This window comes from Paramormyrops kingsleyae, chromosome 12 (genome assembly GCF_048594095.1).
Source record: "Paramormyrops kingsleyae isolate MSU_618 chromosome 12, PKINGS_0.4, whole genome shotgun sequence".
In the NCBI taxonomy this organism is placed as follows: domain Eukaryota; kingdom Metazoa; phylum Chordata; class Actinopteri; order Osteoglossiformes; family Mormyridae; genus Paramormyrops; species Paramormyrops kingsleyae.
The window spans coordinates 11,861,506-12,147,729 of record NC_132808.1 but is presented as its reverse complement, the minus strand read 5'-3'; the positions used below and the strand labels follow the sequence as shown (position 1 = coordinate 12,147,729).

Sequence of the window (286,224 nt, the reverse complement as noted above, 5' to 3'; positions counted from 1 at the left end):
GACAGGCGGAACGAAAGGAGGAGGAGCAGACAGAGGAGACCAGACCGGAACGGAAGGAGGACAAAGGGGAGCCCGAGGGAGCCCAGGCGGGCGACGGGCAGCGGCCGGAGGGGCCGCAGGCGAGAGGGAGAAGGGAACAGAAGGGGACCACCCAGGGGCCAAGGGAACGGGACGAGGGAGTGATGGAGGGGACACGGAGGGAGCAGGAGGGAACACCAGTGAAGGCAGGCAGGAGGGGGAAGCCGCGGCAGGCGGAGGCGCAGCCGGAGCCGGCGAAGGCGCCGTCCGACGCCAAGCCGGAGCAGGGGGGCCCGGAGGCGGCCGACATGGAGCCGGAGGCGGGACCGAGGACCGGCACCGAGGATCCAGGGGGGGACCCGGCGGCGACCGCCGACCCTGAGGCGCAGGACCCGCAGGCAGCCACCGAGCCACAGCCAGGGGCCGAACGGGCGAGCCAGGGGGCAGGGCGGGCGGGACCCGGGCCCGACGCCTGTGTCCCCGTCCCTTACGGGACACTGACAGGCCGGGTCCTAGGGGGCCCCGGCCTTGCTGGGGTAAGGGCAAGGGAGTCAGGACCTCTAATGAGGCAACAGGCGTGGCAGTCATAGCCGCGGGCGTGGCCGCAGGCGGGGCAGCCAGAGCCGCGGGCGTGGCCGCAGGCGGGGCAGCCAGAGCCGCGGGCGTGGCCGCAGGCGGGGCAGCCAGAGCGGCGGCCTCAGGCGGGGCCGCGGGCAGGACCGGAACGGCGGCCTCAGGCGGGGCCGCGGACAGGACAGGAACGGCGGCCTCAGGCAGGGCCGCGGGCAGGACGGGAGAGGTGTCCACAGGCAGGGCCGCGGGCATGAGTCCAGCAGGGGGCGTAACCGTGGCCACCTCAGGCCGTTCAAGCGCCGGCAGGACGGGCAAGACAGGCAGTTCAAGCGCCGGCAGGACAGGCAAAACAGGTAGTTCAGGTGCCGGCAGGACAGGCAACACAGGTAGTTCAGGTGCCGGCAGGACAGGCAACACAGGTAGTTCAGGTGCCGGCAGGACAGGCAACACAGGTAGTTCAGGTGCCGGCAGGACAGGCAAAACGGGCGGTTCAGGTGCCGGCAGGACGGGCAAGACAGGTAGTTCAGGTGCCGGCAGAACGGGCAAGACGAGCGCCGCCGTCTCGTGGTCAGCAGGGGGCGCCTTGGCAGGCACCGCCACCACGCGGCCAGCGGGGAGCGCCTCGGCAGGCGCAGCCTCCACGCGGCCAGCAGGGGGCGCCTCGGCAGGCGCAGCCTCCACGCAGCCAGCAGGGGGCGCCTCGGCGGGCGCTGCCACCCCGCGGCCAGCCACCGGGACTGCAGGCAAGCCAGGCGGGTCAGATGGGACAGACGGGTCAGGCAGGACAGGCGGTGCCGCTGACAAAGCGGCGGAAGCTACAGCAGGCGGTGCCGTAGGCAGAGCGGCGGCAGCTGCAGCAGGGAAGACAGGCAGGACGGGCAGGTCGAGCGGTGCTGCTGGCATCGCGGCGGCTGCAGCAGGCGGTGCTGCAGGCAGATCGGCGGCGGCAGCAGGCAGCGCAGCCGCGGGCAGATCGGCGGCGGCAGCAGGCAGCGCAGCCGCGGGCAGATCGGCGACAGCAACCGCAGCAGCAGGCGGTGCCGCGGGCAGAGCGGCGGCATCAGCAGCAAGCGGTGCCGCGGGCAGAGCGGCGGCATCAGCAGCAAGCGGTGCCGCGGGCAGAGCGGCGGAAGCTACAGCAGGCGGTGCCGCAGGCATCGCGGCGGCTGCAGCAGGATCCGGAACATGCAGGTCCGGAGGCGGCAGGAGGGGTGCCGAGCGCGTAGGCGCCTTCCCTTTAAGGGCTCTCGGGACCCGGGGAATAGCGTCTCTTACGGCGCGGATACCTCCGACGCCCAGACGCTCCAGCCGGTAGTAATAAGCCTCCAAGGGTGGTGGCTTTTCCGGGTGGAAGCTGGTCAGGCGGATAGCGGCGGTGTCATCCCAGGCGGGGAGGAGAGAGCAGGCTCCCAGGTAGAGCGAGGGAGTCGCCTCCTGCTTGTCCTCTCCTCGCTCGGTGAGCCGGCGCTGTAGCCGACGGAGGCATTTCCGGGCTTTCGTCAGCGGGTAATGCTGTCCGGGCGGGCGCTCCTCTTGGAGCAGGTCCCGGCCCCGGCTAGCCAGCTCCAAGGCTACCGGGTCCTCCAGGACCTCTGGCTGGGATTGCCAATACACGAAGGTTTGCAGCAGTCCGAGCCGGTGGTGCTCGGACTGCTGCTTCGTGCTTTCGCGGAGATCAGTCATTCTGTCACGCTCGCGGGTAGGGCGAGTAGGAAGCAGGCGAGCGTAGCCAGGTAGTCAGGTTAACAGGGTTTAATAGCAGGCAGACGTACAGGCACGAACATCAACGGACACTACACAATGACTGATCTGGGGATAACTGACTCTGACAAGGACTAAATACACTAGACAAGCCACGGACAACAAGCCACAGGTTAGAACAATCAGGGCAAAACAGGAGGTAATGAGGTGGGCGTGGCACACATCGGGAGCGGACGGAGCGGGGCGTGACAGTAACAATCGAAGGTTTCAACTTCTAATTCAAAGAAACATCTTGAGGCAAGTGATGCTTTCAAGTTGAAACTTGAAAGTTAAAGTGTGGTTTAGCTACAGACCTAGCTGGCATCTAAGCTCCCCTGCTTCTCTTTGTGGTCATCAGTTTTTTTCATTTGATTTTGATTATTTTAGGTTTGAATAATTGTTTAAGCACAGACTTCATCACCTCTCATATGTCTTCCATATGTTTCTCATCCGTTCATGTTGATATTTTATTCATATTGATGCTGATATGCAAAATGTAATTGACAAATTCGCTACCCAGAAGTACTGCAAAAAGAGAATAAACAAATAATGATAAATGTATTTGAAAAGAATTCTGAATATATTACTTTTTATGTACTGTAGTGAAATACATTACTGCATACATTTACGGCAATGTATTCAGTATTCAGCCATCACCACTTCCTCAAAGTATTTTGCCCAACCCTGGCTACAGGAAGGAAACCACGACCAACATTATTTACACAAGTATGCTTCTTTGTTTTATTCGGTATCAACTTTCACAAAAAACGAACAGAAATATTTCTTAAAGTGCAAATTCTGCAATCTGTTGCCAAATTAAATATAATAAAGTAATCAGTCAAAGATATCACTGTATACCCCAACTAACCACTTCTAGTCAAAAGTGCATATAAGTCTCTGGTACAACATACACTCACCTAAAGGATTATTAGGAACACATGTTCAATTTCTCATTAATGCAATTATCTAATCAACCAATCACATGGCAGTTGCTTCAATGCATTTAGGGGTGTGGTCCTGGTCAAGACAATCTCCTGAAATCCAAACTGAATGTCAGAATGGGAAAGAAAGGTGATTTAAGCAATTTTGAGCGTGGCATGGTTGTTGGTGCCAGACGGGCCGATCTGAGTATTTCACAATCTGCTCAGTTACTGGGATTTTCACGCAAAACCATTTCTAGGGTTTACAAAGAATGGTGTGCAAAGGGAAAAACATCCAGTATGCGGCAGTCCTGTGGGCGAAAATGCCTTGTTGATGCTAGAGGTCAGAGGAGAATGGGCCGACTGATTCAAGCTGATAGAAGAGCAACTTTGACTGAAATAACCACTCGTTACAACCGAGGTATGCAGCAAAGCATTTGTGAAGCCACAACATACACAACCTTGAGGCGGATGGGCTACAACAGCAGAAGACCCCACCGGGTACCACTCATCTCCACTACAAATAGGAAAAAGAGGCTACAATTTGCACGAGGTCACCAAAATTGGACAGTTGAAGACTGGAAAAATGTTGCCTGGTCTGATGAGTCTCGATTTCTGTTGAGACATTCAAATGGTAGAGTCAGAATTTGGCGTAAACAGAATGAGAACATGGATCCATCATGCCTTGTTACCACTGTGCAGGCTGGTGGTGGTGGTGTAATGGTGTGGGGGATGTTTTCTTGGCACACTTTAGGCCCCTTAGTGCCAATTGGGCATCGTTTAAATGCCACGGCCTACCTGAGCATTGTTTCTAACCATGTCCATCCCTTATGACCACCATGTACCCATCCTCTGATGGCTACTTCCAGCAGGATAATGCACCATGTCACAAAGCTCGAATCATTTCAAATTGGTTTCTTGAACATGACAATGAGTTCACTGTACTAAAATGGCCCCCACAGTCACCAGATCTCAACCCAATAGTGCATCTTTGGGATGTGGTGGAACGGGAGCTTCGTGCCCAGGATGTGCATCCCACAAATCTCCATCAACTGCAAGATGCTATCCTATCAATATGGGCCAACATTTCTAAAGAATGCTTTCAGCACCTTGTTGAATCAATGCCACGTAGAATTAAGGCAGTTCTGAAGGTGAAAGGGGGTGAAACACCGTATTAGGATGGTGTTCCTAATAATCCTTTAGGTGAGTGTATACAATGGAGCACAGATAAAAATTTTAAGTAGGAATTAACCAAATAGAAAGAATACAAGTTTGAAGATATCTAGTGTGGAAGGAAAATTCAGTATAAGGTGGGAAAGGGGTGCAAAATGAGATAGCAGTTAGTATTTTAGGCCTTAGGCATGAAGAGGTTAGTGTGTTATCTGGGTGTGTGTTAGTGCAGCAAGAAACCGCATTTGGCCAGTTAGCTGTGAAACTGAAATATGCTGAAATAACACGAAACATCTGCCAGAGGAAGTGATGGGGGTGTGTCTAAATTGTTGAGCTCAAAATAGTTATAGGGACTTCAGAGAGGGTGCAAGAATGTTATATATCAAGAATAAAGTTGCAATATATTAAGCTGTTTTAATGCAGCAAGATTTGCATGCATAAAGGCAATAGCAATATGTATACATGAAAGATAAGCTTGAAACCGGTAGCCATGTATGGTACATGTAGCAGATTAGCAATATCAGGCGAGGGGTGAGTGTCCTAGCAAAGAGAGAATGTAGCAACGGGACAATCAAACAAGGGTGGGGGCATGTTGCAGGACAGGTTGATATTGTCACCAGTCAGAATTAAGAGGTCCTTCTAGGGAAGCTGGAACAAAGTATATAAGCTAATTGTAAATAAGTTTACGGCGTAAACACACCGTAAACCACCGTAGACAACAGATGTCGACAAAATCAGGTTTTTATTACATTGTGGGGAACATTTGGTTTATTCGTCACGTACACAGTTGTACACATACAACATGTAGTGAAATGTAACCCTGGTCACTCCGAGCAGCTGTGCATGATAAGAGAATAATAAAATACATAAAACTGATAAATAAATAATACAAGTCTAATCCACACACACACCCGCCATGTACAACGATGATATCACGCTGACGACTATAGGGAATTACCGTATTGGCCTGAATATAAGACGACTCCACTTTTTCAGACGTATTTTGAGGGGAAAAAATCCGCCTTATATTTAGGTCATTGCGGTATTTACAAAGCTGGCACCAGTCCAACCTGCCGCGCTGCTCGATGGTATCGCCATTACTACAGTATGTTAGAATGTTAAGTTACACTTCCGTGCTGCTTGTTAGTGTTCTATGAATGCATTGTAAAGTGATTATGACAGTTAATGTAGTGTTACCAGATATGATGTTATATGATCCAAATCATTTTCAGTATTTTTTGGCTACGAGGCTGAAGATTACGGAAGAGGATTAGGGCCACCATGAAAATATTATTTGAATTCTGACTTTTTTTCTCAGAATTCTGACTAATGTTAGAATTCTGACTTTTTTTCTAAACTCAGAATTCTGAGATTAAAGTCAGAATTCAAATAATATTTCCATGGTAGCCCTAATCCTCTTCCATAGAAGTTGGTTCCTTATTCGGATTTTCCGGTCCACCTTAAATGCTTCGCAGCCCAATGCAATGACGGGATTGTGCCTGTAGGGGGACCGTTTTACAGTTTTTTCTGATTGCTTAAGCATATTTTTTGTAACTATTGGCTATTTTTGCAAAACTCTACACACAAATAAGAAAACCTTTCACCCAATTATCAAAACATTGTAGTTCTCTTGCAAAAGCGAACACAGCTAGATGAACTCTTCACACCTTCGTAAAAATGGTGTTTTCGTATCAAACAGTACACACAAGCCATCATCTACTAAGCACACAATGCGCCAACTGCACACTGATGGTATGAATACAAAACACATCTGGCTTTTGCTTTCTCTGTGTACAGATGTCAATTTGAGGTCATACTTTTGTCATAGTGTCATGTAAACATACAAGGATCCAAACTTCAAGTATTGGTGTTTATTCACACTCATCAAAACCAAGACAAAGTCAGAACACAAAATAGTAATTTCACAAAAAAAAAGGAAAAAAAAAGACAATCAGCCTACATCATGTCGTCTTTCTGGGTCCGGCCACAAAATTTCGTCCACATCGCATGCGATATCCTCCAGTCCAAGGCACCGGGGGAAATATCTCCTTGAATGCCGTATCCAGGCCTGACATGATGCCTGGTCAATATCTCCACATGCCTCCTCCATTGCCTGTAAAAGGGCTACCTGTTGATGAGGATGACGGTCGTACACTTTCCAGCGCCAGGCAGAGAAGAACTCCTCTCCCTCGGCCTCCTCGGCCTCCTCTGATTCTCACTCTTCTTGCTCCTTCCATTGTACTCCACATAGACAGCTTACTGTACCTGTGGCTTATTTATAGTGTTTAGGCTGATTGCAAAGTGAACTAATTCTCTAAAACAGTTTTCACATGTGAAAGTGTGCCAGACAGTTGGCAAAATAGTGTTAATGATAGCCATACATGTGTATAATTTTGCTAGGAGTGTGTTGGAAATTTGGTAATTGAGTGTAAGCAGTGAGTTGTGCCTACAGTTTTGCAAAGTGTGTGTTACAAAATTGCAAACTGAGTGCAAAGCAGTGTTTGTGCTTTTAGTTTTGCAAACTCAGTGAGTGGTTTTGCTATAAGTATTAATAGTTTTAGAAATTGTGCTATAAGAATCACAGTTAGGGTTTAAGCAATCAGAAAAAACTGTAATACCTTAAACCTCTCTGTGCTAGGCAAATATCAACTTCTCAGTACACGTCAGGTACTCCACTATATAGAAAAGGTAACATTGTCCTGGCCCAGACTGATTTATCCCAGGACAAAATTCATTATGCAACCATCATGTCTCGATAATGTGGAGGTAGAATACACAATTAAAATGCTGTTAAGCTGCAACTTACAGATTGAGGTCAAATAAATGACAGTTGTATATCATACTATAATAATTGCTTCATATAAACAGATAGACCTGATGCTAGTTAGCTCTGCTGTTCAGTATTCACGTCATATCCCAGGGAAATTACAACAGTCAGAACAAAGTTTCAGTCCAAGAAGATCATAATTACAGAATAAATGCTAATTGTTAAATGTAAAAAAACGGGTATGCATATGTTAAATAAGACCTCTGAAAAATTAGGGGTTTCACAAGGGAAAGACATGACAGCTCTGACACCCATACTATGCTCAACAGCTGGCCATCATGTGACCCTTATTTCTGTATAAGGGCATCTTCGCCATTTTTCAGGCTCTACCTGTCTCTGATGGAAAATCGGATTGGCTTCATAATCCCCTGCCCCTCCGTTATCCGATCCAGCATTCTTTGCTAGTGTTGCGCTGTAAACTGGCGCCCTGCCATGGTTCACCTCCCATGACATAATCTCTCTTCTTAAAGCCAAAGTTGCTCCTCCTGCATAGTAAAAGCGACCGCTCACTGTAACTTCATTTTTTTTTTGCACATTATATGTTTAATATAGTATTTTGCAATCAATCCAAATCCAATTGCAAATATGCCTATGTGGGCACACTATGGGATTACTGTGGGCAGAGTGGGCGGGGGCAAACCCACACTAATCCCATGTGGGCCCACTCATCGGGCCCCCACTGCATTACCCACTGAGCCCTGCCTTGGGTTTTCTGTGGGCGGCCCAGCTGGGGGCTTCCCCACACAAAGCCACTTGGGACCCACAGAATTGTTTCCTGCTGCACTGACAGCACACATATGTCTGCCCGACGTACAAAAGTTACATCCAAATGATGTAATATTTACATTGTTTGCATATTGGCAAGACATCTATGCAAGGTCATATTGTTATATAGGGGCAATTGGAAATGTGTGCTGACCCTGCCCTCTCCTCTCCCTTGGGATCACACAGGCTGGTGCAGGCCCTGTTCTCCCCGGCTGGCACACACTGGGCCATGCAGGCTGTGGAGTTAGGCCCAGCTCTTATCCAGCACAGGCAGGTGGGCCCCCTTCCCACTTGCGCCGGGTGGTGCACACAGAGACAGCCAGGCCCCACTCTCCCCTGTCCAGACTGGAGGACAGACACAGGCAGGCAGGCCCTGTTCTCCCATGCCTAGGCCCTGCTCTGCTCATTCCCTCCAGCGACAGGCCCTTCTCACCTCCAAGGGCTCTGCTCCCTCAAGCCTGGACACTGCACACCATGGGGGCCCGGGGAGCCCAAAATTAAGCACTCAGTGGATTATCCCCACAATACATTTCAGACCTTTTAGTTCCTTATTCAACCCCAGGGCCACTTAGGTCATCCTCACAACAGCTCCTCTCAGTTCCTCAATCTTCCCTCAAAACCAAAGGTGACCAGGCTTTCTCTGTAGCTGCCCCCAGACTTTGGAATAGTCTCCCGTCCTACATAAAGTCCTGCTCTTCTATTGATAAATTTAAATCTAAATTAAAGACCCACCTATTTTTTCTTGATTTCAACTCAGTTTGAGGTTCTCCCAGTGTTCTGTCAGGTCCACTATTTACTTTTTGCTTATTGTATTACATTTCCTTTAATTTTAATTATTTTCCTATTTCTTGTATGGACGTTATGTTATTTTATTTCTATATATTATATTTTACTGTTATATATTTTACTATGTATGTAATATTTGTTAATGAATTCTTTCTAGACTGGGAAGCACTTTGGGTCAGCTCCTGTTGTTTTTAAATGTACTATACAAATAACTGACTTTGATTAGTTAAAATGCCATAAACATTTATTTTTTTATGTATACTAGGCATGTAACGATGAATCGCGTATCGGTAAAAAATCGATGTAAATGTATGATGATTTAAACCGGCTGATGTGGAAAATGAATCGCTAATTTAGGAGTACTTCACGGTACTTTACTTAACAGAAAAACTGGTGTAATATTACCTTTCATTTCACGACGTCAGTTCGATGTCAGATGTCACTACATATTCACGTCGACGTCGTACGTTTCTTTTTAAGTTTTTGGTTTTGACCGAACGCGAGATGGCGAGCGAATTTGTAACTGAGGACGCACCACCTGATCTTAAATCGGCGGTGTGGCAGCATTTTAGGTTTGCGGTAATCACAAACGAAAACGGGGAGAAAAGCACAGACAAGACAAAAACTGTGTGCAAATATTGTAAAAGACTGATAACATACACAAATAGCACAACGAACATGCTTCAGCATGTCCACCGGCACCACAGTGAGCTCAATTAATTTACCACCGCCAGAGCGAAGATTATCATATGAGCAGGGGTGAAAGTAAGCCGGTACGCTCCGGTACGACGTACAGTTATAAGATTTACAGCCGGTACGTAGTACTGGTAAGAGTAGAGGGTCTATGCGGTCTAAAAAAACACATTTACAATGAGTAACGTCCGCTGTTTAAGTTGAAAACACATCTACCCACAAAATGTACTTTGAGACATGCATTCAATGAAGAGAATAGCGTTTAGACTACTCGAAATAGCTATTAGTCTGTGGTGCACTTGCATGCGTCTGCTGCAGACAGGTCTTTTATTTGCGCTCTGTCGGATTTTGGCAGGGCGTTTGGTGTGAAGAATCCCCTCGATAAAAATGTGTTCCTCTTTTGTGGTAATTTGTGTTTATTCCGACATCACAGAGCGCTGCACAGGTGTTTTCTGTCAGACAAACTATTGTCATAACTTAAATGTTTCCTATGCGCGCATATTAGGCTACTTTGAAGGGGTGCGCTGCAGGGACGCTCGAATTCATTATACGAGGATTTCACACTACAAATTTTATTACAGTAGGGCCTGGGCTTAAAAAGAAGGCTAAAAGGTACCAATTGTTTTTTTAAAAGGTTGACAAAGCCAGCACTATGATCAATAGCTTTTAATAATTTCTGCAAATGTCTACTTTGCTCTTTCTGTCGGTGCGTTTTTGGAACTCCCCAGTCGTCACCTCTCTAAAGTCTCGAGCTTGCGCTGCATCTTCCGCAGTTATTCAGCCAATAAAGTCTTTGTCTTTTATAAAAAATGTGTAAATTATATAATTGTTTAATTGGCATCTTTATTTCAAACGACCTGACCGACCGCGACCCGAATATTATTAAAAAAATATACGCTCACCTAAAGGATTATTAGGAACACCTGTTCAATTTCTCATTAATGCAATTATCTAATCCACCAATCACATGGGTGTGGCCCTGGTCAAGACAATCTCCTGAACTCCAAACTGAATGTCAGAATGGGAAAGAAAGATGATTTAAGCAATTTTGAGCGTGGCATGGTTGTTGGTGCCAGATGGGCCGGTCTGAGTATTTCACAATCTGCTCAGTTTCTGGGATTTTCACGCACAACCATTTCTAGGGTTTACAAAGAATGGTGTGCAAAGGGAAAAACATCCAGTATGCGGCAGTCCTGTGGCCGAATATGCCTTGTTGATGCTAGAGGTCAGAGGAGAATGGGCCGAATGATTCAAGCTGATAGAAGAGCAACTTTGAATGAAATAACCACTTGTTACAACCGAGGTATGCAGCAAAGCATTTGTGAAGCCACAACACGCACAACCTTGAGGCGGATGGGCTACAACAGCAGAAGACCCCACCGGGTACCACTCATCTCCACTAAAAATAGGAAAAAGAGGCTACAATTTGCACGAGCTCACCAAAACAGTTGAAGACTGGAAAAATGTTGCCTGGTCTGATGAGTCTCGATTTCTGTTGAGACATTCAAATGGTAGAGTCAGAATTTGGTGTAAACAGAATGAGTACATGGATCCATCATGCCTTGTTACCACTGTGCAGGCTGGTGGTGGTGGTGTAATGGTGTGGGGGATGTTTTCTTGGCACACTTTAGGACCCTTAGTGCCAATTGGGCATCGTTTAAATGCCACGGCCTACCTGAGCATTGTTTCTGACCATGTCCATCCCTTTATGACCACCATGTACCCATCCTCTGATGGCTACTTCCAGCAGGATAATGCACCATGTCACAAAGCTCGAATCATTTCAAATTGGTTTCTTGAACATGACAATGAGTTTACTGTACTACAATGGCCCCCACAGTCACCAGATCTCAACCCAATAGAGCATCTTTGGGATGTGGTGGAACGGGAGCTTCGTGCCCTGGATGTGCATCCCACAAATCTCCATCAACTGCAAGATGCTATCCTATCAATATGGGCCAACATTTCTAAAGAATGCTTTCAGCACCTTGTTGAATCAATGCCACATAGAATTAAGGCAGTTCTGAAGGCGAAAGGGGGTGAAACACCGTATTAGTATGGTGTTCCTAATAATCCTTTAAGTGAGTGTATATAAAACATTACACAGTGCATGGCATTAACTGCCATAGAGTTATGCACATAAATGATTAAAAACAGTGACAGACAGCATTCAATGCACTCGTTTTAACTGCATAGCAGTGTGATTTACAGAGATAGAAAAATCCTGTTTTTTTTTGGTAATAAATATTGCATTGTATTAAATAATGTCCCAGATCGTGAAAAACATTTATTAGCCTTAGAGTAGGGTTTTTTTTGTCACTTTGATTAGAAAAAGTTACTTTTTTAATTAATAGAAACAAAAAAAGAATGATATAAAAAAGATGTTTTGTTTAATTACATTAAAACAATGTTTGTCTATATTAATGAATTAGAATAAATAGCCTAGTAGATATAAAGTTTTAAGGGGTTGAATGTCTTATTTATGAGGAATCAGGAAGACTCATTTGAGTACTGATTCTGAACAAGCCAAATATGTGTTAAACATCTATGGGGGCTGAGCCCCCCTTAAATTAAAATCCTAGAAATGGCCCTGCTGCAAACCCTGAGTTAATTTCGCACACGGCCAAGTTTTAAAGCAGCGTGAAAATCACGCGGATGCTTTGCAGTCTTAGGCAAGAGTGTATTTAAACTGCACTCTGACACACATGCACATGGTAAGTCGAAAATGTATGATACTCAGACAGACAGACAGACAGACAGACACACACACACACACACACACACACACACGCATATATATATATATATATATATAACTAAAAATGCGACAAAACAAACCTTGTTTCTTCTTCGAAAAGCAGAGAACATGCAGCCATTCACTCGAAAGCAGCAGATATGGCCGTCTGTTAAGTAGCGAATGAGCATGCGCAGTTTACTCGGGTAGGACATTTTCATGTATAGGAAGTAATTTCAGAAAACCGGACGTAACGTAAAATTGAAAGTGAAACCAGTGTTCAGAAGGACGGCATTTTGTGTAGAGACTGAGCTGCGTTAACGAGACGTAGGGTCGAAATTTGTCTGTTGTATAAAAACGGTTCTTAAGGTAAGAAAAAAGTAATCAGCACCTAAAGGATGAAGATGGAAAGTCTCATTAGTATATTACTCTTGCTCAAGTTCGTCATTAATTCCGATGGTATGTATCGTTTAAAAACAAGAAGTACGTTCGTTTAATAATGTTTAATAACCAAAATTAAGACAATCTTAAGGAATATTTGGGGGTTCGTGTTCATATCCAGTGTAGTAATTTTAATTTAATCCAGTGTTAGCTGTTGCGTGGTTTTTAAGTTGTAGTAAAGCAAAACTGTTGTGTTCACTGTATTCAAATGAAAGCATACATATATAATTATATACACTACTTTCTGATATGAGTGTTTTTTCCATTTTTTTAAATCCTGATTCTGCGGAGACCGTTCAGTTTTTTCATCCAGTTTAACAGCAGCTGAACCACAACAAGATTTTCATCTGATCAGTGAACATAATCTTATGTTGGAACCGAAGTGCGACTCGCCCTTTACCGTTCTCCTTTACAGTATATTAAGGTTATTGGGCGTCTCCCCTGTGAGTCGCTAATTTTTGTTTTAAGATGTGCGAGCTCACGATCAGACCTGAAAGCATAAGCATGATCAGAAAGACGATATTTTGAGTATATGTATTACTGCCTTAATCAAAGTGTATATATGTTTTAAATGTGGAAATTTGCCCGTCGTGCGGAAATTGTTCCTTACGTAGACGAGACGGAAATAGCTACTTAATCGGATGTTTCGGTCCACCTTAAATGTTGCGCAGCCAAATGCAATGAGGCGATTGCGCCTGTAGGGGGACTCATTTAGCGAGGGTTACTTTCATTTCGATTCGCATTAACTTAATTCGCTTCAGCTGACTTTTTTTTGTTACTACTTTGAGGAAAGTACATATCTAGACAGTTTAAATGTTATATTATGCATTCTTATTTATATTCTTTTAAATGTCTTTATAGCAGTTTGTAAAGCCTGTGGTTAAAACAGTGTTAATTAAAGACCTTTAAATCCACCAAGGAACACTGCACACATACACATTGGTTGTCATTATGTGATGGCTTCAAGACAGGAGTCCAAAGGGTTAAACGCTTTGGGCCAGTGGTATCAGTAAACTGGCAGCACAGCATGGTGAGCAATTGTTCACATTCATTTGATTAAGAAGCTGCAATTCCAGTTGTAATTTGGAGATCTTATTCATCTTGGGTCAGGCAATCATGAAATACAAAGTACAAAGCAGGTACACCATTGTAAAGAAACTAGCTTTAAAATTCCATTGGAAATGTAGCTTCTTATTCAAATCATTGTGCACAATTGCTCAACATGCCATGTTTCCAGCTGTATGTGGGCCAGGCTTATTTCAGTGTTTCATCCCTGAATCACCACCTTATCGTGGTGGAGGGGTTTGTGTACCTCTGTGATCCTAGGAGCTATGTCATCGTTGCTCCTGGTAGGGTCTCTCAAGGGAAATTGGTCCTTGGTGAGCGGCTGGACGAAGTGGGATTCACTTAGTCCTCCATGATGATTACCACAAGGGAAGATGTTACTCCGTATGGATTGGGGAGACCGGGGCCCCACCATTGGGCCAGGCTTGGGGGGGGGATGATCGGTGAGCACCTGGTGGCTGGGCCTCTACCCCTCGGGCCCGGCTGGGCATAGCCTGAAAGGGTTACATGAGTCCACTAGGGGTGCAACGATTATTCGACATTTTTGACAAAAATCGACAATAAAAATAGTCGCCGATGAATTTGATTGTCGATAATTGTCGCCAGACGTATTTTTAAACAGAGTGAGACGTTTTCCTTCCTTTATACTTGTGCAATACTACCGCTTTCCAATAGACTGCACCAATACACCACACAGGTGAGATTCGCTCTTGCGCAATAGCATTCAGCAACAGGTAGAAGAATGGTGGCCACAAATCAGGCATCGTCGCATATTAAACGCTCTAAAGTCTCAAAGGCTTTTATGTCCGAAAACAAAGACGAGATCTAGAAAAGGGTGAATAGCACGGACTTCTTGTTGTCTGGTGTATCTAATAATAATAATAATAATAAATAATTATAACAACAACAACAACAACAATAATAATAGGGCATAATAATAGGCTAGTAGTAGTATATTTTACATTTTCAAAAAAGATCAGAATAGAACGTATTTTTGTTTGGAAGTCGGTGGTGTGTCATGAAGTGTCTCATTCGCTAAAAATTTAGCTAATAAAGGTCAGAAAACAGTGTAGAAAACCCATTGCTTAAATAAAGAAGCCAAAACTCTGAAGCTCAAGATTCAGGACAGTGGCTCCGATGTCGCAAGTGCTGCGAGAGCTTATGCTCCCTTAAAAATAAATAACAGCAGTTTAAGTCCGTTTTCTTGCTGTTAACAGAGGAATGGCAATGGGAAGCTGCTCTAAATTTCCCGTATTTTGGGTCAGGATCTTGGGATTTTTCAGCCTGCTTTAAAATTAGTTTTTATTTGTAAACATAGCTGATATGACAAGAAATTACCGTGCATTTTAACCCCTATACCGCAAATGAAGTACGAATTAGCATATACAGGTTAAAATGCATGATAATTTCTTGTCATATCAGCACAAATGCACATAAAATACGTATTTGCACTGTCACAGCAAAAGATTGCCGCACGTATCGCTTATAAAAGGCGAATGCGTACTTGCGTACCAGTTATATGCAGCCCTGATTATAACAAATATTGTATCAGAAATTCGGATCGGTGCCGATCCAGACCTATTTGACGGATCGGGTATCAGCCATGTGTGACCAGTCCACATCCTATACTTACTTATTTAGTTTTTGGCAATCTCTAAAAAGAAACCTCCCATTTCGTGTTAAATCTATTTGCACAATCAATCGCACTACAGCTCTTTCCCATTTTACATGTGTTGTTTTGCGGCATTGATGTCGAACAATAACCTCATGCTAAATGTAAAAGCTGGTAGCTAAATAGGAGCCATTTTATAATTATGCAATTTATAATCCGATTAGTCGACTAATCGTTTTAATAGTCGATGACTAGTCGACTATCAAAATAGTTGTTAGTTGCAGCCCTAGAGTCCACCCTCCTGTGGGCCCACCACCTGCAAAAGGGGCTGTGGGGGTAGGCTGCAATGTAGATTGGGTGGCAGTCGAAGGCCGGGGCCTTGGCAGATCAGTCGTTGACGACCAAACCTGGCTGTAGGTAAATGGAATGTAACCTCTCTGGTGGGAAAGGAGCCTGAGCTGGTGCTGGATCTAGAGAGATACCGACTAGATATAGTCAGGCTCACCTTGACGTATGGCTTGGGCTCTGGAACCAAGCTCCAGGGGAGGTCCTGGACTCTATTCCATACTGGAGTTTCCCATGGTGAGAGGCACGAGGCAGGTGTGGGAATACTCATAGCCCCTGGTTCGGTCCCCGTACATTGGAGTTTACCCCGGTAAACGAGAGGGTTCAAAGACATTCTAAAATCTTACAAGTTCCTAAGTGGCAAAACTTAAAAAGTGGTAAATGAAATGTTAAAATAGAAACAGCCAAAACTGTCTGAGTTTCGTCCCTAAACCGGTGGGGAAAACACACAGAGGTCAGGTTGCCAGGTTGTGTGAATCTTCCTGTTCTTGTTCCAGAGCGGCTGGTGGTGACGGGTGCAGATGAGCCTGTCTATGCACATGCTGGAGAGGATGTGACTCTCAGCTGCTCTGTGGACACCCATGTTAATGTGACAGAGCTTCAGGTGGAATGGAGAAAGACAGACGATGACATCATAGTGCTTCAGTACATTGACGGAATGAACAGACCAGGGTTTCAGCATGAGAGATACTCTGGAAGAGCTGAATTCTTCACTGAGGAAATTCCCAATGGAAACTTCTCAATGAAACTGAAGAAAGTCAGGACTGAAGACAAAGGAGACTTCAGGTGTGAAGTCCACTCAGATACTTCTAACAGTACAACAGCCAGGATAGCAGCAGTGGGTGAGTCACCAGGTCACCTAAACAAGGTTATGTTTTTACTTACAGGTGAAGATCTACCTGTATGTCCTACATGTAAAACTCCTGTTAAACACCTTTATTGTATTGTCCTTATTTTAACTCCCTCAGACTTGGTTACCACTTTACTGACTCTTTAAAAGAGGTTTTTAGTAAAGTCAAGCCAGAGCCTTTTATAAAAAAGCATATTATTTTGATTATTTTAAATGTTTGTAACATTTTGTAATTATTTATGAAGTTTTTATCTTTTTGGTTGTTCAGTCTGTTTTAATATCCATGCACTCTCACCATGAATATAGCCCTTGTTGCTGGCATGATGTTAAAAGTCAATTTAACATAACACTGGGTGAGTCACTAGGACTGTTTATAACATACATCTCAACATAGTTCTTTATAAATTACATTTTCATTTTCCTGAGATTCCGTGGTTCTGCTGTAGACTGATCATTATGCTCATCCATAGTCTAACTGTGTTTAGTCACTTTGATAGACAAAATGAATGAATGTGTATTTGCTCCAGGCTTCCTCTTTAGTGCAATTTTCAGCTCTAGATAAGATGTATTTTATTAGAGTAAAGCAGTACAATCTATGGTTTTATTTTCACTTAATAATAATGTAAGTCGGTTAACAATTAGGAATCATGCACATAAAATATTTGTGTGCATTTGTGCTCCAGTAATTGTGGGGTCAGACATGCTAATTATAGTTTAGTATGTTAATCCTATTTTTTGGAAAAATACATTCTGGATTGTATTTCTTATTTTTCTTTAGGTTATTCATCCCTGCATTGGCTGATTCTGGTGCTCTGCATCACTGTCACACCTGTAGTCCTACTTACTGGTGCTTTATCTGTCAGGCATTTAATAAGGGGAGGTAAGTGTAGCATCTGCTCTGTCATTCCTAGTCATTTTGATGACATCAGTGGATCCATGTTTGAAGCCACTTATCCTGTAGAGGGCATCTCAGCAGACATGGGGCATCAGGCAGGACTGTATCTACACAGGGTGCCTGTCCATTGCAGGGCTTAACTGTGATGTAATGAACATACTTTGATCCTGTGCCTCTGGTAACAAACACATATGTGTGAATATAAATTATTTCAGAAAGTTTTATTAATATAAACCCCTGCAAACTAAAACAATGAACCAAAGCTGATGTCCTCATTGAAATTATACTAAAATAATGCAGGAGCTCCATCTGGTGAGACTGACAGTCTGTACTGGGTGTCTGTAGGTGAGCATGCAGCAGAATGACTATCTGAGGATGGCTGTAGATCATTAAACTTTGCATGAATCATCAACTAATGTTACAGAGCATGTGGTTAAATCTGGTTCTACTTTCTGTCTATAGATGAAAGCAAACAGGCTCTGTTGAGTCACTGGACACTTGTCACTGTTCCACCAATCATGGTTTTCGCAGCATTTATCCTGTGGGGTGTAACTGAAGGTGAGCCTGTTAAATATGGTTAATATGTTCTTTGTATTTTGATTAATTTAAAGAAAGCTTTAAAAACAGATTTTACGATTTAAGAATGGACAAGAGAGAAGCAGTAGTAAATTAAATGGATTCATTAAGTGTAGTTGGCTTAAGATCCGGGAGAGATCAGCAGTTTCACTAGTAAATGTTTGTATGTATGAATAACAATGAATTTTCTAAACTAGTTAGTAGGGTAACAAAGCAAGACCAGATTTACCTCGGGGTACACTGATGGAATTAATATAACTGTGAAGAGTTCTTTAATTGGTTATTTGTTTTGATTTGTCTTTAAGATTGATAAACATCTTTAAATCCCTTGTAAATTAATGTAATAGTACTGCTTATATTTTGGCATGTATCCCTCAAAGGATTGTTTATATTGGCAATGTAAATATTTTGTGTGGGTTTGTGCAGTTACTGCTGAGTTAGAATAAGCTTCTACTTTTCTTGATTACCTGAATGACTAAACAGAGTACGGAGCCCCAGAAGGGACATGGAGGCAGAAAAAAAAAATGACGATTGGGAAAAGAAAACAGATGGACTTTTGTAGATCCCGTTTTTGGGCTATTGAATGTGAAGTGCGCACGCAAACCTTGAAATATATCAAAAACATTGAAAGATATTACAGCTGGAAAACTATATATAAAGATAACTTTACCGTGGTGTTGGAGTTAAAGTTTAAACTCGAACCCACTTTCTGGAATATTTCAGTATAGATTCGCATATCCATACGTGCACCATCAAGCCAGAATACCCTGGAGGTATCCCCGAAAGTGGCTTCTGGTTTAAACCTTGACTGCAGTAAAGTTAGCTTTATATTCAGCCTTCCGGCTGTAATATCTTTCAACAAAAGTAAGCAACACCCATTGGTTTTTTCAGATTTCTTTAAGGGTGAATTTTTATGAATATTTCAGTGTTTGTGTGTGCACTTCACGTTCAGTAGCCCAGCTGTCTTGCTTATAGTCACTGGTGGCGAATGGACACAGTGCAATTAATACATAAATGTGGATAAAAACACATAATATGTAAGTTACATGGTGTACATTGTCCCCCATAGTTTAATGCTTAAAGCAGACTTTACATGACATGTCTGTATTATTTAGGTTTATACTTATTAGTCCATAAATAAATTCTTTTATACTTGAAATTGACACAGCGCAGTTGTTAATGGTAATCAAAAAGTATTGCGAGATCTTGCAAAAAGTCCATCTCACTTTTGGAAGATCTCGCAAATGTGTTTTTTTTCCGCAACTACCATGCCCCCACCCAGCCATGTTCTTTGTCGGGCTTTGTAAGAGAGCAATAATCACACTTGATCAAGTAAACATAATACTTACAACAGCAGAGGAAGCACCACCTGGTGACTAATTATAGAATTTCAACTGTAAGTAGTAGGCATGTAACAATGAATCGCGAATCGGTTAAAAATCGATATACTTTTTTCTTACCAGCAATTCAGTTATGAAGGATATATGTGACACACAAATTCACCCTATAACAATCAGTGACCAAGCACCTGTCACTATGGCGGTCACTATAAAAGTTAGTGCACCACCTTTTAAACAGTGGAGACTGAATACATCATTACTAACGGACTCAGAGTTTCTAGAAGTTATTAAAAAAGATTGGACAACATTTATTGAAACAAATGACCTGCCAGGTATCTCTGCGGGCATTCTCTGGGAGACAGCAAAGGCTGTAATATGAGGCAGAATAATATCATATTCAGTACATAAAAAGAAGAAGGAAAAAGCACTAGAGACAGAACTAGAACAGAAAATTAAAACTTTGGAATCAGCACATGTTGCCTCCCAAGAAAAACACCTTCTCAATGAGCTGAGAAAATGTAAAATGGAACTGCAAGAATTAAATTCAGTTTTACTTAGAGATTATGCTTGGACAATTTTGAACATAGTAATAAATCTAGTAAGTAGCAAACCTACTAAAACAGAATAAAGAGAAAGTAGCAATCTCTTCAGTTACAGACCCCAATGGGAAGGCAACTCATAGCCTAGGAGAGATAAATAGGATATTTAGGGACTTCTATAAAAAATTATATTCACCTAATATTAATCCAACCAATTCTGAAATAGAAGAGTTCTTAAATAACATCGACCTACCAATATTAAATAATGAACAAATAACGGCATTAGAGTTACCTCTTTCAATAGTGGAACTTCACGATGCACTACAATGTATGCCTAACGGGAAAGCCCCAGGTCCAGATGGATTTCCAGCAGAATTCTACAAAACATTTTGACTTCTGCTAGCACCACTATTCCATAGAATGGTTATAGAAATTAAAGAAACTAGCAGCATCCCCCCAAATATGAATTGTGCAGACATTAACCTGCTCCTCAAACCTGACAAAGACCCTACTCTCCCCTCTAGCTATCGACCAAAATCACTCATAAATGCGGACCTTAAAATCATCAGCAAGGCACTGGCTAGTAGAATTGGAAAAAGTAACACCTTATATGATACATCCGGATCAAACAGGGTTCATAAAAGACAGACAGTCCACTAACAACATGAGGAGACCAATTAACGTAATAGACTACTGCAACATTCAAAATAAGGAAGCCATAATCGTCTCATTGGACGCAGAAAAGGCTTTTGACAGAGTAAACTGGAAATTTCTACTGGCAACCTTACTAAAATTTGGATTTAGTGAGAACTTCGTAACCTGGATTAAAATTTTATACAGTTCACCTAAAGCCTGCGTAAAAACGAATGACCAAATCTCCCCAAGCTTCACTCTCAGAAGGGGCACTAGGCAAGGTTGTCCACTTTCTCCATCACTATTTGCTATATTTATCGAACCATTGGCAGCAGCAATTCGGAAAAATAATAATATCAAAGGTATCTAAACAGAAAGTGTAACCCATAAAATTAGTCTTTATGTGGACGATGTATTACTTTTTCTTCAAAATACACAGGGCTCTCTCTCTGAGGCTATAAGACTCATAGATAAGTTCTCCTCCATCTCAGATTACTCTATTAATTGGAGCTAGTCAATTATTCTTCCAATATCTTGTGACTTCCAGTTCAATCCAACTATCCCACTTCAATCTGGGGAAATTAGATAAATGGGTATTAACATTTCTGCTAAGCTGTCAGATCTGACATAATTAAATTACAGTCCTCTGCTTGAAAAGATAGAAGATGATCTTGCACAGTGGAACAATCTACCCACATCACTTTTGGGCAGAATAGCAACAATTAAAATGATGATCTTCCTAAAAATTAACTACATGTTCTCAATGGTTCCGAGTCAGCCTATCCTGGCTTGGTTCAAATCACTGGACTCCTTAATTTCAAAATATATATGGAAATCCAAACCACCATGAATTAGTTTAAAAACTTTACAGAAACCCAAAAACTGTGGTGGTATGGAGCTTCCTAATTTGTACAACTACTTTCTTGACGATAGATTGATATATGTCTTAAAATGGACTATGCAAAACAATTTAATTTAATTGGCTGGATATCAAGCAAACTTTATGTAACGATATTTGAATCCAGGACCTGCTATTTATCAGTCATATACTTAAACGACGTTGCTGTTTTAAGAGCATTAACATCAGCACATCGCTGACAGCCTGGTGGGAATTTCTTAAAATGAACCAAACTTCACCGGTCCCATGCAAACTGACACCCATCTGGAACAACCCTGACATCCTGTTAAATAAAAAAATTATAAACTTCCTTGCTTGGCATAATAAAGGAATCATGCACCTCGAACATATAATTCAAGACAATCGCATGATCTCATTTGAGAAAATAGTAGAAACTTATGGCATTGAGAAAAACAAATACTTAGAATATCTAATACATAATAGATGGTGCCGTAAGCAATTAGATCTGGAGCTTTCACCTAAAGCTGCGAACTTCCTAATAACTCCAACTAAAAAACGACTATCTAGGATATACAGTTGTGCTCATAAGTTTACATACCCTGGCAGAATTTATGATTTCTTAATTATTTTTCAGAGAATATGAATGATAACACAAAAACTTTTCTTTCACTCATGGTTAGTGATTAGCTGAAGCCATTTATTGTCAAACAACTGTGTTTACTCTTTTTAAATCATAATGACAACAGAAACCACCCGAAATGACCCTGATCAAAAGTTTACATACCCCAGTTCTTAATACCGTGTATTGCCCCCTTTAACATCAATGACAGCTTGAAGTCTTTTGTGGTAGTTGTGGATGAGGCTCTTTATCTTCTCAGATGGTAAAGCTGCCCATTCTTCCTGGCAAAAAGCCTCCAGTTCCTGTAAATTATTGGGCTGTCTTGCATGAACTGCACATCTGAGGTCTCCCTAGAGTGGCTCAATGATATTGAGGTCAGGAGCCTGAGATGGCCACTCCAGAACCTTCACTTTATTTTGCTGTAGCCAACGACGGGTCGACTTGGCCTTCTGTTTTGGATCACTGTCATGTTGGAATTTCCAAGTACGTCCCATGCGCAGCTTCCGGGCTAATTAGCGCAAATTTTCCTCCAGTATTTTTTGATAACTTACTGCATTCATCTCGCCATCAATTCTGACCAAATTTCCTGTTCCTTTGTAGCTCACACATCCCCAAAACATCAGCAATCCACCACCATGTTTCATAGTAGGAATGGTGTACCTTTTATCATAGGCCTTGTTGACTCCTCTCCAAATGTAGCGTTTATGGTTGTGGCCAAAAAGTTCCATTTTAGTCTCATCATTCCAAATGACTTTGTGCCAGAAGGTTTGAGGCTTGTCTCTGTGCTGTTTGGCATATTGTAAGTGGGATACTTTGTGACATTTGCGCAGTAATGGCTTTCTTCTGGCAACTCGACCATGCAGCCCATCTTTCTTCAAGTGCCTCCTTATTGTGCATCTTGCAACAGCCACACCACATTTTTGAGGCCTGTATTTCACCTGAAGTTATTTGTGGGTTTTTCTTTGCATCCCGAACAATTTTCCTGGCAGTTGTGGCTGAAATTTTAGTTGGTCTACCTGACCGTGGTTTAGGGCTGAACGATTTGGGGAAAATATCGAATCGCGGTTTTTCTGACAGACATTACGATTTGATTTGCGATATAATTTTTTATGTCAAGCTTCAGCTGAATATTTAGTGTGTAGTAAATTTAAAACATATGATGCAGCATTACCACATGAGATACCATCTAAATATTAACTGGTCTATATTCTAATGCAAGGATGAGAATTTAATGATGTGGGGCCGGTTGCACAAAACACCTTAAGTTAAAATTTTCCTTAAAGTCCGAGTTAAGGTCTCTTTAAAATAAAGTCGGTTGCACAAAAGACCATAGCAACCAAACTAAGGGAAAAAAATGAAGGTACCTCTAACCGTACCTTAATTGCAACATGGCCGAGTTTATGATAATAAATAACGAAAATGAACGAATCCCAAAAAGAGTGTTATGCGACCGGGAGAACGCCTTATAGATACGCTTAATGATGAGCAATTGATTTTGCTTTATAAATTTAACCGGCAGTGAATTTATGATTTGTCCGACTGTCTACAGCTGGATCACTCCACAACCCGAAGCTGTGCTTTCCCAGCTGCGTTGCAAATAATGATTGCTCTGCGGTTTTATGCTACGGGCTCGATTGTTCCGGGCTGTAAAAGCGATGTATCTCATGTCCACAAGTCAATGGTGTGCCGCGTCATTCACCGAATTTCAAACGCCATTGCCCATTTGTTGAACACCATGGTGAAATTCCCCTCTAAACAAGAAGAAGATGAAATAGCGACACACTTCTTTAATGTAGCCGGCTTCCCAAGACTGTGCGGGGTGATTGATGAACCCACATCAGGATTCAAGCTCCCGTACAATATGAAGATCAATTTATTAACAGAAAAAAATCAATATTCAATCAATGTCGAGTTAGTTTGCAATCATGAACATAAAATAACTAACGTTGTAGCACAATGTAGACTTCTTGAATTAACTTTCATTGCAATTTCCTCCCGCATTCGTTGTTTTCTGTTTGCTGTTATTTGCGGATCAAATTTACTTTTTAGTATATTCTTTCTTTTATTGTATTCCTCCAAAAGTATAATCTTTTCCTCCGCTGACCAATTTGGCTTTCTTGTCTTCTTTTCTCCCATTTTTTTTTACTTTGCGAGTAACTTTGTGAAGCGATAACGGGTATCACAAGCAGACGCGAGTGCAAGCATATGAACGGTCTCCATGGAAATGGGACAATTTTACTGCTGTAAAACATCTTTCAATGTTGTAAATCCCTTAATGTTTTTCCTTAACCAAGGAAACCTTTTAAGGGGTTCTGTGCAACACCCTTAAATAAATCCCTTAGCTAAGGAGAAATTAAACCTTAAGTGTTATACGTAAGGGGAAAACTTAAGGTGTTTTGTGCAACCGAGCCGTGGTGTGTTAAGTTAAATAATGTAATAATGAACAAATGCAGCAAAAAGAAAAACAATAGCGATCTTGCAGGTAACGCTGATTACCCCCTTAATAACACTAGAACCACCTTTCCCATGCCAGTGAACAAGCAAGAACTACAGTGGTACCTCGGTTCTCGAACTTAATCCATCCCGGACTCCGGATCGAATACTAAAAAGTTCGAGTTCTAATCGAATTTTTCCCATAAGAAATAATGGAAAACCAATTAATTGGTTCCCAGCCCCCCAAAATTACACCTAAATTTTTTAGCAATTAAACACAAAATTAACAGGATAAAACAAGAAGAGCATTTTTTTCTTAATGGCTTCCAAAACGATAAAGATCTTATCCCAATATTACCCCTGTCCTGCCCCGATTGTCCGCTCATTCCGTGTGCCACGCCCCCTCACTAACCTCGTGTGGGATCCCAATGTGATCAGCTGTTTCTGGTTGTTGTTATTAGTCCTCTATATTAAGTCCGCGTTTCAGTTTGTTTTCCCAGTCCGGTCATTGGGTGCGTTCGACTTGCTTACAGTGCTGGCTTAAAGCAACGCATTCTGATCCTGACGCAATTAGGGGTGCACCGATTGCAGTTTTCTGGCCGATCAACGATAACCGATCCTTAGGCAACCTTACCCGCCGATCTCGATTTTTTTTTGCCGATCTTGTTTCTTTCATAACTAAAAGACAGTTACTTCAATGTTTCCATTTTTATTGAGTAAATTGATATGAATACTCACAAAACATGAGGTAGTGTCCTCAAATATAAACGAACATATAAATGAGCATTGCTGTTTGAACTACAAAATCATATTTTTTCTTCCAGACTTTAATTTCTCTAATTTTGTAAAAAAAAATATATATATATATAGCTGTTATGACACACTTGTCCAAAAAATAGGGAGGGAGGCAGCCTGCACTGCACCTCTCTCGGGAATGGGAGAAAAGGCTGATTTAACCCTCTGGGGCCTAGGGGTAGGAAACACACTTTCACTGACTGGGGCATGATCACACATTTCATCACACTTAATTCATGGCAAATAAATTATTTCTTATATATTTGTTTTGCCATTACACTCATCTTTATTTTAATATATATTGTAAATATGTCAGATTTTTGTTAAGTTTGAAATTTGACATCAAAGTATAGACATTGCAAAATGCAGTTTGGAACACTTGCAGAAACATTATAAAAGTACATAGTAAGCAATGCTGGCAGTTTGTTTTGATCCCAGATATCTGATCACCAAAGTCTTGGCTACATGAAGATGACTAAATGGTGTAGATGCAACATTAATTTGGATAAATAAATAAGAAAAACCTAACTCATGTAACTATTTCTGGCTCCTTTCATTGAATATGTAGCAACTTTCATGTGTATGAATGAGCCATTGTCACCTGGCCACGTCCCCAACCCCCTTTTATGGCGCTGAAGGGGATGTATCTGGATCGCGTTTCACCGTTGCGCTGTTAATCAAATTACCATGCGAATGCGATTTGAATACGCGCTAATGCGGCTATTTAGAATGTGAATAGCGATCTTCGGGTGAGAGCGGTACTACACGCCCCCGATGTAGGTAAAACAAAGTAAGATGACATGGTTTACTTTTTTGCCGATTTAACCTAATTTTTAAAACTTTAATACTTCCGACAATGGACGTTTTGAAAAGAAGACAGATTACGGATTTAGCCAGCGTTTTTTTCATGATTATACATTAAGTTTTCAGCGAGATATTTATAAACTGAAATAGACGCGAAAAGTACGCGATGTCGTCGACGACATACTCGACCCCAAAGAGTTAAAAGCATATAACTAAGATCGGTGGATCTCATGGGAATATGGTCGATTTCTGATCCCCTCAAATTAACGTGATCGAGGCCGATTGATCGGTACGCCGATCGATCGGTGCACCCCTAGACGCAATGCATTACGGTTAGATGCATTGCGACCTCTCACCCGGCTGCACAAACTGGAACCGCCTCCGTGACGACACACCTTTGCCCTTATTGGCTGAAGAGTTTAGTTACACGCATGACGTTTGTATCCCAGGCAGTTCCGATGCGTAATCTGCTATTTCTCCCGAATATCACGTAAAGCAGTGAGAAGTGATTTTCAGTTAATTTACCTGGTAAAATAAAGTTTAAATAAATTACATAAATGCTGTATTAGTACACGTAAGATAGTGGTTTATTTATTGTTAGTTACTGTAATGTTGCGTTGCTTTATTTGGTTAATCGTCCAGTCTGTGAAGAAGGCATTCAAGTAAGAATTGCATTGTAGTCTGTACATGACAAAAACTTTGAATCCGGTCCATTGTTTATTTTTATTATTACTCTGTATTCGTTAATTTGTTCGTGAATAGCAAACTTTTAGGTTGTAACATTTGTACAACTATTACGTAACTTTTTGGTGAGCAATGGCTAACAAAATTATATAAAGTACAGTGTATTACCTGATACAGTATTTTCAATAAAATAGTATTATCACCAACAAGCGCTGCTACTACAGCAAATGTGAGGCTGATACTGAAGCGTTACCTTTTGTTTCCACTAAGAGACGTGACGTGTGACTCATTTCCTGCCGCGTACAATTTATATTAGGTCAGCGTTCATGGTTCAACTTCTGATATTCAGATCGAGTTCCAGGTCAAACTGGTTTGTTCGACTTTCAAGAAATTTTAGTTCTAGTGAGTTCGAGAACTGAGGTACCACTGTACTTTGGTGTATGCAGCCGTTTTGTTTGCGCTACTGTGTCATTACTGTTAATAACAGCAGTGAATCTAACACTCAAAAAGTTGCAATGTTCATAACAGAGTGGCTGTTCTGTCCTGAAACTGTAAAGCTGGAAAATTTTCAAACGTAGTATGCATTTTATAAAATGTCGAATAGACATAGTTTATTGGTGGTCATGTTGGTCTACATTTCCGCTTTTTAACAACTGTATAAGGTTATTTTTTATGCAAATCAATTCAGGGGAAACAAATGTATGTGTTCAGGCCGATTGCAAACTCTCACGGGTTTGGGTAACATGCTTTCAGACTCTTACGCAAGAAATCTTATGTCAAATCTAAATTATTCCATTATGAACTTAGACTTAGCTGCATCAAAAACGTTAGGGCAGTTTGCAAAGACTATTTACATGGTAATAAAACTCTTACATACACGTAAATGTATGTGCAGACTCGTCTCAAACAGAAAGCCTCACTCCAGGCAGCTGACCAAAGATTCGACTGAAGCGGCTTATCATTAATTTTCCCTGTTGCTCTGACAAATATAAAACGAAGGAGAAAACAAGCTTCAGTTCAATATTCAGTATATAGTAATTTTAAAACATATGACGCAGCATGAGATACCATCAGTATTAACTGGTCTATATTCTAATGCAAGGATGAGAATTTAAAGATGTGATGTGTCAAGTTAAATAAAGTAATAATGAAAACAATTGCAGCAAAAAGAAAAATAGCAATCTTGCAGTAACGCCTATTACCCTCCTAATAACACTGGAACCGCCTTTTCCCACGATAATGAACAAGCAAGAACTACTTCAGTGTATGCAGCCCTTTTGTTTGCGCTATTGTGTTGTTAGCTGCTGTTATTAACACTAATAACACTCAAAAAACTGTAATGTTCATAACAGAGTGGCTGTTCTGTCCTGAAACCGTAAAGCTGGAAATTTTTAAACGTAGTATGCATTTTATAAAATGTTGAATAAATAGAAGTCGTTTATTGGTGATTTCATGTTGGTCGAAGTTTCTGCTTTTTAACAACCGTATACAGTTATTTTCTATACAAATCAATTCAGGTGAAACAAAATATGTACGTGTTCATGGTTGCAAACTATATTCCATTCTGAACTTAAAATTAGCTGCACCAAAAATGTTACGGCAGTTTGCAAACCCTACAGACTATTTACAAGGTAATAAAACTTACATACATGTAAATGTGTGTGCAGAACAGAGAACAGAAAATCTCACTCCATGCAGCTGACCGAAGTTACCAACCCTGCATTTTATTTTAAATGAGAAGTAAAATGCAGTTTTCGACTGAAGCAGCTTATCATTCCTTTGCTTTGTTACTTGGACAAATACAAAATGAATGATTAAACATTATATGCGTCTCTTTTTGTATGTTTTCTAAATAAGACGGCGTGCCCATACCCAACTGTAATAGCGATTAAAGCGATCTATTCTTTTAGTATTTATGTTAAAGCAAGACTTTTATTTTATTACTGTTGTGGGATTAATCTTTGGAAACACTTAAATTTAATAAGTACAAAAACATATGACATAAACACGACTGTATTGTGGGTTTTACGGCTTTTTTGGAGGTCACCGACTCCGCTGCTGTGAGAATTACTGACTGTGTCGTTGTTTTGATGGGTTAGCGGTATACTAATGGTATTGCCTATTAACAAAAACAAAAGGTATGATACGCTGAAGTATAATGCAGCTGGTGTTTAAAAGGAGCTCGCTGGTTCTATTGATGATAGGACCCTTCTGAAACAACCTCGGACCATGAAATAGGAAGGCAATTCACTTAGAGCTCAGTAGCGGAATCAGTATTTTTCGCACCGCGAATGTAACATTTTCCTTGGGTTTCGCGTGTTTGCTGTTTGTGGGCATATATGCCTTCTTGGGCCACTTCTGATTGGTGAGCATGACTGGCACGCGAGAAGCAGGGCGCTTGTGATTGGTGAGAATGACTCACACAGGGAGCACTATTCTCTCAGCAGTTTTAAACCCTGGGTCCGACGTGCTGTATAATGTATATCCTAAATCGCGATTTTTGCGACTTGCTAATCGCATTGTTTCAAATCGCGGTTTCGATTTGAAATCGATAAATCGTGCAGCCCTAGCATGACTGTCACATAAGGAGCACGGCGCTTGTGATTGGTAAGAACGACTGTCACATAGGGAGCACGGTATGAGATTGGAAAACTATTCTTACAATAGTTTTAAACCCTGGGTCCGACGTGCTGTATAATGTCTGTCCTAAGTCGCAGCCTTACCGTGTTTTGGTTTCAACAGAACCCCTAATTTTCCACTCCATCTCAATTCCTTTGATATTTTCTTATATCCCTTTCCTGTTTTATAGAGTTCTGCTACCTTTTCCCACAGATCCTTTGGCAATTCTTTTGCTTTCCCCATGACTTAGAATCCAAAAAACGTCAATGCAGCACTAGATGAAAGATGCAAGGGTCTGTCAGCAGTCCAGAAACTCATTGACCTTTTATACACACCCTCTAATTACAAGCAAAAAGATCACAGATGAAAATAGTTACCTTTAATAGCCATTTCAACCTGTTTGTGTCAAGTTGTGTGCATATTATCAGGCCAAATCGCCAGGGTATGTAAACTTTTGATCAGTGTTAATTTTGGCAAGAGTTTTTACTTTAGTTTTAACCTTAGTCACGTACTGAAAATTGTAGTTGGATTAAAGTCACGTTTTAGTCTTTTCTTTTTGTTTTGTTTTAGTTAAGATTTAGTCAGTGGAACTCAGGTTTAATTTTAGTCTAATTTTAGGCAGTTTTATAATCATAATTTTCTCAGACAGGTTCATGGTACTTAATTGCATTTTGCTAAAGGATACTGCTCCTAGTTGAGTAAATTCCCTTGAGAGGTAAGCATACCTCATATTTAAGCATAGCCTACGCCACTTAGTCATCTAGTCAGGGAATGTGTTACTGACTTACCATACTTCCATGTTCTGAAACTGCTTATCCTATTCAGGGTCATGGGGGGTCCAAAGCCTATCCTGGAGGCTACAGGTATAAGGTGGGGAACAATCCAGGATGGCACACCAATCCATCGCAGGGCACACTCACACCTATGGGCAATTTGGCAATTCCAATTAACCCCAGCATGTTTTTGGACTGTGGGGGGAAACACGATGCGGAGAACATACAAACTCCACACACATGGACCCTGTTGGAGACTCAAACCTACTTCCATACTTCTTTCCTATATAAAAATGAATGTCTAAAATTTGTTAGAAAAGGTGCAATACAATCATATTTCATTCACAGGTCTTATTTTATGCAAATATCAACTACACATACTTGTACTTTTTCCTGTTTCATTTTTTTTATTAGGGCATCAAAACACCCATCAAATTTAACTATATGCCCATATAGTGTTTGATGCCCTATATGCATCAAACACTTATCAAACACCCACCTAACTGTGTGTAAAACACAACTTATAATAACCCTTCATCAAAAATAGTAGCAAAAATTGCTGAAACGACAAAAAAGGGACTTTTGTGTGGCATTTAGGCCTAAGTATTAAGCTTATCTGTGCCTTTCCTTCCATTTACTAAATAGTTTACTTGTCTCTGTGTAGTTTTAGGGAGTCAACTTAAAGTTTTCAATTTTCTCAACACAGTTATTTGCTTTATAGAAATGTGAAGTACTGCACCATAACTCCATCCAAGGCAGTACCATGTCAAACTATGCAAATGTATCTTTCTTTCAACACTGGTCTACAGGGGAGAGGGTGGTTCCAGGGGTTGCACAACAAAGTCTAGCACAGTTCTCTTAATACATTTCTATACATCCAAGGTTATAAGGCAAAGCCAAGTAACGCCTTACATTAGCAAATAGAAGTCCCCCAGGAGAATGTTTCACAAACAAGCACAGCTACTCAAATTTTATTATAAAAAGGGAAGATCTGGTAAGGTCAGTATTTAGCAAAGCCTTCTTCATGATGGTGGGTGAAATAATTGTGCAGTACTCTACATTTCCATAAAGCAAATAACTGCATTGAAAAAACTAAAAACTTTAAGTTGACTTAACTGGTATAAAGTTTACCTATCTGCTGCTTTTGCAGTAGTGTTGCATGTGTTCTCCAAGACAATCATAATCATTGTCATCCTTGCTGTTTAAATCACTTCTAGACAGTTTTGTGAGAAATTTATGAACTCTTTTTTTTGCGTTATAAATACCCTGGTATTTTTTTTTTTTTTACAACAAATTCACATTGCTAGGACAGCACGCTATATGCATGCTGTCCCAGTATATTGAACAATTTTTTTTTTTTAATTTCTTGTCATGGCTCCCCTGATCTTTCTCTTGTATTTGTTCATCCGACCAGATCACAATTATTTTTTTACTTAGTTTATTGTTTTCTGAGTTCGTAACTTTTTTTTGAATGTTAAATGTAACAAGCTTATGAAAACTGGCTAAACAGAGTGAATTTAGCAACGCTCTGAGCTCTAACATACATAATTGATATTCACCTTGTCAGAGACTGCAGGATGCCGTGTCTTCAGGTGCCTTTTCAAATTGGTAGTGTTTTTTCCAGCAATCTGGAATCCACACGACACTCCATCCTCATCGGGAACGATACACAGAGTCTTTCTTTCGGTTTAACTATAACAGAAATTTATCCACAGATCGTCTCTCCCTTTTCTGCCCACCTGACAGGGTGCCGGTAAAGGTGAGGAACTCATCATAATTAGGCACTCACTATGTTATCTTGCTCACTTGTTTTTAGCTTAACTGGAAGCTGCATTTGCACAGACATGCACCAAGTGGGAAAAAAAATATCCAATGAGAAAGATGCATAGAGACAGTGAGAATTTGTATGTGCCCTTGCAGATTTATGCATGTAAATGATTGGTTAAAAAGGATAACAACCAATGCTTTGAGATGGCTATTGTGATCTAGGTTGTCTGCCTAAACAGAGCTAGAAATTTCATCTCATCTTTACTCGTCAGAGCATAATGAACAGAGATTTTGCTGTAATTTTCGTTGGCAACCATTTTTCCATTTATGTTATCGTTACAATCTAGTCATGAAATAAAAGGTCGTCAACGAATACTTATCAATATCAAATTTTCGTTGACGTAATTATCACTGCTTTTGATCAGGGTCATTTGGGTAGTTTCTGTTGTCAATTATGATTTAAACACAGTTGTTTGACAATAAATGGCTTCAGCTAACCACTAACCATGAGTGAAAGAGAGATTTTTGTGTTAACCATTTTTCAGAGAATATGAATGATAAGAAATCATAAATTCTGCCAGGGTATGTAAACTTATGAGCACATCTGTATGTGTATCTAGCGGAATCTGATACAATGCTCTCACTCCCTACCCGTAAATGGGAAAGGCATTTACTCATCAACCCAGACACTAACTTCTGGAGGCAAATTTGCTTCAATACCTTTCCAATGACTCAGAACTTCAACCTGCAGCTAATACAATACAAAATTTTACATACACTCACCTAAAGGATTATTAGGAACACCTGTTCAATTTCTCATTAATGCAATTATCTAATCAACCAATCACATGGCAGTTGCTTCAATGCATTTAGGGGTGTGGTCCTGGTCAAGACAATCTCCTGAACTCCAAACTGAATGTCAGAATGGGAAAGAAAGGTGATTTAAGCAATTTTGAGCGTGGCATGGTTGTTGGTGCCAGACGGGCCAGTCTGAGTATTTCACAATCTGCTCAGTTACTGGGATTTTCACGCACAACCATTTCTAGGGTTTACAAAGAATGGTGTGCAAAGGGAAAAACATCCAATATGCAGCAGTCCTGTGGGCGAAAATGCCTTGTTGATGCTAGCAGTCAGAGGAGAATGGGCCGACTGATTCAAGCTGATAGAAGAGCAACTTTGACTGAAATAACCACTCGTTACAACCGAGGTATGCAGCAAAGCATTTGTGAAGCCACAACACGCACAACCTTGAGGCGGATGGGCTACAACAGCAGAAGACCCCACCGGGTACCACTCATCTCCACTACAAATAGGAAAAAGAGGCTACAATTTGCACGAGCTCACCAAAATTGGACAGTTGAAGACTGGAAAAATGTTGCCTGGTCTGATGAGTCTCGATTTCTGTTGAGACATTCAAATGGTAGAGTCAGAATTTGGTGTAAACAGAATGAGAACATGGATCCATCATGCCTTGTTACCACTGTGCAGGCTGGTGGTGGTGGTGTAATGGTGTGGGGGATGTTTTCTTGGCACACTTTAGGCCCCTTAGTGCCAATTGGGCATCGTTTAAATGCCACGGCCTACCTGAGCATTGTTTCTGACCATGTCCATCCCTTTATGACCACCATGTACCCATCCTCTGATGGCTACTTCCAGCAGGATAATGCACCATGTCACAAAGCTCGAATAATTTCAAATTGGTTTCTTGAACATAACAATGAGTTCACTGTACTACAATGGCCCCCACAGTAACCAGATCTCAACCCAATAGAGCATCTTTGGGATGTGGTGGAACGGGAGCTTCGTGCCCTGGATGTGCATCCCACAAATCTCCATCAACTGCAAGATGCTATCCTATCAATATGGGCCAACATTTCTAAAGAATGCTTTCAGCACCTTGTTGAATCAATGCCACATAGAATTAAGGCAGTTCTGAAGGTGAAAGGGGGTCAAACACCGTATTAGTATGGTGTTCCTAATAATCCTTTAGGTGAGTGTAGAACACACTTCACAGGGGAAAGGATGTTCCAGATGGGTATCAGAAATACTGACATATGCGTAACTTGTAAGAAGGATGCACCAGATAATTTCCTTCATGCTTTCTGGTATTGCACACCGGTCAACGAATTCTGGCAAAGGATTTGTGAAGACTTATCGACACACCTAGGGCATCCCATCCCACCCTCCCCCTCACTTTGCCTGCTTGGGGACCTCCTTTTGTTTGGGGTTCCATGGTTGGTGTCTTTGGGTGGCCGTGGGCCCGGCCTGTGGGGGACGGTGCAGGGTTCTGGGGGGGGTTTCTGGGTTTTGCCTGTGCTGCTGCGCTGGGGTGGGTGGGTTTGGGGTGCGGGCTCTGTCGGCTGGGGCTGTGGCCCCGGTTTCCAGCAGGTGGTCGCACACATGCGGTGGGGCCTGGCCTGCCCAGGCCCGGTCACCTGGTGGGGGCAGGTCGGTGTGTGCCGTTGGCGTTCCCGCCCTCGGGCACTGTGGGGTGGTTGGGGGGGTATTGTTGGAAGGGCCTCCGCCTTGCTTGGGGGTGGCCAGGGGGTGGGGCTCACCCCGCCAGGCCAGACCGGCTCTCCGTTTGCTGGTGGATCTGGGGTTGTCCCGTTCTTGGCTGCTAGCTGGGGTCCCATCGGGTGTGGTGGGGCGGGACTCTTCCGGTCTGAGCCTGGGGGGGATCAGTTAGTGCCCGGTGGCTTCAACTACCAGCACATCCAATGACAAATCAGTTCATACCTACACTTGCACACACAAGAATGGGCGCATACGAGGTTGAGTGATCATTATCATTATTATTACTTTTTAGAGTAACATAGATATAGGAATTGAAATATACATGTATATGTGTATGATCACTTGTGTATACTATATTTGCATCGATGTAAATATATGAGATTTAAACCAACTGATGTGGAAAACTAATTGCTACTTTAGGAGTACTTCACAGTACTTTAACAGAAAAATTGGTGTAATATTACATTTGGTTTCACAATGTGAGTTCGACGTCAGATGTCACTAAGTATTCACGTTGGCGTCGTACGTCAGTTTTTGGTTTTGACTGAATGCGAGATGGCGAGCGAATTCAAAATTGAGGATGGCACGGTGGCGCAGTAGTTAGCGCTGTTGCCTCAGAGCAAGAAGGTCCTGGGTCCTTTCTGTGTAGAGTTCACACGCTCTCCCTGTTTTCTCTCCGGTTTCCTCCCACGGTCCAAAAGCATGCAGGATAGGTTGATTGGTGAGTCCTGTAGTTGTGTGAGTGTGTGCACCCTGTAGTGTGTTGGCGACTGCCTGGGGTTGGTTCCCGTCTGCGCCGATTGTTCCCGTGATAGGCTCCGGTCCCCCTCACGACCCCAGTTGGGATTAAGCGGTTTCAGAAAATGGATGGATGGACACACCACCCGATCTTATATCGACGATGTGGCAGCATTTTAGCTTTGCGGTAATCATCACAAATGAAAACGGCAAGAAAAACACAGACAAGACAAACATTGTAAAAGACTGATAACATACACAAATATGTCCACCGGCACCACAGTGAGCTGAGCAAAGATTATTAAAAGGGAAAATCATGCTAAAAAGCTGCACGTGCAAGCTTTAGTTTATTTATTTGAAGATTTTTTTTTTTTTTAACTTATTTTGATTTTGGATTTTTTAAAAACAGTATTTTATTCAATTTCAGTTTCACTGTTAAGAACATGACACATTTTGCACAATTTACAAAGATGAATAAAGGAATATTTTTGAATAAATTTGTCTGCAGCTCATTCTGCTAAAAAATCGTGAGAAAATCGTATTGTGATCTCAGAATCATGAATCGTATCGAATCGTGAGTTAAATGTATCGTTACATTAAGCAGTCAGCCCTGCCACCATTAGTGCAACATCCACTGAGAAGTTCAGTAAAGTAAGTTGTGACAGGAAAACTGTGATACAATCTGCAGAACTATAATCTAAATACTGCAAAATGTTTCCTCAGTCTTATATTGTATGACTGTTGTTTCTTAGGATCTTTACCAGAGACTATTACCTGTGCTGTCGTCAGTCTGCTGAGTATCCTGCTGTTGTTTAACATTGCTCAACATCGATTATATACAGGTCTGTTTCCTTATTTTCATTTTTTCCTTCTGTCCAATATACACTGTTCAAAGAAGGGGACAGGTTGAAAAAAATAAATTTTGTGATAAAGCATAATACATATTTTCACGAGATATCGCCATAAATGCTGCTTCTCCCGGAGTCCAGTTGCTCTTGGTATCACGGTTCTAGCAGTGTACTATTGATCTCTTATGTTTGTTTTTGACAGTATGAGTGTAATATCAAGGGTCCGTGTTGTGATGTGTCAGACCCTGAAACACTAAATTTGGATTAAGGTTTATGCAAGATAAATAAGGGAGTTTATATTTTAATATGAAACTGGTGCAGGTACAAGTTTTAAACTTTCTTACTTAGATAAATCTGGTTAAGATATGGCAATATGTTGTAATACTTCAAAAAAGTTTTCTTTTCACAAAGTGAGAAAGAAGCGCAGGGTGAGTAAATCCTCAATGTGCACAGAATTACAGACACAAAGTGAGAGAGAAGCGCAGGGTGAGCAAATCCTCAATGTGCACAGAGTTACAGACACAAAGTGAGAGAGAAGCACAGGGCGAGCAAATCCTCAATGTGCACAGAGTTACAGACACAAAGTGAGAGAGAAGCGCAGGGTGAGCAAATCCTCAATGTGCACAGAGTTACAGACACAAAGTGAGAGAGAAGCACAGGGCGAGCAAATCCTCAATGTGCACAGAGTTACAGACACAAAGTGAGAGAGAAGCACAGGGCGAGCAAATCCTCAATGTGCACAGAGTTACAGACACAAAGTGAGAGAGAAGCACAGGGCGAGCAAATCCTCAATGTGCACAGAGTTACAGACACAAAGTGAGAGAGAAGCACAGGGCGAGCAAATGCTCAATGTGCACAGAGTTACAGACACAAAGTGAGAGAGAAGCACAGGGCGAGCAAATCCTCAATGTGCACAGAGTTATTTTAGTAATTGAGTAAGTAATTGGCATAATGAAACCTGCACTGGCCACCACTGCCCTCACACTGTCACTGCAAGCCTGGGTTGGGGGGGGGGGCATATAATTAGGGGTCACTGAGGTGACCTATGATGGCTATGGGCAGCAGCTAATGTTCATATCCTGTGTCTTATGATAAAAAACTGTTTACAGCTAAATCAATGGGAAATCTATATATGGCTTGGAAAGTAGGAAGTGCCATCCTCATCATAGCCATCACCACTGTATTCACAGGTAAGTTTAAATACCATTAATGTATATGAAGCATCAGCAGTAAATCAGGAGAAAACAACAGTGTCTGGTAATATATTAAACACATTGTCAGGGCTGCTAGCTTTGAGGAATTTGTTGGAGTGAGATTGGGAGTGAGGTGGAGGTTGGGGGGGCATAAAGTAAAAACATAAAATGGTAAGGGGCTGCATCTACATCTTTATTTGTATTTACCAACATTACACATCACTTTGTCTTTGAACACTGGTTCTTTGTACATTAAGTGCTTGTGTGGTTAAGTACATTTCAGTGTATATGTGTCAGTTAGTGCCCACCCATGTTGTTTATGGTTGACGCACTTTTTGCTGCTTTAATGACTCTCATTGGTGGCTCCCACCTGTGACAGTCAGGGTTAATCTCACTCACTGTGACTATCAGAGTGGATGACAAGGTGCCGTCTAGGTACAGACTGTTTCTTGCATTAGTATTATTGACACCATTGAGTGAAAAGATGTGCTCAGCACCTGTTTTGCAGTGTGGTCGGGTGAGAGCAGGTTTAGCAGCTGCTGATGATCTGGGGAAGCTGCTCCTTCCAGTGACCTATAAAAACTGTGTGGGGCACAAGTACAGTTTACCACACCTTGGTAAACAGCTTAACGCCTATGAAAAGAGTCCATTCATAGCATTAGCTAGCTAGCTCCGCCATAACCACCAGGACTGGAACTATTCCTTTGCTAAACTTAGTTAGCTGCTGTATCTTAATACGAGTAGCTGACATTACTTTGTTAGAGTTTTGCTTGTTGAACCACTTCATCTCTGAAGTGTATCCTGCATCTTTGGAATAATGACAGGTTCCAGAGGTCCAACAACAACAACATGTAAACACATGCAGCATTTTAAGGGGAGGTTAATATTATATATGGATAGAACTCTGAAATTTGCAAGAGAAAATACAAGCTTAGCATTAGCATGAGACTGAACCTGTTTGTGGGAGTCTCACGGTCAGTGTGAGAGTGTTTGCAGCCCTGCACTGTAGTGAATCTGTTTATGTCTGACATGAATCCCATGATGACTGACTCTGCTCTTACTTCATTTCAGTGTCTGTCATGGAGTTTTTGATAAAAAAATCCACAACCCCAGCTGGGAGAGCAATACTAGGAGATTTTGTATATGCAATTATAGCTACGATGGTCTTAGTAGCTGTTATGCAATGTAAGTACTTTCATAATCTAAATTAACGTAGTCTATATATTTTTTGGTATTTCAGGAATGCTGGTCCATAATGAGGTATAAGAAGTGTTTTTTATATTATAGAGATTTAAAATAACCTTAAGCAATCTCAAAAATTGATTTATTGTATTTCTAAACCTTTAACATGTATCTTATAGTATGTTTAGTACATTATAGGATGTTGGATCCTTGTTACCTGTGATGTTCCTGACATGAACGGTCATGCCGGCTGACCCTGTTCTTATCATTTCAGTTTTCTTCCTTTGGATTCTTTATAAATATATTTTTGTGTCCTGGAAGACATTAAAAGTGAGGGAACTATATGTATTTCTGATCATTGTGGTTTTACTTGCAAGTAAGTCTGTTTCCAGGTTTATAAATGTATTTATTTTTAATTTTGTTTTGAGATTTCTGGACAGGATTGTGTGTAGAGATATTTATTTTCTGCATATTAATATGTATGAAACACGAAACGTGAGCCTTAACATTTTGCTTTACATGAATTAAAACACAATCCATCGTTAGGTATATATGATGGCATAATGGGTCTGCATGAATCACCTGAATACAATGAGAGGTCTGTCCTAATACTTTTGACCATATAGTTTATATATTATGGTACAACCCCTGGCAAAAAATATGGAATCACTACTGTTGTAGGATGTTCAGTCAATTGTTTTCCCAAGTAGTCCATAAAAAAATCACAGATTTGGCACAAAACCATTTTACCTAACGGCTGAACATTCTGGCTTTGTAAAACATACCTCCAAAAAACAAAATGACATTGTTGCAATTAATGGCACATCTTTTTTTCTGACCAAGTAGAGGGAAAAAAATATAGAATCACTCAATGTTGAGGAAAAAATTATGGAATCACCCTCTAATTTGCATTTCTGAAACAGATACCTGCACAGGTCTAATTAGGAAAATTAGTCTGTAGTTAAAAGAGAGTGCTTGCAGACCTTAACGAGCTGTTGCACCTGACTGATTGACAGGAAACATGGCCCCAACAAGAGAGCTGTCAGTTGAAACAATGGAAAGGATTATAAAACTCCTTCAAGAAGATAAATCAACACAGAGTGCGGCAAAAGATGTTGGTTGTTCCCAGACAGCTGTGTCTAAAATTTAGAGCAAGTCCAAACAAAATGGGAAGGTTGCAAAAGGGAAACATACAGGTAGACAAAGGAAGACATCCAAACGTCAGGACAGAAAACTCAAAGCAATGCCATGAAAATAGAAAATGTACAACAAAACAAATGAAAGACAAATAGGCAGAAACAGGAGCCAATGTTTGCGACCAAACTGTAAGAAATTGGCTGAGGGAAATGGGATTTAGGTACAGGAAAGCCAAACATAAACCATCATTAACACCTAAACATAAGAAAACAAGGTTACAGTGGGCTAAAGAGAAGCAGTCGTGGACTGTGGGTGATTGGATGAAAGTGGTATTCAGTGATGAATCCTGAATCTGCATTGGCCAAGGGGATGATGCTGGAACGTATGTTTGGTGCCATCCCAATGAAACATATAAAGACGACTGGCTGAAGAAAACAAGCAAATTTCCTCAGTCATTGATGATATGGGGTTGCATGTCAGGTAAATGGCCAGGACAGATGGCAGTCATTACCTCCACAGTAAATGCACAGATGTACATTGAAATTTTAGACAATTTTCTCATTCCATCAATTGAAAGTAGGTTTGGTGATGATGAAGTCATTTTTCAGGATTATAATGCATCTTGCCACCGAGCACAGAGCGTTAAAACTTTTCTTCAAGAAAGGCATATCAACTCAATGACATGGCCAGCAAACAGTCCGGATCTCAATCCAATTCCTATGGTGGAAATTGGAAAAAAATGGTACATGACAAGGCTCCATCCAGCAAAGCTGATCTGTCAACTGCTATACGAGAATGTTGGAACCTGATTGATGTAGAATATTGTTCTTCATTAGTGAAGTCCATGCCTCAAAGAATTCAAACTGTCATAAAAGCCAGAGGAGGTGCAACAAAGTACTAGTACAAATTGTGTTCTTTTTTTGTTTTTGATTCCATATTTTTTCCTCAACATTGAGTGATTCCATATTCTTTTCCTCTACTTGGTCTGAAAAAAAGATGTGCCATTAATTGCAACAATGTATTGGAATTATTTTTGGAGGTATGTTTTACAAAGCCAGAATGTTCAGCTGTTACGTAAAATAGTTTTGTGTCATATCTGTGATTTGTTTTTTGGACTATAAATTAAAACAACTGACTGAACATCCTCCAAGAGTTGTGATTTCATATTTTTTACCAGGGGTTGTATAATATCCCACTGAACCATCTTTATCTTTGTATAAACAATGTTAATTTGCTTTGTAACCTGGGATGTACCTTTAGTACCTCAGTGTCCAGCAGGGGACTCAACCCCAGAACCCCTAGGTGACGGGGCTGTGCTCTTTATATCACAGGATTGCTGAGTGTGTCTGTCATATATTTCATAATGACTCAGTATTCTTACCTCATTTCAGTTGGGCTTGGTGTGTTTCTTGCAATATATGTCCCTGGAAGAGCAGAAATTGGAATGGTTTTAACTGTCTGTTTAGTTCCGATGCTCATGATTTTATTCCTATGTAAGTATAGTAACATATTTTATAATGTCCTTTTTGTTTTGTTTTTGTTCGAGCAATTTACCAGAAGCACTTTGACCATTGATGTATCATAAAGAGTGGGTGAGAACTGAGGATAGAGCTGTTTTTTCATATTGTAATGCCAAATGGTGTGAAACTTGACCATTTTTAAAATATCTGTTTTTCATTACTGATGTATAAATATTATGGGATGTGTTATATAATGTGCCACCCAAATAGCTTTAGCACATTTTAATCTGCCTCCTAGCCTGGGATGTTCTTTCAATACCACAATGGGATTCAAACCCAGATCCACCAGGTGACAGCGCTGTGCAGGGTTTTAAACACAGGACCACTGAGCACATCTTTCATGACTAATGATGTTTTTATCTCATTTCAGTTGTCATTTCGGGGATTTCAGTGATTTATTACCTATGTAGCCCTGCAGATAAGCAAATACCAAGGAAAATCAATTTATTTTATTTATTGATAAGTAAGTATATTCTCTTGGCACTATTTCTTTAGCTGTTCAGATCCCTGTTATTTCAGGAACCCTGGACCTGAATTAGTTATACAAGTATGTCTTTGTACACTGTACCAAATCAAACAAACATCTGAACCTTGACCATTTTCCTAACATCCCATAATCTTCAGTCAGCTTATCCAATGGGGAGGCTTGGAGCCCCTCCCAGGAAGCACAGGCAGGGGGATCCCAGCCCATCGCAGGGATTTTCATAACATGGATTCTTGTTTTATTGGTTTTTCTTTGGAAGGAAATTTTATCCTAATGAATACTGTGGATGATTCCCCTTTAAAACAGCCCTCACATATACAGTGGTACCTCAGAACTCAAATTTAATCCGTTCAGAACTCCGAATCAAATCCTAAAAAGTTTTAGTTGCGATTGATTTTTCCCCATATGAAATAATAGAAAACCAATTAATTGGTTCCCGGCCCCAAAAAATTACACCTAAATATGTTTTTTTTTTTTTGCATTTAAATACAAAATGAACCGGATAAAACAAGAAGAGCATATACTGTACTAAACACATCTAAGCACATTTATCAAAACATTAATTTGTAAAGTAAGAAAATAAATGTATTCTAACAATGTGTCCTGCCCCGATCATCCGCTCCTTCCATGTGCCACGCCCCCTCATTAACCCCGTGTGGAATCCCTGTATGATCAGCTGTTTCTGGTTGTTGTCATTAGTCCTCTGTATTTCGTCCGCGTTTCAGTTTGTTTCCCCAGTCCGGTCATTGTATTGTCCATCTGCGTTTTGCCTACCTTACCTGTAATTAAACCCCGTATTCCCCGATACCCTGACGTCTGCGCCTTTGTCTCCGTTCTGTCCCAGCTCGGCAGGACAATATTATTATAATTAAATGTATTAATGGTTTATTATTAATATTAAAATAATGAATAAGAAATCTTTATTTTGAAATGTATTTCATTATATAATAATAATTACTGTTACTATCATTGTCTAAATGTATTTTTACTGTCTAAATATATGTATTCAGCTAGTGTAAACATGCACGGTGCTATCACAGTGAATGCCAGGCTGAGACTGAAGCTTTACCCTTTGTTTCCGCTGAGAGACGTGCCGTGTGACTCATTTCCCCGCGCGTACAAGTTATCTTAGGTCGACGTTCACGGTTTGACTTCTGAGATTCAGATCGAGCTCTAGGTAATTTTTTTTCGAACTGGTTCAATGAATGAATGAATCTTTATTGTCATCATACAAAATACGATGAAATTGGATGCAGTCCCTTCAGTGCAAATTTGGCATAATTAAATAAATAATAAGTGTTTAAACACAGAAATAAAAATTCAGCACTATAACACAATGAAATTACACAAAAATTTGTATTATTCATAGACTTAAAGTGCAGCACAACACTACCTTCATTCATTCAGCACCAAATGTGTTAACAATGACTAGCCAGAATTCAGAATGCGTATGGCCATGGGGTAAAAGCTGTTTTTAAATCTGTTTGTACGTGAATTGAGAGACCTAAAACGTTTCCCGGAGGGCAACACCATGAACAAATGATGTCCCGGGTAGGAGGGATCTCCGAGAATATTAGCTGCTCTGGTGCTGCAGCGGGACCTAAAAATGTCCTCCAGCGAAGGCAGTGCACAGTCAGTGATCCTTTGAGCAGTGTTGATGACCCTTTGGAGGGCCTTTTTGTCCATCGCTGAGCAGCTGGTGTACCAAGAGGATATGCAGTAGGTCAGCACACTCTCAATAGAGCAGCGGTAGAAGGACACCAGCAAGTTCTCTTCCAGGTGGTTTTTCCTGAGGATTCTCAGGAAATGTAGTCGTTGCTGGGCCTTCTTGATCATAGCCGTGGTATCCGTAGTCCAAGTGAGATCCTCCTCAATGTGTGTGCCCAGAAATTTGAAGGTTGGAACCCTTTCCATGCACTCCCCATTGATGTGGAGTGGTTCAATATCTGACTTTTTCCTACGGAAGTCAATGATGAGTTCTTTTGTTTTTGATGTGTTCAGGATAAGATTATTTTCCGTACACCACTCAGCCAGTCTGCGGACCTCCTCCCGATAGGCTGACTCATCTCCCCTTGAGAAGTCCCACCACATTAGTGTCATCCGCATATTTGATGAAGCACTTGGTTATGACAGGGGTGAGTGCCACCCGGCGATAGTCCTTAAGACTGCTTATGGGTGTCTTCTTGGGTATGGGAATTATTGTAGCAGATTTGAGACATGGTGGGATGATAGATTCAGAGAGTGACTTATTAAAGATTCCTGTGAAGATCCCTGCGAGTTGTTCAGCACAGTCTCTTAGAACCCTTCCTGTGACTCCATCTGGACCTGCAGCCTTCCTTGGGTTGACTTTGCTAAGGACTCGCTTCACCTCATACTCCTGCACAATGAGTGTTAACTCATTGTTGTAGGTAGGTGAGGGTGTAATGAGTGCCTCCATTACCACGCTGCTTGTCTCAAAGCGAGCAAAAAAAAAAATTTAATCTCTCTGCCAGGGAGATATCACCGTCAACCATACTGTTGTTGCTTCTGTAATTTGTGATCTGCTGGATGCCTCGCCAAGCAGACCTTGGATCGTTGGTATTAAAGTGTTCTTCAATTCTCCTCTTGTGAGCTGCTTTAGCCTCTCTAATGCCCTTCTTCAGGTTAGCCCTGGCTGTGCTATATAGTGCTCTGTCGCCAGACCTGTAGGCAGTGTTGCGCTCCTTGAGAAGAATTCGGACTTTCCTTGTCATCCATGGCTTCCGGTTGGGGTCCATCTGAATCTGTTTGCTGACTGTAACGTTGTCGACACAGTTCTTTATGTAAGATAGTACTGTGGTAGTGTGTACCTCCAAATCCTCATCCTCAAAGATGTCCCAGTTAGTCCTTTCAAAGCAATCCTACAGCTGACCGGAGGCTCCTTCTGGCCATATCCTTACAGTCTTTCCGATAGTCTTATGTCTTCTTCTAACAGGAACATATATACATCGACTTTTAAGAAATTCGAGTTCTAATGAGTTCGAGAACTGAGGTACCACTGTATATAAAGACACAAAAATGAAATTCTTTAAATATGTATATTTTGTCTAATGACACCATAGTCATTATGAATGCTTAGCAGATTGTTTTTGAATCCATGGCTATTAAAAAATTTGCCCATTGAGTCAGCAGGATGTTTTTACTGAAGTGATTCAAGTCCAACAGCACGATTTTCTTTGGACTTGAGCCATTCAATTCTGATTAGTCCATGAGCTCTGTGCTGTGTCTAATTTGGGCTGTTTTACACTTACAGGTCTAAACATGCTGGTTAATATCCAGATTCTTAATCTTTACGTCCAGCTTATTGCCTCGATGCAAAACAAACTTTTCCTGGGTGAGTTTTCTTGTAATTATAGGCAGGTTTTGTGACCAGGGTTTCATTAAATATATTTAATTGTTCTCTAAGTTCTCACTATTATACAAAACTTACACATTTTCAATTGGTAAAAAGATAATATTATGAGGGATATATGTATGCTTTTATTTCTAAACCACCAGAATACACCATGTACCTGATGTTTAAAAAAAGGAAAAACAAAGACATTAAATGACTGTGTTTCTCTGAGGTATTTTTCCCCTGGAGTTTACGTATGTTACGCTTACAGAGGATGGGGACTGATCCCTGATTGGTCCAAACTCCTTAAATCTGACTTCTGTGTGGGTCCTGGACAGCAGGGCAATGGATCGATCATAAATGCTTGTATTCACAGTGGAATAGGGTGTCTGACAGTGTTTCCTTTATTGTTACTAGTCTATGTATTTACTGTATGAGGGTCATGTGACTGGGACTGGGTACATTATACTTTTATAAAGAGAGCAGAAGGACAGATAATGTCTGGGGCATTTAAATGTGTAAAACCTTTACTTCAAACACATGAAACAATTACCATGATTGACTTTATATTCATAGCTATAACTGAATGTGTGAATGTGGAATCAGGGTGGGGAATTTGTAAACCACTAATGTGTAACATTTGCTTTCTGATTTCAGGATATTTCATCCCGATTACAGTAGCTTCTTTGGGAATTTTTGCATGTATTTTTGCCAAAGTATTTCTGCGCTCATTCAGACATTTCTGTAAGTATTTGGTATTGATTTGCAATAATGCGATAATTCAGCTCAAACATTTAGTTCTTCTTTTAGGATGCAGACTAAGTGAAAGTAACATTAACTTATCATTTCTTTCATAGTCACTGTGCCCAATATGTATTTTTAACCCTAGTAATTAATCTCTATCATACACAGTAACACAAACACAGGCTGTGGTGTCAGCCAGCTTTTCATGCATGTTTTTGCTTTGCATATTGTTAGATTCTGTTGTTTCAGTCTTAAACAATGAACCAGACCAGCGACGCTCTCTTAGGGAGGAAGAAGTCTATTTCCAAATGATGTTCTCTGGTGTGGGAGATGTTGTTACACACAGCCTTCTCAACCTTCTTCTCCCCACTTGTGTGTGTGATACCTTTTTAGATAGTCTAAGACAATAGATCATGTTTGATCACAGCTAGGAAGGAAACACAAGATAAAACTCCATGAACATCACTGATAAAACAGATAAACATCTAAATGTTGATGTTTCTGCTCTGTGTGACGAACAGTCAAGGTACATGAGCTCTGCTCTGTGTGTGAGGAAGGGTTAGGGTACATGAGCTCTGCTTTGTGTGTGAGGAAGCGTTAGGGTACATGAGCTCTGATCTCTGTGTGAGGAAGCGTTAGGGTACATGAGCTCTGATCTCTGTGTGAGGAAGCGTTAGGGTACATGAGCTCTGCTCTGTGTGTGAGGAAGCGTTAGGGTACATGAGCTCTGCTCTGTGTGTGAGGAAGCGTTAGGGTACATGAGCTCTGATCTCTGTGTGAGGAAGCGTTAGGGTACATGAACTCTGGAATTATCTGAAGTATATTTGAGTGTTTGTGTGCCAGTACGGTTACGTGGGTGGTTGTTGTTTCATTTTTAACTTTTATTTTTATTTTTTTCTCTGTCTACGTGAGTTCTTGTCTGTCCTTGTTAATTGACAGCGCGAGTGTTATCGATAGCTGCAGGTGTTGCGCGAGCGGCGTTTCTGTCTGCGTGCCTTCGCATCAAACACCCGCGGGGTAATATTATCTAATGCCGGTAACATTAACTCGGAAAGGACAGTTGCTCCTGAGTTTTGCTCAGTCACCAATGGCCGGGAGGACATTTTCCACTTTTTTCCCGCTCCGGCAGTAACCAGCTTTGAGAGGGTTTTTTGTGGTTTTTCAGCCTCCCTAGAGCAACTTCGCTTTAGTTTAGCTAAACGTGGTTCAGCAGGAAGTTAGGGTGCTTTCACACCTATAGTACGATTGCTTTAGTCCGCACCAGTCAGAAAAATGTTACAATGTAGTAAACAGACGTGGGTACGGTTTGCTTTCACATATGCAGAGTTCTAAACTAACCAAAATAGACCGCGAAGCCCATCGGCACCGGGAACAGACTATTTTCAGAAAATCGCGCCACTTTCAATAATCATGGAGGAACAGCTTTGCTTTGCGCTCATGGCGCTGATCCTCGCGCACTACATTGTACGTGCAAATCATTATTTTCAGATAATTAATTTCGAACACGATTCGCGGCTGCGACTCCAAACCAGCTTCCTGGTTTATTCATCTCGCCGACGGCGCATTGCGCGCCACTTCAGGGAGAAGAGACGTGCCCTCCTATACCATTTAAACTATACCATATTAAACTATACCATTTCGTCAGATTTGGTTTGGTTGCTTTCACATCAGACGCACCGTACCAAAGTAGAGCGGATAAAGCGGTCCGAGACCACCCCTTCAGGCAGGTCTCGGATCAATTGATTTGGTGCGCACCAAAGTACCGAGATTGCATTCACATCAACGCAAACGAACCGAACCAAGGGACCAAACACGTTTGGTGCGCACCAAATGCTGTAGGTGTGAAAGCACCCTTAGTCTCGGGTAAGTAATTGTTAATTTGGTTATTTTAAAAGTTTAATTTAAAGGTTGTTATAGCTGACGCTGTCGGATCATTTATAAAAAAGTTCTGATTTAACGCAAGTGTTAATTTAGTGTTTTAGTGTACTCGGCACTTTATTGTTTTAACTATACGTTAATTAGATCAACTTAAAGTTTAAATATAGGCTATATTAATATACTGGGCTGGGAGTAAAGGACGGGGTCATAGTGAGTTAGGTAATTATGGGGCCAGCTCAGTGTTGTGTTTACAAGATATTTGCCCTTCTGGATGCTTGCGTCCAGTCGGACTTCGTCTGCGAGCGATGTAAGTTAGTGGACTAACTTATGGTCAAGGTTCGTGACCTAGAGGAGCGACTGGCTCTCATCCAACATAACAATGAGTTAAAGGAGAGAGTTAACAGGCCTTTTAGGGAGACTGTGTGTACGTCACAAGTGGAGAATGATGAACAGGTAAGTCGAGAGAGCTGGGTGAACGTAAGTCGTAGACGTAGAAAAGGGCGTACACAACTCACAGAGGCGGCATCACCTGAAGTAACGGTGTCTAACCGCTTTCAGGTGCCTCCAGCTTTAGAGCCGGAAGAGACTGGGGAGGCAGGTGGGCCCTTGGGCACCAAGGAGCCGCCTAACCCCAGTAGGAGGGAGGTTGTGGTAGTAGGGGATTCAATTATTAGAGGTGTAGAGAGTTATGTGTGCACCCGTGATAGAGGGTCCTGTACGTTGTCTGGCCTGCCTGGTGCCCAGGTAGGGGACCTTCTGAATCGAGTGGACAGGCTTTTGACCCCAGCTGGGGTGGATCCAGTGGTCGTGGTGCATGTTGGCACCAACGACATAGGAAAGGGCAGGAGGGTTGTTCTGCAGGATAAATTTATAGAAGTCGCGGATAAGCTTAGAAGCAGAACATCCACGGTGGTATTCTCTGGAATACTTCCCGTGCCACGTGCGAGTCAGGCTAAGTTAGCTGAGATAAGGGGATTAAATGCGTGGCTAAAATGGTGGTGTAGGAAAGACGGGTTCAGGTTTATGGGGCACTGGAAGACCTTCTGGAACAGGTGGGACCTGTTCAAGCCGGACAGGTTGCATCTGAACCATAGGGGAACCAGTGTATTGGGGAGGCGTATGTGTAGAGTAGTTGAGCAATGTTTAAACTAGGGACTGGGGGGGCAGGGAGGTTAGTTACGAATTTATGTGGGGAGAGACGGAAAGCCCAAATAAATAATAAAAGTGGGCACTGTAAAAGGCCTACCATTTGTGGTCTGTATTTAAATACTAGGAGCATTAGAAACAAAATTAATGATTAAGAGGCTTTAATTTCATCGGACACTTACGACATTATAGGAATAACAGAAACATGGATGAGTGACAATGATGGTGAAGAATATAATATGGATGGTTATACGTTGTTCCGTAGAGACCAGATAGGCAAGAAGGGAGGTGGTGTTGCAGTATACGTAAAAGAAAACTTGCAGGCAAGGGAACTCACTGATAAAAATAAAAGTACAGAAGCTGTATGGATTAAACTGGAGGCTAAAGACTCAAATGGCCTAATTGTCGGGGTTTGTTATAGAGCACCTAATGTAGCTGCAGAGGAAAGCAGAATGTTATATGATGATATCAGGATTATGAGTAATAAAAATGATGTGGTGGTTATGGGTGATTTTAATTTACCTGGGATACAGTGGGACACAGTCTCTGGCTCTTCTGTAAATGAACTAGAGATGGTGGAATTAGTACAGGATTGTTTTTTTACTCAGTTTGTTAATACCCCTACCAGGGGAGAAGCCCTTCTTGATCTTGTTTTCTCTAATAACCAGGACAGGATTGGAAAATTAGAGATTGTAGACCCATTGTACGGTAGTGATCATAACATGGTTAAATTCGAGGTTAATTTTAGTGTCAGAAGAGCAAAGTCAAAATTAGAAGTATACAATGTTAGGAAGGCTAACTTTAATGGTATGAGATGGAAACTAGAAACTGTAAACTGGACGGAGTTAAATAGCAAAACAGTTGAAGAGGCATGGGAATTTTTCCAAAGCACATTGTTGCAAGTGCAAGAGAGGTCAGGGTAAAATGCGGACTGTTTACAAACAGCGGATTCCGTGTTTATAAACAGACGTGTCGCAAAAGACGCACGCCGCGTAGACAGATCATGTGGCATAGAAAGAAACCCATACGACGTTACCTAATCACGGGGTGCGTTCGAGGTGTGTCTGCAGCTGACGCCACGTGGAGCGTGATCTGCCGTCGGCAGCAGGGGTGGAGTTTACGCTGGATGTAAACACTGGGGTATTCGAGGAGCTCAGGAAGGCGCAGCAGCTGCGCGTTCAGCCAGTGCAATTTTGTCATCCATATTACAGAGTACAATACGATTGTCCGAAATCCTTATTGTTGTTAATGTTTAACAATTATTTCATTGTTGGTTTTTTTGAAAAATAAAATTGAAAATATATAATTTGTTGAGCGTTCTCTAGTCGTGTATAATTTGCATTTGGACGTCCAGCTACCATGAACGTCACAGTTTGTGGGTGCCTGTTCTGGATGAGTAAAATAAATCGTAATAAATCAATAAATAAAAATGTTTCTTTCACCAATAAAGTGTATTCTTAAGTATTTTTGTAGATCTCATATCGAAACACTATCGAACTATATCTTCGTGTTGTCTGGTTTCATTTTCTCATATAAGTAAGGCTACTGTACACCTTGCAAACACTCATGTGAAATATCTACACTATTATAGAAACGTCACATTGGTTGGCACTGTATAAGTCATTATATCAGAATTAATACAAAAAAGAAAATTGCAAAGCAGATCTGTTACATTTAAACATGGAAGTAGCATGTAGAAATAAGTCCCCCCGGCTTGGCATATAGTAGTGGAAAAGGCTAAATTTGTATTTTACGAAAACATTTAAAAGTGTTTGGGGCAGGATTTGTAATTATCCATTTTGTCCTATACACTGTAACAATAGGGAAGCTGCCCTGCATAATCTAAAAGTCCACAGAAGTGGCATGTAGAAATGAGGCCCCAGAACATGTGATATTTTGCCAGGAAGGTCAGAATTTGTACTTTACAAAAATTTAAGATTGAAGATTCAAAAGGTTTATTCGTCATGTACACAGTTGTACACACACAACATGTAGTGGAATGTAACCCTGGTCACTCTGAGCAGCTGTGCATGATAAGAGAGTAACAAAATATAGAAAAAAATAAGAAAAATAATATGATAAAAAATATATGAAATGTTCAGCTGTACATAATCTATACATAAGTGATAGGTAAGAGGTATTTTGCTGTGCAATGTGCAAGAGGCCTGAGGTATGTGCCAATGATTTGGACAGTGTGAAGCAGTACTTAGAAGCATTGAGTATTGTCCTGATTTAGGAGCATTATGACCTGGGGGAAAAAGCTCCTCTTTAACCTTTCCGTTCTGGGATGCATTTCCCAAGACCATAGTGGAGCAACACTGTTGTAAAGTTGCGTAGTTTGAACTACAGTTCTTGAGCTGTAGTTAGAAGCTTAGTCCCGGGTAAATACATCAGCGATGGTGGAAAATGCAGTCTAATAAGGGTATAGTCACCGTGTAAGTAAGAAATTTAATAATCTTTCATAACTAATAAGGAATAATTTAGCTCTACAATCACATATAATGTGAAGTTGTCTGAAAATGTTTGAAACGTAATTGTTGTGTGGGTCTCTGGTCATAAGTACGGTAACTGTCGGTAGTGAGCAATAGGTACACCTTGCTGGGTGATGCGGGAAGAGTCCTCTGTGTGACCCATCTGTACGTTGACGTCGAAATTCAACTCACCAGTGGCACTTGCGCTCTCATCTAGCACATATTGTATGTTCTAGTCACTCTTTGGCTTCTTCTCATGTTTAGAAACATGTGTGAACAGTTTTGAGTCATTGTGTTTAAATGATGACTACTGTATGGTGGCTGTGCTGAACTTCTGCAGCCTGTGTTTTCTATTTTGCATCAAAGTCCACCACAGTGCAAAATGTGTTTTGATGAATGGGAATGTGTTTAGAGTTTTGCTCAAATCTGCAAATTGTGTTTAAAGTTTCACCAGAAGAGTGATTGATTCAATAAATGAGTTTTGGCAATTGGAAGTTTTGTTCCAAGAATGAGGTTTAGTCTTTTAGCAATTCAGAAAAACTGTAACAGAAACATAAGGCAAGGTAAACTTTAACTTACCAAAGCTCTTTGGGGCAGTCAAACCAGATGTGTCAAGTTTATACAGATACTGCACAGTTAGGGGTAAAAGGCTGTTATGGGCAGGGTTAATCAATTGTACAGTTGTGCTTAAAATGGGGTATAAAATCCTTCAAATACTACAAAAGTTATGTAAGAGAACTTTTGTTTTTTGTCTTGTAAACAGGTACACCTACTCTTACAGTTTTAGACTTAACAGGTTTTAAAGAATTTTATATTATATTATATTATATTATATTATATTATATTAACATGACTATAGCGAATGTCTGTCAGCCCCTTTTGACAGAATGGCCTTATAGCTATGTTTTCACAGAATCTGAGCCGGAAAAGTCAGATTGCTATGCCAAGAGTACAACTAATTTGAGATAATGCAAAAAACAGTGTTTGTGAAGTCATTTGAAGACTGAATTGTGTTACAGTGGAAAAAAAACCACAACAGCACAATAAAGGGCAAGTGACTCAGGCAAAGTCAGTCAGAAGGGTGTGTGAACATGCTTGGCAAACTGGGTGATAAGTATAATGATGAATGCCTGCTCACCAGTAAGTTTATGCTTATTTCCTTACAGTATCTCTTGAGGAGGCCTGCCAATGGTGTGGACAGTTTCAAAATAAAGATGGTGACTGGGTGAGGAAATTAATGTAGTCATTTGATAGATGGGAAAATATGGCTACTTGTCCTAAACTGTATGTTGTTAATCCCACTGTAGATACTCTGTGATGGATGCCAGAGGTGGCAACACCGTGTTTGTACTGGCATGACCAAGAGCCAATTCAAACACATAAAAAATGTTAAATGGTATTGCACAGCTTGTGAAGAGGAGTCTTCTTTATAAAAACGCAGCCACACTACAGTGGTATGCAAAAGTCTGCAACCGCTTGTTAATTTAGCATTTATTCCAACTTTTGACCTTTTATTTTTAACCCCTTCGTTGAGCCAATGCATTTATTTGAAAACAGTGTTACAGGGGACACAGTAATAAAAATCAAGTTTTTATTCTAGCTTGGATTTACTTTTCTGAGTTTGTTTGTTAAAGCTCCCATGTCAATTGTCTTTTTGAGTAATTTGCGTAATGTACTTCTCTGGCCAAAGGTGCAAAATAAATCAGTAATACTATATAGTAGAACAGACATGCGTCAAGCTTTCTTCATGTTCATGTAGGTGGCCTTGAAAAAGGACATTTTGTGTCTCAGTGATGGCTCAGTATCTGGTGGGCCACACTTTGTTCTCCATCACCTGCCTGCACCATGTTGGCTTTGAGTGAACCAGTTTGATGAGGTGATCATGGGTGATAACATGGTTCCAGGCTGCAATGAGTGACTCAGTCAACTCATGTTCTGATTTTGGATGTCTCTTGGATATCTCCAAAGCCACCTTGTGCCACAAGTTCTCAATCGGATTCAGATCGGGAGATTGGGCAAGCCAGTCAATTGATCGATGTTGTTCTGACGCTTCCAGTTGATCACCTGTTTGGAGCAATGGCACGGTGTATTGTCATCTTGGAACAGGAACCAGCTTGTAAACAGCTTCTGCACTGACGGCACCATACACTTTTGCAGTACTGTGATGTACAGTACTTGGTCCCACTGACCATGCCGTCAACGATGTGCAGACATCCGACGCCACTGGCGGCCATGCAGCCCCAGACCATGACCTTCAAAGGATGCTTCACAGTGAGGTTGAGGCACTCAGGCTTGAACTCCTCTCCAGGAAACCTCCTCACATAGGTGTCTGCCTGGCTACCAAACAGGCAGAAAGTGCTTTCATCGCCGGAAAGCACCTTTTCACATGGACCTTTCACATGTCCAGCGTGAGTTCTTCCGTGTCCAGTCAACCCGGTTGCACCTTTGGACATCAGTCATCAGTGGCTTGTTGCGTGCCTTGCAACCCCACAGACCAAACTGCGGGCACCGGCAACAAACTGTTGATGAGGTGACACTGACATGACACGGTGAGGTTAACTTGTGACTTCTCAATGGAATGCGTCAAAGTGCATGATCCTAGCATGATTTTGATGCATGTGGATGACCAGACTGAGGCGTGTCTGCCAACAAACTCGCTTTCTTCTCATGTACAATCTTTACAAGTGCTCTGTGACTGCAGCCGACTTTGTTAGTAATCTGGCAGCATGAAAATCCATGAAACTTTGTTGTTCCAAGGAATATTTCTTAAATAATAGTTTATTTTCATTTTTAATTCTTCATTCTGCAAATGCGGATTTGTTTGTTTAATAAATGGTGTTGTTCAGAAATCTACAAAAAGTTATTTGAGAACATGGCAATTCACTACTTTTCATGGTTCAAGGGCCCATAAACATGCACCATGATTTAAGCCAGCAATATTCCAATTGCTGACACAGATCCCTAGCCTAAAAGCTATTACTCTGGGCCAACAAATGGTTAACAATACATGGAAGAGACTTATATCTGTGGCATTCCATTTTCAGTTGCGGTGGGTTTCTAAATTTGGGCTTCCAAAAATCAAGCCTAAAAAAATATTAAATATTAAATGAGCAAATTGATTTGATTTGTCCTTCTATCCCACCTTGTGCTCTAAAAGCAATGAGGCTGCCACACATAATATCAGCTCTATGGAAATACACTCCCATAGCCACTAGGGGAGCTCTCACCTTCTTTCACAATTGTGTTGTGCAGTCTAACAAATGGCCCTTAAGCCATGAACAGTAGTGAATGTAGTGAATTACTATGTTCTCACATTACTTTTTGTAGTTTTGTGAACAACACAATTTATTAAACAAATAAATATGCATTGGCAGAATGAAAAATTACAAATGAAAATAAACTATTATTTAAGAAATATTCCTTGGAACAACAAATTTTCATGGATTTTCATGCTGCCAGATTACTAACAAAGTCGGATGCAGTCACAGAGCAGTTGTGAAGATTCTACAAAAGAAGAAAGCAAGTTTGGTGGCAGACACGCCTCGGTCTGGTCATCCACAAGCATGACAATCATGCTAGGATCATGCACTTTGACGCATTCCATTGAGCAATCGCAAGTTGACCTCACCTCAGCTACTGTGTGAGTGGTCAGACAGCTGCCATGTCAGTGTCACCTCATCAACAGTTTTGTCGCCGGTGCCCGCAGTTTGGTCTGTGGGGTTGCAAGGCACGCAACAAGCCACTGATGACTGATGTCCAAAGGTGCAACCGGGTTGACTGGACACGGAAGAACTCACGCTGGACATGTGAAAGGTCCATGTGAAAAGGTGCTTTCCGGCGATGAAAGCACTTTCTGCCTGTTTGGTAGCCAGGCAGACACCTATGTGAGGAGGTTTCCTGGAGAGGAGTTCAAGCCTGAGTGCCTCAACCTCACTGTGAAGCATCCTTTGAAGGTCATGGTCTGGGGCTGCATGGCCGCCAGTGGAGTCGGATGTCTGCACATCGTTGACGGCATGGTCAGTGGGACCAAGTACATCACAGTACTGCAAAAGTGTATGGTGCCGTCAGTGCAGAAGCTGTTTAAAGGCCGGTTCCTGTTCCAAGATGACAATGCACCGTGCCATTGCTCCAAACAGGTGATCAACTAGAAGCGTCAGAACAACATCGATCAATTGACTGGCTTGCCCAATCTCCCGATCTGAATCCGATTGAGAACTTGTGGCACAAGGTGGCTTTGGAGATATCCAAGAGACATCCAAAATCAGAACATGAGTTGACTGAGTCACTCATTGCAGCCTGGAATCATGTTATCACCCATGATCACCTCATCAAACTGGTTCACTCAAAGCCAACATGGTGCAGGCAGGTGATGAACAACAAAGTGTGGCCCACCAGATACTGAGCCATCACTGAGACACAAAAAGTCCTTTTTCAAGGCCACCTACACGAACATGAAGAAAACTTGACGCATGTCCGTTCTACTATATAGTATTACTCATTTATTTTGCACCTTTGGCCAGAGAAGTACATTACGCAAATTACTCAAAAAGACAATTGACATGGGAGCTTTAACAAACAAACTCAGAAAAGTAAATCCAAGCTAGAATAAAAACTTGATTTTTATTACTGTGTCCCCTGTAACACTGTTTTCAAATAAATATATTGGCTCAACGAAGGGGTTAAAAGTAAAAGGTCAAAAGTTGGAAAAAATGCTAAATTAACAAGCGGTTGCAGACTTTTGCATACCACTGTAGTGTGGCTGCGTTTTTATAAAGAAGACTCCTCTTCACAAGCTGTGCAATACCATTTAACATTTGTTATGTGTTTGAATTGGCTCTTGGTCATGCCAGTACAGACACGGTGTTGCCACCTCTGGCATCCATCACAGAGTATCTACAGTGGGATTAACAACATACAGTATAGGACAAGTAGCCATATTTTCCCATCTATCAAATGACTACATTAATTTCCTCACCCAGTCACCATCTTTATTTTGAAACTGTCCACACCATTGGCAGGCCTCCTCAAGAGATACTGTAAGGAAATAAGCATAAACTTACTGGTGAGCAGGCATTCATCATTATACTTATCACCCAGTTTGCCAAGCATGTTCACACACCCTTCTGACTGACTTTGCCTGAGTCACTTGCCCTTTATTGTGCTGTAGGGGTGCAACGATTATTCGACATTGTCGACAAAAATCGACTATAAAAATTGTCGCCGACGAATTTGATTGTCGATAATTGTCGCCAGACGTATTTTTAAACGGAGTGTGAAGTTTTCCTTCCTTTATACTTGTGCAATACTACCGCTTTCCAATAGACTGCACCAATACACCACACAGGTGAGATTCGCTCTTGCGCAATAGCATTCAGCAACAGGTAGAAGAATGGTGGCCACAAATCAGGCATCGTCGCATATTAAACGCTCTAAAGTCTCAAAGGCTTTTATGTCCGAAAACAAAGACGAGATCTAGAAAAGGGTGAATAGCACGGACTTCTTGTTGTCTGGCGTATCTAATAAATAATAATAATAATAATAATAATAATAAATCATTATAACAACAACAACAACAATAATAATAGGGCATAATAATAGGCTAGTAGTAGTGTATTTTACATTTTCAAAAAAGATCAGAATAGAATGTATTTTTGTTTGGAAGTCGGTGGTGTGTCATGAAGTGTCTCATTCGCTAAAAATTTAGCTAATAAAGGTCAGAAAACAGTGTAGAAAACCCATTGCTTAAATAAAGAAGCCAAAACTCTGCAGCTCAAGAATCAGGACAGTGGCTCCGATGTCGCAAGTGCTGCGAGAGCTTATGCTCCCTTAAAAATAAATAACAGCAGTTTAAGTCCGTTTTCTTGCTGTTAACAGAGGAATGGCAATGGGAAGCTGCTCTAAATTTCCCGTATTTTGGGTCAGGATCTTGGGATTTTTCAGCCTGCTTTAAAATGAGTTTTTATTTGTAAACATAGGCTATATAAATAGCTGATATGACAAGAAATTACCGTGCATTTTAACCCCTATACCGCAAATGAAGTACGAATTAGCATATACAGGTTAAAATGCATGATAATTTCTTGTCATATCAGCACAAATGCACATAAAATACGTATTTGCACTGTCACAGCAAAAGATTGCCGCACATATCGCTTATAAAAGGTGAATGTGTACTTGCGTACCAGTTATATGCAGCCCTGATTATAACAAATATTGTATCAGAAATTCGGATCGGTGCCGATCCAGACCTATTTGACGGATCGGGTATCAGCCATGTGTGACCAGTCCACATCCTATACTTACTTATTTAGTTTTTGGCAATCTCTAAAAAGAAACCTCCCATTTCGTGTTAAATCTATTTGCACAATCAATCGCAGGACAGCTCTTTCTCATTTTACATGTGTTATTTTGCGGCATTGATGTCGAACAATAACCTCATGCTAAATGTAAAAGCTGGTAGCTAAATAGGAGCCATTTTATAATTATGCAATTTATAATCCGATTAGTCGACTAATCGTTTTAATAGTCGAAGACTAGTCGACTATCAAAATAGTCGTTAGTTGCAGCCCTATTGTGCTGTTGTGTTTTTTTTCCACTGTAACACAATTCAGTCTTCAAATGACTTCACAAACACTGTTTTTTGCATTATCTCAAATTAGTTGTACTCTTGGCATAGCAATCTGACTTTTCCGGCTATGAAAACATAGCTATAAGGCCATTCTGTGAAAAGGGGCTGACAGACATTCGCTATAGTCATGTTAATATAATATAATATAATATAATATAATATAACACAAAATTCTTTTAAACCTGTTAAGTCTAAAACTGTAAGAGTAGGTGTACTTGTTTACAAAACAAAAAACAAAAGTTCTCTTACATAACTTTTGTAGTATTTGAAGGATTTTATACCCCCATTTTAAGCACAACTGTACAGTTGATTAACCCTGCCCATAACAGCATTTTACCCCTAACTGTGCAGTATCTGTATAAACTGGACACATCTGGTTTGACCGCCCCAAGGAGCTTTGGTAAGTTAAAGTTTACCTTGCCTTATGTTTCTGTTACAGTTTTTCTGAATTGCTAAAAGACTAAACCTCATTCTTGGAACAAAACTTCCAATTGCCAAAACTCATTTATTGAATCAATCACTCTTCTGGTGAAACTTTAAACACAATTTGCAGATTTGAGCAAAACTCTAAACACATTCCCATTCATCAAAAAACATTTTGCACTGTGGTGAACTTTGATGCAAAATAGAAAACACAGGCTGCAGAAGTTCAGCACAGCCACCATACAGTAGTCATCATTTAAACACAATGACTCAAAACTGTTCACACATGTTTCTAAACATGAGAAGAAGCCAAAGAGTGACTAGAACATACAATATGTGCTAGATGAGAGTGCAAGTGCCACTGGTGAGTTGAAGTTTGACGTCAACGTACAGATGGGTCACACAGAGGATTCTTCCCGCATCACCCAGCAAGGTGTCCCTATTGCTCACTACCGACAGTTACCGTACTTATGACCAGAGACCCACACAACAATTACGTTTCAAACATTTTCAGACAACTTCACATTATATGTGATCGTAGAGCTAAATTATTCCCTATTAGTTATGAAAGATTGTACAATTTTTTACTTACACAGTGACTATACCCTTCTTAGAATGCATTTTCCACCATCGCTGACGTATTTACCCGGGACTAAGCTTCTAACTACAGCTCGTGAGTTGTTTGAAATACGCAACTTAAGGACAGTGTTTGCGAACGTTCCTTCGAACTATGGTTTTGGGAAACGCACCACAGAACGGAAAGGTTAAGGAAGAGCTTTTTCCCCCAGGTCATAATGCTCCTAAATCAGGACAATACTCAATGCCTCTAGGTACTGCTTCACCCTGTCCAAATCATTGGCACATACCTCAGGCCTCTTCCACATTGCACTTATATACCTCTTACCTATCACTTATGTATAGATTATGTACAGCTGAACATTTCATATATTTTTTATTTTATTATTTTTCTTATTTTTTCTATATTTTGTTACTCTCTTATCATGCACAGCTGCTCAGAGTGACCAGGGTTATATTCCACTACATGTTGTATGTGTACAACTGTGTACGTGACGAATAAACCTTTTGAATCTTGAATCTTCAATCTTGAATTTTCGTAAAGTACAAATTCCGACCTTCCTGGCAGTATATCACATGTCCCAGGGCAGGATTTCTACGTGCCACTTCCGTGGACTTTTAGTTGAAGATTATTTATGGCAGCTTCCCCATGGTTACAGTGTACAGGGCGAAATGCACATTTAGAAATCCTGCCCTGGGAACTTTCATGCATTTTCGTATAGTACAAATTGCGAGCTTTCCGGCAATATATCACATGTCCCAGGGCAGGATTTCTACGTGCCACTTCCGTGGACTTTTAGTTGAAGATTATTTATGGCAGCTTCCCCATGGTTACAGTGTACAGGGCGAAATGTATGGAGCTAAATTAGGGCCAAAAGTTTCGTTAATTTGAAAAAAAAATCTGAAACTGAAAGTTCAAGTTTTGCTGTTGAACTTTAAAAAGTACAACGATGTATTCAAAATAAAAAGACGTGTTTGAAATTTTTTTTGGCTTAAAAATTATTTTGATTCAGTGCTGGATTTTTTTTAAATAAATGTTTTATTTTCATGTTTCACTTTAATATATATTTCAATATTTTAGGTCTTATCTTTTTCAGTTGCAGATTTTTTGTTTTCAGATTCAGGTTTTTTTTTTTCAGTTTCAAGTCTTTTTTTTCAGATTCGGATCTCCTTTTCAGTTTCGGACTTTTGGGACTGATTTGGCGTAGGGGCGTGGTGTCAGCTGAGAGGGGCGTGGAATGATGAGTGACAGCCTAACGTAGTAACGTAATATGCCTTTTAATGTGTATTGTCTTCGTTAATATCTGTTTGCCAGAGTGTCGACTGTAATTCGAGTGTCTGTGCTGTGTGACCAGCCTTAATTGTGCGTCTTTGACGATAAGCATAGACATTTACTTTCAGTGTCATTAATAGTCCAAGTTCAATGACGAACTATTTGAATTTACCTATAGGCTAACATTGCATGATACAGCATTTGAGCTTGGACTTGGGCAGAGGTGGGCACTGCCCTGCTACCTGCAGACTAATGCAGGCACACACTAGAATGCTTATTAAAGCCTTCAAAGGAAAGCTGCTTTATGAATCGGTGTTCTAATAGACACCACCTGAACAACACACCATCCTCAACTAGCATGATAGTCCTATCCTGACACGTCACCAATATGTTGAGGTAAAATTGAGTTTTATTTTATATTTTATTATATTAAGAGAGGGGCGATTAAAAGTACGGTAAATAGCCTACGTAGCACGATTTATGTATACCGCTGGAGTAAAACGTGGGCACAATTTTTAGTTGAGTATTTGTTAAAAAGGTAGGAAACATGTCTTGCTGGCGCCAACAGGTGCTCCACGTGAATCGGATGCCATCTTCAACAACTTCCCCACGGATAGCCACTGCAGGCGGGTACTATATATGCCGATGGCACGGAGGCCGTCCATTACGTTACTACGTTAGGCTGTCACTCATCATTCCACGCCCCTCTCAGCTGACACCACGCCCCTACGCCAAATCAGTCCCAAAAGTCCGAAACTGAAAAGGAGATCCGAATCTGAAAAAAAAGACTTGAAACTGAAAAAAAAAACCTGAATCTGAAAACAAAAAATCTGCAACTGAAAAAGATGACCTAAAATATTGAAATATATATTAAAGTGAAACATGAAAATAAAACATTTATTTAAAAAAAATCCAGCACTGAATCAAAATAATTTTTAAGCCAAAAAAAACTTTCAAACACGTCTTTTTATTTTGAATACATCGTTGTACTTTTTAAAGTTCAACAGCAAAACTTGAACTTTCAGATTTTTTTTTCAAATTAACGAAACTTTTGGCCCTAATTTAGCTCCATAGAAATGCACATTTAGAAATCCTGCCCCGGGCACTTTCATGCATTTTCGTATAGTACAAATTGCGAGCTTTCCGGCAGTATAGCACATGTCCCAGGGCAGGATTTCTACGTGCCACTTCCGTGGACTTTTAGTTGAAGATTATTTATGCCAGCTTCCCCATGGTTACAGTGTACAGGGCGAAGTGCACATTTAGAAATCCTGCCCTGGGAACTTCCATGCATTTCCGTATAGTACAAATTGCGAGCTTTCCGGCAATATATCACATGTCCCAGGGCAGGATTTCTACGTGCCACTTCCATGTTTCAATATAACAGATGCTTTAATTGCAATATCCTTTTTCTTTTATTTATTTCGTGTATTAATTCTGATAAAATGGCTTGTAGAGTGGCAACCACGTTTCTACGTAGATATTTCACAGGAGAGCTTTCAAGCTGTACAGTATAGCTGTACTTATATGAGAAAATTTAATCAGATAACACCAAAACAGTTCAATAGTGCTTGGATGTGAGATCTACAGAAATACAGAATTACAATAAAATACTGACATGTTTGGTGAAAGACATATTTATTTATTGATTTATTATGATTTATTTTATTCGTCAGGAATTAACAGGCATCCATGAACAGTGACGTTGGTAGCCATGGACATCCGATACATCTGTCTGACGGGACAAGAGAGGGGAAAAATGCAGATTATCCTCGACCAGAGAACGCTCAACAGATAATATATAGAACATTTTCACATGTTTAACAAATTAACAATGAAATTAATGTTAACATTAAGAACAATACGATTTCGGACATCCGTATTGTACTGACTGCGCAGTTGCACCGCAATGCTGAGCTCCTCCTTTGTTTACGTTCGGCGGAATCCGGCGGAATCCGCATTTTACCCTGACCCGTGCAAGAGGACTTTATACCTGTTTCCAGCAAAACTAAATCTAGGAAACGACAACCAAGGTGGTTTACTAAGGAAATTAAGAATGAAGTCAGGAGGAAAAGGGCTCTGTTCCACAATTGGAAATAACTAATGATTTCAAAATTAAGCAGGAGTATTTAAGTCTACAGGTAGAGTTAAAAAAATAACATTAGACTGTCCAAAACAGAGCATGTGAGCGGAGCGTGAGCGAGGAGCGGAGCGGGCGGAATTTGGTCAGAGCGCGGAGCGGTTTTTTAATTAAGGCTGGAGCGGTCGCTTTGTCTCGCTCCAATTTCGCTCCGATACCGCTCACACTACGATTCTTACCGTGCGTTCACACCGCCGGCGGCGAGAGCGTCAAAGTGGCCGGAAGTCATTCATTTTCAATATAAGCCGGCGGCAAGCAGCGGCGCGGCGCGTCTTGGACGGCGAGAGCGTCAAGGAGAGTTGAAATCAGGTTAACTTTATGGTAATGAGCTATGACGCAGTTAGGCGGCAACCAATCGAAATGTAGAAGTCCACCGCTTGAGCAGATTCCAGATAACGCAGTCCTGTAAACTTTGGTTCCGACCACATTAGTTCCCATGGCCGACCGCCATCAAGCAACAAAGAAGAAGATCCCATGCAGAATGGAGGAGAGGTTAATAATTGCTGTGGCGGGTTTCCCAGTAATTTACGACGTGACCCTGTTTGCATACAGGGACCTAAATAAAAAAAATGATGCATGGACCAAGGTGTCCGAGATTGTTGGGGTTCCTGGTGAGTTTCTAATGTGCATTAACGTTATGTATTTTCTGAAAATAAGCGGGAATTTCAAGCTGACTTTAGCGCCAGAGCATGCAAAGCTGTTACTGCTGCAGAATATTCTGACATATCAAAACATATTGGATTATTAATTAATGTTAAAGACCAAGACTAGTAAATACATGTCTCCTATAATACTGAAATTAGACTAGCACTTAACCATGAACATAAAAATTACACACCACACAAATGGCTTTTAATTGAAAGAAAACATGTAACTACAAAAAAGTTCTTTCCATCGATCAATTTCTTACTTTCACATTCAATATATTTCATGAGGTTATCTTATACCCTCCTTGTGGTCAGTCTGCACAAGATTAACAAGCTTGTTTGATTTGCGGCCCCTTTAAATACAAGACAAGCATTCAATCTACGTCAAAGCGTCCAAAAATCTCTGTACAGCGTCGTTGGCAGGGCGGCCAGGGCGAATTTTGACGCTCTCGCCGCCGGCGGTGTGAACGCACGGTTAGGCGTGCCCAAATCTACCCAGAATTCATCTGTACAATTATCAAGACTGTTACACAAATTGGCCGAGATGGAATTCGCAAAGTATTTCACAAAGGAAACTGATAAATCATACAAGTGTACTATTCTTATCAAACGTATAGATGACAAGAATGTACAGCAAGAACAACAATGTGGTGAATACTGTTTCAGTGAGTAAAGATTCACTTTGGAATCACTTTTCTCAGAAACATGAGTGTGCTACGCGAACAAGCGGAAGCCAGAGCAAAACGCGTGCAAGTTTTATATGGTTGTAGCATATCAAGTCTATAAAGTAAATTAAAGTATAAAAGCCTATAAAGTAAATTAAAGTAAAAAAAACCTATAAAGTAAATATTGGTAATCAAATAAATTCGTTTTGTCATTCAAAGTAGGTCTAATAAGATTTTTTTTTATTTCACGTAACGTAAAATTTTATTTTAGAGACGTGCTGCATCAACAGAAAAAAATTAAGGAATTTAAAACGTGTCTGTATATTCTTTAGGCTATTAAGCCCACTGATTCCTTTATTTTTAAGCCTATTTTTTGTGTGGAATGCCATTTCCAAACCTGACCGTCGTTGCCGATAAGTTGCTTAAAAATAAATATTTTCTGTTCTGACTGGCAATGTTGCCGTTGCTCATATTTCTTTATGACATAAGGCTTCGGTTTAAGGTGACATTTGTTAGGCATGCAGATTATTTGTCCCTCTTTTAAATTGGAGCGAGCGTGGAGCGATTTGACTGGAGCGGGAGGACGTTTTAGTGGAGCGAGGAGCGGTGTTGAGCGGAGCGGCTTAGTGCGAATTAGAGCGGAGGAGCGGGCGGAGCCAACAGCCTCGTGAGCGAGGAGCGGAAATTCTCACCGCTCCGCTCCGCTCACATGCTCTGGTCCAAAAGGGATGTAGAAAGAAAAATTGTATTGGAGGCTAAGTATAACAATAAAACTTTCTTCCAATATTTTAACTCCAAAAGAGCTCTAAAAGCTGAAATCACTAATTTGCAGGATAGTATGGGCCTTATAATTGAAAATGAAATTGATATAGCAAATGAGTTTAATGATTATTTTTCACGGGTGTTCACAGTAGAGAACACGAGTAACTTACCACCATTTAGTACGAATACAGCGTCGTCTATGACCAATATATGTAAAACTGAGGCTGATGTGGTACTAAGCCTAGCTAAACTCAAAATAAATAAATCACAGGGCCCTGATGGCATCTTACCTATAGTTTTAAAGAGATGAGGGATATTATTAGCCAACCTTTAACTCTAATATTCCAGAAATCGTTATCTGCGGGTGTGATACCATCAGATTGGAAGCATGCTAATATAACACCCATATTCAAAAAAGGGGATAGAAGTAATCCAGCAAACTATTGGCCAATCAGTTTAACTAGCATTACTGGAAAAATAATGGAAGCTATAATCCAAGTGAAAATGGTAGATTACCTGGATGCAAATAACATTCTGAGGGATAGCCAACATGGATTTAGGAGAGGTAGATCCTGTTTAACGAATCTACTTGAGTTCTTTGAGGAAGCTACAAGTGAAATTGATCACAAAAAGGCCTACGATGTGATCTACTTAGATTTCCAGAAGGCCTTTGATGTTGTGCCCCACAAACGGCTCTTGCTAAAACTCAAAGCTGCAGGGATTTTAGGAACTGTGGCAGCTTGGATCGAAAACTGGTTAACGGATAGGAAGCAGCGAGTAGTTATAAGAGGCACAATGTCACAGTGGGCCTGCGTTCATAGTGCGGTACTGCAGGGTTCAATTTTAGGGCCACTATTGTTCCTAATTTACATTAATGATATTGACACCAATACATACAGTAAACTGGTTAAATTTGCAGACGACACCAAGGTGGGTGGTGTAGCAGATACTGATCTAGCAGCAGAGAGGCTACAATGGGATCTGGATTTAATTAGCGATTGGGCTGATACCTGGCAGATGAAATTTAACACAGATAAATGTAAGGTAATCCATGCAGGGAGCAGAAATATAAAGTACAGATATTTTATGGGTTCCACTGAAATAAAGGTAGCTGATTACGAGAAAGATCTCGGTGTGTATGTTGATGCTTCCATGTCCCACTCTCGCCAGTGTGGGGAAGCAATAAAAAAGGCCAGTAGAATGTTGGGTTATATCTCTAGGTGTGTGGAGTTTAAGTCAAGGGAGGTGATGTTACATTTATATAATTCCTTGGTAAGACCCCACCTAGAATTTTGTGTGCAGGTTTGGTCACCATACCTTAAGAAGGACATTGCTGCCTTAGAAAAGGTGCAACGGAGGGCTACGAGAATGATTCCTGGTCTTAGAGGAATGTCTTATGAGGAGAGGTTAGCTGAGCTGAATCTGTTTAGCCTTGAGCAAAGGAGACTAAGGGGGGATATGATTCAGGTCTATAAGATTCTAACGGGTCTGGATGCTGTTCAGCCAAATGACTATTTCAATATTAGTTTAAATACGAGAACTCGTGGCCATAAGTGGAAATTAGCGGGAGAACATTTTAAAACAAATTTGAGGAAGCACTTCTTTACACAGCGTGTAGTTAGAGTATGGAATAGTCTTCCTGCTAGTGTAGCGGAAGCTAAAACCCTGGGTTCCTTTAAATCAGAGCTAGATAAGATTTTAACAACTCTGAGCTATTAGTTAAGTTCTCCCCAAACGAGCTTGATGGGCCGAATGGCCTCCTCTCGTTTGTAAGTTTCTTATGTTCTTATGTACATGAACTCTGTGTGTGTGTGGAATGGTTAGGGTACATGAACTCTGTGTGTGTGTGGAAGGGTTAGGGTACATGAACTCTGCTGTGTGTGTGTGATGAGGGGTTAGGGTACATGAACTCTGTGTGTGTGTGTGATGAGGGGTTAGGGTACATGAACTCTGTGTGTGTGTGTGATGAGGGGTTAGGGTACTTGGTCTAAAAGGAGTTAAATTCCTGGAGACAATATAGTAGTTATTTGATCCTAAAAGGGTGGCAGCATGTGATCAGTACCTGTACCCGTGATCAGAAGGTCAGCAGTTTGAGCCCAGCCTTGGCAGAACAGTCAGATCTGTGAGCCCTTGAGCAAGGCCCTTAACCCCCAGCTCCATGGGTGCTGCTGCAGGTGGCTGCACTTCACTGCCAAACTTGCTCACGCCTACATATATATCTGTGTTGAGAGCAATGATGGGGTAGGCAAGAACAGAATTAAATTAATAAACTGTCATTATTATTATTATTATTGTTAAAAGATACATCAAGATTCATTAAAAAAAAAAAATCATTAATGATGAACAAACATGAAACCATTATTTCACTTGTGTTATTCATGACTTGTTCCTTCAGTAGTTATTTCATTAGTTCACAAAGGTTTACAGAATCAACAGATTTATTTACTGTAACTTCTTGGAATAAAACATGCATCATGATTCATTAATAATGAATTAACATGAGATCAGTATGTAACTAAGACTTAGTTTGTGGTAAATTAATACACAAGTAATAGTGTAATATTACATTATTTATACATTATAAGTGTTACCAAAAAAGTTTTAACCACGGGAATATTAATAGTATACAACCAGAGTATTAGTCTGGTTTTCTTGTTTCACTCATGTTTCCCATTTTAAAGGAATACTTTAATTAAGACCTATGGAGGGATGGACAACATAATGGAAAAACCAATTTGGGTCCCAGAGGAACCAATCAACAGTGCATATATGAGCTTTCAAAACATAGTGAGTCCCAAAGGGGCCAAATAGCTGGGGCATCGGTCACAAAAACAGCAAAATTAATAGATCGGGGGGACAGTCTGATAAATCATGACAGCACAGGACAAACAGACAAACTGCATGAGCAAAGAGGAACAGTGGGAACAAGACAAAGCTCACAGACAGGGACAGTCAGACAGGGTAGCTGGTAAACATCACGGAAGTACAGCTAATAGTCTAAATAAAAACTGAAAGTCATGAACACAGCTGGGATTTATGGCAGGGCTGCTATTCCGAAAGTGCTTTTATCCAGGGCCAGTGAACAAAGACACACAACCTGCTGTAAGGAGCACAGAACATGGACCCCTGAACAATGGAATAGAGTAACATGGTCTGGTGAGCTGTCTTTCACCCTTTTCTTACATCTGGACGGGGTTACATTCGGAGAAAGCCAAAGGACGCCATCAGCCCACAGTGTTTGTTGGTGTGGGCAGCCGTCTTGTGGAGTCATTAGGTCTGATGATGCTCTGCATGGTCCTATAACAGCCAAGGAACATGAGGGCTTTTCACAAGAGCAGCTACTCCCTGTGGCTCAGACACTGTTCCCTCATGATGTTCCCTTATCCCAAGGTGATAATGCCCCCATAGACCCTGCTAAACACATTCAGGAGAGGTTTCATGAGCACCAGCATGGAGTCAGATGCCTTCCTTGGCCTCCCAGCCACCAGATCTAAACACCATTAAAGCTTTATGGGAGGTTCTGAAGCACAGTGTGTGAAGTCGATTCCCACCTCCTTAATGCTCCAAAGAGCTGTGGGCTTTTCTTTCTGAATGGCCCAGTATCCCACTGCACACAGGTCAGGGGGTGTCCAAGGAGGATCAGAGCTGTTATGGAGCTAAAGGGGGGGCCCTGCTGCTTATATTGATACATTGATATTTCCATTATTTTGACCACCTGCTCTAAGATGCCAACAAAAAAATGAAGAGAGAAAATATTTAATAAAGGCCTGTTTTTACATGTATTTAATCTCTTGTTTTTAACATATTGATGTTTTTTTAGATCTGGCTCAGAAAATCCTTTTGTGGATTTTCTTCACACTTCACCTAATACTGAGTTTCCTGTATCTAAGTGAGATTCTGGAAAATGATGAAGGTAAGAAAAATAAGAAACACTTTAGTTTAAGATCTGCTTAACGATTAATATGCTGTTAATAATCATATAACTTAATATAATCGTATAACTTGCCATTGTATTGTCTAAGATTGCCACGCTCTGCTGAACATTAAGCATAATGTTCCAGCAAACTCTGTCATGTCTGATTTACTTGAGGAAATTGTTCAAAACACTACAATCAGTCAAAACAACACCGGCCATCGTCAGACCCGGTAGAGGAGGGAGCCATGAAGCAGCATGCTAACCAGGCTGTGACAGCGTTCATCCCGGCCCTCCAGCACTCTTGTTGTCCTCCCAGCTAACCTCCAGCCTCTGGGAAACAAGCCAGACAAGCTACACTGTCATATCAGCTCTCAAAGGGACCTTCGGGACTGCGGTGTGTGCTGCTCTGGCAATAACCAAACACTCCATCATCTCCATCAATGTTTCCATCATTGCCTGGGACTTCACCACTGCAACCTAAAGAAAATCCTCCCAAAATACCAATAACACATCATCTGCCCCACCAGGGGAAACTGGACCCTCGATCTCTGCTTTACCACATTATAGGGGGCCTACAAGTCTTTCTCATGTCCCCATTTTCTGAGCACTCGTCAGACCATCTGCTTCCAGCCTACAAACAGGAACTGAAGCGTGTCCAACTAGTGACGAGAGAAGTGGTACCTCAGAACTCGAATTTAATCCGTTCAGAACTCCGGATCGAATCTTAAAAAGTTCGAGTTGTGATGGAATTTTCCCCATAATAAATAATGGAAAACCAATTAATTGGTTCCCGACCCCAAAAAATTATACCTAAATAAGTTTTTTTTAGCATTTAAACACAAAATGAATTGGATAAAACAAGAAGAGCATATACTATACTAAACACATCTAAGCACATTTATCAAAACAGTAATTTGTAAAGTAAGAAAATAAATGTATCCAAACAATGGGCCTCATTCACCAACCGTTCTTACAAACAAATTTGTTCTTAAACCCCACGTCCGCACTTTTTTTACAAAGATTCTGACCTATTTATAATCCGCATGATTGCCGTTACTACCATGAAAATAATTTTTACACTTTAAAATGATTTTTTATATTTTACTTTTATAAATTATTAAAATACTATCATTTTATGAACTGTAGAATGAACAAAACTGCTATAACCAATTATTTTGAACAAACGTACGAATGGTCTTGAGTGTGCGTAGATTCAGTTCTTAGCTAAGAACAAATTCAGATAAGAAAACATTGGTGAATGTCAGAATCTTTGTTTAAAAAAAAAAAAAAAAGTGCATTCTGTCACGACTGGCGGGCGGGCGAGCAGGAAAGCAGGCGAGCTGAGCCGAGAAGTCGGACAAACTGGGTTTAATGGGGATAGGGTGGCTGACAGGCACGGACATCGAGACAATACAATGACAAGTCTGGGGAAGACTGACTCAGACGAGGACTAAATACAAAAGACAAGCTAGACTTAATAGAACACAGGCGATCACAATCAGGGCTGAACACGAGGTAACGAGGTGGGCGTGGCACACATTAGAAGCGGACGGAGTGGGGCGTGACATAACGGTGTGCGCGCCCGAGAGGAGGCGACGGACGAGACAGAACCGGGGAACAGGACCTAGAAGACAAAAGCAGAACACCATCAACGAGACACAGGAAACAGGACCGAAACACAAAACAAGAACAAGGACAAAAGGAAAGACAGGACCTGACAGAGGACGGGGAACGCAGACAGACAGACCAAGAAGGGAGACACAGAAGGGGAGACAGGCGGAACAAAAGGGCCAGGAGTGAACGGAGGAGGAACAAAGGGACGAGGAGCAGAGACAGGCGGGACAAAGGGAAAGGGAGGAGGAAAAAGGGGAGCACGAGGGAGCCCAGGCGGGCGACGGGCAGCGGCCGGAGGGGCCGCAGGGGAGAGGGAGGAGGGAGCAGGAGGGGACCACCCAGGGGCCAAGGGAACGGGACGAGGGAGTGACGGAGGGGACACGGAGGGAGCAGGAGGGAACACCAGTGAAGGCAGGCAGGAGGGGGAAGCCGCGGCAGGCGGAGGCGCAGCCGAAGCCGGGGAAGGCGCCGTCCGACGCCCAGCCGGAGCAGGGGGGCCCGGAGGCGACCGACATGGACCCGGAGGCGCGACCGAGGACCGGCACCGCGGATCCAGGGGGGGACCCGGCGGAGACCGCCGACCCCGAGCCGGAGGACCCGCAGGCAGCCACCGAGCCACAGCCAGGGGCCGAACGGGCGAGCCAGGGGGCAGGGAGGGCGGGACCCGGACCCGACGCCTGTGTCCCCGTCCCTTACGGGACACTGAAAGGCGGGGTCCCAGGTGGCGTTGGCCTCGTCGGGGCAAGGGCGAGGGAGTCAGGAGGGAGATGCCCGAGGGAGTAGGTTCGGGCAGAGCAGGGAGCGTGGCCACAGGCGATGCAGCCGGAGCCGCGGGCGTGGCCGCAAGCGGTGCAGCCGGAGCCGCGGGAATGGCCGCAGGCGGGCCGGGCAAGACTGGAGCGACGGCCTCAGGCAGGGCCGCCATTACTCGGCCAACAGGGGGCGTCATGGGGGGCGCCTCAGTCACTTGGCCAGCAGGGGGCGCCGCAGCGAGCACCACCATCATGCGGCCAGCAAGGGGCGCCGCAGCGGGCGCCGCCATCACACGGCCAGCAGGGGGCGCAACCGCGGCCACCTCAGGCCGTTCAGACACCGGCAGGACAGGCGAGACAGGCAGGTCAAGAGCCGGCAGGACAGGCGAGACAGGCAGTTCAGGTGCCGGCAGGACAGGCGAGACAGGCAGTTCAGGTGCCGGCAGGACAGGCGAGACAGGCAGTTCAGGTGCCTGCAGGACAGGCGAGACAGGCAGTTCAGGTGCCGGCAGGACGGGCGCCGCCGTCGCGCGGCCAGCAGGGGGCGCCGCGGCGGGCGCCGCAGCCTGAGTGGTGGCAGCTGCAGGGACTGCAGGCAGAGCAGGTGGGTCAGGCAGGACAGGCGATGCCGCTGGCAAGGCGGCGGCAGCTGCAGTAGGCGGTGCCGCGGGCAGCACGGCGGCATCAGCAGCAGGCGGTGCCGCGGACAGAGCGGCGGCATCAGCAGCAGGCGGTGCCGCGGGCAGAGCGGCGGCATCAGCAGCAGGCGGTGCCGCGGGCAGAGCGGCGGCGGCAGCAGCAGGCGGTGCCGCGGGCAGAGCGGCGGCGGCAGCAGGCAGCGCAGCCGCGGGCAGATCGGCGGCGGCAGCAGGCAGCGCAGCCGCGGGCCGATCGGCGGCGGCAGCAGGCGGCGTGGCCGGCAGGTCCGGATCGGTCGGGTCCGGAGGAGGCAGTGCGGCCGGTAGGTTGGGCACGGGCGGCAGGAGGGGCGCCGAGCGAGAAGGCGTTGTCCCTTTAAGGGCTTTGGGGAGCCGAGGAATGCCGTCTCTCATGGCGCGAATTCCGCCTAGACCCAGGCGCTCCGGCCGATAAAAATAAGCCTCCAGCGGAGGTGGCTTCTCCGCATGGAAGCCGGCCAGGCCAGCAGCAGCGATGTCGTCCCAGGCAGGGAGAAGAGAGCAGGCTCTTAGGAAGAGCGTCGGGGCGGCGTCTTCCCCTTTTCCCCTTCGCCTCTTCTTCTTTCGCCGTGCGGGACCGGTAGGAGGGGGCGGAGTTACCGCCGTGCAGGCGAGAGGCTGGAGCCGCTTCTCTCTTACCCGGCGGACGAGCTGCTGCAGGAGGGAGCGTACTTCCGTCACGTTACGCTCCTCTGTTCGAGGGTTTACGCCCTGGAGGAGCTCCTCGCTCCGTTCGACCAGAGCGTAGCAGCCGGGATCCTCTTGGATCTTTGGCAGCTCTCGCCAAAACGCGACCTCATGCAGCAGGACGAGCCAGAGGTCCTCGCCCTGCTGCGTTGCGTTGTTCGAGAGACTTGTCATTCTGTCACGACTGGTGGGCGGGCGAGCAGGAAAGCAGGCGAGCTGAGCCGAGAAGTCGGACAAACTGGGTTTAATGGGGATAGGGTGGCTGACAGGCACGGACATCGAGACAATACAATGACAAGTCTGGGGAAGACTGACTCAGACGAGGACTAAATACAAAAGACAAGCTAGACTTAATAGAACACAGGCGATCACAATCAGGGCTGAACACGAGGTAACGAGGTGGGCGTGGCACACATTAGGAGCGGACGGAGCGGGGCGTGACACATACGTGGGGTTTAAGAACAAATTTGTTCGTAAGAACGGTTGGTGAATGAGGCCCAATGTGTCCTGCCCCGATTGTCTACTTCTTCCATGTGCCACACCCCCTCGTTAACCCCGTGTGGAATCCCGGTGTTATCAGCTGTTTCTGGTTGTTGTCATTAGTCCTCTGTATTTCGTTTGCATTTCAGTTTGTTTCCCCAGTCCGGTCATTGTATTGTCCGTCTGCATTTTGCCTGCCTTACCTGTAATTAAACCCCGTATTCCCTGATACCCTGACGTCTGCGCCTTTGTCTCCGTTCGTCCCCGCTCGGCACAACAATATTATTATAATTAAATGTATTAATGGTTTATTATTAATATTAAAATCATGAATAAGAAATCTTTATTTTTAAATGTATTTTATTATATAATAATAATTACTGTTACTGTCTATTGTTGTCTAAATTAATTTTTACTGTCTAAATATATGTATTCAGTTAGTGTAAACATGCATGGTGGTATCACAGCTAATGCGAGGCTGAGACTGAAGCGTTACCCTTTGTTTCCGCTGAGAGACGTGCTGCGTGACTCATTTCCCGGCGCGTACAGGTTATCTTAGGTCGGTGTTCACGGTTTGACTTGAGCTCTAGGTAATTTCTTTTTGAACTGGTTGGTTCGACTTTTAAGAAATTAGAGTTCTAATGAGTTCGAGAACTGAGGTACCACTGTACAATGGTGGATACCCAAACCTAAATCTAGACTTCAGGGCTGCCTGGATTCAACTGACTGGTCCACCAGTAATCTGTTACTAATGAAGGTTTCATCTGGGAGCTTGAATGAGTCCGCCAACAGGTTCTTCATGGACTTGTGTGTGCTCTCCCAGACTATCAACTCCTATCCTAACCAGGAGTCATGGATTAACACCTCTATTCCCCTGGTACTGAGAGAGTGGACCATGGCTTTCATCTTACATGATGTGAACCAGTACGAAAAAATGCCAGATATGAGCTACGGAGCACAATTAAGCCCACAAAGAAACAGTATGGACAGAAGTTAGATACCAACTTCGACAGCTATGATCTGTGTCACTTGTGGAAAGAACTGTATGCAATAATGCTAACCAGATACTCCCCAGCTACACTCACAGACAGCCTTGCCTCACTTCTGAATGAACTGGACAGTTCCTACGCCTAGTTTGAGTACCACAACTCGGATGCAGGGGGCGTGAGCACACTTCCAGCCCATGGAACTGCTCTCTATGTGTCGGAGGCTGACATGAGTAAAGCCTTTAGATGAGTTAAAACTTGCAAAGCTTCCAGCCCTGACAGCTTCCTGTCATGCATCCAAAAGGCATCTCACTCTCGGGTGTCTCAAATGTATACCTGTAGGGGACATGGCTGATACGGGAGGCATGGAGGCAGGAATAGAAGCAAAAACATTTATGATTTATTTACCCAGGCTCAGGGTAACCATAGCCATTGCTAAGCCAACCACTCAAGGGTTAAATGAAAGTCCAGAAAGGTGAATAGGTGAATAATCAAAACCATATATTATCAAAAGAGGTACACAAAAGAAATAAGTCTATCACCTGATGGACTCGGAGGTCAAACTGCAACGTTTCCAGCCCATCAACTTTCAGACAAGTCAAAATTGAGACTCGGAGGTGCATTTATAATAATAATTATAATTATAATAGTTTAACCTTTATTGTCCCTCATGGGGAAATTCTTTTTACGCCTCCATCAACTTGCTCTTTGTAGAACATGCTGTCTGTGAAGGGCAGCCACCTGTTGGGGCGCCCTTGCCGCTACGTAGTTGAAGTCTAGGGGAAGCATGGAAGCATGAACAGTAAACAAACCATTTCTTTTAGTGTTTGCTTAGTGAAGCTGTTTTGACAAATAGTAAATTGATTCATTCTGTAAGGCTGCTGCTTAAGTGATATGATTGCAATGCTGTAAGACCTATTAAGGTATTTCATGCTGTTTATTAATGTTCCATGAATGCATTATGAATGTCTACTTAATGTAAATCATCCCAGAATTTCACTGTGTTCCTCCAGTCTCTGGAAAACAAGTCTTGAAACTTGAAACAAAGACATTTTATTCTCATAGTTTTCACTAAAAAGCTTGTTTATCACTTGCAACTAAAAAAAACAACACAGACATACTTTTTAGAACCTGAGCCTTAATGGTGTGCTGCTTAGCTATTAATAAAGTCATACTAATCATAATAATTAATCATATTCTCTTTTCTCACTTAGCATTTACTAAAGAGCATGTAAATGCTCAGTTATAACTCATTTCTGAATATACTTACTAACCCAAGATGTAATTTAATACATTTCTAAATTTGTTTGTTAATGAATCTTTCTAACCGTTAATACATTACCAAATGATTAGTAACAGTTTAATAATGGTTTAGGAGCAGACAGTAAAAAATGTTCTTTAAATTCATTCCTTTTGTCCAGTTGTAAAAAGAGCATCTGATTTAAATGATGGAGTGGGTTTGTTATGAAGTTTGTTCTGTTAGTGCTTGTACATGTATCTACTGAAGTTAGAGGAACAGCTAGTTGTTCCCATCATTAATAACCTCTGTTGTCCTTCTGTAACCTTGACCACAGGACGACTTGTAAAGATCTGCGAGTTTGTGTTCATCTACATTCTGACTGCCACAAACAATCATGACTGGCATCGGAATACGCACCTTGGTACAATTTTAACATTTTTTTTTTGCACTTTTTTTACACTTTCAAATCTGTGTGTCAGAAATGCTCATGTAAAATCAAGGATTTTTAAATGTAATTTTTTTGTATTTGATAAATCAGTATAAATGTTTGGCTGTTTGAATGTATGTATATGTAGCTGTATGACTAATGCTTTTCTCTCTACCTTTCAGCCAAACCCCGTGAATATGTATATTTCTCAGGGGCTTTTGTTCTCCCTCTCGTGAATTCAGTTGCCCTGGCTGTAGTATTAATACTCAAAGCAGGTAAATATACTAGAACTTTGAGATCTTTCTTCTGCAAATTTCGTGTTACAAAGTAAACCCTCTGTTCTGACTACTGATGGGCGTCCCACTTTTACCCCCCTTGTTCCCCTTTTAGCCCTCTGTCCTCCTTTCTCCCTCCTCCTACCCACCACCCCATAAACAACTAGCACCACCCTCATCCACCCCAGTTACACACAAAGCATGAAACACCTGCACAGTGGCACACTATGGAAGTCGATAATGGCTGTGCTCGATACGATAGATATACCATTCTCAGCTTCAGTAGTGTGTATGATATAACCCCCCCCCCCATGCCGCTCAACAGCTTTTCATGGGTGTCCTCGTTTTTGAGCCTTAGTCCTCCTCTTTGCATACAGCAAAGAGATGGTCACCCTATGCGTCACTTACTGCTCATTAACTGACCTCAGCTCTCTGTGATTTTTGTGATGATGTCATTTCAGACACAGGAAAACAGCCACTGGATCTACGGCCGATTGTCCTGATTTCTGGGTCTGTCTACCTCTTTGGCTGTTTTGTCATACAGATGTGTACATTGTGTAAGTATAACAGGAATATGACTCATAACTTACCATAAAGGTTGAATATGTGCACTGGGACTTTTCCATGTTGATAGTTTTTCAGTCATTGTTTACATCTTCCCATGTCCCAGTAAATAAAATGAATATATAATTTCTAACCGCATTATGTTATTTATTCACCACATTGTATGATTCAGCACATTTTATTTTATAGCACTGCTGCTTCGATTCTTTTGAGCCTTTTTGTTCTGCCTTTATGATGCTATTTCAGTGGTGCAGGACTGTAAGGGCCTCCTGGCCAGTAGGGGGCACTGAGACTGTAGTGAGGAGCACTGACTGTTATAAAGGAAGGAAGCACGTGCATCTGTGTAATACAGAAGGCTGTAACTGTTAGTAACCATTATCATATATATTTCTAACTATGCATGTAATCATTAATTCTAATTATTCATTCTCATCAGTCATTACTTTTACTTAATTACATGCATTACGTAACCATGCCACTATAATAAATTGAAAATTGATGTCTTTTGAGCTGCAACATATGTATTTGATTCTTTTTTTAATTACAGATTTGGTCAAAAAGAAAACGTGAGTAGACATTTTTCTACGTAATAAATGTACATGTTTTTTTTTTTCTAGTAGTAATGAAAATCCATCACAGGAAGGACAGGGCAGGGGATACCCTGGACAGGATGCCAGTCCATCACAGAGTACACACACATTCACATACGATGAGACATTTAAAGATGCCAGGTGGCCTAACCTCATGTGGAGGAGGGGTGAGGTGCCAGTGTTACCCACTGAGTCACCACGTAAACTACACAGAGCCCAAGCCGGGAGGTGTGAGGTGCCAGTGTTACCCACTGAGTCACCACGTAAATTACACAGAGCCCAAGGCGGGGGGTGTGAGGTGCCAGTGTTACCCACTGAGTCACCACGTAAACTACACAGAGCCCAAGGCAGGAGGTGTGAGGTGCCAGTGTTACCCACTGAGTCACCACGTAAACTACACAGAGCCCAAGCCGGGGGTTGTGAGGTGCCAGTGTTACCCACTGAGTCACCACGCAAACTACACAGAGCCCAAGCCGGGAGGTGTGAGGTGCCAGTGTTACCCACTGAGTCACCACGTAAACTACACAGAGCCCAAGCCGGGAGGTGTGAGGTGCCAGTGTTACCCACTGAGTCACCACGTAAACTACACAGAGCCCAAGGCGGGAGGTTGAGGTGCCAGTGTTACCCACTGAGTCACCACGCAAACTACACAGAGCCCAAGCCGGGGGGCGTGAGGTGCCAGTGTTACCCACTGAGTCACCACGTAAACTACACAGAGCCCAGGCCGGGAGGTGTGAGGTGCCAGTGTTACCCACTGAGTCACCACGTAAACTACACAGAGCCCAAGGCAGGAGGTGTGAGGTGCCAGTGTTACCCACTGAGTCACCACGTAAACTACACAGAGCCCAAGCCGGGGGTTGTGAGGTGCCAGTGTTACCCACTGAGTCACCACGTAAACTACACAGAGCCCAGGCCGGGAGGTGTGAGGTGCCAGTGTTACCCACTGAGTCACCACGTAAACTACACAGAGCCCAAGCCGGGGGTTGTGAGGTGCCAGTGTTACCCACTGAGTCACCACGTAAACTACACAGAGCCCAAGCCGGGGGGTGTGAGGTGCCAGTGTTACCCACTGAGTCACCACGTAAACTACACAGAGCCCAAGCCGGGGGGCGTGAGGTGCCAGTGTTACCCACTGAGTCACCACGTAAACTACACAGAGCCCAAGCCGGGGGGCGTGAGGTGCCAGTGTTACCCACTGAATCACCACGTAAACTACACAGAGCCCAAGCCGGGGGGTGTGAGGTGCCAGTGTTACCCACTGAGTCACCACGTAAACTACACAGAGCCCAAGCCGGGGGCGTGAGGTGCCAGTGTTACCCACTGAGTCACCACGTAAATTACACAGAGTCCAAGCCGGGGGGTGTGAGGTGCCAGTGTTATATGATGATATCAGGATTATGAGTAATAAAAATGATGTGGTGGTTATGGGTGATTTTAATTTACCTCGGATACAGTGGGACACAGTCTCTGGCTGTTCTGTAAATGAACTTGAGATGGTGGAATTAGTACAGGATTGTTTTTTTACTCAGTTTGTTAATACTCCTACCAGGGGAGAAGCCCTTCTTGATCTCGTTTTTTGTAATAACCAGGATAGGATTGGAAAATTAGAGGTTTTAGACCCATTGTACGGTAGTGATCATAACATGGTTAAATTCGAGGTTAATTTTAGTGTCCGAAGAGCAAAGTCTAAATTAAAAGTATACAATGTTAGGAAGGCTAACTTTAATGGTATGAGACGGAAATTAGAAACTGTAAACTGGACAGAATTAAATAGCAAAACAGTTGAAGAGGCATGGGAATTTTTCAAAAGCACATTGTTGCAAGTGCAAGAGGACTTCATACCTGTTTCCAGCAAAACTAAATCTAGGAAACGACAACCAAGGTGGTTTACTAAGGAAATTAAGAATAAAGTCAGGAGGAAAAGGGCTCTGTTCCACAACTGGAAAATAACTAATGATTTCAAAATCAAGCAGGAGTATCTAAGTCTACAGGCAGAGTTAAAAAATGACATTAGGCTATCAAAGAGGGATGTAGAAAGAAAAATTGCATTGGAGGCTAAGCATGACAGTAAAGGTTTCTTCCAATATTTTAACTCCAAGAGAGCACTAAAAGCTGAAATCACTAATTTGCAGGATAGTAAGGGCCTTATAATTGATAACGAAATTGATATGGTAAACGAGTTTAATGATTATTTTTCAAGGGTGTTCACAATAGAGAACACAAGTAATTTACCACCAATTAATACGAATACAGCATCGTCTATGACCAATATATGTATAACTGAGGTTGATGTGATACTAAGCCTAGCTAAACTCAAAATAAATAAATCGCAGGGGCCTGATGGCATCTTACCTTTAGTCTTGAAAGAGATGAGGGATATTATTAGCCAACCTTTGACTTTAATATTCCAGAAATCGTTATCTGCGGGTGTGGTACCATCAGATTGGAAGCATGCTAATATAACACCCATATTCAAAAAAGGGGATAGAAGTAATCCAGCAAACTATAGGCCAATCAGTTTAACTAGCATTACTGGAAAAATAATGGAAGCTATAATTCAAGTGAAAATGGTAGATTACCTAGATGCAAATAACATTATAAAGGATAGCCAACATGGATTTAGGAGAGGTAGATCCTGCTTAACGAATCTGCTTGAGTTCTTTGAGGAAGCTACAAGTGAAATTGATCACAAAAAGGCCTATGATGTGATTTACTTAGATTTCCAGAAAGCCTTTGATGTTGTCCCCCACAAACGGCTCTTGTTAAAGCTTAAAGCTGCAGGAATTTTAGGAACTGTGGCAGCTTGGATCAAAAACTGGCTAACTGATAGGAAGCAGCGAGTAGTTATTAGAGGCACTATGTCACAGTGGGCCTCCGTTTATAGTGGGGTACCGCAGGGTTCAATTTTAGGACCACTATTGTTCCTAATTTACATTAATGATATTGACACGAATACATACAGTAAACTGGTTAAATTTGCAGACGACACTAAGGTGGGCGGGGTAGCAGATACTAATCTAGCAGCAGAGAGGCTTCAACGGGATCTGGATTTAATTAGCGAATGGGCTGATACTTGGCAGATGAAATTTAACACAGATAAATGTAAGGTAATCCATGCAGGGAGCAGAAATATACAGTACAGATATTTTATGGGTTCCACTGAAATAAAGGTAGCTGATTACGAGAAAGATCTCGGTATGTATGTTGATGCTTCCATGTCCCACTCTCGCCAATGTGGGGAAGCAATAAAAAAGGCGAACAGAATGTTGGGTTATATCTCTAGATGTGTGGAGTTTAAGTCAAGGGAGGTGATGTTACACTTATATAATTCCTTGGTAAGACCCCACCTAGAATACTGTGTGCAGGTTTGGTCACCATACCTCAAGAAGGACATTGCTGCCTTAGAAAAGGTGCAACGAAGAGCTACGAGAATGATTCCTGGTCTTAGAGGAATGTCTTACGAGGAGAGGTTAGCGGAACTGAATCTGTTCAGCCTTGAGCAAAGGAGACTAAGGGGGGATATGATTCAGGTCTATAAGATTCTAACGGGTCTGGATGCTGTTCAGCCAAATGACTATTTCAATATTAGTCTAAATACTAGAACTCGTGGCCATAAGTGGAAATTAGCGGGAGAACATTTTAAAACAAATTTGAGGAAGCACTTCTTTACACAGCGTGTAGTCAGAGTATGGAATAGTCTTCCTGCTATTGTAGTGGAAGCTAAAACCATGGGTTCCTTTAAATCAGAGCTAGATAAGATTTTAACAACTCTGAGATATTAGCTAAGTTCTCCCCAAACGAGCTTGATGGGCCGAATGGCCTCCTCTCGTTTGTAAATTTCTTATGTTCTTATGTTCTTATGTACCCGCTGAGTCACCACGCAAACTACACAGAGCCCAAGCCGGGAGGTGTGAGGTGCCAGTGTTACCCACTGAGTCACCACGTAAACTACACAGAGCCCAAGGCGGGAGGTTGAGGTGCCAGTGTTACCCACTGAGTCACCACGTAAACTACACAGAGCCCAAGCCGGGGGGTGTGAGGTGCCAGTGTTACCCACTGAGTCATCACGTAAACTACACAGAGCCGGAGCCGGGAGGCGTGAGGTGCCAGTGTTACCCACTGAGTCTCCACGTAAACTACACAGAACTAAAACTACACTAAACCCAGAGGAGGTAAGTGAAATTGGTGCTGCCGTCCTAAACAGGGAGTGTTTTGTAGACCTGTTGCTACGATGCCTTGGGTGGGTTTTTTTTAATGCTATAAATAAATAGTGCTTCATTAGTTTCAATCAGCAGTCTAAGTACACCAAAAATGTATGCATGGACGCTACCAAGCAAACCACAGTTGGGGCGATCCGCATTGCCATGATGTGTAGTTACATTGCTGGGGAGTTGTGTGTCAGACTTTGGCATAAGCTACAGTGTAAGGCACACAGCTATGCTGTACCAATGGCGTCGATTCTATGCACAACCATAAATCAGGCATAACGCTCACTTATATGTCTAGAAACGTATTTTTTTATCCTTATGTGAGTTAAAGGTTTTTCAAATCCAGTTAGACCCCCAATGAATAAACATGGCTGCTCAGACACCCTGGGGTCTGTCAGGAGCTGCTGTCACACCCACCATCACTGTAATACATGCAGCATCACTACAGCAGATACAGATCACAGGTTTTAGCAGAGCATGAAGTCACAGGAATTGAAGAGGAACATCTACAGTCTGCTTTACATGAGCAGTAACCACAGTGTTTCTCTGCAGATGTATCCATGACATCCACTGCATCCTCTCCTCATGTGTTAACATGCTACATTTTTGGCAGATTTACAGGGTTTTGTTTAGTTATAGTTATTAGTTTTGATATTACAGATATTTAATTCCAGCTACACAAATAAGTAGAATCTACATTAAACATAATTATTATGATTGGTATTTATTAGCAAATAAATTACTAATGAATATAACCATGTATTAAATATTAAAACATTCAGTCACTTCATTGCAGTTCAGCTCCTTTATCCAGCTCTCGTATGGGAACCGTACCCTTAGATGAAATCCTCTTACTTCTTATAGATGATGGAATTACATAAATTTTAAGGCGATATTGGACATCAGTAAGATACACATGATGACATACAGTTTTATGTAAAATGTGATATTCTGAGAATGCTCTGTTCTAATGACAGTATTATCTTTTCCGTAGGATAAAAGAAGAATTCGCCCATTTTCAGAGACCCAAAGATTCTAAGCCAGACCAGGTAGGTGCCCAAGATACATCTCCCCCTCTGGCTGCTGTCCTGGGGCCTGTTTCTCTACGTCAGTCTGACCATCTTCCCTCAGATTATTATACATAATTGTGTCTGTAGCAGATGTGTGGTCCTTGTGCTCTTCCTCCTTCCCTGTAAGTATGGAGTCTGTTGAGGTAGAGGAAGAGCCCTTATTATGACTCCAGCACACAGGAACGTGTTTGTACATCCTCCATGCTCACGGGCTCTGGTTGCAGACTTCATATTATTTTCAGTAACTGAACTCTATGGTCATTGGGGAATTTTGGGTTAAGAATAAGCAAGGTTTGTTAATATTATTTTATGATACTGGAGTACCAATGTGGGAACGTACTTGTGAGGGTAAGTTGGTATGCAGTACTCTGAAAGTTTAGCAAAAAAAAACTATACAAATATATATGTACAGTGGTACCTCGGTTCTCGAACTCACTAGAACTAGAATTTCTTGAAAGTCGAACAAACCAGTTTGACCTAGAACTTGATCTGAATATCAGAAATCGAACCGTGAACGCTGACATAATATAAATTGTACGCGGCAGGAAATGAGTCACACGGCACGTCTCTGAGCAGAAACAAAAGGTAACGCTTCAGTATCAGCCTCGCATTTGCTGTAGTAGCAGCGCTTGTAGGTGATAATGCTATTTTATTGAAAATACTGTATCAGGTAATACACTGTACTTTATATCATTTTGTTAGCCATTGGTCACCAAAAAGTTACGTAATAGTTGTACAAATGTTGCAACCTAAAAGTTTGCTATTCTCGAACAAATTAACGAATACAGAGTAATAATAAAAATAAACAATGAACCGGTGTTCTGCCGAATTGAGCTACTTTGTCGAGTTAGGCTACCATAGTGCTAATCGATAGCCCAAACTCTAATCCCCAAACGGTAGAACTGCACATGCGCAAAAAGGCTCGATAGTACGTTTCGATAGGTACAGTAGCTCAACTCGTCAGAACACCAGATTCTTTATTGTCATGTACATATTACAATGCAATTCTTACTTGAATGCCTTCTTCGCAACATTACAGGAACTAACAAAAAAATAAACCACTAACTTACGTGTACTATTAGAGCATTTATGGTAATTTATTTAAACTTTATTTTACCAGGTAGATTAACTGAAAACCATTGGAAATAAATATAAAGTTGTCCTCCAACGAGGGGGGTGGGGGGTGGTGGTGGGACTAAAAAAAAAAGAAAAAAAAAAGAAGAGAGCGTGTATTCAGGGATCATATACTGATTTCCTGGCCCATGATGATGACTGACTTCCAAGTCGATTCAGATTTCCAAGAGCAATCTTTTTGGAGCTGTGTGCTAAACTGGGGCCAGCATTACAAAGGCAGAGGACGAGGAATTGCGCTATAGGCTACCTGTTCCTTTACAAGTTCTGTCCACTCGCGGGTTCTTAGCCATAGGTGCTTTTCAGCGAGAACTTGCGGCAATAAGTCTCTCCTCCATTGTGCCTAGGAACGGTTGGGTCGGAACAAAAGTTTACACGCTTATGTTCTGCGGCACTTTCTTTAGCGGAGCATCTCTGCATTCCCATTGGTTGCCGCCCAACCCCGTCACAGCTCATTTCCATAAAGTTGACTGGGATTCAACTTCTGTCTGACGCTCCCGCCGCCCAGATCGCGCCGCGCCGCTCCTCGACGCCTTCCGACGCTCCCTCCCATAGAGAATGAATGACTTCCAGTCACTTTGACGCTCTCGCTGCTCGCAGTGTGAACGTAGCATTATTCATAAACATGCAAGTAATTCAAACAAGTATGGTACGAGGAAAAACTCACCCACGCTGACATCGGCATCCCCCTCACCCGATAAAAGTGTGTCCCCAATCATCGCAGCTCAAAGGGTGTGAGACCGGGAATTCCGCTACCTCTGCCTGTGCTGTCAAGACTCTTACGGTGAGCGCCCGCTTGTTTTTGCACGTCGATTTTAATGTCTGACCACATCTTTTTAATTTCGGCCACCGTGCGAATTTCGGAACCAACACTTTTAACTGACTCCGTCACGCTGTGCCACTCTGTCAACTTTCGTTTATTTTTGATGCCACTTATACCACCAAATAATATCACTTTTCTTTTCTCGATTTTCTTAACATGAACTCCCCTTCGCAGTCGCTGAAATACTTCTTTTTCTCACGTGGTTTATCTATTGTTGAAAACATAGAACAAAGCGGGGATTTATACAGATTTACATATGCAAATATACATAATTATGGGGGGTCGGGGGGGTGGCTGTGGGTTCGTTCACGTACATAAAATTTCACGCTCATTGGGATTTATAAAGGGAATGTGCGTAGATCTGTGCTTACGCACAGTTTTATGCATCTGGATTTTTTCTTGCTTACGCACATTCCTAGTTTTGTCCGTACACCATGTTTTAGTGTGAATTCTACGCACGTCGTTATACATGAGGCCCCAGGTGAAGTAATCTGTCCCTGTGAGCACATACCTGTTACACCTATCAGAACGGGGAAGTGGGCCCAAACTGTCCACCGCCAATGTGTCCATTGGGTGTCCAATGGGAGCTGCATAGGGCCCTTCCCTGCCATGCAGAGGTCACAGCAATGAGAGAAGTCCTTGGCGTCCTTCCTGTACTGCCCCCCGTAGACCCATTTGCAGCACATAGTCACAGTGGCACAGGGTCTTGAATTTGGTAGCAGCCCCTCAGTATCCTGGGAGAATGCTGCCCCATACTCCACTGGGCCTCCACCCCCTGCAAACAGAAACTAAAAATAAACACAATCACAAGAGATCTAAACGAGAATCAAAGGGAGGCAGGGACAAGGCAACACTGGGTAACAATGTCACTGACAGATCTGGGATACACAGGACTGAGAAGCACTTCAATACAGGACTAATTATGGCGTAAACAGGAAGCAGCTGGGAGTGGTTAACAGAGCTAAGACTAATGACCACAAGACGTGGCTTGATAGGACCACGAAGGGGAGGAAACACAAGGGTCAGGCAGACATGACCACAGGACATGACAAAGCCTGATACAAATTTTGGGAAAAACTGCACCAAAATTCAGCAGCAGCACACTGTGAAAGCAAAGAGAAGGACAGCCTCAGATACCTGAATTTATCATGAGGGAATTTAATTGTATCACTTAACCCTATTCCTAGTCAGTAGTGGCACATGAAGGAACAGGTGCAGATCTGATGAACCTGAGTCATAAAAAGTTGAGCATTTAATAATGATTTTTTGGAGAAGTTGGGAGACTGTGGAAGGTAGACTTGGGTGGTATTATGGTAATACTTTCAGTATACTGCAGTAGTTTAGTTCAGGAAAATTTATCGTTGGCAAATTTCCCTACCCCTACTCGGCAAATTTTATTGTGGGGGGACCCCCGGCTAAGATTCCAGAATAGCTTTGCTTTTGAAAATAACATGGTATGTTCAACGTTGTGAAACCAGGTGCTTAACTAGAAAATTGGGATCCCACAGTAAAATTTGCATATAAAATGCTGTGCTCATGCAACAGCAGCGCAAGGTCAGTGTCCTGCTCCTGTCACTGCCTCCAGTCCGTGTCAGCGTGACAGCCTGCATCTCAGGGCAGGTGAGCACCACTCCCTGGCATCAGCACTGGAGTGTCGGGCACTGGCACTGTGCGTAACTCTTGGGTGATGCAGTAGCACCACTCCGCTTTGTAGGAAGCAATCCCCCTCTCTCCATTTGCCCTCCCTGGGAGACCACCCCCCCAGCCCCTACCCCACTGGCATCAGTGTCTAGGATAAAGGGCAGGGACAGGTCAGTGGGGGCAGCACCGGGGCCTCACTCTGGGCCTTTTGCAGACTACAGAAGGCCTCCTGGTACTGCAGTGACCAGACAAACTCCCTGTCCCTCTGCAGCAGCTGGAACAGAGGGGCAGCCATTGTGATGAGCTGGGTTTTTAGTTGAAGCGATGGGTGCCTTGGAGGATTTATTCTAAGGGTTACCAATGGTAGAAAGATTTGCCCCTGAACAAGAACGACATCCACAGAATGCCCTGCGGGGAGCATGGACCAGAATCCGCCAGGGTTAACGGTGGAGCCACCCACGGTCGCACATTATGGGCGAGACCACAGAGCGCGAGGACTCTTGGGTGTCCTGCCGAGATCGCCCTTGTATCCAGGGTTGCCTGTAGCCCATTACCTTTTAGATTAACCGCCACCAACAAGGGAACATTCCACAAAGCAGCCGAGCAGTTATCGGAATTCTCGGGAAGAAACAGGGCATTAACCGATGGTGTGGGGTGAGAAGGAAACCTGCTGGGGCCTCTACGACTGCGCCCCCTCTGATCACCACTAAACCCGGGCGGGTGGGGCGGAAAGCCGGTGGAGTGACTACCACAGGACTAGTGGCACGTTCGCTTCATAACCCCTGGGTGTGAACAGCCGAAACAATAAACAGAGCTGTTTAACCCACCTTGGGTCCTATTCCCTGGCCTATCAGGTGTGGTGGGGCCTAGCACAGCATGGGGCTTGTGTGCCCGAAGGAGCAAATCGGAAATCTGGGCACTATAGAGAGCTACCCTATACGCCTCAGAGGCATGCCTCATAATGAGTTCAATCTGCTCTGTTTCTGGGGGTGGGTAACGCAGTTTCCTGAATTCGCCTACCATCCAGGCTACAAATGTAGGGAGCGGTTCGCCCACCAGTTGAACTCCTCAGATTTACTCCTCAGAATTAACTCCTGACTATCGGCTGGTAAGAACGCAGCCCTAAATAGTTCCCTAAAATGTTCCCATGAACGCAAACTAGGGGTTATGTTTAGGAACCATGCCTTGGCATCCCCTGTCACATACCTAGGTAGTTCCGCTAAAACTCCTCACAGGAGAAAATCTGGTTATCCATGGCTGGCCTACTGGGAACACACACCGGTAGGAACCAACATACTGCAGCACACGCAAATTCGGAGTTAGAAGATGGGGTCCCGAGGTAAAAAAACAACACACAGAAAGGCAGAAAGAAAGAAAAGAAAAGAAAATGTACTGCATAGATATATACAAGCATGGAATACATGCACTGGCTCACAGGTAAGCAACAACTCTCACCAATAGAGAACTTAGCCACTGCCAGCAAACAATTGAGCACACAATTATTTTACATGTACTAAATAATTCACTGTCCATTTTAGGTAAAAGCAAAAACTGAGCAGCAGGGGAAAAAAAACAGGCGAAGGCTTAATCACTGTCCATTTAAGAGTCCACGGAGTAGCATTCCCTGCGTCTTCAAGGACTTTCCATGTGCAACAGCTGACCGTATAACTTCTTTGCCCCAGTGGGTCTCCACTGGGCTGCCCCAAAATGGTGGAGAATCGTTTAGTCCGCTTCATGGCGGCGGGCAAGCGTGTCGCAGAAAACTGGAGCTAAACCAAAACCGAATATGAAACCGCACAGAAACTAGTTATGACCAAGACAGCCGAAAAAAAAACAATCCAACCATCCAAGCGAAAAGGGAAGAAAAAAGGGAAAAAAAAGGAAAAAGAAAAAAGAAAAACAGCAGATTTCAACCCTTAAGCAAAGGGGGTAAAAAAAACGTTCTAAAATATATTTCTGACAGAAAACGTTGCCCGTACGTCAGGGCACTAAGCCTTGACGTGGAAAGCAGTAACGCTTTAACAACAGTAATGTCCCTTCGCCCATAAAAAAAAATATATATATATATTATATATATACAAACACACGCATATATATATATCTCGGGCTGAACTGCAGAATTAAGGGAAGAAAAAAAAATTACCGGCAACTTGCCAAAGTACTCTGAGTCCGTGTCCATCCTGGTCCCCGTTCGGGCACCACTGTGATGAGCTGGGTTTTTAGTTGAAGCGATGGGTGCAGCCTCGGAGGATTTCTTCTGAGGGTTACCCCACTCCTCCACAGGTGTGCCTGCAGTCAACTCCGCTTACAGACACACAATAACCAGGACAGGAGGACAGGACTCGGTACTATATTGTCGGTAGTTGTACACAGAACATGAGGGTACGTCTTCGCCACTTCCCTCACCCTCGCTGGTATATCGCGCTCACTCTCGTTGTGTCACCTCCCTCTCCGTCCGGCTGCGCGTACACACACACGCATACTTCTCCCACATCACGTGGTTAACCCTGACATTTAGCTCGTTACACCATGCAGGTAAAACCCCCCAGGAACCTCCTATAATAGGAGGCCAGTCCCAGGGTTCTCAGGAGCTGCTTCTGGGTGGTGGGAGTGGGCCAGCTCACAACGGGCTGTACTTTGTCCCCCATGGTGCCGAAGGCCCCCACCCCCAGGGTTTCACCGCATGAACTGGCACTTCTCCAGCTTGAGGCCACTGCTGTCATCCTCAGCACGAGGTGCAGAATCCAAAGAGTCATCGTGCAGTAGGGTGTCATCCAGGTAGCCAGATGGGGGAGTTGGGGGGCAGCACAGGTGGACTGCACAACGGGCTGTGTGAGACGTAGAGGGCTGTCAGTCTAACTGCCTGAGTGCAGGGTGTGGTGGTGGGGGAAACCACAGGGCCAGGGTCACAACCAGGCAGCCCCAGCTGAGTCCAGGTGGCCCCACATCATGGTGGCCCTTGTGCCCACTAGAGCAGAGCAGGGGACTCCCTCCACTCCGTAGATGTGACCCACCACCACCACCAAGGGGTGTCATCATCAGCTTCTGCTGCTGGGCCTCCCCTGCAGCATGTGGAGACAGGGTGAGTGTACTTAGGGTGTGTACATCCCCCTCCATGTGACCCTGCCCCGTTTCCCCGTACTTGACCCTGCATGGGCGTTCCCAGACAAGCGGGCCAGGTTGGCCACACCCTCAGCAGACTTTTCTGGAGCTATGCGGCCCGTAACAGCTCAGCCGCTTCCTTGCCTCAGCTCTGAGTTGTCGCTGCATATGGCTATGGTGCTGATAGGTCACTTTGGGACATTGTCTGCTAAACTTGGTCCTACAGTTCTTGCCAGTTGGGCAGATTGTCAGGTTTTTCGTTTTACCATTTTTATTACACTGGAAAGTGTCTTGGTGTCTTCCTAAAGAAAGGCATTGCCACCCTATCAGATGGGCCTAGGAGGGAACCGTGCCCCGTTCTGGCAGCCCTATAGACAGGACACAGGACAGCAGTTTGGGGTTATAGAGGTCACTGGTGTGGGAGGGGTTGGCACACAGCTCCAGACCAAGTCCCCCCTCCCTAACAGCCTGTCCCCCCTCCCAGCTGACCTCCTGGGTGCCGCCAAGGTAACAAACCTGGTGAGAGCTGCCCCCCCAAACCAGCAGGGGCCCCAGACCACGTTCAGATGGGGACTCGAGGGAAAGGGCTTTGAGTGGCGCTTCAGATATTGAGCTTTTCCAGCCGCACAGAAACCGGTCTGATTATGATGGAGAAACACAGCTGAGGTTTACAGGCCCAAGCCCAGAATGCACAGCATAGAGAGCATGAAGGCTGTTTTGGTGACTGTAACAAACATACAGTGACCCCTGCTGATGAGATCGTTGTTTTGCCCCCTGACCAGGAGAAGAACAAGCACATCCAGGACCTGATGCATGCTGACGAGTGCCTGTGGGAGAAGCTGACCCGTGAGGACAAATGGTCGTGCTCCAGGCCCCAGTGTAGCACCATGAGGGAGGTCCTGAAGCACATGGCCCACTGCCAGGCCGGCAAGTCCTGCCAGGGTGAGTACAGGACCACACTTACGTTTCCACTCTTCTGGATGGATTCAGAGTGGAGCATGATTAATTTTCCTTTGGCTCTCGCATTCACCTTCGCTCCAGTGCCAGGTCTGTTTCTGTCACCTAACAGTCTGAATCCCTCTTTGTGCCCCTGCAGAGGAGCACTGTGCTTCCTCCCAAGAGATCATCTCAAAGTGGGAGAAAAAAGGCTACAGATGGTTCTTCAGAGTAAGTCGCAGGCTGTGTCCGCCTCCCCAGTGGTCAGTTGGGCCCAGGCTTGCCTGCTGTTTTCCTTGGTTCATCTATCACTGATAGTTAGAATTAGAATTTAGTGATCAGTGTTAACACACCACAGCACACAGTGCGCAACAACGAAATGTGTCCTCTGCATTTAACCCATATGTGACTTTCGTGACATGGCAGGGGGCAGCTAATTCAGCGCCCGGGGAGCAGTGCTTGGGGGTGGTACCTTGCTCAGGGTACCTCAGTGGTGCCTTGATGGTCGGGGATTCGAACCTGCAATCTTCCAATTACAAGTGCGCTTCCCTAACCATCAAGCCACTACTGTTTGACAGGCCTGAACATCTGTATCTAGGCTTCGTATTTAACATAATTTTCTGTGGGGTCAAACATACCCAGTGTACTTGTATGGCTGTGGCAGATCCTATCAGGATGTGCTGTCAGTCAGAGTCAAGGCAGATACACATGGAGGCACAATAAGGGTTTGGCTTGTTTTGCCTCTGAGTTAGAGGCTGTTAAGGAAAGGCTGTTAAAGCTCAGAAGGAGGTAAAAGTTATTAGACAGCCTTTTGTTAAGGGAGGAGGGAACAGCAGGCCTGTCTAAGCAGGTGGGAGGTCAGCTTATTGTGGTGAGTGGCTGGAAACTCTCTGCAGGCCTCAGTATTGGGCTGGTGGTCCCAAGAGAAATAGCTGTAAGTAATTTGAGAGCTGATATGGTTTGTGGTCAGAAGTCAAGCGTATAGTTTATTTTATAGAATTAACAGTGAGATGGGAAGGATCAATAGAGGAAGCATATGAGGGAAAAATCCAGATCTGCAGCCTTGGCAGGTGAGGTCACTCAGAGAGGATGGACACGTCCTGTCAGGGCGATGGGGGGGGGGGGCTTTCCTGTCAAAGTCAGTGACGTCACTGCGGAGAGAGTTTGGCTTCTGCACTAATCAGGTGAAACAGGTGGTTAAAATGCTGGTTAATGGTGCGGAGGAAGCCAGTGGGTGGATGTGGCTCAGGGGACAGGACAGGCAGTGGGGGACAGACAGTGAGGTGAGTGTTTGCTGGGCTTTTTCTTCTTTATGCTCCCTTGCTTGAACATACATGAACATACCTTGTCACCTTGAGTCTGCATTTTAGTGTGATTTGGCGGGTTATTGATGTTGATATTGATCTATTCTGACAGTGTAATTTATTTTAGTGATCGTATTATCATTATTGTTATTATCATTTAATTCTAATTTAGCAGGTAGTTTATGGGTAGTGTAATCAGTTATGTGGCTAGAGACTTTGCTTTGGGTTTTGGCCCCTTATTCTTTCGGGCTTGAGTTAGAATTATGGGTAAATTAAGGTGGGTGGTTAATACGCTGGTTAATGCAGGGCTCCAGACAGAAAAAAATATTTGGGAGCCATTGGCTCCTAAACCCAAAATATTTAGGAGCCAAATGCTTTTTTTGGGAGCCATAATCTCTACCGCATGCTAAATGTGAAATAAACAACTAATATTTACTTGTATTGTTTATTTGTTTCTTCAGTCTACCTCACACTGCCTTTCCTTTCTCCTATCTGAGCTATTTGACCTGCCTACTAGTGTCCTCTGCAGGGTCTTATAGATAATAATAACAGAAGAATAAATGACACATAAATGTGAACAGTGCAAATGTTTACTAATAAGCAATACTTCAAGTCTAGAGTCTTATACGCAACATGAGTAAGGAAAACTACAAATAAACACTGAAAATGTCTTACACATAATAACACAAGAATTAACACAATAACAAACATTATAAACAATCATTTCACACCAGAAATAATCATTTCGCAGTGAGTGTACAAATATAAAGAAATTAATTACTCTTCAAGTTCACTGTCACTTACCATTACGATGTCAGCATCATTAGGCCAGCCAGTATACTTTGGCCTGCACTTTTTTTTGCTGGCTGACAACCAGTGCTTTACACTGGGCTCTGGGTCAAAAAATTCAAGTGTAGGGCCCTCTGTACTGATCCTTACTAGGGATGCTCATTTTGACCGTTTAACCGTTAACCGAAATAATTAATTTTGACCGATTATTACTATCAGTTAAACGGTTTAAAATGTTTTTATATATATTTAATTAATTAGTAGTAGTATGAAGTTTTGTGGCATCTCAGCTGAAGATCGCTATTCACATTCTAAATACGCTGGGTTTGAATCGGCAACCCTGTGATTACAGGCACACAGGCTTAGCCCACTGAGCCATGAACACAGGTACGAGATTCGCTGCTGAAAGTGGCAACACTGGCGCAAAGCTTCAGCGGCAGAGACGTATCCGTGTGCTATATTGTAGCCGATCGGTGTAAACTCTACCCAGACATGTGCTCTTGTTTATTTCGGTCACAATGGGCGTATTCACATATTTCTTTATCCAATACTAACTGTCGGATTATCATGTTATTATCATGCGAATAGCGCGATTTGCAAGTGGGTGGGCGATCAGAGCCGCTTTGAGACGCAGACGCTTAAGTCAGTCACTCTTGTTCTTTCTATTCGTATCACGAAGCTGTAAAAATATATTTAGTTTCTGCCTATATATATTTGAAAAGTAGACCGTCCAAGGTTTCTGAGGGTGTTTTTAAAATATGTATATGACAAAAACTCGCAGAGTTATTTAAACGGTTTGGCGAAATTTCTGACCGCCGACCCCAGAGGGTTAATCAGACACTCCTCAGTTCTACTTTCATTCAATTCTAATTTAATATTCTAATCTAATCAGTTAACGGTTAATGTTCGGATAACGAACGGCGGTTGTCGGTTGGGAAAATTAATCGAAATGAGCATCCTTAATCCTTACCAAGTCTTCCAGTGTTTCTACACTTAGGGAGTTGCACACTTTTTATTTTATTCTGTTTTGTGCTGAAAATCCTCACTCACACTGAGCTGCAGATACTGGAAGCACCAGAATTATTTCGACTCAGTGAAGCAAATTTTTAAAATCCGTACAGAACGGCTCCTTGCTCAGCATCACTGTCCATAGGTCACCGTAAGTCTTATCCATAAACTGACCCTTCACTAATATTTTCAACATTAGCCATTCCTTCTGCACAGCTGTGACATCACAGCCATTGTTTGATAAGTGCTCCCTGTACCATTTAACAATTGTGTCTATCACACACTTACCATAGCTATCAATGTCCTCTGGCCATGCATCATGACAAAACACTGAAAATAACCTGATGATTTCTGATCCCTTTGAATGTCCGTGCTGTGTAACACTTCACATCATGTTTGCAAACCTGATCTCCAATTCTTTAACAGTAATGTCAACTGTTTTTTCAATTGCGACCTTTAGATCACTTCTGAATGTGGCCTGATTTTGGGGGCCTTTCAGTTTAACATTTTGGAAGGTTATGACTGTGGGGCTACTTGCAGCCCTCTCACTCCTGCTTGTTGATGGCCCTTCCTGTTGCACTGAACCTTCAGGCTGAGAACCTATATGCTGTAAGAATTCCTGCAGCTTCCCTTCTCTCAAAGCATTCTCCTTCAATCCTTTTAATTGTTACCACACAGCTCACAATTGCAGCGACTGCCTGAGGAAGTATAAGAGAATTTTTTTGAAGTGTAAGGCTCAGCTTTGAGACCTCTGAAAAAAGGTCATGTAAAAAGTGACAAAAGGCAACGAAAGACAGGCTTTCCATTTGCTGAACAATGTGTTTGGCTCTCCCCTTTATGTCTGTGTTTTTGGACATGGCTGCTAGGTGCTCCATATGATGATGCACCGCAGTGTGCTGCCCCTGACATGTTGCATAGCTTGAATGGAGAAAACCAGAGTGTCTGATAAATGTGTGGCAACCAGCGCTGAGTTTTTACTGCTGATGGGTTTCGTACTGTGCATCCTGACTCTGCCCCTATAGCCTTCAGCTGCCGCTTGCTTTTGGCACTGAAATGATATGTTTTCCACACTAGTTGTAGAAGGTCATAAACTTTTTCAATCATTGGCACTGACCTTTGTGTGTTTAGCATTGCCAGTTCCAGCTGATGGAGTAGACAGTGGAAAGGCAGAGCATGTTCACCTATCTCTTTTCTGAAAAGTGCCCCTATTCCCCCTGTTGCACCCATGTTCACACTTGCACCGTCTGCTGCAAAAGCACTCATTTTATGTACCCACCAATTTGGGTTGGTTGGGTCAGCATTCTGATGCAGTGATTTGATGGTGTTTTGAATCCCTTCTGCATGACCATAATCAATCTCAGCCAAACCTACTAGATGAGTCTTAGGTGTTCCATCAGATACATACCTACAGTATGTGATGACATTGTCTTTCCCTGAGACATCTGTTCCACAATCAGTTATAACAGAGATGTACAGTAGTTTACCTTTAAAGCTTCTTCCAGCACATTACTTTTTAATTCATCTGCAATGCAACCTACAAACTCTGCACATGCTGTATCATTATCATGTCTTTGACACATCCATGCCATTCTTCTTCATCAGCAGAATATGAGATTTAAACGTTGTGAACGGTATTTCTTCCAGTGCAATCATATATGCTGCATTGAATTTTATTTTTAATTCTTTCATCTCATTTTCTGTCACTTTCTCACAAGCACGTTGCACTGCCTTTGCTATGGGGGTGTCACGAGGAGCAGACCTAGCGATCACTAAGTCTCTGGCATTCTTGTGTTTCTTACTCTCTCACCATGCTTTTTCACAGTTTCCTTTTTAAAATGGCTCGTACCACAAATGAATTCTGTTTTACCAGCAATTTCTTGTCCAACTTGTGCACGAAAGCTGCAATACATCTTTCCCTTGTCATACCGTAACCAAGCAAACTACTGTAACCAAGCCGCTTTAAACTGTCTTCCAGGCGTCGTAGGCGCAGAAGACTTTGCTAACGGGATGGAGTTGTCATCCTTTAATAACTGTAGATTTCCGGACGCCGGTGGCTGTACCTCAGATAACCCACTGACTGAATTATCTTCGGTTCGATCAGAAGTAGACAAGGTAGGATTTGGACAAGTGGGCAGTGAGAAAAAGTCGGAAATTTTTTGTTTGGCTATTTTGCGTGTGGGGAGAGGACGGGTAGGTGAGCATTTCCCGCCGTTTCTCTCCTTTTTACTGCTGACCGCGTGTTTTATGGAGGGAAGGATCTGAAAGTGTGAGGCTCAGGCTGGTGCCTGTCAGTGTGGTTTAGTCGGGTTTGGGCAGGCAGGTGTCGATCCGGTTTATTTTATCTTAGAGAGTCATTATTACAGTGGTGTTACTATTTCAGAGGGATGAGTCTCTGCCATCAGGAGGGGGGTGTGTCTATGACATTGGACACACCTTGGATATCTTCTTGGTGTAGTGGGCCTTAACCCTCTGGAGTCTGAGGCCTCTCAGCCACCTTCGGGGTAGTATGGCATAAAAATCATATTGTGGTATAATTTGAACCATAGAAGGTAGACGGTATATACTGCGGTATATGATTTGATCTGTAAATTTCAATATAACTGTTTTTGAAAGGGTAACATATGTCCATAGCAAAGGCATTGCAGCAGGAAGTTGTATAATAAACTGTTAACACATTTCAAAGTAGTCTTGAACATAGAGTATTTATTGTGCAAATCTGCAATTATGGAAAAAATATGAAAACATTTCAAGTAACTTCCCTGGTTTTACCTTATATTAAAAACACAGGTTGGTTCTGTAAAATGTAGGTAAGTAGAAAACAAGTCACAGAACCAAAAGCTACCAAACTAATACAATTAGACTAGTGTCACAACTCTACCTATATTAGAATGACCATCTCTCCCATAAAGGTCCTGCCAGGCAGAGTCTTGCACGGGTTCGGGTTCCCGACGGGTGACCCGCAAATTGTGATGAAACGGGTGAAAAATATTCTACTGTGTGTCGTAGAGCTGGGTATGGAAGCCTACGGAGCCCCTAAGGTGACAAAGGAGCAGAAAAAAAACGGCAGAAGGAAAAAAAAAAAGTCATGTTTTGCGTTATAACCCAAAACTTTTGCGATATAACCCAAAACCTTTGCATTATAACCCAAAACTTTTGCATTATAACCCAAAACTTTTGCGACATAACCCAAAACCTTTGCGTTATAACTCAAAACTTTTGCGATATAACCCAAAACTTTTCCGTAGTAATGCAACAATAAAATCAGGTGACTAGCGTACTTTTGGTCATTCAAGTGCAACTTCCAAAGCAGCTGTTTGCATGATGTGGTTGATCCCCGCTTCGCTTATTAATCTAATTTAACGGTTAAAAAAACTTTTGGTAAGGTTTGATTGTTGATTGTTTAATTCATAATTAGTAATTTGTAAAGCAAGCCTTGGTAAAGTACGTTTCAGTAACATTGCTAATTAATGCTTATCTGTTGAGGTTGATTTAAGCCTAAAGAATTGTTCGTTTTTTGTTGTTGTTTCATGTTTATAATAAATTAATATAATTAACATAAATCAAACGCACATCCTCCTTTTTCACATGAAGTCCATTTATTCTGCATTTTGCATACATCCATCGATAACCATGAAGCTGCCCAAAGTGCAAAAGCTGCTCACGAATAAAGTTAATTACATCACCCAAGTCAGAGTAGTTTTTCCGTTGGAATAATCCCCTTTCACATAAAATCCTCTTAATCTGCCTCAGACTTATGTGAACATCATGCCTAGATCCGAGAACAAACTGAATGTCCATATATTGTAGACCAAGATCAAAGTAAAATTCGATTAAACGCTCCATGTTTTCCTATCAATTATGTTCCTTACACTGACTGATTACTCATATTTCCAGTTCAAAGTCACAATAGTTTTGCCTTATATCGCAAAAGTTTTGAGTTATAACGCAAAGGTTTTAGGTTATATCGCAAAAGTTTTGGGTTATAACGCAAAGGTTTTGGGTTATAACGCAAAGGTTTTGGGTTATAACACAAAAGTTTTGGGTCATAACGCAAAGGTTTTGGGTTATATCGCAAAGGTTTTGGGTTATATCGCAAAGGTTTTGGGTTATATAGCAAAAGTTTTGGGTTATAACGCAAAGGTTTTGGGTTATAACACAAAAGTTTTGGGTTATAACGCAAAGGTTTTGGGTTATATCGCAAAAATTTTGGGTTATAATGCAAAGGTTTTGGGTTATAATGCCAAAGTTTTGGGTTATAACGCAAAACATGACTTCTTTTTTTTTTTCCTTCTGCCGTTTTTTTTTCTCCTCCTTTGTCCCCTTAGGGGCTCCATAGCACAGTACTACCTTGACATTTTAAAATATTTCACCTATCAAAAAATATTAGGCCAAAGTGTTACATTTGCTTTTAAACTCAGCACCAATAATCTGAGACCACTTAGAATGTTACTGTATTTTTTGTTGAAATCAACTTTATACAACTTTAAACTTGCTTTTCAAAAACCTATTTTCAGACATGCTGAGAAATTGTAAGAAATCACATTATAGAAATTTCTAGCCAAGACGTTTGAGCTCTGAAGCTTATAGACACAGGGGTTGGCTACACATAGGTGAAAGAGACATTCTGAATTTTTATGTGGTTTGATTACTAAAGTGTTAGAACTTGGAGTGACACCCATGTTTTTCAAAGTCAGTGGCCTTCACAATGAATATCGATGAGAGAGGTGTCTCCACACCTGTACCAGTTTGCATACTGTCAATGGTCTGTCAGTCTGGAATGTCACTGCACCCCACATCCATCACTTTGGAAAGGCAGTTTAAAACGATAAACAACAATAAAATCCTTTTCACGGTTTATTGGTAGATGGAATGAAAAATGTAAAACTGTGACCATATACACTCACCTAAAGGATTATTAGGAACACCATACTAATACGGTGTTTGACCCCCTTTCGCCTTCAGAACTGCCTTAATTCTACGTGGCATTGATTCAACAAGGTGCTGAAAGCATTCTTTAGAAATGTTGGCCCATATTGATAGGATAGCGTCTTGCAGTTGATGGAGATTTGTGGGATGCACATCCAGGGCACGAAGCTCCCGTTCCACCACATCCCAAAGATGCTCTATTGAGTTGAGATCTGGTGGGGGCCATTGTAGTACAGTGAACTCATTGTCATGTTCAAGAAACCAATTTGAAATGATTCGAGCTTTGTGACATGGTGCATTATCCTGCTGGAAGTAGCCATCAGAGGATGGGTACATGGTGGTCATAAAGGGATGGACATGGTCAGAAACAATGCTCAGGTAGGCTGTGGCATTTAAACGATGCCCAATTGGCACTAAGGGGCCTAAAGTGTGCCAAGAAAACATCCCCCACACCATTACACCGCCACCACCAGCCTGCACAGTGGTAACAAGGCATGATGGATCCATGTTCTCATTCTGTTTACGCCAAATTCTGACTACCATTTGAATGTCTCAACAGAAATCGAGACTCATCAGACCAGGCAACATTTTTCCAGTCTTCAACTGTCCAATTTTGGTGAGCTTGTGCAAATTGTAGCCTCTTTTTCCTATTTGTAGTGGAGATGAGTGGTACCCGGTGGGGTCTTCTGCTGTTGTAGCCCATCTGCCTCAAGGTTGTGCGTGTTGTGGCTTCACAAATGCTTTGCTGCATACCTCGGTTGTAACAAGTGGTTATTTCAGTCAAAGTTGCTCTTCTATCAGCTTGAATCAGTCGGCCCATTCTCCTCTGACCTCTAGCATCAACAAGGCATTTTCGCCCACAGGACTGCCGCATACTGGATGTTTTTCCCTTTGCACACCATTCTTTGTAAACCCTAGAAATGGTTGTGCGTGAAAATCCCAGTAACTGAGCAGATTGTGAAATACTCAGACCGGCCCGTCTGGCACCAACAACCATGCCACGCTCAAAATTGCTTAAATCACCTTTCTTTCTCATTCTGACATTCAGTTTGGAGTTCAGGAGATTGTCTTGACCAGGACCACACCCCTAAATGCATTGAAGCAACTGCCATGTGATTGGTTGATTAGATAAATGCATTAATGAGAAATTAAACAGGTGTTCCTAATAATCCTTTAGGTGAGTGTAGATATGATGCAATGTCTATGCAGAGTTAACGGAAATAAAATAATTCACTATTATTAACGCTCTGGAGACGAGGGCATCATCGACCGCATATCTTTCTCGTGTATTTCAGTTTATATCTCACAGAAATCTTTATGTAGAATCATGGAAAAAACACTGACTAAATCCGTAATCTGTCTTCTTTTCAAAACGTCCATTGTCTGAACTATTAAAGTTTTTTAAAACTAGGTTAAATAGGCAAAAAAGTAAACCATGTCACCTTTCTTTGTTTTACATGCATCGGGGGCGTGTAGTACCGCTTTCACCTGAAGATCGCTATTCACATTCTAAATAGCCGCATTACCGCGTATTCAAACTGCAATCGCATGCGAATGAACAGCACTGCCATGAACACAGGTATGAGATTCGCTGCTGAAAGTGGCAACACTGGCGCAAAGCTTCAGCGGCAGAGACGTATCCGTGTGCTATATTGTAGCCGATCAGCGTAAACACTACCCAGACATGTGCTCTTGTTTATTTGAGTAACAATGGGCGTATTCACATATTTCTTCACCCAATACTAACTGTTTGATTATCATGTTATTATCATGCGAATAGCGCGATTTGCAAGTGGGTGGGTGATCAGAGCCGCTTCGAGACGCAGACGCTTAAGTCAGTCACTCTTGTTCTTTTTATAAGTATCACGAAGCTTTAAAAATATATTTAGTTTCTACCTATATATATATTTGAAAAGTAGACTGTCCAAGGTTTCTGAGGGTGTTTTTTAGATGTTTATATGACAAAAACCTCCAGAGTTATTTAAACGGTTTGGCGAAATACTGTATCCGTCAGATCCCACTGGTGGAACGGCCGACTCCAGATGGTTAAGGAAGCACCAGTTTTGCGGGGGGCACCTGATGACCTTGGTGATTTTCCTGCCTGCAAACATTTAACCAGAGCAGCAGCTTTGTTGTACTACATTTTAGCAGCTTGTCAAAGTGGGACCTAGTGAATACTCTGTATTTAGGGTATGTTGTGTACTTGGAGGTTAAGTCTGTCTAACTTGGTGCTGTGTGGGTGTATGACAGCATATCTACACATTTCTTTGGGGTAAGCTTTGCCTTTAGACTTTCAGTGAACTATACCTGTTATGTACTATACGTTTAAAAACATTAAGGTATTAACAAGCCTTATCATTATCATTAACAAGCAAAAAAAATAGGACCACAGAATACCTGCGGAGTGAAAGTACAGTAAAATCCCGTTATAGTGGACTCGCTTATAATGGAATATCATCTATAACAGACGAGGTCCGCTGGTCACGGTGTTCCGGGCAATTCGGTTCCCCTATGTTTCCCCTGTCTATCAGGGAATAATGTTTCTCCTAATATTTAGGCAAATATGTATGTGAGATGTCTGAAAATCACTCAGGTACATTATTACATGTGAATACAGTAGATCGTCACGCATAATATAGTCTTATATAAGCAATACTATACCGTTTTCATCAAGAAATATCTCTATCCAGCGAATTAAATACTTTCATTCATTATCTGTAAAAACGAAAAACATCGAAAAGGCATGTGATGTTTTAAAATATATGGCTTATTTACCTCAAGAGCTTCTTAAAAAGACATGAAAACAACAGCGAAAAGGCATGTGATGTTTTAAAATATATGGCTTGTTTACCTCAAGAGCTTCTTAAAAAGACATGAAAACAACAGCGAAACCGTGTACAAATCAGCGCGCGACAGGGGAAACAGGGAAACTGAATTGCCCGGAACACCTGGCCGTGCAGCTTTACGAACATGCAGAAAAAGCATCGGATATAGCGGACTCGCATATAACGGAATTTCGCTTATAATGGACAAACAATTTTTCCCCAGGGCCGTTTTCAGCTGTAGTTCTGTTCGGCTATAACGGACATGCAGTTCCGCCTGCAAGGCGTGTGGCGTGCAGGTGATATCCAGCGCAGATACGTAGTTGGGATTATTAATAGTCACGCATCTGGTCAAGTAAAGTTGGATTATTACATGTACAATATAATAATCTATACCACAAGTGTGTCTGCTGAGGTGTGGCATGAGTAAATGGTGTCCTGTAGTTGTGTTCTGGGCATACGGTGACTCTGGATATAACGGGCTGTTTTGCCAGGTCCCTTGAAGTTCGTTATTACTGGATTTTACTGTACTTCAAAAATAATAACAAAAACCCCAAAAATAGCAGACTGTAAATTGTGTTCTGCTGGAAGTACGAAAGCATTATCATACAAGGGCTTGGAGATGACTGAAAACAATATGCAATATTTTAATTAAAAAATATCAGGATGAATGATAATATTGATATCACCCATGACCACACAGCATCAAGTGGGGTACCAGCTTTCCGTGGTTCACAAACTTTTTACATCGCATGCCACCTCAGAAAGAATGACCCTCTTTCACGTTTACATACATTGATATCTTCATGTACCATATGAGGTGTGTTTGTTTTTATTAAACCGAGTAACAAGCCACGTATTTCATATTAACAGCGGAGTTAACAGTATTTATTAAATAATAAATACTTTCTTGTTGTTGGCGTCCCATCCTGGGTTATTCCCTGCCTTGTGCCTGTAGCTTCCAGGATAGGCGCTGGACTCCCATGACCCTGCATTGGACAAGCAGGCATAGAAAATGAATGGATGGATGGAAATACTACCTTTCAAGCAGTAGTCTCACTGTATTTTGCAACTTTTTAATATGCAAAAATAAAATAGTGGTATCAGAATTGTAGCTTAGCAGTTCTACACTTCACATGAACTGTGGCTGAACCGGCTTTTCGGCACCCACACTAGGGCAGCATAGAGCAGCGGAAGTGAGGACAGCATTGTCCGTCAGGCACATGGCCAGCTGCAGGGCCTGAACATGAACAAAAATAATAATAATTTCCATGGAGGCGTGTCAGGTTATGGCGCAGTCTACACTGTACTTTGCCACCCCCCCACAATTGGCAGTTTGTTTGATCGGGTATACATTGGAGGCTCAACTGTACACTGGAAATTGTCTTGGTGTCTTCCTAAAGAAAGGCATTGCCACCCCCTCAGATGGGCATCAGAGGGAACAGTGCCCCCTTCTGGCAGGCCTATAGACAGAGACAGGGCACAGGACAGCAGCTTGGGGGTACAAGGGTCACTGGTGTGGGAGGGGTCGGCACCCAGCTCCAGACCTAACAGCCTGCCCCCCCCCCCCGCTGACCTCCTGGGTGCCGCCAGGGTGGCAAACCTGGTGAGAGCTGCCCCCCCAAACCAGCAGGGGCCCCAGACCACGTTCAGATGGGGACTCGAGGGAAAGGGCTTTGAGTGGCGCTTCAGATATCGAGCTTTTCCAGCCGCACAGAAACCGGTCTGATTATGATGAAGAAACACAGCTGAGGTTTACAGGCCCAAGCCCAGAATGCACAGCATAGAGAGCATGAAGGCTGTTTTGGTGACTGTAACAAACATACAGTGACCCCTGCTGGTGAGATGGTTGTCCTGCGCCCACTGTGCCATGTGCTGTCAGTAGGTTACTCACCACAGCTGACTGTGAGCACCACACAAGCCCTGTGGTTTGGAGATACTCTGACTCAGTCATCCAGCCATAATGATTTGGCCATATTAGAATCACTTTACCCCTTTATCCCTGCACATTTCTTATGGATTCAAAATGTCAAGTATGAGTGCCACTTTGGATCCAAGGACACAGTTACCTGTAAGTTTTTACAGTGTATTTCAAAATAAAAAGAAAGTTATCTTCTTAATTAAAGTCTGTATGCATGAGAGTTGGAGTATTTCATTCATGCTATAATTTTTGGGCTGTTAACCTTTTTAAATATTTTGTCACATTAAAATACATCCTCCAAGGTAGGTATAGTAAATACAATTACATGGTGACTACATTACTTGTTTGATGAAAAATGAACATAAAATGAATTACCTGACACACTTTTGCAGGGATTGCATGAGAATCAGGAGATGAAGGGATTATCACCTGCTGATCACAATGAACCAAACACAGAGGAGGTATTACTGGGAGAGAAGAACACAGAAGGCTGAAGGATTTTGTACAGTTTAATTCTAAATTTTTGCCTACTGTCCCAAGTTTTCCAGATCTTGTTCGATCACCAAATTTCTGGGTTAGCGGTCACCAGATTATGGAGGATCTGTTACAATTCAATTTATCTAAGGACTTGAGCGACTTTGCTTGGTAGCAGAGAAGCTTTTCTAGGACAAGCATATAAGTATATGTTCATCTACAGAGCAGCACCCTGGGAGTATCTATAGTCAGTCACCTGAGGATAAAGTCAACTGTGAAGATCAATACAGGGTCCTTCATGTCATCCTATTTATTCTGAACTGAACTTTGTATATTATGCTGTTGTTACATGTAACTTTTTAGTATTTTATTTCTTAGAATATCTGCTTAGCATAAAACTTTACTTCATTTGAAGAGACCCTGCTTAGCGAAACAATGTACATGCAAAGTTACAAGTCATAACCAAACTGGTTTCGGGACAACATTCCAGAAACCTTCTTGTGTAAATATCATATCATTATCTAACATATCTTTGTAGTGTTAAAATGTGCAGTGTTACCAACATTTTGAATAAATCCTTACTTCTCACAGTCTTCAGCTTGACTGCCTGTCTCTGTAATTACCTCTCTGGGCTTTGGAATCAGCGCCTAGTGCATTTTTCTTGAATGAGAGAAAAAACAAACTTGACACTAAGGTACCAGTGAAATGCCTAGATGTAAGCATAGAAATGGCAGCCTGTCTTCCAGAACCACAACACGAAATCATGAACGTATGCTTCATGGTTTCAGTCTGTTTCAGAACCGTTACATCATTACCATGTACATATATGAATACCAGGCTACTAGAATCAGACTATTATCCTTCTCAGTGCTCTGGTTCCCCCAAGGTGTCCTGCCATCAGGTTAGAGTGACTCACCTGGAATAACACGTCCCAGCTGCTCCTCAACACTCACAGCTGTGTTATCAAGGCTGTGTTTGTGAGAGCAGATGGACAGGATACTGCAGCATATCCCCCTGCTCACACTGTACCTGACAGATTTATAGTGTCCCCTGTGCCGTCTCCATCAGGCCCTGTCCACATCCCGAGTCCAAGAGAGTCTGAGCTACAGTCCTTGAAGACTCACCGGTATCTGGTAGGTCCTGGCTGGAGAGGGGAAGAGCTGCAGGTGGTGGAGCTGCAGAGGTCCAAGTGGTGACGTCTCTGTTCCCGATTTGACACCCCTACTGGACTGTCCCAGGGTCCCACCCCCGCTGCTGGCTGACCTGCAGGGCAGTGAGCTGATGGAGCAGCGGTGAGCCTCCATGGCCTCTCTGGTGTGAGTCTGTTCCCGGGTTTAGACAGTCTGGTCGGAATGGAGAGCAAAGCAACATGACCTTATGAACTTATCTATGTTGATCTCTATAAGAGATAAATATTTTGTACCGTGGAGGTGCAAGGCTTATAATAGGATGTTATTTCAGTCTGAGATAGCGAATCATCCTGTTTTATTCTTGCAGTGGTCACCTAGTTTTTAACCAGCATCAAGTGAGCTGGATTATTTTTTTTCTTTACTCTTCCAAATATCACCTACCGTAGACTTAACCACTCCAAAATGGTCTGCAACAACTCTGTGTGATTTTCCTTTCCGCATCTCTGTAATGATATTGAGCTTCTTTTGGAGGGACATGACACTACGCTTCCTTTTTGAAGCCATGGATTTCAAGAGTATCTGGCTGCAGGCTCCATCAGGAGGATCTCCACTAGAGGAACGGAAACACGTGAACTCCACGAGCGGGTCCGGACATGACGTTACGCAAACTTATGCCATGGAGGCGGTACCACATATCACATGATCTTCACACACAGCTCAGACAGAAAGCGAGTCTTGTAAAGTATATACTTATTCTGGTGATCGATTTTATTAACATTGGAAATGGACGTTAATACTCTTTACTTTGTTGATTTGTTAGCCTCACCGAGTTTTCTGGTGATCGATTTTATTAACATTGGAAATGGACGTTAATACTCTTTACTTTGTTGATTTGTTCGCCTCACCGAGTTCCCCTAACATTTCTTGTCATTACCGACACCTATTTATTGTACCTGCTTTACTATTGACTACCGATAATGAAGGAAAAAAGTATTGTTCATGGCGTTTCACCTCTGTCGCGACCATTCACACGGACTGTATACCTCAGCCTTAATGTCAAAGTAGTTCGCGGGAGCGTTGCATTTATTCCTTCCAGTAATATTAATTGCAAGGCTGTTGTATCTTATTGTACCCTAATGACAGGTCTAGCAAACGTAGTACGGCGTGCTTGAATAAACCTCTTACAACATGACAGCTATACTCAGCTAACCTGTTCCTTTCAAATATTAACTTGTGCGCACACGATAAAACAAATCACTCTATGGGACTTAAGAAGTTCGATATACTTCGTATCAAAAGCCCCTTAACTTAAAAGAAAACTAAGTGCAAACAGACCTTTAAAGCATGACATGAGACATGATATAAAATGTCCCAATAGCTCAATCAACCACACAAGTAACCTTGTAAAGGTTTTACCAAGTTTTTAAAGGTTTTAGCCTAAATATTAATGTATCCATTTGCATACCCACTGCGCATAGTGACGTCGGAATGACATCTTTAATATGTCGTTTTTGGACGTCCAATTTTGGTCCACTGAAGGGGTTGTTTTGTAACGCCAGGCGACGTCTTTTTTTGACGTCTAATGAACGTCTAGTATTGACGGCCGTGGGACCTCCATGTATGGGCTATTTATAGTCCAAACGTGGTCGTTGTGGACGTCTTATAATACCAAAAGCAGACTAATTTTAGACATTGTGTATGTCGTGTCTCGACTAAATTCATATATAAATGAACAATTTCACCATGCTTTCAATTAAAACTTAAATTTAAATAACGTATTGCTGCGACGGGCAGATGGAGGTATCGCGAGCAGAGAAACACAGAGACTACTATGTCGGGGAACATCCCGTCAATTAATAATCCGTACAAAGATTACATCAGGCACCCAAAAAGCACCAAACATAATTACATGTAAGAAACACAAAGTTGTCAGACAACGAACTGTAAGACGCATCCACGGTGGGACATTTATGTAAGCTAATTACACACGAGGATCAGACCGGGTACACACAAGACACATGTAAACACATGCGCAACAATAAGGAATTACCTATTAATTAACAATAACAGCAACAACACAACAATGGCTATTTACAACTGCACGCGGGGCATGCTGGGACATGAGCCCCGCCGGTGCGACAGTGTATACAACAGAACAGTACAGAGCTAAAGTATCATGAAAAGTAAAAAACATAATTTAGCATTAACCTGGTTTAGCAAGCTGGATGTTAATTTGTTCGACCGGGCATCGAGCTGCTGCCAGATTTTGAAATCCCGCGTTCTGCACGTGCACAAAAGTGTCCGCGAGGGACGTGGATAAAACTGTTACAGCTGCTCTGCACTACTCAGTTTTCACATGGTTTTCAGAACGAACATAAAAAACAATGCACGATATAATTTATTGTCATATCAGGGCAAATGCACATAAAATACGTACGCATTGGCATAATAAATCATGTTTGTTTCGAAATAATCATCTGTATTCACATTTATTATGTTGATAACAACAATGTTGATATTTGTAAATAAAACTATATTTCCTGCACCTGTCATAGTCGTCCAAATAACGTCAAAAAAATTACGTTCAAATGTTGAATGTCATATTGACGTGCAAGTTGGGTCATGGATGGACGTTCAAATTGTGGACCTAGTTTGGACGTTGTATAGATGTCCAGAATTGGTCATGGACTGACGGACCTAATATAGACATGATCTGCACGCCTATCCGACGTCCAATGTTTAGTGGGTAGGGTTGGAAAAGTAACAGCTTTATTATTATCATATAAACATATAAATATAAAATATAAATTACATAAATAGACGCATTTCCACAAAGATTGGAGTAGCATCTAGAAAAAATTAGTGGAATTGAGTGGGAAAAAAGAATAAAACAAATAATGTGATTATTGTAATAAAAATGAGCAACAATATAATTATTATAGCAAAGTTATTAAAAATTAACTTTAAACAAAGACTAGTGATGGGCACTGCGACTCATTCCTAAGGCAATAAAAACATAGTGTTGACCCGGAGGTGCTGATTATCTACACAGTTCTTCAGAAATTGTTCCATATCCTCGTTGTATTGAAATACAAAAAGAAAGGGATCGAGGTTGTCCAGGTCATCACTGTGTTTTAGATTGTCAATAGCTTTCTGACGGTTCTGCGCGTCCATAGCTAGAAACCGCGGTGCAGTCACATGGCCCCGGAACAATTTTTCATTGGACTGCACCCACAGCATGGCAACATGTAGGTCCCTCGCAACTGCTGGCTCCTATAAAATGTAACAAGAATTTTATAAGCAAAGTGAGACCAAAACATATGACATAGGATCAAATAAATTCTGTACAGCAACTATGCTGTATATCTACTATTATTTTTTATACATTTATTATTATTGTGTTTTCTTTTAATCAATGTGAGCCGTGTATAAATGTGCTTTACAAATAAATCTGAATTACTTTATGTTAGCAATGGATATTATTATTTGGTTTCAGTGGAATCTACATTCAATACTGACCTGACAAACCTCCACCTGTTTTCTTTTTGGCAGCCTGAAGATGGGCTCATGATTCCCCTCAATGACAGGCTTAGACTCTTCTGTCCAGTGTGCAAACAATCTTCCCAAGCTTGGGGAAAAAAGTTGTGTTAGCTATTGTAACAACACCAAAACCTCAGGGCAATTTTAAATGGGGAAAATAATAGACACCTGTCAAGTTCAAAGTTTTCCATTAACAACACGCACCACCATTTTCGCAAAGTGGGCATGTCAGCCTGTAAAAGAATCATTTAAAAAATGAAAATTCATATTATTTGCAAATTTCCTATTTTGTGATAGCAGGATTACATTTCTACTTTATTTTAAAGCTACTTACTATGGAGTAGTCAAAGGGGGCTTCCAATGCCACATACAAAGCAGATATTTTAAAATATCTTTTAAAATTCAAATCAATTATCCAACATTTATGCCTACAAATGTTAACCAGCATGTCTCACCATCAACATGAAGATTCCACAATCAATTCCCAAGCTTTGAATTGGAAACCCCTGTTGTTATAACAGGAAAAAAAGACAGTGTCAGTAAACTGGCCTTTCTCAACTAGCCACTATGGGTGACTCTTCATTGGTAGTGCAGTCTAGTTCAAGTCTAGGCTTAATCCTTTTCTGCAAAACTGGCCCAATATGTGTGCATACAAGTTAGTACATATACCTCCAAGTCACAGCCATATCTCTCAGACCATTTTCCAGGTATTATGGTCACAGCAAGCTTCCTGTTAATGAGACACAAAGTTAATATACTTCCATCCAGTGAAGTTTAAACAGCTTTATACAGACAATATGATCAACAGGTCAAAACAAAAGGTGCTTCACATGCTCACAGTGCAATGTAAATGGTTCCATAGCTCAGTAACAGCATTGACAAGCAGATTGGTATATTTGAGTTACATAAATGCAATACTAAAGTCACTATGCAGAGCATTTACACCTTCTATCAAGCATGTGAACACACCTTATAGAGATCATAAGAACGTGATCTCAACATCAGAGAAACCTGCAACACTGAACAGGTTGCAACAGCGGAACTCAATTTTTTTAAAAATTTGACCTCAAAAGAGCCATGTACTGCTGGCCACCAAATCTCGACTTCGTTGTCGCATATGAGTCGAGAAAAAGAATTTCCATTTTATCAGGTTTCATGACCTAGAAGATAGTTATTCTGGAGTTTTAGCAGACATTCATTTATGATGATATGACCAAAACAACAACAATTGCAGAATTAAGTCACAGTTTCCTAGCTGACAGGTTATGTGCTAAAACATAATAATATGTGATCTATGCATGAGTGTTTTGAAAGAACATCATCTTGTAAAGGAAGTATTACTTACACACAACTGGAAATGTCCAGGTGACCACAATGGGAAAATAACTGCATCCTTCCATTGAGCATCATTCTGAATTTTAATACACATTGCAAGTATAATTTACATGGACAATAATAATTCATCAACACAATACTTTTTAACACAGAATGCTGTGCTTACCGGAACTGAGTTTGCAGGATCACAGTTGTACGGTGGCAGCCATGTCCGGGTGACATACAGATTTTCAATGTAAATGTTCTTTCCCTAAACAGAACACAGTAGCTTTTATAAAGCCATAAACAAAATGTTCTAAAAAAGTAATTCTGTAGAACATGCCATACCTTAGACTGTGCAATTGTCTCTATAATCTCGAAACAGCTATTGCCGACCTAAGACGTAAACACATTATTTTAGATCTTTCTATACGTGTATGTAAAAAAATATATATATATATATATAATAAAACATATTTATATATACACACACACACACACACACACACATACTGTAGACTCCATTTCTTGATTTAAACCCAAGGTCCAAAAGTCGGTCCGGGTGAGACATGCTTTTGAGGTTCTGACAATCAACTCATCTTTGGGTCTGTTGATGTCCAGGACATAATTAAGCTGAAAAAAATAAATAAGAACCTCCTGCATTCCATCTTCTACAGTCAAAAACAGCTTTAGAAAATGTGGTCTAAATTGTAACCTTTTGCATACCAGCTGTTCCTGGTTTGGGTGAAGCTCAGTACACCATGATGATCGACTGGCTAATGTAGTTTCAGGTTTAGTAAGCAGTTCGCAGTGAGGGCCACACTGGACTTTGAGAGTATCCGGCTCTGAAATGGTTTCCCTGTCCACAGCTTCTTCTAGGTGCTCCTCTGAAATTAAAGTTTGACAGGAATACTTTGACACATTTTAAGTGATTAGCTTGATGTGAATTCATTGTAAAAACACTACAGTGGGGTTTCAGCTGCAGTTGATATTGTTTTGATAATATTCAGTGTTACCTGTCTGGTGAATGTCATGCTGCTTATCAGAGGGTTGTGCAACCTGAGCTGGAAAAAAAACAAATATTTAAGAAAACACACCAATAAAATTAATGGCAAAAACAACAATAATAAATAACTTGGTATTCAATGAAAGCGTTTATATATCATTCACCTATTACAGCTTGTCCAAAGGCAGATAAAGTAATGTTGCCCAGGTGTTCTAGTATGTGTCCACGTTTTAATTGCTGTCGTAGAAGCTGAAGGTTAGTGTCAGAATTATGATGATGAACAATGTTTCTCATCATAAACACATGTGTGGATGGACTCATACTATTAAGAAAATAGTTATTTCTTCGCATTTTAGCAAAGAACTGCTCCACAACTTGACTGTTCAGCCAACCATGTAATTCTGGGACAAGCTGAATCCTCCTTAGAAATTCCTTGCGCTCTTTTGTGTTGCCCTCATGAAATTTGTCATATAAGACATAGTGCTCAAATGATCCAGTGATGGGATGGGCATTTTCCTCTGGATTTTCTGCTTTTACATGCAGCCATGGAAGAGACACCTGAAGTTTTCTGTTCAGTGCCGCCTCAATGTTTTCTTCTGTAGGTGCAGCAAGTCTACCATCATGAGGCTGGAATGCATCTTTGTTAGGCACACGTGAGTTGGTATGTGCCACCAAACCTCGAGCAAAGTCATAGACACAAATGTTTGGCATGTGCTTCCACGAAAGGAGGAGGTCAGCAAAATCCCTTGGGCTTTCAGCTCTCAGATTGAACTTGATGCTGTACACAATTCCATGAGGGCACAGTATTACTGACCATCCACCTGGCAGGAAAAACAAACAAACAAAATGAATGCGAATTTTGAGAAACACATATATGTATAGAATTATACAATTAATTAGCTGTATACAATTAATACAAATAAAACATATAAAAAATATTTAACAAAAAATAAATTATGTAATTTACCAGAAGCTCCCCAGATGCTTTGGAAGATCTTGTCATATGTGTGACGATTTTTCATTTTTTTCCTCAGGTTTGTGATCAGATCTAAACGAGATCCCTTGGAATTCACTTTGCAGGCTTTGCAAAGTTTCCTCACAACTCCAACCTGATTAAATGTATGCATACTATAAATGTTGCAAATTGAAGATTATTCAATACATTATGAAATACAGGCAAATTTTACCTTTTGCTTGGTCAGTTCATCCAGAAGACGGTCCTCTGTAATCCTGCTCAGCTGGGCTTCATCTGAGGATGTACTTGGCTGAGTCTTTTTAAATTCTGTATTAAGTACAGTGTCGCCTTTACGTGTTTCATTGCCAATCCATGGGGCCCAGCGGTCGTAACTTGGATGAATGGCAAGTGGATTTTTTGCATTACCTAAAGATATTAATATGAATTTGAAATTGAAATGATTACAAACAAATCATGCAGCATATCCTAAAATACATAATTAATAAATATTACTTACTCTGAAAAAAACCACGGCTTATCATTTCCAGATGAATGGAGTTCCAAAAATCTACAGTGTCATGTTTGCCTTCGAAGCCTTCTGGGGGCATTCTGAGGTCGCTCACTGTAAATGGCATAATGTTCATGCAAATGTATTCATGACATGCATTCTTTACACACTATTTAAAAAAACGTTAAGGAACATGAAAAGGACTTGCCTTCCAAGTTGAAAACACCTTTTCTGTGTAGATCCATTATTACTACAGCTGGGTGAAACCCACAGTTGACACAGGAATAGCTGTAGTCGATGTCAGTCAACGCCTCAAAGTGACAATATGCATGAAACATGGTGTCCCTGGCAGGAAACCTCTCCTGCCGTAAACCCTCCAAAGAGCTGATTACCCTCGACACAGACACATGATTCTAAAAAATAGGAATCATTGTGGTCATGCATTAAATGTTTTTGTGTCATGGTAAAAGAATTTATAATATTCACAATTACAGTTTGCTAAAGCATATATATCAAGTGTTTAAAATTGGGTTTAAAAATAATAACATTAAGCTTATTTTTGCAATGCTCAATACTGTCAATAGAACACAATATTATTCACTAACCTGCAAATTTTGTCTGAGAAAAAGACAAAGTTCCAGCGTGACCACAGTGCGGTTGTCATAGTTGTGAAGCCCATCTTTCCACTCCTGGTACCTGTAGATTACGTAGCACTGAGGACACCTTCTGTGGTATGTTGAAATATCTGCAAAGGAAATTTCACTGTGAAATTACTGCACATCACGTTTTCAGGTTTTGTTTAAATTTCATGTTAAATATTGCTATAATTTACAGACTTACTGTCAGTCATTCCCATCATTCCCACAATCCGTGCTTTGTTTGTAATCTGTACAGCATCTTCTAGTGTGGGATGACCTTGGCACAACTCGCACTTTGTTTCCAGGGGTATCAGCTTTGTTGGGTATGCCATTTTCTCCTTCTGCACTACATCTTTTGGCAGAGTGGCTGGAATTTTTTTTTCTTTGTATATGTACTGGACACTGCGTTTTACAACATTAAAGTCTAAATTTGTGGAGCCCTGTTGACAAGAGAATTCAGCTGGGCCAGGATGTGATGGCAACTCTGATCGGAATAGATGTTTCTGCGTTTGAAACAGATGCCATTTTGCGACACATTTATGAGGGCACGAAGTTCTTGGCTTTGTGCAAGGACAATGCCAGGTGTTCCTTTGGATATTGTACGTTACAAATATCCTACCAAGACGACAAAAACTATGAGTTTCTGGCTCATGGATAGAGAAGCAAATCTGTAATGACAATCCGCCTAAATCAACCAAGACACAAAGTGGCACATGTGCACTCTGGGCCATTTCCTGTCTCTTCAAACAGGCTGCAGCCCTGGACTCTCCAAAAAACTTTATAGGCACCATTTCCATTAGAATAGCTTCATCAAGAGTCACCTCCACTGTAGTTTCTTTACAATAATCTAGTGACCGGATGTGTTCACATAAACTGTGGCCTAACCCACTTCGCAGAGCCAGCAACTGATATTGATAACATTCTTCTAACTCACACATGATGTGATGGTCTTTTCCCAGGACTTTTCTCTGTACATGTACAGGCACTGAAAATCCATGACCACTTTTCTGGACAGCAAATATACCATTCTTTTCATCCACACACACACACTTTAGATGAGATATTTGTGTGATGTCTTTTGATATAGGCACATGCTTCCTTAAGATGTGTGTGGACAGGTTCTTGCGGTGTAATGTGAGAGTGCAGTGAGGGCATTTCACTGTCTTCACATGCACTTCAGTGATAAATGGTAATGGCAGAAGGGAGTATGAATGATCTAGCATAATATTAGAACCTGTAGATGGCAGTTGGTTTAAAACAGAAGAAGTCAGAGTGTCCAGTAACACATATGTAGAAGGGGCGGAGGCCACAGGTAGAACGGCGGTAGAAGAGGCGGAGGCCACAGGTAGAACAGCGGTAGAAGGGGCGGAGGCCACAGGTAGAACAGCGGTAGAAGGGGCGGAGGCCACAGGTAGAACAGCGGTAGAAGGGGCGGAGGCCACAGGTAGAACAGCGGTAGAAGGGGCGGAGGCCACAGGTAGAACAGCGGTAGAAGGGGCGGAGGCCACAGGTAGAACAGCGGTAGAAGGGGCGGAGGCCACAGGTAGAACAGCGGTAGAAGGGGCGGAGGCCACAGGTAGAACAGCGGTAGAAGGGGCGGAGGCCACAGGTAGAACAGCGGTAGAAGGGGCGGAGGCCACAGGTAGAACAGCGGTAGAAGGGGCGGAGGCCACAGGTAGAACAGCGGTAGAAGGGGCGGAGGCCACAGGTAGAACAGCGGTAGAAGAGGCGGAGGCCACAGGTAGAACAGCGGTAGAAGGGGCGGAGGCCACAGGTAGAACAGCGGTAGAAGAGGCGGAGGCCACAGGTAGAACAGCGGTAGAAGGGGCGGAGGCCACAGGTAGAACAGCGGTAGAAGGGGCGGAGGCCACAGGTAGAACAGCGGTAGAAGGGGCGGAGGCCACAGGTAGAACAGCGGTAGAAGGGGCGGAGGCCACAGGTAGAACAGCGGTACAAGGGGCGGAGGCCACAGGTAGAACAGCGGTAGAAGGGGCGGAGGCCACAGGTAGAACAGCGGTAGAAGGGGCGGAGGCCACAGGTAGGACAGCGGTACAAGGGGCGGAGGCCACAGGTAGAACAGCGGTACAAGGGGCGGAGGCCACAGGTAGAACAGCGGTACAAGGGGCGGAGGCCACAGGTAGGACAGCGGTACAAGGGGCGGAGGCCACAGGTAGAACAGCGGTACAAGGGGCGGAGGCCACAGGTAGAACAGCGGTAGAAGGGGCGGAGGCCACAGGTAGGACAGCGGTACAAGGGGCGGAGGCCACAGGTAGAACAGCGGTACAAGGGGCGGAGGCCACAGGTAGAACAGCGGTAGAAGGGGCGGAGGCCACAGGTAGGACAGCGGTACAAGGGGCGGAGGCCACAGGTAGAACAGCTGGAAGAGGCCCTTGGCATGATATTAAATGTCTTTCCATATCCGCTCGTCGTATAATTGTCTTTTGACAGAAGGGGCAGTGGTAGTGGCCTTCTGCACGGCATGAGAGTCTGCACCTACAGATGCATTTGTCTGTAAAACAGAATTTTTTTTTATGATGTGGCAATATTAGGTATAGCAAAGTAAATGAAAGTATATATCAAAGAAAGCAAAGTAGAAAGTTTAATGTGTACATTCAATTATATGACAACCTGAGATTACCAAGAGACAAAGTTAAAATATTTGCCGTTTAAGAAAGAGGAAATGTATTATTTATACCTTTGAAATGAACGGCATTCTTCATATGTACATCCATATGTCTCTCAATTTTGACCCTCTTTGCCGGCTTAAAAGCTGGACAAATAGGGCAGTGGAAACGTTTTTTGCAACAGGTGTTGCATTCTTCCAGAACCGGATGGGAATAAGCATCCCATATAGATATGTGCATCTAAAATAGTATAATATGGGTCAGGGTAAAATGCGGACCGTTTACAAACAGCGGATTCCGTGTTTATAAACAGACGTGTCGCAAAAGACACGTCACAGTTTGTGGGTGCCTGTTCTGGATGAGTAAAATAAATCGTAATAAATCAATAAATAAAAATGTTTCTTTCACCAATAAAGTGTATTCTTAAGTATTTTTGTAGATCTCATATCGAAACACTATCGAACTATATCTTAGTGTTGTCTGGTTTCATTTTCTCATATAAGTAAGGCTACTGTACACCTTGCAAACACTCATGTGAAATATCTACACTATTATAGAAACGTCACATTGGTTGGCACTGTATAAGTCATTATATCAGAATTAATACAAGAAAGAAAAAGAAAATTGCAAAGCAGATCTGTTACATTTAAACATGGAAGTAGCATGTAGAAAATAAGTCCCCCCGGCTTGGCATATAGTAGTGGAAAAGGCTAAATTTGTATTTTACGAAAACATTTAAAAGTGTTTGGGGCAGGATTTGTAATTATCCATTTTGTCCTATACACTGTAACAATAGGGAAGCTGCCCTACATAATCTAAAAGTCCACAGAAGTGGCATGTAGAAATGAGGCCCCAGAACATGTGATATATTGCCAGGAAGGTCAGAATTTGTACTTTACAAAAATTTAAGATTGAAGATTCAAAAGGTTTATTCGTCATGTACACAGTTGTACACATACAACATTTAGTGGAATGTAACCCTGGTCACTCTGAGCAGCTGTGCATGATAAGAGAGTAACAAAATATAGAAAAAAATAAGAAAAATAATATGATAAAAAATATATGAAATGTTCAGCTGTACATAATCTATACATAAGTGATAGGTAAGAGGTATTTTGCTGTGCAATGTGCAAGAGGCCTGAGGTATGTGCCAATGATTTGGACAGTGTGAAGCAGTACTTAGAAGCATTGAGTATTGTCCTGATTTAGGAGCTTTATGACCTGGGGGAAAAAGCTCCTCTTTAACCTTTCCGTTCTGGGATGCATTTCCCAAGACCATAGTGGAGCAACACTGTTGTAAAGTTGCGTAGTTTGAACTACAGTTCTTGAGCTGTAGTTAGAAGCTTAGTCCCGGGTAAATACATCAGCGATGGTGGAAAATGCAGTCTAATAAGGGTATAGTCACCGTGTAAGTAAGAAATTTAATAATCTTTCATAACTAATAAGGAATAATTTAGCTCTACAATCACATATAATGTGAAGTTGTCTGAAAATGTAGTTTGAAACGTAATTGTTGTGTGGGTCTCTGGTCATAAGTATGGTAACTGTCGGTAGTGAGCAATAGGGACACCTTGCTGGGTGATGCGGGAAGAATCCCCTGTGTGACCCATCTGTACGTTGACGTCGAAATTCAACTCACCAGTGGCACTTGCACTCTCATCTAGCACATATTGTATGTTCTAGTCACTCTTTGGCTTCTTCTCATGTTTAGAAACATGTGTGAACAGTTTTGAGTCATTGTGTTTAAATGATGACTACTGTATGGTGGCTGTGCTGAACTTCTGCAGCCTGTGTTTTCTATTTTGCATCAAAGTTCACCACAGTGCAAAATGTGTTTTGATGAATGGGAATGTGTTTAGAGTTTTGCTCAAATCTGCAAATTGTGTTTAAAGTTTCACCAGAAGAGTGATTGATTCAATAAATGAGTTTTGGCAATTGGAAATTTTGTTCCAAGAATGAGGTTTAGTCTTTTAGCAATTCAGAAAAACTGTAACAGAAACATAAGGCAAGGTAAACTTTAACTTACCAAAGCTCTTTGGGGCGGTCAAACCAGATGTGTCAAGTTTATACAGATACTGCACAGTTAGGGGTAAAAGGCTGTTATGGGCAGGGTTAATCAATTGTACAGTTGTGCTTAAAATGGGGGTATAAAATCCTTCAAATACTACAAAAGTTATGTAAGAGAACTTTTGTTTTTTGTCTTGTAAACAGGTACACCTACTCTTACAGTTTTAGACTTAACAGGTTTTAAAGAATTTTATATTATATTATATTATATTATATTATATTATAGTATATTAACATGACTATAGCGAATGTCTGTCAGCCCCTTTTGACAGAAGGGCCTTTTAGCTATGTTTTCACAGAATCTGAGCCGGAAAAGTCAGATTGCTATGCCAAGAGTACAACTAATTTGAGATAATGCAAAAAACAGTGTGTGTGAAGTCATTTGAAGACTGAATTGTGTTACAGTGGAAAAAAAAACCACAACAGCACAATAAAGGGCAAGTGACTCAGGCAAAGTCAGTCAGAAGGGTGTGTGAACATGATTGGCAAACTGGGTGATAAGTATAATGATGAATGCCTGCTCACCAGTAAGTTTATGCTTATTTCCTTACAGTATCTCTTGAGGAGGCCTGCCAATGGTGTGGACAGTTTCAAAATAAAGATGGTGACTGGGTGAGGAAATTAATGTAGTCATTTGATAGATGGGAAAATATGGCTACTTGTCCTAAACTGTATGTTGTTAATCCCACTGTAGATACTCTGTGATGGATGCCAGAGGTGGCAACACCGTGTTTGTACTGGCATGACCAAGAGCCAATTCAAACACATAAAAAATGTTAAATGGTATTGCACAGCTTGTGAAGAGGAGTCTTCTTTATAAAAATGCAGCCACACTACAGGAGTACGCAAAAGTCTGCAACCGCTTGTTAATTTAGAATTTATTCCAACTTTTGACCTTTTATTTTTAACCCCTTCGTTGAGCCAATGCATTTATTTGAAAACAGTGTTACAGGGGACACAGTAATAAAAATCAAGTTTTTATTCTAGCTTGGATTTACTTTTCTGAGTTTGTTTGTTAAAGCTCCCATGTCAATTGTCTTTTTGAGTAATTTGCGTAATGTACTTCTCTGGCCAAAGGTGCAAAATAAATCAGTAATACTATATAGTAGAACAGACATGCGTCAAGCTTTCTTCATGTTCGTGTAGGTGGCCTTGAAAAAGGACATTTTGTGTCTCAGTGATGGCTCAGTATCTGGTGGGCCACACTTTGTTCTCCATCACCTGCCTGCACCATGTTGGCTTTGAGTGAACCAGTTTGATGAGGTGATCATGGGTGATAACATGGTTCCAGGCTGCAATGAGTGACTCAGTCAACTCATGTTCTGATTTTGGATGTCTCTTGGATATCTCCAAAGCCACCTTGTGCCACAAGTTCTCAATCGGATTCAGATCGGGAGATTGGGCAAGCCAGTCAATTGATCGATGTTGTTCTGACGCTTCCAGTTGATCACCTGTTTGGAGCAATGGCACGGTGCATTGTCATCTTGGAACAGGAACCAGCTTGTAAACAGCTGCTGCACTGACGGCAACATACACCATACATTTATTTGTTTAATAAATTGTGTTGTTCACAAAACTACAAAAAGTAATGTGAGAACATAGTAATTCACTACATTCACTACTGTTCATGGCTTAAGGGCCATTTGTTAGACTGCACAACACAATTGTGAAAGAAGGTGAGAGCTCCCCTAGTGGCTATGGGAGTGTATTTCCATAGAGCAGATATTATGTGTGGCAGCCTCATTGCTTTTAGATCACAAGGTGGGATAGAAGGACAAATCAAATCAATTTGCTCATTTAATATTTAATAATTTTATTAGGCTTGATTTTTGGAAGCCCAAATTTAGAAACCCACCGCAACTGAAAATGGAATGCCACAGATATAAGTCTCTTCCATGTATTGTTAACCATTTGTTGGCCCAGAGTAATAGCTTTTAGGCTAGGGATCTGTGTCAGCAATTGGAATATTGCTGGCTTAAATCATGGTGAAAGGTTAAAACAAAGGCAGCACCCTGTCATGCTATGCAAATATACATCAGAGCTATTGGTCTTCAGGAGAGTGGGCAGGTCCAGGAGCTGCAGAGTGAAACAAACTTTATAATCTGTGTCAATGAGCACTGCCTTGCCTGAAATGCTTACCTGGAAATTAACTTAAACGTGTATTACATATTACAGGAGAAATACTTAAAAATTAATTAGATTGGCTGGCTGGCTCTTGAAAGTAGGAACTGTAAATGAACTGACCTTAATGAGTATTAGTCAGGTACATTGCAATTCATTCCACTTGAAAAGTTACAACTTAAGCTAGTTCAGTGTAAGTGTATAGCTCAGTAGTCTAAGTATGTGGCCTTGTGATGGAGAACAAAGTGTGGTCCAGCAGATACTGAGCCATCACTGAGACACAAAATGTCCTTTTTCAAGGCCACCTACACGAACATGAAGAAAGCTTGACGCATGTCTGTTCTACTATATATGAAGTATACACATTTATTTTGCACCTTTGGCCAGAGAAGTACATTACGTATATTACTCAAAAAGACAACTGACATGGGAGCTTTAACAAACAAACTCAGAAAAGTAAAGCCAAGCTAGAATAAAAACTTGATTTTTATTACTGTGTCCCCTGTAACACTGTTTTCAAATAAATATATTGGCTCAACGAAGGGGTTAAAAATAAAAGGTCAAAAGTTGGAAAAAATGCTAAATTAACAAGCGGTTGCAGACTTTTGCATGCCACTGTAGTGTGGCTGCATTTTTATAAAGAAGACTCCTCTTCACAAGCTGTGCAATACCATTTAACATTTTTTATGTGTTTGAATTGGCTCTTGGTCATGCCAGTACAGACACGGTGTTGCCACCTCTGGCATCCATCACAGAGTATCTACAGTGGGATTAACAACATACAGTATAGGACAAGTAGCCATATTTTCCCATCTATCAAATGACTACATTAATTTCCTCACCCAGTCACCATCTTTATTTTGAAACTGTCCACACCATTGGCAGGCCTCCTCAAGAGATACTGTAAGGAAATAAGCATAAACTTACTGGTGAGCAGGCATTCATCATTATACTTATCACCCAGTTTGCCAATCATGTTCACACACCCTTCTGACTGACTTTGCCTGAGTCACTTGCCCTTTATTGTGCTGTTGTGGTTTTTTTTCCACTGTAACACAATTCAGTCTTCAAATGACTTCACAAACACTGTTTTTTGCATTATCTCAAATTAGTTGTACTCTTGGCATAGCAATTTGACTTTTCCGGCTCAGATTCTATGAAAACATAGCTATAAGGCCATTCTGTCAAAAGGGGCTGACAGACATTCGCTATAGTCATGTTAATATAATATAATATAATATAATATAATATAATATAATACAAAATTCTTTTAAACCTGTTAAGTCTAAAACTGTAAGAGTAGGTGTACTTGTTTACAAAACAAAACAAAAGTTCTCTTACATAACTTTTGTAGTATTTGAAGGATTTTATACCCCCATTTTAAGCACAACTGTACAATTGATTAACCCTGCCCATAACAGCCTTTTACCCCTAACTGTGCAGTATCTGTATAAACTGGACACATTTGGTTTGACCGCCCCAAGGAGCTTTGGTAAGTTAAAGTTTACCTTGCCTTATGTTTCTGTTACAGTTTTTCTGAATTGCTAAAAGACTAAACCTCATTCTTGGAACAAAACTTCCAATTGCCAAAACTCATTTATTGAATCAATCACTCTTTTGGTGAAACTTTAAACACAATTTGCAGATTTGAGCAAAACTCTAAACACATTCCCATTCATCAAAACACATTTTGCACTGTGGTGAACTTTGATGCAAAATAGAAAACACAGGCTGCAGAAGTTCAGCACAGCCACCATACAGTAGTCATCATTTAAACACAATGACTCAAAACTGTTCACACATGTTTCTAAACATGAGAAGAAGCCAAAGAGTGACTAGAACATACAATATGTGCTAGATGAGAGTGCAAGTGCCACTGGTGAGTTGAATTTCGACGTCAACGTACAGATGGGTCACAGAGGATTCTTCCCGCATCACCCAGGCAGCAAGGTGTCCCTATTGCTCACTACCGACAGTTACCGTACTTATGACCAGAGACCCACAAAACAATTACGTTTCAAACATTTTCAGACAACTTCACATTATATGTGATCGTAGAGCTAAATTATTCCCTATTAATTATGAAAGATTGTACAATTTTTTACTTACACGGTGACTATACCCTTCTTAGAATGCATTTTCCACCATCGCTGACGTATTTACCCGGGACTAAGCTTCTAACTACAGCTCGTGAGTTGTTTGAAATACGCAACTTAAGGACAGTGTTTGCGAACGTTCCTTCGAACTATGGTTTTGGGAAACGCACCACAGAACGGAAAGGTTAAGGAAGAGCTTTTTCCCCCAGGTCATAATGCTCCTAAATCAGGACAATACTCAATGCCTCTAGGTACTGCTTCACCCTGTCCAAATCATTGGCACATACCTCAGGCCTCTTCCACAATGCACTAATATACCTCTTACCTATCACTTATGTATAGATTATGTACAGCTGAACATTTCATATATTTTTTATTTTATTATTTTTTCTATATTTTGTTACTCTCTTATCATGCACAGCTGCTCAGAGTGACCAGGGTTACATTCCACTACAAGTTGTATGTGTACAACTGTGTACATGACGAATAAACCTTTTGAATCTTGAATCTTCAATCTACAAATTCCGACCTTCCTGGCAATATATCACATGTGCTGGGGCCTCACTTCTACGTGCCACTTCCGTGGACTTTTAGTTTAAGATTATAGATAGCAGCTTCCACATGGTTACATTGTACAGGGCGAAGTGCACATTTAGAAATCCTGCCCCGGGCACTTTCATGCATTTTCGTATAGTACAAATTGCGAGCTTTCCGGCAATATATCACATGTCCCAGGGCAGGATTTCTACGTGCCACTTCCGTGGACTTTTAGTTTAAGATTATAGATAGCAGCTTCCACATGGTTACAGTGTACAGGGCGAAATGCACATTTAGAAATCCTGCCCTGGGAACTTCCATGCATTTTCGTATAGTACAAATTGCGAGCTTTCCGGCAATATATCACATGTCCCAGGGCAGGATTTCTACGAGCCACTTCCGTGGACTTTTAGTTGAAGATTATTTATGGCAGCTTCCACATGGTTACAGTGTACAGGGCGAAATGCACATTTAGAAATCCTGCCCTGGGAACTTCCATGCATTTCCGTATAGTACAAATTGCGAGCTTTCCGGCAGTATATCACATGTCCCAGGGCAGGATTTCTACGTGCCACTTCCATGTTTCAATATAACAGATGCTTTAATTGCAATATCCTTTTTCTTTTATTTATTTCGTGTATTAATTCTGATAAAATGGCTTGTAGAGTGGCAACCACGTTTCTACGTAGATATTTCACAGGAGTGCTTTCAAGCTGTACAGTATAGCTGTACTTATATGAGAAAATGTAATCAGATAACACCAAAACAGTTCAATAGTGCTTGGATGTGAGATCTACAGAAATACAGAATTACAATGAAATACTGACTGTTTGGTGAAAGGCATATTTATTTATTGATTTATTATGATTTATTTTATTCGTCAGGAATTAACAGGCATCCATGAACAGTGACGTTGGTAGCCATGGACATCCGATACATCTGTCTGACAGGACAAGAGAGGGGAAAAATGCAGATTATCCTCGACCAGTGAACGCTCAACAGATAATATATAGAACATTTTCACATGTTTAACAAATTAACAATGAAATTAATGTTAACATTAAGAACAATACGATTTCGGACATCCGTATTGTACTGACTGCGCAGTTGCACCGCAATGCTGAGCTCCTCTCTTTGTTTACGTTCGGCGGAATCCGGCGGATACCGCATTTTACCCTGACCCGAATAATATATAGATAAGTATAATTGTCATATACAGTAATAATTACTTCACTCTGCCTAAAACACATTACACAGCACATGTAACATTTGTACAAGAGCTGCCTAGTTCACTAAAGCTAAACAGATTCGGAACTAAATAAATATTTATACATATACTTTTTTTCTTTTTCAGTAGCAAAATTTGTATGGAATTAATTAGAAACTATAAACTGTCTAACACGGGAGTTTGCGGACACAATCAGTCTACGCTTAAGTAACCAATTTAAAGCTAAATTTGGGGGAAAAAAACATTGGCCGATACTTTCTAAAACTCCAGTGACTAGAATGCTACCGACAACTTTAGCGAGACGTTTACATCAAATATACATTTTAATAGCAACGAATATCTTTTACTGACGAACATTTTTAAATCATGCAAATTATATAACTGCAATATTTGTTGTTTCTTGTTCTACTCACTTTTGTCTGTCGACGAAGTTATAAACTCTCCCACTAACAAGTCCGAGCAAGTCCGAGCTGTGTGTGAAGATCATGTGATAGATGGTACCGCCTCCGTGGCGTAAGTTTGCGTAACGTCATGTCCGGACCCGCTCGTGGAGATCACGTGTTTCCGTCCCTCTAGTGGAGTTCCTCCTGATACGTGCCGCTGTAAGTTCAGCTCCACCCACAGCCTCGTCCTCTATCTCGCTCTCCATTCGACGTTCGCTCCGCCTCCACGTGCAGACTCCGCCCACAACATTCTGTATGCGGCATTCGTCACTTCCGTCTTCCTAAGTGAAAAGCCAGCTGCAAGACGTCTCGGGAGCTCTGCTCATTTGTTGATTATTGTTGTTGGTTTGCTTTTCTTTGATGTATATTTCTGTGTATGATTTGTTTGGTTTATTGGATTTCTGATTTTCGCTTTGCCCTTGTCTGTACTTTCGCTTGGGTTTACTTGCTATTTGGTTTCGTTCTCTCGCCCGGTTTTTGGTTAACGTCTTCGCGCCCCTCGGACTTTGACGCTTTCATCTCTGTGTATGCTCTGTGTGGGGGGAGTGGGCCAGCTCACAACGGACCGCACTTTGTCCTCCACAGTACTGATGCCCCCCCAGGGTCTCACTGCATGCAGTGATACTTCTCCAGCTTGAGGTCGCTGTTCTCACCCTCTCATCATGAGCCACAAAGGCCTCCTCGTCCATCTGTGGCTCGGGGGGGTGGGTATGAGGTGCAGGACAGGAGACTTATTCTGCGTTCGGTTATCTCTCCGAGTCGGAAGTCGCGCCGACTGCCTGAGTGTCGGGTGTGGTGGGGGGGCCATGTGGACCCCGCCCCTTTTTTGGCCCTGCAGGGGGCGTTCCCTGACGAGGTGCCCGGCTGGCCACACCCCCAGCAGACTCTGCAGCAAGGTTAAAATAGGTTTCAATTTATCAGTAGTTTTCATTTATATTTCATTTTCACTTTTTGTTTTCAATTTCAGTTTAGTTTTTATTTTTATTTTAAAGTGGAGTTGCTATAGTTAAGTTTCAGTTTTTTGAATATCCTAGTTTTTAATAGTTTTTGTGTTAGTTTTAGTTTTTAGTAATGTAAAGCATTTGTCAGAGGCATGATTCAAATAGATCAGAAAAAGTATTGTGACAGACATGTGACATTACATGCTTGTCGTTTGTACAGAGCTGGATGGGATATGGAGGAGAAAAAAAATGGTGGTTGAAAAAATTTAAAAACGTGGACTTTAATGACATCCTGCAATACTTTTCCATTACTAAAAATAACTGTACTGTTTCCTTTTAAAGTGAAAAAGACAGAATTAACGGACTAATATTTATAAACCTAAACGATACAGACATATCCATTTAAGTTGCTTTAAGCATAAACTATGGGGGACAATGCACCATGTACGTATTTATTTATTTATTTTTTTGTCCGGCAGCTTTAGCAAGCAGAATAATGGTCTGAATGCACTGCTGTGCCAGACATGTTTGCTTTACCACGAGGGGCTCTATAAACTCTGTATTGGCCCCTCATGTTGGTCAATTTCTTTTTATTTGTATATTTATTGTATTTTATTTTTAACACATGTAAAATATTCCAGTTGCCGAGCTGCCTGGCAGGGAGTGATAGATTAGGAGGAAAATGAGTGAAGAAAGGGAGTAGGGAGAGAGATTACAAAGGAGGAAAGAGAGAAAAAAAAACAAAGCGGGAGACCACAGTGGGAGAGAGAGGCTAAGAAAGACAGGAGTAACGTAAAAAGCACATATCAAGGCAAAAAAAAAAAAACAGCATTTGAAATACAACCAAAAATGGATAAATACAAAGACACAACCAGAAATAAAGAAAATAAAACAGATATACAGACATACAAAATTGTTGCATGTGCTTGGAAGGGAGCGTGGAGGTGTATTTGCATGTGTGTTCATCTGTTTGGGGGAGGTGTGTGAACACGTGTGCGTGTGCTGGGTAAGTGTGAATTTCTCCATGGAATGTACTTCATAACGAGGGTGGGGGGCCGCAACCCCACCCCACAAGAGCCAGAGGCCAGCGGAGACAGGCCAAGGAGACCCAGGGCGTCAGCAACCCCCCAAGAGCACGGAAGAGCCGTGTTGGTGAGTGTGGGTCACCAGCTTCAAAGGGGGAAAAAACTGCCAAAGCCAGCAGTGACAAAGTGTCAATTTTCCCACCTCTAGTGACACCTCCATCAATACAATACAAGTAAAACATGCTGTACATTTATAGGCTGATACTTGTGCCACTAGAAACTGAATATGAATTTTGTACATTTGAATCTGCAGTTGAAATGTTCAATGTTTAAATGTATGCACATAATAAATTACAGTCCCAAAAAATTCAAAGCGTCATTAATGCAATGCGTTTTTATTAGATACGTGTAATTCAACGTGTTTTTTTTCATCAACGACTTTTGTCATTAATTTACTTCCATACATTTGCGCTTGCTACACCCTGGCACACGCCTCCTCTTTACCCCGACCTGCAGAACTGCCGTAAACCTGGAAATGAGTTGCGTTGTGAATCTGCGGTCGATTACTTTTTCTCAAGGACCCGGATGTGTGTCACACTAGATTGAAATTGAATTTGCGAACTGAATTTTTTCGAGGTAGGATAAACGCTATTTCGAGTTACTGGAATTCAGATTCAAACTATTAAATTCAGATTCAGTTTTGTAATGCGGATAACTGCAAATTCAAATATACAAAATTCATATTCAGTTTCTAGTGACACAAATATCAGCCCATATACATTTTCAGTCAAATGCTTAGTATCAATTTTCATCTTAGATTTTGAAAATTTAATTCAGCAGTGACCAATGTACAATATCCAGCAGCTGTGCCGGTTAAAGCCCTAGATGAGCTTCAGACTTTAGTGCCGCATGTTATACTTTTTCTTGGTCGGTTTTGTACATGCTCCTCCTCCTGGGTGGGCGGGGGGGTGGTGAAGTTATGTTGCACCCCCTCAGAAGATGGCACTCTAGGCAGCCCCCTATGCTGCCTAATGTGTTGACTGACACCATTCAACAGTGACAAGGACATCTTAAGCAGGTAAAAGAAAGAAATTGTAACCATCAGAACATAATGCATGAACAAGAAAGTTTTTGCTTGTGTAACTTCTTCCTCCTTGCTGATGCAAACTTGGCAAAATTACATCTTCTGGCCTCACTGCCCTTTTTGCCCTGAAAAAAGACACATTTATCTGGCTGAAAAACAGAAGGTGCAGTAACACAGTGAGCACCATACTACCTCACTTCCTGTCTGCGTGTGTCATTTGTATTTTCTCTCTCTCTGTTTCCCCCAATGACCTGCAGCATCGCTGGGCTGCTCTCTCCACATTCCCTGCTGTGTGTGACTGTCTCTAGGTCACTCTCCGTCCCCTGCCCTCTGCTCCAGGTTCCTCCTGACCCCACACTAGCTAACTGCTATTGGGGAACAGATAACAACCCAGATAGCACACATACGTTGAAATGACATTGATTCAATATCAGATCTTCAATGTTGATTTAGCACTGATCTTGCTCGTTGAAAATGCCATCTATTCAACATTGAAAAAACAACCATTTGTGACAGTGATTCAACATTGTTTCAACATTTATTTGGCATCTTGTTCATCCATTGATTTAATGTTGAATTAGTGTATGTTGAATCGAAATTGAGTCAAAATTCAATTAATGTTGAAATTATTTTATAAACAAGAGGGCTTTTTCAAGCTTAATAAAATAACATTCACAAATATTCAAATTTTAAACATGTTATTATTCAATCCATATATAAATCTATGCACATATAAACGTTACAACGGAACAATCAGGGGGAACAATCTTCAAATAAATAACAACAGTGACTATGTGTCACGCCCACCGGGGCAGGTCAGGACAGGGGCTACTCCTCCGACCCTGATTAGACCGTCATTAAAAGAGAAGGAGAGTCCTGATCAGATCGCGAAGTATTGAGCCGATGTATCGACACCTTACCGAGCGTTTTCTTGTCTCTCGTCTTGCTCATTTCCCGTACCTGCCCTGTTTGCCTTTTGTTGCACCCTTACCTGTTACGCCTTTCCTCCTCAGTCCAGCTCCCGTCCCTAACGTACCTGCCCTGCTGAGCCCGGCGTCCTCCGTCCTCCTTCCCTTCCGTAACCCAGTCTTGTGTAACTTCGTGGGACCGACCTTCTGGCTGCCGACGTATTCGCCTGGACACCGACTACGACTTTTGCCTTCCGATTCCAGCCTCGTTAGCCTCGGCTCTCATCAGAGAGAGACCTCCCTGCTCGTGTTCCGTTCACGGAACTGTTACGGGTTCAGTCATTACTCTGTGCTGTTCCTCATTAAAGCCCTCGCCTCGCATTCCTGGATCCCCGTCTCTCTCTCTCTCTCTCTCTCTCTCTCCGCCTGACACTATGTGCACACAAAAACCCTTCCAACCTGCCCACCAGAGGCGGAGCCAGACAGGGGGGGGGGGGGGGGGGGGGGGGGGGGGTTAGAAATGACTGAAAAACATGCTGTGAAGTTAAAGATTTATTAGGCTGTGACTCTACTAACCTATCAGAAGCTTCTTAAGCTCAGAATGGAATCGTCTGGAGTTTTCTTATTAATTAAAGACACAATAAACGTAGTGTATATATACTCCTAAATTTGATGAAAGTGATAAAAAATAGACATCTCTCTCTCTCTCTATTCTGACATTTAACTAATTCAAAAGATATTTCAATTTTTATTTATCTAAAACAAAACAGTTTGATGATTAACAGTAAAAAAAAATGTTTTTATGTTTTTTCCCTTAAGTGTATGTTGTAAATATCTGATTTCAACTGTGAATATACTGCTGTGTATTGAAATTCCTCTTGTTTTGCATAGAAATATATTGAATAACATACAAAGCATAATATATAAAATAACATTTACCTGAGTTTTTTCTGTGAAAGAATCCCCTTATGTCCATTGTTGTGTACATCAGTACATAACTGAAACCAATTTAGAGTGCTTTATTTAGCCGTGGAGGGTAACAACTGAAAATATGAAATAAACACACATGTAAGCAAAGACTCTAAAAAAAACAGCATTGTTGTTCGGCTTTTCATTTCGCCATTTGTTGATTCACTCGAACAGCAAGTAACGTAATATGGGTCAAGTGATCAGTTTGATATCAATCTTTTGTGATACACCGTCATATTTACATTATTTGTACAGTACGAATGATTTGCTTTGGTACCTGGTCAAACTTAAGCTCTCCTCTGTCTGCCTGTCTGCACTTCTCAGTGTTCTCAGTGTTCTCCTACAGCAAATTCGCAGGCAGCAGCTTCTCCCCCCTCGCTCACATGCGTAAGTGCTGTGCTCAGTCGCCTAGTGCCTGAGCTCGGATCATACCAAAATTAGGGGGAATTTACGACTGTGCGCTATGTGCTTCGAATATTGTGTGTAGTTTTTGTTTTATACAGTTGTCAGTCAGGCATCTAATTATGAAACAAATTACACTCCAAAAGACCCTGGGCTTCTGAAACAACAACCCGGGCTTAAGCCCAGTAAGCCACCCCCCCGCTCCGCCAATGCTGCCCACATCCCTTTATCACTTCCTCTTGTCTCCTCCCAGGCGTTCTGGTACATACTGAAGCCATTTCTTCTAAAGATATGGTAGGTTACTTCTTTAAAGTGGTGCTGCAGAGCTTCTAAGATTGAAGAGAAAATAAAATGTCATTAAAGATTTAAAGAGGCTAAATATTTACTGTTAATTGATCTACAGTACATAACTGAATTGTTTAATCTACTGTTACTATAATGGATAGTCATTATCAAAGTTGTTAAGCAGCATTCTGCTGCATCAGGGTAATTTGTATTTAGAAGAAAAAAAATATTACAATTAGGCAAATGATCTTTACAATGATTTTAACACAAATAAAATTTGCGTGAGATCAGAGAATTCAAAGGTAGCATTTTTATATTGGAAGTACAGACATTACTTTTCCCCTTACCGAGATAAAAGGTAGGAATGTATCTGTGAAATGTAGATCATGCCCAGGAAAACTGAACTGCCCAAAAAGAGTTTCTCCACGTGGGTTGTAAACTGTTCTAATCTCATCTTCACACGCCTCCATTAAAGACCCAAATTCTTCCACGTGTTTAAACTTTTTTAATGTAACACGGTAGTTAATTTCCTTGGTTACTTGTTACTTTTATAATACTGTAACTGAGGAACTGTAACTGTGCCCAACACCGGTTGCCAGATTTTCGGTAGTTCCAGCAAATTTTTGGATTATTTGAACCGTAACAATTATGTAACCGCAACGCTGCTATAAGTTGTAAAACTATAAGGGCGGCTGTATCAGAGTCTGAGTCATGTTTGATGTGGAACAAGATTGTGTGCAAAAGGAAGAAAGAGCTACTTAGGGCCATAACTTAAGTGTGATACACACGACCCTCTGAAAAGGACCCTCTGCCTTCCTCATTTATCGGCACATATAAGCATGAAAAATATCGGATATCGGCATCGATTCAAAATTCCCATATTGTGCATCTCTACTAAATATGGCATTCAAATGACTGAATACATGTCCGCATGTATTATGAGCTGGGGTTAGAGTACGTATAAAATTGCTGATATGAAAAATATTTTTTTCAATTCATTTTATATTTGAAAATGATCACCTTTTAAACATGACATCAAGACATACATCAAGACATGAAGGCATTTCATATCCAAATGTGTGTGTCTGGGTAAATAAATGTAATTTTTCTGAAAACCATTAAAATGGATTTGTAGCATTTTGGAAAAAAAACTCATTCATATACAGTATATTGACAGAAACTTACCAAATAAGCAAGTCTGTAGCTTGGTATCCCTGAAGCCTTGCTTGAGACCATTTCCTGCCCAATTAAAGCCACAAGCCAAGCTGTTGGTCAAGGCTGCTTGGAGCATTTGACGCACGGTCCCTTCAACACTACCACCTCCAATCAATGTAAGACGAGACACCTAAAAGCATATGAAAAGCATGTCTGTGAAAAATATGTCTTATGAGCACTGGCTGTATTCACCCTCACACACAATATCATTATGACTCTGACACAATACATCATGACTTCTTAGTCCATAGCTCAGTCCATATGGTAGCATCCCATTTCCCTGTAAACAAGCTTCCTTGCTTGCTCCCTTACGATTCAGAAATAATCCAAAACCACAGACTTTGAAGAAGATAAATTCACTTTAGGTAAACCCCATAGCAAGAACAAAGCATTATTTGGAATAGGAATCAGCATAAACAGAGAGGTTCTTTTGCACAGTGTAAAGTTCAAAGTGTACACTCTAAAAAACGCTGGGTTGTTTTTTCAACCCAAATGCTGGGTTGAGACTGCTGGGTAACAAAGTTGGGTTGATTTAACCCAATTTGGGTTGAAAATCGGTCTTGATCTATAACCCAGCAGTGCTGGGTTGGGAACGCGGACGTGAAAGAGAGCACGCACGTCACGTCAACATCCAGGGACATCAGCGAGAGTTGACGGAGTTTTGCGCCGTCTTTAGAGGGAAGCCAGTGAAATTCTGTCTGAAACGTAAGTTATTCAGTGTGTATTTAACAATGTTCATAATAAATAAAACATTTGCTTTACTGTATAATATATATACACGCAAATTTTAGGCTTTCGGTCAGTTGAACTGAGATTACCTAACGACTAAGCGACGGCCGATCTCTTGCTCAGTGGACGGGAAAGCGCGCGTGACATCGTCATCGGAAGGAGCTTGGAAAGGATAACGTAAAATTTTTAAATATTACTTTTGTAGGGTGACCAGATAATCCATGTCAGGGAGGACACTCTGAGCTAGGACAGGAATTGTAAATTACCATTTCAATTAAACGGACCTGGATTTCACTTGAGCACTGAGTTCTTGCTGTGTGCTGATTGGTCAGTCTCCTATAATCATGCATGTGTCACTAATGGTGCGTTCGATTATTTCTCTCCAAGTCGGAACTCGGATATGGAAGGCCAACGGGGCCAAAACGTCTTAAAAACACGTCGATATTTTACATGCAAAAAATCAACACGTCGATATTTCACATGCAAAAAATCAACACGTCGATATTTTACATGCAAAAAATCAACACGTCGATTTTTTACATGCAAAAAATCAACACGTCGATTTTTCACGGCTAAAGACGTCAAAAACAGGCGGCATTTTGCAACGTGTGCTGAAATGGACAAAGCGACCCTTTCAAAATAAAAGCACCACCAACTCCTGTCCACAAACGTCCCATAGTTGAGTTTTTCCCTCTTTTTTAATTATCTATTCATTATCAATTAATACATGCACACTGAACATAAAAAACATTGATATACTGCCTCTTTTTGCATACAAACTATCTGCTGTCATACACCTGCCTCAAGTACTTTTGTCCATTAGACAAACAATTGCACATACTTGTAACTGCCATCCAGTGACTACATTCAACATATTTATTCAGATATCCCAGCACTGCTGGTATTTAATGGTGTCTATATTGAAGTCTTATTATCCATGTATAAATGGCTTTTTACATACAAGTTGTTGAGACCTGCGCGAACGAAGGAGCAGGGAGCGGAGAATCAGACTAAGGAAGCCGTGACGGGTAAACCGGGTTTATTAAAGCAGACAGGGAGTAGCACAGGACGAACGTTAATGACAGACCTGGGGAAAACGGACTCAGACACAGACTAAATACACAGGACAAGGCGAAAATAACAGGCAACAGGAATTAACACGAGGTAACGAGGGGGGCGTGGCACACACGAGGATCATACAAGCAGGTCATGACACAAGTCTCCAAACGCTAGGACAGATCATAACATATTAGTTATTATTATTATTGTAATTCTTGTAATTTACAGCTGTTACTTTTTCTCATCATTCGTTGTCCCACAGACATTATTTTAAAGTTAGTCAACATGAAAATGTTGGAGCAAAAATTACTGCATTTTAAAAATTTAACATGTTAAAATGATGGCAGCATATTGTGCCTCTGACTACCATTTCGGGCATCAGTGAAAATGGTCGATTGTGCAGAAAAAAATACATCATCCGTGCAATGTCTGATCAGCTCCCCCGATGGAGAAATCCGTCACATTAGTGCTTCATTCATCGAAATTGTTATCGGCATTTTGCGTTATTCTGGGCTCGTTTTCACTTTACGTTGTAGATTTGAAGTTGTAAAACCAACATAATAAACACAGAATCACCTTGTGCTCTAATTTGAATAATCGAAAAGAGGAACTACGACAACAATAGTTAACCTACATCACTGTCAAGTGATTTGCAGTCACACCTCATCGATCCATGCGTGTACTTACGTCATAGAAAAAATTAACATAATATAAATATTTATTATTACGAAAGTGGACGTTTCGTGTCGCAGCAATGAATATATAAATTATACTAATAAGCAGTGGGACGTATCGCCGTACGTGTTTAAACGTACCGTGACTAAGAGACAACGCAAGCCTTCGCCGCAGGTACGTATTTCTGCATCACTTTACGTTTTTGATTACGGATTCTTTGCGTGGTCGTGATGAGCCACAGACGTCTGCTTAACGGAGGTGTGCGTGCCATTAATTAAACTAGACAGAGAACTTCGTTCGGAGCGCAAAGGAAAATGGCTCTTAGAAGCTTTCTTTTGAACTGCAATCAAATATTTATGGAATGCACCCGGCTGGCATTGTCTGATAATGTACAAGCTAATGTAGACACGATACTGACGAGGTAATTCATTTTTTGCTACTTTAATATAACAGCTGTTATTATGATTTATTCCCTTAGCGTGTCCTTGAATATCTTTATTTTGCTATAATAGAATGACTACAATGGAAAGCAGTGTACGTTGGGCAAGTGGGCGATTAATTGAAAATGATTTTGCCGATGAGATGATGAGAACAATTTCGGAGTTTGTTGCCGAGATTCAAACACTCACCCAGCAACAAGGTTTGTCAAGTGTATTATATTAAACATATATTACAATTGTATATTATTATTACAGTTTCAATTGTCCCAAAGCAGAAAAAATCACTACAGCCATTAATTGACAAATCCAGAGTGGTGCAGCTAATCTACGCACGTAAACCCAAGTTTTTCTTAGGAGCCTGTTCCAACCTGGAAATTGTACATCAGAATTGCCAAAGTAATGTGACATTTTCAAGGAATTTGACCTAACAAACCTTGTTCCAATACAATCAAGATAATAAATACTAGAAATGTAAATACATGTGAGCACAAAAGAAAGTAGTAGTATAGAGTATTAATAAAAGCCCTACTACAATTATACAATATATATATATATATATATATACGTATACATACTTTAGATCTATAAAGTCTATGAGTCTAGATGAAGTGGTGTGGCCTGTTGAATATTCAAGTACCTAGGAATCCATATCTCAGAGGGGCTGACATGGGCCGAGCCACAAGGATTGTAAAAAACTCATCTCATCCCAGGAATGGACTGTTTCAGCTTCTGCAATCAGGTAGAAGGTTCTGCACCATTATGGGCAAAACAGAGAGACTTGTGAGGAGTTTTTATCCTCAGGCCATTCAGCTTCTCAACTGAGACCTGTCCAACCCCTCCTTTTTGTAGTATTACATTCTTGATCACTGCAGAGCAGCCTAATTTTTGTCTGTATTAATAATAATTGTCTGTCATTCCATACTGCCTCTATCATTTATTACTGTACATGCACTGTTCATGCTGCTACACTATTACAAGGGTTTCTAAGCTGTTCACACTGTTGTGCAGACATTGCAAAATGCACTTTAACTTTATAACTTGCACATATGTAAATCTGTCTCAGACTTGTTTAATCTATTTCAAAGTTTTACTATTTTCCTACATTGTTTTACAAATTTTATCTTTTTAACTTGTGTTCTTTGTTTGATTTTTTGTTTAATTATTTAATGGAGGCACAGTTAAAAAGAGCGGTTCACTATACATTTCACTGCATGTTGTACCTGTATGACTATGCATGTGAGAAATAAAGAATCTTGAATCTTGAATCACCTTCCTTCACTCTGACTGTTCTCTATATCTGTGTGTGCCAATAGAGGTGAAGTGCGCATACGTGTTATACAGTATAAAACTTGACAAGATTGTAAGCAGAATGCTATGACATAGCTATGAGGAAGGGGCTGACTTACTGATTTATGAATTAAAAGAAAACATGCTTTAGTTTTTTATTGATTAAATAGACAAATGATGACATTGTACAAACATTTTGAATATTTAAAAAAAAAAAATTCAAATATTTTCCCCTCCTGTTGACAGGCTATCCCCCAGTAATAACTGGGTACTGTACCTTGCTCATGACTGCTACTGGCACAGTGCTTGTCAGCTGCCCACTGCTCCTTCACAGATGGGTCACATGCAGAGGTCACATTTAGTTGTGGTGCACTGTGCTGTGGTGACAAATAATTACTCACTTTAATAATAATAATAATAATAATAATAAGAAGAAGAAGAGTAGTAAGAATTTGTTAAATACAACTACTAGTACCAACGAATTGTAATTAAGAATATTAATAATATAGGCATACATGCACATATTTTATCATATTTAAAAATAATTAAGTGTATGTCCTCATTTAAAAAGAGAGAAATTCTGCCTGTTTTTGACGTCTGAAGGCGTAAAAAAATACGTCTTTAGCCGTGAAAAATCGACGTGTTAATTTTTTGCATGTGAAAAATCGACGTGTTGATTTTTTGCATGTGAAAAACCGACGTGTTGATTTTTTGCATGTGAAATATCGACGTGTTGATTTTTTGCATGTAAAAAATCAACGTGTTTTTTAAGACGTTTTGGCCCCGTTGGCCTTCCATACTCGGATGAAAACGTCACGATACGTCACGAAAAACATCACTTCCCGTCGGAAACACGCCCCTTTTATGACGTTGAAGTCGGATAAGATTTTGTTGCCCGAGTTGCCCTTGTGACGTAATTTCAACATGGCGACTTGGTTTGTTTGTAGTTTATTTACTGTTCGAAAAAAGAATATCGCTATGAATGTACTAAAATATTTTATAAAGCTTTTAATGTGGTTTGACTAGTTCGTGTTTCTTGTTTGTCTCTCGGAAAAATCTAAATTTCTCCATTTTCTTCATTTGTAAAACTCCAAATCTGCTAAAATATAAAGCAACAATACACAGCAACGTGTTCATGGAGGCAGTCATGTTTGTTCCGAGATGTGGGTAGCTCGAACGGGAGATTGTCGGACGTGATGTCACTCAACTCGGAATTTCCGAGTTCCGAGAGAAAAACGAACGCACCATAATGTTAATGTGAAACAGCTGGATGAGTCTTTCAGTCAAGGAAATAAACCAGTCAAAGCACAAGAAGAGCTGAACTAATTAGCCGAGCACAGGAGCCTTTCAATTTGAAAGTAGTTTGTAAAACCTGAAGTAGCTCAAAGTGTCCTCCCTGACATGGATTATCTGGTCACCCTAACTTTTGTATATGTTAAATCTACTTTGTTTATTATTAATGATTTACTGTGTTAGATACGGTTTTGATATAGCGGAGTTTACTTAACTAATTTGACTTTGTCAGCACATCCACATAAATTTCACGCTCTGCTTGTAAGGTACATTTCGTTCAATTCGTTTGACTTAGTTGTACATTCGACAGCAAACGATGTTAATTTACTACGAACATGTAATTTCTTTAATCCTGTAAATGGTTTCATGCAGGCGGGAATGTCTGAGCTTAGCTCAGGCTAAAGGAGGCTTGAAACTAAGCATGTTCGACGGACATTTTCTAAGCATAGTGCTAAGGCCATGGTCAGTGGTTAACTAATGCTGATAGCTTGGTGTGTTATGGTCTTTAATGCTCCTAAAGGTTTTTTAGGTGTTCTGAAGGTAGCTCTAAGGATATTTAACTTTTACACATTTTTGAGTTCCTAATGAATCTATACCATTTCTTTTTTATTTATTTTTCCTTTTTTCAGATTGGGACCAATATGGCTGAGTACCTTCGTTCAGAAGAGTCCATTGAATTTTCTTATGTTCTCATGCTTGGAGACGACCACTGCTTTCAACCCTTTGCTATAATAAATGGCACAGCATTTGAGCAAAGTACATTACTTGCTGCAGTGGACGTTTGAAATGTTTTCATATTTTAAATACATATTTTCTTGGAAGTGAATTTGACTTCAGTCAGTTTATATCTCAGGATATATTGATGTTTGCACATAATTGTTAATGGGAAAGTTATAAAATGTTTTCCTATTTTTTCCTAATCTTAAATTTGTATTTTCTTAAGTTTTTTTTTTGTTTGTTTTTTCAGTCAGTTTGATGCCGTTTCATTATTACTTCTACATATTTTTTCAGTTGATGATTTATATATATATCAGGATATGTTAATGTTTATGCACAAATTTGTATTTTAAAGTTAATCTTTCTGACTTCAGTCAGTTAGATGCTTTTTCATTATTACTTCTACATACTTTTATTTTTCCTCTCCTCTGCAATTACATTGCAATTGATTCTTACTGATGATTCCTGTATATCTCAGGATATATTTATGTTTATGCATGATGTAAATGTTATGAAAAGTTTTCATATTTCAAATTGTGTTTTTCTAAAGTTAATTTGTCTGACTTCAGTCTGATGCATTGTTACTGACTTCAGTCACAGTGTTTCTGTGATACAGTTTGATACATTTTAATAGAAATTGTCTTAATGCTGAGGTGGAGATGGGAAAATGTCTTAAATTCATATGGACACATTTTTTACATGTTTTGTCATAAATAAAATTCCATTACTGAAGTATGTATTGCTGTAGAATTGTTTTTATTTTAGTAATTTTAATCACCAAAGTTTCTAGATTAAATTTCTGACCCATTTTGGGTTACATTCAACCCAGCAGTGTAGTCATTTTTAACTAATAGTTGGGTTAAAAATCACAACCCAGCATGCTGGGTTAAACGTGTAACCCAACTTGTTGGGTCAAAATAACCCAGCGTTGGGTTAGTCCCTTTTTTACCCAGCGCTGGGTTACCAAAATAACCCAAATTGGGTTGTTTTTAACCCAGCAGTTTTTAGAGTGTAGGTGCATGTTTTGAAGATGTCAAAGCCAACAGTAAATTAATTATATGAGATAAAGTGACTGAAGGTTAATGTTTTTTTAAAAATTAGTTTATTCTAATCTAGGCTAGGGCTGCAAGAAACAATTATTTTCATAATCAATATGTTTATCAGCATTATTCAATTAATCAATTAGTTGTTTTTTTTAAATATGAAAAGCAGAATAATGGTTTAATATAAATAAAATGAAGCATAGATTAACATGTCCCCTTCCCCACTCCACCTCTGGTTGACAAGCATGCAGTGAACTGTGCGTAATGCCAGAAGGACATACAGAAGGCAAAGAATTCTAAATATTTCAATTTTATATTATTTATAATATATTTATACTAATCTGACAAATACAGTGGGGCAAAAAAGTATTTAGTCAGCCACCAATTGTGCAAGTTCTCCCACTTAAAAAGATGAGAGAGGCCTGTAATTTTCATCATTGGTATAACTCAACTATGAGAGACAAAATGAGAAAAAAAATCCAGAAAATGATATTGTCTGATTTTTAAAGAATAAATTGATAAATAATAAATTGATTAATAAATGTATTCTTAAAAGTTCTACATATCTGCAATTACTGTAACACAAGTGATGTCATCCACAGTTTAAGCAACTGTCCTGGGGCCTGTACTACGAAGCGGGGTAACTGGCTTATCGGGGTAACTTTGCGAGTAACTTGATGACGTGTGGTGTAACTTCGCGATTAACCCGTACTACGAAAGGTGGGTAGGTTTTAGTCAAGACATGTTGCTATGGCAATTTACGCTAAGTCTCAAAACTGCTCCGAGAAGTTTTTGTTCTTGGTTAAGTCGAGGTTTCCGCGTAAGCCAGCCCTATATGAGCACCGCCCCTCCCACTACAATTTCTCCGAAAACAATGCCGGTGTACCTGGATGATCCGTACCACATTGGCGCGCGAATTGTGAGGGGCTCTCTCTGTTAATATGTATGAAATGGAGCAATGGCATACAATATGCATACAATGTATTAATTAATAACTGTTACAAAGAAAGTTATTCTAAAAACCCAAGGGGTGTGCATTGTTCCCTGTTGTCCACTGATCAAAGCACACTTCACTAGATGTGCCTGTCTTGTTTTAAAGTTATTAACCCATTCATGTATTGTCCCATTGCACAGTATACGGATACATTCGAACATTCAAAAATTAATTAAAATTCGTATGTAAAGCAATCTGGGAAACAAAGGGGTGTGCAACAGTCACCATGAGCCCAAAATACTAAACCATCATGTCATAGGCTGAAAGGACCTAGCCTATTATATTAGCGATTAACATGATTTGGCACAAATCACAAAATGTTTTGAAGCGGAAAAATAATCGGTGTGCATCGATGTCTGTGTACTGGACATCACAATTCTGTCATTAAAAACGCCCCACCGTACTTCCGTAAAGATATTAAAGCCAGAAAACTGAGTTCCATATATGAGGCTATAACTTAACCGCGGTGACAGGTTCCAAGTCGTTTCCTCACTACACATATGCTTCTGTTTTGTCCTGTTGTAAATCATTTAATTATTTGTTAAACAGTGGCTCACCTTCTATTAAGTGTCATATGAACAGACACCTTTTTATTATTAGCTGTAAAACATAGAAACACGCTATTAAATGGAGGCTAGACACAACAAATTTTTCATAATGAGTAGAAATATAAATACATAGCCCTACCACTTGACATGATGTTTTATAGGGCCTATTTCATCTTTACTTGCTGCCACGTACGCTTTCCACTACTATTTGAAATCGGATCAGTTATTGTTAACATTAAGTTTACATTATGAGTAACATTACAGTAATGGAACTTCAGGGAGCATTACATTACTTAGCAGCATATAATAGGCGACTTTGTGTCGCATCTGTTAGCCTCTGTAATTATTAACAGTATTTCAGTTCTCTTCAGAAAACAGTTCATTGTCTAATACTCAGTCGTGAGATATTTTAGACCACGTTTTATGACCGCTAAAATGTACGTATGCATTTTCTCCGTCGTCAATACGTTGCCAACAAGCCTGCCTGCTTTTGTTACCTGCAGTGGTATTGGGCTTTCTTTACAGCGTTGATTTAAACTCCGCATAACCCTGCATAATTAGCATGCAGTCTTCCTCCGTGAAACATATGGAGATCGCGCTATGCGTCAAACGGTGCCTTGCGTTGCCGAACGTACTCCATATATGTCAACGCGCACAAACTCCAATGCAGTTAACACCGATTTAACAAATCAACTTCTTAACTGGAGTCATAGTACTGATTAGCCCCGACAGAGTCAACATGATTTTGTCAACCTCGCATTCGCAAATTACCTCAGGGTTAAGTCTGATTTGGTTAAACCCCCTTCGTAGTACAGGCCACTGGTCTCAGGGTGAGGACACACTTGCAGGAGGACTTTTTATTTCTTTTTTTCTTATTGTTTGCAGACATGGTAGGTGATCAGAGCAGGACAGGTACAATGATGGAGAAGTTGACAAACTATGACAGAAACTAACTAAACTATGACAGAGAATGTATCTAAACTATGACAGAGAATATAACTAAACTATGATAGTGTTAAAATTTTCACATAATTGTTACCTTTTATGTGATGTGATTCAGACACTGTAGAGTCTTTACCTAATAAAAGTAAACATTTAAAAATTAAAACAATTTCATTTAATAATTTACTCAACATTTTAAAGGATAGTACACAAACTGTCTTAAACAGGCTCAAAAATTCATAACATTTTGTTTTCATTACAAACAGCTCTACAAAAACTAAACGTATGCAGTATAGACATACCAGGCATACGCCTCATTAACTGGATGCTATGCTATACAAAATTATAGTTTTTAAAGCAGTAATTTGGTTACCACTTTCTTGACGAGGTGTCTGCATAGTGTGATAGGCCAGGTTGGTAGATGAGTCTGATAAAGTTTCATCTTGAGTTTGAAAATGAGAATAACAAACAAAATGATCATCCAGTGTTTTTAAAGAATTGCTTAAAAGTACAGAAATGCCAATTACTTTAGGTGTAATTCAAATCAGTATAATATATCAGGTTTATAATGCAGATAAAAACTGTCCTCATATTAACCATTTGAAGGTTAATTTTAAAGCCTAGTAATTTTCACAGTAAAGATAAAAAGTAATTTAATGGTTACCTTCAAAAAGCTCTTCCAAAAAAGAACCAGTTCTCCAAGGATAATCTTAAAACACAATAAATAAAAAAAAAAACTTATACTATATTAACTTTAATTTATAGCTAAGTATAAGCATGGCCTGTTTACTTTAACAATATGCTTAAGACTTACCTGTATTCTCATTAAGTGGTTCTTGATCAAAACGGTAGCCTGCTCAAAGAAAGAAGAATAATCTCAATAATGATTTTAAAATACAAAGAATGGCAGGTGACTGACCAATCAGCAGATAATATTATAATGGAAAATAGCCAATGCTCATTAGTAGAGTTGCAAAATTTTGAGAATTAACAGGAATTTATGGGAATTAACAGGAATAAACTGGAAATTTACAAAGTTGAAGGTTGGGAACATAAAATATAGCTGGTAAAAAATATATTGTAGCATAATCTTGCCTAAAACAATGAGATTATCTGCAAATCCAGTTGAGTATCTCTTCTATTCCTCAATCCCAGGCACATAGAACACTACTTACTGCAGGACTATTCAGGCCACACCCCCTGCATGCATTGTGCATTCCTCCATCACATGCAGAATCACTTCTATAATTCTCAACTACTAAAGCTACGACATAAAATGTGCCAAATGCTAAAGGTGATCTTACAATGCAATAACTGTACTGGTTACTATGTGAAGAAAATTACACTGTGAGCTGTGCATGTTATTTCACCAGTGGTTGCATTTAATATGTTGTATTTTCATACCTTTTCTTGCCTGAGATGCCAAAGCTGGACCCTGTTTTTTCTGTTGACCTGCTGGAAGGTTCATGTTTATTTACATGTATTTTATATTTTCCACACAATAATTGAACACTCAATTCAAACACACCTGGTTGCACAATTGTTGGAGGCTGTGCAAATCTTGCTTTCTTGACTACCGTATCCTCCCCCTCAAAGTCAGAATTAATCAACAAATGATTGGGCCTGAAAATAAATACGTATATAAAAAGTATAATATAAAGAGTTACTTGGAAAGTAAGAAAAGCCTTCCAACAACTGTTTTGTCTACATTACCTCAGTTTTTCATTTTTGTTTGTCTTCTCCTTCTGAATCAATGTCAGATATCATGCAACTTTGATCACTGTACTTGTGCTCACAATGTCTGGCTTGTTCATAGGTGTCTGTGAGAAAACAAATAAGTCATTAATTCAAGATACCTGCATTTTGTTGGCAGAAGTTATGGTTTGATTTCACAACTTATCACAAGCCAAAAGTACGTTAAAAAATTACAGAAATGTCACCTTTAGTGATGAGAAGCCTGACAGATTCATAGATTTCCCAGTATGGCTCTGGATTCTGGTGGTCTTGAATGGCTTTGTGAAGTTTGTGATGTTTAAATGGTGGCCAATGGCATTTTTGTTCCTCAATGTTATACCAACTATGTGGCACAACTGCAGTCCCTCCAACCTCAAACTGCACCACAGACCACTGTACCATTTCACTGCTGATGTAAACTGTTACACAAAGAAATTGGTTAAAGCAACAAAATATCCCAACTAAATTTATTTGTACAACTGGACTGTTAGTTACAATGTAAAGAATTAGTAGGAAAAAACAACCAAACATATTGCAATATAATTTTGCCTAAACAATGAACTCTATATTCAAATAAATTTGTTTAATGTAAGTGTAATAGAGGACAAGCAATGAAGCTCTTGTTGTCTGGATAAAGAATATATTTCTGACTGATCTTGGAAAGTTCACAGAGTCCAAAGCCATCCTTCAAGTCACAGACCCTGTAACATCCAATGTAAGATGACATACAAGGGTATGAGAAGAAGGGCGCCATGTTTTCGAATCGCTGATAAATTACATATATTCCATCACCTGACTTTAGTACATTTCTCACTAGCGCAATCTCTCCTGCAATGCTAAAGCAATTATTTCCTTGCTCAGATGATAAGGTGAACTTGTTGGTGGTGACCTTTTTGTACTGCTCTGACGTTTGAAGATGAATGGGCAATGGGCCATCATAATGTAACTTATATAAGATAGCTTTGCTGGACAGCACTGGTAGTTCAGTACCAGACATTTTTGAAAGCCTTTTGACAATCTGTTGAAGTGGCTGATGTGGCTCACGCAGCAGATTGTCCCAAATAATTCTCAAAAGGGAAGGCAGATATATTATCCAGAGGTCCAAACTGTCTGTACTCATCAGCCAAATGAATAATTTGTTGTATATTATACACAATTTCCTCACTTCCATATAACTTCCCAAAATGAGTAACAAAGGAGACAAGCACCGTGTGAGCAAATGCAATCATATCATCAGAAAAGCCTGGAGACAAAAGCAAAAACATGCCAACATGGAAAAGCATGAAATTGTCATACAATTCACTTGGAAGGCGTTCCTTAAGAACAACAGGGCCAGAATACAACATAAAGGAACGTAACTCTGTTGCCTTCCAACGATCAATCTCTGTTAGACCTCTTGGTTTGCGATTAAATTCAATAGTTGTATGGGGCCTGAGATAATGTAGATGCTTAGAAATTTCATCCACAGTATGGGAGGAAAGCCTAGTAGCCAACCTTTTACCTTTGTGGGGATCTGAAGGGACTGGCAGGAGTAGTCACATGGCACTGGTAATTACACCATATTGGTAACCACATGAGCCAGGTCATGTGATCTACCAGGAACTTATAAAAGGCTGCCAAGGTGGAATTTCATCCTCTTGCTGCTGTGTTACCACTGGACATGGGGGTGATTGCTAGCAGCGTGTAACTCTTCATGGAGGACACAGAGGTGACTGTTTGGAATTTTATCATTTGAAGTGATCTCCAACAAGCTGCTGGCCTAAGGACATTGAGGCTCTGCATTGGAACGCGTCTTCTTGGTCTTACTGTGCTGCAAGGGCATTAAGCATTCCTGCAAGGACCAGACCAGCCACTGTTTTATGGTTATTGAACAAGGTTTTTGTTTGGGTTTCTTTTATTAGTTGCCCTGCTTGCTGCTATGGCTAAGCTGTAAGGTAGTAACGTAGCATTGTATATTGGGTGGTGGGTACCGGTTGCTCCCCTCCCCCTGTGTTGGTACATGAGATCTGTCTGTACAAGGCTGGATCCGCACGGGTTTTTGCGCTTCGCTGCTGGGGCGCCACACTGAGGGGGCGCCACTCTGAGGGGGCACTGTATTAGTGGATGTCTGAAGTCTCACGTTGAGCCGCATATTGCAGTGGTATTTGTTGTGTATAGTGCTTGTTGTGTTGCATGTTGTGTGGTGTTGGGTTTTGTTTCTTTTGTCACCAGGCTTCCTGAGCTGAGAGCTGCACGTGCTGATCTGACCTTATTATCTGGAGGAGAGTCAGCTGGTCACCCCTAGCAGCGTTTTTTATTTGTTTAATGGATTTTAGTTATTTGTAATAAAGTGGATTGGGTTTTAATTTCATATGCCTCTTTGTTATTGCCCCTTTGCGGGGACCTAGCCACATTACAGGCATGAACAGTAGGGGTTTCTCCTGCCCTTATTAGGAGGTGGCGTAGTCAGAGTAGTGCGGGTATCCTGTGCTTGGGGTACCACACCTTTTAGCCAGAAGCACAGCAATTTTCTTGTAACCCCAAGACAACAAAGGTGCATGTAGTCAATGGGGAACATAGAAACCATTTTCACCAATCCTGCCAAGGGGCTTGGCTTCTGATCCAAGTGATGTTCTTCATCAACCATCATAACAAAATCTGAGTCTGTTCTAAGTTTCACATTTGTAAGGGGGTATGTCATTTTTCCTTTCCAGTCACCCTCCTGGTGACATTTATCACAGCCAAAGTAACCATTGTGAGCCTTAACATGTTTAACAAATGCACGAGCTGGAGCATCACAAACAAAAGAAGAAACTTGCACCTTCAGTCTTCTGCCACTAAAAACAACACCATTGGTCAGTATACATTTTAAATCATGAACAAATGCCTCAAGGTATTCAAAGACACTTTTAGGTTTGCTGTTGCCACAAAATATTCCAATAGCAAATGGGGATTTTGTGTAATCACAATCAATAAGTCCAAGAATGGGCCAGATTTGGAGTTTGGAGCTCTTAAATAGAGGAAGGTCATCTATGTTAAACTGTAATTTAATAGTGTTAAGATTAACTGGCAGTAGCAATGATCTTAGTCTAGACAGCAATCCCTCTGCCAAGCCAAAGTGGTAATACTCTCCACAACTAATTTTTGTAGTGGAAACACACTTTGGTGTACCTATTAATGTTCTTCCATCTTTAGGTAATTGTGGGTGAATGACTCGTAAAATAGCAAGAAGTGCAGTTAGTGCAACAAGAGAGATGGAGAAGGTTGAAGCCCAGTGTCACGTTCGGCTTGGAGGCGAGCAGGGAAGCAGGCGAGAGCAGCCAGGAAGTCAGGTAAACGTGGGTTTATTGCACGAAAGACGGACATCGACGGACAATACAATGACAAGTCTGGGGAAGACTGACTCAGACGAGGACTAAATACAAAAGACAAGCTAGACCTAACAGGACACAGGTGACCACACTCAGGGCTGAACACGAGGTAACGAGGTGGGCGTGGCACACATTAGGAGCGGACGGAGCGGGGCGTGACACCCAGTTCTTTAAACTTCTTATTAATGCTTAATCACTGCACTCATCAGAGCACTCATCAGAATCTATGGAATCGTTTAAGATGAAACTTTCAGACTGCCCATTTTTTTTTTGGATTCGTTAGCGCAAGGAGAACTACAGTCACATTCCTCATTATCTAAAGATGCCTGGGGTTCAGGCATACAGGCATCCTGGGGTTCAGCCACCTTTCCCTGCACTGGTATACTGGAATGTGTAATATGTGAATTTCTCATATATTCTTTACATTCCTCTAAAATCTTTTGTTCGGTTTGATTCACTGTACAAATGACTCTATGTCTTTTTGACCAGTATGAAGACATTTCAAAACAGCTGTGAAATCTTACAGTGGATGTTATGCAATTCTCTGATCTCTGCAAACAGAAAAAAAAGAAATTATATTTAGGTCGATGTTTAGCGACGTAAACCAGCATAAATGACATTCTTGGTGGTGTACACGAGCTGCGCGCCATCGCGCTTAAAAAAATTCTCCAGTCTCATCTCCATCAGATCTTCCCCTTTATTACAGACAATTACGTTTCAAACTACATTTTCAGACAACTTCACATTATATGTGATCGTAGAGCTAAATTATTCCTTATTAGGTACTAAAGATTATTACATTTCTTACTTACACGATGACTATACCCATATTAGACTGCATTTTCCACCATCGCTGACGTATTTACCTGGAACTTCGCTTCTAACTACAGCTCCGTTTTAACGACAGTGTTTGCAAATGTTCGTTCGAACTATGGTTTTGGGAAACGATGCATCGTACTACGTAAGTCCGCAGTATCGCTACCTCTGTAGTTCGAACTATGCTTTCGGGAAACACCTGCGTCGTACTTCCATAGTTCGAACGACGGAAGTTGCTAACGTAGTTACCGGAAACGCACTCCTGGTCTGTTCTCTATACAATCATTCCCAAATCCCTTCCCGTTCCAGCTTAGATTTCCATAACTACCAAAAGAAGGAATAAAACATACATATTATTACGGACCTCACAAATAAAACTGCACCAGGAGAAACCAAGTAGTTATAACAAATAATATAAAACAAATACTTCCACCCCTCAAAAGATAACTGTGCTCATGAGCTTATCAAAGAAATATTTTTTTTAAAAAAAGAAGATTGTTGTATCCCGTCAGTCATTCAGTCCAGTCAGTCCACAAAGGTGTCCTCCCTCTGTTCTGTCTTTTCTTATCTGAAATCCATCTTATCTGCTCCGGTGCAGATCCTGGCAGGGTGCGTGTGACTGTGCTTCTCCGTTGATCGTTCCCCTCTCTGAACAACCGTCCCTCCGATGTTGAACAGGATTTCAGCAATCAAAAAAACCAACCTGCGCGTCGCAGGTTATAAAATCATTAAATCATCTATATTATTCTACCAATATGTCACAACAAAAATATCTTTAATATAATTTGATTACAAGGTTTCACATACTACCACACAGCCTTTACCTGAGCTACAAACAACCAAAAAAAAAATTATGGGAAGGAAATATGGCGTGTTAGCAAGGTAAAACATATCTCTTTCTTCCCGTTTTCTGTCGTATCACAACATGTACATATCGGTTGCATATCATAATATTCAAGACTTACATCATTTCAATGGGCAAATAAAACTACTTAAATCCCCAGTTGGATTTTTTGCCTTCCCTTTGCTTCCTGCCATAACACTATAACATGTTTCTTTTTCTTAACTCAATCCCACAAAACTCACCGAAAATTTCTCTCAAAGGAAACTAAAATCCTTGGATAGAACCCAAAAAACTAATGATAAATAATTTCTTTTTTTTTCTCTTTTCAAATTACTCTTGACTTGACTGAAAACTAAAATTAAATCAGTTACTTGCTTGGCAGCTCAACCATCCAGTCCGTCTTCTTCCACTTCTTTTTTCCCGCGCTTCATTCACCTTTCTATTTTTTTTAATTATTTTTTTTAGAGCACCACTAAAACTGCCACATTCCTAAACATATCCCCCCTATTGGAGAAACAGAGAATATGTCCTCCTGATGTTGAACTAAACTTTTGGCTGGCAATTTTAGGGGGGTTACACCCTCCCCTCCTGAGTTTGCATGCATCCTTGCATGTCAAACCACTACACTGTTTCTGATTCCATAGGCTGTAACTGGTTTATGTTGGGTACATCACCAACATCAAGGGCATCTGAAAATGCTTTCTCTAATCCATGTAATATGGATTGCATCACCAGTACAAGAGGATTCCCTAAAGATGGATAGGTCAGCCTCTTTGGTGCTACTCACTCCCTGGAAGTTCTCCTTAATTCAACAGTTTCAACCCCTGATACATTAGGGTCTCCCGCTGCTCAGTTTCCTGTCCTCCTGGTATATCTCCTGATTGTTCTGTTCTAATTGTCAGGGTTTCATCTGCATGCACTGGGCTCACTTGTGGTTGGAAAGATGAAGCATTTGGATCAAGAACAGACCTTTCTACATCCTTTACTTCAGTCTCCATATGTATCATCCCTTTATCACTACTCCCAGTCACGGTTGTTTTCCCCTCTGGCCCAACATTATTGTCCTGACCTGTACTCTGTTCAAATGGGAAAAGTTCCGACAGCCCGTTGCCAACTCCTCCTTCCACACTACTTACAACACTATCATCCTGCCCTGGCATACAATAAGAGTGGTAATGCTCAATATCATCCTCGCTATGTGAAAGTGGGATGTCTATATGACTATGTCCACTAATACTACCAGAATCTGTTCCTTCAGGGAATATAACCCCTCTGTCTGCCGATTTTATCTCCACTGGCTTTGGGTTTGCAGGAACTGAAGGAGACAGGAATCCACAAGGCAATAGCAAATCCCTGTGCAATACTCTTTCTGGACCATCAGTAGTACATGGAACTACTACATAAACTGGAAGATCTTTTACCTGTTTCACTACCCGGTAAATCGTCTGACTCCATTTATTAGTCAGTTTGTGGTTGGAAAGATGAAGTATTTGGATCAAGAACATTATTAGCTTAGTCATTTCATCTTGTTTGTTTGACTCATCTGCCGGCCCCTGGAGGATGGGCTCCCCCTTTGGGTCTGGTTCCTCCCAAGGTTTCTTCCTCTTAGGGAGTTTTTCCTTGCCGCCGTTGCCTTTGGCTTACTCAGTGGGGGGTCCTTACGAGGCAGAAATGTAAAGCGCATTGAGACAATGTAATGTTGTGATAATGCGCTATATAAATAAAATTGAATTGAAAAAAAATTGAGTTTATGTTTGCCACAAACTCCAACATTTCTCACTAAGACACGATCTCCAGCCTCAAGCTTGGATTCCCTGACTTTTTTGTCAAAATAGCATTTATTTTGAAAAGCACTTCTTGAGCTGTGCTCAGCAGCTATTTTGCAGCTTTCTGAAAGGCTTTCCTTCACATTCCTCACATACTGCAAGTGTGACTGCTTCTTTCTCTCCCCAAAATTGAGACCAAAAGTAATGTCAATTGGAAGGTTTGGCTGCCTCCCAAACATAAGCTGATAGGGAGAAAACGAAGTTGTGTCATGCTTCGTGCAATTATAGGCATGTACTAATGGTTGTACAAAGTCCTTCCACCTCATTTTGTCCTCTTCCTGCAGTGTGCTCAGCATACTGATGAGAGTCCTATTGAACCTCTCCACTGGATTTCCACGTGGATGATAGGGAGTTGTCCTAGTCTTTTTGATCCCAAGGAGGCTACACAGTTCCTTTATCAATGCGGATTCAAAATCCCGGCCCTGGTTGCTATGCAACCGTTCTGGAAATCCATAATGGACAAAGAAATTATTCCACAATGCTTTTGCAACTGTTTCCGCTTTTTGGTCTGGTGTTGTGACAGCGATGGCGTACTTTGTAAAATGATCCGTGATGACGAGTATGTTCTTTGACCCTTTCCTATCCGGCTCTAAAGACAAATAGTCCATACAAAAGTTCTAGTGGCCTACTAGTGGAGACGCTCACAAGCGGAGCGCTACATTCAGCCCTAGCTTCTTAACAAATACATCACTTACACGTTTGGACTTCATTGCACATATCTGTCATCATATGTGGCCAATAAAATCTGTTATGCACCAACTCCAGAGTGAGATCAATACCCATATGTCCAACACTATCATGGAGTTCCCATAGAGCCAATTCCCAATAGCTTTTTGGTAGAACAAGCTGATAAGTGACTTCTCCATTAACAATTCGCTTCCTATAGAGGATTCTGTTCCACAAAACAAACTGACCTTGGAGGCAGAGCATTAGTTACACTTCTCTGTCCTCCCGCTGCCATAACCTAAAAGATAGCCGTTTTCCAACCTCCACTATGTCAATAATTCTACTTATGGCTGGGTCACATTGTTGTTCAAAAACCCATTCATGCTGTGACATGTTTGGTAGTTGTGGCATTCCCGGCAGGATCCCCATATAGGCATACTCAGTTGGAACAGCATCTGCATCCATAGCAAGACACTCGACCATAGTTGAGCCGGCAGGTATCCCTTGAGCGCTGGAGCCCCCTTGAATGACATGTTTATGGCAGATGGCCTTTACAACATCTGAAGAGACTCCAGGTTCTAATTTTTCATGAACAAAGCGTGATATAAATTCTTGCATGCACTTATCTTCATCCTCAAGTGTATAATTTACTGAAATTTCAGGATGTGGCCACCTCGAGAGGCCGTCTGCATCCTGGTTCTTTTTTCCAGCCCTGTACTGTAGCTGGAAATCAAAAGTTGACAATGCAGCAAGCCATCTATGTCCAGCTGCATCAAATCTCGCAGTGGTCAAGATATATGTCAGGGGGTTGTTGTCAGTAACAACTGTAAATTTAGCTCTGTACAAATAGTCAAAAAATGTGTCCGTTACAGCCCACTTGAGTGCAAGAAACTCTAACTTGTGCGTAGGGTAACGTTTCTCACAGTGAGAGAGCCCTCTGCTGGCAAAGGCAATAACCCTCAACTGACCATCTTGCTCTTGATATAGAGCAGCGCCTAGGCCATGTAGGCTGGCATCAATGTGTAAAATGTCGGGGATTTTTAGCATCAGCAAACTCCAGAACAGGAGCAGTTGTGAGCTTCTGGATGAGTGTGCTAAAAGCACTATCACACTCAACTTTCCACCTCTCAACAAATGGCCTTTTCAGGTCAACAGCGGGAAACATCTTGGGATTTCTTTTGCAAGACTTTTTCTGGGGCACATAGCCAGATGTCAGATCATTTAAAGGCCTAGCAATCTTTGCAAAATCTCGGATGAACCCAAAAAAAAATTAAAGGAACACTTTGAAAACACATCAGATCTCAATGGGAAAAAATCATGCTGGATATCTATACTGATATGGATTAGGTAATGTGTTAGGAATGAAAGGATGCCACATTGTTTGATGGAAATGAAAATTATCAACCTACAAAGGGCTGAATTCAAAGAGATCCCGAAAATCTAAGTGAAAAAATGATGTGGCAGGCTAGTCCATTTTGCCTAAATTTCATTGCAGCAACTCAAAATCATACTCAGCAGTTTGTATGGCCCCCACGTGCTTGTATGCATGCCTGACAATGTCAGGGCATCCTCCTAATGAGATGATGGATGGTGTCCTGGGGGATCTCCTCCCAGATCTGGACCAGGGCATCACTGAGCTCCTGGACAGTCTGAGGTGCAACCTAGCGCCGTCAGGTGGATCGAAACATAATGTCCCAGAGGTGTTCTGTTGGATTTAGGTGAGGCGAGCGTGGGGGCCAGTCAATGGTATCAATTCCTTCATCACCCAGGAACTGCCTGCATACTCCCACCACATGAGGCCAAACATTGTTGCGCACCAGGAGGAACCCAGGACCCACTGCACCAGCGTAGGGTCTGACAATGGGCCCAAGGATTTCATCCCGATACCTAATGGCAGTCAAGGTGCCGCTGTCTAGCCTGTAGAGGTCTGTGTGTCCCTCCATGGATATGCCTCCCCAGACCATCACTGACCCCCCACCAAACCGGTCATATTGAACAATGTTACAGGCAGCATAACATTCTCCACAGCTACTCCAGACCCTTTCATGTCTGTCACATGTGCTCAGGGTGAACCTGCTCTCACCTGTGAAAAGCACAGGGCACCAGTGGCAGACCTGCCAATCCTGGTATTCTATGGCAAATGCCAATCGAGCTCCACGGTGCCAGGCAGTGAGCTCAGGGCCCACTAGAGGATGTCAGGCCCTCTGGCCACCCTCATGAAGTCTGTTTCTGATTGTTTGGTCAGAGACATTCACACCAGTGGCCTGCTGGAGGTCATTTTGTAGGGCTCTGGCAGTGCTCATCCTGTTCCTCCTTGCACAAAGGAGCAGATACCGGTCCTGCTGATGGGTTAAGGACCTTCTACAGCCCTGTCTAGCTCTCCTAGAGTAACTGCCTGTCTCCTGGAATCTCCTCCATGCCCTTGAGACTGTGCTGGGAGACACAGCAAACCTTCTGGCAATGGCACGTATTAAAGCACCGTCCTGGAGCAACTCCCTGTGCAACCTCAATAAGGTCCAGGTATCGCCTCATGCTACCAGTAGTGACAATGACCGTAGCTAAATGCATAACTAGTGATAGTGGCGGTCGTCTCATTGCTGCCCCTCTAGTTCACCTGATGTTAATTTCATTAACACCAAAGTGGCTGAAACTGATTAACACCCCCTCTGCTAGTTAACTGACCAGATGAATATCCAAGAATTTTAGTTTACTTGATGCTATACTCTGATTAATAAGCGTTCCTTTAATTTTTTTGAGCAGTGTATAATATCCCGCAAATACGAGAAAAGATTTTAATTCTTTTATATTTTGGGGCTTAGGCCAATTTGTCAAAGCAGATATTTTCTCTGGGTCAGTTTCAATTCCTTTCTCTGACACGACATGACCAAGGTATTTTACCGATGTTTTGAAGAAACTACATTTTTCAGGTGACAGTTTTAGGCTGAATTCTTTCAATCTACTTAGGACCCGCATCAGACACTCCTCAGATGCTCCTCAAGAGTACTTAAAAAAACAATTAGGTCATCCAAAAAAACTAGAACTTCCTTAAGCTTTAAATTCCCCATACATTTTTCCATTGCTCGTTGGAACGTACTGGGTGCATTCGTGACCCTCTGGGGCATCCAGTTAAATTCCCAGAAGCCCATTGGGGTGACAAACACTGTCCTATGCTTGTTCTCCTCCTCAACCTCCACCTGGTAGAAGCCAGATTTCAAGTCCATAATTGAAAAGCTTCCTCAATATTAGGCAGGGCATATGCGTCTTTGATAGTCTGATTATTCAATTTTCGATAATCGACACATAGGCGAACTGCACTGTTTTTCTTTTTAACTACCACAACAGGCGAGGCAAACGAGCTTTCAGATTCCCGAATATTATGGGCATCACAAAGTTCTTTCATGTGTGACCTGACTGCCTCGAAATCAGAGGGATGGATGGGCCTTGGCCGCTGCTTAAAAGGAGTAGGATCTGAAAGTCGGATACGATGCTTAATAGCTGCAGTATGTCCATAATCTAGGTCATGTGTGGCAAAAACATCAGACATTGAGTTTAACCTCTGAGTGATTTGGTTCTTCCACTCCTCTGACAAGGGTGAATCAGAAAAGTCAAATTGCAGAGTCGTACCTAATGCCAAAGCGTCCAGATTATTACATGTACTAGTGTTCAGGGTAGACTTATGTGGTTGATTTGTATAACTGCAATTACGCACGGATGATGTCAAGCATGATATTGACAATGGAATGTAAAGCTCTGCCACATCGTAATTCCCCGGTACTTTGATGTCACGGTTGCTATCATTTTTCACGAGGATAGGAACTTTATATGATGCCTGAGCTGGGCCGGTTGTAAGATAGCTACAGAAAATCAGTCCACTGGGCCGACTCTGGTATAAGGGATCAGCTACCAAAGCCGTGCCTGGAGGGATATCCAGGTTCTTGGTGTACCCTTTCAAAGCTACCTTCTGCCCTGCTCGAACAGTAATACTTTGTTTACATAAAAGTTTTACCTTCCCCACCTTGCCACAGTCTTGTTCAACTTTATGCCTTCTGTACATGGCTTTAATCAAGGGTGTGCACTGGACATGTTCATCCTTGAGACTAATCCGTCTCTGATTTAAATGAGCTTCGTACGGTATATCTAAAACATTTGTACCAACCAGCACTGGAATGTCTACATTAACCTTACAATCAGGCACAATAAGAGCCAGAGTACACACCTCTTCTGGCTTCCCGGTAACTTCCTCTGGAAAGCACAAACTCAGCTCTACATACCCTAAATATGGTACTGCCTGACCACCTGCCCCTTCCACATCTAATAAATTACGTAATGGCAGAATAGGCCGTGAAGGTAAATGAAGCTTATGAAAAGACTCGGACACAGTTGTCACCTGTCGAGAAGACATTCACACTGGATTCCATCCACGATTAATGCAGTGGTATGCTTTGACCCCACTAGTGCATTTAAAAGAGCTTCATCTGACATTTGAGTAATGTTCCGACTCTTACTTTTAGGTTCCCAATATCTGGGGACAGTACTTTGGTCGGGTCTCAGTTCGTCCCTCTACTGAAACCCCATCCAGTTTAAAGACTGGCTGTGCCTTGCCCCCCATTCTTCTTGTTTATTTCTTAATTGTTGATACTTTTTGTTCACTAATTCTTTGTTTGGGGCCTTCCCACATTGTCTAGCTATATGGCCATCTTCTCCACATTTAAAACAAAACCAAGGTTTGGGCCTTTGAGGCGTTAAAGCTTGGTGTGTCTTTACATCAACTACTGCGGTGGGTACGCCCTGCCCTGCAGCCACGTCAGATTCACATTCATTTCTTCTTTGGGCTCTTTTTTCTGTGAGTTGCACCTGCAGTCCCGCCACCTGCTTCCTTAACCCTTCAACCTCGGATATATACTTCTGCAATATATCAGTGCTGCTATCATTGCTAGGAGTGATCTGCGGTACAGTGTGAAGTTGCAAGAAGGATTTCATCTGGGAGCTCCCTAAGTGATGCTGCATTCTGTCCATCTTTACAGCATGCCTTTCCTCGTCCATTCGTAACTGGAGGAGTTGGCAGAAATCTGGTAGGGGTTCAGTTTGAATTTTCTATTGGATTGTCAAAAGCAGTGTTTGATCCCAGCAGCCACGGGTAAACTGCTTAAATAACCGCCTATCGGCATCTGCCTTGTTCACACCACCTCGTCTGATTGCAGTACTAAGCAGTGTTTGGAGTCTCTGCAGATATTCTGATGCCTTTTCACCTGCATCCTGATGTGTATTAAGGAATTTGGCAAAAGTTTCTTCTCCATCCTCTACAAGCCCATAAGCTGACTGCAGTAACTTAAGATAAGTTCAAGCTCAGTCTCAAGTGCTTTCGTGCAAACATTAAGTTTTGGTGTCACTGGGGCCAGTAAGCAAGATTGTGCACTTTCAATTGTTCCAGTATGCATCAAGGCACAGAAGGGAACAAAGACACATATGTGTTTTTAGATCCCGGTAGCACCGCTACTTTCACTGATCAATGAACTGAATGTGAGTGGATGGAGCACAACTGTTCTGTTAAGAACAATGAGAAGGGAATTGGTGGTCCACACCCGAGTAGTTACTGGGCTGGAAATCAGTAGTCTGATCGGCAATCAGTTTATTGAGCTTCCGGAGGTGTACTCACAGAAAGAAATTCCAGTTACTGAAGATAATATTCCATGTCAAAGGGATATTGATGACTGGCCTTACCTGAAGGAAGTGCATCTTCCCACCATTGAGTGTAAGATTGAATTGCTCATAGGAGCAAATGTACCCAAGGCTATGGAACTGCTTCAAGTTCATTTTTGGGCTGGACGGCTGCTGTTTAACCCCCTGGAGTCATCGGTGGTGACAAAAGGTTAATGAGAGATGTCAAGCTTCGTATGGTGTACGCTGCATTCAAGGATGACGTTCTTCGAAAGATTTATGCCGTGAAGCTTGACGAGATAATTGCCACCGAATGGAAGGACATGGTACCTGCCTCACCATGGGGTCCGACCATAGATATAAACACTAGATGTCGCGTTGAATACAGCCGTCTATGGGAGCGAATGCGTCAACAGAGCCGCCATCTTGAGACGGGGTAGAGCTCCTTTTAAATGAATGAACGTCTATCAGGGCCAAGGTGGCTTAGAGAATCAAAGAACTATAAATTCGCAAATTTGAGAAGCAATTTTTATTTTCTTGGTTCCTTATAAATGTCAGACATGTATTTACGACCGAGCCGCGAGTAAAATGATAGCGAAGCGGTTTTTGTTAACATAGCCTACTTTTATGTTCAAAATGTAATGCGCATATATGTATTTTTTCCATTCGAAATAAATTACACTCCTACTACATGCAGAACAATGCAAATACAAACACCACAAAAAAGGCCAGCAACGTTAACTAAAAGACTCTGGCAATCTCCATGATAAGCCCCGTACGTAGCGTTACCACTCATACGTTTACATTTATGCATTTAGCAGAGGCTTTTATCCAAAGCAACGGGCATTTGTATAGATTTGTAGAGAACTATAGACAACGAACTATACACAATACATTTTCCAGACAAGGAAAATACTTTTTTTTTTTTACATTTAATATGAAAGATGAACATCCATTTACCTGCTTATTTGGAAAAAGAACTATAGACAAGGCAGGTCCATACACACAGGCATCTTGTATAGATATGTCAAGAACTACAGACAATGAACTGCAATATAAACAGGTGTCAGTACAGAAGCTGTGTCTTTCCTGTGGGGTGGGGGTAGCTGTAACCCACCAACAGCCTGCTTCTATAACTTTGGAAAAAGATCTACAGACAATGAACTAACTATACAATATATACAGGTGTCAGTCCAGAAGCTGTGTCTTTCCTGTAGGGTGGGGGTGGGAAGACAGATAGAGGCTGTGTCTAGTATGTAGTATCCTTGTAACAATATTACTTTACACAGTTTCTTGCTCTGTGGTTGGTAGATTTATTGGCGCCGATCCAGACCTATTTGACGGATCGGGTATCGGCCATGCATGACCGATCCACGTCCTATACCTACTTATTTAGTTTTTGGCAATCTCTAAAAAGATAGCTCCTATTTAAATCTATTTGTACAATCCATCGCACGACAGCTCTTTCCCATTTTACGTGTTTTTTGTGGCATTCAAATCGAACGCTAATGCTGCCCCTCAGTCTTTTTTGCTACTCAGTGGGTGTGTGAACAGTGACTTCTGCCTGCTGAAACGTCATGCACATACCCTTGGCAGTATGAGGCACGAGGAGCATAAGATATAATTAAGACAGAAACCAGTAGCACAGCGATTTGCAACCTTTGTAAAATAAAGTTTTGAAGGGTGGGAATAGCGTTTAATGGACAATCTCACTTAACAAAGCGAAAAGAAAAAAAAACCAATGGATGATTTGGGAGTCGATTTGGGAATAAGCATTCGGCACTTGTGCATACTTCTTTTGAAGATATTCATATTGAACTGCAAATGCCTCAAAAACGCTTAAAACAAGACGTACAAACGAGGTGGAACAGTACGTTATGTGTGTTTGTAGTAGCTTAATTAAATATTTTTGTCATATATTTTTTCCACCTGTATATATATAATAGCTTAGAAAAATTAATATATAAAGTATAACAAAGTAAAAAGAGATCTTGTATCGAAATCAGATCGGAACTGAAAAAATGTGGATTGGCCCATCCCTAATAGTTGGAGAGTATGTACTTTTTTTCTCTCAACTTGTGAAAGCAAGACAAAATAAGTGAAATTAAATTGAAGTGATGGTTGTCGATACCATCTTGAGTTTCAGCAATGTGATCACGAAGATTAAATATATCCTGGTCGAGAACCTGTATCTGCTTTCACAACCCTGTTCAGCTGGTACTGACCGTCAAAGAAGCGTGGTTGAATGAGCTTGGAACCCCGTCCCAATATGGCTCTAGAATCCAGTGGTGGTGTGTTTTACACCACTGCATCCGACGTTTTGCATTGCACTTGGTGACGTAAGGCTTGGATGAAGCTGCTCGGCCATGGAGACCCATTTCATTAAGTTCTCTATGCACTATTCTTGAGCTAATCTGAAGGCCACATGTTTGGAGGTCTGTAGCTATTGACTCTGCAGACAGCTGGCGACTGCACATTGTGAGCCGCAACGTGTTGTCCCTGCTCTGTGATTTTACGTGGCCTTTACGTGGCCCTTCCACTTTGTAATAATACCACTAACAGTTGACCGTGGAATATTTAGTAGCAATGAAATGTCACGAATAGACTTATTGCACAGGTGGCATCCTATCATGGTACGACACTTGAATTCACTGACCTCCTGAGAGCAACTCAATCTTTTGAAAAATGTTTGTAGAAGCAGTCTGCATGCCTAGGTGCTTGATTTTATACTCATGTGGCTATGGAAGTGACTGGAACATCTGAATTCAATCATTTGGAGGGGTGTCCCAATACTTTTGGCAATATAATGTATTTGTGCACTGTGTTTGTTCTCTCTCCCCCAACCCGCATGTCCACCCTCACATTCTCATTCTATTCTGTTACTCCCCGACCTCCTAGACTGGAGCATGTAACACTTGAGAAAGGTATTTTGCATTTTGAAATGTAGAGTTAGTATTGAACAAAATGTGGTTTTGAGCAGAAAATTTACTGTTTGGTTAATTGTGTGATATTGCTGTACTGCTGTGTTGAGTGTTTAGAAAAAGTGTTTTAAGAATAGATAAAGTCTTGTTAGCGGTTATAAAAAAAAGCTATGTGTCCCACTTGATGCCGTGTGAATGTACGTGTGCATATGTGTGATCTCCTTCCTTCCTTCTCTGCGAGGCCCCCTTTTTAATGCAGTGACACTTTCAGAATGAGGACAGACTGTCAGTTTATTACAGATGGTTAGAAACAGATACAGCTAAAGGCCACAATCGACATTATAGACATGCCTCCTCTCCTCCTCCTCTTCATTGTTATGGTGCTACCAGGTAAAGATTGGTGCTTCTTACTGCTTTATGTTTAAATGATCCAAACACAAAAATAAGTATTTTGTTGTTAATCTTGTACTTTCTTTTGATAAGAAAATTAGGTATTCTTGTCACATTGATATATTATTATTCTCAATTGTAGCTTTTTATTGGAAAGTAGCATAATGGCATATTATCTTGAGCAAGTGAAGCTTTCAGCCACTTACCATAACTGAGAAAACTAAAGATAAAGCTGTTATAAGAGTATAGTCCACCATATTTGCTAGTTCTGCTCAAATTCCTACATTTTGTGCATGAAACAGCAAATCCATTTTGATTACAAAAAAGAAATGACAGGAAAATGTCTGGTATTACTAAGTAAGACTAGTCTGGGTCACAGTGTGGACATTCTCCTTTTATTTTACCAAAATGGCTTATTTTAGATGTTTCTGGCTGATTTGTATATTTTTACTCAGTGCACGTATGTAATACTCTCCTCTATTGTCTTCTGGCATTCATTGTTTTCCTCTCCTCTTTCTTCTTCTTCCATGCATCATTTTCTAAAATGTAAATAGATAAGATAGATCTTTATTGTCACTATTACAGAAATAGTGAAAAACAGTTTAGCAGTCTCTGTTTAGCAGCATAAGAATAATAAGAGAAATAAAACACACAAAAAGAGACAGCCATCCTAATATAGAATGAGTGTCTTAGTGCAATGAGTGCAGCATGTTAGTCCGTATAGAAGACAGTCATTGAGGGGGGTGGATACTGTTACCCAGAAACAGTCATTCAGGGCGTGGGGGTTGGGCGCATTTGACTGCCTGTGGGTAAAAGCTTTTGTTACGTCTCTTTGTTCTTGCTCTGATTGACCTGTAGCATCTGCCAGAGGGGAGGGGGGAGAAAAGATAGTGTCCAGGGTGTGAGGAGTCTTTGATGATTTTACTGGCCCTTCGCTGGAGTCTGCCAGTGTAAATGTCCTTGAGGGGGGGTAGTGCTGTTCCGATTACCCGCTCTGCTCCCCTTACCATCTGCTGCAGGTTCTTCATGTCTTCCTCAGTGCAGCTACTGAACCACACTCTGCAGCAGTGTTCTCAGTGGTCAAGCGGTAAAAATTGGTTAGCACCTTTTGGGGGAGGTGGGCCTGACGTATCTTCCTGAGGAAGTACATTCTTTGTTGTGCCTTCCCCACCTGGTGAGAGATGTTTGTGGACCAGGTGAGGTTGGCAGAGATGTAGACCCCTAGAAACTTGAAGCTCTCCACCCTCTCTACCTCTTCTCCATCGATGTAGAGGGCAGAGTGCTCAGCCCGCTTGGCTCTCCTGAAGTCCACTATCATCTCCTTGGTTTTGGATGTATTCAGTTCCAGGTTATTACTGTCACACCATTGCCTCAGCTGCTGAACCTCCTCCCTGTAGGCTGATTCATCGTTGTTGTCAATCAGTCCTACAATGGTGGTGTCGTCAGCAAATTTGATTATGGTGTTGTTGGTGTGAATGGGAGAATAGTCGAAAGTGAAAAGGGAATAGAGGAGGGGGCTGAGGACACACCCCTGCAGCGTGCCTGTGTTCAGGATGAGAGTGGAGGAGATGTGGTCTCCTATCCTGATGTTCCGGGGTCTGTTGCTGAGGAAGTCCATCATTCAGGTGCACAGTGAGCTGCTGAGGCCCAGGTTGCTCAGCTTTTGAACCAGCTTGTGGGGTCGTACTGTATTAACGGCGGAGCTGAAGTCCACAAACAGCATCCTCGCATAGGTGTTGCTGTTGTCCAGATGTTTGAGGGCTGTTTGGAGAGCTGTTATTATGGCATCTTCTGTCAATCTGTTTGCCCTGTACGCAAACTGATGTGTGTCGGTGTCAGCTGCAGCCTTAATGTGGGGCATAATGCGTCTTTCTAGACACTCAGTGATCATGAGAGTTAATGCAACTGGGCGGTAGTCATTCAGACAGCTCACTGTGCTCTTCTTCTTATATGATGTAATAATAATGATATAATAATAATGATGAAATAATAAATATGATGTAATAATGGATTGTCAAGTGCTTGGGGTAACTGTGCTGTGAAGGGTGCTATATGAAAGTGAACAGAATTAAATTATCCTATGTACTTCAGGACAGCTGGATATTCTGGACGTTCCTCATGTTACTTAAACTCATTTTCATCTTGGCTCCATTATCACTGAGAGTGTATTATGTGTATGATACTGTAACATTAAGTTTATAAAAAGGCGTACCACATTATGGTCATGTGTATTATGCATTACGAGTGCTCTATGACGCTCTCATCTATAATGCATTATAAATATCTTCATAATGCATCACAAAGCATCCTTAATTTTTATACTGACCATTATAATGCATTATGAAGGTACTTATAGTGCATTAAAGATGAGAGCTTCATAGAGCATTCATAATGCATGACAAACATGCCCATAATGTTTTATGCCTTTTTTTAAAATAAATATTTATAGCCATGCTCATAATACCTTATGAATGCATGAAGGAATCTATAGTCTATACTATATTTATTTGACTACTCTAAATGTTGCCATTATTTCTATTTTTTTAATGATTGTCTTTAGTTTCTTCTTCTAGGGGAGCATGTGTGACCCGTGGTAGTCCGTCCCGCCCGCAATTCCTCCTGCGTTGTGTTCTGGCGCGCAAAAATGACCGGACACCGTGCTTGGTCTGAAGACTTTTACTGGCTGTAAACGTATAACATTCATGAGCTGTGCGTTCTGGCCACCTCGCACTCCCAGCTCCCCCCCAGTCGTCTAAGAAAAGCTCTGGCTAAATTATACCACAAGGCTAAATTTACACAAAACTCCGGAATAAAAAAGAACAAAAAAAAAAAAAAAAAAAAACAGAAAAACATCTCCTAAACATTTCAGAGCTCTGGCGAGAAAAGAAAACTTAATACACATATTTTCACTTTATCATAAATTTACACACATAATCTGGCTCCAATTCGAATACATTCAAATACAAAGAAATTTCCTCCCTACCTGTAAACGTATAACATCTATGAGCTGTGCGTTCTGGCTACCTCGCACTTCCATGCAGTTCCCCTAATAAGAACACAAGAATGCATATCTTGAGTGGTGGCTCCGTCCTCACCTGCGAGCTAAACCAGCATGCTAGCGGCTAAAATATTAGCATACTTCCCACGAAATAAAATGAAAGCGAAATAAAACCTCAATCTAACAACCCCAAATCCCCGAAAGATCAATTAAACCAAATTAAATAGTACCCCCAATAATTTCCCAGCGTAACTTTACCCAAATTTCATTTAAAATGTATAAGTGAGAAACTTTTATCAGCAGCGCGCCAGAAACGATCTTATGTCCAGCACCGCACCACGGTACTTCCAGCTAGGGATGTGCGGATCGATCCTAAAGTATCGATATATAAGATACTGGCATTGTATCAAACAGATCGATTCTCAAATAGAAATATCAATTCTATCTCTTTTTTTAACGAGTGATTTTAAGACATTTTAATAATGGTAGTACGCCGTATATTGTTTAAATATTTATTTAAATAGGAACGCAATGAGAACTACATCTTCTTCCGCTGTGTCTCCGCTTGTTTATTAACAACTGGCAAAGGCGAACACGCGCAGCGCGGGCTTAAAAAGGGAGGCGAGTGCGCGGTTATGACTGAAAGAAAAAGAAGCATAATCTGGAGTTATTTTACTCCAGTTAACAATGATGAAGCTTCATGTGACGTTTGTCAAAAAACAGTACGCCACTGTGGCAATACCACAAATATGATAAAGCATCTAAAAGTAAAACACCCTAAAGAGCACGACGAAGTACACCTGAGGCGAGCAGAGGACGTACTGTAACAGAGACACGACCCCCATCTTCTTCTGGTTTGAGGCAGAGTTCTTTAGCAGAATCCTTTCAGAGAGGTGGACATTATCCAGGTATCAAGTGGTGATTGTCATTTGATTACAAAAAGTCAAGTAACATTTATTTATATACTTTATACAATGCAGATTATTTCATATGAATATATTTTATTTCATGGGGAGCAGAATAGTAAACTGCATGTGAGTAACTTGTTAGGCTATAAAAGTGATTTGATTGAAGTGATTGATAAATATTTAAACTGGACATTTTAGTTTAAACTAGGATTTTTATTAAAACATTTTATCCTTTTTTTAGCCTCTCTATTTTTGTTACCTAGTGTCTTGTGGATATTCTTAATTGAGTAGTCCATCCATCCATTTTCTCCCGCTTATCCGAGGTCGGGTCGCGGGGGCAGCAGTCTCAGCAGGGAAACCCAGACTTCCCTCTCCCCGGCCACTTCCTCCAGCTCCTCTGGGGGAATCCCGAGGCGTTCCCAGGCCAGCCGAGAGACATAGTCCCTCCAGCGTGTCCTGGGTCTTCCCCGGGGCCTCCTCCCAGTGGGACATGCCCGGAACACCTCACCAGGGAGGCGCCCAGGAGGCATCCTAATCAGATGCCCGAGCCACCTCATCTGACTCCTCTCAATGCGGAGGAGCAGCGGCTCTACTCTGAGTCCCTCCCGAATGACCGAGCTCCTCACCCTATCTCTAAGGGAGAGCCCAGCCACCCTGCGGAGGAAACTCATTTCGGCCGCTTGCACTCGCGATCTCGTTCTTTCGGTCACTACCCACAGCTCGTGACCATAGGTGAGGGTAGGAACGTAGATCGACTGGTAAATCGAGAGCTTCGCCTTTTGGCTCAGCTCCTTCTTCACCATGACAGACCGATGCAGCGCCCGCATCACTGCGGACGCCGCACCGATCCGCCTGTCGACCTCCCGCTCCATCGTCCCCCCACTCGTGAACAAGACCCCGAGATACTTAAACTCCTCCACTTGGGGAAGGATCCCATTCCCGACCCGGAGAGAGCATTCTACCCTTTTCCGGCTGAGGACCATGGTCTCGGATTTGGAGGTGCTGATTCTCATCCCAGCCGCTTCACACTCGGCTGCGAACTGTCCCAGCGAGAGCCGAAGGTCACGGTCTGATGAGGCCAACAGGACCACATCATCTGCAAAAAGCAGAGACCTAATCCTGAGGTCACCAAACCGGACACCCTCAACGCCCTGGCTGCGCCTAGAAATTCTGTCCATAAAAGTTATGAACAGAATCGGTGACAAAGGACAGCCCTGACGGAGTCCAACCCTCACCGGAAACAAGTCCGACTTATTGCCGCTCATGCGGACCAGACTCTGGCACCGGTCATACAGGGACCGAACAGCCCTTAAAAGGAAGCCCGGCACCCCATACTCCCGGAGCACCCCCCACAGGACTGCCCGAGGGACACGGTCGAATGCCTTCTCCAAGTCCACAAAACACATGTAGACTGGTTGGGCAAACTCCCATGAACCCTCCAGAACCCTGCGGAGAGTATAGAGCTGGTCCACTGTTCCACGGCCGGGGCGAAAACCACACTGCTCCTCCTGAATCCGAGGTTCGACAATCCGGCGGACCCTCCTCTCCAGAACCCCCGAATAGACCTTACCAGGGAGGCTGAGGAGTGTGATCCCCCTATAGTTGGAGCACACCCTCTGGTCCCCTTTCTTGAAGAGGGGGACCACCACCCCGGTCTGCCAGTCCAGAGGCACTGCCCCCGATGTCCACGCGATGCTGCAGATGCGTGTCAACCAAGACTGCCCTACAGCATCCAGAGCCTTCAGGAACTCTGGGCGGATCTCATCCACCCCCGGGGCTCGGCCACCGAGGAGCTTTTTAACCACCTCAGCGACCTCCGCCCCCGAGATAGGGGAGTCCACACCCAAGTCCCCATACTCTGCTTCCACATCGGAAGGCGTGTCGGTGGGATTGAGGAGGTCTTCGAAGTATTCCTTCCACCGACCCAAAACGTCCCGGGTTGAGGTCAGCAGCACCCCATCCCCACCATAAACAGTGTTGATGTTGCACCGCTTTCCCACCCGGAGCCGCCGGATGGTGGACCAGAATCGCCTCGAAGCCGTCCGGAAGTCGTTTTCCATGGCCTCACCAAACTCCTCCCAAACCCGAGTTTTTGCCTCAGCGACCGCCGAAGCCGCATCCCGCTTGGCCTGCCGGTACCCGTCAGCTGCCTCTGGAGTCCCACAGGCTAAATAGGCCCGATAGGACTCCTTCTTCAGCTTGACGGCATCCCTCACCACTGGTGTCCACCAGCGGGTTCGCGGATTGCCGCCGCGACAGGCACCGACTACCTTACGGCCACAGCTCCGGTCAGCCGCCTCCACAATGGAGGCACGGAACATGGCCCATTCGGACGCAATGTCCCCCGCCTCCCCCGGGACATGGGAAAAGTTCTGCCGGAGGTAGGAGTTGAAACTCCTCCTGACAGGGGATTCAGCCAGACGTTCCCAGCAGACCCTCACTATACGCTTGGGCCTGCCAGGCCTGGCCGGCTTCCTCCCCCACCAGCGGAGCCAACCCACCACCAGGTAGTGATCAGTTGACAGCTCCGCCCCTCTCTTCACCCGAGTGTCCAAGACATGCGGCCGCAAGTCCGACGACACGACTACAAAGTCGATCATCGAACTGCGGCCTAGGGTGTCCTGGTGCCAAGTGCACATATGGACACCCTTATGCCTGAACATGGTGTTCATTATGGACAATCCGTGGCGAGCACAGAAGTCCAACAACAGAACACCACTCGGGTTCAGATCGGGGGGGCCGTTCCTCCCAATCACGCCACTCCAGGTCTCACTGTCATTGCCCACGTGAGCATTGAAGTCCCCTAGCAGAACAAGAGAGTCCCCAGAAGGAATGCTCTCCAACACCCCTTCCAGAGACTCTAAAAAGGGTGGGTACTCTGAACTGCCGCTCGGCGCATAAGCGCAAACAACAGTCAGAACCCGTCCCCCCACCCGAAGGCGAAGGGAGGCTACCCTCTTGTCCACCGCGGTAAACCCCAATGTACAGGCGCCCAGCCAGGGGGCAATAAGTATGCCCACCCCCGCTCGGCGCCTCTCCCCGCAGGCAACTCCAGAGTGGAAAAGGGTCCAACCCCCTTCAGATCCAATTGAGTAGTTTATATATTAATTATATAATTTAAAACTTAAATTAGTTTAACTGTCAAGTAATACCTGGGACAGATTTACCAAATTCTTACTGCATGAAACACAGCTTTAAGAACATAATGTGTATATGTTATATTTCATAGATGCCTCTCAGAGAGCATTGGCTATCACAAGAAGCATAGGCGAGATGATTGTGAGAGACCTCCAGCCAATCTCAGTGGTAGAAGACAGAGGATTTATTGCACTTGTCAAGACTCTTGATCCACGCTACCAAATCCCTAGCCGGAAAAAGCTAATGGAGGGTATAATAAACAACAACATGTATGAAAGCTGTAAATCCAAAGTAATGGCAACATTACAAAATGAAAACAATGTGATACTCACAGCGGATATGTGGACCTCAAAGTCCACAGAGGCATATCTAACTGTGTCCTGTCATTTTATTAACAACTGGCAAATGCAGGAATTTGTGTTAGAAACCTGCCATTTCAGTGCACAGCACACAGCTGACAATATTAGTGCAGAGCTGAAAAGAATAGCTGAAGAATGGGGCATAACTCAAAAGGTGCTTGCAGCTGTCACAGACAATGGTGCGAATATGGTTTCTGCAGTGCACAAGGCTGGGTGGAAGCATTACCCATGTTTTGCCCATACATTAAACTTGGTGGTCAAAGATGCAATAAAAGTATCACCTGAGATCTTTCACCTGCTGGAAAAATGCAGAACCATTGTATCATTTTTCCACCACAGCACAAAAGCCAGAGAGAAGCTTAAACAGATCCAAAAGCAACTGAACATAAACTCATTATTTCAGTTGAAACCAGGTGGAATTCAGCTTTCTACATGTTGGAGAGGCTACAGGAACAAATGGATCCAGTTACAACAGCACTCTACTCAGGAAGAGTGAGCTGTGCTTTACAAATGAAGAGCAGTCTGTTATCCATCTGACCATTGAGGCCTTGAAACCTTTTGAGGAGGAGATGTGGTCTCCTATCACGTGAAGTATCAGCAGAAAAACACGTTTCCATCTCAAAAGTCATTCCACTAGTATCATTGCTTCTTAGAGCAACTGCTGCCAGTGAGCGTCAAGGTTGCTCTTTTGCCGCACAACTGGCACATCAATGTCAGCGCAGATTCCGTGGAGTTGAAGCCATAAACAGCCTCGCTGCCAGCACTTATCTTGACATGAGGTTTAAGCACCTGGCATTTCGTGACAAAGCTGCATTATTGACGTCTGCAGTCAGGTGCTCTCATGTTCGCTCTGTTTACGTAGCTCTGTTAGCTCGGTAATTTAGACAATAGGCTGTTGACAGAGTAACGTTAACGTTTGGTTAAAAAGGTTAAAACAATGCTTGTGTAGTTGTGTCGAATTGTATGCACTTGTAGGAGTTATATGGTACGTTTAAGTTACTCTGTCTACTGCATATCCATAATTATTATAATGGATATAATTAAAGAATACTTACACTATAACGTAAATTAGAAGTGCAACGCAAAAAAACTGGATTTTTACGCCTATTTTGAATTTTACTCGAATACGAATACAAATACAAATACTTTTCCCCCCTCAACAAATACAAATACAGATACAAATACCGGCTGCTTTGCACACCCCTAATGTCTATATATAAATATTAAATGTTAATGTCAAATATAAATGTTAAATGTTGTCAGTCCTACCGTGCTGTGGTCCTACCGTGTCCCTTCCCCGTTTGGCCAGCAGGCATCGCTGGTCATCCCGTCCTTCATGTTAGTCTTTGTTCTCCCCTGTTACCTGTCTGGTCATGTGGCTCAATGTGTTGCGCATGTGGTTGTCTGTGTACCCTTCTGTCCTGAGTACCCTTCTGTCCTGTGTTTGAATCCCACCTCCTGTTTTATTTTGCTCCCTAGTGTTTCAGTTGAGTTTGTCTAGTTATTTGTATTTGGTGATTTTGTATATGGTTTTTGGTTTTGTTCCTTGTGCCCCTGCTTGTGTCTTTACCTGTTTAAAGTCCCTAGTATTGGTTTCTGTTTCCCTGTGTCCTTGGTTAGTTCTTAGTTTCCCTGTTTTGTTCCTTTGAGTTTATTAGTTTCACCTGTGCCCTGTTGTCCTGGTCTGTTAATTAGTCTCACCTGTCCTGTGTTAGTCTTATTACCCAGTTTTGGTTTCTGTATTTAAGTCTCTGCTTCTGTTCTGTTCTCTAGTGGTTCGTTGATCGTGATTGAGTGTTTCATGGTTGTTGTTTCAGAGATTCCCAGTATTAGTTGTGTATTTAGGTTTTGTTAATTAATCCCTTTTTAGTTTTTGACCCCTTGTGGTGCTTTTGTTTCGTTAGCCCTTCCTTGTGTTTTTCTTAGTTCAGTTAAATAAACCCTGTTTTGTTATTTGAGCCGCAAGTGGGTCGTTCACCCTTTTTTTTGTGCCTGCACTATGCCTCGTTCCCATGCCCGAGCCGCCCGCAAACATGACAAATGTAAACGTAAATATTAAAGTTAAATGTGGTAAATATTAAAGTTAAATGTAAATATTAAAGTTAAATGTAAATGTTAAATGTAGACTCTAAATGTTGAGAACATATGCAAATTTGCCACGCCCATCTGCATAGAAATGGGCGGTAACGACGAAATTAGCCCGCTAAGTGGTTCGCTTGCAAAACGGCAGGTCCAATCGCGAGGACCGTAATCCATTGAGATTATCGTCATTGCTACGCGTCGCTGGTTCGCATGTCGGTAAATACTGCTGCGCGATGTGTTTCATGTGATGTGTTTTCACTTTTAAGGAAAGTGAAACTTGTAAGGTGTGTCCCCCTCTCGAATGACTTTTCCAGGGTGTGGGGTGCTTTTTCATTACATACGGTGTCCAGACAGGTATGCAGCTGGACACCCTAAATGAGGGATCATACTTAAAAGAAATCTGACCCTCACAAACGAATTTGAATTCTTGTCCAGCTCAGAGAGGAAGGGGGTCATGGTTACACATACAGCAGGCCAGATGGGGTAACACGTCTTTCACACATTTCTTATGGTCTGTATGAACCCACAGTGTATCATCACAGGCAACACTTGCAAGGTCTTCAGCATATAACCAGAACTCAGCTAGCAAGAGCTAAAAATCACTGAGCAGCTCAGCAGAATGTGCCAAACCAGCCCCGTTATAGCTTGTTGGGTTATTAACTGAACGGGTAGAACAAAAAACAGTATATTTCCTTGCTGCTTACTTCCGTTTTCTGTTTGCCAGATGAACATCACTAAACACATCACATGAAACATACCGCACGTTCGCGCGTCAGTATTTACCGACATGCGAACGAGCGACGCGTAGCAGTGACGACAATCTCAATGGATTACGGTCCTCGCGATTGGACCTGCCGTTTTGCAAGCGATTTCTTGCCATTTCCGAACAAAATGTTCAGCAGCAGCATCTTACGAACTGCCGCCATCAGCTAAAGCATGGCGGGAAATATTTAAGGCCAATTTATACGATACTACTGATCCCCTTCTCGGCCCATCAAACATTCATAATTTATCGATGTTACAGTGGAAAGTGCAGATGATGTTGCTCCCGGCTGTGAAGCAACGCCATGTAATGCAGCGTTCTATAGCATCTAAGTGAGCCGAATTCGCCATATTGTCCTCAATCTCCCCTAACCTGCAACCACTTAGTGGGCTAATTTCGTCGTTACCGCCCATTTCTATGCAGATGAGCGTGGCAAATTTGCATATGTTCTCAATATTTAGAGTCTACATTTAACATTTAACATTTACATTTAACATTTAGATTTAGATTTACATTTAACATTTAGATATAAGTTAACATTTATATTTATATTTAACATTTACATTTAACATTTAGATTTATATTTACATTTAACATTTAGATATGTTAACATTTAACATTTATATTTAACATTTATATTTACATTTAACTTTAATATTTACATTTAACTTTTATATTTACGTTTACATTTAACATTTATATTTGACATTTACATTTAATATTTATATATAGACATACCATTTATATTTACATATGATGAACAATTGTGCAAATAATCTACACAGCAAAAAATATGATGATCCACAACACCGTTGACTTCTAGCTAAATGTCAGAAAATTGCACTAAATGTTGAAAAAGTGGCAAGTACAAAAATGTTTCGTAACTTTACAAACGGCGCCCCATATCGCAGGCTGGTATTTGCATGAGGACTTGGATTTGCAATACAGGTTTTGTACTTGAAAACCATTCTATTTTTGTAAAAAATATTTTTACGAATTAAGATGTTTCGTTTCACATTTACAAAAAATATTGACGTGTATTTGCAAAATGTTTTTCACGTTCATTCACAAATCTTCATATACAAGTACAGATCATGTGATGCGTATTTCTGTTCAGTATTTTGCGAATGAAAATTGTGTTCAGAGCGAGCAAATTTCATTTTACGGGTGCAAATTAGAAAGTACACATACAAGTATATATGGCACTATTGTGACTCCATAGTTTGATTTGTTTTGGGGGGGCATGCAGAGAAAAGATGAATAAGTCTCCGTATTTCAGTTATCCAGTAGATGGCGAGTTAACTAAGTTCAGCTATTGGTGACTGGTGTTATTCCACCCGTAGTGAATATTATCACTTTTAATACTGTAGAAGGGACCATGTTCGACTGCAGAGGCATTGTGATTTTAATTGTCATTACCTGGAATGTTATTCAGATCCTGCAGTATCAGAAGATCGTAGTTACCTATTACAGGGATGTGCATATTAAAGTAATTATCTTGTTTTTGTAGTGAAGAAAAGAGGTAAAAAAAAAACAACGAAACTGACATCATCTTGATTGAGATTGCAAAGCAGATTCAGTGAGTTTAATAGATTGTAATCTGGCCTAACAGGCAAAAAAATGTAAATCCAATAACTGTGGGTCAATATACTAGCTGATCTCAGAAACAATGTAAGATACAACATTTACCAAATATGGACCACAATCTATAAGCAGGGTGAGAAGATACCAGCAGCAGCAACATGGATATCTATCTGTCTAAGTATATAATTAGTTTTCCATTTCTAACTGGTTAATTGTTTTTCTTGCAGCCATCATCCCTGTAAGAAGTTACAGACAAAAAACATTAAGAGGGTCAGTAGGAGGATCCATCAGCATCCCGTGTTTCTATGATAAGCAGTATAAAAACAGTGTGAAATCCTGGTGTAAAAGGAATTATGGGTCATCCTGCAGCCCAGAGACACGCAGTAACTCCGCACTGAGCAAGAACAGGGTGTCCATCAGTGATGAGCCCCATAACTTAGTTTTCATTGTGACCATGAGGAACCTGCAGAAGTCAGATGAAGGCAGTTATTGGTGTAGTGTCGTGGATGGTTTGATACATGCGGCTACCTCTGATGAAGAATACAGGTTAATTCCTACAGGTATGTTGTTTAATCACCTTCTTCTTAAAAAATCATTGATTGTAGTACCTTATAAAAAAGCAATTGTATTATGAACAACATAAGTATATAAGTATACATGTGATGTACAGACAGAAACACAAAAGGCAATAACAAAGACAAAGTGCAAAGACAATGTGAACAATATTGATCAGAAAATAAATAATCAAATGAAAATGAATTAACATGTGGTGCCTGTGCAGTTCACATAGTGACAGACTGGCGCTCCTGTATTTACAATGAAACGCCGTCCTGACGCGTCCTGCTGGGGGTGACGGCTGGTGCAGCGGGAGGATTCACACCTCCTGGTTTATGTTAAATATTCCTACAGGAGCCTGAATGGCCTGATTATTTACACACGGCCCCCAATAGTACATGTGCAAATGTATATATGATAAGCAGATGGAAGGTGGTTGATTCATATAGTTTTCCAATGACAATTCTATGACTGACTGTTTGTTCTTCTACAAGCTGAAGAAAGAAATTCCAACCTGAAGACATTCAGTTATTTAAGAGGACAAATGGGAGGATCCATCACCATCCCGTGTTTCTATGGTCAGGAGCATAAACACCGTGTGAAATCCTGGTGTAAATCAGAAAATTTCCGACCCTGCACACCAACTACTAAAGTGACCAAGGGGACCATCGCTGATGTTCAGGATAAATTAGTCTTCCTACTTAACATGACGAACCTGCAGCAGTCGGATTCGGGAAATTATCAGTGTTTTGTGGGTGAAAGAAACACTAAGGAAATGTCTGACAATCTGTTCTTCCTGGTTACTCCAAGTAAGCTAATATAATCTGTCTTATTAATGTCAGTGTAATTTCACCCCAACTTCAGTTAATTGGTGCTAATAATGAGGGTTCAAAAGCATTCATCTAAATTTTATTAAAAAAAATTTAAATCATCTCCTACATCTTTCTTCAGCATTCCTTCCTTCTGTTTTAAACAGACCCCAGTCTCTGCATAAAACTCAGGCCCTTTAACCATTTATTGCCAAGGACATTTCATCTCACTTGGTTGTTCCTCTCTGTCTCTACAGTCATAAGTTATCTGCATGTTCATTCTGTATTATATATTTCTGATGCTCCGTCATTCATGTTCTCTCCCCATAGCTGCTCAGAGTGTGAGGACTCAGAGCTGGGTTTCTGCACGCAGAGGAGAACCTGCCACCATCTCATGTTACTATGACCAAAATTATAAAGATAAAACCAAATACTTGTGTAGAGGATATGAATGGGATTCCTGTTCCAGAATAGCACAGTCAGATGGGGAACAGAATACAGAGAAAGTGTCAGTCTCTGTTGACCGTGACCAAATGGTGTTTAATGTGACCATAAGTGACATACAGAAGAAGGACTTTGACTATTACTGGTGTGCTGTGGAGGCGTCTGCAGCACAAAATGATCGTGCCTTTGTGCCCTTGATAGTCCGGGAAGGTAAGATGTCAGTTCCTGAGCTGTGATTCACACTAAACGAGTCCATGGTGACCATGTGCTTCTGTGTGTCACACTGTGATAAAGTCAGAAGGTGTTTTTCTATACAGCATCAACCAATCAGAACCAGAGTTTAATGCTGTCACTCAGAGATCGATACAAAATGAATGAAGGTGTAATATGAACACAGTCTGTGGCTGCAATGCAATGTCCTTTGTACTGTATATATTTTAATGTAAAAAGCAGCTGAGGTCTGGATCAATAGCAGACTGTAGTGAATCAGACGCTGGCTGTTTAACATGCATCCCTGCACTGTGTGTTTGTGTATTTACATTTGGTGCTGGTGCCACATTCTCAGTCTTCATTGATGTTGAACTAATCCAGTGGTCTTTCACATCACCCTTGACAGTAACCCCTGTGCCGACTACACAACAGACAGAACAGAACCATCATACAACACTGGGAACTACTGTTTCTTCTCCTTGTCCTTTGACATCCAATTCAACAAAACAGAACGCCACAGATTCAAGGTAAGACATACATGCATGACATTTGGTAACAGGTGACCACAATTCAAGTCCCAATATGCAACAGACAGAATGGGTGACATCACCACTGACTCATCCGTGTGTTAATTTAACACCCAACATAACCGGACAGAGCTTCATTATGTCTGATTTAAGGTAAGATTACTTGCTTACGAAGAGTATAACATATCCGTTTGCTCCCTCCTGTATGTCTTATGCAGAGCAATATGGAGTAGGGAATGAGAAGCACTGGAATGTACCTGTGCAAATGGCAAATAAAGGATCATTTCAATAAAAGTATATTTCCAAAAAAATCTATTTTCCATAGTTTGAAACAGGAGAAATAAGACATTGTCATTAAATAAAATGTTGCTATTTACCATGAAATAATACAATTAGTTTGCCTATAGCTGATGTTAAAATGATTCCCGGTTTCATAGGATTGTGGTCTGACAGGAGGCTTATTGTGATATATACTGATTCTGGTTAGACTGAGCTTCCTGATTATTTCCACTAGGGGGCGAGCTCTGCATATCACTCTGCACACTGCTGTAGGCCTCGTCTACTTGATCTGCACCATTATGGCTGTGATGAGAACCTGGAGATACTGCAGTAAGTAGCTGAATCATGGCCTTTTATCTCAGACTAAATCCGAATGATAAAACCAATCATGTTGAGACTGGAATATATGTCATGTTTAGTCATGCTGTTTTCAATGTGATTTGAGCAACTGTGATGTCATCAGTAGAGACAATTTCCATGTAGTTTTAAACAGGTTGTGTGTCAGAAACAAAAATAAAGGGTGAATATAGAGGCCCTACAGTGTTTATACATGAAACAAAGAGAAACCTGCAATATTGGCATCAGAAAACAAAGGAATCATATTCAGTCAAGATGTCAGTGAAACTAAGCTCACTTTTTCACCAAACCGTGAGTAAGGGATCATTGACACACTCTGCAGTAACTGGGCATGGTTTGGGTCACATTGTCTGTTCCCCAATAGCAGTTACCCAGTGCAGGGTCAGGAGGAACCTGGAGCAGAGGGCAGGGGATGGAGAGTGACCTAGAGACACTCACAGACACAGCACTTTCTGTTGTTCTGATGGTAACAGTTTCTTTTACCTGTTTAAAATGCTCTTGTCACTGTGGGACGGTGCCAGTCAACACATTAGGCAGCATAGGGGGCTGCCTAGGGTGCTGTCTTCTGAGGGGGCACAGCTTAAATGCCCCCCTCCAGTAGGAGGAGCATGTACAAAACAGGCCAAGAAAAAGTTACATGCAGGCCCTAAAGTCTGAAGCTCATCTAGGGCTTCGACCAGCACAGCTGCTGGATATTGTACGTTGGTCACTGCAGAATTTTATTTTCAAAATCTAGGATTAAAATTTACACCAAGCATGTGATGGCAAATGTACAGCATGTTTTACTTGTATTTTATTGATGGAGGTGTCACTAGAGGCCGGGTGGGGAAATTGACACTTTGTCACTGCTGTCCCCCCCCCCCCCCCCCCGTGAAGCTGGTGACCCACGCTCACCAACACGGCTCTCTGTACAGTTTAGCAGAAGTGAAACGCAGGCAGGAGGCCACACAGATGAACAGAGGGGCGTATGCAGGCTTTGCTGAAGGCGATGCAGCTTAAAATTGTTTTGTGATAATAAAGCAGGCTATTTTTAAGCTGTGTGTCTGTGTCATTTTGTCACCTCTATGCCACAGTCATGTGACTCCACACTCAAAGATAAACATCTCAAACCATTTGGACATCTGGTCATATAAATAAGACTAATCCTGTGTTGCATGACAATGAAGATGAAGCATCATCAAAAGATGAAAAACACTGCAAGTTTTTCAAATGATGGATGTTACAAAGAGACCAGTTAAGTTAAGGTTAGGGCTGGGTAGAGGTTAAGGTCATCATGTTAGAATTAGGGTAATGCCCGTAGAATTGAATGGAGAGTCCCCACAAAGATATAATTACAAACCTGTGTGTGTGTGTGTGCGTGTGTGTGTGTGTGTGCACATTTGTAATTATTACGTTGTGGTGACCAGACTGCTGCCATCAGAAGTGATGGCGATGTGAGCTTGTATGCACACAGTCAGAAGGAATGATCCAGATACAACATACCACAGTCAGCACGGCAGTATTCTCTCAAAAATGGATGGGTCAGATGCTATAATGACGTACACAAGGGGGTTATAGAAATTCTGGGCCAAGCAAGGAAAGATCAGAGGGCAACCCTGACAAAATACTCACTAAACTATTACACTTACACAGTAGAGTGACAATTCAATCTCAAATCGGTATATCTAAAATCTGAAGAAGTCTGGGCACCTTGTCGGTCATAACTTAGTAATACCTGCACTGGCAGAAATCACAGCTTATAAATGTTTCTTGTAGCCAGCTAAATTTTTCTGTTCTTGTTTTTTCCCCTCACTCTTCCTTAAATACCTGTTCTAAGTCTTGCCTGCACTGTATGTTTGATATGTATTATATTTGCAGTAACAGTCAAATCTAACAAAACCTTAATCTTTTTTTTCTTTCAAGTATTTTAGTGTTGATGTATATTTGGGGTATTACTGACTTTTATTTTAGATTGCTTTCTTCTTGAAATATCCAATATCTTTTCAGCTACAGTTTCTTAATAGGCTCAGGAACTTCAGCTTCTATTAAAGAAAATATTCCCAGTTCCAATGGCTGCCAAAACATCACGGATCCACCACCATGCTTCTTGCTTGGCAAGGTGTTCTTTTAAAAATATGCTTCACCTGTTTCTCACAAAATATCTCTTTTTGCGTGTTACAGCTCTGCCTTTATTTAGCCTTATTGGTGGTCATGTTGTACTATTCTATTCCTGATTGCTTTGTGTTTTGTGGTGGTGTTCCTCCCTTCCTGTAGGTGGTGTGTTCCATACATGAAGGATGAGTGGTTATAAATGAGAAGCAAACTGACCTGAAGAGAAGATGCTGATTGGCGGGGACTGCGTGTTCTTTGCGGGGGATGTATGGAGGTTGTTGTTCCTGAGTGTGTGTTCTTGGTGTACGGTTTACTGCATTGTTGTATTAGATCAAACAGTACATCATTGTAACTGCTGAGACTTCATTGTCGGAAGGGGGTTGGAGCCCTTTTTTGTTGATTGAATGTTATTGTGCTTTTTTTATTAAGTGATGAAGTTAGGAGGAATATTGTCTTTACTTTTATTTGTTTTACGTGCATGTTTAAGTTAACCATATGACGGGTGGAGTTAGCTTTTGGGTTTTGTTTGTTGTTTTGGCTGTACCTACTTCCGGAGAGATGGCTGATCTGTTGTTATGGGTGTACGAGTCAGATTGAAAAATTTAATGCGCACCACGACGTGCAATCAATAAAATCAATGATTTTATGTGAGTCCCCGGTGTCCCCTGTGGTGTGTGTTGATAGCTCTGGTGGTGTGCTCGAAGCGCGGCATGTAGTCAAAATGGTTGTGATACAGCCTTATTTCAGGTTCACCATAGTTTACTGATACAAGATGTTAATATACACTCACCTAAAGGATTATTAGGAACACCATACTAATACGGTGTTTGACCCCCTTTCACCTTCAGAACTGCCTTAATTCTACGTGGCATTGATTCAACAAGGTGCTGAAAGCATTCTTTAGAAATGTTGGCCCATATTGATAGGATAGCATCTTGCAGTTGATGGAGATTTGTGGGATGCACATCCAGGGCACGAAGCTCCCGTTCCACCACATCCCAAAGATGCTCTATTGGGTTGAGATCTGGTGACTGTGGGGGCCATTTTAGTACAGTGAGAACATTGTCATGTTCAAGAAACCAATTTGAAATGATTCGAGCTTTGTGACATGGTGCATTATCATGCTGGAAGTAGCCATCAGAGAATGGGTACATGGTGGTCATAAAGGGATGGACATGGTCAGAAACAATGCTCAGGTAGGCCGTGGCATTTAAACAATGCCCAATTGGCACTAAGGGGCCTAAAGTGTGCCTAGAAAACATCCCCCACACCATTACACCACCACCACCAGCCTGCACAGTGGTAACAAGGCATGATGGATCCATGTTCTCATTCTGTTTACGCCAAATTCTGACTCTACCATTTGAATGTCTCAACAGAAATTGAGACTCATTAGACCAGGCAACATTTTTCCAGTCTTCAAATGTCCAATTTTGGTGAGCTCGTGCAAATTGTAGCCTCTTTTTCCTATTTGTAGTGGAAACCGGGACTGTCTGCCATCTGCTCTAAACAGTGAAAACCGGGACTCATCTATGAACAGAACGCCTCTCCAACGTGCCAAATGCCATCGAATGTGAGTGTTTGCCCACTCAAGTTGGTTACGACGACGAACTGCAGTCAGGTCCAGACCCCGATGAGGACGACAAGCATGCAGATGAGCTTCCCTGATACGGTTTCTGACAGTTTGTGCAGAAATTCTTTGGTTATGCAAACCGATTGTTGCTGCAGCTGTCCGGGTGGCTGGTCTCAGGCGATCCTGGAGGTGAACATGCTGGATGTGAAGGTCCTGGGCTGGTGTGGTTACACGTGGTCTGCGGTTGTGAGGCCGGTTGGATGTACTGCCAAATTCTCTGAAACGCCTTTGGAGATGGCTTATGGTAGAGAAATGAACATTCATTTCACGGGCAACAGCTCTGGTAGACATTCCTGCAGTCAGCATGCCAATTGCACGCTCCCTCAAAGGTTGCGACATCTGTGGCATTGTGCTGTGTGATCAAACTGCACATTTCAGGGTGGCCTTTTATTGTGGGCAGTCTAAGGCACACCTGTGCAATATTGATGCTGTCCAATCAGCACCTTGATATGCCACACCTGTGAGGTGGGATGGATTATCTTGGCAAAGGAGAAGTGCTCACTAACACAGATTTAGACAGATTTGTGAACAATATTTGAGAGAAATGGGTTTTTTGTGTATGTAGAAAAAGTTTCCTATGTTTGAGTTCAGCTCATGAAAAATGGGAGCAAAAACAAGAGTGTTGCGTTTATATTTTTGTTCAGTGTATTTACTAGTTGAACTAGTGAAAGCTAAAATGCTCATTAATTAAATTAAATGCTAATCAGGAGGCTGGAAAAGTGCATAAATTGAACATATTGGTTCTTCAGCAAGAATTCCACCCCAGTGAAAATTTAACCCAACAAAGCCTGAAGAGGTTTTAGAGTTAACTGTGATCTCCTTGCTTACTGTCAAAGTGAAATAAAGCATGAAAATGTTTGTGTGCCAATAAAACGTACAAGCAGCTTTGCTTCATTGCTTTGTCTTTCTTATTTTTTCGACTATGAGGCAACAAAGTAGACAAAAGCCGAGCAAAAATTGCAAGGAAACGGGGATACACGCATGAGAAATGACGAGATACAGCACGAGGGAGGCTGAACTTCCGCATGGAGTATGTTGTGCGCGAGAGAGAGGATTCCATGTAAGAAAGAACAAGTTATGCAAGAGAGGTCGAACTTTAAGAAGGCTGAGCACAATAAAAATATTGCAGATGATTTGATCCGCAAACTCAATCCAGAAAGCCTGGGTCTGTAATTGAAGGTCAGAGCTCTGTATTTTGTTAGTTAACAACTCACAGAATGGTGTTCACTCTCTCAGTTTCTGCTTCATCAGAAATAAAGAAACCACATGCCTACTACATTTCTGAAGAGGCTTGTGCTTTCTATAATGTATGTGTATGAGATATAAATTATGACACCAGTATCAAGAGTAATTATTAAAATAAACCTCAAAATGCTGTAATTATGAGGTTAGAAGTGATGTTTAATTTTCTGAAGTCCCGTTTTCTCCCTTGAGAAAAGAATGTTCGCTATATGCGCGTATCATTCAATAATTAATCAACAATATTCGGGTTGACTTCAAAGAATTTTTTCACAAGAACAAAATACCCACTTATTAATGGAAAACTGTCCCAGAAAAACTTGAAAAAATTAGAAAAGTGCTGATCCCACAAAAATAATTATTTAAATAGAGTGATTCACGATAATTTAAGATAATCTGTTTTAGGAAACAACACAAAGCTCCATGAAATAGAGATAATATTTGTGTTCCAAAGTGAATAAGGTACTCCTAATTGGCCAATAAGCTATGTGGGCTGAAACTATCAGCTGAGTGTCACGATCCGCTCCGTTCGATCCCGATGTGTGCCACGCCCACCTCGTTACCTCGTGTGATTCCCTGATTGTTCTCACCTGTGGCTCGTTACCAGTAGCTTGTCTTTTGTATATAGTCCTTTTCTCAGTCAGTATACCCAGATCCGTCATTGTAGTGTCAGTGGATGTTCGTGTCTGTCTACCCTCCGTTCCAAATAAACCCTGTTTGCCCAAACTCACGGCTCCGCTCGCCTGCTTTCTGGCTCGCCTGCCCCGCAGTCCTGACAGAATGACGGATCTCTACAACGTGCCTCCGCGGATCGAGGACCAATGCCTCGAACTGCTAAGGGAGGTAATGTACTGGCTAAACCTTCCAGAGGTCCGTGAGGACCTTGGACTGCAGGACTTAGCCAGTAAAAGCGGGACCCTTCTTGAAGAGATGGTTGACGTGCGCGAAAATCTCCGGCTGCTGACAGAGAGAGTAATAGAGAAGCGGCTCCAACCGCTCGTTCTCTCCGGGGCTTCTCCGTCACAGCCAACCCGCCCAAGCCGGAGAAAGAAGAAGCGCAAGGGGAGAGAACAGGGAGATCCAACCATTTACCTGGGGGCTTGCTCTCTCCTTGCAGCCTCTCTCCCCGCTGAATATCCGGAGGAGCCTCTCCTGATACCAACAGGCCCTGCCTGAGGCCGCCGCTCTGCCCGTCCAGCCCTGCTCGTCGGTCCAGCCTGTTCCTGATCCGCCTGTTCCCGTCCTGCCCGCAGCTCCAGCTGCACCGCTTCCTGCAGCTGCCACCGGTCTTCCTGCGGCACTGCCCGAGGTGGCCGCGGATGCGCCCCCTGCTGGTCGCGTGATGGTGGTGCCCGCCGGGGCGCCCCCTGCTGGCCGGGAACTGAGGGTGCCCGCTGCAGCTCCACTCGAGGGCCTGGCTTCGCCTCCGCCTGCAGTTACGCCTGCTGTCCTGGTCCCCGCTCCAGTCCTCCCAGCCCTGGTTCCAGTCCCCGAGGACGTCCCGGACAGTCCAACCACCGCTCCTTCCTCCTTAGAAGAGGAGGAGCTCGAGTGGGACCCCTCGGGGACCTCCCTAATGACTCCTTTGCCATTGCCCCAGCGGGGCCAACGTCCGCCACGACCCCACCTTTCGGTGTCCCGTAAAGGAAGGGGACACAAGCATCGGGCCCGGGTCCCGCCCGCCCTGCCCCCTGGGTCGCCCGTTCGGCCCCTGGCTGTGGCTCGGTGGCTGCCTGCCGGTCCTGCGGCTCCGGGTCGGCCATCGCTTGCGGGTCCCCCTCCGACGCCTCGTCGCCTGGCCTCCGTCCCGCCTCCAACTCCTCGTCGGTCGCCTACGGGTCCCCCTGCTCCAGCGCGTCGCTGGACGGCGCCTTTGCCTGCTATGGCTGCGCCGTCACCTGCTGCGGCTTCCCCCTCCTCCTTGCCTTCGCTGGTGCCCCCTCTGACTCCCTCCTTGTCCCCTTCGTCTGTCCCTCGGCCTGTCTCCTTGTCCCCTGTGTGGTCCCCTCCTGCTCCTGCCTCCCTGTCGCCTGCGGCCCCTTCGGCCGCCGCCTGTCACCCGCCTTGGCTCTCTCGGGCTCCCCTTTGTCCCCCGTCCGTTCCTGTCTGGCCTCCCTCGTCTGCTCCTCGTCCCTCTGTGTCTCCTGTGTTCACTCCTCGCCCTGTTGTTCCTCCGTTTTCTGTCCCCTCTGTGTCTCCCTTCTTAGTCTGCCTGTCTGCGTTCCCTGTTTTGTGTCAGGTCTTGTCGTTCTTCCTGTCTTTGTCCTTGTTCTGTGTTTCTGTTCTGTTCCCCATCTCTCGTTGATGTGTTTTGCTCTTGTGTTCCAGGTCCCGTGTTCCCGTTCTCATCTCGTCCATCGCCTCCCCTGAGGTGCGCACCTTTGGGGGGGGGGTTCTGTGACGCCCGGCTCATCCGATCCTCGTGTGTGCCACGCCCCCCTCGTTACCTCGTGTTAATTCCTAATTGTACTCACCTGTTGCTTGTTTAAGTCAGTCTGTCTTGTGTATATTAGTCCACGTCTGCTTTTGTTTCCCAGATCCGTCATGGTTGTCGTCGTGTTTTTTCATGTTTGCTGAGAATAAACAGCGTTTCTTTGTATTCACGGCTTTGATCATCTGCTTCCCCACTCGCCTCGCAAGCCCGGCGTCACACATACACACAGGCATCTTGTATAGATATGTCAAGAACTACAGACAATGAACTGCAATATATACAGTACAGGTGTCAGTACAGAAGCTGTGTCTTTCCTATGGGGTGGGGGTAGCTGTAACCCACCAACAGCCTGCTTCTATAACTTTGGAAAAAGATCTACAGACAATGAACTAACTATACAATATATACAGGTGTCAGTCCAGAAGCTGTGTCTTTCCTGTAGGGTGGGGGTGGGAAGACAGATAGAGGCTGTGTCTAGTACAGTATGTAGTATCCTTGTAACAATACTACTTTACACAGTTTCTTTCTCAACCTGTTGCTCTGTAGTTGGTAGAGGTGCACCGATCTGATATTCGGATCGGTATCGGTGCCGATCCAGACCTATTTGACGGATCGGGTATCGGCCATGCGTGACCGATCCACGTCCTATACCTACTTATTTAGTTTTTGGCAATCTCTAAAAAGATAGCTCCTATTTCGTGTTAAATCTATTTGTACAATCAATCGCACGACAGCTATTTCCCATTTTACATGTGTTTTTTGTGGCATTCAAATCGAACGCTAACGCTGCCCCTCAGTCTTTTTTGCTACTCAGTGGGTGTGTGAACAGTGACTTCCGCCTGCTGAGACGTGATGCGCATACCCTTGGCAGTATGAGGCACAAGGAGCGTAAGATATTAAGACAGAAACCAGTAGCACAGCGATTTGCAACCTTTGTAAAATAAAGTTTTGAAGGGTGGGAATAGCGTTTAATGGACAATCTCACTTAACAAAGTGAAAAGAAAAAAAAAACAATGGATGGTTTGGGAGTCGATTTGGGAATAAGCATTCAGCACTTGTGCATACTTCTTTTGAAGATATTCATATTGAACTGCAAATGCCTCAAAAACGCTTAAAACAAGACGTACAAACGAGGTGGAACAGTATGTTATGTGTTTGTAGTAGCTTAATTAAATATTTTTGTCATATATTTTTTCCACCTGTATATATATAATAGCTTAGAAAAATTAATATATAAAGTATATTATCGTAATCTGATCGGAACTGGAAAAAATATGGTTTGGCCCATCCCTAATAGTATGTACTTTTGCCACATGGTGTTCTCTCAACTTGTGAAAGCAAGACAAAATAAGTGAAATTAAATTGAAGTGATGGTTGTGTCAGGCAGAGGGGGGAGGAACAGACAGGCAAGGATCCAGGGGTGCAAGGCAATAACCGGTTTATTGATACGACTGCGGCAAGACTGTATGGAGCGGCAATCCCGAGGGGTTGCCCCGTGGGGGTGAAAGGCGAAAGGAACTGGTAATCGGCGAGCGGAGATCGTAGTCGGGATACGTGGGCGAGGGTCGATACCGGGAAGGTCAGTCCAACACAGACGCACAGGAACAGGGCACAGGAGGCAGGGACGACGAGGAAGGCAGAGTACGTCGGGACTGAAGGATCAGGTAGGATGAAGACGCTGAGGAGGAAAGGCAAAGAGGTGAGGTACGGACAAAGGTAAGACAGGCGAATCCGGGAAGTCAGGGCAGACGGGAGACAGGAAGTTTGCTCAGTACGGCTGTATAACATTGGCTCAATACTTCGCGATGTTCTTCTGTTCTGGTGATTCTTTTATCTGATTGGCGTGGATCGGTGTCACCGGCTGGGTTCCGCCTCCCAGGGGCGTGACAGTACCCCCCCCTGACGGCCGCCACCGGGAGGCCGACGTTTCCGCCGAGGTCTACCCCGCGGACAAGGGGCCGGTTTCTCTGGATGGGAGCGATGGAATTCCATGACCAGGTCGGGCTCCTGAAGACCCGTGGCCGAGATCCAGCAGCTCTCATCCGGATTGTCGCTGTCCCAGTCCACCAAGTATTGTAGCTTCCCTTGCCGACGACAGGAGTCACGAATGGACCGGACTTTGGTGGACGCTACCCCGTCGACAACCGGAGGCGGCACGTCGTCCGCTGTATCTGGGGAAACTAACATTTTTTTAATAAGGATACGTGAAACGTGGGGTTTATTCGATAAACACGGGGCAATTGTAGTTTCAACGTGACGGGTCCCAACTTCTTCAGGATACGGAAAGGACCGATGTATTCGGCAGTCAGTTTCCTACACCCGGGTATACGCAGATTCCTCGTGGACAACCACACCTGTTGTCCCACTCGATAGGGGAACCCACTTCGCCGATGGCGGTCCGCTCGGATCTTGTGGAGCCCTCCCTGTCGGCGAAGGGAACGTTGCACCAGCTGCCAGGCTTGTCTGCAGTCTCGGTACCACGTGTCCACGTGCGGCACGGGTCCTGGCGACGAATCCCAAGGGAACAGCGGTGGCTGGAAGCCTAAGACACACTGGAAAGGGGTTAATGAAGTCACAGGGCTGATTCTAGAGTTCAGGGAGTATTCGACCCAAACAAGGTGAGTGGCCCAAGTGGCAGGGTTTCCCTTACATAAGAAACGCAAGGCTTTGGACACCTCCTGGTTCGTCCTTTCGGCCAAGCCGTTGGATTGCGGGTGGTATGCCGAGGCGAGGCTCAGGGAGATCCGTAGCTTCGTTGTCAACTCTTTGAAAACTCTGGAGGCAAATTGGGGTCCTCGGTCTGAAACGATATCCTCGGGTATACCGGTGCAGTGGAACAGCTCCTGTATTAGGACCTCTGCTAATTCCATGGACGTGGGGAGTTTCGACGGGGCTACGAGTCGGCACATCTTTGAAAACCTATCCACAATAGTCAAGATGGTCATCTTCCCCATGGATCGAGGAAGGTCCGTGATGAAATCCATGCAGACATGGGAACAGGGTCGCGACGCCACAGGTAACGGTTGTAGCAACCCTGCGGGACTTAATGGGGAAGACTTGTACTCTACGAAACGCTGCACGTCACGTTGCCAGTTCGGCCACCAATACCTTTTCTCTAGTTTTTTTTGGGTGGCGCGGACCCACTGCAGTACCTCTCGTCGGAGTTGTGCAGGTACGTAGAGCCTGTCCGGAGGACACGCGGAGGGTGCGGAGTGGTGTTCCGTATCAACTCGGATCTTGCCTTCCAGGTCCCAGGTAATGGAGGAGATGAAACAGGAGTGGTCGAGAATGGGATGACTTTGTTCCTCATTCCCTGGAGAATCAAACTGTCGGGACAAAGCGTCAGCTTTTACATTTTACTCTCCTGGCAGGAAACTTACCCTGAACGAAAAATGCGAAAACCACTGCGCCCATGTGGCTTGACGTGAGGTGAGTCGTTTGGCCGATCGGAGGTACAGTACTCCAGATTACGGTGATCTGTCATCACCACGAAGGGGTGCCGGGCCCCCTCCAGCCAATGACGCCATTCCTCTAAGGCTCGGTAAATGGCCAGAAGCTCCCTGTCGCCCACTCCATAATTGTGTTCGGCCGCGGTCAGCTTCCTAGAATAATAGGCACAGGGACAACGGCGTCCTGTTTCAGGGTGACGTTGAATCAATACTGCCCCCACTCCAGCGTCCGAGGCGTCCACTTCGATTTCGAAAGGGAGCTCTGGCTGTGGCTGTTGTAAGACGGGGGCCGTACAGAAGGCATGTTTGAGCTTTGCGAAGGCTCGTTCCGCTGGGACGGCTTTCCCTGGGTGAGAGAGGTAAGAGAGGCAGCGATTTGACTGAAATTTCGAGAAGGGTCTGGCTGCAGACATCCACTGAGGCTCACGTCCACTGAGACGCAGGAAATCCACTGAGAGCGCCCGGAAATGACGTCACGCATAAAGTTTGGCGGATACTCACGAGCATTAGCAGCGCGTCCATTGTTTAGCAAGACATTGGCGAAGGAAAGTAGAACGGTAAGTTCAGTTTTAATTGTTTAAATATGTTCAGTTATTAGTTAATCAGGAAAGATGGGAACTTTGTTTGCTATGTTTAGAAGTGGAATGGTTTTTGTTAGTTATGTTTAGAACGGTTGGAATTGTTTTTTTGTTCGCTATTGTTTGGCTGCTATAAAACATAGTCCGTGTTTAGGTTGTTGCTACTTTTACTTAATAGTTTAACTTATTTTCATGTGCGGATTACTCTGATCAGTTGAATGGTGTTTTCATGCCACTCAAATGCATATATAAAGTAAATGTAAATTAGCCTGACTCAAATCGCTGTGTTGCTGAATTGTATTCAAGTAATCACACTCCTTCAAAAGCCCATAAATGCATACACAATCGTTCTCACGGAGTTTTGTTTTTCATTTTGACCAACAGATGCGCAGGTCAATTTGGCGAAGGAATGCCGTGCCTCAGTTAGCAAGATGTGCTAACTTACAATAGTTTCCATTGCCCTTTGTGCCCAGTAACGATGTTTAAACCGACAACGTTACTGCAAGCTCAGGAGCATTCACACGCAAAGACCGGAATTTCATTCCAAGGTATGTCATCTGTAGAAATTTTTGGTTTTTAAAATCATATTGACCTACAGTAAGTAGATTTTCCTAAACTCTGGTGAATGAAGTAGATATGTTCTCAGAACAGTGTTTATTTAACTAGATCTAACTAACATATAGCATTCCTTGGTACCCATTTGTGTTGTACCATTTCATGCTTTGTCTGTATGTTTTGATCTCTTTATTAAAGACCCGCAACTTTTTGTAAGTTGTGTTGTAAAAAGTCTGTCAAACTGACGATGTATTCATTTATTAAATTCCTTCAACAGAATTCATAATGAATGAATCGCATAATAAATGAATCATTCATCCGCTTTTTTGACTCGACAAACCTTCATGGGTTTGGAGATGGCCTTTATGTCGATTTATACAGGTTGTTCAACTGCAAAGTTCCTGCGCAGTTGCGCATCAGTGTTCGCTACCTTTGCCATATTGATACTAAATGTTCCACATTGGTTCATGCCATTCATAAACAGTGAATCATTGGACCAACACAATACCAGAGAAACTTGGTGTACTACCATTGTTAAGTCAATGTGGAATATTTTTCTGTGGTTGCAGACCAGGACTATGTGTGTGTGTACGCATGTGCATGTGACAGAAGGTGTTCCGTGTGTCCATTAATTCTTGCATAAAGTTTTAATCTTGCTTGCATGATAAGCTGTAGTCATAATGCCGCTGACAATTCCAAATTTCTAATTGTAGCAAACTGGCAAACCAAATTGCCGCAGGAGACTGGAATCTACTGAAAAACATGGTAAAGTGGATTTCAGCATTTTCTATTGCTACATTTCTATTGGAAACAACTGTCCTTAGTATCATGCAATGTATTTTGCAGGATGTTCCAAAACAGACTGGATCTGTGGACTGTGGTGTGTAAGAAGGACTACCTTGAATTGTCGGGTGTAACACTTGTGATGTAGTTTCAATTGAAGTTTTTATCCCCCCTCCCCTCCATTTTGTCAGTATGCACTCTGCATGGCCTTGGGGGAACCAGTCCACTTTACTGCTGTAAGTACGTCATTAAGAAGGTATTCTTTGCGACGCTGTAGAATGTTGCATAGTTATCTATAAGAGAAAAAGGTGTCCTAACATTCTGAATGCATGGTTTTTGTCTTTTTATATTCAGTCTAACATGCCATGGATAAGAAAATGGTGGTGCCTAACTCTGATGAACAGTGGTTTGGAAAAGTATGTATGGAAAGCATCTTGTTGTACATTGAGATGCATTCAGATGCAGAATCAAGTGCACTTTCTCTGCAGTGAAGGAGGTTTCTGTCACATATAGAATACCGGGTAAAGCCCAGCAGGGAGGCTGAATATTATATTTTTGTTATTTTTAAGGTAATATTCCATTAATTCTTCAGTGGTAGTGCATTCAGCTAATGGATAGGTTTTGCGTATATGGGTATTAATGACACCATTGATGATACATTGAGATATTGAAACATTAAGTCTTGGTAGTGTGTGTGATGTGTACTTGTACTACTCAGACATGGACAGAGGAAGACTGAGGAAGCTTCACACCTGCTGAAAGCGAACTTGGAGCCTCTCTCGAGGGTGAGCACTTCTGCTGTTCTCAGACCTGGTGGGCAAGCTGTAACTGACTGCTGTACCCAGTGTAATAGTGAGGTGTGTGTGTGTATGTCCCTCATTTTTCTCAGGTGGTTTTCCTGTTGACTACCAGCTGCGCCTGATTAACTAACCCTAACCCCTGATATTCACTTCCAATGTCATATAGGAGTCGCGCGTCATGAGGGACCTCTGCAGTGCTGTGTGCTGGATTTGCAAGAATCACTCTCCAGTGGAGAGGTGACTGAACCTGCTGTTCTCCAGATGGAGGCTGAGGATCAGCAGGAAGCACTCAGGGAGGTCCTGGAGGGTCAAAGTGGCAACAGGAATGACCCATTCATGTTTATTTTTAATAATAGGGAGGATATGGAAACCTTACTCTCTAATTGTGTTGATGGGATGGGTCTTAAAATTCATGCCATGTTTACATAATACAAATTTTTCCTTATTTTATTCCGTTCCATATACTGTTTTTTGTTTTTTTTGCACGTTTGTTCAAATTTATACATCAATACACTACAAATAAAATGTTTGCCAAATTATCTATGTATAGTGATTTATTTATGTAGGACGTACATTATCTTCGAATAACAGAAGTATAGAGAAAAGCTCTGCGAGAAGCATAATTCTGCAGTCTTTAAGGCTTCAATATAATACTCTGAGGGGGGAAAAAATCTGGTCACCATTGACAGTCACAATCAGGACTACAGGTGATAAAATGTAATAAAATTGTGTACTTATCAAATAAGTTATGCAATTCTTAATTATAAGTACAAACTACTTTTATAAATGTATAATTCAAATGTGATAAGCACAAACTATTTTTAAAATAATCTATGGTTTAGTAATACAGTGGTCCCTCGTTAATCGCGGGAGTTACGTTCTAAAAATAACCTGCAATAGGCGAAATCCGCGAAATAGGATTCTTTAGAAATCAAATATTTTCGTAGTTAGAGCATTGGAAACCTGTTTACGACCTTCTAAATACGGTTTTTAACATTATTAGAGCCCTCTAGACGTGGAATAACATCCTTTAGTCACCAATAGTTTATGACTGCTGGACAGGGAAGCAGGAACGGGGACACGAGGAGTCAGGATTGAAGGGTTTATTTGGAATCACTCCAAATGCGGGACAGGAACATGCAACATCAAAACGTCAACGACAGACCTGGTGTTATAGACACTGACAGAAACAGAATGAAATTGACAGAAAACAACTGGCCACAATCAGGGTTGCATATGTGGTTAATAAGGGGGCGTGGCACACAAGAGGATCGGACAGGCTAGGTCATGAAAATTACACTCGTATTACCCAAAATATTAGAAAAAATAATAGAAGATAAATATTAGACGTTATAATTATTATTATACATCTAATTACGAAGAGCAAATATGTATGGAAGCCCGTTTCCGCCAGGTAGTAAAAAAATATAAGCCACGGAATCTCGCAATTGCGACTTAGTAAGTCACAATTGCGACTTTATATCTCGCAGTTGCGACTTAGTAAGTCAGAATTCTGACTTTATATGTCGCAATTGCGACTTTATATCTCGCAATTGCGACTTAGTAAGTCAGACTTCTGACTTTATATCTCGCAATTGCGACTTAGTAAGTCAGAATTCTGACTTTATATCTCGCAATTGCGACTTTATATCTCGTAATTACGACTTATCAGAATTCTGACTTATAAAGTCAGAGTAGCCTACTCAAATCGTCATTGTGACTTCAATTGTCTCAATTGCTGCTTATTTTAAACAGTGGCCGTCATAATTATACACAATTTGCACAATGAATAGGATTGTAGAGGAGTACTTTCATCGTGGTTATACAAACTATGAAATATTACTGTCACTGGAGGAATCACACAATATAAAAATGAGTCTTCGGAGCCTGGAAAGAATGCTGCGTAAGAATCAGCTCTGGCGAAGACGAAACAAGACAGACGAGGCAGAGGTTGCCTCATTTATACATGAACAGCTGCAGACTTCAGGTCGACTTCATGGCTATCGCTGGATGCACCAGAAATGCTGGATGTCTGGGATAATAACGGACAGGGAAACCGTCCGTCAGTTACTGCGCCTTATGGATGGGCGAGGAGTAGATCTGCGTGCACAAAACCGTCTGAGACGCCGGCAGTACTGTAGCCGCGGTCCAAACTATGTGTGGCATATTGATGGGTACGACAAGTTAAAACCTTACGGGATATGCATCAACGGATGCATTGACGGTTTCTCTAGAAAAATGATTTGGTTAGAAGCATACAAAACAAACAATGACCCACGAATAATTGCAGGTTATTTTATTGACGCTGTATATAATAATAACGGTGTTCCACAAAGAATACGACTAGATCATGGTACAGAAAACACTCATGTTGCTGTAATGCAAAGGTTTCTGCACAATGCTCACGTGGATGATACGGAATATGTCACTTTTGGGCCGAGCACAGGAAATCAGAGAATTGAACGCTGGTGGGCTACACTAAGAGCACAGTGTGTTCAGTTTTGGATGGACCATTTTGAGCAGCTCAAAGAAGATGGACATTTTTTTGACACTTTCATTGACAAATCACTTATTCAGTTTTGCTTCCAGAACACCATACAGGTAAATAACCTACTACTTGTCGTTACAAATTTTGATAGGAACAATAAAATAAAATTATCACCTTTGGTTTTATTTATTAATCAGTTTTTTAAATGATAAAGTGAATGTGCAAAAAAATTTTTAACAGCAATTTGTTTATGTTATGCAGGAAGAGCTCAGTGAAGTACTGGCTGCTTGGAATAACCACAGAATAAGGCCAACCCACAATCCTCGCTCTCCCAGTGGACGACCTTCAGTGATGCATGCTGTCCCCTGGCTGTATGACGCACTGAACTACTTGCAGGCAGTTGACCAAATCAAGATTGATATCTGTCGAGAAGACTGCTGTGTAAAGGACTACCCCTGTGATGAAGATGTCTTTAATATCTGTGTTGAACTGATGGCTGAGCACAACCTTTCAATGCCAGTTGATGTGTATAAAATCACTGACTTTTATCTAAGGCTGCGTGAAATGGTCCTCAGGGGCCTTGAGCAGGAATAGTGAAATAGAAGCCTCTGCACTCTTTGTCAATTATACACTGCTTATAAATGTACGTGTATAATTATACTCATGAAATGCAAGAGTAGATCTATCCATTTCTTACTCAAGTGTGAAGTAGGGTGAAGCAAGAAAATAATGAGTGTCAGAACAATCAAACGGCCTCAACAATTTTAATGAACTATAGACGATGATCACAAATCAAACAAACACAGCTTTGGTTACACAATTACATTATCTAACATTATGCAAAATTGTTGAGAGTAACTGTCAGCTTCGGAGGTGAACGCGAGCACGGAAGCAGGCGAACGAAGCCAAAAGGTCCGGTGAAGGGTTTATTAAAGGCAAAAGGACAGGTGCAGACAACGACGGACCATACAACGATGACAGATCTGGGGAATACAGACTGAGACTCGGACTAAATACACAAGACTAGGTAACAGAGAACGAGCTACAGGTGGGAACAATTAGGGCGAAACAGGAGGTAATGAGGTGGGCGTGGCACACAGCGGGAGCGGACGGAGCGGGGCGTGACATAACCCCCCCCCAAAGGCGCGCCCACCGGGCGCGCCCGAGAGGAGGCGACGGACGGGACGAGGGAACAGGACCTGAAAGACAAAACAGAACGTCAACCAAACCCAGGGAACAGGACGGAGACGCAAAACACGAACAGGGACGAAAAGAAGGACAAGACCTGACAGAGGACAGGGAAGGCGGAGAGACAGGCCCAGAAGGGAGACACAGGGGGAACACCCACAGGCGACACGAAAGGGCCAGGGGTGCCAAAAGGAGGAACAAAGGGACCAGAGGGAGAAACAGGCGGGACGAACGGAAAGGGAGGAGGAACAAGGGGAGCACGAAAAGGCCCAGGCGGGCGACGGGCAGCGGCCGGAAGGGCCGCAGGGGAGAGGGAGAAGGGAGCAGGAGGGGACCACCCAGGGACCAAGGGGACGGGACGAGGGAGTGACGGAGGGGACCAGGAGGGAGCAGGAGGGAACACCAGGGAAGGCAGGCAGGAGGGGGAAGCCGCGGCAGGCGGAGGCGCAGCCGTAGCCGGCGAAGGCGCCGTCCGACGCCAAGCCGGAGCAGGGGGGCCCGGAGGCGGCCGACCGGGAGCCGGAGGCGGGACCGAGGACCGGCACCCAGGGACCAGGGGGGGACCCGGCGGCGACCGCCGACCCCGAGGCGCAGGACCCGCAGGCAGCCACCGAGCCACAGCTAGGGGCCGAACGGGCGAGCCAGGGGGCATGGCGGGCGGGACCCAGGCCCGACGCCTGTGACCCCGTCCCTTACGGGACACTGACAGGCGGGGTCCTGGGCGGTGTCGGTCTGGCCGGGGTAAGGGAGAGGGAGTCAGGAGGGAGGTCGAGTCTGGGCAGACAAGTGTCTTGGCCTCCAAAGAGGCCACAGGCGGGGCAGCCGGAACCTCGGGTGTGGCCGCAGGCAGAGCGGCGGCCTCAGGCGGGGCCACGGGCAGGACTGGAACGGCAGCCTCAGGCGGGGCCGCGGGCAGGACTGGAACGGCGGCCTCAGGCGGGGCCGCGGGCAGGACTGGAACGGCGGCCTCAGGCGGGGCCGCGGGCAGGACTGGAACGGTGGCCGGCTGGACAGGTGAGCAGGGCTGGGCCGGCTGGACAGGCGAGACGGGCCGGTCAGGTGAGACGGGCTCGGGCGTGCGGCCCGCAGGGGGCGCCTCATTGAGCGCCACCAGCACGCGGGCAGCAGGGGACGTAACCGTGGCAACCTTAGGCAGTTCAGGTGCCGGCAGGACAGGCAGTTCAGGTGCCGGCAGGACAGGCAGTTCAGGTGCCGGCAGGACAGGCAGTTCAGGTGCCGGCAGGATGGGCGCTGCCCTCCCGTGGCCAGCAGGGGGCGCCGTCGCGGGGCAGAACCCCCCCCCCAAAGGCGCGCACTCCGGGCGCGCCAGAGAGGGACGCCTCGGCGGGCGGCGTCTCGGCGGGCGCAGCCTCTACGCGGCCAGCAGGGGGCGCCTCGGCGGGCGCAGCCTCCACGCGGCCAGCAGGGGGCGTCTCGGCAGGCGCAGCCTCCATGCGGCCAGCAGGGGGCGCCTCGGCGGGCGCCACCAGCACGCGGCCAGCCGGGGGCGCCTCGGCGGGCGCAGCCTCCATGCGGCCAGCCACCGGGACTGCAGGTAAGCCAGGCAGGACAGGCGGTGCCGCTAACAAAGCGGCGGAAGCTGCAGCAGGCGGTGCCGCAGGCAGAGCGGCGGCCGCTGCAGCAGGGAAGACAGGCAGGACGGGCGGTGCCGCTGACGAAGCGGCGGTAGCTGCAGCAGGCAGTGCCGCAGGCAGAGCGGCGGCAGCTGCAGCAGGGAAGACAGGCAGGACTGGCAGGTCGGGCGGTGCTGCTGTCCTCGCGGCGGCTGCAGCAGGCGGGGCTGCAGGCAGCGCAGCCGCGGGCAGATCCGGAGCAGCGGCAGGCAGCGCAGCCGCGGGCAGATCCGGAGCGGCGGCAGCAGGCAGCGCAGCCACAGGCAGAACGGCGGCGGCAGCAGGCAGCGCAGCCGCAGGCGGATCGGCGGAGGCAGCAGGCAGCGCAGCCGCAGGCGGATCGGCGGCGGCAGCAGGCAGCGCAGCCGCAGGCAGATCGGCGGCGGCAGCAGGCAGCGCAGCCGTGGGCAGATCGGCGGCGGCAGCAGGCAGCGCAGCCGCGGGCAGATCCGAAGCGGCGGCAGGCAGCGCAGCCGCAGGCGGATCGGCGGAGGCAGCAGGCGGGGCAGCCGCGGGCAGATCCGAAGCGGCGGCAGGCAGCGCAGCCACAGGCAGATCGGCGGCGGCAGCAGGCAGCGCAGCCGCAGGCAGATCGGCGGCGGCAGCAGGCAGAGCAGCCGCAGGCGGATCGGCGGAGGCAGCAGGCAGGAGAGGCAAAGCCGCTGGCAGATCAGCGGCATCAGCAGGCAGTGCCGCAGGCAGTGCGGCGGCATCAGCAGGCGGTGCCGCAGGCAGTGCGGCGGCATCAGCAGCCGGCGGTGCCGCGGGCAGTGCGGCGGCATCAGCAGCCGGCGGTGCCGCGGGCAGTGCGGCGGCATCAACAGCCGGCAGGTCCGGATCGAACTGGTCCGGTGCCGCGGGCAGATCCAGAGCATGTAGGTCTGGAGCCGGCAGGAAGGGTGCTGAGCGCGTGGGCGCCCTCCCTTTCAGGGCTTTGGGAACCCGGGGAATGCCGTCTCTCGCGGCGCGTATTCCGCCTTGTCCCAGACGCTCTGGCCGATAGCAATAGGCCTCCATCGGAGGAGGCTGCTCCGGATGCGAGCTTGCCAGGCTCGTAGCGCTGGTGTCGGCGAAGGCGGGGAGGAGATAGCAAGCTCCTAGGAAGAGCGACGGAGTCTCCTCCTGTTGCTTCTCCCCACGCTCGGCGAGCCGGCGTTGCAGCCGACGGAGGCATTTCCGGGCTTTACCTAGCGGGTACTCCTGCCCCGGCGGGCGCTCCTTCCGGAGCATGTCCCGGCCCCGGCTAGCCAGCTCCAGGGCTAGCGGTTCCTCCTGTACCTCGGGCTGGGCATGCCAGTACATGAAGTCCTGCAGCAGTCCGAGCCAGTGGTGCTCGGACTGCTGCTTCATGCTTTCCGGGAGATCTGTCATTCTGTCAGCTTCGGAGGTGAACGCGAGCACGGAAGCAGGCGAACGAAGCCAAAAGGTCCGGTGAAGGGTTTATTAAAGGCAAAAGGACAGGTGCAGACAACGACGGACCATACAACGATGACAGATCTGGGGAATACAGACTGAGACTCGGACTAAATACACAAGACTAGGTAACAGAGAACGAGCTACAGGTGGGAACAATTAGGGCGAAACAGGAGGTAATGAGGTGGGCGTGGCACACAGCGGGAGCGGACGGAGCGGGGCGTGACAGTAACATCTCTCGTTTACATATATATTTCACCAACTGCAATGAAAACACTGTACAAATAATAAACATACTAAACTCAAGGAAGTTGCCCTCTCTGAACTGGACATCATCTGTAATCTCGACATTTTATTAGAGTTTCTTAAAACATCCATACATTTCCAAATTACTCATACAAATAAATCAAACATCCGTGAAATTTAGGGTCTGCAAAATTCAAAACTGTAGCTCCAACAACCTCTAACGAAGTTAATGAATTCTAATTTAAAACTGCTGCCTTTAACTCAGGTGTTAAGAAAAATCAGGTGGTTCGTCCTCATGAACACTCAAGTGCAAATAAAATCTGGTCGGATATTGTAACGAAATAATACAAAACCCAAAACTTGTACCTTTATTAACTATTAGACAGCAGCAGTTTATTGTACAAAATCCTTGATGACCTAAGAGATGCACATGGCAAAAAAGAAAATTTAAATGAAATTGCGGTACCATACTCAAAATACAGTATAAAACAAATTTTTGTACCAGAATGTCAAAAATAGAAGTGTAACTCAAACTTTTTTGTGAAATACTGAACATTCTGCACAAAATGAAAATGTTGTATACCTTAAATATTCTAAGATAACAGCCTTAGATGGATTTTAAAAGGATACTGAATAAGAATATCGTAGTGAGCTTGAATGTATATTCTGGTGAAAGATGTACATAAAGCATATTTGGTAGTCTTAAGTTTGATAGCCAACTAAACTATGTCCATTACCCACACATTACTCTCTAAGACTTTGTTCATTTCGCACCTGAAGTCCGGATAGTTATCATAATGAACAGACACTCTCAAATAGCAGCCACATGTATGTGCCATTGGTCTCCTCTCAAACCCTTGCATATCTGATCTGATCCTGTGCAGAATCTGAGAAATAGACACTGTTTCTTCCCATCACACTCTCGCAAATATGTTGAAATGAACTTTGAAATCTCCTTTTCCTGTGCATTCATTGTGGAAGGAAACTTCAGTGACCGTACAATTTTCCTTGTTGTTGGCTGCAGGTTTTCATACATGATTTCTATTTCCTCAAGGGTTTTGCTGAGGGGACCAAGCACACTTTCCCACTGTTCAATAACATAAGCAGGTTCTTGGATAAGGGTTTTGTGTGCCAATTCTTGTAAAATTTTTTCAAAGTTGTGTGAATTTGGCACTCTTCTGCAGCTGTAGTTGTCCAGGATTTCAAATAATTCATCTTGGTCAGAACTGTTGAAGTCTGTGCGACAAGATTCCAAAGTATTACGGTCCAATTCTGAGACATATTTTAGAAAATTGTCAACCAGATTGCTCTTCACATATCCAAGAGCTGCCTGTTCCAGTATTACTGGAGCAAGCTTGATGGGGAAGTATTTTTCTTTCTGCCAGCCAAAAGAAATAATTCTACCTATACTCTGCCACTTTTTCTTGCCATAATCATGTCGGAGAAATGGCACCTTATAATTGCTGCCTGTTGTACATTGTTCATAGAATTCATGCCAGAATTCTGAGAGGCAATCCCTGAGAACACCTCCTTCATCATGTCCCATCTCATACTGGCCATTTGGTAGAAGAAGCTTTACTTTGATTTCTGACTCAATGCATAGCAGGCTTTCATCAGTGAAATGTTCAATAAGCTCAGATAGTATCTGGCTGCGATGGACAACAAGGATTCTGCCTGGATCTCTGTGTTCTTGTACTACAGGCAAGGTGTCCTCTAGATTTTGTTCTTCTATCCCAGAGAGTTCTCCATTGAATATTGTAACAATATTGCTATCCTCCATATTTTCACCAGCAACTATGGCAGAAATTTGCTGATTTAAATTGGAATCACCTGTGACACTTGTAGGATATAGGATTGCCCCATCATCACTTAAACTAAAATTATCCCTAGTGCTTCCAACGTAAATTATGTCTAATGTATCTAATTCCAGAGGTGGGTCAAAGTGTGGGCCTGTAGAGGGAAGGTCCTGTGTATTTTCTTGTGAAGGACCTACAGGGTTTGATTCCTGCTGTATCTCCACACTACCATCACTTTTCTTTTTGGTTGTCAAATAGAACCTCATAATGGTTAACTTTGAGGATTCATAGAAATCTCCTACTGTACTGTCCTCATCTAATGAAATTTCATGGAAATTTGTCATATCCACCTCAAACTCACTAAGCTTTCCATGTGCATTATGTCCACTTGGGAAAAACAGATGTGTTGCCTCTGCTATGAGGTCTTTCTTTTTCCAGTCCTTGGAAACACTTAGCCTTCGTGTTCCACCCCCTTTTTTTGTTCTCACCTGCACAAAACCTCCCTTCTCCTCATTATACAGCATCCAACCCAACTCCACTTTCCTTACTTTCTTCTGTATTTTTGACTCTTGTTGATCAAGAGTGGTATCTTCTGGATGCTTATGCTTTTGTCTTTTATTCAATTTTGACTTCAGCCGTTCAAAAAGCTTTGATTTCTTACAGTTGGGATCCTTTTCCTGTCTTCTACAATATCCCATCACTGCCAATCTGTCTCCATAAGAAGGCAAATAATTCTTCATCTGTTCATCTGTCATTATCATCAGGACACTGGCATCAATCTAAAAATGAAAAGTGTATTATTCATTTTCGGTTTGAAAATACTATACCTAAAGCATTGTTCTGCACTGGTTAAAGACAAAAAATCTGTTGAGGATTGGTGAGTGTAGCAGTTGTGAAATGAATTGAAAATATCAATTCATTGATTGAAAATATCAATTCATTGAAAAAATCCAGTCCAATCCAACTATCCCACTTCAATCTGGGAACATTAGATATCTGGGTATTAACATTTCTGCCAAGCTGTCAGATCTGACGCGATTAAATTACAGTCCGCTGCTTAAAAAGATGACCTTGCACGGTGGAACAATCTACCCACATCACTTCTGGGAAGAGTAGCTACAATCAAAATGATGATCCTACCAAAAATTAACTACATGTTCTCAATGGTTCCGAGTCAACCTCCGCGGACTTGGTTTAAATCATTGGACTCCTTAGTTTCAAAATATCTATGGAAATCCAAACCACCACGAATAAGTTTAAAAACTTTACAGAAATCCAAAAACTGTGGGGGTTTGGAGCTTCCCAATTTCTACAACTACTTTCTTGCCAATAGATTGATATATGTCCTAAAATGGACTACGCAAAATAACTTAGACCTTAACTGGCTGGATATTGAGCAAACTTTCTGTAATGATATTCGAGTCGAGGACCTGCCATTTATCAGTCATATACTTAAACGACATTGCTGTTTTAAGAGCATCAACATCAGCACATCGCTGACAGCCTGGTGGGAATTTCTTAGAATAAACCAAACTTCAGTGGTCCCATGCAAACTGACACCCATCTGGAACAACCCTGACATCCTGTTAAATAAAAAAGTGATAAACTTCCTGGCTTGGCATAATAAAGGAATCAAGCGCCTCGAACATATAATCCAAGACAATTGCATGATATCATTTGACAAAATTACAGAAACTTATAACATTGAGAAAAACAAATACTTAGAATATCTTCAACTTAAATCAATAATACATAATAGATGGTGCCGTAAGCAATTAAATCTGGAGCTTTCACCTAAAATAGCAAACTTCTTAATAACTCCAACTAAAAAACTACTGTCTAGGATTTACGTGCATCTAGCAGAATCTGATACAACGCTCTCACTCCCTACCCACAAATGGGAAAAGGGATTTACTCATCAATCAAGACACTAACTTCTGGAGGCAAATTTGCTTGAATACCTTTCGAATGAATCAGAACTCCAACCTGCAGCTATTACAGTACAAAATTTTACACAGAACACAATTCACAGGGGAAAGGATGTTCCAGATGGGTATCAGAGATACTGACATATGCCTAACTTGTAAGAAGGACGCACCAGATAATTACCTGCATGCTTTCTGGTACTGCACACCGGTCAACGAATTCTGGCAAAGGATTTGTGAAGACTTATCGACACACCTAGGGCATCCCATCCCACCCTCCCCCTCACTCTGCCTGCTTGGGGACCTCACTAACACTAATATGGACACGAATAAATCTTGCATGCTTCTCACAGTACTAACCATTGCTAAGAAAACAATCCTTCTGAACTGGAAGTCAAAAGAGGATTTAAACATAAATCTGTTCAAAAATCTACTCTGGGATTATGTTTCCATGGAGAGGATGTCTGCCTGTAAGAAAAATCATTTGATCGATTTTGAAGACAGTTGGACTCCAATAATTAATTTTTTAACGTAATGTCGTCAGGGGTGGTGGGGCCTTGCCGTCACCGTCCCGAGTTGGGGGCTGGGGGTGGGGGGGCTGGGTTGTTGGGGTCCTCTGGTGTTTCTCTTGGCTGAGGGCGCGTGGTCAGTGTCTCTGGGTGGCCGCTGGCCTGGCCTGGTGGGGGCGGTGCGGGGGGTGGGGGGGTTCTGCCCCCGCGGGGTGGGTGGCGCGCTGGGGGGGGATCGGGGGGTGGGGCCTCTGGGTTCCGCCTGGGCCGCTGCGCTGGGGTGCGTGGGTTTGGGGGCGTGGGCTCTATCTGCTGGGGCCGCTGCTCCGGCTCCCGGGCGGGTGGTCGCCCGCATGCTGGGGGGCCTGGTCTGCCCGGGCCCGTTGCCTGGTGGGGGCGGGTCGTTGTCTGCCGTTGGCGATTCCGGCGCGGGGCCCTCGGGCGCTGTGGGGTGGTTTGGGGGGGGCAGTGGGGGGAGCCTCTGCCTCGCCTGGGGGGGGGCCTGGGGTGGCCGGGGGGCGGGGGTCACCCCGCCTGGCTGGTCCGGCTCCCCGTTTGCCGGGGGGGTCTGGGGTTGTCCCGTCCTTGGCCGCTAGCTGGGGTCTCATCGGGCGTGGTGGGGTGGGTCTCTCCCGGTCTGCGCCTGGGGGGGGGGGGGCGTTCCCTGCTGCCGGGCTGCCTGTGGCGCCCCTGAACACCTCGGTTGGCCGTCCCTGCCGGCTGTGCGGGGTCAGGGATGGGGACTAATCGGGGCCAGTCGGGGATCTGGCCCCGGTGCCGGGGGGGCCCACTCCTGGCACGCCCTTATTGCTCCCCTGGGCCCAACACCACATTTCACACAACACTAGGGCCTTGAGGGGCGGTGGGGAGGTGCGCCGAGACACTGCCCCGCAATTTTTACTTGCATGTTAGACACCACATGACACTAGGGCTGAGGAGGTGGGTTGAGGCAGGTGGGGCTCTGCCGTCTGCCAGCGGTGGGGTGCCCGTGCCTCAACTGCTCGCCCACTTTTTACACCTTAGTCATATACGCAGTCCATATTACATTAGGGCCTTGGGGGTGCGGGGAGGGGGATGGGGGACTCTGCCATCTGCCAGTGGTGGGGCCCTCATACCCGAACTTCACCCACTAATTTTAATGCATTGTAGACATAAACACACAACTCTCTCACACATGTACATGCACACTTCACACCAACATGGGTCAGGGAGGGGATGGGGGCTGAGGGGCCCCCCCTAACTCTCTGTCTCTGGCCCTGCGCGGGTGGGGTGGCCCGCCGGGTGGAAGATCAATCATGGGGGGGTTCGGGCGGCCCTGGCGGGTGTGGGCGGCCTCCTCTCTTGGGCCGCAGGCCGGGTGGTGCTTGGCTCTGCTGCGCCGTGGTGGGGCCCTGGCGGGCGGTCCGGGGAATCTTGGGACACTCTGGGCCCTGCTAGGCGGATTGGGGGGTTCGGTCTGGGCTGGGCGGGGGGTCTGCCGCTCCCCGGTCGCCGCGGGTCCGCTCCCGGGTGGGGGGGGGGCTCTTTGTATGGGCCCCCCTTGGATCATCCTGCGGTGTTGGGGGGGAGGCGTGCCGGGTCGCTGCGGTGGGCGGCGGCCCGTCCTGCCGGGGGACGGGCTGGGGGGGCTAGGGCTCCCCCGGTGTGTGGGGGGCCGTCCGCCGGGGGGTGGGGGGGTGGTCCCGGTTGGTGGGGCCCTTCGGCCCTGGACCCGCCTGCCCCGGTGGGGGGGTTGCGGGTGGGGCTGGGGGGCTCGCCTCCCTGTACGGGGGTTGGCGCCCCTTTAGTCCCTCGCGGGCTCCCTCTCGGGTTGGGCGGGTGGTTGTCTCGGGGATGCGTGGCTGTGGGCCCTTGTGCCGGGGGGGCGGTAGGGTGGCCTCGGTTGCCTGGTTCTCCTGCCTTCGCCTTGGGCCTGGGGGGGGGGGGGGGTGCTGCCGCCTCCCCTGACGGCATTAAATGCCAGCACGTCCAATGACAAATCAGGTCACACCTACACTTGCACATGCATACAAGACTGGTTGAGCGATCAATATCATTATTATTATTACTTTTTAGGGTATGTTATAGATTTAGGAATTGAAATATACATATATAACAGTACGATTACGTGTGTGTATGCTACATATATATAATACCGATTTGTATTAATTATTATTAGTATCACTGATGTTGTTATAATTCTTGTTGTTTGATGAGTGTTATGTTTCTTATGGTTGTTTGTATTCTGTATTCCCCTATACTTCATTTTTTTTCCATCCCACCTACATTATTAGTGTTATTATTTCTGTATACCTATTTTTTCTCTCTCTCTCCCCATGGTGATTGATGTCTGTTATTGTTACGCTTGTTGTTTCTGTACCCCCCCTGTTTTTCTCCTTTTCCACGGTACTGGTGAGTTCGGAGCGGCCACAATTTTTGCTCTTGAATGTAATGTAAAATAAAGTTGTCCTCCGAAGAGGGGGGGTGGTGGTGGGCAATAAAAAAAAAAAAAAAAAAAAAAAAAAAAGAAAATATCAATCATATTTTGAAATATCAGTTTACAATTTGACAATTTGAAAAATTTCTCAAAAGTCAAAAGTTGTCTGACATTTTCTGAAAAAATAATGAATTGTACTTAATTGCCAGTCAAAATAGCCATTACTAAACAAAACAGCAGCCATCCCACCTTAGGGATGTTCAGGGAGGCAGATGAGAGGCATCCGGGAGGGTGGGGGTGCTGGTCAGTGCTTTGCTGGATGTGCAGTATCGTGTGTGTGTGTGTGTGTGTGTGCGTGTATGTGTATGTGTACACACATACTGTACACACACATACACACACATTTTACAGAATATTGCTGACTGAGGTGGGAGCAGATGGGCAGGCAAAATTGGTGTGGCAAGGCTGCAGCGGTAAAACTTATTGCTGGCTACTTTTACCACTGCTGATTAGCAGAACAGATTTCTGGAACATTGTCCATCATTTGCGGGTGTCAGGGAGCTGCTGTCCATTTGCAGGAGACTCCCGGAACCTCCTGGAGAGGTGGGGTGTCTGACTGTTCACAGTACCGTATGTTCTGTTAATATTTAAAGCAGGGTGATTTGAGCTATTGCGCATATAGTTATAATAAACAAACACATTCATTCTGATAACTACCTTTTCTTCCTTCAGTCTTTCTATGGTGGCCTCTGGAATGTCTCTCTCCCTGAGGAAATCAATGAGGTCTTCCATTCTGCAACAGTGGTCTAGGATAGGACAGTGGTCTTGTACATATTAGTAAGCACTTACTGTAGGTTATTATTGTCCAGTCTCCATAAGCATGTATAAAAGTATAGAAGTAGTGCAGGATATACAACGATGGCCAACAGTGTCAAGAAATTTGTAGATTATGAGATGCACATAGATCTCAGCCCACTGACTTGAATTTGACAAATCTGGAGTAAAAGGAAGTCTTCTCAGTGTCCCAGAGAACGTCCTTAGGACGTCCGCAACACATCCCCTTTTTCAGGACGTCCTAAGGACGACCATGTTAGTATGAAAAATGAAGAAATCTTTCAAAATCATGTTGTTATGACAGCTTCCAAGAATAGCATTTTAAATGCATAATTTTACCTTAAGTATTTCTTTTTTATTAGTGTTCCAATCAGGATGCCCAGAACTCATCCTTTGAGGACAAATTCCGAACCAAAAGAGAACGTCTTTCTGTTTGCTGGGCATGTGCATTCAATGAGAATTAATTCCAATAAAAAATAACTATAATTTAGTGTTGTCTATATAATTATTCACAAAGTCTTATATGATGGTATTTTTTAGAAGGAGATGAAAATGCATAAGTACTCAAATACACCTTGTGGTGCAACCTGGACACATCTTCAGTGATGTAACCGGGGTCACGGGGTGTTTCGGGTCTTACAATAAAAGTTTTATATTATTATAAATACTGAAGCAAAGGGAGCTCCGCTCCGGCTCAATTTAAACTCTGTATAGCACCCCGCTCAATAAATCACAGTCTAGAAAACCCAATTAACTTGAATGCAAAGGCTTCATACACAAATATTACAAATAACAAAGCTTGTAGATGTGATACAGTCTGAATTCTGTAGAAATCAGCATTTGTCTCTACCCAGAGATGGTGGGTAGAGACCATTTTAAAATGAATGTAATTATCCTAATTACAATTTTTCAAATTTCTCAAAAAGTTGCAAAAACCCGAATAAAACCATACTTTGTACAGATAAAAATAATCTATGAACTGGAACTTTGATTAACCATTCACGAATTCTTCTTTATGACATCGGCTAAAAAGACCGGATGAAGGGCTTCTAAATTTTTCAGTTGTGTCCGTTATCAAGATTTGTGCAGCATGTATACAGTCTAATAATGTTTAGCAAACATAAACATGCTTATGTTCACAGTATCTGGTAGACACGGAATCACAGAATTGTAAGTATCCACACAATTAAACGAAAAGTGTTTGTGGTTTAGTCGCGTACAATTTGGATATAACATTGATAACCATATGGAATATCCGAGGTATAAAGTGGAAAGTAAAAAAGTCATTAATTGCAAGACGGTGTTCATCACATACAGTATTTTGGAGAGTATGTACATATTACTCGATTGATTAATTGTTTCGAAGAAAATGTACGTTTTCATCATGAATAGGTGACACATTGGATGGCACAGAATCGTCCTGGCACCGCCCTTATTCACATAAGTACAATGTGTATGCTGAAATAGTTGAAGCTGCCTAGCATGAACGGACGACACTTCCAGGAAAGTACAGACCTACTGTTAGTTTTTTCTGATTAATTACAGGCAAATATGCAAATACATTGTATATACAGCTCTTTCACATACATTTTTGCTAGCACAATGTAAATTTCATGAATATACCGTATCAGCAGGGAGTTGCACTATACCTGTATGTAACTGTACCGTGTACGGTGGGCGTCTTTTGCCGTAAGTGAATTATTGAGCTTTCAAATATACTGTACTGTGGTGCACGAGATGTACAGCCGCAGTAATAAGATTGTACGTCACAGACCTGACGCGTCAGAAGTCTTAACTTTTAAAGTCGCAATTGCGAGATATAAAGTTGGAATTGTGACTTACTAAGTCGCAATTGCGAGATATAAAGTCAGAATTCTGACTTACTAAGTCGCAATTGTGAGATAAAAAGTCAGAATTCTGACTTACTAAGTCGCAATTGCGAGATAAAAAGTCGGAATTCTGACTTACTAAGTCGCAATTGCGAGATAAAAAGTCGGAATTCTGACTTACTAAGTCGCAATTGCGAGATATAAAGTCAGAATTCTGACTTACTAAGTCGCAATTGCGAGATAAAAAGTCGGAATTGTGACTTACTAAGTCGCAATTGCGAGATTCCGTGGCTTATATTTTTTTTACTACCTGGCGGAAACGGGCTTCCATAAATATGCTTCCGATGCGTAGCGATGTATCATTTTCATTGTCTCGATCAACTTTTTAATCAATAGACAAAAAACCGCGATGGAGTGAAGCCGCGAAAGTCGAAGCACGAAGTGGCGAGGGACGACTGTATATGCATACAAACAAGTGATAACTGCGAACCATTTTTAAATGAACTAAAAGTAGAATGTATCATAGAAGATATCTATGGCTGCGTCTCAGTGGATTAGTGATGTTACTTCCTGCGTGCCAGTGGACGTGATGTCACTTCCTGCGTCTCAGTGGACGTGAGTCTCAGTGGATCTGCAGCCAGACTCTATTGGAAATTTCGCATAAAACGTCTATAGAAATTGGCAAACCCTAGGAACCTTTGGAACTCCTTCAGGGTCCTGGGACGAGCCCACTCTTGGACAGCGGTGGTCTTTTGTACATCCATGGCCACCACTCCGGGTTGGATTACATACCCGAGGAACTTTACCTGCGTCTGGTGGAATTCGCATTTTTCCCCTTTAACGTACAGGGAGTGATCTCGTAGTCGCTGCAGTACTTGTTTCACCTGGCATATGTGGTCCTGTTTCGAAGAAGAGTAAATCAAAATATCATCTATGTACACAATCATGAATCTATGTATCATATCTTGGAACACCTGATTCATGAACGATTGAAAAATTGACGGGCTGTTTGATAAACCATAAGGCGTCACTCGATATTCGTATTGCCCCCTACTGGTAATGAACAATATCTTCCATTCATCACCTTCTCGAATGCGTATCAAATTATATGCACTCTGTAGGTCTAACTTTGTGAAAATCACAGCCTGACGCAAATGCTCGAGAGCCGTAGGAATCAGGGGAAGTGGTTCTCTCCGTTTAATGGTTATCTCGTTTAAGGCACGATAGTCAATGACCGGTCGGAGACCCCCATCCTTCTTCTTCACGAAGAAGAATCCAGTGGTGACCGGTGACGTAGACGGACGGATAATACCTTGTCGCAGTCCGTCGTTGATGTATTCCTCCAGAGAGTCCTCCTCCTGCACCGAAAGGGGATAGAGCCGACCACGAGGTAGGGGTGCTCCCTCTCGCTGGTTTAGGGCGCAGTCGCACTCCCGATGCGGAGGTAAGTTACAGACTTTTTTCTTACTGAAGACGTCAGCGAACTCTCGATACTCCAGCAGGATGATCTCCTGATCCTCTGGGCCAGGGCTTCACACTGTTGTAGCTTTACATGTGAGCGATAGACATTTGGCAGTGCACTTATTAGACCATGACAGAATCTCACCCGTCTCCCATTCGACGTGGGGGTTATGTTCACATAACCATGGAAGTCCTAGGATCAAGGGATCCCTTGCTTTAGGCAATACCAGGACCTCCAGACTCTCCTGGTGTAACGCCCCCACGCGCATCCATTCACCTGTCACTCCCTGAATGGTAAGTGGTTGCGCTAGTGGTTGGAGAGAGAGATTCATCCGGCGCACCAACAGTACATTAATAAAATTACCTGCAGCCCTGCTATCTATTAAGGCTTTCACCGACCTCCTCTGACCCTGCCATTCAATGATCACCGGCACAGTAAATACCGAAGCGGGCTGCGGCGGAAATGACGACACACCTACCGGTAAAGGAGTCCCTTCTCGGCCCGGTCGGTGGTAGCATGTGAGTATGGTATGTCCCGCCTCACCGCAATACAGGCACAACCCCTCTTGGATCCGTCGACGTCTCTCGGTCGGAGTGAGAGGGGACCTACCCACTTGCATGGGTTCGGGAGGTTTGATGGCTGGAAGTGTCAAGCGGCGTGGAGATTCCATTCGGGGACGGTGTCTTCGGCGGTCACGCACCACGTTATCTATTCTAACGGCATGTCGGACCAGCTCGTCGAAACTGGGTGCCTCTCCCTTATGAGCCCGCTCGTCCTGCAGGTCGGGATTAAGCGCTCGCAGGAATATGGTCTGGAGGCAGTCGTCGGGCCACCGAAGGTTAGCGGCAATTGTTCTGAACTCCAGGGAGAAGTCGGCCATGGACCGATTTCCCTGTTTGCAATCCAGGAACCTGTAGCCTGGTCTTCGGCCCACCGCAGGATGGTCGAAAACCTCCATTAAGGCTCGATGGAATTCACGGCCATAATTCAACAAGGGGCTGTCATCGGCCCACAGGGCGGTGGCCCACTCACGAGCTCTTCCGGTCAGTAAGGAGATGGTGAAGCGAACCTCAGCTCCCGGTTTGCAGAACTTGTCCGGACGTTCCTCCACGTAGATTCCACACTGCATCAGGAATCCCTTGCAGTGTTCTGGATTGCCATCGTACTTCTCCGGCAAAGCGATGGGCAGGTGAGCAGTGGGACGGGGAGGAGAGTCAGAAGATGCCAGAAGTTGTTCCATCGCTGAGACGCGGGTTTCCAGGGTCCCTGCTGGATCCATCTGTAAGGCTAAGTATTCTGTCAGGCAGAGGGGGGAGGAACAGACAGGCAAGGATCCAGGGATGCAGGGCAATAACCGGTTTATTGATAGACTGCAGCAAGACTGTATGGAGCGCCAATCCCGAGTCGGGATACGTGGGCGAGGGTCGATACCGGGAAGGTCAGTCCAACACAGACGCACAGGAACAGGGCACAGGAGGCAGGGACGACGAGGAAGGCGGAGTACGTCGGGACCGAAGGATCAGGTAGGACGAAGACGCTGTGGAGGGAAGGCAAACAGGTGAGGTACGGACAAAGGTAAGACAGGCGAATCCGGGAAGTCAGGGCAGACGGGAGACAGGAAGTTTGCTCAGTACGGCTGTATAACATTGGCTCAATACTTCGCGATGTTCTTCTGTTCTGGTGATTCTTTTATCCTGCCGTCTGATTGGTGTGGATCGGTGTCACCGGCTGGGTTCCGCCTCCCAGGGGCGTGACAGGTTGTCGATGCCATCTTGAGTTTCAGCAATGTGATCACAAAGATTAAATATATCCTGGTCGAGAACCTGTATCTGCTTTCACAACCCTGTTCAGCAAAAGTCCGGCATCTTTGCTGGTACTGACCGTCAAAGAAGCGTGGTTGAATGAGCTTGGAACCCCGTCCCAATATGGCTCTAGAATCCAGTGGCGGTGTGTTTTACATCACTGCATCCGACGCTTTGCATTGCACTTGGTGATGTAAGGCTTGGATGCAGCTGCTCGGCCATGGAGACCCATTCCATGAAGTTCTCTATGCACTATTCTTGAGCTAATCTGAAGGCCACATGAAGTTTGAAGGTCTGTAGCTATTGACTCTGCAGACAGCTGGCGACTGCACATTGTGAGTCGCAACGTGTTGTCCCCGCTCTGTGATTTTACGTGGCCTACCACTTCGTGGCTGAGTTGCTCTTGTTCCCAATTGCTTCCACTTTGTAATAATACCACTAACAGTTGACCGTGGAATATTTAGTAGCAATGAAATGTCACGAATGGACTTATTGCACAGGTGGCATCCTATCATGGTATGACCCTTGAATTCACTGACCTCCTGAGAGCAACTCAATCTTTCGAAAAATGTTTGTAGAAGCAGTCTGCATGCCTAGGTGCTTGATTTTATACTCATGTGGCTATGGAAGTGACTGGAACATCTGAATTCAATCATTTGGAGGGGTGTCCCAATACTTTTGGCAATATAATGTATTTGTGCACTGTGTTTGTTCTCTCTCCCCCAACCCGCATGTCCACCCTCACATTCTCATTCTATTCTGTTACTCCCCGACCTCCTAGACTGGAGCATGTAACACTTGAGAAAGGTATTTTGCATATTGAAATGTAGAGTTAGTATTGAACAAAATGTGGTTTACTGTTTGGTTAATTGTGTGATATTGCTGTACTGCTGTATTGAGTGTTTAGAAAAAGTGTTTTAAGAATAGATAAAGTCTTGTTAGCGGTTATAAAAAAAAAGCTGTGTCCCACTTGATGCCTTGTGAATGTACGTGTGCATATGTGTGATCTCCTTCCTTCTCTGCGAGGCCCCCTTTTTAATGCAGTGACACTTTCAGAATGAGGACAGACTGTCAGTTTATTACAGATGGTTAGAAACAGATACAGCTAAAGGCCACAATCGACATTATAGACATGCCTCCTCTCCTCCTCCTCTTCATTGTTATGGTGCTACCAGGTAAAGATTGGTGCTTCTTACTGCTTTATGTTTAAATGATCCAAACACAAAAATAAGTATTTTGTTGTTAATCTTGTACTTTCTTTTGATAAGAAAATTAGGTATTCTTGTCACATTGATATATTATTATTCTCAATTGTAGCTTTTTATTGGAAAGTAGCATAATGGCATATTATCTTGAGCAAGTGAAGCTTTCAGCCACTTACCATAACTGAGAAAACTAAAGATAAAGCTGTTATAAGAGTATAGTCCACCATATTTGCTAGTTCTGCTCAAATTCCTACATTTTGTGCATGAAACAGCAAATCCATTTTGATTACAAAAAGGAAATGACAGGAAAATGTCTGGTATTACTAAGTAAGACTAGTCTGGGTCACAGTGTGGACATTCTCCTTTTATTTTACCAAAATGGCTTATTTTAGATGTTTCTGGCTGATTTGTATATTTTTACTCAGTGCACATACTGTATGTAATACTCTCCTCTATTGTCTTCTGGCATTCATTTTTTCCCTCTCCTCTTTCTTCTTCATTTCATTTTCTAAAATGTAAATAGATAAGATAGATCTTTATTGTCACTATTACAGAAATAGTTTAGAAACAGTTTAGCAGTCTCTGTTTAGCAGCATAAGAATAATAAATAAGAGAAATAAAACACACAAAAAGAGACAGCCATCCTAATATAGAATGAGTGTCAGTGCAATGAGTGCAGCATGTTAGTCCGTATAGAAGACAGTCATTGAGGGGGGTGGATACTGTTACCCAGAAACAGTCATTCAGGGCGTGGGGGTTGGGCGCATTTGACTGCCTGTGGGTAAAAGCTTTTGTTACGTCTCTTTGTTCTTGCTCTGACTGACCTGTAGCATCTGCCAGAGGGGAGGGGGGAGAAAAGATAGTGTCCAGGGTGTGAGGAGTCTTTGATGATTTTACTGGCTCTTCGCTGGAGTCTGCCAGTGTAAATGTCCTTGAGGGGGGGTAGTGCTGTTCCGATTACCCGCTCTGCCCCCCTTACCATCCGCTGCAGGTTCTTCATGTCTTCCTCAGTGCAGCTACTGAACCACACTCTGCAGCAGTGCTCTCAATGGTCAAGCGGTAAAAATTGGTTAGCACCTTTTGGGGGAGGTGGGCCTGACGTATCTTCCTGAGGAAGTACATTCTTTGTTGTGCCTTCCCCACCTGGTGAGAGATGTTTCTGGATCAGGTGAGGTTGGCAGAGATGTAGACCCCTAGGAACTTGAAGCTCTCCAACCTCTCTACCTCTTCTCCATCGATGTAGAGGGCAGAGTGCTCAGCCTGCTTGGCTCTCCTGAAGTCCACTATCATCTCCTTGGATTTGGATGTATTCAGTTCCAGGTTATTACTGTCACACCATTGCCTCAGCTGCTGAACCTCCTCCCATAGGCTGATTCATCGTTGTTCATCAGTCCTACAATGGTGGTGTCGTCAGCAAATTTGATTATGGTGTTGTTGGTGTGAATGGGAGAATAGTCAAAAGTGAAAAGGGAATAGAGGAGGGGGCTGAGGACACACCCCTGCAGCGTGCCTGTGTTCAGGATGAGAGTGGAGGAGATGTGGTCTCCTATCCTGATGTTCCGGGGTCTGTTGCTGAGGAAGTCCATCATTCAGGTGCACAGTGAGCTGCTGAGGCCCAGGTTGCTCAGCTTTTGAACCAGCTTGTGGGGTCGTACTGTATTAACGGCGGAGCTGAAGTCCACAAACAGCATCCTCGCATAGGTGTTGCTGTTGTCCAGATGTTTGAGGGCTGTTTGGAGAGCTGTTATTATGGCATCTTCTGTCAATCTGTTTGCCCTGTACGCAAACTGATGTGTGTCGGTGTCAGCTGCAGCCTTAATGTGGGGCATAATGCGTCTTTCTAGACACTCAGTGATCATGAGAGTTAATGCAACTGGGCGGTAGTCATTCAGACAGCTCACTGTGCTCTTCTTCTTATATGATGTAATAATAATGATATAATAATAATGATGAAATAATAAATATGATGTAATAATGGATTGTCAAGTGCTTGGGGTAACTGTGCTGTGAAGGGTGCTATATGAAAGTGAACAGAATTAAATTATCCTATGTACTCCAGGACAGCTGGATATTCTGGACGTTCCTCATGTTACTTAAACTCATTTTCATCTTGGCTCCATTATCACTGAGAGTGTATTATGTGTATGATACTGTAACATTAAGTTTGAGTTTAATTAACCAACTAAGAAAAAGTGATTTGGTTTATTAATTACAATTTTTTCAGTAACACTTTACTTAAATCAGTCATTATACTGCATTATACACATCATTAAAATGCATTCATATACTGTAGTACTATAAACATGGCCATTTATAAAAAGGCGTACCACATTATGGTCATGTGTATTATGCATTACGAGTGCTCTATGACGCTCTCATCTATAATGCAGTATAAATATCTTCATAATGCATCACAAAGCATCCTTAATTTTTATACTGACCATTATAATGCATTATGAAGGTACTTATAGTGCAATAAAGATGAGAGCTTCATAGAGCATTCATAATGCATGACAAACATGCCCATAATGTTTTATGCCTTTTTTTAAAATAAATATTTATAGCCATGCTCATAATACCTTATGAATGCATGAAGGAATCTATAGTCTATACTATATTTATTTGACTACTCTAAATGTTGCCATTATTTCTATTTTTTTAATGATTGTCTTTAGTTTCTTCTTCTAGGGGAGCATGTGTGACCCGTGGTAGTCCGTCCCGCCCGCAATTCCTCCTGCGTTGTGTTCTGGCGTGCAAAAATGACCGGACACCGTGCTTGGTCTGAAGACTTTTACTGGCTGTAAACGTATAACATTCATGAGCTGTGCGTTCTGGCTACCTCGCACTCCCAGCTCCCCCCCAGGTCGTCTAAGAAAAGCTCTGGCTAAATTATACCACAAGGCTAAATTTACACAAAACTCCGGAATAAAAACAAACAAACAAAAAAAAAAAACAGAAAAACATCTCGTAAACATTTCAGAGCTCTGGCGAGAAAAGAAAACTTAATACACATATTTTATCATATCATATCATATTTTATCATAAATTTACACACATAATCTGGCTCCAATTCGAATACATTCAAATACAAAGAAATTTCCTCCCTACCTGTAAACGTATAACATTTATGAGCTGTGCGTTCTGGCTACCTCGCACTTCCATGCAGTTCCCCTAATAAGAACACAAGAATGCATATCTTGAGTGGTGGCTCCATCCTCACCTGCGAGCTAAACCAGCATGCTAGCGGCTAAAATATTAGCATACTTCCCACGAAATAAAACCTCAATTTAACAACCCCAAATCCCCGAAAGATCAATTAAACCAAATTAAATAGTACCCCCAATAATTTCCCAGCTTAACTGTACCCAAATTTCATTTAAAATGTATAAGTGAGAAACTTTTATCAGCAGCGCGCCAGAAACGATCAGCACCGCACCACGGTACTTCCAGCCGTGTAAGAAAAGCTCTGTCTGGAGCGTTTTTGTGCGCGAAAGACATAAAGGTAGGACAAAGTTGCTACACGTAATTAAGCAAGAGAAAAACATACATATTCAGAACGGTGAAATAAAAAATGTAAATATTTTGGTGAAATCCAAACTATTAGACCCCACCTGTTACACATGTCTTTGTAGAGGTTTGATATGGAGTCACAATAGTGCCATATATACTTGTATGTGTACTTTCCAATTTGCACCCGTAAAATGAAATTTGCTCGCTCTGAACACAATTTGCATTCGCAAAATACTGAACAGAAATACGCGTCACATGATCTGTACTTATATATGAAGATTTGTGAATGAACGTGAAAAACATTTTGCAAATACACGTCAATATTTTTTGTAAATGGGAAACCAAACATCTTCATAAAAATATTTTTTACAAAGATAGAATGGTTTTCATGTACAAAACCTGTATTGCAAATACAAGACCTCTTGCAAATATCAACCTGGGAGTGCAAATTCACACTTGCGCACATAAATAATTTTGGCTCTAACTTGCCTAGCGCTTTGCAGATAAATATTGCTCGCATAGCCACCAATCAAATCAATTCATTTTCTAGCCATGCAATCATAAAGCTGCAGGTTAGGCATGGGCGTAGCTAGGCCATTTTTAGGGGGGCTTTAGCCCCCCTAACATTTGTACTCAGCCCCCCTAAAAATTCTCCATAAACTTTACACAAATTGGTGATCGGCCACGTCCCCTTTAAATTTCATATGAAAACGGCGGCAGACTTCGGCTCCGCAACGTCTTTCAGCGCGGTCTTCAACTGAAGCATCACAGAGCGAGGATTAAGCCAGGGTGTGTGTTTTTCGATAAATTGTTATATCGGCATCAGTGCAGTCCTTTTTCATAAATACAGTTTACAAAAAATGTCAAAATTTTCGCTGTGTTACGTCACCACATCAGCTGTTTCCTCTAGCGAAAAGGAAGCCCTTAATACTTACCCTATTAACCTATAGTCTACTTTATAAAACAATGATGCTGTTTTAATTGGAAAACCTAACTGTCTATATAAAACATTACACAGTGCATGGTATTAACTACCATAGAGTTATGCACATAAATGATTAAAAACAGTGACAGACAGCATTCAATGCACTCGTTTTAACTGCATAGCAGTGTGATTTACAGAGATAGAAAAATCCTGTTTTTTTTGTAATAAATATTGTATTAAATAATGTCCCAGATCGTGAAAAACATTTATTAGCCTTAGAGTAGCGTTTTTTGTCACTTTGATTTAGAAAAAGTTACTTTTTTAATGAATAGAAACAAAAAAAGAATGATATAAAAAAGATGTTTTGTTTAATTACATTAAAACAATGTTTGTCTATATTAATGAATTAGAATAAATAGCCTAGTAGATATAAAGTTTTAAGGGGTTGAATGTAGAACCTACTGTCTTATTTATGAGGAATCAGGAAGACTCATTTGAGTACTGATTCTGAACAAGCCAAATATGTGTTAAACATCTATGGGGGCTGAGCCCCCCTTAAATGAAAATCCTAGAAACGCCCCTGAGGTAAGGTAACAACCAATACTGGCCTTCCAGTAAAAAACATGTTGAAGAAGATGAAGGTGCTAGAGCAGGACTTTATACGGGAAGATAGTAGTCAGAATTTTGAATAAATCCAACGATTTGATAAAAATTGTACTGACGTACAGAATAAATTAGCCACGCTAGCTGTAATGATACTTATCAAACTATGATGCAATTAATTTGTTTACCGATGCTAATTCTATTTTTGGCTGGGTGTTTCAGCTGACATGTTTTTAAAATTAGCAATAAACTTTTTTGAATGCTAACTATAGGTTACTTGTTAAATCAGTGTTTCATACCAAGTCTACTAAGACCGTGAATGTTTTGTTTTTTAATGTCTTACAACGTACGTATACGCTAATCTAATAATAATGAATAGATATGTTATTAAAATGAGTGCTGTAGTATTTTATTCTAAGTTACCTGAACACATAAAACAAGTTCATGATACAGTAATTATCCAGTAGTATGGTTATGGTATTATGCAGGACACCAGTGGTTTTACGATTGGCTATAAAATGAATTAATTTAAATGGTGGCTATGCGAGCAAATATTTATCTGCAAAGCGTTAGGCAAGTTAGTGCCAGAATTATTTATGGGCGCAAATGTGGATTTGCACTCGCAGGCTGGTATTTGCATGAGGACTTGGATTTGCAATACAGGTTTTGTACTTGAAAACCATTCTATTTTTGTAAAAAATATTTTTTATGAAGATGTTTCGTTTCACATTTACAAAAAATATTGACGTGTATTTGCAAAATGTTTTTCACGTTCATTCACAAATCTTCATATACAAGTACAGATCATGTGATGCGTATTTCTGTTCAGTATTTTGCGAATGAAAATTGTGTTCAGAGCGAGCAAATTTCATGAGCGAGCAAATTTCATTTTACGGGTGCAAATTAGAAAGTACACATACAAGTATATATGGCACTATTGTGACTCCATAGTTTGATTTGTTTTGGGGGGGCATGCAGAGAAAAGATGAATAAGTCTCCGTATTTCAGTTATCCAGTAGATGGCGAGTTAACTAAGTTCAGCTATTGGTGACTGGTGTTATTCCACCCGTAGTGAATATTATCACTTTTAATACTGTAGAAAGGACCATGTTCGACTGCAGAGGCATTGTGATTTTAATTGTCATTACCTGGAATGTTATTCAGATCCTGCAGTATCAGAAGATCGTAGTTACCTATTACAGGGATGTGCATATTAAAGTAATTATCTTGTTTTTGTAGTGAAGAAAAGAGGTAAAAAAAAACAACGAAACTGACATCATCTTGATTGAGATTGCAAAGCAGATTCAGTGAGTTTAATAGATTGTAATCTGGCCTAACAGGCAAAAAAATGTAAATCCAATAACTGTGGGTCAATATACTAGCTGATCTCAGAAACAATGTAAGATACAACATTTACCAAATATGGACCACAATCTATAAGCAGGGTGAGAAGATACCAGCAGCAGCAACATGGATATCTATCTGTCTAAGTATATAATTAGTTTTCCATTTCTAACTGGTTAATTGTTTTTCTTGCAGCCATCATCCCTGTAAGAAGTTACAGACAAAAAACATTAAGAGGGTCAGTAGGAGGATCCATCAGCATCCCGTGTTTCTATGATAAGCAGTATAAAAACAGTGTGAAATCCTGGTGTAAAAGGAATTATGGGTCATCCTGCAGCCCAGAGACACGCAGTAACTCCGCACTGAGCAAGAACAGGGTGTCCATCAGTGATGAGCCCCATAACTTAGTCTTCATTGTGACCATGAGGAACCTGCAGAAGTCAGATGAAGGCAGTTATTGGTGTAGTGTCGTGGATGGTTTGATACATGCGGCTACCTCTGATGAAGAATACAGGTTAATTCCTACAGGTATGTTGTTTAATCACCTTCTTCTTAAAATACCATTGATTGTAGTACAGGTTAAAAGCAATTGTATTATGAACAACATAAGTATATAAGTATACATGTGATGTACAGACAGAAACACAAAAGGCAATAAAGACAAAGTGCAAAGACAGTGTGAACAATACTGATCAAAAAATAAATAATCAAATGAAAATGAATTAACATGTGGTGCCTGTGCAGTTCACATAGTGACAGACTGGCGCTCCTGTATTTACAATGAAACGCCGTCCTGACGCGTCCTGGCTGGGGGTGACGGCTGGTGCAGCGGGAGGATTCACACCTCCTGGTTTATGTTAAATATTACTACAGGAGCCCGAGTATATGAATATTTGCACACGGCCCCCAATAGTACATGTGCAAATGGAAGGTGGTTGATTCATATAGTTTTCCAATGATAATTCTATGACTGACTGTTTGTTCTTCTACAAGCTGAAGAAAGAAATTCCAACCTGAAGACATTCAGTTATTTAAGAGGACAAATGGGAGGATCCATCACCATCCCGTGTTTCTATGGTCAGGAGCATAAACACCGTGTGAAATCCTGGTGTAAATCAGAAAATATTCAACCCTGCACACCAACTACTAAAGTGACCAAGGGGACCATCGCTGATGTTCAGGATAAATTAGTCTTTCTACTTAACATGACGAACCTGCAGCAGTCGGATTCGGGAAATTATCAGTGTTCTGTGGGTGAAAGAAACACTAAGGAAATGTCTGACAATCTGTTCTTCCTGGTTACTCCAAGTAAGCTAATATAATCTGTCTTATTAATGTCAGTGTAATTTCACCCCAACTTCAGTTAATTGGTGCTAATAATGAGGGTTCAAAAGCATTCATCTAAATTTTATAAAAAAAAATTTAAATCATCTCCTACATCTTTCTTCAGCATCCCTTCCTTCTGTTTTAAACAGACCCCAGTCTCTGCATAAAACTCAGGCCCTTTAACCCTTTATTGCCCAGGACATTTCATCTCACTTGGTCATTCCTCTCTGTCTCTACAGTCATATGTTTTCTGCATGTTCATTCTGTATTATATGTTTCTGATGCTCCGTCATTCATGTTCTCTCCCCATAGATGCTCAGAGTGTGAGGACTGAGAGCTGGGTTTCTGCACGCAGAGGAGGACCTGCCACCATCTCATGTTACTATGATCAAAATTATAAAGATAAAACCAAATATGTGTGTAGAGGATATGAATGGGATTCCTGCTCCACAATAGCACAGTCAAATGGGGAACAGAGTAGAGGGAAAGTGTCAGTCTCTGTTGACCGTGACCAAATGGTGTTTAATGTAACCATAAAGGACCTGCAGGAGAAGGACTTTGACTATTACTGGTGTGCTGTGGAGGCGTCTGCAGCACAAAATGATCGTGCCTTTGTGCCCCTGATAGTCCGGGAAGGTAAGATGTCAGTTCCTGAGCTGTGATTCACACTAAATGAGTCCATGGTGACCATGTGCTTCTGTGTGTCACGCTGTGATAAAGTCAGAGGGTGTTTTTCTATACAGCGTCAACCAATCAGAACCAGAGTTTAATGCTGTCACTCAGAGATAGATATCAAAATGAATGAAGGTGTAATATGAACACAGTCTGTGGCTGCAATGCAATGTCCTTTGTATATATTTTAATGTAAAAAGCAGCTGAGGTCTGGATCAATAGCAGACTGTAGTGAATCAGACGCTGGCTGTTTAACATGCATCCCTGCACTGTGTGTTTGTGTATTTACATTTGGTGCTGGTGCCACATTCTCAGTCTTCATTGATGTTGAACTAATCCAGTGGTCTTTCACATCACCCTTGACAGTAACCCCTGTGCCGACTACACAACAGACAGAACAGGACCATCATACAACACTGGGAACTACTGTTTCTTCTCCTCGTCCTTTGTCACCCAATTCAACAAGACAGAACGCCACAGATTCAAGGTAAGACATACATATATGATATTTGGTAAATAATAAAATCAGATACACTGGACCATCTTATATTTTGGTATTTCCTCTGACGGCTCTGCTGTGCTTAATTTGAATTATCTGCTGTAGGAAATCAGTCAGATTTGTGGACTTTACTGTCATGCTGTTCTGTTTCAGAACTGCAGCACAGGAGGTACAAATATCCTGTGTTCACCTCAGTCTGAAATGTAAAACAACATAATCTTAGATGTTTAAGGGCTTCCCATTTTAGAAGGAGTTAAATAATCAATTTGGTAACACTGATACCTTCACAATGCAGTACAAAGCATCCTTAATGCTTTTACCGACCATTATAATGAGCTTCAATGGCGCTTAATTATATTATAATTTATACTAAAAAGTCTTATGACTGTTAACCCTTGACTACATGCTTCTAAACGTGTACTGTAAATGTTTAAAAGGGGAAATGATCATAAAACCATTGCTAAATGATTACTAAGCCTATAGTGATTATTAATTCTCAATAAAATATTTATAGGCAATAGGTGTCACGTCCCGCTCCGTCCGCTCCTAATGTGTGCCACGCCCACCTCATTACCTCGTGTTCAATCCTGATTACGATCGCCTGTGTCCTATTGAGTCTGGTCTGTCTTTCCTATTTAGTCCTCGTCTGAGTCCGTCTCCGGTAGATCCGTCATTGATGTTGCTTTTCGTTACCCCTCGTCCTTTGTTTCCCCCGAATAAACCCCGATTACCCTACCTCCTGGCTCTTGCTCTCCTACTTGCCTGCTCGCCCGACCACCGAACGTGACAGAATGACGGATCTCCCCAACAACGCTGCGCAGCAGGACGAGGATGTCTGGATCATCCTGCTGCACGAGGTAGCGCACTGGAGAGAGCAGCCAGAGATCCAGGAGGACCCAGCCATGAACAGCCTGGTGAGCCAAAGCTGGGACCTCCTCCAAGGCGTACAACCGCGCACGGAGGAACGCAACTTAGCGGAAGTGCGTGTCCTGCTGCGGCAGCTGGCCCTTCGATTGGAGGAAAAGAGGCTCCAGCCGCTCACCTGTGCGGAGGCAACCCCGCCTCCGCCTACAGGAACCGGGCGGCGAAAAAAGAAGAGACGCCGGGGAAAAGGCGAGGAAACCGCACCGACGCTCTTCGTAGGGGCATGCTACCTCGCCGCAGCGCCTCTTCAGGCAGAGGCTCAGGAAAAGCCCCTCCTGGCTCAGCAGACCCCGGAGGTCTTCACCACCGCTTTGCCCCAGAGACCATCTACCTCGCCTCTTCAGGACGGCCGCCTGGAATGTGCGAGGATCGCAGCGGTGTGGGACGCGATTCCGCGGGTGCCGAGTGCCCTAAAAGGGGCAGCGCCGAATCGCTCGGCGCCCCTCCTGCCGCCGGTACCGGACCTGCAAGCTCCGGATCTGCCCGCGGCACTGCCTGCTGCTGCCGCCGATCTGCCCGCGGCTGCGCTGCCCGCTGCTGCCGCTGATCTGCCCGCAGCACCGCCTGCTGCAACTGCCGCCGCTCTGTCAGCGGACCCGCCTGTCCTGCCTGACCCGCCTGTCCTACCTGACCCGCCAGTCCGGCTTGTCCTGCCTGCAGTCCCCAGGACTGCTACGGCTTTGCCGGCGGTCTTGCTCGGGGTGGCCGCAGATGCGCCCCCTGCTGGCCGCGTGATGGCGGCGCCCGCCGCGGCGCCCCCTGCTGGCCGCGTGATGGCGGTGCCCGCGACGGTGCCCCCTGCTGGCTGCACGACGGAGGTGCACGCCGAGGCGCCCCCTGCTGATCCAGTGACGGCAGCGCCCGCGGAGGCGCCCCCTGCTGGCCGCACGACGAAGGTGCATCCCGAGGTGCCCCTTGCTGGCCACGTGACGGCGGCGCCCGTCCTGCCGGCACCCGAACTGCCTGTCTCGCCTGTCCTGCCGGCACCCGAACTGCCTGTCTCGCCGGTCCTGCCGGCACCGGAACTGCCCGTCTTGCCTGTCCAGCCCACGGCCCGGCCTGAGGCCGCTCCTCCCGGCCTGCCCTGCCTGCCTGGGGCCACGCCTGTGGCTCCGGCTGTGGCACCTGCAGCCACGCTCCCGGCTCTGCCCGAGCCCACTCACTCGGGCACCTCTCTCCGGGATCCCTTACCCTTGCCCCGACAAGGCCAACGCCACCTGGGACCCCGCCTCTCCGTGTCCAACAAGGGACGGGGACATAGGCGAAGGGCCCGGGTCCCGCCCGTCCTGCCCCCTGGCTCGCCCGTTCGGCCCCTGGCGGTGGCTTGGTGGCTGCCTGCGGGTCCTCCAGCTCGGGGTCGGCGGTCCCCTCCGGGTCCCCCCCTGGGTCCTCGGGGCCAGTCCTCGGTCCCGCCTCCGGGTCCTTGTCGGCCGCCTCCGGGCCCCCCTGCTCCGGCTGTGCGTCGGACGGCGCCTTTCCCGGCTCCGGCCGCGCCGCCGCCTGCCGCGGCTTCCCCCTTTGGCCTGCCTGCACTGGTGTTCCCTCCTGCTACCTCCGTGTCCCCTCCGTCACTCCCTCGTCCCGCTCCCTTGGTCCCTGGGTGGTCCCCTCCGGTTCCCTCCTTCCTCTCGCCTGCGGCCCCTCCGGCCGCTGCCCGTCGCCCGCCTGGGCTTCCTCGTGCTCCCCTTGTTCCTCCTCCCTTTCCGTTCGTCCCGCCTGTCTCTCCTTCTGGTCCCTATGTTCCTCCTTTTGGCACTCCTGGCCCTTTCGTGTTGCCTGTGGGTGTCCCCCCTGTGTCTCCCTTCTTGATCTGTCTGTCCGCCTTCCCTGTCCTCTGTCAGGTCCTGTCCTTCTTTTCATCCCTGTTCTTGTTTTGCGTCTCCGTCCTGTTCCCTGGTTTTGGTTGACGTTCTGTTTTGTCTTTCAGGTCCTGTTCCCCGGTTTCGTCCCGTCCGTCGCCTCCTCTCTGGCGCGCCCGGTGTGCGCGCCTTTGGGGGGGGGTTCTGTCACATCCCGCTCCGTCCGCTCCTAATGTGTGCCACGCCCACCTCATTACCTCGTGTTCAATCCTGATTACGATCGCCTGTGTCCTATTGAGTCTGGTCTGTCTTTCCTATTTAGTCCTCGTCTGAGTCCGTCTCCGGTAGATCCGTCATTGATGTTGCTTTTCGTTACCCCTCGTCCTTTGTTTCCCCCGAATAATCCCCGATTACCCTACCTCCTGGCTCTTGCTCTCCTACTTGCCTGCTCGCCCGACCACCGAACGTGACAATAGGGGTGTGCAAAGCAGCCGGTATTTGTATCTGTATTTGTATTTGTTGAGGGGGGAAAAGTATTTGTATTTGTATTCGTATTCGAGTAAAATTCAAAATAGACGTAAAAATCCAGTTTTTTTGCGTTGCACTTCTAATTTACGCTATAGTGTAAGTATTCTTTAATTATATCCATTATAATAATTATGGATATGCAGTAGACAGAGTAACTTAAACGTACCATATAACTCCTACAAGTGCATACAATTCGACACAACTACACAAGCATTGTTTTAACCTTTTTAACCAAACGTTAACGTTACTCTGTCAACAGCCTATTGTCTAAATTACCGAGCTAACAGAGCTACGTAAACAGAGCGAACATGAGAGCACCTGACTGCAGACGTCAATAATGCAGCGTAATGGAATAATCTCCCGATCAAACTCCGCTTCCCGAAAGTTATAAACTGCCTCCAGAACCCAGTTAAGGTACAAAAATCTATTCAACAAAAACAGTGATACAGTTAAGTCTTTTTTCGCTCAGCCGAGTCTTCTCTGTTGCTGTGTGGAGCAGCCTGTGTCAGTCACCTCTTTTACTCCCCTCCCCGACTCCTGAACTCACTCACTCATCTGGGCATGCACTGCGGTCTCAAGAGGAAACGCAGCTTTTTGATATAAAGTTTTTCTTGTTCCCGAATACAAATATTTTTTAAAGTATTTGTTCGAAATAAGTATTCGTAAAAAACACATTATTTGTGCCTTTCCGAATACCGTATTCGGGTTCGGCTCCACCCCTAATAGGCAATAAGCATGTAGTTAAGGGTTATCTAATTATTTACCAAACCTTAACATTTATAAATGGTTAAAAGGGGAAATGATCATAAACAAATCATGGTAACACTTCAAGCCTCTCCCTGTGAAATGTATACATTACTCTTTATTATTTTTTTATTACTACTTTCATTTCTTAAGAATTTCTAAATGATTTGCTGATCATTAACTACAGGCTTAGTAATAATTTAGTAATGATTTGTTTGATAATTTCCCCTTTTAATCATTTATAAATGTCAAGGTTTTGCAAATGATTAGTTAACCCTTAACTGCATGCTTATAAATGTCTTATTAAGGATTTGTAGATGAATTGTTCATCATTAACTCCAGGCATCTAAATGTCTTATTACGGCTTTGTAAATGATTAGCTAATGTTTAACTAAAGACTTATATATGCAGTATAACATTATTATAAAGTGTTACTATTTTTTTCTGTCTAGGTGATGTTAATAGGATTCTTTCTTTTTGATGAAAATGTCTGGTGGCATTTTGTGATGTTAAATGACTGTGGTCAGAATGAGTTCTTTGATTATTTCTATTTGTATTCCTTCAGTTGATTGATACCATACAAATATACTTGCATATTGGGTGTGATTTGTATGCAGAACTTGGGGAGATAAAATCCAGGTAATATGAAATCCATCATGTTTATTTCCCCAGTTACACCACACTGTTGGTCTCTGTGGGGATCGTAGGACTGCTGCTGCTGCTCACTGTTGTCATGGTTACTATGATACTGAGGAAAAGATCTGGTGAGAATGAAATTAAATAAAATGATAAGAAATTCAAGTGAGTCTGTTTTCACCAAATTATCATTGTTTTTCTTCTTAGCAATCACCCAGGCCAGAAACAGGAACAGAGAAAACACGGCTGACCTCAGTGTAAGTGTATCTTTGTACATCTCGTTTACGGGTGCTGTGTGTGAGTATTTGCATGACACAGAGTCCAGCTGTGAACTTTCCACCAGTGTGGTCTGGTCCTCTGTCAGATAAGTATAGCTTAGCAGAGCTGAACGTGTGAAAACTGCAGCAAATCAATGAGCAGATCACACTAATAAGCATTAGCTCTTATACCACAGACCAAGAACGCCATTCTTTAGCATCTTATCTCTCATCACATGTCATCGTCTCCCTTTCCTGCTGGTCTGAGCACGGTGTAGTTTATTAATGCGCATTCATGATTCTTTGTATATATATTGATATGTAAAGGATAAGGGGGTTATGAAATGGATTTTTTATTATTTCTTTAATTATACAGTTTAAAAGTAATGGTACCTGATTACAGTATCCATTTACATTGTGTTTCCTCTCTGTAATTATACATATGAACACAAGAAAGTTACAAATAAGAGGAGGCCATACGCCCATTCAAGCTTTCTTGGAGGGAATTAAACTAAACTAAGTTGCCAGTATCTTGTCAAGTTCAGATTTAAAGGAATCTAGGGATTTAGCTTGCACTACCCCTTCGGGTAAACTATTCCGTACTCTAATTATACACTGCGAGAAGTAGTACTTTCTCAGATCCAAACTAAAGTGCTCTTCCACTAATTTCTGACTGGCCATACGTTCTTGAATTAGAACTTACGTTGAAGCAGCAGTTTGGATGAACAGCATCTAGGCCTGTTACAGTCTTGTATACCTGGATCATGTCACCCCTTAGTCTCCTTTGCTAAAGGCTAATCAAATTTCTCTCTGTCAACCTCTGTATGTAAGACATCCCCACAAGGCCAGGAATCATTCTTTTAGCCCTGCGTTGGACCATTTCTAAAGTGGCAATCTATGCAATCTAACAGTAATGGTTATAATTAATGTAATAATTCCATTTACAGTGTGTGTCCTCTCTGTAATTATACAGTGTAACAGTAATGGTACATGATGACAGTATCCATTTACTATGTTTTTTCCCCCTCTCCAGCCCTCTGTAGACCCCGGGGATGAAGTGACATACATCTCAGTAACAGCAAAGGCCAGAAATATGGCTGCTTCATCTTCTCAGGTCAAGCCATTAGAAAATATGGTAAGAACCTGGAGACCTGAATGTAATCTGAGACCCATCCATCAGAAAACAATATTTCAAACACATAATAAATTTCCTTGAGTGGCACAAACATTGCAGCATAAATGAAAATCCATGCATTTTATTTGGGTTTATTTAGCTTGGAAATAACATTGAAGCAGTCCTGAAGATAATGCAGCCCAGTAATAATGTGTTTTCTTCCTTAGACCTCAGCAGACCCAAATGAGACCTATAGTAACATGACCACACAGAGGAAAAAGGTATTTCCCTTAAACTCCTGGAGCCTCACACTGTTGTTGTTTTTAGACAAGGTACCAATGCCCCCAATTACTGGTGCATTGATGTACACAGATTAATGTACAGACAAATTACATTTAGAGTATGGCTGTAATGTTATAGATTCATGTGCAATATTTTTTGTATAAAGTATGAAAGGTTAATTTTCCAGTTTAAAAGTCTCTACTTTGGTAATACTTACCAAAACAATAAGTACAAATAAAAATGTATGTAGCTGGTTGCAAAATATGTTATTGTGCACTGTCAGTCAATCACTGCAATGACCCACCCACACAGCTGCAACCCAAAGCTAAAATGCACCACTAGCTAAAGTCAGGAGTCTCTGTCTGCTTCCCAGGCTGCAGCAGATCCACACGAGGTCATCTACAGCGCTTTGGTTCGCAAATAGAAAGCAGCAAGTCGTTCCCCCCAGCCCCCAGCTGAAGGACCCTGAAATTATCATGATGTTCACTGATGTACTGATAGAGAATATCAAAAGATGTTTTTATTGTGTGTTTTATTATTAATACAAATAAAATTTCTGTCAGTCATGTCTCACATTGTTGGACTCATGGGTTTTTGGGACCTTGGTTTTGAAATGCTTCTGAGTGACACTGAAACCGCTTAAACCTTTCGGGAGCTAATCCCAGGATGTTTAGGGCACTGCAGACAGAACATCACAGGGACACCAAGTCTTTGGAGACAAGGAGACTAGTGATGCGCGGGTCGTCTCGTAACCCGCGGACCCCGCGGGTAACCCGCGGGTCGGGTTGGGGCGGGTAAAGAAATTGTTACTTTATTTGCGGGGCGGGTTGGGGCGGGTCATTAAAAACAAAATTAAATAAAAAATCCATGTATGTTGCGTGCAATTCCCTATAGCCTATTAAATATTTGGGAATATCTATTTTCATATTTTATTAAGTTCTTTGATAAGGTTACGTCACGTGACAAGTCACGAAAGCGCCAAGCAGTAGTGATGCGCGGGTCGTCTCGTAACCCGCGGACCCCGCGGGTCGGGTTGGGGCGGGTAAAGAAATTGTCACTTTATTTGCGGGGCGGGCCAAATAATTTCATAAAAGCGGGACCCGCGGGTTGGAAAAATACGCGACCCGCGCATCACTAAAGGAGACACCCAGAGCTCCTGGATCAGGTCCACATAAACACAGAGAGAACATGCAAACTCCACACATACAGTGTCGGGAGTAGAATCAAACTGTGGTGCTGGCATAACTGTATACTATTATCCATCCATCTTCCATAACCTCTTTTGAAGGTTGTGAAGGTTGTGGGGAGCCTATCCCCTATATGATGTACTGGGAATCAGGCAAAGAGGCTCCTGCATGGTGTGATCTGGGGGTGTGTATAGCCTTCTAGATTTATAGTGGTATACTGAAGCAACTTTACAGTTAATTTCAAATAAAATATGTAACTTTAGATATGTGCAATCACATGATAATCCATGATCAGATTCGGATTTAGTAGAAGTTTTCCATCAATTTGATACCAAACGTGGCATCACAACCGGATTATTCACATCAGTACATAGTGTACGCGATTATGTTACACATCACCAGATATTGACACTTTTAGATAAGTTTTACAGAAGTTCTGTTCCAAATTCCAAACAACATATCTTAATCCTACTTCGGTTTATGAGTTGTCATATGAGTTGTCTAATATGAGTTGTCAGTTTCCTAAGGTAACAGTTCAGGCTAAGCGTTTGTGAATTACAATTTTGTGGTTAACTTGGGCTTATTACAATGATTTGATATCCGTGTTCAACAACACACATATTAATTCATCCATTTGTTGTACGGAGTGGATGAGACAAAGGCAACGTGAAAAGGCACCCTCTTGCTTATTTATGACTCGAACCCTCTAACCCTCTGGAATGCCGAGGGGGGTGTCTCGAAATCCATATATATATATATATATATATATATATATATATATATATATATATATATATATATATATATATATTATGGCATACCAAACAGGAAATATTTATTCATCTTTGATATATATGGAATGAAAGCTGATATATATGGAATGAAAGCAGATATATATACAATGAAACCCGGAATATATAGAATGAATGTTGATGTATATACACAATGAAACTCGAAATATACGGAATGAAATCCGATATATATGGAATGAAAGCTGATATATGTAGGATCACACATGCACATATGACAGGGCTGAGATTCTAGCCTAGTACCCGTTATCTCTTGTGCTCTGTGCCCGGTGACAGTTACCATGAAAGTGTCTGTATCAAAAGTTACACAAGCTTAATTAAAATCATCAGTAAAGGGGGAATCAGTCTGGTCATAAATCCCAAAAGGACTGCCACAGACACCCCTCTGAAAGCCCGCCAAATGGATGGTCAGCCATTGGTCCAGGAGTCGAATTCCTGGTCATCCCTATTCATGAACTTTGGACTATAAAACCTGGCACCAAAGAACAAAGAAGAGCAGAAAGACCATCAGCCTGAAAAGAGACACGAAAGCACATCAGCCCAGGAGAAGAGAAGCCCACAAGAAGCCCTCCTGAAGTCTGCCGGTGAAGGCCCAGCTGGACAGAGAACTGCAACCAAGACAAAGCTTCACAAAGAGAGAGAATCCAAGGGGCTCCACTCTAACAATCTCTCCAAATGCCGAACCTTCCTGAGTGCCATCATCCCATCAGCTCATCAGCCTCTGCGACCAACTGCCAAGACCCCTGCCCCCATCCTACAACCAAGTAAACCAACTTATTGCAAAACCTCTTATTCTAACAACTGAACTCTGAAAACTGCCTAAAAAGTTTTTTTTTTTTCTTTCTTATTATCCTTGGCGTTTATATGATAAACAATTTCAATCTTTACACAGAATGCCTGCATAATTTATATTTTGAAGAACTGCTGTTCGTACACTAAAAGCTAAGATGATATTGAATGAAAAGTATGATATATATACAATGAACGTGAAATTACAGATAGGCACTGCTTTGGTCAACTTCGTTGGGTCTTCCACTACAAGGAGCGCGATGAGGGGGAGTGTCACTGGGATGCCAGTCTAAACATGCCAGAAAGAGCTCGAGCCCTAGTGCAGTGTCTTTTGAATAACGAAGAGTTTATTGAAACCGTGGCAAATGCATGCAGCAACAGCACTGCTGCAGGCCCTAATGTGCACTCGTCATTTGACCGAGTGGATGATGAGGTGGCATGCCATAATATATATATATATATAAAATGACCAATAATGTTGTTTTCAAAACTGCATATTGATATAAAATTTATAGTGAAAGCTGGAGTCATCCACATGAGGGCTGAAACAGGACATAAGCCACATTTGGGAGAGAACAAGGGGGCAGGAATGTGGAATACTTATTGTTTGGTAGTTTTCCTGTACTTGGGGGGGTGGGGGTTCTGCAACACACCAACAACTCACTGGATGCCACAGAAAAAGTTGACCCCTTTTCATTTAAAACTCACCAAAAAAAGGATACAAGGTAACCCATGAGTTCACTGAAAAGCATTGCCTTGCAAAAATACAAAAGGAATTATTGAACCATTCTCTGGAGATTCCAAATACAGGAATGCATAATAATTAGATCACATATGGGGATTTATCCAGTTCTGCTGCCATGCAATCCTTCCAGGTACAGAAAATAATTGCCCCATATGAAGTGTATTCCTCAAAACTTTTAATTCGGCAGAGAAATCCTATTCCAGGCCCATTCTGCTGCCCCTTTGTTGTTTTTTCCCTTCTGCTTAAAAGGCAGTATATGAGTACTTAACGTTCCAAATACTACATGTACAGCAGGGGCACTGATGAGCAGCTCACAACTTAAAGTTGCAGATACACATTGGTACAAATATATATCAATATGCATATATATTAACATCTTGTATCAGTAAACTATGGTGAACCTGAAATAAGGCTGTATCACAACCATTTTGACTACATGCCGCGCTTCGAGCACACCACCAGAGCTATCAACACACACCACAGGGGACACCGGGGACTCACATAAAATCATTGATTTTATTGATTGCACGTCGTGGTGCGCATTAAATTTTTCAATCTGACTCGTACACCCATAACAACAGATCAGCCATCTCTCCGGAAGTAGGTACAGCCAAAACAACAAACAAAACCCAAAAGCTAACTCCACCCGTCATATGGTTAACTTAAACATGCACGTAAAACAAATAAAAGTAAAGACAATATTCCTCCTAACTTCATCACTTAATAAAAAAAGCACAATAACATTCAATCAACAAAAAAGGGCTCCAACCCCCTTCCGACAATGAAGTCTCAGCAGTTACAATGATGTACTGTTTGATCTAATACAACAATGCAGTAAACCGTACACCAAGAACACACACTCAGGAACAACAACCTCCATACATCCCCCGCAAAGAACACGCAGTCCCCGCCAATCAGCATCTTCTCTTCAGGTCAGTTTGCTTCTCATTTATAACCACTCATCCTTCATGTATGGAACACACCACCTACAGGAAGGGAGGAACACCACCACAAAACACAAAGCAATCAGGAATAGAATAGTACAACATGACCACCAATAAGGCTAAATAAAGGCAGAGCTGTAACACGCAAAAAGAGATATTTTGTGAGAAACAGGTGAAGCATATTTTTAAAAGAACACCTTGCCAAGCAAGAAGCATGGTGGTGGATCCGTGATGTTTTGGCAGCCATTGGAACTGGGAATATTTTCTTTAATAGAAGCTGAAGTTCCTGAGCCTATTAAGAAACTGTAGCTGAAAAGATATTGGATATTTCAAGAAGAAAGCAATCTAAAATAAAAGTCAGTAATACCCCAAATATACATCAACACTAAAATACTTGAAAGAAAAAAAAGATTAAGGTTTTGTTAGATTTGACTGTTACTGCAAATATAATACATATCAAACATACAGTGCAGGCAAGACTTAGAACAGGTATTTAAGGAAGAGTGAGGGGAAAAAACAAGAACAGAAAAATTTAGCTGGCTACAAGAAACATTTATAAGCTGTGATTTCTGCCAGTGCAGGTATTACTAAGTTATGACCGACAAGGTGCCCAGACTTCTTCAGATTTTAGATATACCGATTTGAGATTGAATTGTCACTCTACTGTGTAAGTGTAATAGTTTAGTGAGTATTTTGTCAGGGTTGCCCTCTGATCTTTCCTTGCTTGGCCCAGAATTTCTATAACCCCCTTGTGTACGTCATTATAGCATCTGACCCATCCATTTTTGAGAGAATACTGCCGTGCTGACTGTGGTATGTTGTATCTGGATCATTCCTTCTGACTGTGTGCATACAAGCTCACATCGCCATCACTTCTGATGGCAGCAGTCTGGTCACCACAACGTAATAATTACAAATGTGCACACACACACACACACACGCACACACACACACACAGGTTTGTAATTATATCTTTGTGGGGACTCTCCATTCAATTCTACGGGCATTACCCTAATTCTAACATGATGACCTTAACCTCTACCCAGCCCTAACCTTAACTTAACTGGTCTCTTTGTAACATCCATCATTTGAAAAACTTGCAGTGTTTTTCATCTTTTGATGATGCTTCATCTTCATTGTCATGCAACACAGGATTAGTCTTATTTATATGACCAGATGTCCAAATGGTTTGAGATGTTTATCTTTGAGTGTGGAGTCACATGACTGTGGCATAGAGGTGACAAAATGACACAGACACACAGCTTAAAAATAGCCTGCTTTATTATCACAAAACAATTTTAAGCTGCATCGCCTTCAGCAAAGCCTGCATACGCCCCTCTGTTCATCTGTGTGGCCTCCTGCCTGCGTTTCACTTCTGCTAAACTGTACAGAGAGCCGTGTTGATGAGCGTGGGTCACCAGCTTCACGGGGGGGGGGACAGCAGTGACAAAGTGTCAATTTCCCCACCCGGCCTCTAGTGACACCTCCATCAATAAAATACAAGTAAAACATGCTGTACATTTGCCATCACATGCTTGGTGTAAATTTTAATCCTAGATTTTGAAAATAAAATTCTGCAGTGACCAACGTACAATATCCAGCAGCTGTGCTGGTCGAAGCCCTAGATGAGCTTCAGACTTTAGGGCCTGCATGTAACTTTTTCTTGGCCTGTTTTGTACATGCTCCTCCTACTGGAGGGGGGCATTTAAGCTGTGCCCCCTCAGAAGACAGCACCCTAGGCAGCCCCCTATGCTGCCTAATGTGTTGACTGGCACCGTCCCACAGTGACAAGAGCATTTTAAACAGGTAAAAGAAACTGTTACCATCAGAACAACAGAAAGTGCTGTGTCTGTGAGTGTCTCTAGGTCACTCTCCATCCCCTGCCCTCTGCTCCAGGTTCCTCCTGACCCTGCACTGGGTAACTGCTATTGGGGAACAGACAATGTGACCCAAACCATGCCCAGTTACTGCAGAGTGTGTCAATGATCCCTTACTCACGGTTTGGTGAAAAAGTGAGCTTAGTTTCACTGACATCTTGACTGAATATGATTCCTTTGTTTTCTGATGCCAATATTGCGGGTTTCTCTTTGTTTCATGTATAAACACTGTAGGGCCTCTATATTCACCCTTTATTTTTGTTTCTGACACACAACCTGTTTAAAACTACATGGAAATTGTCTCTACTGATGACATCACAGTTGCTCAAATCACATTGAAAACAGCATGACTAAACATGACATATATTCCAGTCTCAACATGATTGGTTTTATCATTCGGATTTAGTCTGAGATAAAAGGCCATGATTCAGCTACTTACTGCAGTATCTCCAGGTTCTCATCACAGCCATAATGGTGCAGATCAAGTAGACGAGGCCTACAGCAGTGTGCAGAGTGATATGCAGAGCTCGCCCCCTAGTGGAAATAATCAGGAAGCTCAGTCTAACCAGAATCAGTATATATCACAATAAGCCTCCTGTCAGACCACAATCCTATGAAACCGGGAATCATTTTAACATCAGCTATAGGCAAACTAATTGTATTATTTCATGGTAAATAGCAACATTTTATTTAATGACAATGTCTTATTTCTCCTGTTTCAAACTATGGAAAATAGATTTTTTTGGAAATATACTTTTATTGAAATGATCCTTTATTTGCCATTTGCACAGGTACATTCCAGTGCTTCTCATTCCCTACTCCATATTGCTCTGCATAAGACATACAGGAGGGAGCAAACGGATATGTTATACTCTTCGTAAGCAAGTAATCTTACCTTAAATCAGACATAATGAAGCTCTGTCCGGTTATGTTGGGTGTTAAATTAACACACGGATGAGTCAGTGGTGATGTCACCCATTCTGTCTGTTGCATATTGGGACTTGAATTGTGGTCACCTGTTACCAAATGTCATGCATGTATGTCTTATCTTGAATCTGTGGCGTTCTGTTTTGTTGAATTGGATGTCAAAGGACAAGGAGAAGAAACAGTAGTTCCCAGTGTTGTATGATGGTTCTGTTCTGTCTGTTGTGTAGTCGGCACAGGGGTTACTGTCAAGGGTGATGTGAAAGACCACTGGATTAGTTCAACATCAATGAAGACTGAGAATGTGGCACCAGCACCAAATGTAAATACACAAACACACAGTGCAGGGATGCATGTTAAACAGCCAGCGTCTGATTCACTACAGTCTGCTATTGATCCAGACCTCAGCTGCTTTTTACATTAAAATATATACAGTACAAAGGACATTGCATTGCAGCCACAGACTGTGTTCATATTACACCTTCATTCATTTTGTATCGATCTCTGAGTGACAGCATTAAACTCTGGTTCTGATTGGTTGATGCTGTATAGAAAAACACCTTCTGACTTTATCACAGTGTGACACACAGAAGCACATGGTCACCATGGACTCGTTTAGTGTGAATCACAGCTCAGGAACTGACATCTTACCTTCCCGGACTATCAAGGGCACAAAGGCACGATCATTTTGTGCTGCAGACGCCTCCACAGCACACCAGTAATAGTCAAAGTCCTTCTCCTGCAGGTCCTTTATGGTCACATTAAACACCATTTGGTCACGGTCAACAGAGACTGACACTTTCCCTCTACTCTGTTCCCCATTTGACTGTGCTATTGTGGAGCAGGAATCCCATTCATATCCTCTACACACATATTTGGTTTTATCTTTATAATTTTGATCATAGTAACATGAGATGCTGGCAGGTTCTCCTCTGCGTGCAGAAACCCAGCTCTGAGTCCTCACACTCTGAGCATCTATGGGGAGAGAACATGAATGACGGAGCATCAGAAACATATAATACAGAATGAACATGCAGAAAACATATGACTGTAGAGACAGAGAGGAATGACCAAGTGAGATGAAATGTCCTGGGCAATAAAGGGTTAAAGGGCCTGAGTTTTATGCAGAGACTGGGGTCTGTTTAAAACAGAAGGAAGGAATGCTGAAGAAAGATGTAGGAGATGATTTAAATTTTTTTTTATAAAATTTAGATGAATGCTTTTGAACCCTCATTATTAGCACCAATTAACTGAAGTTGGGGTGAAATTACACTGACATTAATAAGACAGAGATTATATTAGCTTACTTGGAGTAACCAGGAAGAACAGATTGTCAGACATTTCCTTAGTGTTTCTTTCACCCACAGAACACTGATAATTTCCCGAATCCGACTGCTGCAGGTTCGTCATGTTAAGTAGAAAGACTAATTTATCCTGAACATCAGCGATGGTCCCCTTGGTCACTTTAGTAGTTGGTGTGCAGGGTTGAATATTTTCTGATTTACACCAGGATTTCACACGGTGTTTATGCTCCTGACCATAGAAACACGGGATGGTGATGGATCCTCCCGTTTGTCCTCTTAAATAACTGAATGTCTTCAGGTTGGAATTTCTTTCTTCAGCTTGTAGAAGAACAAACAGTCAGTCATAGAATTATCATTGGAAAACTATATGAATCAACCACCTTCCATCTGCTTATCATATATACATTTGCACATGTACTATTGGGGGCCGTGTGCAAATATTCATATACTCGGGCTCCTGTAGTAATATTTAACATAAACCAGGAGGTGTGAATCCTCCCGCTGCACCAGCCGTCACCCCCAGCAGGACGCGTCAGGACGGCGTTTCATTGTAAATACAGGAGCGCCAGTCTGTCACTATGTGAACTGCACAGGCACCACATGTTAATTCATTTTCATTTGATTATTTATTTTTTGATCAGTATTGTTCACACTGTCTTTGCACTTTGTCTTTATTGCCTTTTGTGTTTCTGTCTGTACATCACATGTATACTTATATACTTATGTTGTTCATAATACAATTGCTTTTAACCTGTACTACAATCAATGGTATTTTAAGAAGAAGGTGATTAAACAACATACCTGTAGGAATTAACCTGTATTCTTCATCAGAGGTAGCCGCATGTATCAAACTATCCACGACACTACACCAATAACTGCCTTCATCTGACTTCTGCAGGTTCCTCATGGTCACAATGAAGACTAAGTTATGGGGCTCATCACTGATGGACACCCTGTTCTTGCTCAGTGCGGAGTTACTGCGTGTCTCTGGGCTGCAGGATGACCCATAATTCCTTTTACACCAGGATTTCACACTGTTTTTATACTGCTTATCATAGAAACACGGGATGCTGATGGATCCTCCTACTAACCCTCTTAATGTTTTTTGTCTGTAACTTCTTACAGGGATGATGGCTGCAAGAAAAACAATTAACCAGTTAGAAATGGAAAACTAATTATATACTTAGACAGATAGATATCCATGTCGCTGCTGCTGGTATCTTCTCACCCTGCTTTTGGATTGTGGTCTATATTTGGTAAATATTGTATCTTACATTGTTTCTCAGATTGGCCAGTATATTGACCCACAATTCTTGAATTTCCATTTTTTGCCTGTTAGGCCATATTACAATCTATTAAACTCACTGAATTTGCTTTGGAATCTCAGACAAGATAATGTCAGTTTCACTGTCTTTTACCCATGTTCTTCAGTATAATAACAAGTTAATGTTGCATTTATTATCCACAGCCCTGTAATAGATAACTATGATCTGCTGAAACAGCAGGTTCTGATTAACATTCCAGATAATGACAAATAAAAGCTCACAGATCAGCCGATGTTATACAATCTACATCTACACAGTCATAATGCCTCTGCAGTCAAACATGGTCCTTTCAACAGTATTGTAAGTGATAATATTGGAATAACTCCAATCACCATCAGCTGAACTTGATTAACTCGCCTAAGCAGCCAACCATTGGACAACTCAAATACGCTGACTTTTTCATCTTTTCTCTGCATGCCCCCCCCAAAAAACAAAACAAAATCAAATACAAAATACTTGCCACTATTTTTGTGTTGTTTGGATCATTTAAACATAAAGCGGAAAAAAGCACCAATCTTTACCTGGTAGCACCATGAAAACAAAGAAGAGAAGGAGAGGAGGCATGTCTGGGGTGTCGATTGCAGGCTTTAGCTGTATCTGTCCATCTGTAATAAGCTGTCTGTCCTCATTCTGAATGTGTCATTAAAGAGGGGGCCTCGCAGAGAGGGAAGGAAGGAGGTCACACATACGCATGTGTAAACAGACACGGCATCACGTTGGGCATTAAATCATTTTTTGAATAGCCTCTAACAAGCGTTTCTCCCATCTTCAAAACTCTTTCTCTAAACTTTAAATACAGCAGCGCAACAATATCACACAATGAGCCAAACAGTTAATTTTCTGCTGAAAACCAAATTTTGTTAAATACTAACTCTTCATTTCAAAGTGCAAAATACCTTTCTCAGGATGCCGAAATTTCATCCAAACACAAGAAACACAACTCAAAATCAAATCATTCTTTCAAAACACCTGAACATATTTTCTGTCCAAGAGAAACATGTAGTCAGTCATAACACAATGACTAACAGCTGATGGCATAACAAAAACTATATTACTTTTCATGGTGTCAGATGGTGGTATAGGAATTATTAGCTCAAGTGAATTTTATATTCTCCACCAATATGTTTTAAATTAATTCAATTTTAATAATTATTATTTAATGCTAATCATTAACCAATTGTTATGCCGAATGGTCGGCTCCTCCAAACTCAATTGCGGTATCCCCGTGAGTCTGTTAATGTGACTTAAATGGGATTCACTAGTTACCAATATTGCTTAGTAACCTGGGTTAGAAGGCTCGTCCAGCGAGCTGCATCACCAGGTAGTGTACACGATCGGTAGCGAAGCTCTCCTCACGGCCGATGAGAGAAAGTCTCGCGATATTTCAGGCGAGTTTGAGGTTTCAGAGCATGTAGCAAGATCGCACAGAGGCAGGGACCATTGTGAGCACTCAATGAACGGAGGCTGAAGTTGTGTAAAACACATGCATTTATTCCTAACTAACACTATAACTAACATAAGACAGACATTACACCTAACACAAACAACAAACACGGAATAACGCAATAGAAACAAACAATGTAATTATGGAAATGCAATGACCGGATTTAAGTGAGTAACTTTAAAAGGGAAATACTGTTCTGCAAAGCAAGCCCAGTTTGTGGAAACACGACCCTAAAGTCATATAGCAGGGTTAACAGCACAGCTTAGGTTGTTCGAATAAGAGGAAGTTGGTTAACGTGGTTGCAGAGCGGGGGTCTTGGCAGTTGGTTGCAGAGCTGATGAGCTGATGGGATGACGGCACTCAGGAAAGCTGCGGCGTTTGGAGCAGTGGAGTGGAGCCCCTTGGATTCTCTCCTGGTGAAGCTTTGTCTTGGTTGCAGCTCTCTGTTCAGCTGGGCCTTCACCGGAGGGCTTCTTGTGGGCTTCTCTTCTCCTGGGCTGATGTTCTCTGCCTCTCTTCGGGCTGACGGGCTTTTTCTCTGCTCGATGATCTTTCTCTTTTTCCTGATGATCTTTTCAGCCTGGCTGATGGTCTTTCTGCACACCTTTGTTCTTTGGTGCCAGGTTTTATGGTCTAAAGTTCATGAATAGGGATGACCAGGAATTCGACTCCTGGCCCAATGGTTGGCCATCCATTTGGCGGGCTTTCGGAAGGGGGTCTGTATCAGTCCTTTTTGGATTTATGGCCCGACTGATTCTCCTTTTACTGATGATTTTCATTAAGCTAGTATAACTTTTCATACATCCACTTTCATGGTACACTCTAAAAAACGCTGGGTTGTTTTTTCAACCCAAATGCTGGGTTGAGACTGCTGGGTAACAAAGTTGGGTTGATTTAACCCAATTTGGGTTGAAAATCGGTCTTGATCTATAACCCAGCAGTGCTGGGTTGGGAACGCGGACGTGAAAGAGAGCACGCACGTCACGTCAACATCCAGGGACATCAGCGAGAGTTGACGGAGTTTTGCGCCGTCTTTAGAGGGAAGCCAGTGAAATTCTGTCTGAAACGTAAGTTATTCAGTGTGTATTTAACAATGTTCATAATAAATAAAACATTTGCTTTACTGTATAATATATATACACGCAAATTTTAGGCTTTCGGTCAGTTGAACTGAGATTACCTAACGACAAAGCGACGGCCGATCTCTTGCTCAGTGGACGGGAAAGCGCGCGTGACATCGTCATCGGAAGGAGCTTGGAAAGGATAACGTAAAATGTTTAAATATTACTTTTGTATATGTTAAATCTACTTTGTTTATTATTAATGATTTACTGTGTTAGATACGGTTTTGATATAGCGGAGTTTACTTAACTAATTTGATTTTGTCAGCACATCCACATAAATTTCCCGCTCTGCTTGTAAGGTAGATTTTGTTCAATTCGTTTGACTTAGTTGTACATTCGACAGCAAACGATGTTAATTTACTACGAACATGTAATTTCTTTAATCCTGTAAATGGTTTGATGCAGGCGGGAATGTCTGAGCTCAGCTCAGGCTAAAGGAGGCTTGAAACTAAGCATGTTCGACGGACATTTTCTAAGCATAGTGCTAAGGCCATGGTCAGTGGTTAACTAATGCTGATAGCTTGGTGTGTTATGGTCTTTAATGCTCCTAATGGTTTTTTAGGTGTTCTGAAGGTAGCTCTAAGGATATTGAACTTTTACACATTTTTGAGTTCTTAATGAATCTATACCATTTCTTTTTTATTTATTTTTCCTTTTTTCAGATTGGGACCAATATGGCTGAGTACCTTCGTTCAGAAGAGTCCATTGAATTTTCTTATGTTCTCATGCTTGGAGACAACCACTGCTTTCAACCCTTTGCTATAATAAATGGCACAGCATTTGGGCAAAGTACATTACTTGCTGTAGTGGACGTTTGAAATGTTTTCATATTTTAAATACATATTTTCTTGGAAGTAAATTTGACTTCAGTCACTTTATATCTCAGGATATATTGATGTTTGCACATAATTGTTAATGGGAAAGTTATAAAATGTTTTCCTATTTTTTCCTAATCTTAAATTTGTATTTTCTTAAGTTTTTTTTTTGTTTGTTTTTTCAGTCAGTTTGATGCCGTTTCATTATTACTTCTACATATTTTTTCAGTTGATGATTTATATATATCAGGATATGTTAATGTTTATGCACAAATTTGTATTTTAAAGTTAATCTTTCTGACTTCAGTCAGTTAGAGGCTTTTTCATTATTACTTCTACATACTTTTATTTTTCCTCTACTCTGCAATTACATTGCAATTGATTCTTACTGATGATTCCTGTATATCTCAGGATATATTAATGTTTATGCATGATGTAAATGTTATGAAAAGTTTTCATATTTCAAATTGTGTTTTTCTAAAGTTAATTTGTCTGACTTCAGTCTGATGCATTGTTACTGACTTCAGTCACAGTTTTTCTGTGATACAGTTTGATACATTTTAATAGAAATTGTCTTAATGCTGAGGTGGAGATGGGGAAAATGTCTTAAATTCATATGGACACATTTTTTACATGTTTTGTCATAAATAAAATTCCATTACTGAAGTATGTATTGCTGTATAATTGTTTTTATTTTAGTAATTTTAATCACCAAAGTTTCTAGATTAAATTTCTGACCCATTTTGGGTTACATTCAACCCAGCAGTGTAGTCATTTTTAACTAATAGTTGGGTTAAAAATCACAACCCAGCATGCTGGGTTAAATGTGTAACCCAACTTGTTGGGTCAAAATAACCCAGCGTTGGGTTAGTCCCTTTTTTACCCAGCGCTGGGTTACCAAAATAACCCAAATTGGGTTGTTTTTAACCCAGCAGTTTTTAGAGTGTAACCACTGACCAGATTTGGAATCAGGAGTGATTGTCCAACAGTTTGACACCAAACATGCCATACCAGCTTCACAGGTTCACACCTCATACCATCTATATTAATTGATTAATAATTACTTATATTATGTACGTGACACACATCAGTATACGATACAGGTGTTTTGGGTTGCACCTCAACAGATGTTACACTTTGTGCAGACATTACCGTATTTTCCGCACTATAACGCGCACTGCATTATAAGGCGCACCGTCAATCAGTGGTCTATTTTCAAACTGTTTCCACATACAAGGCGCACCGGACTTTAAGGCGCTTTAAGCAAAACAAAACAGTCAGATAAGCCAGTCAACCAAAATTTATTTTAAATACTGCAAGTGACAGAAGTGCTTCAGTAAAGGCTTTATTACTGTAGCAATGTGATATTGCTGCCCGTCATGGCGCAGTATGGCGAAGTCGGGGAAATGAGGGTGACAGTCCACTGTGTGGGTTCTGAAACAGAAAGCAGATTATTGGATCAGAGACACCAAAAAAAAACAAAAAACAAAAGGACCACAGGGGGTCGAACAAACAGGACAACTAAAGAACTAAATAAAGAAACTAATATTAATCTACGACAGGGGAAGAAACTGAACAGCCAGGGAGCTGGACTAGAAAAAAAAATCATAGCAAATAACACACAATACCATGAACAATGACAGACTAGAAAACAGAGCAGAAACTATACACATAAACAACTGGGCTAACGAGAGGGCAGGTGTGGAACATAAGACAACCAATCACTGAGGGCGAAGGACAATGAACAAAAGATGTAACAATTAACAAGCACTAGTGCTGGGAAATAGGCAACAGGTGGAGTAACTGATAATAAGCACAGAACTAGGGCACTCTAACAAACCACAAACCTGGAATACTACACTATTATAAGTAACAAGGTACAAAACTACAAACAGGCCCAAAAGTGAACAAGCAGGGCAAACATATGACAGAGAAACAAATAGAAATCACTGGGGACCAGAAAAATCAATAAATGCAAAACTGATAAAGTTAAGGTAAAGCCAGCTTCGATCCCATGACCAGAGAATTAACAGTCTTGGTCCAAGGATCAGGGGAAAAACACTAGTGACTTAGGACTAAGACAAAGGAGGGAACATGATGGCCAGCAACACCTTTTTTGTCAACACCTTATGTTCAGTTTTACCACATATATAAGCCTTTAGTTAAACATTAACTAATCATTTACAAAATCTCAATAAGCCATTTAGAAACCTGTAGTTAACCCTCTGGAGTCGGCGGATTCGCCAGCGGGATCTGACAGAAATTTCGCCAAACCGTTTAAATAACTCTGTGAGTTTTTGTCATATACACATTTAAAAAACACCCTCAGAAACCTTGGACGGTCTACTTTTCAAATATATATAGGTAGAAACTAAATATATTTTTACAGCTTCATGATACGAATAGAAAGAACAAGAGTGACTGTCTTAAGTGTCTGTGTCTCGAAGCGGCTCTGATTTCCTTCCCACTTGCAAATCGCACTATTCGCATGATAATAACATGATAATCCGACAGATAGTATTAGGTAAAGAAATATGTGAATACGCCCATTGTGACCGAAATAAAGAAGAGCACATGTCTGGGTAGTGTTTACACTGATCAGCTACAATATAGCACACGGATACGTCTCTGCCGCTGAAGCTTTGTGCCAATGTTGCCATTTTCAGCAGTGAATCTCATACCTGTGTCCATGGCTCAGTGGGCTAAGCCTGTGTGCCTGTAATCACAAGACCGCCAGTTCAAACCCAGCCTTTTTTAGAACATGAATAGCGATCCAAAGTTCTAACACTTTAGTAATCAAACCACATAAAATTTCAGAATGTCTATTTCACCTATGTGTAGCCAACCCCTGTGTCAATAAGCTTCAGAGCTCAAAAATCTTGGCTAGAAATGTCTATAATGTGATTTTTTACAATTTCTCAGCATGTCTGAAAATAGGTTTTTGAAAAGTATAAGTTTAAAGTTGATTTTAACAAAAAATAGAATAATAACATTTTAAGTGGTCTCAGATTATTGGTGCTGAGTTTGTGCTGAATAAAAGCAAATGTAACACTTTGGGATAAATGTTTTTAGATAGGTGAAATATTTTAAAATGTCAAGGCATGTCAGACTACCCCGAAAGTGGCTGAAAGGCCTCAGACTCCAGAGGGTTAATGATGAATAAAACGTTTTTCCAAATTCTTAAGACATTCTTAAGCCAGATAAGGGTTACCTAATCATTTGCAAAACTTTAGTGTAGGAATTATTAGCTCAGGTAAATTTTAATATCTCCACCAATATGTTTGAATTAATTAAAGTTTAATTAATTAAAGTTTAATGCTGATTATTAATCAATTGTTATGCCGAATGGTCGACTCCTCCAAACTCGATTGCGGTATCCCCGTGAGTCTGTTAATGTGAGACTTAACGATGTAATTATGAAAATGCAATGACCGGATTTAAATGAGTAATCTTAAATGGGAAATACTGTTCTGCAAAGCAAGCACAGTTTGTGGAAACACGACCCTAAAGTCTTATAGCAGGTTAACAGAACAGCTTAAGTTGTTAGAATGAAAGGAAGTTGGTTTACTTGGTTGAAGAGTGGGGGGGGGGTCTTGGCAGTTGATGGCAGAGCTGCTGAGCTGATGGCACTCAGGAAGGCGCGGCGTTTGGAGCAGTGGAGTGGAGCCCCTTTGGATTCTCTCTCCTGGTGAAGCTTTGTCTTGGGTGCTGTTCTCTGTTCAGCTGGGCCTTCACTGGAGGACTTCTTGTGGGCTTCTCTTCTCCCGGGCTGCTGGTTGTTCTCTGCGCACCTTTGTTCTGAGGTCCAGGTTTTTATGGTTTAAAGTTCATGAATAGGGATGACCAGGAATTCGACTCCTGGCCCAATGGCTGGCCATCCATTTGGCGGGCTTTCGGAAGGGGGTCTGTATCAGTCCTTTTGAGATTTATGGCCCGGCTGATTCTCCCTTTACTGATGATTTTCATTAAGCTGTTATAACCTTTGATACATCCACTTTTATGGTAATCACTGACCAGATTTGGAACCAGGGGTGATTAACAATCAGTTTGACACCAAACATGCCATACCAGCTTCACAGGTACATACCTCATACCATCTGCATTAATTGATTAAACAATTAGTTATTTTATCTATGTGACTGATTCACATCAGTATAGGATACAGGGGTTTTGGGTTGCACCTCAACAGATGTTACACTTTGTGCAGATATTACATCAAATATTCATATTACAAACAGCACATCTTATCCATAGATAGACGTGGCCATTAGCTTGTGGTAATATCAATATAAGTTGCACATCTGGAAACAACATATTTTGTTTGGTGTGGCTTGTGCCAATTCATCTTCTCCAGAATGGATAATGTACACCTTAATTCAGCTCTTTTTAATATAGCATGGTAGAACAAAGAAACTTGGTAACGGTCCACCAAGATCAGATAAGGACCACAAAGGAATGTTGGAAGAGAAGGGGGGGTTTTAACAAAGAAGACTCTCTAAAAGTTAGGACACATTGGTTACTCTCACTTTCCAGATTCTTCTGGTATACCATGAGAACATATATACAATGGTATATTCATCGGAAAAAAAAAAAATCCTTACAAGCTTAATAGTCTTCTGATAATTCTCCAAACCCCTACGGATTAATCACCTTCGCAAGCACCGACCCACGATCTCCATTCAATCAAAAAGGTGCTTCCAGCTTTAGAACTTACCGTTTCACGTACAATTAGTACGACATCATGTCTCCTGTTCCGTGTTCTGAGTGCAATATGTTTAGTTATTCTTCTCCGGTTATTAGCGGTACGTTTACCTGTGAGAAGTGTCAGTTAGTCGCTAGGCTAACGGAGAAGATTGTAGTTTTAGAGGGACGTATCCGGACGTTACGGGACATTCAGGAAACAGAGAGTTTCATTGATTCAGTGTTAGCGGCTCCGGATATGTCCGCTATAAGTATTCAGTCTCCCCTCGCTCCGGCAGCAGAGCCTACGCAGCAAAGCGAGTCGGTGACGACCCGGCGGCATAGTCGTAAATCCAACCAAAATTCACACCGGCACCATTCGCCCATTCGCATTTCCAACAGGTTCTCCCCACTCAGTGAAACTCCCGCTGAGACACCTGTTGAAAGTGCTCTAGTAATAGGTGACTCTATTCTAAGAAACGTGAGAATAGCGACTCCAGCGACCATAGTTAATTGTCTCCCTGGTGCCAGAGCGACCGACATCTCGGCAAACTTAAAAGTGCTGGCTTATCCACGTCGGCACTAATGATGTCCGATTGAGGCAATCGGAGATCACGAAATCAAATTTTATAGAGGTGTGCAACCTTGCGAAGAAGATGTGTGTGTCAGTAACGTGCTCTGGCTCCATCCCTGCTAGACGTGGCGATGAAATGTACAGCAGATTATCGTTGCTACATCGCTGGCTGTCGGAATGGTGCCCGATAAATGGTGTGGGTTATATTGACAACTGGCGGATGTTCTGGGGTAGGCCTGGGCTTTTGAAGAGGGACGGTATTCACCCCTCGCGGGCTGGTGCTGACCTCTTGTCTAAAAGCATAGCTCATAGTCTCCAGACAAATCGCTGACTAACTAGAGCCAAGCCCAGGCGGCAGGCAAACCGGCATAACCAACCGCCTGCTAGTCGCCTAGAGTCGTCACCTAGGGTTCATTTTATTGAGACTGTGTCTGTTCCCCGCGTTTTTAATCATGGAAGCTGATTCCACCGTAGTGTGTGCCATAATAACTTAATAAAAATTACAATGAATCCGTTACTAGATAACAGCTGTGATGCAGGGCTTAAACTTAAACTTGGACTTATGAATGTAAGATCACTGGCTCCTAAGGCACTATTAATAAATGAAATAATTACTGATTTTAGTCTTGGTGCCATATGCCTCACGGAGACCTGGCTTAAACCAAATGAATTCATGGCACTGAATGAATCTACTCCAGCTGAATACAGTTACAAGCATAACCCTCGACCAAATCGCAAAGGTGGTGGTGTTGCTGCAATTTTTCAATCCAGCCTAGGAGTGACTGAGAAATGTGGTCTTAGTTTCAGCACATTTGAAACTCTTGTTCTTAGTCTTGCTGGCTCATCTCTTTCTTGCTCTTCACCCCAAATCACCATTGTTATTGCTTATAGACCACCTGGGCCGTACAGTAATTTTCTTAAGGAGTTTGCTGATTTTTTAACTAACCTGGTGGTCAGTACTGACAAAGCTGTTATTGTGGGTGATTTTAACATTCATATGGAGAAAGATAGTGATCCTTTAAAAATAGCGTTTACAGCTATTCTTGACTCTCTAGGTGTATGTCAGAATGTAGTCGGGCCTACTCATCCCTGTAACCATACCCTTGATTTGATTATTAGTCATGGCATCTTGGTGGAACATGTATCTATTATGCCTCAGAGTCCCCTGCTCTCTGATCATTACTTGTTAACGTTTGAAATCCAGTATAGCCTCCCGTTGACCGCAGCTCCAAAGTACAGAATCAGACGTTCCATTGCCTCACTAACTACAACAACATTTATGAAACAACTTCCACAGTCCTTCAGCCTTACATCTGAAGCATCGTGTATAAATGAACTTGAACAGGCAACTGCAAACATGGATAAATCCCTTCGTAGCACACTAGATCTTGTAGCTCCATTTAAGAAGATAAAGCATAGAGATAAGAAACCTGCCCCCTGGTACTCTGATCATACACGTGAACTCAAACAGGCATCACGCAAGCTAGAGCGCAAATGGCGCTCAACTAAACTAGAAGTTTTCAAATCTGCATGGAAAGAGAGCCTGTGTAAATACAGACAATCACTAGTGACTGCTAGGTCTGTGTATCTCTCCAGATTAATAGACGGGAACAAAAACAATCCAAAATTCCTATTTGAATCCGTGGCTAGGTTAACACAGAATTCTCCATTAAACTCGCAAGTCCCACAATCTCTTAAGAGTAATGACTTTATTACATTCTTTAATGGTAAAATAACTAAGATTAGACAGACCATCCAGTGCACGTCCTTAGCTACCTATGACTGCCAGACTCCTGCTAGTCTTAAGCCTATCAATAATGAGACTTTTTAATCTTTCATTCCTATAAAACACCCAGAACTCCTGAGCTTAATTTCCTCCTGTAAATCCTCTACAAGCCTCATAGACCCAATTCCTACAAAATTTTTCAAGGAAATCGCACCACAGATTAGCAACACCCTGTTAAATGTGTTAAACTCTTCTCTTAAGCTTGGATATGTTCCTAAACCTTTTAAATTGGCTGTTATTAGACCCGTTCTAAAGAAACCAAATCTTGAACCTAGTGTTTTAGGAAACTATAGACCAATCTCAAATCTTCCTTTCATTTCAAAGATCATGGAAAAGGTTGTAGTTCGTCAGTTGTCTTCTTTCCTACGAAAAAATAATACTAATGAATTATATCAGTCTGGCTTTAGACCAAACCATAGCACAGAAACTGCTCTAGTCAAAGAATGAATGATTTACTTATGGCTTCTGACCGTGGCTTGATATCGCTGTTGGTATTAGTCTCCCTTACTTTGACTAATTGCATTTATTTCCACCACCTTCTCCTGGGTGGTGCTACCTGGAGCCTTCAATCTATCAAGATGTCCAGCACACCCTGCAACATGTGACGTCGCCACTGCCAATGACGACCGTGCATCCAGCTCGCCGTTCTGCCAGTGTCATCTTCCTTGTATGACCCGCTCCCTGCCTTCTGGCTGCCTGGCGATTGGAGGAAGTGTTGGCACCGGCTTGTCATCTCCCCCTACTCTCCGTTTGTGTTTCAGACTAAACTGTATTTGACTCTCCCTGCCGGCCCCTGGAGGATGGGCTCCCCCTTTGAGTCTGGTCCCTCCCGAGGTTTCTTCCTTCTAGGGAGTTTTTCCTTGCCACTGTCGCCTATGGCTTACTCACTGGGGGCTTTGGGTGGGGATGCTGTAAAGCGCTTTGGGACAATGTTATGTTGTGATAATGCGCTATACAAAAATAAATTTGTTGTTGTTGTTGTTGTTGTATTACTAGATTTAACTGCAGCATTTGATACTGTGGACCCTAATATCCTCTTGGACCGGTTAGAAGGTGTAGTTGGCATTACAGGGACAGCACTCTCTTGGTTCCGCTCATATTTAACTGATCGCTATCAGTATGCACATGTGAACAACGAATCATCCAAGGCCACCAAAGTCACATACGGTGTCCCACAGGGATCAGTACTGGGCCCACTACTGTTTACCCTATACATGCTACCGCTTGGTAACATTATTAGAAAACATGGTGTTGGGTTTCATTGTTATGCAGATGATACACAGTTATATATATCTGTTAACCCTGATGATACATCACTCCTATCTCGGTTAGAAGATTGTCTGTTAGATATTCGGTGCTGGATGGCAAAAAATTTTCTAATGTTAAACACAGAAAAAACAGAAGTACTGGTGATTGGTCCCAAGGCTACAAGAAATAAGTTTCACCACCTCAGCATTAGTGGCCTTCCTAACACAGTAGTTAGAAATCTTGGTCTTCTAGTAGATTCAGATCTATGTTTTGATGCTCACATAAGAAGTATTACTAGAACTGCGTTTTATCATCTACGAAACATAGCCAAGCTTCGTAAGATGCTCTCACTTCGTGATGCAGAAAAATTAATACATGCCTTCGTAACTACCAGACTAGACTACTGTAATGCCCTCCTTTCTGGTTGCCCGTCTGGTTCCTTAAATAAACTTCAGCTGGTACAAAATGCGGCAGCCAGAATTCTCGCAAACACTAAAAAATTTGATCACATCACACCAGTCTTATCCTCCCTTCATTGGTTACCAGTTTAGTCTCGAATTGACTATAAAATACTGCTGTTAACCTATAAAGCACTGAATGGCCTTGCACCAGACTACCTTAATAATCTGCTGACTACGGTGGCCCCTAGAGACAAAACACACACAAAAGAAAAAGCAGAAACAAAATGAAAATGCGCAGCAAATTAAAAAAACACACAAAAGAAAAAGCAGAAACAAAATGAAAATGCGCAGCAAATTAAAAAAACACACGCAAAAGAAAAAGCAGAAACAAAATGAAAATGCGCAGCAAATTAAAAAAACACACAAAAGAAAAAGCAGAAACAAAATGAAAATGCGCAGCAAATTAAAAAAACACACGCAAAAGAAAAAGCAGAAACAAAATGAAAATGCGCAGCAAATTAAAAAAACACACGCAAAAGAAAAAGCAGAAACAAAATGAAAATGCGCAGCAAATTAAAAAAACACACACAAAAGAAAAAGCAGAAACAAAATGAAAATGCGCAGCAAATTAAAAAAACACACACAAAAGAAAAAGCAGAAACAAAATGAAAATGCGCAGCAAATTAAAAAAACACACGCAAAAGAAAAAGCAGAAACAAAATGAAAATGCGCAGCAAGTTAAAAAAACACACGCAAAAGAAAAAGCAGAAACAAAATGAAAATGCGCTGCAAATTAAAAAACACACACAAAAGAAAAAGCAGAAACAAAATGAAAATGCGCAGCAAATTAAAAAAACACACGCAAAAGAAAAAGCAGAAACAAAATGAAAATGCGCAGCAAGTTAAAAAAACACACGCAAAAGAAAAAGCAGAAACAAAATGAAAATGCGCAGCAAATTAAAAAAACACACACAAAAGAAAAAGCAGAAACAAAATGAAAATGCGCAGCAAATTAAAAAAACACACAAAAGAAAAAGCAGAAACAAAATGAAAATGCGCAGCAAATTAAAAAAACACACGCAAAAGAAAAAGCAGAAACAAAATGAAAATGCGCAGCAAATTAAAAAAACACACACAAAAGAAAAAGCAGAAACAAAATGAAAATGCGCAGCAAATTAAAAAAACACACACAAAAGAAAAAGCAGAAACAAAATGAAAATGCGCAGCAAATTAAAAAAACACATGCAAAAGAAAAAGCAGAAACAAAATGAAAATGCGCAGCAAGTTAAAAAAACACACGCAAAAGAAAAAGCAGAAACAAAATGAAAATGCGCTGCAAATTAAAAAACACACACAAAAGAAAAAGCAGAAACAAAATGAAAATGCGCAGCAAATTAAAAAAACACACGCAAAAGAAAAAGCAGAAACAAAATGAAAATGCGCAGCAAGTTAAAAAAACACACGCAAAAGAAAAAGCAGAAACAAAATGAAAATGCGCAGCAAGTAGACAATCCCAAACCGGAAGTGCTCCACCACGCTAGGGGGCGCGGTGAGCTCATGTGGCACAGTCGCTACACAGTAGTGATGGGAAGTTCGACTGAATTAACTGATTTGATTCTTTCGAGCTGTCCGTTGTAATGAATCGATTCTAAAATCGATTCTGTGATTCACTTTTTTTTCCGTCTTTTTTGCGCCTGACCGTATGAGTCAACGAATCATGGGATCGGATAATAAATCAAACGGTGTCTCAAGGTTACGTTATTTGACTGAAAGATGGGGCTGGTGTTCAACAAAAATGTTTAGCTTGACTATTCACAATAAAAAAAACAATATATAAAAAGCAGAAAGGGTGTCGATGCTGAATAAACACGCGTGTATATATAGTTCTTATTTTCTTGACTTTAGCCAAATTCATGTGCATGAGTATCAAGGACTACATCACAGTTAACAACTGCAATATTACCAATACAATCACACACACATACAATGAGCATGAGTAAACTTGCATACGTTGTTGTGTAAACGTCAAAGTTAATAAATATCTTTGGTTTTTGATGAAAGACATATGGTTTTATTATGCAGAAATGCAATAATTTACTGTTGTGATAAATGAACACAGGGCTGCCAACTCTCACGCATCTGGCGTGACACTCACGCTTTCGGATTCTCACGCTCGTGCAAGAAATCTTACTGCAAATTTATATTATTACATTATAAACCTAAAATTAGCTGCAGCAAAAGCGTTGGGGTAGTTTGCAAACCCTACAGACCATTTACAAGGGAATAAAACTGTCACAAATGTGTAAATGCGTGTGCGGACTTGTCTGAAATGGAAAATCTCTGGCCAACCGGCTGACCAAAGTTGACAGCCCTGTGAACAGCTGCGTTAATTTTATTCCTTTCAACAGCGTAACTGCATTTCCGCAGCAAATGCCGCGAGGCGGCGAGGGCTCTTGGGATCGGTTCGCAAACCATTCGTTTTAGTCACCGACCGAGTGTCCGAAAACCGTAAGTTCGATTTGTTCATCGAACGGACTCTCGGACACTCCGTCGGCGACTCAAACGGATGGTTTGCGAACCGATCCCAAGAGCCATTGCGGCGTTCACAACAGTAAATTATTGCATTTCTGCATAATAAAACCATATGTCTTTCATCAAAAACCAAAGATATTTATTAACTTTGACGTTTACACAACAACGTATGCAAGTTTACTCATGCTCATTGTATGTGTGTGTGATTGTATTGGTAATATTGCAGTTGTTAACTGTGATGTAGTCCTTGATACTCATGCACATGAATTTGGCTAAAGTCAAGAAAATAAGAACTATATATACACGCGTGTTTATTCAGCATCGACACCCTTTCTGCTTTTTATATATTGTTTTTTTTATTGTGAATAGTCAAGCTAAACATTTTTGTTGAACACCAGCCCCATCTTTCAGTCAAATAACGTAACCTTGAGACACCGTTTGATTTATTATCCGATCCCATGATTCGTTGACTCATACGGTCAGGCGCAAAAAAGACGGAAAAAAAAGTGAATCACAGAATCGATTTTAGAATCGATTCATTACAACGGACAGCTCGAAAGAATCAAATCAGTTAATTCAGTCGAACTTCCCATCACTACTGTGTAGCGACTGTGCCACATGAGCTCACCGCGCCCCCTAGCGTGGTGGAGCACTTCCGGTTTGGGATTGTCTACTTGCTGCGCATTTTCATTTTGTTTCTGCTTTTTCTTTTGCGTGTGTTTTTTTAACTTGCTGCGCATTTTCATTTTGTTTCTGCTTTTTCTTTTGCGTGTGTTTTTTTAACTTGCTGCGCATTTTCATTTTGTTTCTGCTTTTTCTTTTGCGTGTGTTTTTTTAATTTGCTGCGCATTTTCATTTTGTTTCTGCTTTTTCTTTTGTGTGTGTTTTTTAATTTGAAGCGCATTTTCATTTTGTTTCTGCTTTTTCTTTTGCGTGTGTTTTTTTAACTTGCTGCGCATTTTCATTTTGTTTCTGCTTTTTCTTTTGCGTGTGTTTTTTTTAATTTGCTGCGCATTTTCATTTTGTTTCTGCTTTTTCTTTTGTGTGTGTTTTTTTAATTTGCTGCGCATTTTCATTTTGTTTCTGCTTTTTCTTTTGCGTGTGTTTTTTTAATTTGCTGCGCATTTTCATTTTGTTTCTGCTTTTTCTTTTGCGTGTGTTTTTTTAATTTGCTGCGCATTTTCATTTTGTTTCTGCTTTTTCTTTTGTGTGTGTTTTTTTAATTTGCTGCGCATTTTCATTTTGTTTCTGCTTTTTCTTTTGTGTGTGTTTTGTCTCTAGGGGCCACCGTAGCTGACCACATACAATCCCCCACGCTTGCTTCGATCTCAAGGTGCGGGATATCTGTTAGTACCTAGGGTAGAAAGATCTACGGCAGGCTGCAGAGCTTTCTCCTAATGAATTAGACAGACCATCCAGTGCACGTCCTTAGCTACCTATGACTGCCAGACTCCTGCTAGTCTTAAGCCTATCAATAATGAGCTGTGGAACGGTCTTCCACCGGATGTGCGGGTTTCAGGCTCACTTTCAATATTCAAGCCTAGACTAAAAACACACCTGTTTAGTTTATCTTATAGGGGCACTAGTTCTACAGTAGCTCTAGCTAGTTTCTCACTCCCAGTTAAACCTATAGTGTGAGGTGTAGAGCTGGGTGGGGATCGGTGCCATTGGCTTTGGATAAACTGAATTGACAGTGCTGTCACTCTAGCTTCACAATTGCTTGTGGGATTGGAGTGCTGACATTTCAGGGACTCCCCATGCCCGCATTCCCACCTGCCTCTCCCTCCTACTTATGCTGCCATAGCCATATCTACCAGAGCATTGCACTTCATATTGAACTCATCTAACTTTTAGAATTAGGTGATCAGTGGTCATTGTTAACACACCACAGCACACAGTAACGAAATGTGTCCTCTGCATTTAACCCATATGTGACTTTCGTGACATAGCAGGGCAGGCTAATTCAGCGCCCGGGGAGCAGTGCTTGGGGACGGTACCTTGCTCAGGGTACCTCAGCAGTGACTGGCTGGTGGGGGATTCGAACCCGCAATCTTTCGATTACAAGTGCGCTTCCCTAACCATCAAGCCACCACTGCCCTACAAATGTGACCTCTGCATTTGACCCATATGTGACTTTTGTGACATACTGTAGCAGGGGGCAGCTAATTCAGCGCCCGGGGAGCAGTGCTTGGGGACGGTACCTTGCTTAGGGTACCTCAGTGGTGCCTTGCTGGTGGGGGATTCAAACCTGCAATCTTTCAATTACAAGTGCGCTACCCTAACCATTAAGCTACCACTGCCCATATTAGCACTGCCTATAGTCTCCCTTACTTTGACTAATTGCATTTATTTCCACCACCTTCTCCTGGGGGGTGCTGCCTGGAGACCTCAATCTATCAAGATGTCCAGCACACCCTGCAACATGTGACGTCGCCACTACCAATGACGACCGTGCATCCAGCTCGCCGTTCTGCCTGTGTCATCTTCCTTGTATGACCCGCTCCCTGCATGCCTTCTGGCTGCCTGGCGATTGGAGGGAGTGGTGGCACCGGCTTGTCATCTCCCCCCTGCTCCCCGTTTGTGTCTCAGATTTAACTGTATTTGACTCTCCCTGCCGGCCCCTGGAGGATGGGCTCCCCCTTTCAGTCTGGTTAGGGTTAGGGTTCCCTCTGCCGGCCCCTGGAGGATGGGCTCCCCCTTTGAGTCTGGTCCCTCCCAAGGTTTCTTCCTTCTAGGGAGTTGATCTTAAACAAATCATGGTGACACTTTACCTGAAGCTGTCATCTATAATGCATTATAGATACTTTCATAATACATCATAATGGTTGGTATAAGAATTAATAGAATGTTACAGAATCTTCCATTAACAGTAATTAGACATTATATTGTTGATTATATGTTAATGAGATGTTAATACTTCATTAAACTCCGGTGAAGCCGTACTAAGCATCCATAATTATTATGCTGACAATTATAATGCATTATGAAGTTATCCATACTGCATTATAGATGACAGCTTCATAGGAGCTTTTTAAGCATTATGCTCAACACTACAGTGTCTTATGACTGTCAATAGAAAATGCTGTAATAATTTATGAATTCTTATACGAACAATTATAATATATTACGAAGGTATCTATAATTGTTGCCAACTGGTCTATAACAGATTATAGTATCTATACATAATGGTTTATCATGAGCCAATGATGAAGCTCCTAGCATAGAGCTCATTGGGGGCTAATAATTTCTTTTGTGTGTCAGATAAGACTGCAGCCTGCAGAGGGAATTATCACTTACAATCTCTGCAGTCATTTACAAACTGTTTTGCATTCCCCTAATCTAAAATGTAAACAATTCCTCACATGTGAATGTTTTACACACTATTTATACATGTATACAGTTAAATATATACATGTATACATTTAACTGATATAAATGACCTATAGATGTGTACAAGTAATTTACAAACCATTTTGCATCCCCCTAATCTAATGTGTAAACAATTCATCACATGTAAACATTTTAAACACCATTTATAGATTTGTCCCGGACTCACACGGCTCACCCTGAAGCTGGCCCACTAGAGCCCCATTCTGCCCTAGTATGCCCACAGGCTGCCCATTCCAGCCTACTGGACCCCAGTCCTGCTGCAGCGCACCCCAAAGCCTCTACTGCCATCTGATAGACTCCCCATCCAAGACAGCGTTGGCGACCAGGGAAGGACGGAGTTTCCGGACACTCTGCTTGTTCGCCAGCAAACTAAGGTTCGCTGCTTGCCAGCCACGAGGAGCAGCATGACCCCAGCTGTGAGCACACCCACCAGAGGTAGCAAGCTGAGGCTGCTCTACTCAGTCGGGAGGAGGCATGCTGCATACTGGAGGCGTGTCGTGGCTTGGAAGCTGGCCCAGAAGAGCCACAAGCTGCAGGAAGTGGAGGCCAAGATGCAGGACTGGGAGCAGGCGTGCCTCACTCTGGAGGCCCAGCTGACGGCGGACCTCCGCAAGCGGCAGAAGGACCACTTTGTGTTTCCACTGTGAATATTTGATTTCCGTGATCACTGAGTGCCTGTTATAGTCCTGTTAAGAACTACAATAAAGAGCGTGTTCTGTTCTGTTGTTTCAAGCAAGTCTCCTTGTCCTTCACTACGCTCACCATGCCTCTGTCAGCCCAGCACTACAATATTACATGGATATGCAAGTTACACTGAATTTCACACCTAAAAATATGGAAGGCCAAATGGGTCAAAACATGTTGCCTTTTTCGCATTAATACTCACACAATTGACATGTTAAGATGCACATTTTGAACGTTTTGTTAACGCTTCCATAGATATAGGCAGTATGTACCTCCCTACCTCACCACTGTAACATCAAGACGCAAAAGACGTAGGAGCCACATTTCTCTGGGGGAATGTTTAGACCTTTCTGTAAGCCAGTGTGTTTTCTACGTTGCCATATTTCACTATGGAAGGTCATCAGGGCCAAAACATCTTAAACGTCTTGCCTAGAGGCAGCATTATTTCATGCCTACAGATGTAAAAAATGTATGTATAAAGACGACAATAATTCATGTGTTAAAATTTTACGTTTACAATGACAGCAGCAATTCATGTTAATATTTCAAGCCTTCAGGCATTACATTTTTAACTCTACACACAGCCATATAACTTTGAGTGTAGGCAGCATTTTACAACATGTCTTGATGTCAACAAATTGATTCTTCAAAATAAAAGCACAATCATCCATGGTAGTTTGTAAATTCTTTCATACTTTCCTACAATGAAGATAATTGACTGAGAACTGTATGTTTGCCTGGTCAGACTGCACTTTGATGTGCTTAGTGAATCTGCAGTTGTATCTTAGCGTAGGCCTACAGTACATAACCTGCATTGGGAACTGATTTTTGTCACTGCATTGATACTTAAATCGCTACTTGTTTTCTTTTATTTAATCATGACCTATTCCACAATTTCTCTAAAATGAGTAACAACCGCCAATACATTGTTCAGTGTAAATACCCATGATTTTCTTATATTGCTTATCAGAGTTGGGTAATTCAGGTTGGGAGAGTAAAACTCCAGACCGGGAACCTGAATTACCAACACTGTTGCTTATCAGTGTTTAAGAATCAAGTGCAAAATAGTGTAATTGGTTCTTTGGTGTCTTAGGATTTAACATTTTCTGAGTGATCATAAAGTTAACATGGACTTAGATACAAAGAAAACAGAATGCTCATCTATAGAAGATTTATTTATCAAGGTATACATCAAAATTCCCGTTACGGAATTTGTGCACGGGCTAACGTAATACTGTTTAAACATGTGAAATTATCAAAGTTCCCATGTTTATTCCAGGTCGTAACAATTAAACTATCGTCATAAATGTTATAGTCCTACGTTTAGCGTAATTATAGAATTTGTCCACCATTTTCATCTGGCTTAGAAAACCAACATTTAAACACATAACCAACTTGTGCTGTTATTTTGTATTATAGAAATAGGAAATACGACAAGTTAATAATCATTTAGCAATGAAATGATCATTTCCCCCATTTCATCATTTATAAATGTATATTATGGTTTTGGAAGTGATTATTTGGCTCTTAACTACATGTTTGGACATGTCTTATTAAGAATTTGTAAATGATTATTTCATCATTAGCTACAGGCTTCTAAATGTCTTGAGGTTTTGTAAATGATTAGTTAATGTTTAACTAAAGGCTTATATATATGGTATAACTGAACATTATAAAGTGTTACCGAGAAATCATTCTTGGATGAGTTGCAAACCAGTTTGTGATTACATGTGAATGGTGTAATGCTACACTGTCCCATGTAATCACAAATGTCCTCATGAGTCCCCACCCTCCTCTTCCCTTTCTGCTGCTGGCACCAGTTGTTGGTGGAGGTCATCTAAAAACAAAGGAGGTGCTCAGTGTTGTAGGGACCAATCTGGCGTTTCTGCAGGACTAGCCCAGCAATTACTGTAAGATGGTGGCGCACATTGTGACGGTGGCCCTTTTCCTGATCACATTTATTCTCCAGCTACGTAAATTTTGCAAGGTTAAACCCTGCCTCGTCAACATAAATTATTTCATGTGGGCAGGGACGGATTATGGGTTATGTGGGCCCCTGGGCAAAACGTTCTCCCTCCATGTTTCCATCAGAAGCCCTATAGGGTCAGGGGCCCTTGTAGGCAGAGGATCAAAGAATGTAGGCCCTCTAAAATAGACAAACGAAAATACATTGTTGATAAGCGTTGCAAATTGTTTTGGGCTAGGGGCTCCACAGGCCCCCTGCACCCCAAGGGCCCCTGGGCAGCGGCCCCGCTGGCCCGGTCCGTAATCCGTCCCTGCATGTGGGGTCTGATTACTCTCCAACTCCATTACTCCCTGAAAGACATTCACAGTGTGTGTAAATGTATTTCAATATGTCCTACTGTATGTACAGTAATACCTGTACATGTGTAGTGTGACACTCGCTAGAACAAGACATATTGGATAGGACAGCATACCTGGACATACTGTTGCTGAGGTTTTGACCTGCTCACTGTTCCTTTCAAAAGGAACTGTACAGTCTTTTCATTTGAACTCTGTGATTAGATAGAGCCCTAGCAATGGTAGTCAAGCTTGCACCAGAGTCTTTGGCAGATGAGCAGCGGATGCCGGGGAAAGAGAAGCACCTTCTGCTCCATCCAGGACACACCGGACCCGTGCAGCACACCCTGAACCCGCTCCTGCCTGCTGGCAAAAACCTTGGCGGAGACGACATCAGTGACCGAGGACGGTAGGCACCACAGCAGACTCTAGCCGCTCACCGGCCGTCAAGGGCTCCCCACTCATCAGTGATTAGAAGCCATAGCGCAACTCCAGCAGATGGAGCATGACCAGCAGAAGCACTGCTCTGTTGGAGCAGGAAGAGGCATGCCGCAGCTGGGATGCCCAGCTCGCTAAAGAGCGCCACGAGCTTGACAAGCAGCAGGAGTGGCTCCGCAGGACCAGCCTGCCCCACAACAGCTGGGCCCTCCTAAGCGGGGTAGGAAGAAGGGCCGAGGCCAGGAGGTGGCCGCTCCGCCGGGAGTCTCCAGCAGCCCCTTGCACTGGCTGTCTCCAGAGAATGGAGCCTGGCTGTGGGAGTCGCTGGGTGTGGACCCCCTAGGAGCTGTGCCAGGTCCCCTTTAAGGTGTGGAAGAAGGGTCGGCACCGGCAGGGATCTGACATGCCAGCACCGGCCAGCAGCTAGCCATGCAAGCGCTTGAGGAGCGACCTGCTCCGTCATCAGAGGCGATACACCATGGGCTGCCAGCAGACCCCTGGGACTCATGTCAGAACAGAGGTGGGGACTGGGGGTGGTAGTCGCTGGGATGGTCGACCTCTGAGGAGGGGGCAGTGTAGCATCGGCGGGGCTCATGTCCCAGCATGCCCTGTGTGGAATTGTAAATAGCCCTTGTATTGTTAATGTTAATGGTTGCATTTCCCTATTGTCGCATGTGTGTTTGCCCGTGTCCTGTGTGTACCTGGTCAGATCCTCACATGTATTTAGCTTGTGTAAATCTCCCACCGTGTGTGTATCTTTCAGTTCGGCGTATGACAACCTTGTGTTTCCCATCATATTTTTGGTTTGGTGCTTGTTGGGTGCCTGTTGTAGTTCTTTTCAGGACTGCTAATAAAGAGCATGTTTTCCCCAGCAAGCAAATCTCCATGTTTGTCTCTGCGGCTGCGATGTCAGTCCGCTCGGGGCCACAAAATGATCAGCTGTAAGAAATGGCGCAATTAAAAAAAATATTTGCTTCAGTGGGGGGAGAGACTAAGAGGAACCAAAAAATGTCAGTATTTATCTGTAAGTATGAATACGTGTGGGATTTGTCTGACGGGGGTAGAAGCAGAGCCCATGCGATCAGTGTGCGGCTGTTGATGAGCGTGACGGTACCTGATTATGATTGTCCCATGGTGATTATTGACATGATCCGCGCCAAGTCTCTGACTGTGGAGTATGTGACAGGAAGGCACCTGTCTCCTCCTATAAAATGCTTTGCCACCGTGTCTGCATGTATTTCTGAAATTGACACTTTGTCTACTAATAAAACTTCCCCACAAAAAAAAGATAAACAACCACACGCACAAGCAACATCAAATTGACATTTTGTCTTTGCATAAAACTTCCTCACAAAAACAAGGATAAACACACCTATTTACCACATCAAAATGACATTTTGTCTTTTTGTGCATAACCTCCATAAAAAGAAACACACCCAGCCACAGACATGTATTTAGGGTCAGTGGGCATCAGGCCAAGCATAGCGGTTTTCCTGTCTAAAGAAGCTGTTCTGTCTTTAAAGACGAGGCTGAGGGTCACATGCGGCCTACCTACAGAAAACTACATGGATCTACTCTCAAATTAGTATATTTTTTATATACATGTGTTATGATAAATGCCATGCATGAAAAATAATGATTATTTATTTAAAATGTATTTGTTTCTTTTTTATTGCTAGAGAATTGCAACCAATGTTCTTTACGAAAGCCTGAGACCGAGGGAGAGAGAGAGAGGGCGCTGCAGATTAGAAGCGGATCGAGACACAGCATGGAGGGGCACCATCAAGAGACAATCTGTATAACACCTGAATCAGCAGGTACTGTATGGATGGAGCATCTCCCCCACCTATACTGGAAGCCTTATTAAATGAAATCATCAATAGCAACATTAAACAACATTAAATCTGCCTAAAGCGGAGAACAGTAAAAAAAAGTTGGGAGCAAGCCGCTGATATGCCTGAGGATAAAAATGGAGAGAAGAGAGGGTAGAAAAAATGTGACCAATTATGGGTTTTTTGACATCTAAGACTGCAGGTACGCCTATCCCAGAATACATCTGTGCCATCACTGATCAGAATGAGATAAAGACCCCTTCAAATCGGCCTCCTTCAAATGCCAATCAAAAAATGACAGAATTTTTATCAATGGTACGAAGATGTAAAGCACGGGACTTAATTTTCACAAAGAAATGATCAATTACTGTAAAAACAATGTGGAGATTCTGAGAGAAGGCTATTTATGCTTCTTAGAGGATTTTAAAATGCTCAGGGGGTACGGTCCCTTCTCCAAGGCCACCAATGCTTCAGTAGTATTGTTGCTTTACAGGAGAAATTTCCTACCGAGAAATACAATAGACATCCCAGACGTATGGGATTACAGATGCTAATACAAAAGTTATTTGAACGTAACAATCCAGTGGTTAGAATTCCTCATGTGCATGAATAACATCGACATCCACCATGCCCTGCAGGGGGCGAGGTAAGGGTAGACATATATCACATAGATGGGTATGCAGAGATAGGTGGCAGAAAATGGGCTTTCAAGTTCCTTGGAAAAGGGCTTTCGAGTTCCTTGGCTGTGTCATAGACCGCTCAAAGGAAGCCCCTTTGATGTCATGCAGGGCTTCCCTTTCACACCCTTGGGGTTTCCTGAGAAGAGAGTGTAGCAGCAGCCGGACTGCTCACTCCCCGTCGGCTCCAGGAACCAGTAGAACTGGTTACGGTACACCGCCCTCTGACAGCTGAAGCCCATCCATTGGGGTAAATGGAAGATCCTACTTATTCGCATTTGGCACGCCAGGCAGACGCGAAAACTTCAGCATGACAATGAGCATGACATTTGCCCTCTGATGCGTGAAAGCTTCAGTTTGTTATACACAAAACTCAGAAAAAACTTGTGGTGTTGTGCGATTGTTTTAATATGAATGTGGAATCAGTTTGGGAACATGAATGAGCTTACATTAAAGTCATGACCCTGCAGACCAGCATTTTCTATCAGGCTTTAAGGCTCCGGAACCCCTCTGTCTGCAAGAAGCGTTGTTTAGGGGTGGAACTTCAGCGATTGACCTGCGCTACGACATCAGGGGTGAACAGCACATTCGGATTCCTGGATTTCCCATCACTGTATCCATTCACTCTGGCTATATTCCGAATTCCTGTTGGGGCACCCCTTAGTCATTCCTTTAAATTTCAAGCCTGTGAATGAATACCTTGGTCTGATCAGAGCGACAAGTTAACCCCCACGGAAGCAGTTTTTTCCCACCTTACCCACCAGACTGGCAAATAGTAAACTGGTGTTAACCCTCCACAGCATGTGTGCCAGCATAAACAACCAGAAGGGGGAGTGTGAGCATTCTGATTTGGAGAGGACTTTGGCATGTGTTTGGGTTTTGGTCGAACTAAATCTGGCCTGAGATAGTGGCTACGCGGCGGCGCATGAAATGTTGCATTTTCGGTTAAATACTTTACAAATAACTGGAAACATTGATGAGTCCTGTATCATGACACAGATGGCATAGTTAACACCAGCAGACCAGGGGCCTCATGTATAACGACGTGCGTAGAATTCACACTAAAACATGGCGTACGGACAAATCTAGGAATGTGCGTAAGCAAGAAAAAATCCAGATGCATAAAACTGTGCGTACACACAGATCTACGCACATTCCCATTATAAATCCGAATGAGCGTGAAATTTTACGTACGTGAACGAGCCCACAGCCACCCCCCCAACCCGCCCATAATTATGTATATTTGCATATGTAAATCTATATAAACGCCTGCTTTGTTCTATGTTGTTCATAAACAACAATGGATAAACGACGAGGGAAAAAGAAGTATTTCAGCGAGTGCGAAGTGGAGGTCATGTTAACAGAAATCGAGAAAAGAAAAGTGATATTATTTGGTGGTATAAGTGGCATCAGCAATAAACGAAAGTTTACGGAGTGGCACAGCGTGGCGGAGTCAGTTTAAAGTGTTGGTTCCGAAATTTGCACGGTGGCCGAAATTAAAAAGAAGTGGTAGGACATTAAAATCGCTGGCGGGGAAAACGAGCGGCCGCTCACCTTAAGAGTCTTAACAGCACAGGCGGAGGTAGCGGAATTCCCGGTCTCACACCCTTTGAGCAACTAGTTGCTGCGATGATTGGGGACACACTTTTATCGGGTGAGGGGGACGCCGATGTCATCGCGGGTGATTTTTTCTTGTACCATACTTGTTTGAATTACTTGCATGTTTATGAATAACGCGTAGGGCGCAGATGCGGTGTTACTTTCGTTTATTCTGTTTGTTTATTCTTACAGACAACAGTACAAGAGGTGCCCCCAATACATTAATAGAGTACATTAATAGAGTGAAAGTGCTTACCATTTACATAAGCAAATTCGTTCACTGAAGGTTATAGCAATGTGCGCGCAGTCGATAGCTTCGACTACGTTGGGAAAACCGGACATCGCTGCAAATTGCGCTTTAATATTTGCCTGTTCAACCACAGTGTAAGGAAATTTTATATATCTGGGTGACAAGCGAATTATGCCGTCCCATACAGCCGGCATGGCGCGACTCAGAATTGATTGAGAAATACCCGATCGGTCCGCAAGTTCTCGCTGAAAAGCACCTGTGGCTAAGAATCCGCGAGTGGACAGAACTTGTAAAGGAACAGGTAGCCTATAGCGTAATTCCTCATCGTCTGCTTTTGTAATACTGTAATGTTTAGCACACAGCTCCAAAAGGATTGCTCTTGGAAATCTTAATCGACTTAGAAGCCAGTCATCATCATCATTATAAGTTATGTCTTCCAATAATGCAAGAGCTGCCATGGTAGTTGTAATAGTTCGGTCATTTTCTGCACCGTTTTATTGTTACAAATTGATTTTAAAAAAATCAGCTGCCGTACATTTGTAAACAACATACAATTAATGTCGGTGTATTTGATAAAGTCAGCGTCATGATTGTGAGTCTGACACAGTGAAACTGCAGTAGCACTCTTTTGCCAATAGGTGCCTCCATTTTGCCAAATCGAGCAGAAACTTGCGTACGCCTTGTCTGGGGTTGCCATGAGAATGTGCGTGGCGGTACGCCAAGTTAAGTTTTTATACATCTCGACCTGAGCGTGGAAACGGGCGTGCGCAACATTTTTGTGCGTAAGCACCGTTTATACATGAGGCCCCAGGTGAATATGATCCCCCCTTAGGGAATTTCCTGGGTTAGTTAACATTGGAACTCGGGCCCAACGAATACATCACTTCTTTGGTGGCACTAGGACCGGAAGGTTATTGGTACCGACTCAACAAAGGTGAAACACAGGTAAAATGTAAGGGTATAACTCTAAATTATGAAACCTGTCAAAAGGTAAACTTTGACAGTGTGACAGAATTGATTGAAAACTACGTTGGAGGATGTAGGGATAACTCCCTTATAATGAAGCACTACAGCAAAATCGAATGCAACATGAAAAAGTTTAGCCTTTTTAATAGACGTCTCCCGAATGGGCTCCTCACCCTTTCTCAAAGGGAGAGCCCAGCCACCCTGTGGAGGAAACTCACTTCGGCCGCTTGTATTCACGACCTCGTTCTTTCGGTCACTATCCACAGCTCATGACCATAGGTGAGGGTAGGAACGTAGATCGACTGGTAAATCGAGAGCTTTGCCTTTTGGCTCAGCTCCTTCTTCACCACAACAGACCGATGCAGTGCCCACTTTCACTTTACATATGTTTTGTTATATGTATGCAGCTATGAATGCAGAGATATTTCTCTCCACGCACGCGCGCGCGTGTGTGTACACATGTGTGTGTATGTATATATATATATATTGCATTCTGACTCTTTCAAAGTACAAAACAACTCTTTAAAATGTTTTTCAAATATCAGTACTGTACAAGTTAGATCACTGAACTGGATGATTCAAATACGCTATTAAACATTAAACAGTACTATATATAAAATACAGCTTGTTGTAGTTTTGCTGCTGCATCTCGGTGGCTCCTATTTGGCAGTTTATCATAAGCTTTGATGAGTCTATATTTTTCATTGAGAGAAAATAACTTTCTTTTTTCCCGTCTTTTTTTCTGTGCACGCAGTAGGTAGCTAGCCAGAAGCAGATGGGTTACTGCAAGGAAAAGTAGGGCTATCAAAGTAAAGTTCAGATAAAAAGAACTACCATAATTTAATTTTTCCAAATGTTGTCGTGTATAGTAACCCCAAAATGAACACTATAAGTGGACTCCATGATTACTATAAGCAAATTATATAAACAGTATTTGTACAGGAATGATTCTGTCCAAAGCTTTTTGATCCATATAAGCGGTTTCCCCTCAGAACTCGGACTTAATCCATTCAGAACACCGGATCGAATCCTAAAAAGTTCGAGTTCTGATCGAATTTTCCCCATAAGAAATAATGGAAAACCAATTAATTGGTTCCCGACCCCAAAAAATTACACCGAAATATGTTTTTTTTTAGCATTTAAACACAAAATGAACCGGATAAAACAAGAAGAGCATATACTGTACTAAACACATCTAAGCAGATTTATCAAAACAGTAATTTTTAAAATAAGAAAATTAATGTATCCAAACAATGTGTCCTGCCCCGATCGTCCGCTCTTTCCGTGTGCCACGCCCCCTCGTTAACCCTGTGTGGAATCCCCGTGTGATCTGCTGTTTCTGGTTGTTGTCATTAGTCCTCTGTATTTAGTCCGCATATCAGTTTGTTTTCCCAGTCCGGTCATTGTATTGTCCGTCTGCGTTTTGCCTGCCTTACCTGTAACTAAACCTCGTATTCCCCGATACCGTGACGTCTGCGCCTTTGTGTCCATTCCGTCCCCGCTGGGCATGACCATAATATTATAATTAAATGTATTATAATGTAAATGTATTTATTATTAATATTAAAATAATTAATAAGAAATCTTTATTTTGAAATGTATTTTATTATATATTAATAATTGCTGTTACTGTCTATCATTGTCTAAATGTATTTTTACTGTCTAAATATATGTATTCAGCTAGTGTAAACATGCACGGTGCTATCACAGCGAATGAGAGGCTGAAACTGAAGCGTTACGGTTTGTTTCCGCTGAGAGACGTGCTGCGTGACTCATTAGCCCGCGCGTACAAGTTATCTTAGGTCGGCGTTCATGGTTTGACTTCTGAGATTCAGATCGAGTTCTAGGTAATTTTTCTTCGAACTGGTTGGTTCGACTTTTAAGAAATTTGAGTTATAATGAGTTTGAGAACTGAGGTACCACTGTACATGGGGAAGCCCTGGGTAGCAGAGAGGGCACAAAGCAGAGGGTAGCAGAGGTTGTGCTGTTGACGCACTCCAGGACCATGCGATGGTGTCATCTGCCTTCGGATAACACCATAGCCACAAAGAACAGCATGCATCTCGTTTGCAAATAAAAAGAAAGTACAATGTACAGCACAAAATATATATATACAGTATATATATATATATATCACTATAAAGCTATCCAATTCACCACTTAGCGTTTTGCCTATTTGCCGCCAGCTAAATTGATTGTCAGTTGTTTTAGTCTGTGATGTAATACATTAGGTCAGTCAGAAAAAGCCCAATACCAACAAGGTGAAAGGTGGCTGGTCACCACCTACTGTGGTGGAGTCAGACATACTTCAGTCAATTAATAGATTTTCCACTCGTTCATATATACTTGGACAAGGACAGCAGTCCAATTAAATGGCGTAGTCGAGCTATAAGTGTAGCTCAACTTAACTGTACATATAAACGTACTGAGTGGCTCTGCCATTCATCAGAAGCCTGTTCACGGCTAAGACAGTTAACTAGCTTTTTGTTTTACCATGAGCGAGGTCAGGAAGTTATTTTTACTTCAGTTACTCACTCAGAGGGCAACCCTGCCGACCTTCAAGGAATCGACCCAGGGTGAACTTGAAAACCAGAGTGAGCCAGACATGCACTCGCATGAAAAAGTAAAGAGATACAACCAATTATTGCAGAGGTATCTCAATTTAGTCAGAAAAGAGGAAAGTCAGGGTCGTGAAATTATCCTTACTGAGCAGAAAGGAAAAACATCTGAGGAAAGGGGGGGGTGCAGAGGGGAGAGAGCCCGATGACGAGCCAGCTGCACCTACCGACACATCGGTACAGGAAGCTGTTCAGTAAGTGGGGCCTCGGGCCAGAAAGGATGTGGTGTACATCATGCAGAACCTTCTGGATTCCGACGGTGTAGTGTGTTGGAGCCAATCGAGTGAACTCCTCATCAGAGATAGACCCATTAAAGGTTTGCATATTATGGGTTTGATACTGTAAAATCCCAAGACGCTGGATATCCTAAAGACTGGGAACCTCTTTGAAACGTAACATCAGAATCAAATATCCCCTTCCCGACCTTCGGTAAAATTCAAGCTAGGAAGAAAAAAACCTTAACAACCTTAAAGCCTACGGGGGGGCAGGCTGCGATTGGTGGCCTGTCAGAGTCACCTCTGGGAAAAAAAAGCACAAGAGACACTGAAAATTTCACACGGACTCAGCGCCCTCGCTTGTGGGTACAGTCTTACTTCATAAGGCCCCTATACTTCTACAGGCCAAGAGCATCACAGTGTAATCTGAACTCTGGTTAGCGGGGAAGATGTTGCGTTAGTTTGATGGCAGCTTGAGGTAAAAAGAGGGTGATCCTCCATTTATCGTTTTTTTATCTCAAGAAGGCTCCAGGTGTGTCAAGTCTGACGCGGGATCCACGAATCAAACCTCAGGACAAGCCCTGCCAGCGTACTAAAATCCAGTTTTCCCCTTTTTGGTCTTAGAGCCTATAACCTTCTTGACCTTGAACACACATTTAGGAGAGATTTTGATTTTCTGCTCCTCAGCTTCATAGAATGTCCCCTCGACTATTTCACAACGCACGTCCCTCAATTTATACAACAGCGGGAATTTGGGAACACATTTGCACACGAAAAAGTACTCGTCCTTACAATTCTGCTTGTACCTCTTGTCAAATATCTGACTGCATTTAGATTTTCTCACTGTGTCATCTGTATTACAGTTTTTCTTGATTGCTTTGACCTACTTAAAGAAACTGGGATCCACTCAGTTTTCATCATCACTATCTCAGCAGAGCAGAAGACACGTCTTGTAAATGTGTTAACCCTTTTTCTTTGGATTGACACATTTTCCCCACCCCTTTGCAAAAAAGTTAACACGGATGTCATTCAAGCAGTCTAAACTCCATTGTTTTAGCAATGGTAACCAAACAGAAATCACCTATTCCTAACTATTAGAAACTACCTAGATCAGTATGAAATCACTGAAGCACCTGTTTGACACCTCTTCTTGACACAAATCCTCAATTAGCAATCAGTCTGCAGGCCTTAAAAGGTGCCACGTCTCTGTTGTTCTTTACCAGCATGGATGGAGGAGGTCTAAGGCAGAGGAGAGTGAGAGTAAGAGGTAGAGGGATCCGAGGAAGAGGAGTCCATGTGTGAGGTGGAGGTGTAGTTGGAAGGGCTCAAGTTTCAGAAGAAATTCAGGAAACTGTTATTGATCACGTTATCAATCATGGCCTTTCACTTAGAGAGGCTGGACAAAGAGTACAACCTGTTCTAAACAGAAACACTGTTGCATTCATTGTCAGGATTTTTCGACAGGGGAACAGGTAACGCTGCTGTACAGCATATACAGAAATATCTTTAGCGATATACTTTATGTAATTGTTTCCTCATTCCCATTACATGTATTCTTTATAGAGACCAAAGGCTGCCATTCTCTGGCAGTAGAGGGAAAATTTTTAGTTCTGAGCAGGAGGCAGCCATTGTGAACACGGCCATAAGGCTGCGGGAAATCAGGGCAGCAGTGCTCGCAGATCAGGGCATATTTAGGGTGAAATCAGGGCAGCAGTGCTCGCAGATCAGGGCATATTTAGGGTGAAATCAGGGCAGCAGTGCTCGCAGATCAGGGCATATTTAGGAACATCAACAATGTGAGCCTGACCACCATTGACCGCGTCCTAAAAAGCAACCATATGGCCACGAAGCAGCTCTACAGAGTTCCATTTCAAAGGAGCTCTGATGTTGTGAAGGAGGCCAGATGCCAATATGTGGAGGTAAGGAATCATTACTATACTGTAATGTCTTGTTATATCATGCAGTTAGAGTCAACTGGAGTCACTTTTCATTCTAATTTTGCCTTTTTTTACTAAGAAAATAATGGAGCTCGAAGCTGAGGGGGCACATCATGTCTTCATTTATGTTGATGAAGCCGCTTCCATCTCTGTAACTGAGGAGACGTGGAAGGAAGCCCATTGGGTACAGGGCTGCTTGCACAGTTCCAGGACAGACATAACCATGTGTGCTGCCATCTCCAATGATGGTGTCCTATGCCATATCCCCACTATCATGAGAGGCTGATCCCACCTGAGGGGAGAGGGCTGTTGAAGCCCGGCATGCCACTCTTCGTCATTATCTGGGTTCCACCACTTCAATCTTTTGTACAGTGTTATTACCAACATTTTGATTGTTGGTAATGCTTAAGTCGTCACTTAAGCATCATCATTTCTCAGGATCTCTGCTGACTCACGACTGTGCAGCAACACACAGCTCAAACCATGTCATCAAGTTCGCCGATGAGGGGTGACATGGTGGTGCAGTGGTTAGCTCACCGATGACATTAGTCAGAATACAGAGAGGATGTGCAACAGCTAACAGACTAGTGTAAAGTCAACAATCTGTCTCTGAATGTGGACAAAACAAAAGAGATGACTTCAGGAGAGCACGGAGCGATCACTGTCCACTGAATATCAATGAATCCTCTGTGGAGGTCGTCAAGAGCACGAAATTCCTTGGTGTTCACCTGGCGGAGAACCTCTCCTGGTCTCAACACCAGCTCCATAACCAGGAAAGCCCATCTCCCACCACCCATTCTCACCACCTTCTACAGAGGGACTATCGAGAACATCCTGAACAGCTGCATCACTGTCTGGTATGGAAACTGCGGATAAGGGAGATTTGACTGTATTTGTTAAATGTCACCACCAGCATACATACCAAATTAACTAAATTAGTATTAGGTGTTGATTAGCCATATGAGGTGTGCAAGTGGTAAAAAAATACACAAATATTTTAGATGGCTGCTGCAAGTCAGTGGTCTGTCCTGACAGTGAAAGGCAGCCACACAGGCAGGATTCCAGTGCCTGATGGAAAGCAGCACTGCCAGTAGCTCCCTATAGGTGGCGCAGTAGTACCACTCTGCTTTGATGAACATGTGGCTGTAGGACGCGACCCCCCTTTCTCCATCAAGCCCCCCCAGGAGAGTACCCCCCCTCCCCCTGCCCCAACCCCGCTGACATCAGTGTCTAGGATACAGGACAGCGAGGGGTCAGTGTGGGAGGGGGGGCAGCACTGCAGCCTCATTCAAGGCCTTTTGCAGACTACAGAAGGCCTCCTGGCACTGCAGTGACCAGACAAACTCCCTGTCCCTCTGCAGCAGCTGGAACAGAGGGGTGGCTGTGCAGGTAAAACCCCCCAGGAACCTCCTGTAATAGGAGGCCAGGCCCAGGGAGCTCTGGAGCTGCTTCTGGGTGGGGGGAGTGGGCCAGCTCACAATGGGTCGCACTTTGTCCTCCACAGTACTGATGCCCCCCCAGGGTCTCACTGCATGCAGTGACACTTCTCCAGCTTGAGGCCGTTGCTCTCACCCTCTCAGCATGAGCCACAAAGACCTCCTCCTCTATCTGCTGCTGCTGAGCTACAGCACAGTGGTTGGGGGGGCAGGGGGGGGGTATGGGGGCAGGTATGAGGCACAGTACAGGTGATTCAAATAGGTTATAAAAAGTATTGTGACAGACATGTGGCATTACATGCTTGTTGTTTGTACAGAGGCCTGGATGGGACACAGGAGAACAAAAAATGGTGGTTGAAAAAATTAAAAAACATGGACTTTAATGATGTCCTGCAATACTTTTCCATTACTAAAAATAACTGTACTGTTTCCTTTTAAAGTAAAAAAGACAGAATTAACGGACTAATATTTATAAACCTAAATGATACAGACATATCCATTTAAGTTGCTTTAAGCATAAACTATGGGGGACAATGCACCATGTAACTTTCATATTATGTGTTTTTATATGCATTTATTAATAATCACACTGCGTCCATTCAACGTCAGTAACTGTAAGCAAGACAGCCAGGTTACTGAACGTGAAGTGCAGACACAAACATCTGCAGCACTGTCTGCAGCGACCCCCCCAGGTCACTTTTCAGGAGGTCTGGTTGATCACCCAAACCGGCTCTTTGGCGCCCCCACCAGGGCAGCATAGCTGTGTCTCTCCCCAGGACTGAGCAGTGGGAGGCAGGACAGTGTCGTCTGTGAGGCACACGGCCAGCTGCAGGGCCTGAGCATGAACATGAACATGAAAAGCCGACAATAATCTGCATAGTTACATTTCTGGGGAGGCGAGTCAGTTTGTAATTGTATCTTTGTGGGGACTCTCCATTCATTTCTATGGGAAAAGCTCTAATCCCTACCCAGCCCTATCCTTAAACATAACCAACCAAACAAAATACAAGAGTTTTTAGTTTTTTAATTGACTGAAAAATGGTCCCCACACCATCAAAGTAACAGGTTTTCATTACATTGTGGGGAACATTTGGGATATAAATATAATCCACACACACACACACTCCAAATCAGCTGCACCTTTCTAAACAGAAAGTTTCTGCATCTTTCATATGAGTCATCACCATGATTGTTTTGTGGTAATAAAACAGACTATTTTGTCAGTTAGTTTTGGGGAAACGTTGATAAATGATGTCACAGTGCATCCCAAGATTAATGATGTCTCATTATCCCAAGACATTTTCTATTGATGAAAAGCAAATCAATAAGAAATTGTATATTTAACTGTTCAAGCAAATAATCCTAAATCATCCTGACTTCATTCACCGCAACTAATTAGCTGGTTATAATGCGGCTGCAAAATCAGATGGAGGCATTTCATATACACCTTTAGTTTGGCTAATTACTGTTGACAGTGCAGTTTACATTAGGAAGTTACTGGGGTGTCATTATAAAAATGCTCCTGTAAGAGTTTATATGTCTCCCCTGATCATTTTAACAATCTGCTGATGTCAAGGGACCTTCAGTATCAAATTTAAATCACAAATTGAACTTAAGAGCTCAGAAAACAAGCTGACGTGAGCTTTGGCCCAGCAGGGGGTCGTACACGATACGCTTCACCTTCATTGTCATGTAACACAGGATTAGTCTTATTTATATGACCAGATGTCTAAAGGGTTTGAGATGTTTATCTTTGAGTGTGGAGTGACATGACTGTGTCAGAGAGGTGACAAAATGACGCAGACACACAGCTTAAAAATAGGCTGTTTTATTACCACAGATCATTCTTAAGTTGCATCGCTTTCAGCTGAGCAGCCTCTTCACAGTGTTTCACTTCTGCTAAACTGGACAGAGAGCCGTGTTGGTGAGTGTGGGTCACCAGCTTCACGAGGGAGAGAAAAACTGCCAAAGCCAGCAGTGACAAAGTGTCAATTTTCCCACCTGGCCTCTAGTGACACCTCCATCAATACATCAATACAGTAAAACATGCTGTACATTTTCCATCACATGCTTAGTGTGAATTTTCATCTTAGATTTTGAAAATAAAATTTTGCAGTAACCAATGTACAATATCCAGCAGCTGTGCTGGTCGAAGCCCTAGGTGAGCTTCAGACTTTAGCGCTGCATGTTACTTTTTCTTGGCCGGTTTTGTACATGCTTCTTGTGCTGGATGTGGGGGGCAGGGTGGCACTAAGTTGCACCCCCTCAGAAGATGATGCCCTAGGCAGCCCCCTATGCTGCCTAATGTGTTGACTGACACCATTCAACAGTGACATGGGCATTTTAAACAGGTAAAAGAAAGAAACTGTATCAGCAGAATGTAATAAAGTGGAAGTTCTTGCTCGTGTCACTTCCTCCTCCTCGCCGATGCAAACTTGGCATAATTACATCTTCTGGCCTCACTGCCCTTTTTGCCCTAAAAAAGGACACATTAATCTGGCTGAAAAACAGAAGGTGCAGTAACACAGTGAGCACCATGCTACCTCACTTCCTGTCTGCACGTGTCATTTGTATTTTCTCTCTCTCTGTTTCTCCCAAAGACCTGCAGCTTAGCTGAGCTGCTCTCTCCAAATTCTCTGCTGTGTCTGTGAGTGTCTCTAGGTCACTCTCCATCCCCTGCCCTCCGCTCCAGGTTCCTCCTGACTCTGCACTGGGTAACTGCTATTGGGGAACAGACAATGTGACCCAAACCATGCCCAGTTACTACAGAGTGTGTGGATGATCCCTTACTCACAGTTTGGTGAAAAAGTGAGCTTAGTTTCACTGATATCTTAATTGAATATGATTCCTTTGTTTTCTGATGCCAATATTGCATGTTTTTCTCTTTGTTTCATGTATAAACACTGTAAGGCCTCTATCTTTTTATTTTTGTTCCTGACACACAGTCTGTAAAATACTCTCTACTGAAATAGTCTCTACTGATGACATCACAGTTGGTCAAATCACAATTAAAACAGCATGACTAAACATGACATATATTCCAGTCTCAACATGATTGGTTTTATCATTCGGATTTAGTCTGAGATAAAAGGCCACGATTCAGGTACTTACTGCAGTAGCTCCAGATTGTCATCACAGCCACAATGGTGCAGATAAAGTAGACGAGGCCTACAGCAGTCTGCAGAGTGATATGAGGTGCTCGCCCCCTAGTGGACACAATCAGGAAGCTCAGTCTAACCAGAATCAGTCTATCACAATAAGCCTCCTATCAGAACACAATCCTGTGAAACAAGGAATCATTTTAACATTACGTATAGGCATTTATAAGCAATAAGCATGTAGTCAAGGCTTATCTAATTATTCACAAAACCTTAATAAACTTTTTAAAATGAATAAAAGGGGAAATAATCATAAACAAATCATGGTAACACTTAAAGCTGAGATCTAAAATGCATCATAGATACCTTCATAATGTATTATTATAATGGTCGATATATGAATTAATAAAGCATAGACATCTATTGACATCATAAGGCATTACAGTGTCAATTATAATACAGTATACTGTAAGCTCTGTTGAAGCTCTCATCTATAAAGGACTACTGTATAGATACCTTCTTGATGCATTATAACGGTAAGTATAAGGATTAATAAAGCATTACAGAATCTTCCATTAGCAATCATAAGACTTTATAGCAGGGTTATTCAACTCACGGTCCTCGAGGTCCGAGCACTGCTGGTTTTCCAGCCTTTCTTTACCTCTCAGTCAGGTGTGAAGCCTCTGACCAATCAGAATCAGTAATTATTAAACAACTACCTGGGAGAACTGAAAACACGGCCTGGATTTGGAACCGAGATTCAGAGTTGAAGAACCCTGCTTTATAGTATTAATTAAAATACTTTGTAAGCTCCATTGAAGCTCATTATAATGGTCAGTAAAAGCATTAAGGATGCTTTGTACTGCAATGTGAAGGTTTCTACAGTGAATTATAAATGAGAGCTTCATAGAGCAGTCATAATACATAATAAACATGGCTATAATGTATTATGAACATGTTCATAGATTTTTTTAGACATGGCATTCACAGAAAGTGTTATCAACCACTATCAAATCTTGGAAGTGACTTACAATTGATTTATCATATATTTACTAATTACTTAGTAAACATTAAGTAATGATTACTAAATAATGAACATTTCCTCTTTTGAATCATTTATAAATGTTTATTATGGGTTTGTACATGGTTAGTTAACCATTAACTATATTTAACTACTTTAATAACTACATTAATGTCTTAGTAAGAATTTTAAATGATTTGCTCATCATTAACTACAGGTGTCTGACAGTCTTATGGAGGTATTGTAAATGGTTAGTCAATGTTTAACTAAAGGCTTAATATATGTACTGTACCTGATCATTTTTATAAAGTGTTACCAAATTGATTATATAACTCCTTCTAATATGGGAAGCCCTTAAACATCTAAGATTATGTTGCTTTACGTTTCAGACTGAGGTGAACACAGGATATTTGTACCTACTGTAGTGCAATTCTGAAACAGAACAGCATGACAGTAAATTCAGCAAATCTGACTAATTTCCTACAGCAGATAATTCAAAATAAGCACAGCAGAGCCGTTAGAGAAAAGACCGAAATGTAAGATGTTCCGGGGCAGAGAGACACGGATCCAGATATGCGGGTAAACGTAATATGCTGGGCTTGGCAAAGGTACAAACAAGGGAAATCCAAAAGCTAGGTCGTTGAAGGAGAGCAAGGGTCTGATGTCAGGGAATCCGTCCTACAGGTACAGTAGACACGGGACATGACCACACAGGGAAGGGGAGACGCGACGAGCAGGGTTTGGCGAGGGAAGGGGGTCAGGTATGGGAGCAGGTCTGGGGAAGGGAAGGAAACAGGGTAAGGAACACGCACTAGGCAAACAGAGCAGGTAAGGGAACTCGGGTAGACGAGAGAAAAAGAAACGCTTGGTATGGCTCAAAGTCATTGGCACGATACTTCGCAGTGTGTTCTGGTGTGCTGGTTTCTTTAGTAAGGCCACTGATTAGTCATTTGGCTGCGCTCCTGCTTGGTCCCGCCTGCGTGGGCGTGACATCCGGTGTATCTTATTTTATTATTTACCAAATATGATGTTTGTATGTCTTACCTTAAAATTGAATTTGTGGTGTTCTGTCTTGTTGAATTGGATGTCAAAGGAAAAGGAGAAGAAACAGTAGCTCTCAGTGTTGTATGATGGCTCCGTTCTGTTCCAGCACCAAATGTAAATACACAAACACATAGTGCAGGGATGCATGTTAAACAGCCAGTGTCTGATTCACTACAGTCTGCTATTGGTCCAGACCTCAGCTGCTTTTTACATAAATATATATACAAAGACACTGCATTGCAGCCACAGACTGCATTCATATTACACCTGCATTCATTTTGATATCTGTCTTTGAGTCGCAGCATTAAACTCTGGTTCTGATTGGTTGACACTGTATGGACAAACACCCTCTGACTTTATCACAGTATGACAGGCAGAAGCACATGGTCACCATGGACTCATTTAGTGTGAATCACAGCTCAGGAACTGACATCTTACCTTCCCGCACTATCAGGGGCACAAAGGCACGATCATTTTGTGCTGCAGACGCCTCCACAGCACACCAGTAACAGTCAAAGTCCTTCTCCTGCATGTCACTTATGGTCACATTAAACACCATTTGGTCACGGTCAACAGAGACTGACACTGTCCCTCTACTCTGTTCCCCATTTGACTGTGCTATTGTGGAGCAGGAATCCCATTCATATCCTCTACACAAGTATTTGGTTTTATCTTTATAATTTTGGTCATAGTAACATGAGATGGTGGCAGGTCCTCCTCTCCGTGCAGAAACCCAGCTCTCAGTCCGCACACTCTGAGCAGCTATGGGGAGAGAACATGAATGACGAAGCATCAGAAACATATAATACAGAATGAACATGCAGATAACTTATGACTGTACAGACAGAGAGGAATGACCAAGTGAGATGAAATGTTCTGGTCAATAAAGGGTTAAAGGGCCTGAGTTTTATGCAGAGACTGGGGTCTGTTTAACACAGAGGCAAGGAATGCTGAAGAAAGGTGTAGGAGATGATTTAAAAATAAATAATACAATTTAGATGAATGCTTTTGAACCCTCATTATTAGCACCAATTAACTGAAGTTGGGGTGAAATTACACTGACATTAATAAGACAGAGATTATATTAGCTTACTTGGAGTAACCAGGAGGATCAGATTGTCAGACGTTTCCTTAGTGTTTCCTTCACCCACAGAACACTGATAATTTCCCGAATCCGACTGCTGCAGGTTCGTCATGTTAAGTAGGAAGACTAATTTATCCTGAACATCAGCGATGGTCCCCTTGGTCACTTTAGTAGTTGGTGTGCAGGGTCGGGTATTTCCTGATTTACACCAGTATTTTACACGGTGTTTATGCTCCTGACCATAGAAACACGGGATGCTGATGGATCCTCCCGTTTGTCCTCTTAAATAACTGAATGTCTTCAGGTTGGAATTTCTTTCTTTAGCTTGTAGAAAAACAGTCAGTCAGTCATAGAATTATCATTGGAAAAGTACATGAATCATCCCCCTTCCATCTGCTTATCATATATACATTTGCACATGTACTATTGGGGGCCATGTGCAAATATTCATATACTCGGGCTCCTGTAGTAATATTTAACATAAACCAGGAGGCGTGAATCCTGCCGCTGCACCAGCCGTCACCCCCAGCCAGGACACGTCAGGACGGCGTTTCATTGTAAATACAGGCAGCACCAGTCTGTCATTATGTGAACTGCACAGGCACCACATGGTAATTAATTTCCATTTGATTATTTATTTTCTGATCAGTATTGTTCACACTGTCTTTGCACTTTGTCTTTATTGCCTTTTGTGTTTCTGTCTGTACATCACATGTATACTTATATACTTATGTTGTTCATAATACAATTGCTTTTAACCTGTACTACAATCAATGATTTTTTAAGAAGAAGGTGATTAAACAACATACCTGTAGGAATTAACCTGTATTCTTCATCAGAGGTAGCCGCATGTATCAAACCATCCACGACACTACACCAATAACTGCCTTCATCTGACTTCTGCAGGTTCCTCATGGTCACAATGAAGACTAAGTTATGGGGCTCATCAGTGATGGACGCCCTGTTCTTATCTAGCAGGGTGTCACTGCGAGTCTCTGTGCTGCAGGATGATGTCTTATCCCGTTTACACCAGGATTTCACACTCTTTTTATACTGCTGATCATAGAAACACGGGATGCTGATGGATCCTCCTACTGACCCTCTTAATGTTTTTTGTCTGTAACTTCTTACAGGGACGATGGCTACAAGAAAAACAACTAACCTGTCAGTAATGGAAAACTAATTATATACTTAGACAGATAGATATCCATGAAGCTGCTGCTGGTATCTTCTCACCCAGCTTATGGATTGTGGTCTATATTTGGTAAATATTGTATCTTACATTGTTTCTCAGATTGGCCAGTATATTGACCCACAATTCTTGGATTTCCATTTTTTGCCTGTTAGGCCAGATTACAATCTATTAAACTCACTGAATTTGCTTTGGAATCTCAGACAAGATAATGTCAGTTTCACTGTCTTTTACCCATGTTCTTCAGTATAATAACAAGTTAATGTTGCATTTATTATCCACAGCCCTGTAATAGATAACTATGATCTGCTGAAACAGCAGGATCTGATTAACATTCCAGATAATGACAAATAAAAGCTCACAGATCAGCCGATGTTATACAATCTACATCTACACAGTCATAATGCCTCTGCAGTCAAACATGGTCCTTTCAACAGTATTGTAAGTGATAATATTCACTATGGGTGGAATAACTGCAATCACCATCAGCTGAACTTAATTAACTCGCCTAAGCAGCCAACCATTGGACAACTCAAATACGCCGACTTTTTCATCTTTTCTCTGCATGCCCCCCCCCCAAAAAAAACAAAACAAAATCAAATACAAAATACTTGCCACCATTTTTGTGTTGTTTGGATCATTTAAACATAAAGCGGAAAAAAGCACCAATCCTTACCTGGTAGCACCATAACAATGAAGAGGTGGAGAGGAGGCATGTCTGGGGTTGCAGCCTTTAGCTGTATCTGTATCTATCCATCTACAGTAAGCTGTCTGTCCTCATTCTGAATGTGTCATTAAAGAGGGGGCCTCGCAGAGAGGGAAGGAAGGAGGTCACACATACGCATGTGTAAACAGACACGGCATCACGTTGGGCATTAAATTATTTTTTGAATAGCCTCTAACAAGCGTTTCTCCCAACTTCAAAACTCTTTCTCTAAACTTTAAGTACAGCAGTGCAACAATATCACACAATGAGCCAAACAGTTAATTTTCTGCTCAAAACCAAATTTTGTTAAATACTAACTCTTCATTTCAAAGTGCAAAATACCTCTCAGGATGCCGAAATTTCATCCAAACACAGCAAACACAACTCAAAATCAAATCATTCTTTCAAAACACCTGAACATATTTTCTGTCCAAGAGAAACATGTAGTCAGTCATAACACAATGACTAACAGCTGATGGCATAACAAAAACTATATTACTTTTCATGGTGTCAGATGGTGGTATAGGAATTATTAGCTCAAGTGAATTTTATATTCTCCACCAATATGTTTTAAATTAATTCAATTTTAATAATTATTATTTAATGCTAATCATTAACCCAATTGTTATGCCGAATGGTCGGCTCCTCCAAACTCAATTGCGGTATCCCTGTGAGTCTGTTAATGTGAGACTCAAATGGCATTCACTAATTATCAGTATCGCTTAGTAACCTGGGTTAGAAGGCTCGTCCAGCGAGCTGCATCACCAGGTAGTGATCGGTAGCGAAGCTCTCCTCACGGCCGACGAGAGAAAGTCTCGCGATATTTCAGGCGAGCTTGAGGTTTCAGAGCGTGTAGCCAGATCGCACAGAGACAGGGACTATTGTGAGCACGCAATGAACGGAGGCTGAAGTTGTGTAAAACACATGCATTTATTCCTAACTAACACTATAACTAACATAAGACAGACATTACACCTAACACAAACAACAAACACGAAATAACGGAATAGAAACAAAGAATGTAATTATGGAAATGCAATGACCGGATTTAAGTGAGTGTGGTAATATCAATATAAGTTGCACATCTGGACACAACATATCTTGATTGGTGTGGCTTATGCCAATTCATCTTCTCCAAAATGGATAATGTACACTTTAATTCAGTTCTTTTAATATAGCATGTTAGAACAAAGAAAACTTGCTAACGGTCCACCAAGATCAGATAAGGACCACAAAGGAATGTTGGAAGAGAAGAGGGGGGGGTTGTTAAACAAAGAAAGAAGAATCTCTGAAAATTAGGACACACTGGTTACACTAATTTTCCAGATTCTTCTGGTATCACATGAGAACATATATACAATGGTAGCTATACCTATCTATTTATTTAAATTTATATGTGTTCAAGTGCAAAGGGGTAAAATAGGTGATACTCCGTGAACATGGTTATAAGGGTGGCACACAAAACACTAAGATTGTCTAAGGACACATACAAACATAACCAGGGGCGGACTGGCCATCGGGAGCACCAGGACATTTCCCGGTGGCCTGACGGTCGTTCTGGCCTGCTGGCTGCCGCTGTGCAGACGATCAGCCTGGCATGTGATAGGCTGGTGTGCAACTACGAATTAATTGAAGGGAAAATTACACTCCCACATGACCCAACGTCAGCGACGCACTGCCTAATATCTGGCTATATCCAGAGACAGGGTATATCTGACTAAATCGTTCAAAAAATGGAGCGTAAACGTAAAGGAGGAGCAGAGAGGGAGCGTATAAAAAGGAAAAAAGCCCTGGCCGCAGACGCAGCAAGCTGCTGCAAAATCCCAGCCATGTTCGCCAGTAAGGGAGCAGGTCGGTCAAGATTATATTTACATTATAATTTGGCAGACAAACACTTTCATCCAAATCACTTAGATAATCACAATACATAAAATTAAACCAACAAACGAGCAACAATATGTAAGTGCTGCTGTGCTGTGTCAAGTCTCGTTTCGTCTACATGTAGCATATTTTTTATATAATAAATAAAAATGAATAAAAAGTAGACAGAATAGTGTTAGTGGGTCAAATTGTTTTAAATAATAAATAAATCAAGTAGATGGTATGGAAAAGAATACAGTATTAGTTATTTTGATTTTTCATTTCTAGTCTACAATATGTAGCCTACAATGTTTGTTTGTTTATTTATTTATTTTGAAAAGGTGACGAAGGAAGCAGCAGTAGCACTAGTGCTGCAAATGCTCCTGCTGTTGAGCTAGAGGTGGTGGACAGTTCAGCGTTTGAGTCAGAGCAGGAACCTTCAGGTAAAGTTTAAGATAAGCAAAACTAAACATGCAGGCAGCAGGCTATACATTTTAAACAACATGTGCTTTTTATGATTTATAAGATCAGTAGTAGGACTGTGATTTTGGAGACATACAACTGATGGCTGCACAATTATAAATACAGATTATTGAACACGCTTATTTCATATTGCAGAGCAACTAGATGTGCAGAGTGAGAGAGAGAAGGATTCAGGGAAAGATGAAGGAGAAAGTGAAAGCCTTGATATCTCTTTTGATTATTTTGCCCGTCCACAGTCTAAGGATTTAGATTTTTTTTTAAGTATCATCCAATTCAAACATCTGAAAGAGCCATTCCTGATGTATTCCATTCAAAAGATGGCACAAACAGAAAATGGCTGACATACAATGAAAGTAATCACTCCCTATTCTGCTCAGTATGTCTTGCATTTGCAAAACCTTTAGGCAGTGACAGTGCAAGGAGGTATGCAGGCCTGGAAACATGCCCATCAGAGAGTACAGGAACATGAGAGAAGCAGTATCCATAGAGAAAGTGCTGAAGCCTTTTTTCTTAGAGTCAACAAAGCAGATAGTATAAATGGTGTATTCCTAGTGAGTTGTTAAGGGTTATTTTTTTATTCATTTATATTGCATCTGGTAGTCTACCTGTTACAATAATAGGGTTAGCCTACAAGTTTATCAGTCCAGTAGATTACATGAATAGGGTGGTGGTGACTGCAGCAGCAGAGGTGGCCTGGGAGTGGAGTCAAATTCCCGGCCTGAATTATTGTCCCAGTCCGCCACTGAACATAACCTATCTGTATATTGAGACTAGTAGTCATGAGTAAATCAATATACAGGATGTACAAAAGCCAAACTTAAATGAAACTTTCTTTAGGGTGTTGGTCTGTTCGGTGAGTGGTATGCAAGGCATGATGTCTGGGGAGGGTGTTGCGTGCCAAGTCGAGGGACCCCTGTTCTTGAGGTCTACTCTGCTGTCTGTAGGTCCCAGTGTTGGGGAAAGTTACTTTTAAATGTAATATATTACAATACTGAGTTACTCCCCCCAAAAAGTAACTAATTGCATTACTTAGTTACTTTTTATGGAAAGTAATGCGTTATATTACTTTTGAGTTACTTTTGCGTTACTTATTTCTTACCTGGCTAAAGCTTTATGTTGTTCAGGCGTTAGACGTGTTTTTTTGACTAAGAAATTCAGCATTCAACAACAGCCTTTATAACCTCACCTTAAGGGGCAGCGTGTGGCTCAGTGGGCGGCTCAGTGGGCTAAGCCTTGTGCTTGTAATCACAAGGTCACTGGTTCAAGCCCAGCCTCTGCAGATCCTTGAGCAAAACCCTCAACCCCCAGCACACATATATAGAATAATAATATAGAATTATATAATATTCTCAGAACTTTCAGAGCTATGCATGCCATTTAAAAAAAATCTCTTAATATTAATTATTGAAAGTTGAAAATTAATGTGTTAAATTTTTATTTTGGTAGGCTATGGCCTACATAAAGTAAATTCACTGTCCAATGAGATAATAAAGAGTGCAATATAGGCTAGATAATTGCCATTGTGAAATAAGTTATATTAGGGCAAAAGACAGATCTTAAACATTTAAAATGTTTAATAACTTTTTAGAGAACAATGAAATTGTACTACAGAACAAACAACATCCCCAATTAAACATAAATCTTTCAGCTATAATTTGAAAATTTTCTTGACATAGCCTAAACAAATGTATCAGCTGATTGCAATAGACCAAAACTCTTGAGTTTTCTACTAAGTGTCCTCAAACAAAAATTAGTTTTCATCCTGACGCCGTGGGATATTTGTAGCAAAATTCAATGCGGCTTTGAAAATGCATTCCGAGCTGACCACGCCCACCCTACGGCAATCATGCCTCTGTGAAATTTCTTATTTACTCAAGTGATCTGAATTCCTCAGTTCAATTTTTATCAGATTATTCAAGTCAGCCTATGTGTTTCTATGATGCTTCAAAAACATTATTTCTCTGTTCACGCTCCACTTCATCTGCCAATGAATCCAACGATCTTATCAGCTCTCCAGCCGCCATGTTTCAAACGATCTAAACGTAACGCGCTTCCGCCAATCCCCGCAATGATTGCCGTAGGGTGGGCGTGGTCAGCTCGGAATGCATTTTCAAAGCAGCACTGAGTGCGTGATTCTACGTGACTACGTTCGTTTTAATTAAATATTTTTTAAGCAAATTAATTAAAATAGAAAAGTAACTTGCGCTACTTTTTAAAAAAAGTAACTCAAATATTAATGTGTAAATTTATAAAGTAATGCGTTATATTACTCGTTACTTAAGAAAAGTAATATTATTACGTAACGCACGTTACTTGTAACGCGTTACCCCCAACACTGGTAGGTCCCTAAATCTTTAGGCATTAAAAGTTGGAGTGCTGGCCTCCCTTGTTATCTATGTGTGTGTGTGTGTGTGTGTGTGTGTGTGTGTGTGTTTGTATGTGTGTGGAGTCACTAACCCCCCTTTGGTGCCTCTCGTACCAGGCTCGGCCTTGTCTCAGGCCACCTGGAATTTAAGCCCTGTGATATGTGCATGTGTGATCCTACAGTGGCATTGGCCACATACCATCCATATAAAAATGAGTAATCTGCACTTTATAGAATGTACATTGCAAAGAAATACTGCAAGTGACAGAAGTGCTTCAGTAAAGGCTTTATTACTGTAGCAATGTGATATTGCTGCCCGTCATGGTGCAGTATGGTGAAGGCGGGGAAATGAGGGTGACAGTCCACTGCATGGGTTCTGAAACAGAAAGCAGATTATAGAATCAGAGACACCAAAAAAAACAAAAAACAAAAGGACCACAAGGGGTCGAACAAACAGGACAACTAAAGAACTAAATAAAGAAACTAATATTAATCTACGACAGGGGAAGAAACTGAACAGCCAGGGAGCTGGACTAGAAAAAAAAATCATAGCAAATAACACACAATACCATGAACAATGACAGACTAGAAAAAAGAGCAGAAACTATACACATAAACAACTGGGCTAACGAGAGGGCAGGTGTGGAACATAAGACAACCAATCACTGAGGGCGCAGGACAATGAGCAACAGATAGAACAATTAATAAGCACTAGCACTGGGAAATAGGCAACAGGTGGAGTAACTGATAATAACAAGCACAGAACTAGGGCACTCGAACAAACCACAAACCTGGAATACTACACTATTATAAGTAACAAGGAACAAAACTACAAACAGGCCCAAAAGTGAACAAGCAGGGCAAACATATGACAGAGAAACAAATAGAAATCACTGGGGACCAGAAAAATCAATAAATGCAAAACTGATAAAGTTAAGGTAAAGCCAGCCTCAATCCCATGACCAGAGAATTAACAGTCTTGGTCCAGGGATCAGGGAAAAAAACTAGTGACTTAGGACTAAGACAGAGGAGGGAACATGATGGCCAGCAACACCTTTTTCGTCAACATCTTATGTTCAGTTTTACCACATATACACTCACCTAAAGGATTATTAGGAACACCATACTAATACAGTGTTTGACCCCCTTTCGCCTTCAGAACTGCCTTAATTCTACGTGGCATTGATTCAACAAGGTGCTGAAAGCATTCTTTAGAAATGTTGGCCCATATTGATAGGATAGCATCTTGCAGTTGATGGAGATTTGTGGGATGCACATCCAGGGCACGAAGCTCCCGTTCCACCACATCTCAAAGATGCTCTATTGGGTTGAGATCTGGTGACAATGGGGGCCATTTTAGTACAGTGAACTCATTGTCATGTTCAAGAAACCAATTTGAAATGATTTGAGCTTTGTGACATGGTGCATTATCCTGCTGGAAGTAGCCATCAGAGGATGGGTACATGGTGGTCATAAAGGGATGGACATGGTCAGAAACAATGCTCAGGTAGGCCGTGGCATTTAAACGATGCCCAATTGGCACTAAGGGGCCTAAAGTGTGCCAAGAAAACATCCCCCACACCATTACACCACCACCACCAGCCTGCACAGTGGTAACAAGGCATGATGGATCCATGTTCTCATTCTGTTTACGCCAAATTCTGACTCTACCATTTGAATGTCTCAACAGAAATCGAGACTCATCAGACCAGGCAACATTTTTCCAGTCTTCAACTGTCCAATTTTGGTGTGCTCATGTAAATTGTAGCCTCTTTTTCCTATTTGTAGTGGAGATGAGTGGTACCCGGTGGGGTCTTCTGCTGTTGTAGCCCATCCGCCTCAAGGTTGTGCGTGTTGTGGCTTCACAAATGCTTTGCTGCATACCTTGGTTGTAACGAGTGGTTATTTCAGAAGTTGCTCTTCTATCAGCTTGAATCAGTCGGCCCATTCTCCTCTGACCTCTAGCATCAACAAGGCATTTTCGCCCACAGGACTGCCGCATACTGGATGTTTTTCCCTTTGCACACTATTCTTTGTAAACCCTAGAAATGGTTGTGCGTGGAAATCCCAGTAATTGAGCAGATTGTGAAATACTCAGACCGGCCCGTCTGGCACCAACAACCATGCCACGCTCAAAATTGCTTAAATCACCTTTCTTTCCCATTCTGACATTCAGTTTGGAGTTCAGGAGATTGTCTTGACCAGGACCACACCCCTAAATGCATTGAAGCAACTGCCATGTGATTGGTTGATTAGATAATTGCATTAATGAGAAATTGAACAGGTGTTCCTAATAATCCTTTAGGTGAGTGTATATGGTATAACTGAACATTATAAAGTGTTACTGAGAAATCATTCTTGGATGAGTTGCAAACCAGTTTGTGATTACATGTGAATGGTGTAATGCTACACTGTCCCATGTAATCACAAATGTCCTCATGAGTCCCCACCCTCCTCTTCCCTTTCTGCTGCTGGCACCAGTTGTTGGTGGAGGTCATCTAAAAACAAAGGAGGTGCTCAGTGTTGAAGGGACCAATCTGGCGTTTCTGCAGGACTAACCCAGCACTTAAGATGGTGGCACACATTGTGATGTTTGCGCCTCTCTGACCAGACACATCAATGATGGCCCTTTTCCCGATCACATTTATTCCCCACGTAAACCCTGCCTGGTCAACATAAATTATTTCATGTGGGGTCTGATTAGCCTCCTGTTGTGATGGGGTGAGCGAGCGAACCGGGAAGCAGGCGAAGCAAGCCGAGAATGCAGGCAAACGGGGTTTATTCCGGACAACAGGACAGAGACACCAACTAACATCAATGACGGATCTGGGGTAACGTACTCAGACGCGGACTAAATACAGAAGACAAGCCAAAATAACAAGGAACAGCTGGGCACGATCGGGGAAGCACACGTGGATAATGAGGGGGCGTGGCACACATCGGGAGCGGACGGAGCAGGGCGTGACACCTCCAACTCCATTACTCCCTGAAAGACATTCACAATGTGTGTAAATGTATTTCAATACAGTAAAACCGGTCTAAGTCAACACTCGCGGGACCAGCTTAAAAGTGACGACTTAGAGAATTGACGAGATACATCTAAGTCGACACCCTGGCGACTTATTTCTATCTCGCCGTTTTGTCGACTAGTAAATATAACTCGCCGTTTTGCCGACTTATAAAGTCGACATTTCGGCGACTTATATCTATCTCGCCGTTTTGCCGACTAGTAAATATAACGCCATACCTCTACTACACCGCACTATACATGCGAGACTTAAGACCAGGGAGCGACTAGTGCGATAGGTGGGGATTCCCCGTTTCTACATTGCCGTGGTGACAAGCAGGCGGCGGTAATGCAGCGATTGGGATGTCGACTTACAGGTAGGAAAATCCATTCATTTGTGTTGTTCGGGACCGGGATTTAGGTGACGACTAAGGGAATTTGACGACTTACAAGTAGGGATGGGTACCGAAATTAGGTTCCAAATAAGAACCGATTCGAAAATGCTCGGTACCGGGTACCTACTCGGTTTTTTTTTAATTTCGGATCTGTAAATCGGTTCTTAAACACCGCATCTGCTAGGACGTGTGTGGTTATCTGCCAGGACCTGTTTTAGTTCTGATTCGCTAGGTTTTTTTTTTTTTTTTTAAATTGCAAATTGTTTAAATGAAAATAGCGCGTGCCTAACGTCACCACTAAACATTACTGCCAGAGAAGAAGAGTGCTAGCAGTGTTCGACATGGATCGCAAACGATCGAAAGTGTGGCTTCACTACACTAAAAAAGGAAACGATAAGGCAGCGTGCAACATATGCACAAAATTGATAAGTTGCTCAAAGGGCTGTACATCCAACCTCACTAAACATTTAAGGCAGCACGGGATCGATCTCAAAGATTGCACAGTGTTTGATGTCTTGCAGTCTCCGAACATGAGAAAGCCCTCTTCAGCTAGCGATATCACTACCAATCCGCAATCACGGAGTACTAGCCGCGACACACCATTCACGTTAGCAATAAAAGGCAACATGACCAAAGAAAAAATTGAGGAGTGTCACAGAGCAGTAACCGCATTTGTGGTGAAAGGTCTACATCCGTTTTCAGTTGTCGAATCTCCGTCATTTAGGTATGTATATGATAAAAACAAGCTTGTCAATTTTTAAATATAATACTACTAACAAAAAATAAAAATTAATGTCATTTATGTTTAATCTATAATTGCAGAGAGATGACCAAAGCCCTAAATCCTAAGTACAGACCTCCCTCCAGAGACAACTTGTCCAATGTATTGATTCCTGCCTGGTACAAAATGGAAAAGGCAAATATTATATCACAGCTAAATAATGTTAGCAAAGTTGCACTGACCAGTGACTGCTGGACAAGCATATCCCAAGATCACTATCTCACAGTGACAGCACATTATGTCGTTGAGGGAAAGATGAAACAAAATGTGCTCAAAACAAAAGCAGTATATACAGCACAAACAGGAGCTGCAGTTGCTGAAGATATTAGTGAGATTTTGCAAGAATTTCAAATAATCAATAAGATAGTTGCTGTCACAGTTGACAATGCCACAAACATGGATGTGGCAATTAAAAGGCTGCAATACATAAAGTTAGGATGTTTTGCACACACATTAAATCTTGGGGCACAAAGTGTGTACTCCATGGCAGCAGTGACAAAATGGACTGCCAAGATCAGGGATGTTGTTGTCTGGATGAAGAGGTCATCCATGGCGAAGACTGTGCTCCAAGAGAAACAACACATCCTAAGTAAGCATCACCAAGTTTTCAATCACCAAAACCCAACAGTGCATTTTACATTTTAAATGTCTTAAACTTTGTTAACACAGTGCAAGTATCACATAGATATCATGTCTAAGTATACTACATTAAAATACTGTATCTTCTTATAAAGAATAAGATACCACATACATCATAAAAGAACAGAAATTCTCTTTTAATAAGACTAAAACAAGAAAATAAAACAATGCATATTCTTAAATATAAAGCATACAGTAAAACATTGTTTAAAATGTTAACCCTGTTAAAAGAAAATTGTTCTGTGCCTTATCAGTTTTAATTTCATATGTGAATTTATTTGTGTCACAGATCTGCCTCAGCACTCCCTAATTCTAGATGTAAGAACTCGCTGGAATTCCCTCTACCAGATGATTGAGCGATTCCTTGAACAATATCCAGCCATTCAAGCAGCCAGCTTGGATCAGCGTCTGAGAAGGCCAATGGAGAGGGACCGTCTTGCTCGACTGATTGATGATGACTTTCGGAAGGCAGAGGAGTTTGTCCATTTAATGAAAGTGTTATACACATCAACTCTTTGTGTTTCTTCTGAAAAGAGCCCTACATGTAGTCAAATTCTTCCAATTCTCCAAAAGCTTAAGAAGCATTTCACTGTTGTGGAGGAAGACACAATGTTTGTGCATAACCTTAAACAGACTATCTGGGCAAACCTTTCCAAGCGGTACCAGAGTGAAGGCATCAGACACTTCCTTGAAGAGGCCACTGCATTGGACCCTCGGTTTAAGCAGAATGTGGAAGATAACACTGTTTGGGACCGGGTCAGGCAGAAAATGATGACAGGACAGCTGACCGAGCCTGAACAACCAACAGAAGATGGTCAAACACAGTCAGAGCTGGAAAAAGGACAGGAAATAGAGAACAAGGAAGATAGAGAGGTGAATGAGGAAGAGGAGCAGCCACCTCCCAAGAAGTCTTTAATGTCTCCACTTGAGGAGCTATTTGCTGCTGAGGATGACCTAAAGGTAAAAGCTTTTGCAAGCAACCAAGAACAACTAATGTCCATCTCTGTTCAGACTGACAAAGAGCTTCAGATGTACAAAGAGATGCCCCCAACAATGACATCTGATGACCCTGCTGCCTGGTGGTGGAACAACAGATCCACATATCCTCTGCTGTCAGAGGTAGCTTTTTCATATTTATGTGTGCAGGCCTCCTCAGCCCCAAGTGAGAGAGTTTTCTCAACCGCAGGGGACACTGTATGCCCAGAAAGATCAAAAATACTACCAGAAAAGGCAGATATGCTAATTTTCCTCAAAAAGAACTGTTAAATTGCATTTATTGTTAACAAATCAGTTGACTGTTTGGTTTGAATCATTCTGAATAAAGTTTGTTCTATTATTTAAACAGTTGTCCTCTTTTTTTTGTTTTTGTTTTTTTTTTACCTTTTTGGAATCGAAATAGGGAATCGATAAGAACCGGAATCGATTAAGCAGAACCGGAACCAGAATCGGAATCGAAAAAAATCAAACGATACCCATCCCTACTTACAAGCGGCGATTTACACAAGGAATTTTAAAGGAAACATCATTAGGAAAAATCGGGACTTTTGCTTGAGTGTCGACTTGTGCACATTGATGAGTTACAAGCCGGCGAGTTAGACCAGTTTTACTGTATGTCCTACTGTATGTACTGTAATACCTGTACATGTGTAGTGTGACACGCGCTAGAACAAGACATATTGGATAGGACAGCATACCTGGACATACTGTTGCTGAGGTTTTGACCTGCTCACTGTTCCTTTCAAAAGGAACTGTACAGTCTTTTCATTTGAACTCTGTGATTAGATAGAGCCCTAGCAATGGTAGTCAAGCTTGCACCAGAGCCTTTGGCAGATGAGCAGTGGACGCCGGGGAAAGAGAAGCACCTTCTGCTCCATCCAGGACACACCGGACCCGTGCAGCACACCCTGAACCCGCTCCTGCCTGCTGGCAAAAACCTTGGCGGAGACGACATCAGTGACCGAGGAGGGTAGGCACCACAGCAGACTCTAGCCGCTCACCGGCCGTCAAGGGCTCCCCACTCATCAGTGATTAGAAGCCATAGTGCAACTCCAGCAGATGGAGCATGACCAGCAGAAGCAGCAGGCTAAGACTGCTCTGTTGGAGCAGGAAGAGGCATGCCGCAGCTGGGAGGCCCAGCTCGCTAAAGAGCGCCACGAGCTTGACAAGCAGCAGGAGTGGGACCATCACAACCGGGAGCGGCTGTGGGAGTACGTGGAGCGGCAGGAGCTGGAGCAACTGGTCAGTGAGTTGGCCAGCTGGGAGAAAGAGTGCGACCGCCAGAAGCGCCTGGCTGAGGCAGCAGATGTGGCGCTGCGTGGCCGCGAGTCAGTGCTGCTCAGCCAGGAGGAGGCATGTTACGGCTTGGAGGCTCAGCTTGCTGAGAAACACCGTGGGCTGCAAGAGGAGGAGGCCATGCTGTGTGGCCAAGAGGAGGCGTGCTGTGTTCTGGAGGCCCAGCTAGCCCAGGAGCGCGGTGAGCTGGCAGCCTGACCCTGTGAGCAGGAGGCTCCGCGGCAGGACCAGCCTGCCCCACAACAGCTGGACCCTCCTAAGCGGGGTAGGAAGAAGGGCCAAGGCCAGGAGGTGACCGCTCCGCCGGGAGTCTCCAGCAGCCCCTTGCACTGGCTGTCTCCAGAGAAGGGAGCCTGGCTGTGGGAGTCGCTGGGTGTGGACCCCCTGGGAGCTGTGCCAGGTCCCCTTTAAGGTGTGGAAGAAGGGTCGGCACTAGAGGTCGACCGATATATCGGCCGGCCGATATATCGGGCCGATATTTAGCATTTTTTAATGTATCGGCATCGGCCGATATCCGAGTGCACTACGCCGATTTTCAGACAGGCACGTCTGCGGGCAGCCCAGTGTTATTGTTGCTGTGGAACACGTGACCCATGCTGCCTTGTGCAGGGCCACAGCCAGAAGTTTTGGAAGAGTCCTGGGATAAAACGGTAAGGCTTAAATTCTGATCTTACAATGACCTGTTTATTTAAGTAGTTTGCTATGAAATGTTGCTTTAAAAGAAAACGCGAATTACGCTATTGGGAACTGGGGTAATGATAATGAGCCTTCAACCAACTGTAGCTTACAGGTAACATTAAGGATCATTGATTCTAATAGAGTTCGTTTTGTGCGCTTATTGGTGGGCTCACAGACGTTTTTTAATCGTTAAAAATCATTTTAATTGTTAACATTTTAATTATTACCATATCAGCCCGATGTTATCAGTTATGTTTTTTTTCTTGTGTCGGAGAGTTTCACTCTGTGAGTGTGTGGGGCGGAGCAGGCAGCTCTCAAATACTGCAGCGTGTGTGAGAGTTGCGTTACTCTGCCCTGATCACAGACAGCGCCGTCCTCGGAGACACAGAACTGCTAAGAACAATGCATGGCGGAGAAAAGTGTTTGTTCGAAAGCGTGGTTACCATTTACTTGAGCTGATGCTGACAATGGTCCTTCTGTGCAACTTTTTTTCATTTGAGACCGGAGATTCAAACAATTTTTCAGACGTCTAGATAAAAAGTGCATGACTTTGCGCAGTTAGTTTCCTCATTAAACATGTCTATCCTTTACACGGGCTTATACGTAGACAACATCACAATCACTAGGGGCTTATGTTGTCCTTGCATACAAGGCTGTGCAATACGACAGTTATTTTATTTTATTTTCCGGGATCACTAGATTCTGATTGTGAA

At 42.5% G+C, this 286,224-nt stretch overlaps 1 protein-coding gene and 4 long non-coding RNA genes across 5 annotated transcripts; 1 reads left to right on the top strand and 4 right to left on the bottom strand.

Annotated features, from left to right (window-relative positions):
- Positions 1–108,931: 108,931 nt before the first annotated feature.
- On the bottom strand, positions 108,932–111,122 carry LOC111844264 (uncharacterized). The gene is made up of 8 exons (XM_072718460.1): positions 111,025–111,122; positions 110,740–110,933; positions 110,520–110,661; positions 109,717–110,373; positions 109,563–109,610; positions 109,273–109,433; positions 109,050–109,179; positions 108,932–108,942 (listed from the first exon to the last, which is right to left on the bottom strand). Exons 1-8 carry the CDS (start codon positions 111,113–111,115, stop codon positions 108,932–108,934), a joined length of 1,434 nt encoding a protein of 477 aa, XP_072574561.1. The 5' UTR covers positions 111,116–111,122.
- Positions 111,123–111,229: 107 nt separating this feature from the next.
- Positions 111,230–114,511, bottom strand: LOC140593507 (uncharacterized). Its single transcript, XR_011993906.1, has 3 exons — positions 114,349–114,511; positions 111,621–111,760; positions 111,230–111,428 (listed from the first exon to the last, which is right to left on the bottom strand). It is a non-coding gene; the product is annotated as an uncharacterized lncRNA (long non-coding RNA).
- An 11,361-nt stretch (positions 114,512–125,872) lies between these two features.
- LOC111837047 (uncharacterized) lies at positions 125,873–270,116 on the bottom strand. The gene is made up of 3 exons (XR_011994062.1): positions 270,030–270,116; positions 228,806–228,900; positions 125,873–125,944 (listed from the first exon to the last, which is right to left on the bottom strand). It is a non-coding gene; the product is annotated as an uncharacterized lncRNA (long non-coding RNA).
- On the top strand, positions 185,555–186,401 carry LOC140593506 (uncharacterized). The gene is made up of 3 exons (XR_011993905.1): positions 185,555–185,721; positions 186,024–186,090; positions 186,272–186,401. It is a non-coding gene; the product is annotated as an uncharacterized lncRNA (long non-coding RNA).
- Positions 266,679–268,369, bottom strand: LOC140593505 (uncharacterized). The gene is made up of 2 exons (XR_011993904.1): positions 267,978–268,369; positions 266,679–267,342 (listed from the first exon to the last, which is right to left on the bottom strand). It is a non-coding gene; the product is annotated as an uncharacterized lncRNA (long non-coding RNA).
- Positions 270,117–286,224: the final 16,108 nt, after the last annotated feature.

What these genes read in the sequence shown, in the direction of transcription:
- LOC111844264 (XM_072718460.1), bottom strand. Translation starts at nt 111,115, where the DNA reads ATGCCCCCAGAAGGCTTCGAAGGCAAACATGACACTGTAGATTTTTGG. An exon ending in AAGCATCTGGGGAGCTTCTG is followed by an intron (nt 110,374 to 110,519) that starts GTAAATTACATA and finishes TTTTCCTGCCAG; the next exon opens with GTGGATGGTCAGTAATACTG. An exon ending in GCATGACATTCACCAGACAG is followed by an intron (nt 109,434 to 109,562) that starts GTAACACTGAAT and finishes CTTTAATTTCAG; the next exon opens with AGGAGCACCTAGAAGAAGCT.